General features: G+C 37.2%; 1 protein-coding gene and 1 long non-coding RNA gene across 4 annotated transcripts; both read left to right on the forward strand.

The window, feature by feature from the left end:
- The first annotated feature begins 15024 nt into the window (after positions 1-15024).
- GBE1 (1,4-alpha-glucan branching enzyme 1) lies at positions 15025-185638 on the forward strand. Of its 3 annotated transcripts, none has more exons than XM_072025735.1 (17): positions 15025-15224; positions 50533-50702; positions 60191-60306; positions 79777-79902; positions 81280-81415; positions 83781-83871; positions 84361-84570; positions 114599-114714; positions 114931-115058; positions 119598-119696; positions 122527-122637; positions 126040-126211; positions 158826-159010; positions 160098-160226; positions 174264-174383; positions 176095-176157; positions 183675-185638. In XM_072025735.1, exons 1-17 carry the CDS (start codon positions 15124-15126, stop codon positions 183729-183731), a joined length of 2130 nt encoding a protein of 709 aa, XP_071881836.1. In that variant the 5' UTR covers positions 15025-15123; the 3' UTR covers positions 183732-185638. The 3 variants fall into 3 exon arrangements, with proteins under 3 accessions (XP_071881836.1, XP_071881839.1, XP_071881841.1); XM_072025738.1 differs by having other exon boundaries at positions 176098-176157; XM_072025740.1 differs by lacking the exon at positions 176095-176157 and having other exon boundaries at positions 15027-15224.
- Positions 185639-249737: 64099 nt separating this feature from the next.
- LOC106019569 (uncharacterized) lies at positions 249738-275909 on the forward strand. The gene is made up of 6 exons (XR_002405694.4): positions 249738-249970; positions 264703-264928; positions 268027-268143; positions 271449-271552; positions 272825-272910; positions 274637-275909. It is a non-coding gene; the product is annotated as an uncharacterized lncRNA (long non-coding RNA).
- Positions 275910-288358: the final 12449 nt, after the last annotated feature.

Here is a 288358-nt window from a genome sequence, read left to right on the forward strand (position 1 = left end):
GCATGAGCCTCACCCATCTGCCTCCACAAGCTCAGCCTTAAGTGTGGGAGCTTCACAGGTTCTCGAAGCAGTGCTTCCCAGCTGCTGGGTTGAAACCAAGATGCAGTAAAAAAAGCTTTCCTTGTTAGTGGCACACTGGGAACCACGTTGAGTCATTAACAAGCAGCAGCTTAACAAGTGGGCAGAGCACAGGGCTGAGGTGGGGGATGTGAAGCAGGTAAGAACTGTTTAGACTAAGCATCTGAAAAGTGATTGCTTGTTTCTGAGCAGTGGAAGGGGGACTCAATAATACGGATCATTTTTTTTCTATGACTGCAATGCAGAAGTTTCTTTGTGCTAATCTTGGCACTGACATTGAAATTGATGTGTGGCCTTTAGGCAAGTCACTTAATCAATGTGTTTGCAAAATGAGGATAATAACATTTATTTGCCTGCCTGAAAAGGATGCTGTAAGGACAGACTAGTTAATGCTGTAAAATGCTATTTACTAGCAATTGCAAGTATTATTTTATTACAGACTTAAACCCCTCCTTGACTGGCAATTGAAATAGCTAAAGATCCAGATAGCAGCCTGAAATGTAAAGGTGGCAGAGGTCTCAGCTAAAGTGGAAGTGGTTAATCCCTTTCCTTTTTGTGGAGCTAATTAGGCTTTAACTGTAGCAACAAATACAGAAAAGTCCCAAGCATGCATGTGCTCTTATTCAGGTACAGAATGAAGACAGAGACTGAGGGAATCGTGTTTGATTCACTGTGTAATTTTCCACAGATAATAGGTCAAGCGAGGAGATGGGTGCAACACAGAAAAATACGCGTTGAAGCCTTTGTTCTGGGACACAGGTGTCATCGGGTGTTCTGAGGGGGGGAGCACAGCAGATATGAGAAAATTAGATGCATCATTACCATTTTCAACTCAATTAACATCCTTGCTCTTCAGGATTAAATGAGTTTGGTAACTTGCCTTTAGGTACGGCAGGTAAAGAAAAAAAAAGTCCTGAGGGTGAGAAGGATGAATATAACGCTATAGAGCAGCAGGAAGTAGATTAGGAAACGAACTGCAGTGAACTGTCTGAACTATGAGCTATGCTCTAAGGACAGCCTCAAGAACTCTTCTGAGGCCTCAAACTGCAACCACTTCTCCCACAGAAGTTTCTCTGAGAAGGCTGGAACGTAAGTGGGATCTCTACAGGGTGGCTAAAGGAACAGATCCTTTAGTTTTGTCCCCAGTGAAAAAAAATTCTTTTCTGTCATCTCTTATGCTTTCAAAGATCATTCCATTAAAAACAATCATGCTTAGTTAATGTAGTAGTTAAAATAAACAGCCCTAGGTTTCTGTAACAGCTGTAGTACAGAGTCATATTTTGATTCTTACTTACACTGAGTGAAACCTAACCAGCAGGAAAAGTGCCTCTGACTTTATTAGAAATTTGGGGGGGATATCTGCTTCAGGGATATTACACATATCTCAGTTTAATTGTCTGGTATTTTCATGATGAATTTGAATTAATTGAAGAATGAAGGAAGAAGGAACTGGACTGTGATTGGAGATACTTCCAAGAATATACCAAGAACCACGGAATGAGAAAGGGCAGAATTGTTAACTGAGGAATGCCCTACTTTGCTTGTTTCCAGGTTATACCCCTGCTTTTCCATTTTGAGGTTTACAATCAAAACCCATGACAAACCTGGTCTGGGAAGGAATGGGGGTGACAGAGAGAGCTGACTCGCATCTCCAAAGCAGAGGTGAAAAACATGAGGATGGGTGCTGAGCGCTGCAGCTGTGACACTGGCACACCTGAGGCAGGTACACTTCTGATGCTTATCACACTGGCGAAGCTTTACAGCAAGACACAAATGGACAAACATTTCACAGCTTTCTTTAAAATAGTTCTAGGAGAGATTGCGAGTCACTGCATGCTGGCGTAGTACCCAGAGAAGAAGGGTCATGCAGAGAGAAATCACAGTTTGCCTTGCCGTGTTAAATAGGGACAGAGATGCCTCTTTGGAGCTCAGACAAAATGTGGTAGCTGTAGGATATTCAAACTAGAAAGAATAAATTTACTGAGATTTAGCAATTTACGGGATGTACTTCTGAGGAGATTTAAATGCAGGAATACAGAATGCAGGATGCTGTAAACTCATCAGGTTTAAAGAAGAGTGTTTCTTGGGAGTTCTGCTATGGGTAGTATGTGGGTAGAGGCCTGTCGCTCAAAGAGACTGTGCACTGAAGAGATTAGTTAGAGGTGAGGTCCAGCAGCTATTCACTTCCCAAGGGAGACAGTACTACTGGATATAAAGGCACTGCTATCTGCCAGTTAGTGAATGCTGAAAAATATTTCTGCGAATATTTGGTCAAATAAGTAAAAGAATATACTCAGACATTTACTGTTCCTTTTTTTTCTTCTTCATGATTATAGTCTTACAGGAACAATAAATTTTCAGTGACTGTCAGAGAAGAATCACTCAGACCAGTGTTTGAACTGGCTGTGCCAAATCATTTAGCACCATCAATGTGAAAACAAGAACAGGAATATTATGCAATTTCAGTCAAAACAAGCCAAAGGCAATCAAATTTCAGGACATGAATGCTAGTACCAGATTATTTGTGGATTGCCTTCCGACCAAAAATAGTGCATAGACAAGGTCTTGAATTTATTTAAAATATTTTAAATAACTGGAGAAAAAGTTTCTGGAAGACTTAATGCTTTGTATTTCCCTTCATTACCAGATTGGTTCACAGATAAGTATTTAAATAATTATTTTGTATTTATTTCTTACTAGCTTTTGTTTTGTTGAAAAATTGGTCATGCTGTTAAAAAAAAAAATTAGAAGGATGAAAATAAAACATTTTAAATTATGCTTTTTTTTTTTTTTCTTTTGCTTTTCTTCACCACTGCAGCAGGAGCAGCAGATATTGTCTTTGGAGAAAAATAACAGAATCTTTAACTAGTCTTGTACTCCCTAATTATGCTGAAATTGTTTATTTAACATTTTTTCCCCTTGTACTATATGTTTTGAAAGTATACCAGAATCCTTCTTCTATACTTTATTTATCATGTCATGATGAGAGTTACCTGGAGATGCTTATTCTATTTAAAAAATACTATAATTCTGAAAAAATAAATAATAATTAAAAAAAAAAAAAGTACTTTTAATAGGAACAGTGAATCCTTAAATGGATTTTAGACAAGTGCTGTCACTAAGCAATGCAGGGCAGCTACTTGTTCGCTTTGTAATTCTGGCAGTTATCCCTAAATCACACATTTGGCAGTCTATAAACTAGACATCCATCTACCCTGACTTTTAGAGAAATGGAGTGTTTTATTTCAGCAGCTGAATGGAAACTAAGTAAGGCTGCATATATTACTAATTTCTTAGAAATGTATATTATTTGCAGTGCACTGCACACTTGGAGGTGAATGAAAAAAATATTTTATACTTAACAGAAAAAAGCATTGTAACATAAATCTTAAACTGTAGTTATGCAATGATTTTCTCTGTGCTGTGGCAAAGAATATGGGAAAGGGTAAGGGCATTCCCATGTAAACAAAGAGATGTAGATCTGGTGATGTATGTATTCTCTAGCCCTTTTTCCTTACAAAGAGTTTCTGCATGTGTATTGTAGGAGCATACAAGTGTTTTACTCCTGACTTCCAGCTGCACATGTTCCTGGCATTGTTCACCTCAAATTTGAAGGTACAAGCACACCGGTAGGTTTACTTGCTACGGTGTTTGCTGTCATCACTGACATTGGTACAAAGCCAGGAATTCAGTAGAGGGGGTCACATAAGGTCCAGAACAACAGTGGACCAGATCATGAGTTTATTGACTTTTCTAAGTCCTGTGTTCAATTCAGATTCTTCCTGGAAAGAAATGGGTGCTGTTTTGCTTAGCACAGAACTATATATTTTTGCAAAGTTTCGCTCTACTTTCCCTGTTTTGAATTCATTGTACCTAGTTATTTGAGGCAAGTGACAGTTTTAATCTGCAAGAAACTCAGTTTTCATTGATATAGAAGCAAGGTATGTCATTTTGTCAGCAAAGATAAATTCACTTTGTGTTATGGTAATTAATATGTACGTTGGAAAAGGAGACTCTCCATCCTCCTTTAATGAGCTATTCTTAGAACTAAAAGTATTTTCTAACCCGTGATAGGAGAAGGAGATTTAACCTTACCCTGTCAAACGTAACAGCTAGATGAAAAGTGTTACAAGAGGGGGAATACCAAGTCATCTCAATTATACAGCACCACATGAAATAATTATATTTGGTTACACTTTAGAAGGGTATGTTCTTGAGGGATAACTTTTATGTATCACACCTCCAAACAGGACTACATTCTGACTCTGTTGCTTTTGATTTTAAATAGCTCACAGTTACAACCTCTGCATATTATCTCTAACGATGAATGACAGTAGTATATTTACAGATACCATATTCTTGAAGATTTTATTAACTATGCAGATTTAAAACAAAAGACATTAAAGCCTTTGTTGAATCTTCTCTAACATAATGGGAAGTTATCAGAGAATATTTTACACTTTTTACTAATAGAGTTAATATACACGTACAATGCAAAAAACTCTTTTGGAAAGAATGAAAAGAGTAAAACATCAAACGCCATTCAGTTAATATGCAAACCTGCACTCAAAACCGTATATAAAATGTTAACCTGAAATGCACAATGTATCTGTTTCAAACTTACAAAAAGGCTTATTTTCATGTTTCTAAGTGTGGAATAAGTTATAAAATTAATTTAATTTACTCCAGAAGTACAATAGAACCTACCTCAGTTCCCTGCTACTGTGCCAGTGTTGAAAGAACTCTAGATGTTTATGAAAAATTGGTCCCTAACATACAAATAAAATTTTGTGAACAGGACAAATGCTAAAAGCTGAAATACTTAGGTTTATTCTAAATATCGAAAACTAGGGCAAGACACCTGACTAATGGCTTAAGATAACATCTACAAAACATTTCTATACATAAGAAAAACAGTAGATAATGTGATAGTTTTCCTTATTGTTGACTCTTTTTTTTTTGAAAATATGAATGCTCGTGCTTCATTCTATAGAAAGGAAATTAGATAAACAAGAAACAACATATGGCAGTTATTTTTCTGTTGTTGGCAGCGTTGTTGTTGCTGTTGTTTTTTTACAGTTATGAAAACTCATGCTTAAATGTACAGAAAAAGAATGACTCCTTGAATGACTCCTTGTGCAACTTCTTACAAAAACAGGTAAATATTTTGACATTTGTATCTCATATTACGCAGTTGCTTTTACCAATATGCAATGAAATTAGAGAGAAGCTGTAAAGCCTATCTCATCCATTCACATGGGGCTCAGTTTTCTTCTGTATAGCTTTGAGTTCCTGAAGGAGAGCAGTGGAACATGACTTACTGTTTAAAAAAAAAAAAAGATTAAAAAAAACAGCACATTTAAAAAAAAAGGGGAGGGGACAAGTGTTGATAGGCAGGAGATAAATATGCAAACAAATAAAGCAAGGAGGAAAAAAAAAGAGGTAAGTTTGGGAGGTTACAAATTTAATAAAGGCATTATTTACAAAAACAGAGCTAACATGAAAAGTCCTAACATGTGAAAAGAATTATGCTGGAGAAATCAGCTGAAAAGTTTTATTTCAGGCAGTATTATAAAATTCAAATAGAGAGGTCTCCAGAAGACTTCATACAAATCTTATTCTGAGCTGTAAGTAACCCAGCAAAAACCAGTCAACCCAGTAAAAAACTTGTTCATGTTGATAACTTGCAGTAGTGCTAGATTGGTTTCAGCCTACCAGAGTATTTGTTTGGCAAGCAGAAATACAGGATTAAAAGCAAGTCTGTTCATTTAAAAATACAAAGAATGAGTATGGTATTTTATAGTGCTAAGAAAAGAGTAAGAAATAAATAGTCTGTCTTGCTTTTTCCACACTTTGAGGATGTCTAATACATGTCACCGTTAGTCAGCTCTTTTAAATGTTAGCTGTATCAGATGACTTCAGCCAGATTGCTATTCACCATGACTGTCTTTTAAAGGTGTGATTGGACTTACTATTTGATTGTACAGGAGATCAAGTTCCTTGAGTACTGGAGGTTTCCTGGATGACAGGAAAGCAGTCATAGTTCACAGGAATTAGATGTATGTACAAAAAACAAACCAGTGAAGATTGAGTATATTTTGCAATGTCAGTAAATAAAAGAATGGAAATAGAACACAGACCTGAGAAGGATTACTAAGTTGTTGGCATTAGGTAACAAATTATATGAACACAAAGAAATTTTTGTTGCATACAGCTAAATGATGTGGTATTTTGAGTCAGATACACACCTACTTTAAAATAAGAGTAGCTAAAAAATGCAATATAAAATCATGTAGGTAACACTTGCTGCTAAGTTCTGTAAAGGAACATTTTATGTTCAGAGGATGATGGTCCTGATTTAGAGAATGACTCAGCTCCCAGGAAGGAATCCTTTGTGAGTTTTTCTTGTGCATGTGTTGAAACAGTTGACAACATAAGAGTTACTGAGGAGACAGCTGAAGGAGTGCATAGGCCAAGAAGCAACAGATAAGTTGTGAACTGTAAAAGCAATTCAGTATTTTAACTGTGTGCAGTTGAAACAGAGAAAGGGGAAAAAAAAATCAATCCTAATAATTTGGACAACAATCTTATCAATGAAGAAATGTCTCCATTTCCATAAACCAATGCATTAACTGCAAAGGGTAAAAGAGCCAAAGACTGACAGAAAAATACCAGGAGAGAATCTCAGTGTACTTTGTGAGACTAAGTTTTAATAGTGGGGGAAGAAAAAGGCACGGAAGACTTTTTAGAGCATTTCTCCTTTGTAGCACACTAATAGGGCTGTTAAATTGGACTCCTACTGACCAGAGACAGTGAACTGTATTATTGATTAAAAACCAAGTTAAATTTATAGATGGTTGATATTAAAGCAAAAATATATACACAACAATAATTCCACCTAGAATGCCGTATTAGGAGAGTTAGTGGTGACACAAAGGAAGTAGCAGATAGGTTCCAGTGCACTTACTGGTCCATGTATTCTCATTTATCCGACCGTAATTTTTCATATTCTTTGGGGAAAAAATGGAATAAAGACAAAAATATTTGTAATCCTTCACCAGGAGAAAGCATATAGAATACTTAAGTATTTCTACAGGATATTTATCTGAGAACAGTGAGTTAGTGTAAGGGGATAGCACACAATCAGCTGATTTGCTCATGGCCAACAGTGACAGATACAGAGCTTTTCATAACCTATGTTAAAATTTCAGCATAAATTTGACGAATGCTGTAAAACCAGAACAAACAGGAAGAGATACTGGATTCAAGGACCTGATATTTTTCATTGACAAACTGCTTCAGTGCAGGCAGACTGTATAATGGGCTTTATGTATTGCAACATTATAAATGTTCACAATATCTTCCATTTATAGATGCATTACTTTAGTAGCTAAATGACAAATACGACCTTATGACACAATTGCTTCCAGTTTTATACAGCTCTGCTGACTATGTATTTCAGCAAAACTACTGTGAATTTGAAAAAACAGCTGCTACTTTCTGCATTTGACTTGATGATAAACACCTGTGTCCTGGATTCTCCACTAAGGAATTACAATTTTATATTGCTAAAATTACTGACTTAGGCAGAATTAACATTTGTACGATAGTGGAATAAAATAGCAGAGAATTGGATGATAGATATCTGTTGAGAACCCCAAAATAAAGATATTTTTTAAATATTCAATCTAGCTGAGAATCAATGATAAGGTGTAAGGAAAAAGTTTAAAAATAAAAGCAAACATACCCAAGACTGAAGAGTTACAACCACCATTGCAAATATCATCGTTCTTCTTGTGAAGGCCTCAGGGTGATGACAACGTGTAAACCAAGCCCCCTCTTCTCTGCATGAGGAAGACTTAAACTGTCAACCTCAGGTCCTAGAGACTCATTGGAAGGGAGAACACAACACCAGAGAAGTGAGGCTTTTCTGATTATTAATCTGATAATTTGTACTGTTAGACTGTTAGATATTTACTGGATTTACACTATGGACTAGCACTATGTATGCAGCATAGCATACAAGCCACTGAGTGTAAAGAATCAGTGCAGAACGTGGGGAAACCTTTCTGTGAACCTTTCCGCTGTGTTGGTGAGTAGCCGTCTGCAAAATCTTTGTGGGCAGAAGCCTGCGGTCATCACGGAAGAAAGACCAGGAATGCAGCCAGTGTGCAGTCCTGTGTCCTAGCAGGTAGCTCATTTACAATGTAACAAATGAATTTTGGCAGCCCAGGTGATTCAAGATCACTAATGATCTGAGGAAAGCTGACAGTTTGCTGAAGGTTTGAGAGAAAGAGGAGAAAATAGGTAGCAGTCTGAGCAAGCTCATGCTATGCAGACACTGGATAGAAGCCTGAAGTTTGCTGATATTTGCTTTAAAAGCCTCTGATTGTAGTCCTAGGTGATCAGAGATTTTTGTCTCTGCTCCATTCTCATGACTCAGCTGAACAGAGATTTTGGTTTTATGATGGCTTACCTGTAAAGGACAAGGCCATTGACTGGGTACAGAGGAAGGAGAAAAACAAATCCAGTCTGTTACTGGACATTAGCACTGCTCCTAGAAACATCCATCGTCCTACCCTTGGAAGAAATGGCTAAGGTAAGGAAATGTGGTATTCAGCAGGGACTAAGTCTTTGGGCTCCACATTCTTGCAAAATAGCTAGGTCCTGCAGTGGAAACCGATTATTATGAGTGGATGCATAACGCTGTGTGAGTTTAAAACAGAAGACCAGAATTTGAAAGATTGCATCATTATCATGATCAGAAGCCAAAAAAAAAAAAAAAAAAGGCAGAGATGTATGAGAAGCAGAAAAAGTTGTCATGCTCTGTTTAAAGTTTTATGTACTGTAGAGATGGACAAGCCTTGCGTTAGGACAGAGATGTATTTAAACAGCTGTAGTGGCTGGCCTGGGCACAGGGCTGCATTTAGTTTTGTGGCTGGTAGGTATCAGCACAGCATGGAATGAGGTAGCAGCCTGCATGAGGGAAGAAGTGATCTAGGGAACTATAAACAATAGTAAATAATAAAAAAATAATAATAAAAAAATAATAATCCAAGGGAACAGATGACTTAGAGGCTATAAAACTGTTATTTTTGTGAGTATTTACACTCAAATACTCTTCTTTAGAAAAAGTGGCAAAAGGGAGAAGACAAGGTTAAGAAGCAGCAGCAAAGTAATCCATGTGCATATGCAGTGGTAGGAAATAGCGTAGCAAGAAAGGAGTTGGACCTAGCACAAACCAACATCCAAAGCAGCATGAGAAAACTGGGGAAGATGTACACAGCGCCACTATCTGCAACAAGGCCCCTACTGGATCGCTAACTGAAGACTGACATAAGGAAAAAGGCAATGAATCCCTCTCAGTCAGAGCCCAAAAGGTTTACGCTTCACCTTTACAGACTCCAAATTACAATTTGATCACTGGGGAAGGCGTACTGTCCTGATGGGACTAAGGGGCAAGTGGAAAACGAAGAGCCTGGATGTTGCCGTAAAAAATAATATAACGCAGAAAGATTGAATACCTGGCACAGGCTGCGATTTGTGCAGTTTAGAAGGCTGTCCTGATTAAGCAGACAGGGGAAGAGAATGAAGTGCTAACAAAGAAGTTGAATATGCAAGCAGTGGAAACCAGAACTGCTGTGAGAGCTGTGACTGCTGATGCGTGATGCCCTGCTGCAGAAGCTGATCATGCAAAATGGGAGAGATATCTGCACTGAGTGGTTGGTTAAACTAAAATCAGATTGGGCAGTGATATCAACCGTTTCTTGACTGGAATTAGAAGACCGAATCCAACACCAGAGAGAATTTTGAGAGGGAAACAGAAGGCTCAAAGAAATACCAAAAAGGAAGGACGTTTGAAAGGAGGAACACTAAAAGCTATCAATCCTTAAACAATTCTCATTGAATTGGGATAACAGTAATTCAGAAAAACAAAAGTTAACCTTATAATATGTGATTGTAATTAATGTCTCAAGCCCAAGGTAAATATATATATATATATATATGTTTAATTGCAGAGACTGATGTTTAAAATATAAAATGTTTACCACTTTGTTACAAAGAAGAAGTGAAACGAAAGCAAAACAAAAACAGATGGAGGATTACTGAAGTGATCTAATAATACAAAGTAAAATATTCTTACTAAGTAGTAATGAAGTAGTTATTTTATTACAATGTGCTTCAACACAAAGTATTCTTGAAACAAAATTGCAGCTAATGAACCTGAATATCCATAAAACTCGTACAGGGAGAGCTGCTCTAGCCTGGCTAAGTTGAACTATTAATATAATACTGATTTTAGCATCCACAGTATACTGCAAGCTGCATATTGCTCAGTTTTCTTTAAATGTGTAGTAACTATGATATGTGCGTAGAGGAAAAGGGAAAATGCTACTTTTAACTAGTAAGCCATGGCTAAAAAAAAAAAAAGGGGGGGGGGGGAGGGTGTAAAATATGAACCTAGGTAGTTAGACAAAAGGATCCAACTTAAAGGTTCCATCTCCAAGCAAGAGAAATCCTGTTTCTCTGTGTGAAGACAGATGTACTTCCTATTAACCTATGCTTATCTATGCTCCTAACAAACGTGTATGTATTTGTTATGGATGAAACTTTTTATATGCATGAAACACAAAATGTTGAGTACTCTAAAAAGAAAGTAGCAGAAAATAGCAGTAGGCCCTTGCAGAAGGTTGCTACCATTGGCAGTAATGACCTTTGAGAAGCATATATACAGTTATATATACAATAGTGTATATACCACCTCCATAAATGCTACGGTATTCTTAAAGGCATCCTTTACTTTGTATCTATGAAATCTTTAACAAATTCTTACTTGATACTAATGACGTTCTGCTAAATTGATTTTTTTTTTTTTTTTTTTGGTGAGATTCATAGGCATTTTCACAACAGATACTGTTTTACATCTGCTGATATTTTTTTAATTGGTATCACACTATGAGGTGTCATCTGTGTAAACGACTACAAAAGATATTTACATTTATTTAATACTCTGTTATATGAAATAAGGACACCAAATCATATTAATACTGCAATAACGCGAAAGCAAAAAGCAGCCATTAGCTGGAACTTTCATGTTGTTGGACCGTGCTTTCATTCTTTTCTGCACGGTAAGTGCAAATGGCATTCCAATCAAGCACATTTAGTGGAGTTCGACAACCCTGAAGCTGGCTTTCTAGTAGTTCAGATTGCACATTGCTTTTGATCTTTAAAGACATGTGTTACTTAAAGCTCTTGATACCACAACAGGGCAGAAGTAAGACCTAAAAAGGCAATCTCAATGAATAATATATTTCTTAAACAATAAATTTCTTATTTATTAAAAAAAAAAAAGAAAAAGAAGAATCAAGCCAACAAAAACGAACACCCCACACCCACAAACTAATTAAGGACTATATTAATGGATTCATGGAATGTTTAATTTTCAAGGTTTTGTGCTTTAGTGTTTGTATGTAATCAAACGGTCTTGTCCTTACTAGAAGTGCAAAACTCTGTTTAAATTACAGAACTGTGACATGCTGTTGAGCTATAGCAGCTGTGCAACATTGCCCATTTTTCCCTCTGTGTCTCAAAAGGGCCTTGGAGAGTTCAAAGACAGGGATAACTGGCTTGCTTAATCTCCATTCCCAACATTTGACCTGCCTGTGAAGACTACCCAGGTTAAGTGATAATTAAGAAATATACTGGATGTTTGCAATGTCCCCTTAATGTCTATACTGGAATAGAAACATGGTATGCATCATCACTGACTACTGCTCTTTTTCTCTCCCTGCAGGCTAGAAGGCAGATCCAGCAAACAGCGCATTCCAGTCTGAGAACCAGGATGGTGGGGAGAATCTGATCCAGTGCCTCAATTAAACCAGGTGCCTAACAGAACCCAGATCATATTGTTTAGCATCTCCATCATCTTTGCAACAAGCAAAACTGATGTACTGCATGATGTGAGTAGTCAGTTTTCCTTTCTTCAGTGCTTTTCAGATCTTGAATGTTCTTTAATCCAAACCTCCTTCTGTTTGAACTTTGCATATAAACTATTATAAAAATTGTGACTATTCAGTTATTGCACAGCATGCAATTGGGGTTGGAACTAGATGATCCTTGAGCTCCCTTCCAACTCAGGCCATTTGGTGTTTCTGTGATTCTATGCAACGTTTTAAAGTAGACATAACTTAATCACGAGCATCCATTGAAAAAATAGTTTAGAGTGGATTGATATACTACATCCTCACTGGTAACTGGCTGCGAGGCATGTACTTCAGGCGTCACTCCTTTATGATCCATTATTGTGTGCCCAGAAGAGCAGTTATTACCATCCACCCTCTTTCCTGTTTCTGCTGGCAGGTAGCAGCAACTACTAGCTTTGTACCAGTCCTGGATGAATGCATAAAGAAGCATTCAGTCACTGTGACAATTCATGGTTTGAACAGCGTTTTTGCCTTTAGGTGGAAGATGAAATGGCAGTGTCCTGAGAGCCAGATTCAGCCTCAGAGTCTCAGCCAGATCGCATTGTAATAGGTGAACACAATAATATATGCCTTAGTGTCTTTGAGTTTGTTCTGGTTTCAGCTGGGATAGAGTTAATTTTCTTCCTAGTAACTGGTATGGTGCTGCGTTGTCAATTTTGGATAACGCTGTTAACACACCAGTGTTTGTTGCTGGGGAGCAGCGCTCATGTAGAGCCAAGGACGTCCCAGCTCCTGGTGCTGCCCTGCTAGCGAGGAGGCTGGGGGTGCACCAGGAGCTGGGAGGGGACACAGCCAGGACAGCTGGCCTGGGCTGCACAAAGGGATGTCTCACACCATGTGGTGATGTGCTGAACAATAAGACTGGAAAGGTTGGCCAGTGGGAGGCCACCACTGCTTGAAGTCTGGCTGGGCATCAGTTGGTGGGTGGTGAACAACTGCACTGTACATAACTTGCTTTGGATATTCTTTTATCAGTATATTTTCCCTTCTTTTTCTGTCTGGTTAAACTGTCTCAATCTCAATGCGTGAGTTTTACCTTTATCTTTTTTTCTGATTCTCTCCCCCATCACACTTGGGAGTGTGCAAACGGCCGTGTGCTGCTTAGCTGCCTGCCAGGTTAAACCACAGCAGAGTTACCTTTGACAAAGTAAGCAGATAAAATCATGCCCAAGTAAATGGAACATGAACAGATAAACTGGAACACGAATGGATACAAATGGAATGGTTATCAATTTCCCAGTTCTCACAGGGTATTAAATGTAGCATTTGGGCTTGATCTATTTACAGGGACTGGGGCAATTTGCAGAATTTAACTTCCCGAAGTTTAGGGTTGCTTGGATGTGAGGCTTGATACTGTGCTATTTCAACTCAAAATCTTCCAAACAAAGACTAAGACAGGGTCCCCATCTCCAGGGAGTTAGAAATCACAGCAATATTCCTACTGTTTATACAAAATGCTAATGCTAATTTATAAATCTCTCTCTTGTTTCTAACAGCTAATAATGGCACTGTGAACCTGCTTGAGCTTTCTGACAATGAAGAAAACCAAAAAGACTGGGCAAAGAATGAAGCTCCTGTTTCCTGTGCTAGTGAATTCAAAGACTGTATGTAGGGATTGCCCTCCTCCTTCCACTTCAGCAGCAGGCAACCTCTCCACTACAGCTGGAAGCCTCAAAGCAGCAGCACAAGTAAAACGTAAGCTATTGTGACAAACAAGTTCCTGGCTCTTGATAATCAGCTGGATTTTCTCTCGGTTTAGCTTGCCCTGCTAGTTAGCGGTGAGAATGGCAGTGACACATTTGCAAAAGAACACATGATGTGCATAGTGTGATGTGTGAAATATGATGGTAGGGTTACTACACTGTGGTTTAATGCAGACACTGGAATCACTGCCACGGAGGCAGTTTTGAGACGCACAGGTAATACTAAAAGCAGGTTTTCAGCCCTCACTAAGAATGAAGAAATGGTGGACGCTGGGAAGAAAAAAAATAAAAAAAAAAAATCCTGATCTATCGGAACTGAATACTATAGGTAACTCTGTTATATCATAGATGCTAGTTCTTTAACAAAAGAAACAGAAACTGCTTAGGCCTTCTGCTGGGGCAAGTTTCGTAACTATTTCCTACTCCTGTTTCTTAGGACAGAGAATACTTGTTCTCCCTAAGGAAAAAGGACAACAGTACTGAATTTTTTGCCTGTGTAGTTGTAAATTGCTGCAAGGAAGGAAATACAGTGTAGTTAAACGTAACAAATCATTTTGGAAACTTTCACTGTAGCCAATTTTGGGCAAAGTTATAAATGAACTGCTAATGTTTGTGACATGCTGTCAGTTATCTGGCAGGCAGGCATGGAAAGCCGCACTAAAATTCAGAGGAAGCCAAAATGGGAGATGAGTTACAAACTGAGGATAGCAGTCTCTGAGATGGTTGTGGAAGCGATGTGAAGTACCTTGGAGCTGAAAAGTTTATAAACCGTGGCTAAGAGGCATGCAAAAGAGGCCTCTGAATACACATTGTCACTATGTGTCTAAACCAAGCATTAATGTTGGACCTTAAAAAGAACAAAAGCGCTGAAGTTTGGCCTAGAGGCAGGGTCAGGCTGGTGAATAGCTGCCTCGGATATGTGGTGGCCTACCCAAAAATGAGCCACACTGATACCGGGCCAACAAGTTCCCTGACAACCTCCCCCTGCTGTTCACCGGCATGCACTAGGATCAGCCGAACTCATCTTCCTGTGTCTCGGGCTCTTTTGCCCCCTCCGAGGCACCGCTTTGCAGTGCACAGACGGTGTGTGAGCGCTCCCGCACGCCCTCAGAGCTCCCATCACCCCGTCCCCTCCGCCGCCAGGAGCACCGCTGGCTCCCCTCCCTCTGCTTCGCTTCTCGCCGCCTCCCCGTTCAGGGAGGAGGAGGAGGTGGAGGAGGAGGAGGAGGGAGGGGGAGGAGGCGCCCCGCGGGCTGCCCCCGCCGGTGGGCGGCTCCGGGAGGCCGGGGGTGCGCGTCCCGCCCGCCCCGGCTCTATATAGCGGCCGTGCCCGCCGCCGCCCGGCCGGGGCGCACAAAATGGCGGCGGCCAGCACGCAGGGCCCGCGGGCGCCCAAGCTGGCGCAGCTGCTGGAGCGGGACCCCTACCTGGCCCCCTTCGAGCAGGACTTCCAGCGCAGGTACGGGCGGGGGGCGGCGGCTGCCTCCCCTCCCTCCCCCTGCTCTGCTCTCCCTCCCGGGCTGCCGGTGGGCTGTCCCTCCGCCGGGGCGGCCCCGCTCCCTCCGACGGCGACGCCCCCGCTGCGGGCGGGGCCGGCGCTGCCGGGTGCCGCTGAAACCCCCCGAGCAGGGGCCGCGGCGGGCTGGTGGGGCCGCGCTGGCTGTGAATAAACATCTCCTCAGCCTCTGCTGCTTCTTCCTGGGGCGCCCCTTCCTGCGCCTTTCCGCGGTGTGCGGGGTTCGCCAGGCCCGGCCGGCCGAGCAGCCGCTGGAGGGGGCCGGGTGTCCTCCCCCGCGGCTGCTGGGGGTGGCGGGGAGGCGAAAGGGAAGGGAAGCTGCTCGCCTTGCTGTGGGACACAGCACACCGCCGGCTTGCTGCTGCTCGGTGTCCCGCTGGTTCCTGGCAGAGAGCGGTAGCAGCGAGGGAAGGGGCTTGTGAAATGGGATTAGGAGTTGAGTAAACTGCTAGGCTGGTGTATCGAGCGCTTTCCTCAAAGTAATCTCTTAATGACACAATAACAGGGTTTTAAACAATGATTTCTGGCGTGCTTACAGTGCTGTATGCGATGCTGTAAAACACCTAATTCTTTCAGTAGGCTGCTAGGGTGTAGGAAGTAATGAGTAGATCTCTTAATAAAAAACATTTATTAAATGATTGGGGAGCCCTAATGCCATCTAAGTGTCACACTGTGGATAGCGGTGTTTGCGTTTCAGGGAGTAGCACAGCAGTGCTGAACATGGTGAGTTTGCAAAACTTTTGTATACTTGTCGTGCAATACTCATCCCAGCTTCCAGGAGCAGTGTCAGATCTGCGTGGTGTGGAGCTTTGTGGTCTGTGTGCCAGGCCGAGGAATCCTGATGCCTTCAACTGGCTGCTACATGAAGACGTCCCACGTGTCTGTCATTCTTTGCCAGGTTTTCTGTGCCTTTCCTAGCCCCTTCTGAGATGGGAATTGGAACTGAAAACAGTCCTTGAGTTGCATACTGTATGGATTTAGTACAGTTACATAATGATATGGCACTCGCTTAACTAATCCTTCATGTAAAAGTGTGAAGGAAAATAAAACCTGGCAAGCTGTCTAGAAGCAGAAACATATTTACCTTTTGAAGCTCCAAGCATATGTACAAAATAAAGTCGCACGTATCATCTTAAAACCTATTGACAGTATGCTCTTGTACCTCTAGAAGGATAGCATGTATTTTAAGTGGTGACTTAAAGCTTGGACCTGCATTTGTGGGGCATATCATTAAGCAACCTAGTGAATTAATGTGCCCCATATAGTGTAGGAAAGGCTATGAAGAGGCAGCAGTGAATCTGCTGTGAAGGAGATGTGTGTGTTAGCTGATCAACTCAGCTCCTTGCCGTGGCCTTGTGATCACAGTTAGGGTAGGAGGACCATTCTTAGCATGCGTTGTGCTATTAGCAATTCTTCCAGAGTAGGAAAGTCAGATGGAAGTGGTACCACTCAACTCCTGAATTGTTAAGTTTCTTATTCCTTCTGATACTATGGGCAGGCCTTCTCTACCTCTGCTGCAGATGACACCACCACCTCTGCCTGCCCAGTAGTATGTCTTTCCACTAGAATAGTTCAAACAACAAAAGTGCAGGCGCTTCATCAGTTCTCTGCATTGAGTTGTTCCTGAGAAAAGGGAGGAGAGAGAAATGTTGTGCCTGGCACCCTCCAGCACCAAAAGTGTTTTTCTTGCTTGGACTGGGAAGATTTGAGAAAGGAGTAAAACAGATTTGGTCAAATACAATACATATCGGTGCTTTGTGTAGTAGACTAAATTTCTTAAAGCTTATAATGATGTTGACACATTAAACAAAGTAATTAATCCACAAAATTCCCCCTCAGTCCTGACAGCTAGCACACTGTGTATAACCTAAAGAAATAAAAACTGGAGATTTTGACAGAGGATTAAGGATGTTTGAGAAACAGGCTTGTTTTTTTTTTTTTTTTTTTAACATATCTGTTGAGATCTTTTTACGATGTGTTGTGCAAACCGCCACAAAAACAGCCCTTCCTTTGCCTCGCATACTGGCTATGTGTTCTTCTAAAGACTGGAGGGGATATAAAAGATTAGGGCTCTATTTCTGGCTGTGGCATCAGCAAGTTGTTGACTCACCCCTTGGGCGGCAGTCTGCCTGCTGTTTATCCGTAGCATCACATTAGCCTAGATTATTGCTAGCGGAAAATTTCGTAACTTTTTGTGCCTGGCCGTTGCGAGACACACAGCTAACTTCACTATGATGGCTTGTTCTCCTGCTTAAAGTGGGGCTATTTCTGCTGTTGCATCAGGCCGTGCAAGACTGTGTAGGGTTGTGCTGTGTCTCTGAGGATGTGTTTCCACAGCCGCCTTGGGCAGCCTGTCCCAGTGTTTGGCTATCCTTGCTGTGAAGATTTCTGTCTTAATGCTGTAACTTCCCTTGCTGCATTTCTGGCTGTCTCAGGTCTCTCTTCTGTGTGCTGTGGACAGGAGCCTGGCTCAGCCTTTTCTCCAAGCATTTCCCCTCCCACCTGCCCCTTTGGTAGCTGAAGTCTGTAAGCAGGCACGTGCCACTCACACCTCCCCAGGGTTAGTTTTTCCTTCTGTAGTCAGAAGAAGCCAGCTGTCAGGCTCTGCCTATGTGCCATAGGTGGTAGAAGCTGGACAAGGAACAAGAAGCTTGCTTGCTTTCTACAGAGGCTGTAGCCTGTCCTTGAGCACCCATGCTTTGCCAGGCTCAAGCCTGTCCTGTTGGAGCTCCCATCCACCTCTGCTACCCCAGAGAGGTGACTGTGCCACATGGCACCGTGCTTCAGGCCCAGATCTTTGTGTGCTTTTTTATTTATTGGAGAGGGTGGTACTGAAGGGTACATGGGCTTTACGTGCATCAGCCTGGATTCTGCACAGTGATGCAGTTATGCTGATTCATTTTGAGAATTGCCAGATTCATGATGAAACAACTCATGATATTGCCTTGAGTTCTGAAAACACCCCTTTTTGGTTTTGAGGGCTGCTTTCTATAATCTCTCTTCAAATATAATTTCCTGATTTAGACAGCTGACTTCATTTCTCGAGAATTTAAAAACAAAACAAAAAAAGCACTGAATTATTGGATTGTGATACTTAAAGTAACAAGAATAGTCTAATTGTAATGCAACACATCGCTTTCAGATGTCTTGATTTAAACTGTGCCATTTTAGTGTGTGTGTATGTTTATTTGTATAAAAATATGTAGTTTAATCAACAGAGCTGCTTAGCCATCTCAGGCAAGCCTACCTTAAGAAAAGTACATCTATCTCTGCTCATGTGACTGCTTCTGTATGTGATTTCATATACATTAAAAAAAGCATATGCTGAGAAAAAAGTATAGGTGTTATGATGCATCTCTTTCTGTTGGGTTGTAGTGGAAGGAATGGGAGCGTCTTTCGTAAGAAGAAACAGAAAATATTTTTACATTACCTGGAGTTGACAGCAAATGTTTACGTGGATTTTATTTGTGACAATTTAACATGAAGGAAGGGTGTTCTTTAAAGAAGGAATGGATGTGTAATGTTAATAGCGTGCAAGTTTTTGGTCTTCTGTCCTTCATCAGCTGCATTTTCTTCTGTCTTAATTTGCCATGATTCACCTGGTAAGCAGGGAAGACATCCTAAATTTGAAATTAAATCTGCCTGAAGTTTTCAACTGTTACGTCAGCTCTTTGAGACTTGAATAAGACTCCATTAACATTAGCTTTCTTAATGGTTACTATTAATTACTCTGTTTACTTTTCTGGTAAACAGACCTCTCTATTACTTTGAAATATGTCTTCAGGTATGCACTTAAATTCTCTGGCTCCCAGTGTTTGGAAACAGCTCCCTAACACGACTGTAACGATTGTAGCTGTAGCATTCAGATGGTCTTAAAAGAAATTTGTGGTTTTCATGTCTGTTTGGACACAGGGTTTGTTGCTGAAGGAGATGATGTTTTCTGCTTACATAATGTGCTCTACCTCTGAATTTTTAATTTGTTCTGGCAGAGGAATGAAAAGAGGCCAGCCATACATGGTACAGCTAGGAGGAGATGTGCATCTTGAATAATTTTGCATGTAGCTATTTAGAAGTACTTGCTGTAGAACTGGTCTTGCTATTACTAGTCTTTCATTCATACAGAAGATACGTCATCTGTGTTTGAGAGGGCTTTAAACCCTGATTAGCAGATGCTGTCAAAGCTGCCTAATCTGGGTTTGGCTTTGAGTGCTTGATACTACAACCAAACTTCCTTGCAGTTACGTCTAATCAAGTCTTGATACTACTAGCTGTAAGCTGACACTGCTGAAATCTTTCCCTTTCAAGCTGTGTTCTCCCCCATTAGTGGTCTGCAGACTCTGCATCAGTGATCTGTAGTGTTCCTCAGGTGGCCTAATGACTTCAGCCATCAAAGTTGTGGAGTAACATCTGTTCTCATCTGAAGACCAGGATCCCTCATATTCCAAATCTCGGGACATATCAGCATGCATCTATAAAACATGAAGTGGTCTGAAACACTTTGTTTCACAGTCCGGATGCCTTGATAGGATCGAAGTGCTACCCTAAAGAAGGGTTACCTAAAATGTGATGCTAGGACCTTGTTAAGCCACAAGTGTGGCGTATGGACTACCGTGGTTGAATGAGTGACTAGTGGGAAGAAATGGGCTTCTGGTGACGCGTCTCTGGTCATGTCTATGCAAATGGTGGTTTGGGGGTAGAAATAGAAATCTGTAATTCCTCTTTCCTCCCAATACCTGATTGTTGACCCTGGGTTGTGTGCGGTATTTTGTTTGGGAAGGAAAGCAATCCTTTCACTATTCGTAGTGAGCCATTCAGCCCTGACCTGCAGACATGCTGTTCAGAAGTTGAAACAAGAATCTACTTAGAAAAACAATCTAACAAAAAACCCCCAAGTGATAGCCTTTGCATAGGATATCACTGTTCTAAATTGTTTGACCATCTGTGATATGTTTTCCCACAAGTATTTTGTTAACTCTCAAGTGTTATTTAGGCTAAAGACTTTGTATAATTTAGTATGTATTTTTAGTCTTTTACCTCTTAGAACATAATTGGCTCAATTAAAACCATTAATGCCTGTGGTGTAATTGCATTTTATGGAGTTACGAACTGGTATTAGAAAATGCTGCCCATTAGAGTTTTCTGCTGTTACAATGTGCATGCCTTATTATATTTTAGTAGCCCCTGCAACTGCCTTTTTACTCTGCTAACTGTATAGTCTTCAGTAAAAGCTTACTTTTTGAATAGTTCAGTTTATAGAGTAAATGAGTAAAAATGTACTACTGCACAGCTTCAGTCGTTATATTGACTAAAGCTTCAAGAAGGACATTGGTTTGTTCAGCTAGGCAAAACACCTGCCATGGTGTTTGATCATAGGCATGGGTTGTGAAAGAAAGGGAAGGTCCCTTTTAAGGTGTTGCTGAGTTTTTCATTAAGACTGGGATGTCTACTCAGTGGCTTTAGTAGCTGGATCAATTAGCAAGGTATCTGTCAATTGGCTTAGAGGTTTCTGGTGGTGTTCTTAGATATCACCACCCTTTCAATAGGGAAGTATTTGCCATTCCCCAGTTTGTATTTATCTACTATCTGATTACTGCTGCTTTACTATGTTTTTTGATTTTTTCTACTTTTAGAGATGCACAGTAGTGGGTACTTGAAGAGGTATTGAAAATGAAAAAACACGGAATTAGGTTTGATAGGACTGAGTGGGAAGGCAGCTGTTGGGGTCTCAAAAGTTTGGGAATGATGGCTGAAAAGAATTACTTGGATGGCATCCTAGTCATGGGCAATGGTGGGAGTGAGGTAGAAATCTGGGTAACATACATTGCTGTCCCTTCTTTTTTCTTCTGGCATCCCGTAAGTACAGCAGACTTCTGTTGAACTACTCGGAATGATTCTAGAGCTGTGTAGAAAAACAATACCTGCAGGTTCAATGAGCTGTATGCGTCTGCATTACTGTGCTTGTTAGGATGGTCTTGAGCATTAGGGTCAACAACCCTGACAAGCTCAGCCAATTGCATAATTGATGGCCTCTAACTTTTAAGCCTGTGAGGGGAAGTACCTGAGCATGATGAACATAGCGGTGTTTGGGAGCTTGTCTCAAACTAGCTCTCATCTGATGTTACGCAGTTTTGCAATGCACTGAAGTTTACTTGCTTTATCTGTTGTAGAAAGTAGTTGTGATGGGCTGAGACATAAGTGTTATCTAAAAGACTTAGAGGAAATAGTAGCCTAAAACCAGAAGCACCAAAAAATAGGGCCATTGGATTAAATATGATTTCAAGAAGTTGGGATGAGCACAACATGTGCAATAACCACATACTTAAGTCTTATCGGCTAAGACTAGGAGTTGCGATTCCTGAAGGAAATACTAAGATGTTAGGAAGACGTTGACGCAATGCAGCTTGGAACTGGCATTGACACGCTGACACTGAAGTGTTCAGTCTGTACTGGGTGCTCCTTCTTAGGCACTACGGTGCCATTGACTGCAAAACCAGGCACATACATGTAGTTGCTGGTGTGATGGGTTCTTGTCCGTTCCAGGCTGCGTTGGCCAAGCGCAGGGCATGCAGTAAAGGACCCGTTATAAAGTCAAATAAAGACTGAGCTGTGACCTCTTGGAGTTTTGAGCCGCTCTGAGGGGTTCAGCTGAGAAACCTGCTCTTCCTGTGGGACTGTTTAAATAGCAGAAAACAATCGAAAAGATCTATGGCTTTTTGTACAATGATTTGATTCAAACTTTAATAACCCTCTTTCCATAATGAATGTGAATAGTCTTGGGAATACACTTAAAAGGGAGGCAGTTAAGCAGTGGGGAAGGTGCTTGATAACTGCTTTGCAGGGTGTGTTCTTACACTGGTAACTGTGTCTGTGTGTTTTACTTGTCCTTACTTGAGGATCTGCAGCCACAGATGTCCAGCACAAATCCTGTCTTCACTGGACTTGGGTACCTGCACCTTGCTTGTTTGCACCTAGAGATGGGCAGCCTCCCCCCAGGCTCCAGTTGTTTTTGCTGGGTAATACGTGTAAGATGTCGTGTGCATGGTAGACTTTCACTTCAGCTGGTAATCTATGCTTTACATAAATGCTGCTGCTGCTCCAGTATTTGTGGCATTCACATGTTTTCCATTGAGAATGGGAGAGATATATTCATAGTGTTAAATACAGCCCTGGTAGTTTAAGTCTTTGCTCATAAAACATCCTCTATTTTGAAACAAGAAACCAACTAATTAAATGTCCTCTGAAGTACTTACACTGGAGATATTGAGACAAAACATGGAAAATGCTGTGCATAATTTGTTTTCCTGCTATTGGCTAGTTAGGACTAAAAGGAGGCATGGTCCTCATGGTGTGGGGTTTGGCATCAGTGGATTCTTGATGGGAGACTTGTGTGGGATGGATTCATGCTCTGCAGATTCTCTGTAGATCTACTCAAGGGCAGGATTCATTTGGAGGAAATTAGAGCTTGTAGTCTGTGCTCCAGCTGAAGAGACTTAGACAGTAAGCAAGGTGTGCCTTGGGTGCCTGGAGCTGTGCAAGTGAGAACCGAAGTAGCTCTGCTGCCTCCCACGGTGAGACCCTTTCAGCATCCCTATGGTGGCACTGGGAAAACAGCTACGCAGGCTGATGGACATATGGCACATCTATATCTGGTCATGGTTCTCAACAAAACGTTCAAGTTGTATATTGTCTTAATAGCTGTAGGTTTAGAAAAAAGGCAGGAAAAATTAGGATATAAGTATTAAATTTTGTTAGCAGGGCAGTTGCCTCTATATATGAATTACAACTAATTACTCTGAAAAATGGATTGGAGGCCCCCTCAGTTCAGCTACATAGCATTAGCAGGTCTGAAGAAATTGGGTGGGTTCTGAAAATTTGGCCAGAACCTTAAAACAATGGATTATGTGTCCAGGAGTCTAATTACTGTCTCATTGTTATTGTAAGGAATAGCTTTGCATTGCTGAATACTTCACAGTTGGGTATTTATGTGTGCATCTTCGCTACTTCTAAACTGTGAAGAAGGCATTATTATTCCAGAGGACCTTCTTAAACTGACAACCTATCTCGTGAAGATGCATTTTTCCCTCTGTTCAATTTCGGTGTTTATGTATACACACTTCTTTCTTTCCAGTCTCCCCATTACCCTCTACTTACTCCCGCTATGCCTTCTAATCCTCGCTGCTCCTTCATCTCGTGTCTCTCCACAAAAGGAACTCCTTTCCACTTGTGCAGTGTCAGAGATCTAAAACCTGTCTCGCTGCTGCTTCAGTTTACTTTGTACTTCTGAAGGCTTGCTTCATACGGTTATTCATTAGCTTAAAAAGAAAATAATGTCTTAAGGCAATGTGTCAAGTGAAACAACATCAGGTTTTTGTATTTAAAATGTTTAAAACATGAGTTTTCAGTTTTCCACTGCAAAAAATGTTTTTCTGCTGAAAAAAAGTTTTAAGCTGGAATATGGTTTGCCTCTTCTCCAAGTATCTGACAACTTACTTGACACCCTTATAGCACCTTGTGTTAACAAGTTGAAGGCCAGTTATTAGTGATGATTCCTGGCCAAGCTACAAAGAATAGGCCTCCGTGCTGATTAGAACAACAAAGTCTGCTTTGCTCTTGTTGCTGTCAGAAGCACCTTGCCAATGAATGTTATCTGGACATTATTTACAATTAAAATCTAGTGTAGGCTTTTGATCTACTTTCTCAGAATAGATGTCTGAAGACCTGTCTAATGAGCTAGGTCAACTAGTTTGTTTGAAATACATTTTCACTTATGTGAACATCTTGAAACTGTTTCATTAACCTGGGTATTTCTAATGCTGAATTCATTTTAGTCTATCTTGGTACAGTTAAAAACAAACAAAAAACCCTAAACCTTACTGACAGTCTCTTTAACATGCAGCTCTGAATCTGTTGTCTCATATTACTTGCAGGTAGCAGTAGCTCTAATGCTATTTGACACCCTCCTTCTTTCCTTTGGGCTGTTGCTCAGGCACAGCATCCTTCTGGTTCTCACGTGTCCTTATGCTTTTGGTGTGATGTGTTGCTGGGTTGTGTGCTAGCATGTCTGCAGTTGTGCTTAGAATTAGACAGGATAACTTTGAAGGGGGCTATGAAGTTCCAGTAAGGGTGGACCTACTCTCCCAGGCATTCCCCTGCTAGGAGGTTATGCAAAGTTCCAAAAACATAGCCTAGATCTGCAGAAGTAATTGAGTGATGCTTAGTCATACAAAATGAATTTCTGAGGGCTTTCTTAGTTCATAGAACAGAAGTTTCTGCCCTTATGTGAACTGGTCTTGCATTCAGAGAGGGGTTTGCCTCTGTACGTTCTGCAGTCCTTCACGAGAGATGGGAATCCGCGTACTCCTGCTTCTAAGTGGCACAGACAAGAGAAACCAAAGTGAAGATACTTTCCTTTGTGGTAGAAGCAGAAAACTGAAGAAAGCCTGTTAGAATAATTTTCTAGAGCAGTGTGGACTTCAAGTATGTTAGTATTAGTTCAACTTGCTCAAAAAACAACCAAAATAAGAAAAATGAACCACCAAAACCCTCCTTTTTGATCACGAAAAGGTTTATAGGGGTATGGACAAGCTAAAATACAGACTTCATTGATCTTGAAGAGTAGTTAAACACTATTGTGAGGATGTGCAACTTGAAGAGAATTATTATTTTATTTATATATATATATACATACATATATATATTCTTTTTTTTTTATGGGAAATGTTTAGGTTCTGATCTTAATTTGCCCTTGTCTTCCGGAGAGGAAGATGGTAGAGGAAAACTAGATAGAATTAGATAGAATCTCTTTGAGCGATTATATTGGATGATAAGAAGAAAATAACACTTTCATACTCATCACACTGTTATGAGATTATTACAGTCAGCATGGGGATTTTTAACAAAGCAATGCATTCCCATTCCATAAATCCATCTGTGCCAACTGTGTGTGGGCCCAGACATCTGTTTTGAGGGTGTTTTTTGGCTTATGGGTCAAAGTAGGCAGGCTGCAGGCATGTGCGGGATGTGTGCCTCCAGGCATTGCCCGTGGTCATATACAAATGCAGCCTCGTCGGATCTAAGGTTTTTGGCTATATGAGCCAAAAGCATTTGGTAAGATGCTTTGGAGAAAAGCAGGAAGGCCAAGGGGAATTGTCTGAAAGACTCCTGTTAAAATCATGCTGTTCAGAAATTGCCCATCTAGAATGAATTAATTGCATAAACATAGGAGTCTAGCAGCCTTGGGGGGTACCTGACTGTGCTGTAACTGCTATTCCAGAGAAGATAATAGAAGCTTGATAAATTCTGTTGTATGGGATAATCTTAAGCAGTTATCTTGGATATTTTAGGCTAACATGCCCTGAGATGTTTCTGACTAGGCTAGTAAGTCTTACTGTTTACATAATCTGATACCTATTGTCATTGATATCCCTAGTATAAATATTCTTGGTTACATTCCTTTACTATATCATTTTCCAAGTTGTTTTTTTTTTTGTGTGTGTGTGAGTTGTTGTTTTGTTTCTGTATTAAAATATTTCAATTTTCGTGATTAGATGGTATATGTTTAGTATTTCCAATGGTGTTGGCCACTTGGAAGTATATGTGAGGTTTTAAATGAAGCATAGTCTGTTGGCGAAGGGCTGTTTCTTTCAATAGAGATCAAATGTGTTCTGTATACTTCTCATCGAATCATAGAATGGTCTGGGTTGAAAAGGACCTTAAAGATCATCTAGTTCCAACCCCCTTGCTCTGGGCAGGGTTGCCAACTGCTAGAGGAGGCTGCCCAGAGCAGCATCCAGCCTGGCCTTGAATGCTTCCAGGGATGGGGCATCCACAACCTCTCTGGGCAGCCTGTGCCAGTGCCTCACTGCCCTGGGCTGTGTGGAGATGTCACTTGACCTGCTGTTAACTGTTTCTTAGCTTTTCTCAGAATTTTTCACCCACTAAGATACAACTAAGCTCTTAATTTAGAGGGGGAAACAAGCTTTTCCTGTTATGTTTGCTGTAGACCTTCCTTTGCAGCTTTTGGGAAATCAGGGGTGTTTTTTTGTAAGTTGCACCTATGCACTTAATGTACATGTAGACACCCCCCAGCCCTTCTTTGAAGGAGTTTCCAGCTAGCATGTGCACCACCCTCCAGTGGGTTCATGGCAAGTTTAGCTATGGCTTATGGAGTTCATAGACTTAATCTATGGCATATTTGATAGGAGCTTTCAAACAAGAGGTCTTTAATGCTTGATTTCATAAACATCTGAAGATTTTTTCAAAATATTGCTGATTTCTTTTAATCCTGTTTACAACAATTGGGAAATATTTAAGAAAAAAAATCAGCCTTCTAACAGTGTCTTTTAGATAGCAGTAAACAGACTTTTAATAGTAATGCTATTGCAGTGTAATTTGAATGTGATTATAATGATTAGCTCTTTCAGACAGAAAATTGTAAATGATGCTTGTTAGCATGTAGATTTATTTGCCAAACTTCTTCAGATTTTCTTCATATCATGTAAACATTTTGGACAAAAACCCTCTTTCCTGCTTTTTACCCTGAAATAAATAAACAAGTCCATACAGTTTTAGATGCTGTGTGATTCTGATAGTAGTTGTATGCAGTACTTTCCTCGAAAGTTACAAATTCTAACTCTGGTGTGATACAGTTTGAGAGAGGCCTTGGATTGTAGTGTCAGCATATGAAAGTGTGATGTATGAAATACCTAACTGTCTTTAAATGTTGCTGAGGTAGAATATGGATGAAAAGCTTCAGTAGGAGAGCTGGTCTGAAGGAAGCTAGAGGTGTTAACTACCAAACCTAACCTATGGAGTAATGATTGTATGGAGTGGTGATGCTGGGTGGTAAAACTTACCACATATACTGGTATATGAATTTGACCTCACTGCCCCCAGAACATGCCATGAAGTAAATGCTGATTATGGTGCAAGCTGTCTCTTCTGATTTTAAGATTTATGAAAGAACTGCTTCTGTTTCAGAAGCAGATATGAGAATGTTTTAAGGCCAAAGATAAGCCTTTAATTATACGATAACTTCAAATTGACTTTGTCCTCACAGGTTGGCATGGGGCACCCCCCAGGTTCCCAGGCAGCGTTTGGCTACTCATGCTAATGTGCAGGCTTCTCAAGCCTCAAGTACAAGGCTCAGTAGTGCAGACAGGACCTGTGCATCAGGCTTCCCAAGTACAGTGTCTTCTGCAGGTCTCCAAGTCCAGTGTTTCAACAGGTTTCATGTGTGCATTGTTTAAAATTAGATTACTTGATGAAGTTAATGGCTGCAGAAAACTTAATCTTGAGATCTGCTTGTTCAAAAATAAACAGCAGTGCCTTTCATAGTACAGAAGTTAACTTGACACCTTGAGCTGGTAGAAGCTGTCTGTAGGTTCCATAACTGGTAAAAGTAAGTCAGTCTGCATACAGAGGTGTATGTGTTTTAGCTCTACCTTGTGGCTTTTGAGAACAAAGTGAAAGGGTTTATTAGAAGATTAAGTACTGGAATAGACCTAATGATCATTATTACCTCAAAATTTAGCGTGTTTGGAGGCCCTTGGGTGGCAACTACTTTATCACAGCCGGTAAACCAGGAATGTTGTTACTGTACAATAACAATGAGTGGATTAACAATCCTAAGATGTCTCCTGAATAGGATATACTCTGGATCCTGAAGTTATGGAAGTATTATAGTATGAATATTATAGTATATTATTAGTATGAAGTATTATAAGATAACAAATGATGTCTCTGAGTATGCCTGTCAGCCCTTGTATATTTTGGCGTAGCTATTTACTTTCTTTTTTTCTTAACAGCGAATAGAAAATTTTAAATAAAAACAAAACAAGCTTTTTAGTATCAGAAGCAAAACTCTCTGAACTTGGGCCTTTAAATTTCAGGAATTTCAGATCATAAAATAGTACGTTCCCTTTCCTAATATCATGTGCTGACATCAAAGTAGGCATCAGACTGAGCAGTCAGCAGCCATCATGGTTAACTTTGAGTGGTTTCCAGTTTAAAATGGAGGTAGCTGCAAAGAGCATTTACATCTGTTAAGTGTTGTTGCAGAACATTTTTGCTGTAGTGGCTTATGATAGAAGCATCTTCCAGGCCCTATAGAAGTAGGAAACGTTAACTTTGCCAAGACCTGATTCTTCTCCAGAAGTTCCTCTAAACGTCTTTTTTTGTCCTTAAATAGCAGGGATTGGTGTAGTTTGCAAAGTCTAGCCAGTCAACGTAATTCAATTGAAACAGTATTTTCTCAAAAATGCTTAGTTCTGTGTTATAGGTTGGATAATCAATGCATCACTTGGCAGGGCAACAACAAGCAGATATTGAAGTAGCTCTCTTAAAGACAGACATTGCCAGCACAACATGCAATGTTAGAGAAATGGTTGTGCTGTCAGTATAGCTTATAGGTGCAAGAGCGTGCTTTTTCGTAGTTCCAACTGTTGCTGATGCCCTTTCCAACCTAGACAAAACTTGTGATGACAAATTCAGTGGTTTAACTGCATCTTCACTGAGGACTTTGTCAGCAAAAAGGATGTTGCTCACCAGTAGCATCTGCTAGTATATTAACAAGCACTTTTAATGTAAAGCTGGTTTTAGAACAGTTTTCTTCATATTTTAAAAGATCGGTGATGGCTTCTAGCTGTGTTTGCCTAAGTTCTTTGAATGTGGCTGTGATTAATTGAAGTACGTGTTTTGATACCACACTTGTGCAACGTGGACTTTATGAAGAGGAAATAGACTGGACTTTGTGTATTTGGTTATACAGGTTACTCTGGGCCATGAATTTCAAGGGCTGCTCTTGGTATCATTGACTCTGCCACATAGTTCTCAGCACTTGTTGGCAGGTTAAGTAGTTCTAAAAATGGCACTGAGACTTTGTCACAGTTCTTATTCAGTGCTTAATAAGGTTTGTCCATTCAAGCTACAGCATAGAGCCCACTCTAGGGAAAACAACCAAGCAGTGATTTGTGTATTATGAAGTATTGTGTTCCTGTTTTCCTTAATATCTGAATTTAGAGTTGTACAGTAGTGGCAGTGCTTTGACATTGAATACATGGCTTGTTAGGTGAGAAGTTTTGACTTCAGATTTTCCTTCTTCCTACTGTTGCTATTGATACTTTTTTCATCAAGTGGTCCATTTGTAAACTATAAAATAGTAAGGAAATTGAAGTGAGGAGGAAATTGCAGTCTTGGCATATTTTATACCACAAAGGTATGAACCCAAGTGGGAGGTATAACTGAGGGGACACATAGCTGCTTCTGCTCATGCATTGTAGGCTTTGGAGGAAAAATAAAATGAAGCTCTGTGGGATTAAATAGTTCTTACTGAATAAGCATCTGTAACTTAGCTGCTTACTGACTGCCAGTGTGCAAGGCACCGTTTGTGTTGTTTCCACACACACACCCCCTCCTCTGACAAAGTTTCAAGTAGCCTGTTGGTGAGAACAGTGTGCTCGGTTTCAGTACTTAATTGAGATGTTGTTATATGGTATGAGCACAAGGTTTTAGTTGACTTTATTACTTTATTCTTTAGGTATCAAGATCATTAAAATTGAATTTATGGGCTTAAAAAGACAGGTCTTCCCTCGTGCTGATACCCGTGTTCTTATTTGAATGATGGAGATATTTATTGTACGATCTTTAAATCATCTTCCAAGAAATCATTCAGGTCTTTTGCATTGCAGGTTATATGAGTAAGTCGACTATTTCAAAACTTTTGACTCAGAAGCCTAGGTAGTTGAGGATAAATGCATGACAACATTGCATATACTACTCTAAAATTCTCATTTTGCTTTCTCTATGTTTTATAATGCAGCCAAGGCAAATTTTGGTGGAGGTCTGTGGGATTTCAGCACGTGCCTACACACACATGCTACTGCAATGTGAATTTGAATTTCTGGGTGGTCAAATAATGGAAGGACAATGAAAAAGGATGGAGGAAGTGAGGGCCAATGTGGGAGCAGAAGGAAAAGGAATACAGAGTGAAGGTTTTCACACCACCTCTAGAGACAGACAAAACGCGAGGCTTGCATCTCTGTCAGGAAGTTCCTGACTTTGCAGCTGTTTTTCTCTTTTTCCTGCTAGGAAGAAGTGCATGGTGCGTGAGTTGTTCGTAGATGGGTAGGATTTTATTTTTATTTTTTAAATAATAGGGTGGTTATAAGATGATTGGAACAAACAGGTTGTAATTGCAACGTGGAGTGTTACTCCTCATGATGGTTACTGCAGTGACATGGTAATTGCAGATCACACACACGTCTCAATAACATTTGTAATGGAGTATTGCTTCTCCTGGCTGGTTCCTTTGTGCTCTGCTCTGTTAGCTGATGAGAGCTGGTCAAATGCGGGGAACTTAAGAAATTGCATCATTGTATCATCTATATGTGAGCAAGATAACTATAAACCTTCAGGTAGAATAATGGTATATTTGTGTCACTTCACTAATTCTTACTGTTCTGATATCCTGACTAGATATTGGTAAGAAATTTTTCTTAGTAGGTGGAATTGCTTAACTGCTTTTTGTTAAATTCCTGGAAATAACACTGTCAAATTCTACAAGAACAGTTTCAGCATTATTTACGGTAAAACATGTATTTATATGCTCATGTCAGTACTCTAAACGTTTCCCATAATTGGTGGCATTCAGTATACCTTACAAAGAAGTCTTTTTTTTTTTTTTTTTTTTTTTCAATAATCATGGGATTTTTGTATTGTGAAAATATTTTTTTAGTTAACCGAAAGTTAACTAAACTTATGGAAAGGTAACATTTGTAAACTTCTAAATGTGTTTTCAGGTCTTGACAATATTCTGCATTACATCTTCGATTTGCTCTTTCCATTTGTTGTTTCATTCATACTGCTGTCACCATTTTTAATTTTGCTTACAAGCACTACTTAGTTGTGTAGTTCTTAGACAGGGAGCAATCTGTAGCATGGATTTGGGGTGTCCAAACCAAAATTTCATATTCTCTGGGGGATCCCAGGACTCTGGAGCAAAAGAAAAAATTGTTAGGAGCTTTAAAGTGCAACATTTGATTAGCCAGCAAAGTGCTGGAAGGAAGTTCCCTCCAGAAAATTTATTTTTACCTTACTCCTCCTTTGTAATCAGATGATGGTTAAAGGCCTACATATTTGGTAGTAAGCTAGGAATGAATTTTTCTGCATAGTTTCTTTAGTCTTTAACACTTATGGTGCATATTGGTTGTGTCTTAAACTTCCAGAACAAAAGTACTTCTGGAAGAAAATGAACCTTGTAATTGTATCATTGTTGTAACTCGTCCTATTTCAGTGTTGTTAAAATATATGAATTGGAACATACTGCATAATACTGAAACTTGGAGTTTCCATGAGTGCTGCTGGGGATGAGGCAGTAAGAGGATGCATGGAGGTGGTAGGATGAGACCCTCCAGCTTCTAAGGGAGACTACAAACCCAAGATAAAACTGCAAGCGACTGTATAATGTGACAGCATTGGCCTGCAAAGTTTTTAATGGAATAAGATGATTTTGTCTATTCAGCTGTGTCCAGGGGATGAGCTCGTGGATGTGATGTGGGCAATGTGTGTGGTGACTTATTTGGGGGGTGGGATGGTTGGTTGCTTTCACTCTAATTGAATGGACTTAAGAGTGAGCTGTATGGATGCAAGCTAAACTTGCTTCCGGTGTTATTTCAGTTTATGGGAGAATAAAACATGATTATTACAAAAGCTGGGGTGTTTTCTGTAGCTTTTAGTGCCCCTCTGAGGGGCACTGAGAAAAATCACTGAGGAAAGCCCTTTGACAGATGGATCTTACTCTGAATTTATTCTTAAAGCAAAGGTAGAAGGCACCTAATGCTGAAATCATGTCTAGAAAGAGATAGTTGATCAGCAAAGAGACAACGTAGTTTTAAACTGTAGGCTTTGCCTTCTGTTTGTTTTAGTAAAAAAGCTGTCACACTTCAGGTTCACCTCTACTGAAATTAATAGGCATTTGCCTTTGCCAAAATATTTGCTTTGAAACTGCTTACCTGTTTTGCCTAATAACTTAATCAACTCATTACTTACATATTAAAGAACAGCTTTTCCCTTCACGGTACTGTAGCCTTTTAACACAATGTATTTTATTAGTGCTCATGGCTTTAAACCTTGGCTGCACGTGAGCTGCTTGCAGTGTCAGGCGTGCAGAAATGCATCACGGGCCTGTTCTTAAACTGTGCGCAGGCATCTGGCCTGGCTGCTTGGGGATTTCTAAGCTGGGGCTTGTTCCAGACTGAAACGAAGAAGGGGAAGGGGCCTTGTAAAGGAAGGCTGTGGGCAACGAGCAGGGCCTGGCTGTGGGTCCCTGCTTGGTACCCCCTTGGGGCTGGGGCCTCTGAAACCCTGCGAGCCCCTTCCCAGAGCGCCTGGAGGGGAAGCCAGCTCCAGCTTCTTGACTGCTATTAAAAGGTCTTAATAGAAGTGTGCAGTTTCATCTGCCTTCTTCATGCCATGTGTCCCCTCACCGTCCACTTCGCCTCCCAGGAAAATTTTCTGGGCTCTTGGTAGAAGCTGTCAGCTGGAGAATTTCAGGTCAGCTTTGCGTTTGTGAAACAGCGTGCTCCAGTACTGCGCCTTGTGTACTGGCTCTGATTGCATGCTGTCCCTGAGCATCCAGCTTTCTGGTTTTGTATGTACAGAAAACCAGTCTTCTCGGTCTTGAGATCAGATTTCTTTGGGTTGTATGAGGGCATGAACAAACTGGTAGAGCCGTTTGCAACTCGCATCACACTGTGAGCATACTATAGGGAAAGAGGCTGTCTGCAGAAAGACAGAAAGACAGCAACCTGGTTGACTCGAGGTGGAGTAGTACCTAGACACGACAGCTTCTCCTAGATGTCCCCCAAGATGGCAAGGAAGGGGGCTTGCTCTACATGTATGATATATGGAAGTTGAAATTCATATTAGCTGTGTTGTAATTAGAGTATGAATGTAAGCCACTCAAAACTCAATTATGGAAGTGAAATGCAGTTCTAGCAACTCCTTACTGCTGTAGAAGAGGAATGAATTATCAGTTCAAACTCTGTTTTATTGTCCGTATCAGTTTTTGTTCATACTGCTCATTACAGATACTATTGTGCTTGCAAAATTTTTTTATTTTTTTTTTTAATTGTGGATTTTTCTCGGTAAGCAATCTGAAAGTTTACACTTAATTAGGAATAATTGGTATTCTTAAGAGGTTTCTCTCAAAGTCGTCTGGCAGGTCGAAGATTACTTTTTTATTGAATTCAGCTGTACATATGGCATATGCAAGGGAAAACTGTTCAGCTCAGACCTGAGACTTGCTTATTGTGCTTACGCAGTGCAGCGTTCACAATTCAGATGCTGGTAACCTTGAATGAACTTCTCTTGTTCCTGTGACTCCATGTGGCAGACCGAGCAGTTCACTGCACCAGCTGTGTGGTATTTTAGGACTCGGAAAGAGACCGTGGCTCTGGTCTGCATTTAGAAGCCTGACGTGTACTGAAAAGGGCCCTTCCACGTGGTTCTTCTCTCTGTCTGCTGGTCTTGTGCTCTGAGCTTTTCCTTGTAGCCAAGTAACTGTATCGTGTAACATAACGCAGTGGGATGGCACATCGGGGCTCTCTGAACCAAGGTTTTTAAACTCTGTCAAACGGTGTGGCTACTGATGCCCTGTGTACTTAGTGATTAAAATATTTCATTTAGCAAACACTTTCTGAAAGAAAAGGCATGAAATGCTTAGCTCAGAAAAATGTGAGAATTAGTATTTTATTTTTTTTTAAGAATAAATTAATGGAATATGAAGACCCAGGCTTCCTTCAAGAGAACTAGAGTAACATAAATGCTCGGAGCCCTTTACTGTGTGAGGCACGTTGGGCATTAAAGTAGTTCTAATAACCGTGCCACATTAGTCCCTCCCTAGCAAGGCAGAATTATGCTAATTTGTTTTAAGGGAGACATGTAAAGGAAGAAAGATGTACTAAACACAACTATCCCAAATATATTTGGGTACCTTTTCAAAAGCAGCAGAGTGCTGCATCTGTCTTTCAAATTTAGCATAGAGACCAGTCTCCCTAAATATCCTGAAGAAATCAGCAGGAGAAGTTCACCACGGAGTTCAGCGTGACAGAATTAGGGCAGGTGCACTTAACTTAAATTTAGTGAAGCTGGCTGAAAGGTGGGTAAGGTGCTCGTACAGCTCGTGTGTTGGCCCAGGCTTGCCTGCAGAACCCCACTGCGGGCATAAAGGGGACCAACCACAGCAGGAAGGTAAACAAGGAGAGATGCAGAGAATCGTGTGGTGGTTTCACGTTCCTGCAGGTTTGGGTGATACAGAAAAAGAAGGTTCCCCTTGGCCTCGTAGAGGCATCCTGGTGTTGAACAGCAGCTCTGTCTTTCAGCTCAGGAAGGAGATGTATTCCCATCGCCTTTCCTGAGGGCTTACCTTTCTCTGGTTCAGAGTACTCAGCAATATACCTCCCTCTTGAGTTAGCTATCCAGGAGGAAAGACTTGGAAATTGCAACTGTAACATTTGGTTAAAAGGTTAAAGAAAGATGAAGAAAAATCTTTAGTATTGGGTGATATACAGTATGAATACAATCTTGCATCCATAACGCCTTTACTCCTAAAGAGTTTTGTACTTTGGTGCTGAAAACTCTGGACGTTTTTGTCAATAGTAAATCACTTGGTGTTTCCAGAATGCTTTGGCACAATACTCTTTATATAAGTCCATGTGTGCAAATTTCATGTGTGCATATGTGTACAGTGTGTATCATAAATTTAAATAGAAATTACAAGAAGTTAGAATGGAAATAACCAAGTATGTTCCTTGTGAACATGTGGTTACTGTAACTGTAATGCTTCTTTAAGGTGATAGTGACGTAAAAGTTGATTTGACACGCTTCAGTGACTACATGACCTGATGTTAAATTGCATGGCAATTGTGCTAATATGGTATTCGAGGAGGAGAAATGATGCCTACCACAACAGCACAACTTTTTTTCAGGGTAGGAGCTGGGTTGTTTCATTTGTGTTTTTTGTCAGTTTTAGCATTGTGGCATCCCTTTTTCTTTGTAGGTGTATTTATGTACGCAGATAATGAATGCAAGCTTAGCAGAGGTGTATGTGGTGGCTGGTAACCGAAGATATATTAGAATGTTTTGGCACTCGCAGCGGTTGTATTTCTGTCATTATCTGCATTGTTGTTCTTATATCTTGTCACATTCTTTGTTGTGCGAAACTGGCTAGCTTCAATTGGTATAAAGTAGTAAATACTCCTAGATTAATTCTGGTTGGCAGGGACCCCGGGATGTTCAGTGTCCCAGCATCCTGCTGAGAAGCAGGTCAGCACTGACTTCAGGCTTTGGTCCACTTGGGTCTCAGACCTGTCAGGACAGGTCCTGCAGCCTCTCTCTGGCTCTGTTCCTAATGGAAACTTCCTTTCTCCTCTCTAGTTGGTACCTCCTCTGTCGCTTCTGCATGCATTTTACGTGAAACTGGTACAAGATGAAAGATTTAAGATGAGAACTAAGGAAGTTCTAACTGGCAATGCCTAAATTGTATATGTTAGGGGGGGAAAGGATAGCCACCTAGGCACCTGTGGGTGCTAATGTGTGTGTGTGTGGCCTTGCAGAAGGTAATCAGCAGTTCAGGCTCCTCGGGAGAGGAGGAAGAGGTTGAAGAATTGAATTTCGGGGGAGTTTTACAAATGACAGATGTACTTATGGAATAAGTACCCCAGCTACTCTAATATAACAAATATATTGCAATAGGAAAAGTCACACATCAATTCTTTACATACCTAACAATATTCGATGCCTCAGAAGTCTTTATGAGCTTTGTTCTGGGTAGATAGCTCCTAAACGAAGACGTGAGGTTCCGGATAAATTGAAAAGCTCGTCAAAGCTGTAGGTCCGTGGCTCTTCCCTTATGCTGCTGCGTATCGAGCTGAACGGGGCTGAGGAGGCCGTGCTGGCTGAAGCTCTGGGGCTAACCTGGCATCCCCCTGGCTTCTGTTCGTAGGCTTTGCTTTGGCAGCTCTCCAGCCTGAGAATTGGAGCCAGTGGTGTTTTCCTAGGCTTAGTTCCAAAAAAGAGATGACTTCAATGTTCAGTTCTACCTGTTGTGGGTGGGGGGGGGCAGAAGGAAGGGATGTTTAAGCACCTGATGTAAATACTTAGATAATTGTGTGTATACTAACATCAAGATTATAGTGCACTGCTTTTTTCTATTCTGTACCTCAAGGATAGACAGGTATGTCTAATACACTGCTTGAGAAGTTGTGAATCCTCTGAATTTCTCCACAAAGAAGAAAAAAAAAAATCATACTAAATAGCCATAGGAACGTCATCGGATGGAAAATTGGTGACAAAGAAGAAGTCCTGTTAAACCTGTAGTGTGTAACTATGTTGCTCAACCTTTGTGTTTAAGCATTCGCTTCAGATGGATAAAGTTAAAAATATGAAATTTTGATACAAGGCGTTCTGGGTAAATAAAGCTTCTGTCAAAATCTGATATGAAAGGCTTCTCTAACTTTAGTACTTGCTTTAGATGGTGCATATAGAACCTTAAGCAGATGAGATGAATAAGGAACTGTAAAAATAGACTTTCTCCACCTGGTTGTCAGCTTGCTTGTCTTTTGTTTCTGAACTCCTAGCATTAGACAAATGTCAATACTTCCATGATCTCTGGAGCTTTCTCAGTAACCTTGTCAAAAAAGCAAGATCATGGCCGTGTTTCAGTGTGCAGCATATCAAGAAGACTGACCCTGGCAATACCAGGCTCTCTAAGGGGGTTGGTGTGGGAGTGTGAGGTTTCTTCTTCTGCACCCCCAGATAGCAGCAAGCATCCTTCTGTGAGTCCCAGCAACCTCACTGCTTCGACTATGTAAAACTCTGGCGTGAGCTTCGGTGTCTTATGGAGACTTGAGTCACGTTTTGGGCAGATTATTTGTGAGCACTGGTGCAGTATTAGTTGTTCTCCCATGCTTCTTGTTTACAACTTTCCTTACCATTCAGAACTTGGACCATAAGCTTCCTAATGCAGTGACAGACAGGTTGAATTACAGACAAGAGACTGACATATGCTTGGAGACTGCAAAGCAACAGTGACTTCTATGATTATCGGGCTGTCCCTGCTAACTTCAAATACAGCCACGATCCCGTCAGAAGGCAGATGTCTTGGAAACTGTCATATGTCCTTCTGAGCTCCAATCCTGTGAAAATAGAAATGTGGGTGAGAGGAATCCAGCAGCTGCCGGGTAGTGCGCATTCTGCAGTTACGAAGCCCTTACCAGATTCCTGACATGCAGCAATTCATGTAGCTTCCTTCCGATAAAAGACTTGTGTCAAAGCGATACAGTGGCTTAGTGTTTCAGAAGAACAGGCAGAGTCCATAAAACTTGAATTCCTCTGTTTTCTTAAGAGGCTCAAATATTTGGTATAATAACTTCTGTGAATTTGACATTCATACAGCTATTCCTGAGATGATGGTACAAACCAGTTAATGACCAGTGCTTCTCAGCTTTTTGCTCCTTCTTACCAAAGTTTGGAAGAACTTTTTGGAATGCACCTTGAAAATGCTTGGCTGTGAATAAAGTAAGCCTTTGTATTGTTGGTTGCTGCTGTGAATAGTTTCATGCATACACACTTCCTGATTGCTCATCTTCCTTGGGAATAGGCTTGATTACCCGGGACTAGTTAAAGATGTTTCTTAAGTACCCAAATCCTAATTACACTTCTAGTTTATTGATATTAAATTACAAGCATTTTGCACTGCAGACTGTACAGTGAGTTGAGTGCTTGGCTTTCCATGTTGGTCCTGCTAACAATGAAGGCAGTTAAGAATTACGCTTAGGCAAGCTTGTGCAGTGAAGACAGCATGGCACTTCTGATTAGGTGCCTAAGGCTGCTACGATTACTTAGCAGGTAAAGTAGCTCTGTGTTGTTCCTCCTCTCCAGCCCCAAATCCCTCTAGGATCTTGGTCTATAGTCACTGGAGGAAACATTTTCTTCCTTAAAACTCTATTCTCAACAGGCTGCTATTCTTCATTGGCATTACGGGGAACCCAGCTAGCAGACCAGGCTCACTTGGTAAGTTGAATCTGCAATCAATATGAATTGTGCTATAGAGCCACTGAGCCTAAATAGAAAAGACTTATTGATCCAGCCAGTGAAGACTGATCGAACCGCCTCGGCTGTCAGCCAGAAAAGCAAAAGTATACCTTCCTTCCCATCCCACGCTTAATGCTTGTTTTTCTCTTCTTTATATGTAAAATAACATAGAAGTGCTTCTTTCCTGGAGCTTTGTGAAGTTTTCTTTATAGCATTAAAATACAGAGAGGTAATCTAAAAGTGGGCGATAAATAACTTACAGGCTAGGAAGAAAACCTACCTTGGGGGTCTATTTGTGCTTGTGAGAGGAAAACAGAATGCTTATTTAGTTGATATACATGCACATCTTGAAATTGAGGCCAAAATAATAGAGTTTAAAGGTTTATTAAATTAGAGTGGAGCACTGCAGGTTTATGCTTACGCTAGATGAGGGGGAAAGCTGTTGTAGGGGAGAAACTTTTGCTGTAGCATAGAGCTTGGTGATTGCTGTGGGTACCCTTCTTCTAGCCAGCTTTTTGAGAGCCTCTGGCTATCTATTTAAACCTAGTTAATCTGAAGTTTGACAAAGAAGCAGCTCTGTAGTGAGGTTTTTTGTTTGCTTTATGGTTATTATGGGATGAGAAGACTTTTGTTTAACTTAACTTTCAGGTAGTAAACTACTTGAGCATGTAAGCCATTGATCTGATCCATTAAGTCAAGACTCTTTAACTTTTGGAACAGATCTTAATAGGAAATGAAGTAAAATTTATGAAAATCAACAACTATGTTGTAGCTAGAGCAGTTGCATAGTTTTCAGCTACAAAATTAATTAATTTTTTTTTTTAATTGAAAGATGTCCCCTCTAAAGTGGGTTGGGAGGCTAATGGAATGACAAATATCCAGTGTTTGATCTGAAAATTTGAAATAATCAGGAGTGACTTCTGACATAAACTTGTCTACCAAAATTTTTGCCTACCAACTAAAACTTTTGCTTCTTAACTTCTTGGGGGTTATTTAGGAGGATAAATCATTCTTAGTATTGAATTGAGCTTCATTTATGCCAACTAAAATCACTTGCGGCATTCCAAAGAATGTGGAAGCCAAATTGATGCAGCACACTTAAAAATCCAAATTTGAGAAGAAACAGATGGCTTCTTATGTTTACTGCTGTGGTAAGCTAGTAAAAATAAAACACATTGAAAACAGCTTTTTTTAAACAGCTAAGATGAAATGAAATAGTCATTGAAGTCCAGACTATCTTGTCACGATGTGCGGAGCTTTTAAAACCCATAGGAGGCACGTGGGCTGATCCTTACCGGGCAAATAATTGCCTTAGAAATAGTACTGCCTGACACTTGCAGGTTGGTTAAGACCCCTTCATGATACAGTAGCACTTGCCCACCAAAAAGCATATCATAAATTCATTCAAAGTTCCTATATTATCTTCTGAAACCTTTGCTGTAGCTACTGCTTTTAGCTTGTGTTTTGATTCCAACTCAGTGCTAGTGCTCTGGGAATTGCTGACTTCTTCCCTCTCCCCTTAACTAGACCTAGATACCTATTAATACAAGGAAAGTTTTTTAGAAATAGCTGTCAGTGGAATAAAATGGGAATCGATATACTCTTGCTTACAGCTTCATTAGGAATAATTCTAGTAAATAAAATGTTTGAGTTGTCTCTAACGTAAGGAGCATTTAAGCATATGCTAATGTGGTTTGTAAAAAACGTTTTGGAGCTTTCCGCCAATAAATACATTCTTCTGATAGGAAAATAAATTTTGATGGGCGAGGTGGGGGCAAAGATGGGACCTCTGCCCTACAGTGTGCAGGTAAACAGTGCTGAAGAACAACAATTTGGGTGCTTAAAGCAAAAATGCATTAATAAACCGGATGGATGAATTTTTGACTGTATTGTGTCGCTATTACAAACAAATTAATAACGGTGTTTTTTTCTGTAGCTTACCTGGGGATGTGATTAATGTTCAGTATTCCTTCTTCTAGTCTGTTTTGGCAATATGAAAACGAGAATGGTTAACAAGAACACTAATTTGAAATTAAAGCAATAAATCAGAGTTAGTGAAGTACGTCCTGCAGAGTGCCACGCTCCTCAGCTGGCGGTGGGAGCAGCATTTTGTCCCGCGTCCTGTGGCAGCGTGCCTCTTCATCAGCTACTGTCTTTCCAGTCACGCTTGTGTTCACGTCTCTGCTACATGCTCTGCTGATTACCTTGGAAAAGGGCAATGCTGTAACTGTTCAACTGACCTTTCAGTTTATTTTCTCTTGTGTAATATGAAACATGAGCTAACACAGTCTTAGTCTACTGATTTCTAGAAAGAAATCTGTCTCTTTACATTTCTGCAGCTTCTGCTCAAATATGATGGAGTTTCTCTGTAGTTATGTTAATTTGAAAAGAACTGCCTCAAATTGCTTTTGCTTCTCTGTTAGGATGATATCCAATTATTACATCTAAAAGAAGGGGTTTTAGTGCATAATTTATGCATAATTAAGGCTATTTATCAGAGATAGTGAGACAATGACTATTAAATGAAGAAACTTAATATCTAAATTTGTTTCTCTGACAAACATTTAGATGTGTAAAACAAAAAGCATGCTACTGGTAAATTTGTTGCCGTACATACAAAGGGAAAAGCATAAAATAGAGCCTTGAGACAGCAATTATAAAATGCTTCTTAAGACTGTTCTGTTGTGCCAGGGAAGCTGTTTTGGGAGCTTTGGTGTACGCAGAATATACATAGCTGTAGTGCTCCAGAAAGTTGTAACAGCTTAGCATCTTAGAGGGGGCTTTGTGTTTTGGGGTGTCTTTCAGTTTTTAAAAACAAAAAGTAACAGTATACCTTTTATATCTATAGAGGGTAAAAGATGAAGAGATTGAATAGCTTTCTTGTAGCAAGTGTGGTAAGATGGAAAGAAATTGCCTTTTGCTTATTCTATGAATCAGTAATTTGATGCATTTATCCTGTGAGGTGTCTATGTGAATCTAATAAAACTGAAGGGGTTGAAATATGAACAAGCATATGAGGATGTGGGTAAGAGAACATCTAAATACTGTGGGGAAGGGGTTCTTAGAAGTAGATGGGTTTAGATAAGCTAGTGAAGTAATTATTACTAAATGATTGCATTGTTTGCACTTGATGCATCTTGTAATCACTTTTGCTTTTGGTTCTGAATCAAGGACGATATATATTCACTGTGTGGCTGATGGCAACACATTGCAGCTGTCAAATGTGGGTGTGGCTGATGGCAAGACATTGCAGCTGTCAAATGTGGGTGAAGTTGCTAAATTATCTTAGTGTGTACGGGAGGGAAGAGGGTTACTTCTACTCCTTGGTACTGTGCAGAAAGCATTGTGCCAGAACTTAAGCTGGCAAATAATCTCCTTGCTAAAACATTACTGAAGTATATTCGTCTTTAATATATTTCTAGCTTATTAGTCTTCATTTCTGTCAAAAATAGCAGCTGCTGGTAGGATGTCAAGAAAAGCTCTGTGGCTACTCTTTATTTTCCCAGTTTTGTTTTCATAAATACCAGACTGTATGTTGTCGATAAGACTCAAATTGCACAATACCACTTTTATTTTGGAAAAACTGATGCTTAATTAGTAACTCTGTCCTGTGTACTTCCAATAGAACAAGAGATTACCCATTAATTAACCCCAATCAAATATTTCCTAGATTATTTTTTTACGATACTCTGTTTAGTTTGGGACAAAGCTGTGCTCTCTTCATACTGAAGTAATGGGATGTCCAGAGTGAGTTGGGATTTTACACCCTTGCTCACCGTGGAAGGTGCCTTGGAACTGTAACTACTGAGTTAAGGTGTTGTGGTACAATTGCATTGCAGTTCCTGTTCCATTTCCTGTGAAGCTTGCATATTAAAGATTTATTCTAGTTGAAGAGATGCACTCTAATGCATTTACCTATATTCTTGAAGGAGCTTTTTTGGATGTAGCTAATGAAAAAGCCATTTTTGACAGCTCCAGCAGTAGCAGGCACTGCTGAAAGTTTTTCCCTCACTCCATTCAGTTGAGTAAATTTTAAGGAAACTTTCTGTGAACACCAGAAAGGTGTTCACACCAGAAAGGCAGAGAGACAAGCTGCCTTCTGTGTTGGAAAGCAAAAAATGAAAATTTGCATGTTGGTGTTAATCTGCGGAGTAGAGAACAACTGGAAAAGCTGCTTTTGAAAATTTTGGCTTTCTTGTATTTTTGTTCTGTGCTCTAGGGTCTTTTTAGTGGCAAGTAGCAAGGGAAACTTCTTCAAGCTGGACCATACCTTGAATTTTGAGTACTTCCTAAATGGTAGGAATCACAACAAATGATTTAACTCGTTAAGTTTCTTACTGCAATACCTGTATATCCAAATTACTTGAATAACAGTTAACTTTATTACACCTAATAGGGACTTAATATCTTCAGACAATCTGCAGAATACTTTAGTTTTCAGCTAAGGATAAAATGAGTGTTAGATTGCCTCTCTCCTGGGATAAAGAGGCAAAGTACTTGTGTAGTGAAGAATTTTAATACTGCAGCTAGAGCCTCTGGGATGTTCTGATTTAGCCACCCACAGACAATGATAATGACTTCAGAAACATATAAAATCTTTGCTTTTAACCCACAGAAAAACAAAATGAAATGTCAGACTTCCTGTCTCTCTGTAAACATCACTCGTTGGTGTCCTACACTTTTAAAACATTCTCTTGGAATTCTTCTAACGCTTGAAAGGTTACATGCTGTTCAAATGTTGGTTAATCTATTTAAACATATTTAAACTTATTAAAAATTCATTTAATCTTTCTATGCAGAAAGTGCAGGTCAGTTGTCTAAAACTAAAGCTGATTGAGGTTACGATGCAGTAGTTCTAGTGTTCTGAAATAGTAGTACCTACCTGAGATTTACACCGTCCTTAAACGAAGGAAAGGTGAGTAAAGGAGGTGGAGAAAAGAACAAAATGAAATGAGGAGCTTTTGTTTTGGTAACCTTTCACTAGTGACTAGTTAAAGAAACAGTTATGAACAGGAATTTGCTTCTGCCACTTAATACTAGTTCTGGTGCACTTGATTTGTTGGACTGCAGAAATCTGCTTTGGGAAGAGCTTCATCCTACTCCCATCTTCCTTCGATCTGTCCCCTTATAGGCAACTGAATGAAGACAGTGTTATGGAAAAACAAACTACAGAGTAAAGGAGAAAATGAAATGCAGGGATTTGATATGCAGAGCAGTGACTCGCTGCATTGGCTTTGGTGTTGGTGAAAGCATTTGTAACTATGTCTTCATATCAGTATCAGCAATATATTAGAAAAAGTTATCTCTGAATGGCCATGTGTTCTTAATTTTGAAGTATTCAGAGGTGTTGTATCTATGCTTCTAGCTTCCGCTTTGATGTTTTTGTTTCCTTTTTTCCACTATGAAGCAGTAGGGGACACAGCAAGAAGAGAAGTAGCCCTTATTAGTGGTGACTGTTTCATGATTGTCCTTCTCATATTCCCACATATTCCTCAGGCATGAACATGGAAAGTATTAAATTGTACTACTTTGGCTTTCTGGGAAAAAACAGTGAGTACAGAGACCTCATAACAGTGCTTCATGAGATGGCAATTACCAGTAGCGTGGTTTACAAATGGGGTTAAAGAGGTCTGTTGCTCTGGTGGACTGCAGTGGATTGAAGATCTTGTGCTTTCCTGATCTGGTAAGCCTGGACTGCGTGGCTCTGCGTGGATGTACCAGATCAAATTTGGAGGCAGGAATGCCTATTTTATAGACAGGCTTCATGAAATGCCGTAATACGTTGCTTGTTGAATTCAACTAGTTGCCCAGAGGGTTGTGGCAGACCAGACTGGAGTCTGTTCTTACAGCATAGTTTTCTGAGAGAATTTTACTGCTGCTGCTGGCCACTTTTTGAATAGACCCAGAGTGTTAAGAGCTGCTTTGGTGTGGAAAGTTATGACCCAAGTGTTAATATCGCATCTGCAGTTGCAGAGCTATCAAGTGTTTTTTTCCCCATTCCAAAAGGGAGCTGTTGCTGCTTATATTTCCAATGTAGGCACTTAAATGATACCTGACACTTGTAGTTGGTGACAACATTGCAAGACTTTGGACATCTATCTCTAAAGGATGGGCTGTCTGTGATAACAGGAGGGGATCTGCAGCTCCTGAGCCTCTTGATATATAAATCAAAACCAGCTGTTAATCCTTTCTCATGTTCCTGTAGAAGTAGTGTATCAGAACTGAAATCAGCATTTCTTCTATTCCTTATTTGCCAGTTTTTCAAGTGGGGCTTTATGTAAATAATGCATTATTGTAGAAAAGTAAGTCTTTAAAAATGGTGGCAGTTTACCTCTCTGTAGGATGAAGAATAATCTGTACCTAGTATTATATATATTGTCAGTGTGGATGCACCGCACTTTTACCACTTTGGATTTTTCTTTGTTGCAGGTTGTTGACCTTTCAGTTGTCCACAGGGATCATAAGTTAGAGTGGATCCTGCAAATGATCTGGAATAAAATAACTAGATATCTACCTATAACAAAACAGGAAATACTTGATGGCTAGATCTGTCTGTCCATTTCAGCAGGTCCATTTCAACAGATTTGACATTACCTAGTTCTTCTGATGGCACGTTAGCCCTCAACAGAGCTGCTGAATGGGCATGTTGGGGAGATGCACGTCAGCATGGTTCTCTAGCACTTTTCCAGTCATAGGAAGAGGAGGGGGGAGGGACCCAAACCAGTTTTGATAACACTGCTCTGAAATCTCAGTTACTCTGAATAGCATTGTTCTTGGTACATAATTGATGGTACAGGAGAGGATTTGATGACCTAGGCACTCTTTGCTTTTCTATTGCCTGTTTTATGTAATGCTGATACAGCTTTTCCTGTGGTGGAGGAGAGTGGAAACTTGAAAAATAGGACCTGGTGTTCCCCTAGGAGGCTTCAGGAGCAAACTGATAAATAGTATAAGTGGTATCTCAAAACATCCAAACAGTTTTTCTTAAGGTTTGTTGTTTAAATAAGGGGAGAAAAACAACAGAACAACAACAATCATTTTACGTTTTCTATTTCTGATCTTTCAGTCTTTCCAATACCTACATTGACTCTAGCTTTATTTTCAACACTGACATTCCTGCAAGTGTTTGTATTTATTGAGAAATGGGAGGATTTGGCTACAGAGAATACCTTACTGGACATTTTCTTTCATATCTTTTTCCCTTTGGTGTCTGCAGAACTGGGCTTTCCATATGGACGCCAGATATCATTATCAAAGCCTCTCCTATTTGCTTTCATGTTCTGAATAAATTAGCATTAATATTGGGCCAATATTGTGGAAATAAATTATGGCACAAAAGCTAGTGTAGACAAAAATCTAAAAGATGAATAGCTACTAAAATGAACATCATAAGCAGAAGAGAGACTAAAATGATTAATGTTAGTGTTGACACCACAGGTCTTAAAATAAGCTGATTGACTCTTCTATAAACTGCAATAACTATGACTTACAAAAAAAGGTGTGAAAAGGGGCATAAAAATGTTCTGAAATTTGGCAGCCATCTTAGAGTGCAGCACCATACTGATTAAAGGAAGGTATTTTGTATGCTGCCAAGGCCTTTTTGGTTATATTTGTTTCTGTTTAGATTCCTGCGATGCATAAGAAACTAAAGCTTATTTGGATAAATACAAAGGTTTAAAATATTAATACCACCTTTTCCTGACACCTTACAAGGTGGCCAGGAAGAAGTTAATACCTATTGCTTTGAAAAATAAATACCAGAAGGCTTTACGTGGAGACTTGATTCAGTGTTCTAACTTGCCATTAGACTTTAACTTTCTACCAGAAGTCTTATTTCACTAGGACATTTAAGTTTGGGAAGAAAAGGGAAGCTAACTGATTGTTTTTGTTGTTTGTTTTTAAACCCTGTAGTGAAACTACTGATTTTAACACCTTTCTTTTATTTTTAATGGAATCAGTTAGTTGAATGAAGTCAGTGATGATAGGAAGTTGGTTTTATGGGTTTTTGCACGTCAGGTGGGTTTTGCCCATCATGGTTATCAGATAAATAGAACCCTATTCCTTTGACTAAGGACTCTTTATCTTTGCATAGCACTGAAAAAACATCAAACCATCTCTTTTTCTGACCTTTCTATGGTATCTGTATGCTTCCGTTACATACGTTTTAGGTCTCTAAATACTTAAAGACAATACTTGAATTTGTTTTTTGAGGTGGTAGAAGTATGAGGAATAGCTGCTCATCTGAAATGTTGAAATGAAACCACCCTAAAATGACTACTGAGTTATACAGTCTTTACTCCTTCACTGTGAAGCTTATTTTTTGGCAAGTTACCCACTTTCTGGATAGGCATTGTATGATGTCATATTTGATGTTTTAATTCTGCTGCTGTGGAAAGTCAGCCAGTTCTTACACTCTCATCATACAGTTCTAAACAGGGCTGTGTATAAAGCATGGGATTCAAAGCAACGCTATATTACAAACTATTAATATAACAAAAACATCATTTGAAACAGGGTCAGTTTTTAATGATTTTCAGTATTTCACTATGAATTTCACTATGAAATACAGAAGGAAGGGGAAGCAAGGATGCTTGTAAAAGAGCTAGTCTGTTATGAAGTGTCTTGTTTCAAGTTGTATGTATATGTGCTTGAAGAAATGCCATGACTGAAGTTCCTTTCCTCTAGCAAGTCTGAAGAAAACACCTAACTTTAGCATTTGGTCTTTAAAAAACATTGGTCTGTAAGTGGAGATGAGTAGAAAGGATCTGGGATTTGAATTGCAAAGGCCCCCTGGTATGGTCCTCGCAGCCCTTCTCAGCACATACATGAGCTTGCTTTTTCATAAGAATTCCTGGAGCAAGAAAAGCTCCTGGAGCAGTCCTGCTCTATCAGCTGTACTTGGCCGGTGTGTTTTGTGTCATGCATGTCCCCAGAAGAAGGGGCACAATGTATGTTGTCTTCCACTTAGATGTGACCAGATTGTTCCCTGAAAGTCCATGAATCTTCTTGTTACTCTGTGTGTGTTTTTTTTTTTCCTTTTGTCACAAAGGTAAGCTGTACTTTTCAAAACATACCTTGTAATATTTCTCCAGTGCCAACTCGAATATTAGGAAGTAGAGAAATCTGAAAAGGCTTTTCACAGTTTAATGAGCAACAGCAGGCTTTGAAGGTAGGAGGGCAGAACAGCCTTTAGTCCTGGCTTCTAGCACTAGCTGTTCCTGTTAATTCTCTCTGTATGTCCACAGTCATGCAAGATTCTCACCTTTGAATAGTCCCATGTGACCAGTTTGGTTATAGTCAGTATGACTATGTATGTCGCTGAATATGGCAACTTCCAGTGCTCACAGGGAATTGCTAAATGTGATGATGTCTGATACTTTTTTCTTTTTTTTTTTTAATATATATATGATTGTATGCTATTAGTGCATAATAAACCTTTGGGATTGCTTAAACAAGAGCTTTCCTGTCATTTTCCCTGTATGATTCTGAGGTTTCAGTTTGGAAGATCATAGGATCATTGATGTTGGAAAAGACCTCCAAGGTCATCTAGTCGAGGACCAGGGAGGTGATTGTCCCCCTGTACTCAGCTCTGTTGAGGCCGTACCTCAAGTACTGTGTTAAGCTTTGGGCCCCTCACTGGAACAGGACATCAAGGCCATGGAGCATATCCAGAGCAGGGCTACGAAGCTGGTGAAGGGCCTGGAGCACAAGTCCTGTGAGGAGCGGCTGAGAGAGCTGGGGTTGTTTAGTCTGGGGAAGGGGAGGCTCAGGGGAGACCTCATTGCTCTCTACAACTACCTGGAAGGAAGGTGTGGGGAGCTGGGGGTCAGACTATTCTCACAGATCAGCTGTGATAAGGCTAGAGGGAATGGCCTCAAGTTGTGCCAGGGGATGTTTAGGCTGGAAATTAGGAGATCTTTCTTCTCAGAAAGAGTAGTCAGGCATTGGAAGAGGTTGCCCAGGAAGGTGAATGTTTCAGTGATATAGAAATTAAAGTTTTTTTTTGCTTTCATATAATCTTAGTTTTAAGTTTCTCACAGCTGGATCATAAGCATGCACTTAACTGAATGCTCTCCTTTAAAGCAGAAGCGGGATACAGAGCTACAGTTCTGTTCTGTTTTGCAGGACCTTCAAGGGAAGATAATTTTGTTTTGTGGCTGGGTGTATTTCATGTTTGGAGATGAGTTTTTTAGAATAGATCACAACACAAGTAATTGATCCATTTTAAGAGCTGGTGGCTTTCATGAACTTCAAGCAAATCACTATTCTAAATTTGATCACTTCAGACGTTTAACAAAATTAAAAACGAATACTTTCTAGAATATCACTTAAAACAACTATGGAGGTCACTAGTCGTTTCAATATTCATTATTTCTGTAATGAAGATGCAGCACTAATGTCTGAATTAACTTGCTCTGTCACAAGTATTATGCTCTTGTATAATATAATTAGTATATTTTAAAGAATAACTTGAAGTCAATCCACAACAACAAAAACACAAAGATAAATAAATGAAAATAAATTCCTTTTTCAAGGAGAATCATTCAGTAATGGGGTAATTTTTCCTTTGCCAAATGCCACATGATGAACTTTTGAGGCTATTTTGACTTGCACTTCTGTATTTAACTTTTAATTTTATTTATATACATTTTTCTACAATTGCAGTTGGTTAAAGCTTGTCAATCAAGTTTGTGTGTGTGTATACATGTGTATACAGGTAAGATGATTATTTGTAAATCTGGCCAAATATTCTCCCTCAAGTGCTACAAATGGAAATGGACTTTTAAAGGAATGGTGCAAAAAGTTAAAATATTTTTGCTATAGTGTATCCTGAGGCACTTTTCGAATCTTTCTGTTTTTAAAGGTGAACATCAGTCTTTGGAGTACAAACCTACTGGGAGATTAACCTTGAAAGTAGTTGAAGTACTCAAAATTAATGTTACCCTATTTCACTTTAACCAGTAAATTGACATTTTAATCCTCTACTTTGAACTAATGAAGACCAGTTCTGAAACAAACCCTTAAAACAAGCCTGAGAGCAGTGTACAAGACCTAACACTTCAAGCAGATTACTTTTCTTTTTCTTGTTGTTGTTTTAAACCAATGGAGTATAATACCATAATGCTGTTTGCTTCTTTACTGTTTATAGTTTTTCAAAATATAGTAAGTGTAATGAGGCAGGCAAGTTTTTGTCCAGATTCTTTGTAGTTTTTATACATTTCAGAACCCTCCTTTCTATTTTTGGAGAACATGGGTACACTTCTAATTTGCAAATAGAATAACTCTGCAGGTAGCTTCAATAATATTTTAAACTGAAGCATTTTAGCCATGCTTCACAGAAGTAGCTTACACATCAGGAAGAAAAGTTGACAGTCTTCTATGTACAATGTGTGCTTGATATGTGTTTTTGAATTGTTGGGAACTCCTTGGAGAAAACATGGCAAAGTCCAACAAAAAACTTCAACCTGTTACTAGCAGATTTTTACATTAGAGGTTTATGGCATTTCTAGTCCTAATAGGGACTGTTATTGTAGAGTACAATACCAAATAATGACGTCCATAAAGTAGTAATCTTTTTTCTCCGACTAGTTTCAGTGGCAAGGGACTGCTCAATCTTGCTGATGGTCTTTCTAGAGAGATTGTTTAGGGAACTACTTTCTGCAAGTGCCAGATTATTTCCTCCATACTTGCTATATGTTGCATTACAAGTTTTTCAGTGTCCTGAGATCCTGAGATTGTCTGTTAAAACTGGCTGTGATAGATGTACCAGAGCAAGACAATTATCCCTGTGAGGCCCTTGCCCAGCATTAATAAGACAGACAAAAAAGTGTAAGGCTGTTCAGAGTGTGAAATTCTCATGTTGTGTAGTAATGCTATGATTTTTGGACTGCCAGTCAGGATTCACAGTCTTAAAGTATAAAGAGTTAACATGAAGTAGAGAAAATACAGATGTGAAGATTTTAACTCTGTTCTGTGTTGCAACTCTGGAAAAATCATATGATTAGTTTTGTTTTCTATTTCTGTAGAGTGATGAATCCAATATTGTAGTCTTGGGACACAGTGTGACAGTGTCTCAATGTGGTCTTTATGCTCTTGCATTTCTCAATATAAGTAAGACACTTGCTAAGCTTTCTAAAAATGTATCTGTTTTCTTTGAAAGGTATGCTCTGTTTTACAACCGCTTGAAGAGCATTGAGGAAAATGAAGGTGGTCTTGATAAATTTTCAAAAAGTTACAAAACCTTCGGAGTTAACCAATTTGTGGATGGTGGAGTATATTGCAAAGAGTGGGCACCGGGAGCAGAAGCGGTGTTTCTCACAGGTGACTTCAGTAAGTATTTTTAGGAATATTGCCTCTTTACTGCACTGTGTTTTAGATCGATATCCTTTCACTTAGACAATGTTGTAGCAATGATAAAATTCTAATAATAAAAATGTGTGTTGTGGGTTGCTGGTGTAATGACATTTATTAACTTAAACTAATAATCTTTTACTCCATGTTGCAATAACCTAAGAACATGTGTGTTTCTGTTGTATGGTCAGTATTATGTGCATCTATTTTTATACCCATAAAGTGATGACTTCTCTAAAAGCCCTAGCCTGATCATGCTGCAGCTTTAGGTTGAATGTGTCTAAACTACCCAAGGTTCTTCCTGAAGGTCCACTGTTAGGCTTCTGTTAAACGGTATGCAGGGAAGGAAAAGATAACAGTGGAGTAACTTGATTTATCTTTTTTTGACTGGTCTAACAGCAGTGTTGTGTAAGGACCAAGGCCCTTTGTGACTCCCACTAATTATGAGAGTCTAGAAAAGTCCTGCAGGAAAATGGTAACCTAAACTCATAAATGAACGTAGTCATGAAAAAGTAGGTGGTGTTTCCTCTTCCCTCAGAAGAATGTTGTTGGCAGAACAGGAAGGTGGCACCATTACAGTGGAGGTGTTCCTGTATTGCATGGTCGGAGAACTTAGGAGACATTGATTCCATTTACTTAAAACTTGAGACAAAAGTAGCAATTTCATCATTCTTCAGAAGACTAGCTACACTCAAGTGAGTCATGTTATGCAATCTCCTAAATGCAAGTCATACGCATTTTTGTTCTTAAATTCTGCAATATTAATTCTGCTTTCTCTTTCATTTCCGTGTGCTTATATAACTTTAAAATAACTTTAAAACTCCTTACACATGCCATTAGCTGTAGTATGTAGTGGTTCCTTTTAAAGTACTATGGTTAAGCTTCTGTAAAATGTATGCAGTTGCAAAGAAATTGATTACTTTTTTTTTTTTCAGATCCATTAATATTTTTAATAATTCATAGCACTAGGTGTTACTACTGTTTTATCCATACTCTCAAGATACACTCATAAGCAGAATAACCAAAAGAAACAGTTAAATATTCAAATTATGATTTAGTAACCAGGCATCACTCAAACTGTATCTATTTTAATTGTCAGGATTGTGTTGTTTTTTTCTTTTAAGAACTTGATTTGAGGGTCCCTGTCACCTATTCACTGTAGTAACCTGAGTATGTAGACGACAATTATTTTTAGAAAAAAAAAAAAATTTAGAAGACTAACAAAGAAGTTCATGCAACGCTACTTTCAGCCATATGTTGTTTGATATGATTTAACCTGCTGAATGACAAGGTATCTCTTCTTCAAATACTCCTTGTGTTTAGTTGGAATGGATGTTGGTAAAATAGGTTGATGTAGTACTTGAATTTTAATATAGGAGTCAGATACATACTGTGATTCCAAAACTGAGTAAGGAATCACGAATATAGTTAGATTACAGTGCCTAGATTACAGTGGTGCTAGATACCAGTACTGGCTGCAAGATAGCTAGGGGAGGGTGTTTTAAAAGCTAAGCTTTACATGTATAAACACAGACAATTTTTCCTTTCCTCTTCTATACTGTCTGCAATACCACCTCATCATCTACACCTTAAGATTCTTTTATGTGATGGGAATAGTAGCCTTTAGGTGAAATTACTCGACACAATTCAAGATTAAATGCATTTGTTTTAAATATGTAACTTACTGGTTAGCTGTTTTAAAAACAGACTTTTAATGAAATTAATGCCTAAGATTTACAAAGACGATATAACTTATTTTGGCTTTGGAGTGGGGGTTGGAGGGAAGTACCTGTATACCAGAATGATAGCTAAAAAGCTAAAAACCTAGATGATTTTCTTAAAAAAAAAAAAAAAAAAATCAATCAAACAAAAAACACTCCTACTACATTTAAAAATATCTTATGCAATACATCACATGAAGAAGAAATTTAGGCCTAATATCTTGGAATAGTTTTATCTACGTATTAATGAAATGTGCTAGTAAGAAGTCAAAAGAATAAAAATAAATTCATTTTAATGTGGAAAAAACTGCATTTGTCCTATATATCATCTTGGTCGTCAGTCATAGTAAAGTATTCATTCCCAAAGGGGAAGATAATGTACTCAGAAAGCCTAGAGGAATGGAAGATTGTCATTCAATTCATATGTGCTTTAATAATATTCTGATGAGAAATTGGGTTGCAAAATCCTAAGATTTAGAATCAGGTTGCTACAGATGCGTTTAATTAAAATTGAATCCCTTTAACCTTTCTTTAAGTTTTTGAACAGGTTAAAGTCTCAAACTAAATTTATGATCATATCATATTTAAATTGAATATCAGGATTACTTTTAATAAGATTTTTTTTTATAAAAGCTCAGGTTTAGAAGGAGAGAACTAATTCAACCCCAAGGAGGGGGTTGAAATGTTACAAGGAAGGAAATGTCAAACTTGAAATGACAGCAGCTGTTCAGTTTTAAACTGAAATATAATGGTATATAATATTAAAAAGTTAATTTATGCTATGTTTTTAGTTCTGTTGTGTATAGATGGATAGCAATGTTTTCTCAGTCATTTACTTAATCTGGTATTGTTCGAGTTTCTTTTATGTGTTTGGTTGAACGATGAGGGGAAAAACACAATAATAAATGCTGCTATTTAATCTGGTAAGATAATGATGTTTGAGGATCAAAAACTAGTGAAAATGATAATGGCAGGTGCAGGCTGTGTTACAGAGAACTTAATTATGAATTCTGAAAGAATTTTAAGTTGATAGTTTATAAGCGTAGTTGATAATGACTTTACTAAGATAAACATGAATAACTTGTTTATTATATACATGTGTATGTGTACATATTGTTTACGTTATATGCATTTGTAAGATTGAGGCTTTACACTCTTTTGAATTATTTTTATGCCTTATAATAGGCAATAAAAGCTTTGACATTAAGATCTTTCACCCCAAATTATGGGTGGTATTGTCTTTTTGCTATCTCCTGAGGCACTTGTAATGAATGAACTTCATTATAAGATTTTAGTATCGTTGTATCTTCTGGGGAAAAAAAGAAAAAAGAAAAAAAAAGAATAGCATACAAATCTGTATTTGGATTGGAGAATGAAAAACATAAATTCAAGAAAATGCCAATATTTACGGAACTCCTTTTTGTCTGCTCTTTAAAACTTCATAACTGGAGATCAAGACACTATACCTGTTAGTAGTCAAGTATGTTGTTTTTACACTGTCTGAAATCTATTAAATGAACGTTAGCGATATGGTTTAGTGGAGGACTTGTTAGTGTTAGGTCAGAGGTTGGACTCGATGATCTTGAGGTCTCTTCCAACCACAATTCTGTGACTCTGAACATTTTAAAACATTAAGTTTTGTCAATCAGTACTTATTGCATCTCAGTACATGAAGTGTGAGGCAATTAGCTGAATTTCTGATACAGACGCAGTATCAATGTTATAGCTACCTTAAAAGCTCTGTAATAACACTCAGTATTTTATTTGCATGCTGTATTGCTGAGGAACTTGTTGACTGCTGGCAATTTATTGCTACTTTACAATCAACTATTTCCAAATAAGTCACTGAAGTGCAAGTTTTGAGTGTAACCCATGGAATTTATTTGGGGAATTGGAATACTCAAAGTTGTACTTGGCCATGCAATGTCTCAATATGTTGTCTGTAAACATTATTTTAATCAAAATTTAAAAAGTTACTGGTTTTAAATAGCTTCAAAGAGTAAGTGTGTGTGTGTATACATATATATATGCTAATTCAGAAGTCAATATTTGATGATAATATAGTCAGACTTGTGGCTTCTGTTTTTTTAGTTCACATTCTTCACCTTCCTCACTCACAGCTAACATTTAAATGTAAAGATTTGATCATTCTGGAATATTTGTTCTGTTTTCCGCCTTATTTCTGCACTAGTTGAGAAGACTTGTGCTGAGTGTGGAGAGAGGGGCTGGCTCCTTTTTGCGGGGGAAGGTTAGCCACTTATTTAAACTCTGGCAGGTTTTCTTCAGAGTGAAGAAGGCAAAGCTTCAGTCACCAGTCCTCATAACTTGGATATCTGAAAGTTGAGACTAGAAACTTCCAGTATCTTAGAATGATTTGTTTTCAGACTTCAACTTTTATCAAAATGAAGTCTAGATACTATGATCATGTAATACTAAATTTCTTAGTACTTTTCTCAAAGCTTTTTTGTAGAAGAATACCTGGATTTCATGAGTAGAGACATAGTGCTATACTTCTGTGGCTGCAGATGACTGAAGGTAATACTGAAGTGTAAGCTGCTATTAATATCCAGGGAGATATCATATCTGGGAAGTAATGACATTCGTTTTCATGTCATTATTTGAGTTTGTTTAATGACTTCTTAAGCAGATTATGTTAATGGCCCTGCTATTGTACTGTTCAAAATAAGGCAATGTAGAAAGAAAGATGTAATTGGCCACTCTGTGTAACCTGTAGTGTCTGTAGAGAATCACTGCAGTTACATTTGCTTTTAGTTTTCTGATTTCATGTTCCATGCAAATGAATTTCCAGGTATGTTGTGGGATTGCAATGCCAGTAGTCGAAGCTGCTATTTGACTGATATTTTTTCCTCAAGGAAGCTGTGTGATTGCTTGTTAGTCTGTATTTTCATTGAGCACCTTCCTGTTAGTCAAAAGTATGTGGTGTGTAGAAGTGCAACTGTCATAGGAGTTTTTGCACTTGAGATTTCAATCTCAGTTTGTAAAGTGTTTTTACTTTTGAAGAATCATTTGATAGTTACAATATTGCACTGCTGTACCAGTAGTTCCAGACTGGAACAACTGAATGATTTGGTCAATATGCAAGAAGTGCTCCTTCCCTTTGTGAGATGAAAGAGGAGTGTTAGTCTCAGACCAGCTTGATGTCTAAGTTAACTCTTGAGCCTCAGAGCTGCATGGCAATATACATGTCAACACGTAAATAAAAGTCAGAGTTGTGGAACAAAAAGTCATTAAATCATAAATTAATCTGGAAGTATTGCATGTAAATTGTATTTTTACAACAAATGGTAGTATCCATGGTGTCATGTCTCTACCTTTCTTTCTAGATGAAAGCTTAGTTCATGGTATACTAAGGGTGGAGTTGTGAGCAAGGAGAAGTTTGGTGCTTTATTTCCCTAAAGTAGATTGTTTTTGCAAGATCCAGTCATAGAAGTGGGTTAGAAACTAAATGTACTAGGCTATTCAAGATGTCTTCTGTGTTGGAATAAGATGTATTTGGGGCCTCAGATTTTATAATAGGACCTCTTGTATTTGTGTATGCCTTATGGGGTGTCCACAATAGTTCATTTCTCTCGTAAAACGTACTGAAGTTGATTATTTTAACTTCTGTTGGTAAGCTTCTTAACCTTTTTCTGTTTGTAGCTATTGGCAGAGTTTATGAAGTTCTTGTTCTTGGACTAAGATGGTTCTTGTCTTTTCTTCCTGTCCTTTTTCTTCTGGAAATGTCAGATGTCTGAATATTCAGCTATTCAGGTGTTTTGTTTTTTTAGGGATGTTGTTCTTGATATTATTGGCTTTGTTTTGTTGAAAAATCTGAAAATTCATCAGTAAAACTGGAGAAACCTGAACCACTTCCTCTTTGTAGCAGGCCTTCAGATTTTGGGGCATTTTAAGTTTTTATGTCTCTTACCTAATACAAGGCAATATTTTCTGTTGTAACCTCCATAAATGAGTTCTTTCCAAGGGAGTAGAAGTAAATAATGGTTTTAAGTAGGAACATCTGGGATAGATGAGTGTTGCTTTGTGTATTCTGAAATCATGAACCACAGGCACCAAGCAATGGGGAACCATGGCTGAGAAGAGGAGGAATTAAGTGGAGCATAGGGGATTGCTAGCAGGTGGAGGCAGAGACTGTAAGCAACTGGGACAGAATTGTGGAGAGCAGGCATGCTTGAATTAATAGAGAGGTGCAACTGTTCCACTTCTAAAGGAGAGAAGAGTTGGTTGTAGGAGTCCCAGAGAATCTTTGTAAACCAAGGGCATGAGAAGCTTTTTGTAACAATACAATGTAATAATATAGTGTTCTCAGTGTATGTAGTAAACATCAGGTGAATTTCCCTAAGGGAATGGGGAGATGCAGGGATTATATAGGGAATGTCAGGGACTAAGACACTTCTGTGCTACTTAATGTTAGCAAGACATAGTCAGGAAATATAGCTCAATTGGAAAGAGTTTTGTGAAAAGTGGTGAAGGTGATATCTGCAGGTGGAGTGTAGGGAGGAAGAGAGTCTGCTGGTTTTGAAGAGAGTCTGCTGTTTTTATGGCTTTAAGGACCATATCAGTGCCACTTGGGTTATGCAAAGATGTCCTAAGAGCATGTAGTTATCTGGTTTGTGCATAATATTCCCCTACTCTCTACCTTCTGCCCCCAAGTATCTGATGCTCCTGATAAGAGGGAGGGCGAGGGAGAGAATACGCTTACTGTTTCAGCTTTGGTTGTTCTTCTAGGAAGCTATTGCTTTATTGCTCCAATAGTGTTTGCTTGGTCCTTAGTAGTCCTGTGTTTTTGTTCTGTTATTTTTTGGATGAAGCTTTAGACTAAAAATCAATCTTACTAAATATGTAAGTTCTCTTGCTATCAATCAAGCAATAGTTTAGTGAGTACTTTCATTCTGCTAATGTGTTTTTCTGTCAGCACTATCCAAATATGTTAAGTGTTGAAAACTTGTATCTAAACAGAGTAAAATTAATTGTATTTCTATTTTTAAGCATAGGGAACTCTTGATTATAATAGTAATGCATCTTTGCATCGGTTTGACATTACTGTAAAGTGAATAGGTGTACTAGAATGTTTCTTACGCAGGCTTTTGTTTGCCTTTTTTTTTTTGGTCATTGTCTAGGTTGTCTGACTTGTGCTTTTTGTTTGTTTCTTTAAAGATTGGCATCTGTCTGGTTTAAACAGTTATATGAAAGTAACAGGCAAGTTTCTTTAAAAGTCTACTCTTTCCCTGAAGCTGAAGACATCCATGTACTATTAGAGAACATTATTTTGCATGCTAGACAGTATTTTAGATTATTGACGTTTGTAGGAAAAATATGTTTGCTGATGTATATACATGTAGGTAACTTCGCTTTTGTACTTCACTGTACATGGAGATTTTGTACCTGATTTCCATGGAGAAGCAGGTAGTAATCTCTTCCTTAAACTCACATTTCATTGCAGCAGAGTTCTTCTAGTTGGAAGTGGTCTTAAAATTGTATATAGTCTGTGGTATTGTAGTCTGTTCCCTAACCTGCTATAGGTTGGGTGGAGAAGATCTCTGGAGAGCATTTAGTCCAAAATTGTGATTGAAGTGAGATGGTTACGAATATCCGATCAGGTCAGCCATCTACTAAATAGCATTTCCTGAAAGGCAAGTCAAATTGTTTCTTTGCTCTGGACATGTTTATTTTTCTTTTAACAGAAAAAAAGATTTATCACACATCAACAGTGTAATTTAGAAAATTATAAGCTATAAGACTTGAGAAACACTTGCTACTGTGTTAATTTTTTTTACAATGTATTTTAAGTAAAAGAATTATTTTTGTCCTGAATGTGTTTTAAAAGTTTAGTTACAAGTTTGCATTTATAAGTTATTTCTTTTGATACTGCAATTTTTGTTCCTTCATGGTAAACTCAAGTAAGTTAAAGCATAAAAATTGATAAGCAGTATGCATTCAGACCATGAAGGAATAAATTATGTTGGTTTAATTTTTTAATAATTTGTTTATGATGGAATACTGTGTGAATGCACAAATCAGATTCCTTTTGATCACTGCATTAAATAAATGTTAATTTATTGTGAGTTTCTACTTTTGAAAATGTTTGGTTTTCCATCACTTGCTCCCAAGAGAACTGCTTTCTTTTTTTTTTTTTTTTTTAAGGACAAAGATAAAGCAGATGGCTTTATATCACTGAATCAGCAGTAATATTTTGTTAATATTTTTTTCCCTGCTACTGTTAATATCTTCTCAAATTAGGGAAGGTATTCAAAGATCTTGCAGCATATATAATCTGTTTGAGGAATCTATGTTTTCCTCATTTAAAGGAGAGAAAAACAATATTCTACAGTGAACTGTGGTATCATCTCAGATGTTAAATGCTACTCTTGAAATTTCTGAAAAAGCTTTAAGGTAATTAATGCAGAAATTTGCCTTCACTAGTCCACTTTGACCGCTGCTGCTACATACTAAGAAGTAATGACCTGTATTTGTCCTTGCTTTCCCTAAAAACAATAAAAAGCTCTACAGACACAGTAAGTAAGCTGGTGGCTTTTAAGTAGTTGCTACTGCCACTGAAACAGGAGATCTCAATTTTGGTGTTCATGTCTGGTTTTTATTTAATTTGTTTAACCCAGCCTACCATGTTTAGTAGAAATGCTGTTTTATACTAGCTTAAACTAGTAATGGAACTACAATTTAGGAAGTGAACACAGACTTTATTCACTGTTACTCTATGTACCTAAGGTCATGTATAGAAGATCAGTGAAGGCTGTTTATGCTTCTCACTTGGTGTTAGTTCTATATACTACAGGAAATGGCATGCAAATGGATTAGTATGGAGGTAGCATCTTGCAATTCATTTCCTGTGTCAACTGATTTCTTGTTACTTTAGCATTCCCCATTGCTGGGGTCTGTGAGGAGGACAAGTTTCAAGGCAAAGAAAAGTCATTTTGAAACTTAGTTTGCCTGCTTCCTTTTAGTTCAGAAATAATTGTGTTGCCTGAAGTCTGTCAGTTCAGAAGCTTTATCTTCACTCTCATTCATGACAGTTAACCTTGAACATCTATATAAACACACGTGATCCTGACAGGTCTTTATGCAATTAGATATGTCATAACTAACCTCATACCTCTCCAGTGCTTAGTGAATAAAAACAGTATGAAGAATCTTGAATTATAGAATCTAAGCTTGTCTCTCTCAATGTGTTTTTTATGAAAAGAAACCTGCTTTAAGATTTACTTACATATAACTGTGGCATTTCAGGCCAGTTTTCTTAGCTGTGTTGCTGGTATCTGGTATTGTGTGGTTTTGTAGCCATTGCTATCAAATTTGTCTGCAGCTTCCTCACTTTTCTAGTTTATACACTTAATGTTATTAATAGGACATCAGTTTGTCAAAATAGAAGCAATGAGCTGTGTGTGTGTCTCTGTCCAAAGCTGGTTTGAACATGTGACTTATGGAAATGGGTTTTGGTTATGTTTTGTCCAAGCTCATCTTCCCCCCCCCCCCCCCCCCCCCCCCCCCATAATCAGTAATTGTCAAATTAGAACTGGAGTATGGTTTCCCAGTAAACATCTTATAGTCTTATACGTTTCATTGAACCTCTTTTAAAAGGGTACAGTAATAACTGGTATTTGTATCTGCTGCAAGTGTATTCTGAAAAAGACTTGACAATACCGTTATGCCTTTAAATTTTAATTGGACCTGTTTTAAGATAAATACCCTTATTTTTGTTTCTTATTACAGATGGCTGGAATCCATTTTCTCACCCATATAAGAAAATGGAGTATGGGAAATGGGAGCTGTTCATTCCACCTGGACAAGACGGTTATTCTCCTGTTCCCCATGGATCAAAGCTAAAGGTGCTAGTTTTCTCTAGCTCTTGTAACATTCTATACTCATTTCGCCCTTTTTGTTTTCTCCTAAATAACATAATTATCTTATAATTATTATAAGAAGCAATCAATTTATCTACTTCCGTGAAGTGACCCCAAAGGATGAAATAGTATTAACATGTAATTTTCTTCGTGGTGTATAGAAACAGGCATATGTTGCTGAAATGTAGTAATGTAGTGGATCGCGTTACAAGGTGAAACCAGTTTTTACATACTGATAATGTGAAAAATAAGAATTAAGGTGAACATAAAGCTGTTCTATATTTGATGCAGCTACTTAAGATTCTATTCAAATCTCAGTATCTTGGTAGAAAATGCTATGCTTTTAACCATAACTTTTCACGTGTTGTTTTTGTGATGCTTTAAAAGTATATGTAGCCTATTGAAACTTGGAATATTTAGTAATTAAGAATACCAATCAGTCAGCATAGATTAAGGAATTTGAACTAAAACAGAATGAGGGAAACCTTAGTTGTATTTCATGAACATCAATGAGCATAAAATCCTGTCTTCCAAAAATTAATGGAAAATTTCTTTGAGCTGTCAGATACCTCAGAAGTTATGCTTAGTGCAGATACACATAATGACAACTATCAGTAGACGTGATTATTTCCATGTGAATAGTGATTTCAGTCATTGAGATATACTTCTGAAAATTTGACTTGTTGCAATTTGAGCTTGTGTTCTAGAGATGTCAAATGATAACAGGGGACAGTAATGAGTGGTTAAGTGAAGAAATGTACTGAAAAAATCTATAGACCAGGAAAATTAAGCAACTGGGAGTATTTGTATAATATATACTATATTCTCAGGGCTCTCATCAACAAAACTAACACATCGTAAAGAATCTTCAATTTTCTGTTGAAAATCTGATCTTAGGTAAACAGAGAATCTGCTGAAACAAAGAAATGCATAAAAATGCACAGGAAATACTTAATATATGTGCTTATTTCTCTGCATTTGTTATGGCCTATGAAATCATCCCAATAATAAATATTGATAAATTGAAATTTAGGAGTAATCATTCATCGATGTGAGAAAGCTGATCTTATTTCACAGAACAGGGGAGTAAATAGTTGTTTGCAACTCAAATGCAGTGATTATGCAGTGACTTGAGATTGCAGAATGGTTACTTAATAATTTCTATGATTTAGAGATACGTTAGTTTTTTAATTGCTGATAAATTTACCTTTTGTTGTATTTACAAAGGTATTGAACTCACCTGCTGTAGAATGTTCCATGCTCAGTAGAGATAAAAGTGTGAATGATGAGTAATGTTGGTACTACTAGCAAATAGCATATATTCATAAATGTGTTTGGTAAAATTAGGGGTTTTCTTGCTCTCTATCATGGTCATATCCCATTCTTAATGTGCAGATCTTTGTAGTACGTATTCTCTTTATTTGTCAAAGAGAATAGTAAACAGAAGCTCCACACGGCAAAGACAGTACTGTGCATACTTGTAGTACTAATAATGTTACTTGCTGTAGTTTTGTAGTTGCTTTGAGTCATGAAACTCTTCTTGGCAGAGCAGAACATGGGTTTGTTTTCCTCCTTTTTTCCTCTCCTTTTTTCCTTTCTTCTTCCTACTGTTGTATCTTTAGTTGTGCCTTTATGGAGTTGATTCTGAACAAAGATCTATATGGTTATTACTGACACTGAAGTGTGATTACCAAAGACATCCATGCAGCTAAACTGGTATTATTCTGTCTGCCTGTGAGACTGATTTGATTCTGAATGCACATATCCTTACATATTTTAAGTGCAAAGGTTTAGAAACTCAATTCAGAAGCGTGTGCAACTATAATTGATGACTTAATCCATGTAGAATTTCTTCCAGCCTCATCTGTAACTTTGATAATCTTTCATGGCACATTTTTGTGACTTGGTGCCTCACAACTGACTCTTAACACGTCCTTTCAATGTATTTATCTGTAATAACTAAAGTGGGAGAATATTCCTCAGTTAAGGTAGTTCTGAAATGGCTTATCTGACAACAAAAACCTGAAGTGAGGCTGGAATATTCCACGTGTGGCAGGAATGCATGTTTTTCTCCTGATCTTTTTCTGCTATTGTTTCACTAATGAATTTGGAAAACTGCTGCTCTTCGAATTTTCTTGAAACTACATTGTTCCATTACAAGACTGTGGCCTTTCGTAAGTGTGTGTATTTTGCGGAACATTAGGATTTGTGTGGTTGAGCACAGTCCTGCAGTTCTTTGTTCACGTATAAGATGAAAACAGTGGATTATATGTAGATAGCAATTACTATGCAGATTGCAGAGCTGATGTTTAAATACACAGGTAGTGTACTAGATTAGGCAGCAAAAATTATTTCTTGGTATTGAAGGTATGTGTGTATATATTTTTTTTTTGCATTACTGTAAAAAGCATAGTGGCATATGTTTTAAAGCTTCTTTTGACCATATTAATTCTCTGAATGTCTTAAATCTCTTTAAAGTTGACTACGTAAATATTTAAATAATCTGCTAGGGGGAAAGAGGCTCCTCTGGGAGGTCCTTATCTTTGGCTTTTCTATACAGTATTTTCATCTTCAGTTCTACATAGGCGAATGACAAGTTCTGAAATTGTGACAAGGTCATTTCTTTTTAACTAAGTAACTCCTGAACCAGAATGGGAAATGGATGGAGCGTAGCTGATGACACTAATTTAGATCAGGTCACAAAGTATTTTTATAGGAAAATAAATGAGGAATAGAGGTGAAACATTTTTCTGTTTTCAGTAGTAGTAAACTGTCTACTGTAGTTTTTCAGGCAGTCTTCTTATAACTAAGCATAAACGTTGACGGTAAGTAATTAAAAAAAAAAAAAGGCCTGTTGCAGATATTTTGGTATGTTTCTGATGTATTTTCTGTGTCAAGGGATAAATACTTAAAACAGCTGAAAATGACTGTCATGCGAGTTACAACATCCATCTACAAAATTGTTGCCTGCTGGAAAAGGGCACTTTTTTTTTTTTTTTTTTTTTTGAAAATACTTAGTGGTATTTTTCTTCTTGGTGGAAAGTGCTACACAGTATTTCCAAAACTACCCCTAGATCAATCAAGAAGCTAGAATTAGTTGTTCAAACAAGTGTAATTATTGTTGTGATTGTAAGAGATTTTTTTATTTTTAAAGAATTTCTGACAGATGTCATATCCTGACGACAGATTTAAAAAACCAAAAAACTCTCTTTGCTTCAATGGATTGATCTTTGTACATCTGTTGCATTATTCTAATGGAGGTAGTTTGTATGTCTCATTCTTACAATGATGGTAGTTGAGGAGGGTGTGTGCTTATCTTCTTTGTCAAAAAATATTCCTTCATTGACAAGAGTATTCTTAATTCTTTCTTCATGGCATATACCGAACTTTTTAGAAAAAATCAGATTGATAGGCTTCTTTACTAAGTCTCCTACATTGTTGTACACATGTAGGAGATTATATGTGCTCCACTTCATTCTTTTTAGTCTTTATTTTTAAATTAATTTTATAACTCCTTAAAAATAGCTGTAGTTTTCACTGTTGTCTCTGGTTTTTATATAGGGTCAGTGAAGCTTAGGGCTGGGTATAACACTATTAAAAGTAGAGATCTATCTCCTTTGGGGAACTTGCTTAATATCCTTTATAGGAATGCAAATGATCAAAACAGAAAATGAAGAACAATTGGAAAATGCCAATAAGAACTCAGGCCTAGATGAAAGGAACTTCCAAATTCATGGTTAACGATCAAGTTCTAAAATATTTTGACACAAATAATAGAAGATAGTGGGATCGGTACTTCTAAAATATTGGCAGTTATGATTATGAACTATCTGACACCACAAAACATTGATTAGGAAATAATTTCCATTAAGAGACCTGTATAGCTGAAGCACTATATTCTTGTGTGTGAGAGAGAGGATATACTAAAACAGTAGTAATTGTTCAACTCTCTAGTAATGACAGGTGATCTGTGATTTTTGAAGTGATTTGACAATGTGAAATTTATATATTAAATTTATCTGACACTTTATCTGACAACATGCTGGGTAGGTGCATGAAATTAAAACACTGTATACCTCTAAATTTCATTTGTTTGCTCATGAAATTTCACTGTAAGTGATTCTGGTTTATTTCTCTTCAACTATAAAGGGAAGCTGCAGGATGGCTGACATGCCTCCCTGTTGCAACTTTTTCTAAAGGCACAGTAAAGATTAGGAGATAGTCATCACTGATATTTCAGACAGCATTATTGGTTTCAAATGGCTTTTTTGAGGCCATATGAATTAACTGCTCATGGGTAGCTTTCTCAGATAGCTTTAATGTTGCATGCAGATGGATAGAAGTATTTTTTTTTAAAGTAATTGTTTTCAGTTTTCATTTTTTTTCATTTTGACTGTGTTTTAACAGATAGTTTCGTGGTATCGTAGCCTTCCTATGGTGATAGAACTACTCATATACAGCTCAGGGACAAATAACAAGTCTTCCCTGGAAAGGTCACCTCAGGAAATGGTAGAAACTTCTCAAAACTGCATTCTACCAATCACTAAATCTATATCAGTTCCTCTTTCTCTCATGTTAAACTCCAATTATTATGTTTTACAAGGAAGCATTTGTATTATAGTGAAGTAGTTCGATTTGATATTTTGTGTGCTTTTTAAGAATACTCTTCTATTGACAGTTCAGGCTGCTATATATTTGAATGGTTTCAGTGATAGCTGAAAAATATTCATAGGTGCCAAATTCAGTTCAAAACCGGGGCTGGCACCATGGTCACCAAGTCTTATTTTGTAAAACAAAAACAAAACCCGCTACTACTATTGTTTTGGGGTAATTCTGTAGTCCAAACAAAACTCTTCTTAACTTTAAATTGTGAAAAGGGGAACTGCTTTGCATCAGAACATTTTAACATACACTAACGATGTTTAAAACACCTGAAAATAACTTGTGCCTTTGAGGCTCTGAGGAGAGAAAAGTTGGTTGTAAATAACATTTTTAAAAATTCATCTTTACAGTTTTTACCACAGTGTCTAGTAACTTGTAGAGCTGCATGCTCTGTGTTTAACTTATAAACCTTGAAAAAGAATCAAATGTAGTAAGCAAGTAGGTTAATCAGTGTCAGGGAACCACTGATAGTAAAATTAATCAAGTGTAATTACTGCCAGTGATGAAGTAGATGGCGTTGCAGTTGACCTTACTGATCAGACAGTCCAGTGGCATAGTATCAGGCTGGTTTCAAGCTCAGATCTCATGCATTTCAAGCGGTCTGCAGGCAAAATTAGGTGTTATTAATTTCAGTATGAAAACCCAGTAAACTTGAGTAAGTGGAATAACGGGCTTGTGGTTAGAATGCTAGATAGAGAAGTGTTCATGATGTGGGTTGTTGTTTGTTTTTCTTTGTGGGTTTTCATTGTTGCTTTGTTTTTATACAAGATGTAAAAAGGTTATATGCAGGAGAAGGAGCAGTAGCTGATGTGCTTCAATAGGAATGTCTCTTCAGGAAGCTTCCTATTTGCATTCTCACATGTATAAGCAAACAATTTTATTATTTCCTGCTTCCAACTTAGCTGTGTGTGTGGAAAATACCCTTGCTTATACTCTAAGTTCCACATCATTTAAATTTCATGTCATGAATGGTGGGTGGGTGAAACAAAACAAAACCCCTATGTTTGCAACGTTGAGCAGTGAGTGAAATGAGTATTCTGCTGCACCATGCTATGTAATCTGTGTGCAGGAAGGAGCAGACGTGGTGTTGCTGGCATTTTGAATTTTAGGGAACAGGATTTAAATCATCCAACATATCTATTTCCATATCATTTCTATTCAGTACCTCAGTGGTGCTAAATGGGAAGTAAAGCCTCAGTTAAATATGTGGCAATGCCCTTTGTTTCATTGCTTGATTGTGAGCCCTGACCCTTTAGCAAGCTATTGTAGACTTTTCTGTGTTAACTACAGATTAAATTTACTAGCTGGAGGAGTTGTTACCTCAGTGGAGGATAAATGGCCTCTTGACTTTGTTTACCAAATCCAAATAGGCAACCTGCTCCTGGGCACGTAGGAGAGGTTGTAGCAGGGATGAAGCATTGTAATGCAGTGGACTCTTCAGAGCCTTTTTTGTAGGCTGAGCCCAGCAAGTCAGAATATTTTTGTTCAGTTATTTTGGCAGGCTTAGTTCTCCTGTGATTTGGAGATAGCAAAACCTCCTGCCAAAGAATTGTGCAATTTAAGAATGGTTTGCTTTTAGTTTACCCACACAAGATGAATCGTGTCAAGTGGTATTAGGTATATAATAGAGCAACAAGTTTTTTGGAGGGAAAGGAGGACTTTTCAAAAGGAAAGTCTTGAAATAATTGAAATCTGAATGTCCATACTAAATTTATATAAACATGACTGTTTTCTTTTAGAATTTCTTGTTTGTTTTAGGATAAAGACTCTAATTAGTTAAAGCTTTTAACACTTTACAGTGTGACTTACTGGTGATTTAGAATTTCTAATTTGGGGATGTATTCATGTCTAATATTATTAAGATTATAAGCCAACAAGAAAGCAGAAGATTAAAACTTTAGTATTCTAGTGGACCTGTTCCATACTGTGTATGCTAAAGTCCTGTCAGATGGAATCTGTGCTGGCAACACAGGAGATGGCTTCAGAACACGGACTGCATCAGAACTATCTGCATTTTTTGGTTATCCACCAAAGAGGCTGTGACAAAAGTTGACAGACTCTTGAGTTGTTGGGGAGGAGGACAAGGAAAGTGAAAGCACCATTGGGGGCCATTAGCTACCCCAGTCACCTGGAAAACACTGTAGGAGTATGTCACAGGAAACGGTGGCGTTGAGCATGACCTACTTCATCTCCAGAAGACAACTTGCTGTCAGTTTGAAACAGTTGTGGAGGGGAACACCAGAAGGTATGTATGCTATGCCACAAACCACCCAAAAGCAAGGTGCATTATGCAGCAGTTGTCCTTTACAAATGCTTTATAGCAGAGGATAAGTAATACTTAATGCTTGGGTGCTTCTATTACATACTTGAATAGCTTCTTTTCTACTTGACGTGGCTTGAAACAACTCTAATAAGTTGCACTTATTGTGTGTAATGTGCTTTATAATTATGGTTGCTTTTCAAATCATGCTCTCCTACCCCAAGCCTCTGTTATGTAATACATATATGAATGTTTTTATATTATGCATACAGTTTTTATACTCTTTAGTATACATCACCATTATGGTAACTTGATTCTGGTTAAGTCACAGTGTGTGTGTGTGGGGGGGGGAAGTATTTCTTGAATTGTGTATTATAGAGACTCTAGTTTTCATTCAAAATCAAGTTAATAAAAGTTGAAATAGTTTTTCAAACTATTCTAGGCTGGAAGTTTGAACGCTATCCTGCAGTGCAAATGTGTTTTTAAAAAATAATCTATCTGTAAACACCTAGTGGTGAAATGCCTAGTGGTGTCATCTTTGTATAGCTAAGAGTTATTGAACCAGTTGTTTCTTCCTGTACTTTATAGTAGTTGATGATTAAGTGAAGTACTGTCTTTTAGCTTTGTGCCTGTTGAACTGTATTGGGCCTTGTTTGTTTCAATGTAATACTGCTTTCAATATTAACAATGCTCCTGTTGTTTCCTTGATTTTTAAGTTATATTCTCCTACGTTATTTGTATCTTTCTGCATAGACGCTTTTGTAATAAATAGTAGGCTGCTGTCATCTCAGTCTTTTGCATTGCACTATGTTTCAATAGATACTGTATTTTCTGTAGGTTTATGTTAGTATATAGGCCTGATAATTGAAACAGGAAGGGGGGGGGGGGGATGGAGGAGGAGAGAGAACACGCAAAAATTGTTATTGTTAAGCTGGTCTAGTAAACTAGTTCAACATGTTTTTATGTTCTTCATTGGAATTGAAACACTTGCTGAATTCAGAAATGGAGTTATATCTCCCTCTTCTGGAAAATTGGGGCATGACTTGGCTTTGGAGTTAGTCTTTTGCTTCTGTCATACCTGGATTTTATTTATTTTTAGTTTTCCAAGGGGCGGGGGAGGATGGAAGAGTTTTGAACAGATATAAATACCCCTGATAAGTTCAGAGTCTAATAGCTAGTGTGATATATTTGCAGAAAAATAATCTGCACAGAAGATTGACGCATGACTTCTGAACCACAGGTACTTCTCTGCAGAACTGTTTTTAAACATAAAAACACCTGGGGACTATTCACATGTATCCAACAGCTAATTAGCATTCTCCCAATATTTGTTGTAAATTACTGTCCCTTTAGCACGTTTCTTCATAAAATTACTAGGAAGAGAAAAAAATAAAGCAGGCAGCTTTGTCTTGACTGATTTTTGTTAGACTGCAATCTTAAATTGACGAGGAAAAAAGTTGGAAAGGGGGAACTTGGAAGAATGTGACTGGAATGTTCTATTTTTTCTTTCCAATTTATCTGACCTTCAATTTATGAAGGATAGCAACCTGACAGAAGCAACATGCTTTCAATAATTTCTGAAACTTCTTTTCAAGGTATATACTCAATTAACTTGTTAGCAAATTACTTCAGTGACTGTAAGCACCTCACAAGAAATGCAGGCACCTTGACTGAAATGCTTGATGCATTGGTTATCTGTAGCTTTAGAATCTAGAAGACGGTGACACTTTTCAGTGGAATTTCAACATGTAGAAATCTCCTGTTTTCCTTGCTTTCTGCCCTACTGATTTGGTTAGAAGAAGGTCTGGGATAGTACTTCCATCTGGGGAGAAGATGGAGTGTCAAACAGTTGTTGATCCCTCTTGGGCCCATCTTGGGCTTTGTTAGGTGAGTGCATACAGGAGCAGGAACTATGGCAGTAGGGAAGAAGCAGTATTTGCTTGTTTATTCCTTGCCTTCTATTGCAGAAGTTGCTAAAGCATCGCCCAGTTTGTCTGGACTCTGTCAAATCTGTCAGGTTGAATAAGACAATTCCAGAATAAAGCTCTTAACAATGCTTTTCTATCCTAAATTTTTGGCAGGTGTTTTCATTTTCACTGTATGCTCTTTGAAGGTAAGTGTGGGAGGCAAAGAGCTCTGAATTCTGGTCCTGGATTCTTCGCCAGATTGCATTCCCTTACTGAAAAGTGTCCTGCTGTGCTCCCATGTATTGAAAACATACTGCAATGTCACCTTTAGAACAGGGAGAAAACCTGCTTTGGAGTATTTTGAGCATATAGTGAAATAGTTGAGCATGCTACATTTATTGGCCAGCTGTGAAGCTGCTTCAGTTTGCTCTGTGAGGTTTAGTTAATAAACCTGGATGAACTGAAAACAGTATACTTTGTTGGCTGTCTAACACATCATTGCCTGAAAAGTAAAGTGACTTCTCTATAACAGAGGGTAGAAATCCTTTGCTTACAAACCAGTATGAAAGAGAAGGGTGCTAGTTGCTCTATGGCTTCCTGTGTGTGTGAAATGCAGGGTTGCTGATACGATTTTATTGACTCTTGTAAATATGCTCAATTTGAATCAAACACTAGCAAAAGATGGTAATCAGAAGCATGTATTCTTATTGAGTATTGGATACACTTTGTGGAATGGAGACACACAGGGAAAGGTACTTTCAACTGACTGTAAAGCTTCGCTTCTCTATTTCTGTGGCAGCTTGAGGTGGTTCAAGAAGGAAGGATGACCAATTTAAGAAAAAAGAAAAATGATCATATAGCAGGATTGCATCAGTGACTTGAATGCAGGAACAGACTTTGAAACTGAACAGCAGTTATGAAGTAAAATATAGGATCGGGTTTCCTTACAGCAGCAATGTGATTTAAGTATAAAGTTTTAGAGAATTTAAATTAGTTCAGATTCTTTTGTAATCTTGTAAACTTGTGCATTCTCTCATTTCCCTTATTTTAGTGAAAGTAAAAAATGAAAACTTGTGTATTGGGTCTGGCTGGAATGTTAACTTTCCCAGCAGCAGCCCATACAGTGCCGTACTCTGCAGTTGTAGCTGGAACAGCAGTGTTATCACACCAGTGTTGTGTCTGCTGCTGAGCAGCAGTGGCACAGTATTAGGCCTTTCTCTAACCCTCTTAGGGGGTGGGCAAAAGGTGAGGAGAGAAACATCACTAGGGCAGCTGGCCTAAACCAATCAAAGGGATATTCCATACCATGTGATGTCACACTCAGCAATAAAAGGTGGAAACAGGAAGAAGAGGGGAGGGGTGGGCTCTCGTTTGGAAGACGTCGGTCCTCCTCTCGAACACCGGCTGCGTGCGTTGAGGCCTTGCTTCAAGGACGTGGTCAATCATCGCTCATTTGTGGGAAGTAGAGAGTAATTTCTTTCCTCTGCACTTCCATATAGCCTTCATTTATTTTGTTTGTTTGTTTTCCTCCCTTCTTTTTATTTTCCTTTTTTCCCCTCCCTTTCCCCTTTCCCTTTTTATTTTCCCCTTAGTTAAATTGTTAGTTCATGGTAGTCTTTATTTAATTATTATAATTATTTCCCTTTAATTAAACTATCCTTATCTCAACCCGTGAGTTGTTCTTTGCTTTACTTCTCCCCCTCCTCATCTAAAGGAGGGGGAGTGAGAGAGCGGTTGTGGGGTTTAGCTGCCCAGTACGGTAAAACCACCACAACTTGTCTTTGTCTTATATATTATACTACAAAATGTCTTGGTATACAAGCTATTTTTCCCTTCCCCATGTACTTGGAGCAACTGAGGAAGGGAAATACTGTGATGTTTAATTTCTAATAAATTTCATATAGCAGAAAGATGATTACCTTATTGCAGCATGTAGCTTAAACTTTCTGGAAAGTATTTAGGACCTAAACCTGACATGCTTTTAGGTTTTTAGTGGGACTTATTTTCAAATCAGGTGCATGTTGCTGAGTTGAGGTGTTTGCACCTGTGTTCTTGTGGCTTTTATTTTTTTATGTGCAAATAATCTTGTCTCAGAAATGAATAAACGTAAAGCTAATCATAGAATATCCTGAGTTGGACAGGACCCACAAAGATCATAGAGTCAACTCCTGTCACCACACAGGTCTACCCAAAAATTCAGACCATATAACTAAGAGCACAGTCCAAGTGCTTCTTAAACTCCGACAGGCTTTATGCTGTGACTGTGTCCCTGGGGACCCTGTTCCAGTACACAACAACCCACTCGTTGAAGAACCTCTTCCTGATATCCAGCCTGAACCTCCCCTGTCACTAAATAAATTACCAAAAAAAAAAAAGGTGATTGCTTTATTTTATGTATTACAAAACACTTCATATTTGGTAAAATTTTACAGTTTATACTCTTTCTTCTTATGGCCTGTTGAAAGGGGGGGAGAGAGAAGAAGGTTGAAAACTCTAATAAGAAATTAAGTTATAAAATATAGAAATAATAGCTTATTGGCCTTATAAATATTAAGTTGATGACATTTCCATATTTATATTAAAGGTAGTCCACTCTCATTATATTAAGTATTGTTAGTTTGACCATATTAAAAGGCACGTATACCAACAATCATTCTAAGGGCTTTCAATCTAATAAATTAATGAAATAATAATAGTGTTTTAGAGCAGCTTATTGGCTTACATATCTTTCTCTCCTACTCTTTCCTGTCTGTTTCTGCAACTCCAGTATAAATGACAAACCACTGTATAACAAATTTCCTAAAGTGCAAAAATACCATTCTTAATTTCGTGTCTGTAAGAGGTGTTTTTTGTTTTTGTTTTATCAAAAATGTTTTCAAATGAAAATGAGTACCTCAAAACCAAATCACGATGTCTCAATGACAGCTCCTTAATTTTTGATGCTTGGCCCTGTTTCAGCAGCAGCAGGAAAGAGCTGTAGGTGACTTAAAGGAGTGTGTCATAACAATGGAAAACAATACTTGCATGGGGAACTTCAGGAGCTGAAAGCTAAAGGAGTAAGCACTAGGGCTGGAAGTGGGAGAGAGATTGTATATGATCTTATGTGCAGCTTTTACTTGAATGATTCTGCCACTGTTCTGAAGACCTGTGGGGAAGATGAGGTAGCCATGTGAAGCCAACGTGAAAATGAGGATGAAAAGTTAGCATAAAAAGAAATGAGATATTCATGAAAGTGAATTTTAAACATGGTGTCATTTACTGTTATTGCATGGTTTAATCTGTTATAATGATAGCACAATCACATTAAGCTCCATTTTGCATGTTTATATTTTGTTTAAAAAATTCTTACTTGTCCCCAAACGGCATTAGACTTGTGAAACTTTCAGATTCATTGTTTTAGCTAATTCAAGGGAAGAAGTGTGTTTCAAAGTTATAAAAAGCCAACAAACTTCACTGAGTCACAGTAGGTTGAAAGTTGCCTGAATGTAAGTGCTTAGTTGTTACTTTAAATGTTAGACTTCTGCAAGGGGCTGGCAGATCTGCTGCAGGCCACATGGAAAGCCTATGCTTCTTTGGAAAGGCAGAAAGAATACTGGGGTATTTGAGTCTCCAAAATGTTTAATATCTCTGAAAATGGAGGCCACTGAATCTCTCTTGTCCTGCCTTGGAAGCACCATTAAATTAAATGGAACCTATTTCAGTTTCTGAATTACTTCAGTTTGTTATTGCCTCTTCTGAAAGGTACTAGAGTGCCCTCAGAATGATGGTTGGTCCCCACTGTGATAAACTGCTTTTGAGAATGGTTCCAAGTGTGTTTTGATGAAGTTTAAATCAACGTACTTAGTTTTACCCTACAGCTTATTCTCCGTGTCACAAATTCAGTACACTCTAGTGGGACAGACACCTTGTCATTTTGGTAATAACATTCTTGTGAGATTGAGATCCTACTTTTTCTATTAGTCCAGCGTTATTAAAATTGGATTGCGTCTTTGCACACTAGTTTTAAAATAACTTCAGTGATTTTGGGTTACACATTTGCCATACACTTCAGTTTTTCTGGTGATTTTACTTACTCTGGAAGTTTTAACTTCAGAATTAATCACTTCAGCAGAATTGATGCTCAAGCCTCAGGTCACTTTTCACTATCACAGGTGTACTCATCTATGAAATCTACTGCACTAATTATGGTGGTCTCAGATGCTAAACTTCAAATGTGATGAAATTTTCAGATAAAAATGTTGAGAAAAAAAACACCCAGCATCATTGTAATGGAAAATGTAAATAAAGCATGCATTTTTAATCTTCACGTATGAAAGATGAGGAGGCTTAGTGTAGGCACTTCATTTTTGTTTCATTATTATGCATATATAACTTATATTTGAGCCATGTCTTTTAGTGAGTAAAATGACTTTTAAATGATGACTTTTGAAGGATGTTTTCAGTGTCTTTCTGACACTTGTGTGTTTGTGTGAAAGCATTTACTTAATGTGTATACATACTGTACTTCATTTGTCATATGATTCTGGCTTCCAAGGTTGCCAGGGATTTTGAGTTTATTCTTCTTGTGTGAATATATTTACCAGTGGGGGGAGGAACAAAACAAAAAAACAGGTGAGATATCTAATGTTAACATAGGCAAATACTATATGACTAATTTTGAATTTTCCAGAATCTTGCAACATAATTTTCCAGTGGGTAAGATGACTTGGAAAGTACGGGGAAGCAGGTAGAAGCCTCTTTTTGTACAAAATTCTAAATAGGAAGTAAACATTAGGCTAACTGTTGTAAGAGTAAAACGCTTGTCTGACTTGTTTTAAACAAAAGTGTTAGTATAGATGTTAAGTACACTTAAGTACATGCTATGTCTATTAAATGGCTACTGCAAAACTTCTGCATACTATGCTTGTTTATGACACATAGCAACTACGTTTAATCATCTTTTTTTTTTTTTTTCTAGCAACCTTATTTGTATTCACAATTGTATGTACATAGGATTATAGAGTGATAAGTCTTGGGAAGGACCTCAAAAAATACCTAGTTTGAGCTCCCTTGCCACGGGGAACACCAGGTTGCTCAGAGCCCCCATGCAACCCAGAATCATAGAATATCCCAAGTTGGACGGGACCCACAAGGATCATAGACTCCAACTCCTGTCACCACACAGGTCTACCCAAAAATTCAGACCATATAACTAAGAGCACAGTCCAAGCGCTTCTTAAACTCCAAGAGGCTTGATGCTGTGACTGTGTCCCTGGGGACCTTGTTCCAGTACACAACAACCCACTTGTTGAAGAACCTCTTCCTGATATCCAGCCTGAACCTCCCCTGTTGCAGCTTGACACCATTCCCTTGGGACCTATCACTGGTCACTAAAGAGAATAGATCTGTGCCTTCCCCTCCACTCCCCCTTGGGAGGAAGCTGTAGACCGTGATGGGGTCTCCCCTCAGCCTCTTCTTCTCGAGGCTGAACAGGCCCAGTGACCTCAGCCGCTCCTCATACATTTTCCCCTCTAGGGTCTTTTCTGCCTGTGTCACCCTTCTCTGAACACTCTCTAACAATTCAGTGTCCTTTTTGTGCTGTGGTGCCCAGAACTGCACACAGTTCTCGAGGTAAGGGCGCACCAGCACAGAGCAGAGCGGGACAATCACTTCCCTTGACTGACTAGCAATGCTGTGCTTGATGCACCCCAGGATACGGTTAGCCCTCCTGGCTGCCAGGGCACACAGCTGGCTCATATTCAACTTGCTGTCAACCACAATCCCCCGATCTGCTGCTCTCCAACATCTCATCGCTCAGTCTGTACGTAGGGTTGCCCTGCCTTGAACACTTCCAGGGATGAGGGCATCCACAGCCTCTTTGGGCGGCCTGGTCCAGTGCCTCACCACCCTCAGAGTAAAGATTTTCTTCCTTATATCTAATTTAATCCTAGCCTGTTTTAGTTTAAAACCATTACCTCTTATCCTGTCACTACCCTCTCTGACAAAGAGTTCCGCCCCAGCTTTCCTGTAGGCCTCTTTAGGTAATGGAAGGCTGCTATATAAGGTCTCCCCTGATTCTTCCCTTCTCCAGGTTTAACAATCCCAGCTGTCTCAGCCATCCTTCCTAGGGCAGGTGCTTCAGCCCTCTGTTCATTTTGAGGTCTTCTTTTGGACATGCTCTAACATGTCTGTTCTTTAAAAGTCAGCAAAATGATACTTTATCTTCTTGGAAGGCAGCAAAAATGAAAAAGAAATGGTAAGGAAAACTAGAAACAAGTTGACTGTGTTTTTTTTTCCTAGGATTTTCTTTAAGTATTAAGTAAGTGAAATAGTTTTGTTGTCATTAGAGGCTAATATTCTGCCACTTTGCTTGTTCCACTTCACAAATGCATGTCGTTACAGTAGTATGTATTTTAGAGTTTTATTAATGGGGCTGCAGGGTTTGTATAAAACAGTATACTGTGCTTCTTCATATAATTTAATTTAAGAGGGAGATACCTCATAAATGAATTAGGTAAATTCAAAGGCCAATTTGAATCGGCCTGTTTAGCGAACATTCTGATTTTATACATGTTTAGAGAAAGTTGTAGAAATAGGAAATATGAACCTAACTATAAAATGTTGATTGTCTAATCTGTAGCTAGCTTAGCTATGGTTGTGCACCATAACTTTTCAAAATTATTTTGAAATGAGTAAAAAAATCAAATTTAGGGTAAAAATCAAGTATCCACTAAAGAAACTCATAGGTATGTTGTCAAAGGGGCTGTGTAATGACTATTCATTATTGTTCATGAATACATAACCTGTAGCGACATGTGCAGCATGTACATGATGCCTACATCATATATCTGAACACTACAAAGAATGAACCATACCAAATACTTTAGCTATGTAGAACAAGGATTGTTTGTATCTCAGTTTTACATATATGTTTTATATAATTACCACTTTTATAAAATAAGCTGATTTCTAATTGTCTCAAGAAATGATGAGGCAGATATGGAAATAAAGGCTATTGGACATTTAGTGTTTTTTTATCAGCCTTGGGATGAATTGCTGTCTGTTTTGGGGTTTCTTCAACATTTTGCAGGTTGTTTTGCTCATGCTTCAGCTAAACATGATGGTATAGGAGTTCAATCTTAAGATAATTTCTAAAATGTTATCTGAAGTATTTCTATTTGTAATTTATTATAATCAGCTTTCTTCCATCTAGAGGAATAATAAGATAAGTTACAGAGCATGTTTAAGGAAAAGTTTCATAAATGTTATTCATGTAAAAATAAGTAAAAGTTAAGTAAGCATAGGAACCAGAATGGGAATCATTGGGGATCACTTGGAACAGCTCTAAAGAAATTTTGATTTTGCTGCTGTAAATCAGAGAAGGAGATTCAGCCTTACCAATGTCAGTACCATAATGATTCATTCTCTGAGTTAACTACAGTCCTCTTGACTATACTCTCTCTGTATGCACCTTGTGATGTTAAAAAACGAAGGCAACACAGGGGACATTAAGGTTTCTACTGATGGTAATCGCGATGAGGTTCAACCAGATACAGCCATAGCTGCATCTGAAAATGCTCCTTGTTTTAAGAAGACCGTGAAGAAAGTAACAGATGTATTTTCTAAATATTTGTTTAAGATAAGTGCTTCCCTTGACTTTTTAGGGGTTTTCTGACACTTGCATAGTTAAATCGTATGGCTTCTATTGTTGAATACATTTCTTCAGAACGTGAGTTTTCATTTCAATTTGTGTAGTTAAACTGTAAGTTGAGTTGTCCTAAATTAAAAGCTAAGATCAAAAAATATTTAGATCATTTTCAGTTAGGAATCAAAGAAAAGTCATTTCTTTATTGAAGGTGTGTGTAAACCCAACACTTGCAGAAAATCATATATTAGCACATCGTGTTTGTGGCTGTATCTTATTAGTATTGCAGCATATGAGCAATACATGTGCACTTCTGCTTCTCAGGAGTTTTATTTGCTGCTGTTAGAATTCTGGCAGAGACAGCTTGTAGGAACTTTCCTGTGTTCCTATAAAAGTCTGTAAGCTCATGAGAAGTCTAACCAACAAACTTGACCTGATAGATATTTTACATGCTAATGTTGTGTTGCTCAAACTGACTTTTGAAGAACTGATAAATCAAGCACATTGATGGCTCAGAAATGAGGTAGAAGTTCAGTGAGTTTGAATTGAGTGTGCAATAAGAGAAGTTCTGTGATTTTGGATGTACAGAATACGGAGATGAATTAAACTCTTTTGTGCAGCATAACTGTGGAAGTAACTGTTTGCTAATTTAAATGTTTCTAATTTGTTGTTTTCATGAGTTTATTGCGTAATGGATTAAATTATAGAATGCATGACTTGTTTTAGTATTTCATAATAGAGTACACCCCCTTCCATCATTTTTTTTGGATTAAACCAGACCTACATCTAATTAAATGATGTTCTATATTTAGTTGAGTTATCTCATATTAAAATGTGCCCACTTCTCATAACCCTGTGTAGTAATAAATTACACGAGTTTTTTAGAAGAAAAAAGGATTGCTAAGATTAGCTAGATATGGTTGTTATATGCAGTAATTATCTTATTTCTGTTAGATAAATTGGGACAAATTAATAAAACAAGCAATAACATCAGAACTGTGATATCAAAAAGAGTAGGTAGGTAGAGTCATTTGCAACTTGTATCAAAGCTTTTGGGCAGAAAGTTCTTTATATTGTTGATGAAACTCGCAAAAATACCCTTTCGGCCAGCTTTACTAGCACAGCACTCTGGCAGAAGGAGTTTTTCTTGCAGCTGTGCAGAGTTTGCAATAACTTATTCTCAGCTTTTTGGATGAGATGGTTAGTGACCATTACTTCTTTCGAAACCTGTCTGGAAATGGTAGTGAAGCTCAGCATGCTAGAGTCTGTGATAATATACACTGAAAGGCACAGCAATCACAGTTCCGTGCTTTATTCTACCGAATTCCATTAACCTGCCATGTATACTTATTTTCATCTTGTTTTCTACTGTGTTTGGATTGTGGATGCAGATAATCTGTCAAAATAATAAAACATTTGCCACAGGCACAAAGGCAATAGTTTGATAATCATCTCTGTCCAGATGTCGTCTTAGGAATTAAGAGAAAAAGAAAAGAAAAGGAAAGAAAAGAAAAGAAAACAACAACAAAAAACGGAGCTCAGCCTTCCACCCTTCAAGACTCATTACTATGTCCATAGCTCTCTTTACAGCCACCAACAAAAACAAAGCTACAGTCAGCATCTTAACAAATGCAGAATGAGGAATTTTCGGTGGAAGACCTCAGTGGCTTATGTTTCTGGGTTCTATATTTGCAAGCCTGTTTTGTCATTGCTTGAATGGCAGACAAAACTGTAGGCAAGCAAAACTATACTGACAACAGTTTCCTACACTGAGGAAAGGGGTGAGAGAGAGCAGGATTCCATCAGGATCTCAATAAGAAAGGTCTGACAACTGGCTTCTTAGGATAACTTCTTTAATAAGACAGGGAAAAAGGGAAATACAGATAGTGAGTCTTGCATCGTTCCCAATGAGGGGAATCTGCCCTCCTGTGGCACCAGGCAGAGCTCAGATGGATTGTCCCATGGCACGCTGTTGGGAGTGGAACTGATCTCTGGAGAGAAGTGTTCCCTTCTGATCATTTGAGCTAATTTATACCTTCCACCCCTTGCTTCATATACAGCTTATCTTTTGAAAGGTTGTTGTAAGTTACAGATTATATTAGTAATGTACAGGCTTAGTAAGACCTAATTACATATGCCAGAGTGGTCATGGCCTGTTGAGGGTTGCTGAATCCTGGAATATAACATCTGGAAGGATTCCTAGTACAATGCTGTCCATCATGTCAATCTTGCTTTTGTTATGTAAAATGATAATACTCTAAAAGAGCTAGGTTTCCTGTGTTTGGTCACTTTTTTTCTGACAAAGTGGAGCGTTCCAAGCTTTTGAAAGGAATGCCTTCTCTTATTTTTTGATTATGATGGTAAAGGTGTCCAGAGAAACTGAAAGACAGCAGAGACACAGAAATTTTAATTTTGTTCTTTACCCTCTTCTTGGCCTGGAAGCTTTCCTGTGCTTGTGTTGATATGTGATCCTGCTCTATACCGTATCAGTCATGATTCACAAAGAAGAAAGAATTAAGATATTAAAATTGCTTTACTAGATTGTTAGCCAAGTAAACAAATCAAGGTTCTCATCTTGGTTATACTGCATGTCTTTTTAAATTTATAAGAATATGTTGGTGTAACAGTGATGACAGAGGAAGTCAGGGAACCTATTGGTAAGGGAAGGCACTTTTTCCCATTATTTATGTGAAGCTTACATAGGTCTTATATGCTTACATATATCATATGTATAGTTTACATATATTATAAAGGTGAGCTTATCCTCACCTTTTAGCTCATGCTTGTGAACATCATTTCTGACATGCCTGGTTTGTTATTCCTTTACAAATCTTGCCTGTGAATAGGGTTATTCTTTTTTGTCTTAACTAGCATGATGTATTTGTGTGTTCTTTAATTTAAACTTCTGTGTAGCATACTGTTTCATTCTCTTCTATGGTTTACATAGTGGATGTTGCATGAATTATATTTGACTGCATTGTTACGTTATGGTTGTTTTATAGGTGGTGATTCGTGCTCAAAATGGCGAACTGCTCTATCGTATTTCACCTTGGGCAAGATATGTAGTCCGTGATCAAGATAAAGTGAATTACGATTGGGTACACTGGAATCCACCACAATCATATATAGTAAGGCTTAAATACTGTTTTAAAAAGGTGTATGAAAATGTGTATCCCAACCTCTTTGTATTCTTATTTGGAAAAAAAATAGGCTTTCCACAAAAAGAGAGTTAATATACTAGTTAGAATAACCACCTGAGAAATGAAGGGTTTATGGTCAAGACTGCCAGAAACAAATTAATGATGGATGTTTGAGCTACTTTTCCAGTCTTCCATTGAACATATACGTTAAAAAAAAAAAAAAAAATCAGTCTATTAAAATGGTATTACCTTTCCACATACTGGACAAATTCAATGGCTATTCCAAGGCTAGGTGGTCATGGTCCTTCCCTGATCCAGAGGAGGGACCCGGGTTTAGAACTAATTACCTACAAGTACAAAGTTCAGCGCCAGTAAGAAGTCAACGCTGTATGAAGTAAGAAATAGTCATTAAAAGTAAAGTGTTCAAGCTCTGGTATAATTATGTTTTTTTCGTATCAGGAAAATCCGCTTACAGATTTTAAATCCATCTTTTCATGCAGTGCTGCAAGTGATGGGCAGGATTGACAACTCCTTATGTGGTATGTGAGGAATACCCTAGGAAAACATTCAGGACTTCAGACTGGCATATTATTATAGCTTCCCCCCCTCCTTTTCCCCCCCTCCCCCCAAATAACAATATGCAGGGCATTCTTTGTGAGATATTGCTGACTTTTGAGTTGGGTTTTAGCACCCACCTCAAATGATGAAGTTTCTGCTTGCCAGGGTAACTCGTATGTAAAATCTCTTTAAAAACAAAACAAAAAAAGCAAACATTGCATAATCTACAGTAACTTACATATTTAGATGTATAGTCCATATGAATAAAGTGACCTACCCTGCTTCTATAATGCTCTGTGACTACTAGATCCTCTATAGGAAGAGTAGTTGAGAAAGAACTGGAAATGCAGCAGTTTTTATGACCCAGAGGAGGCAAGAACAACATTTAGGGTGCAGCAAGCCCTTACTGAGTTATGTCAGATAAAAGGATTTGATTCTTTTTACAAGTAGGGAGGTGCCTAGTGAAAGTAAAATACAGGTAACAAACCTTAACCAGAACTTTATGTTCTTCATACTGTCTCCTATAACTTGTTTACTGTTCACATATATATGTGTTTGTTTTAACTGGTTTTGTTTTAACTTGTCAATCTCACTTAAATATTGAAATGACAAATAGAAAAAAAATACTTTTTTTTTTTAAATTGGGAGAGGAAGGAATAAAAATCTTGGGGCAGGGGGAGGGAAATGTGTTTTGAGAATTAGTTTTTCTTAGTTTCTTCTTGAAAGAATTTTGTTTTGAAAAATAACTAAGTGTAAACCCTTGTATCCTGTTGCGTCCTAATGACAACTGCTTTTTTTTCTTTATAGCGTAAGCATCGTTCCCCTGAGAGATTAAAAAGCCTAAGAATCTATGAATCTCATGTGGGAATTGCTTCCCCAGAAGGGAAAATAGCTTCTTATAAAAACTTCACATACAATGTACTACCTAGAATAAAGGATCTTGGTAAGTAATAACACAGATACTTGCAGAGATCTTTTTTTAATGTGCCTGTGCTCTTATTAGAAAATGTAATTATCAAGTGTCTATTAGTTGTGTTGTTATGTTGGTGTTTTTTTTGCATTTTCAAGTGAAAATGCAAAAATAGATTCTTGAGGCAGCAAAAATAAAGTGAAATCTGTGGAAAATAAATGCAGACTGAAGTAAAATATGAAACAAAATCTAATCAACAGATTTTAAAGTAAAATGTGGTTCTAAAGGCCTAGATAAAAATTGGAGGGCAATTTGCTTTCAGCATGGCTTGCTTTCCACTTGAAAACAGATCTGTTGTATGATAGTCTTTGGGAAAATACAGTGTTCTTAATTGGTTTACTAATCTACATCTTGCATTTTAGAGAAGACAATGAAATATATGTGGATAGAAAGGATTGTCCTTTTGTTTGACAGAAAAAGTGTGCTAATCGTTTTTTTTTCTATTGCTTAACAGTTGCTTTGAAGTGTCAGAACATGTTAACTTTAAACATGAGAAATCCTCTCTTAGAAAAGAACTTCTAGTATATTGGAGGGCATACATGAAGTAGCTGGCATGATTAAATCAAGAAGCATAGCAAACTGTTCATCTCAATCTGTCTAGTGATTTTTCTCATTTTTATTTTTAAATTCTTGTGTTGTCTTCTCACTATTTATGTAATGGACAATATTAGAACTTGTTAACTTTTATTTCCTGTGATGAAATATGTTTTATTGCACTGAAATGTCAAAGGTTGACATGCATAGCTGATATCTCCATCCATGGTGGCTGTGCTTATTGGTTGTTTGTTTTTTACTTATCAGAGTGCCTGTAGAAGCTATATGTCTTTCTTGTAGGGTTACTTGTTGTTTCAGTGTTGCACGAAGCATGTTTTTTACCTTTCAATAAAGTTGAGTTTGTAGGTAGGGATGAGTGAGTATGCACATCTAGAGGCCCTCACAAAATACATTTGGATTGTTCGTTAAATATCTACATGTATGTTTCTTTAACTGCTGTCAAGATATTTTCTTCTTTCCAGGAGCTTAATAGGTCTACCAGAACTATGGCATCTTTCTGCTTTACATACAGGTTGTTCTTTGGGGAGCAGAAATGTCATTAAAAGGCTGATATACCACTAAATAAAAGGAATACTAAATTTTGGGTATGCAGAACATGATGGCTGTTGCTCTTATTTTAAGTGAGCAAAGTCTGTGGGAATTGTATTTCTTTTTTAGGAAAAGTTTTTAAGGGATATTTGATTCAATTTTGAAATATCTTGTTACCTGAGCTTAAAGACATCAATATTTCAAAAAAGCTGAGATATTAATAACTTGTAGAAATATATGCATTAAAATTGCAAAATAGTAAAAATGAGATTAATTCAGTGCAATTATTTTCAGAAATGCTGTAAATAAATACAGTGAGCTTGAATTATAAAATATTGATGCATCTGACAAACTGCCGAGCTCATGCCATCTACTGATAACTTGTTTATGGGTGTGAAAACAAAGCCAATAACAGAAGTATCTGGCTTACACTAGAGAATGAAGTGAAGATTTTGGTTAAACTAATAAAGAGAAGTGATGCGGTTGTGGGTGTCTCAACAGACTGTAGGTTAAACTTAGAAGTTATCTTTTGATGACCATCCTTAATGGCTAGCTAGCTGCAGCGCTTATTTGCTGGCACTAAAGATATCTTGGTTCAAAAGTATAGTAAGTAGTTCCATTGTTAGTATGTTATTTTCCTTTTTAGATTTCTCTCCCTTAATACTGCACTGAAACACTTTGGGTGATACAAGGGACACTGACCGCTACACTCTTGTATTGTCTTGGTTCTTTGGTAAACTCAGAACAAAAGTGCATTACTTCTGTCTCATCTTTCTTTTGAAAGATTAATGATTACATGCCCCCTCTGTAATAAACTTTTTGTGAGTGGTAAGACTAAGACTATTATGAGGGATAAGGTATAGTGCATTCCTCCCACCCCATGATCAATGCTGCAAGTATCAAAAGTGAACAGATGCGCATAGTCAAATTAAGATTATATTTGTATTCTGAAGTCAAGTTAAGATAATATTTGCATAACACTCATTTTTAGATGCATTTCATCTCTCAGTTCTAGTGATACATAGATCACTTAAAGATAGAACTTTCCATTTTTAATGGAAAGTCATGCAAGTGTAAACTATTAGGTAGAACTACCTCTTGAGAGAAACTGAATCTCTAGTTAGGTGCTGATTATGCATTACAGTTAAACCAGACAAAATAAGAGAAGGAATTGGTAAGTTACAGGAGTCGAATCCTTTTTTAAATTATCTTTAACAGTAGGGGTGTGTTTGTTTTATGTCTTATGTTTCTATAGGCTATAACTGCGTTCAGCTGATGGCTATTATGGAACATGCATACTATGCCAGTTTTGGTTACCAGGTCACAAGCTTCTTTGCAGCATCAAGGTAGGTATAAGTACTTCAGCATCTCTTTTGTACTTTACCTTACTCCCCACCTGTTGAAATCAGTGTGCCTGTGTTTATTTGCAAGTAGTAGTTTAATGGAAAGAGAAAGTACAGGCTTAGGTATTTGCTTATAGCTTCCTCTTAAGTCTGAAATCAATTTGGCAGTGATCACCTGTTCTGTGAATCACTTCGTATATCATACAAACCAAAGCTGTAACTGTAGCTGTCACGGTATATTCCAGCTAATCCAGCTTCAGCTGCATGCACAAATGTATAATGGTATTTTAAAAATAAAAAAAATAAAAAAAATAACTGTCGGTTTTAATCAATAATTACTACTTCAGAGGGTGAAAAAAAAAACTCTATATACAATTGGAAACTAGGTAATGAACTGGTGACATTTGTGTTTTTACTGTTAGTAATGGTAAGTATTTTTGGCTTAAGTTCAGATTGCCCCCCTTACAACACATTGCTTTTTCATGCTGATAGCCGTTACGGAACTCCAGATGATCTGAAGGAAATGATTGATGTTGCTCACTCAATGGGTATCACTGTTCTGCTGGATGTCGTGCACAGCCATGCATCAAAAAACTCTGAAGATGGTCTCAACAAATTTGATGGTACAGATTCTTGTTTCTTCCATTCCGGTCCTAAAGGAACTCATCAGCTCTGGGACAGCAGGCTCTTCGATTATTCAAAGTAAGTATGCAATATCATTTCGAGTGTTTAAATGATAATTACCTCTTACAAATTGCATTAAAGTTGCACTACTTGCCAAACCAGAAAAAAAAAAAGTCATTTGGATTGCTTAACAGTTACAATATGCTGAGTTAAATTCACCTATTTTGATAAATATTTAAAAACTAAGATTAAATGCATTCAATTTTTGTTGTTAATCTTTTATCTATGACTATATGTGAACAACATTTTGCAGGTATGTATTTTTAATATGCAAACAATTATATGTAGTAATTTTATATATTTTAAATATATTCAATTATTTGTTAATATATAGAGAAATGTCTACCTGTCTATAAGTATATACTGAATAATTCTGTGTATATATACTATATATTTAATTATAAATGCATATTTAAGTAGAATATATATATATATAAAATATAAGAATAAGAAAAACTGAGTAAAAGTTGTAATCTCTGGAAATCTGTTGTCAAACTGTTGGACTGTTGAAATGCAGTAAAGGTTTTGGCCCAGGCCAAGTAGCTCTATTCCAAATCTTTACAGAGATGGGTCAACAGTTAATACAGAGCAGAGGTCGTTTTCAGTAGAGTAGGCAGATTGCTTGCAGGCATCTTGGTTTGGAGCCTAAAGAAATTACATGTAGAGTCTGTTCTGAGCAGTATGTCCCAGGGTCTAGAGACCTAGTCCAGGCACACTTAATTTGCTAGTATAAATGTACTGTGTGCCAACACATTAATGCTAGGTGACTATTAGCATCTAGTTTGTGTACCATTGAGGTACTGGGTGGGAACTTATATGCTGAATATTTAGTTGTTTTACGTAGTGATAGGTGGAGGTAGGGGGGACGACAAGTAGCTAGCTTTTGTCTACTCTTTTTTTTTTTTTTCAACTTCTTCCCTGAACCACCTTGATTTCAGCCTTTACTTGGCTTTGATTCTTCTCCTAAACATCCCGCAATAAGTTTGATGCAATCCCACAATCTCCTTAAAACACTTTTCAATACATTTTATATAGTTCAACAGACCTCTTATTCCATAATAAATTTGCTTTCTTTGCATCCTCTTGAGATGCATGATAATTTGTTTTTCTTATTTTATCAATCACAAAATTGTGGTTTAACCTCTTCAAGGTTATGCTTGAGTAGTTCCTTCAGTGGCTCATCAGTCAGCAGTTTAAGAGTTCTGCTCTATTGTTAATCTGTTTCTTATTAGGGTATGTGTGCTTGCAAGTTCAATTTACAGTTGTTTTTTTTTCCTGTTTTCTCTCCCTTGCTTTCCTTGAATTGCCATTAACTGGATATTGTCATGTTGCAGATGTCCTTAAACCTTGGATCAGAATTCTGTAGGTTCTGGTAGTTGCAAAAAAAATACTTTTTTTTTTATATTGTACTCATAGGCTATGCTCTTGGCTGACGGTTTCATAACTAATGGGGACTGTAAGTGTTTAAGAAGGTCACTCTTGCAGAAGTAATGTTACATAGCATAGGTCAACTTTTTAATGGAAGCTCTTGCACAGTAACTCACAATTTCAATTAAACTGAGTGACCAGTGTAATATGTGACTTATGCACTGTACTACTTAATAGGATGAGCTGTTATTAATTTCCTTTTTTATTTAGGATAATTTTACAATAAATTCAGATGGCCTTCTTGAATTGTGCTTTTAATTATTGCAACATATGCATTGTAGTTTGTCCAAACATAACCATTTCCTTCTTGGGTTGCTTCCTATTAATCTTTGAATCCATGTGCAAGTAAACTCCATTTTGGATAACCCTAAAGCTTTAATATAATACAATAATGCTTCACATTTTATTACATTCTGTACTTATGGATAATCAAACAAGTGTGTGGTGATACAAACTTATCCAGTGAGGAAATTAATTGAATGCAGTTATGGACCTTTTTCGTATTCCAAGCAGAGGAAGGTTGTTCTTATTGGTGAAGCAAGCGGTGATGTTATTGAGTGTTTGGGAAGATAGGTAAATGAACAAAATACGAAACAGTTTTTAGGTAGAACTAGGCAATATTAAGCATCTATTCAGAACAAAAGAACTTCCTACACAGGTCTGTTTAGTTAATGATACATATATTCTTTGAGGAGGAGCACTGCTGCATAATTAGTCCTTATATTATGTGATTGGGGTAGACATCAGACTACAAGAGCCATAAGGGAGACAGAATAGATGAGAAACCAGTAGACTAGAGCTTCTGAGTATATTTCCTATTGAAGATCTTGTATGTCATTCTTTCTCTATCCCCCGTCCTCTAGTGAAATGCATCAAATTCAGTTTTCCTGTTTTAAACTTTTAGGGAAGTCCCTTCTTCACCTTTAAGCATAGGATGCTATGTAGTAAACTGGTTTTAGTCTTAAAGGTTTTCTTTAGTCCTTTTATCTGAAACACTGAAGGTGTAACAATTGTGTTTCTTCGTGCTCAGAAATTCCAGAAAAATGTTAAATGAGCAGCTGTCATCAGAAAGAGGTAGACTCAGTTGTTTTTTTTCAACACTAGCTTTTATTAGAAATAGTGTATCCAGTAGGACTAGGGAAGTGATTGTCCCCCTGTACTTGTCTCTGGTGAGGCTGTACCTCGAATAATGTGTTCAGTTTGGGCCCCTCACTAAAAGAAGTACATTGAGGTGCTGGAGTGTGTCAAAAAAAGGGCAGCTAAGATGGTGAAAGGTCTAGAGAACAAATCGTAAGAGGAACAGCTGAGGGAACTGGGGTTGTTTAGCCTGGAGAAATGGAGGTTCAGAGACCTTATTGCTCTCTACAGTTACCTCTAAGGAGGCTGTAGCTGGGTGGGGATTGGTCTCTTCTTTCAAGCAACATGATAGGACAAGATGAAAAGGCCTCGAATTGTGCCAGGGGAGGTTTGGGTTGGATATTAGGAAGAATTTCTTTACTGGAATGGTTGTGAGGCATTGGAACACGTTGCCCAGGGAAGTAATTAAGTCACCATCCCTGAAGGTATTCAAAAGATGCATGGATGTGGTTCTTAAGTACGTGGTTTAGTGGTAGACTTGTCAGTGCTAGGTTAATAGTTGGACTTGATGATCTTAGAGGTCTTTTCCAGCCTAAATGGTTCTAAATGATTCTAAAATAAATAACATCAAACACAGTCTATTGAATAGTATACAGAATAGTATCTCTTTCCTTCTGTAGTGGGGAAAACCTGTTAAATCTACAGGTCCTTAGACATCAAATGCAAAGAATGCTCAATTTACACTGGGGTTGAGAGAAACTAATTTTCTGCCATGAAGAAAATTAAGAAACAATTGCTTTATCAGTTTAGTCTGTTAATATTTTCTTTGAATGCCCAGACTTAAAGAACATTGTTTTAGATAATTTGCATGATTATTCTGTTGTCTAGGAATGTGAATGTGAATGCTTACCATAACAGAAGGTGGCAAAGATCTATATCCATGCAAAAAAAAAAAAAAAAAGGCAAAACAAACAACAACAACAAAGCTATTAAAAGTAAAACTATTCAACCTAGATGTTGCATCTCTAGCACCACAGTGTAATATAAGAAGATAAAAGCATGTCATGTTTTTTATTGCAATCTTTGTGACAACATGTAATGAGAAGCAGAATGTATTTTTAATCCATGTTTATATAAGTGTTGCATAAACAGTGAACTTCTTTGGTAAATTGTAAACAACTTAAAAATTATCCTTTTCAAGGTGGTGTGATGTGAAAATAAAACCTCAATTTCAGTGAAAAGAGAACTTGGAAGTAAAATAACTGGATTGGTAAAATATTTTCTGCTTAAATTTTCTTGAAAACAAGTATTGTTGATTTTTTCTTTTAAAAAATTCAAAAATAAACCTCCACTTTCATAATTTTGATGTTTTTTCCCCTGTTTTTCTAGTATCTGGAGCTGGGCAGTTTTTTCCTCAATCATGTTAATTTTGTGAATCTATCTTTCCATTCCCTCTTGTTCTTCCACTCTTGTATCCCTTAAATCAAAGCAAACCAAAACCCAAACTCACAAACTGTGGGTGGGGATTGGGGTTTCTTTTAAGTTTCTGTTTTGAAAAATAATATTGCTTTTTATATAATTTGTCCTGATTGATATTAAAATGTGGTTTTCCTCTCCCTGAATTCAGGAAAGGATAATGCTGTAAGGTAAAAGACACTACAAGCTCTGGACCTGTAGTTTACTTGGCACAGTGTAGTTCATTCTGTGGTAAATTAAGTACCTTGTTTCTTCTATGATCCTGTTTGATACAGCTCACTCAAAATGCATATTAAGTAAGGATTCTGCTTTTAATTAACATAACACAAGCTAAGTGTTTCACTTCTTCCCTACTCAAATCATATTTGAACATTATCCAGCTGCCAAGTTCATTAGAAGTGTCACTATAGACCCTGTAGACCAGGTGGGATCACAACCAGAGTAGCTGATTGTGTTTTGATTTAAATTCATTCATCAATTCATCTGCATATAGCAAATGTGTCTAAAATACAAAACAGGTAAAACAATGTAAAAAGAATTAAGAACAAGATATTACCTAGCAAAGATGTTTGCCATTTGATTTCATTCTCCTTGTAAAAGATGCTGCCCTTCCTTGGCTTGTTAAGATCTGAGAGAATTATTTTAATTTTTTTAGACTGTTTTCTTCTCTCATTAGGTTTTGTTAGCTTCTACTCTTTGTTAAGCTAATTCTAAGGGACAGTAAGTATCCAGATAAATGCAGATATCTAGGAAAATGATAAAACTTGGTAAAAATAGTGTGATGCTCTATTTTTTTTTCTTATTAATTCTGTGACATCTGAATATTTAGCCAAAATTTTAAGTTGTTGTTCAATCTAGGGGAAGAAGTTGGCACAAAAGTTGGAGTTTAGATTTAATCCTGTTCTTAATTAGTAAGTGCTGCTTCCTTGAACATAGCAATTTAATCAGCAAGTTACAAGGTTCTGGGGCCAGCAGACATCCCAAGAATCTCTCGTAAGGCTTTTTCTGAGGCTCTGTTTTTAAGAGCAAATTTTTGGATGAAATTTTATGTACTTGTGCTTCAGTTCTTCTTTGCAGGCACCAAATCATAGCTAGCGGGAATGCTTTGGCCTGTCCACCTACAACTTCTGTCTAGTTTGTATTTGTTGGCAATACTACTCCAGTTTGGGAATAAAGGCTTGTAATGTTGTAGAGGAACTGAAATTTGCTTAACTAAGCCATGTAATGCAAGAAATCTCATTTTTTTTAGTCTTCCTTCTTCAATTTTATATAGTAGGTATCAAGTGATGTTCAAATGTGCTTTGAAATGCTATAGGTAGGGTTCAGAGTATATACTCTGTGTCCCACAAGTCACAGCAATTTATATCAGGGCAGCAGATGACGTTCTGGTCCCCTGCTGGAGAACCAGATGTCTTCTCCAGCTCAGTCTTCTGAGCTGTTCACACAGCAGTTCCTGAATTCTGCAGACTATAGTTCAAGTTGTTCAGGTTGTTGGTTTTTAGGTGTTTGTTTTTTTTCCTTCCCCCACAGTTTCTCTTAAAGTGGGTTATATACTACTGTAGTTCAGAAACAGCTTTTAAACTGCTGTCAGTGCAGCAGGAGTTGAATAGATGCCTGGAGAGTGATTCAGCTGCCCAAGTACACATTTAGCTCTGTTTTAGAGTGCATGTCCTCTAGCTGCATCTCCAGAATGGTGTGGGTCACCTGGAGGATCTGTGTCCTGTGTTCTAGCCTCATGCAGGTATATTGGATGCTCCCTTGCATCACACTTCTGCTTGGATGCTGAGACAGTGGATCTTTCTGCCACCTCGTGCTTAAATCCAGTATAGCTCTGCACAGTATTTCATGGGAAAAGATGTCCACTGGTCTCAATAGTAATTTACTGCACTTGTGGATCTTAAAGGCATGTTGATCTTCTAACGTTTTCCACAACCTCTGTTAAGGTCAATATTTAATTTTTGCTTAAACAGCTGTTCTTTACCTAAGACCATTTTACTTTGTTCTTGCTCCCAACTGCCCTAATCTTTAGTCACCAGAGTTGTTGTTATTAGGTGGAATGACTTGGCAAATGTTCCTTCAGATATTAATGTTTGGTTAGTAATAATTTTCTTAACTTAAATGTTCAGAGAAATCTTCCAGGCATAAGTAGACGACAATTCAATGTTGAGCTCTTCTACATGATCACCTGCTTGCCCTTCAAGTGACACTTGAAGGGCAAGCAGGTGATCAGGCCCAGTCAGCATGGGTTTATGGAAGGCAGATCCTGCTTGACGAACCTGATCTCCTTCTATGACAAAGTGACGCGCTGGGTGGACGAGGGAAAGGCTGTGGATGTGGTCTACCTTGACTTCAGCAAGGCTTTTGACACTGTCTCCCACAGCATTCTCCTCAAGAAACTGGCTGCTCTTGGCTTGGACTGGCGCACGCTTCGTTGGGTTAGAAACTGGCTGGATAGCCGGGCCCAAAGAGTCGTGGTAAATGGAGTCAAGTCCAGTTGGAGGCCAGTCACTAGTGGCGTCCCCCAGGGCTCGGTGCTGGGGCCGGTCCTCTTTAATATCTTCATCGATGATCTGGACGAGGGCATCGAGTGCACCCTCAGTAAGTTTGCATATGACACCAAGTTAGGTGCGTGTGTCGATCTGCTTGAGGGTAGGAAGGCTCTGCAGGAGGATCTGGATAGGCTGCATTGATGGGCTGAGGTCAACTGCATGAAGTTCAACAAGGCCAAGTGCCAGGTCCTGCACCTGGGGCGCAATAACCCCAAGCAGAGCTACAGGCTGGGAGATGAGTGGTTGGAGAGCTGCCAGGCAGAGAAGGACCTGGGAGTGATGGTTGACAGTCAGCTGAATATGAGCCAGCAGTGTGCTCAGGTGGCCAAGAAGGCCAACAGCATCCTGGCTTGTATCAGAAACAGTGTGACCAGCATGGCTAGGGAGGTGATCGTCCCCCTGTACTCGGCTCTGGTGAGGCCGCACCTCGAGTGCTGTGTTCAGTTTTGGGCCCCTCGCTACAAGAAGGACATCGAAGTGCTTGAGCGGGTCCAGAGAAGGGCGACGAAGCTGGTGAGGGGCCTGGAGAACAAGTCCTACGAGGAGCGGCTGAAGGAACTGGGCTTGTTCAGCCTGGAGAAAAGGAGGCTCAGGGGTGACCTTATCGCTCTCTACAGATGCCTTAAAGGAGGCTGTAGCGAGGTGGGGGTTGGCCTGTTCTCCCACGTGCCTGGTGACAGGACGAGGGGGAATGGGCTAAAGTTGCGCCAGGGGAGGTTTAGGTTAGATGTTAGGAAGAACTTCTTTACTGAAAGGGTTGTTAGGCACTGGAACAGGCTGCCCAGGGAAGTGGTGGAGTCACCATCCCTGGAAGTCTTCAAAAGACGTTTAGATGTAGAGCTTAGGGATATGGTTTAGTGGGGACTGTTAGTGTTAGGTTAGAGGTTGGACTCGATGATCTTGAGGTCTCTTCCAACCTAGAAATTCTGTGATATCAGATTTCCGTGGGAGTTAAAATACGTTGACTTATGTGGGAGCATCACTATGGCTTGAAAGAGTTGATTTCCTGGAAGAACCCTAATGCTTTAAGGGATATTACTGTATTAAAGATTATGGTTCCTTGCTTAATGCATTTGAGGAAACTTGGCACATCAGAATTAGTTAGGGAATGCAGATAATCTGGTGTTTATGTTTGACCCTGTCCATCTCAGGGTCACTGTTCTTGTGTATCTTAACAAGTCTAAAGAGGTTATGCTCAACTGCAACCTACCACTGTGTCCTTTTTGTGTGTTAACTATAGGGTTTAAAGATTACTAGTACATTCCTAGCTTCCGTAAGACACCCGAGGAGTCTTTCTGGGTTATCCTCTCCAGACTCCCTGCTTTTTTGCTTTTACAGTTCCGTACCTTTCACTGTTTTTCCTCTTTGGACCCTTGAGCTAATAACAATCTTTATTTCAATTATCCTTTGTAACTGTGTTTCTTACCTTGCATAGCTCTATTTTAAAGACACTTTTACTACTTTCTCTCAACTAAGATGTTTCCTTAGAAGCTTAATCCATACTGGTTTTGGGACACCATGCTCATTGGGAGGGGAGAAGGAAAGATGCAGGGGAAAAATTAGAAGAGATTTAATGTAACATATACAAAAGAGTGGATTCTCCAAAGTGTATGTGTAGCCAATGAATGATTCTCTTCCTCAGCTTTTGAGGATGTAGTCAGATATAGCTGCATTTATGCAGTAGCAATGACATCCAGTGGCAGGTCATGTTTATCACAAATGTGTATTCCTTGGGGACATATTTTGATCATAATTCCAACTAGATTAAAGTTAATACAGAAACAGTTGTCAATGAACCAGATTCTCAGTCAGTCATTTAATGATTTTTTTTTTGTACACTGATTCTAAGGTAATTACCATAGGAACAGAAGTGTAAGTTGTTTCATGATGTAAAAACCTTCAGCTATGTTGACTTTAATTTGTTTTCTACTACTCTACCTTCACTAAGTACAGGAAAGCAGTGTATTTACAGATCCCAATAGTATTCATTAGCATTGGAATTGGATTTGGCTGGCAAAGATTGTTTTGTAATGACTAACAGTTTTTAAGAAAGCACTGCTTGTGATGCAATAGTAAGATTTTATTCCCTCTTCTTTCCCCCCCCCTCCCCCCCCAAGCTCATATATTTATTTTGATTATAGTTTGACTTTAGAAACAAAAGAAATAAACAACAACAACAAAAACTGCCTGCATGTGTCCTTAGCGCTCTGTTTCTGATAGACTGAACTTTATGAAGGTGACTGTAAAGGCACCAAAGTACTTTACAAAAACTTCTATACCTTTAACATGCTTGTGAAAATCATTTGTTACCTTGTTTTCCACTCCTTTTAGTTATAATTGTAGATGTCAGCAAGAAGGCACTTTAAATTACATAATTGGAGTTGTAGCATTCATTAATAGATTGCCTTCCTTGAAGGGAATGAGTAGTGGAAACATCAACAAAAGTAATGAAATACTAGAAATATTATTAAATATTAGAAGTGCAATTGTTTCACTGTACTGTACCGATACGACAGAGTAGGAGAGTTTAAATACAGAGATGCTCTGCAACTTAGAAAATAGTGTGTGAATGTGTAAATTTCTTTCAAGTATCCAGTTTCCCATAATAACATGCAATGCAGCAACCATAGCTCTACATGAAGTCTCTGTAATGCAGCTACACAAGAAGAGTTATATATCAATATATTGATTTATTACCATAAAGCAAAGACTGAAAAATTGCAGCCAATGGTTCTAAACTGTCAGATGGTCTATCTTAAAATATTCAGGTCACCACTGGTAGCCAATTGAATTCATTCTTATCTTGAATAGCACAATTACTCTTACCTGAATTTAATTATGGTATTTCAGTAATATCATCATCTAGTCTAAAATTAGATCAATTCAAGACATTGTAGAGAATCATTCCTCATCAGTCTAAATGTCATAATGATCTTGCTTTCAGTAATCCACACTGAAATTGACAGCATTCACAGCATTCTTATGTTATTGCTGCAGCATGTTATGTGAGCAGTTCAATAGGTGCACTGTAACTGTTGTGAATAGGAGCTTTTGCTGTGTGGTGAAAAGGTGATGTTTATATAGATTTGAGATTAGAGAGTATATAAGGAAAATGCCACAAATGAAGAGGGGTCCAAATAGGGGGATGCATGCAAAGAAGTTACACGTTAAAGGAAGATAAGGCATGCTACCTCTCATGGCAGGGAAGGAGAGTAGGATCATTAAGGCAATTGCCATTTTTTTCTGACCTTAATGTATGTATTGTGTAATATACAGATAATTGAAATCCAGTTTTTGAAAGCTCATGGAAGAGAGACAAAACGGGTAATAATGGAATAAAATGATTAAGAACCATATCTAGAAAGTAGAAAACAATCAACTGGCAGTTTTATGTGTAAGGTAAACCTTTTCCAAAAATCAGTTGTGTATTTATGGCCATGTTGTGGTTTAACCCGGTCGGCAGCTAACACCACACAGCCGTTCGCTCACACTTCCCCCTCCCTCTCTGGGATGGGGGAGAGAAATAGGAAAGTGAAGCCCGTGAGTTGAGATAAAGACAGTTTATTAAGACAGAAAAATAATAATAACAATAATGATGATAACAGTACTAGTACTAATAATGTGTACAAAACAAACAATACAATTGCTCACCACTCACTGACCAATGCCCAGCCTAACCCCGAGCAGTCCGGCCCCCCTCCCCTGGCTAGCCACCCCTATATATTGTTTAGCATGACATCAGATGGTATGGAATACCCTTTTGGCTAGTTTGGGTCAGCTGTCCTGGGTCTGTCCCCTCCCAGCTCTTGCTGCACCCCCAGCCTGCCCATTGGCAGGACAGAGCAAGAAGCTGAGACTTCCTTGGCTTAGTATAAGCACTGCTCTGCAACAATTAAAACATGGATGTGTTATCAGCACTCTTCTCATCCTAAGCCAAAACACAGCATTCTACCAGCTACTAGGAAGAAAATTAACTCTGTCCTAACTGAAACCAGGACATCTATCCACCCCTTATTCCATACCATTTATGTCATGCTCTGGTAACGTTTTTTCCCATACATTCTAATTAATCGCTACTTTCATCTAGGGTATATAGTAATCATGGTAGTGATGACATACAGTATTACATAATAATTAACATGATACAATTCAACTCATGGGCTATTCTCACCCAGTGTTAAATCCCCCTGAGGTACACACCGGACCTCTCCGTTCTTTTGCGTTACCCACCAAGTGCATCCAGGGCCCTGAGCAAAAGCAACTCCATGAATGGGTTTGCCTTTTTCTGAGGCAGGAGTAGCCCAGACTGTTTTACCCAGCATATTTCTTACATGCGCTACAGGAACTTTAACCCCTTCTACAGTACGTAATAGGTTTGATTGGGCAGGTCCAGCTCGGTTGGCAGATCCCCTAGTATTGACTAACCAGGTGGCCTGTGCCAAATGCGTATCCCAATTATTGAATGTTCCAGCACTCATTGCTTTCAGTGTAGTCTTTAACAGTCCATTGTATCGTTCAACTTTCCTGGAGGCTGGTGCATGATAGGGGATGTGATACACCCACTCAATACCATGCTCTTTAGCCCAGGTGTCTATAAGGTTTTTTCGGAAATGAGTTCCATTGTCTGACTCTATTCTTTCTGGGGTGCCATGTCACCATAGGGACTTGCTTTTCAAGGCACAGGATGGTGTTCCGGGTGGTGGCATGAGGCACAGGATATGTTTCCAGCCATCCGGTGGTTGCTTCCACCATTGTAAGTACGTGGCGCTTGCCATTGCGAGTTTGAGGGAGTGTGATGTAATCAATCTGCCAGGCCTCTCCATATTTATATTTCAGCCATCGTCCTCCATACCAAAGAGGCTTTGACCGTTTGGCTTGCTTGATTGCAGCACATGTTTCATAGTCATAACCTGTGCTATAGCGTCCATGGTCAGGTCCACCCCTTGATTACGAGCCCATCTGTATGTTGCATCTCTGCCTTGATGGCCTGAGGTGTCATGGGCCCATCGGGCTATAAATAATTCACCTTTATCTTGCCAGTCCAGGTCTACCTGAGCCACTTCAATTTAGCAGCCTGATCCACCTGCTGGTTGTTTTGATGTTCTTCAGTAGCTTGATTCTTGGGCACATGAGCATCTACGTGGCGTACCTTTACAGCCAGGTTCTCTACCCGAGCAGCAATATCTTGCCACAATGCAGGAGCCCAGATGGGTTTGCCCCTGCGCTGCCAGTTGTTTTGCTTCCATTGCTGTAACCATCCCCACAGGGCATTTGCTACCATCCATGAATCAGCATAGAGATAGAGAACTGGCCACTTTCCTTATTCAGCAATGTCTAAAGCCAGCTGAACAGCCTTCACTTCTGCAAACTGACTCGATTCACCTTCTCCCTCAGTAGCTTCTGCAACTCGCCGTGTAGGACTCCATACAGCAGCCTTCCATCTCCGATGCTTCCCCACAATACAACAGGACCCATCAGTGAACAGGACGTATTTCTTCTCATTCTCTGGTAACTTGTTGTACAGTGGGGCTTCTTCAGCACGACCCACCTCCTCCTCTAATGATATCCCAAAGTATTTGCCTTCTGGCCAGTCCATAATCACTTCCAATATTCCTGGGCGACTGGGGTTTCCTATTCGAGCCCGCTGAGTAATCAGTGCAACCCACTTGCTCCATGTAGCATCAGTTGCATGATGTGTAGAGGGGACCCTTTCTTTGAACATCCAGCCTAGTACCAGCAGTCGGGGTGCCAGGAGGAGCTGTGCTTCAGTACAAACCACCTCCGAAGCAGATTGAACTCCTTCACATGCTGCCAATATCTCCTTTTCAGTTGGAGTATAGCGGGCCTCAGATCCTCTGTATCCCCAACTCCAAAAGCCCAGGGATCTATCTCAAGTTTCCCTAGGTTCTTTCTGCCAGAGGCTCCAGGTGGGGCCGTTCTTCCCAGCTGCAGTGTAGAGCACATTCCTTATATCTGATCCTCTTTGAACTGGCCCAAGGGCCACTGCATGAACTATTTCTTGCTTAATTTGTTAAAAGGCTTGTCATTGCTCAGGGCCCCATTCAAACTCATTCTTCTTACAGGTTACTTGGTAGAGCGGGTTTACAATCAGACTGTAATTTGGGATGTGCATTCTCCAAAACCCCACAACACCTAGGAAAGTCTGTGTTTCTTTTTTGCTAGTTGGTGGAGACATAGCTGTTATTTTGTTGATCACATCCATTGGGATTTGATGACGTCCATCTTGCCATTTTATTCCTAAAAACTGGATCTCTCATGCAGGTCCCTTGACTTTATTTTGTTTTATGGCAAACCCAGCCTTCAGAAGGATTTGGACTATTTTCTTCCCTTTCTCGAAAACTTCCTCTGCTGTGTCACCCCACACAATAATGTCATCAATGTACTGCAGGTGTTCAGGAGGTTCCCCCTGCTTCAGCGCAGACTGGATCAGTCCATGGCAAATGGTAGGGCTGTGTTTCCACCCCTGGGGCAGCCGATTCCAAGTATATTGGACTCCCCTCCAAGTGAAAGCAAACTGTGGCCTGCACTCTGCTACTAGAGGGATGGAGAAAAATGCATTAGCGATATCAATTGTGGCGTACCACTTGACTGCCTTTGATTCCAGTTCGTACTGAAGTTCCAGCATGTCCGGCACTGCAGCACTCGCATGTCCAGCACTGCAGCACTCAGTGGTGCCATGACAATTGATATCGCTAAAGATCAGAAGTGACCTGCAAATAATCATGTCAATCTCTTATATTACTTTTAGTCTTAAAATGAATGCTGTTTTTCTTGAGGAATGCTGTTTCATGGATTAACGTAAAGACTAGGTACCTCTTCCTAAAAGTTGATAGAAACTGAAGGTGGAGGTCAGAGCATCCAAACGAGCGGCTAGTACTTCAAGTGGTACCTGTTTGTTCTTCCAAATTAGCTGTAGCCGTTGCATGAGTTTTGGTTTCAGATGGCACTACATTGGTGGTTCTCCCCTAAAATTTAGGGAGACATGCAGTGTTCTTTATAAGGATGATTTCTCTAAGGTTATTTATGTGCCAAAATTACTTTCATTGAGATAAATCATCTTAAAGCTCAGAAAACTATTAGTGAAATTGTAATAAAGAAAAAGAAAGTACTCATTGGTTACACACTGATCTTAGCGTAGTAACAGATGAACTGAGAGTAGCGTTCGCTGATTTTTCTTCTATGTTCTGTTCTGGCCCATATGGTTACATGACAGGCCTGAAGAGCTGAAAAAGCGTTTCATGTAAAGTGAGCCTCCATGAATAAGGGAAGTGTTCTACAAAAATTTTGTCCCCTGAAAAAACAGGGAGAACTGTTCTAAACCTGGTTCGGCAAAGAGAGTTTAACACTTGTCAAAAAGCATTTGATGCTAAATTTGCTTGGCTATTTTTTTTCCTTGTATTTGTTTTCGATGGTTCCTTGTAAAATGGTAGCTTTATGATGTTTTTTATAGTTTGCAATGTGAATTGCAATCAAACATCTGTTTTTCCTGGTTCCCTGTATCATCTCTCCTTTAAGAAGGCTATTTACTCAATATTTCTACATATCTGTGTTGTAGTCCCTGCTAATTGGTTGAAAATTGATATAATGTTATTTTGAAACAAAATAAGTTATTCACCACATATATTACCATTATTACTTTAGATAGTACATACCACAAAAGTTTATTTTACTATGATTGACAGAATGAGTTTAGTTGGGAGTGAGTGAAATGTGCAAATAATAATCTGTTAACCGTAGTCCCCTTGATCTCTTCAGTCTAATTATTGTGTAAATAGAGTCCTATCAAATCTAGTTAAAGGATAGACACATCTAAACAAACACAAGATTGAAAAAGCGCATCTGTATAATAAGTCATTGCTATGAGCTCAAGTAATTTTGTTCTGTTGGAGATTTATCAATATGGTCAAAAAAAGAGCTCAGATTGAAGTTCTCTGGAGACTTACTTAGTAAAATAGGTGGTTTTTCTGTATATATAATGTTTTATTTAGTGACTGTACTGAGGCCATTTAAGTAAGTGAATATATCAAAGGGCTTCACAGGAAAGAGTACTCTATCCTTATCTTGCCTATTCTCTTTGCTTTTAAAAGAAGTAAAGAAAGTAATGACTTCTCATTTTCCTAATTAAACAAACACATTATATTATCTGTTCTTGGCAAGAAGGATTTATGTAAAAAAAAAAAAAAGTGTAGAAATTTAGCACTTCATAATATAGGATGAAGCCCCGCTTTTGCAGAAAAAAGTGATAGCAGTACTGAATTTCCACTTCCCTTTCCTCCCCTTCCCTTCTTCCCCAGAGGAGTGGTAAAAAAAAAAAAAAAAAAAAAAAAAAAAAAAAAGGAAAGAAAACACTAAAGTTTTTATTTCACTTATTCAAAACCAAATTAGTCATGATGGTAAATAGTCAGGATCATTAATAATCAGGTAATAATAAGGTAACCAGAGCTGTAGATTAAAATGGATTAATCTTAGAAGCTCAAAAATGAGTCCTTGAAGTTGGTATTTAAAATAAGGAAATAGCAACTTTAAAACATATGACAAACATATTTGATGTTAAGGAGAACAAGGATAGGTGATACTCCTTTTGTTGTTGAAAATCAGCTATTGACATTAGATTCCTAGATGCTTTCCATGTTAAAAAAAAAAAAAAAAAAAGTGAATCTAAGTAAATAGAAACAGCTGAAGGCTGGAGAAATGAAAAAAAAAAATCTCAAAGATTTAAACTTTCTTTCCTCTTCCCTCCCGCTTTTTACTTCGAGTGTTAGATGCTCATTACTCAAGATTTTTAGGTTTTTCATTTTCCTGAGCTCTGAAATTATATATTTCTTTTTCTATAAAATGAAAAATAAATATTTAAATTGAAGTCTTACTAGTGATTGAGGTCTTATGACCATTTAGGAATTGATGCTCAACCCCAAAGGCTGTTTACAAAATGAATGCATTTTTGAGAGGAAGCAAAAGTCAGTTGCTGAAGACTAAAAATGAAGTTATCAATGCTTGCAGGATTCCTTTGCCAACACCTCCTTGAGTATGAACATTGGAAAAAATGAAAATCTACTTTGACTATGTTATAAGAAATTCCAAGGTAATTATTTTCTCACCGTGTTAAGTGAGAAGGAAATGGAAAGTTTATCAGGAAGCAGATAGCTAAAAGCAACAAGTTGGTTGCTCTTTCTAATGCCTACTTCCAACATTGGTTAAAGAAGCTAGTAACCTACAGAATACAGTATGAAATACTATAAACCTAATAAACAAACTAATTGTCTACTTGCAGGTCACATCTACAGTTGCTAATAAGGCAACACCATTATCCTCTCAATTTGATTTAAAAAAAAAAAAAAAAAAGAAGATGAGAAAGAACGTCTTTAGGTGGAAGAAGGGAGCAACTCATTTGCCTGTAGAGCTGAACTGTCAATACGGGCTAGGGTAAACTTACTTCTAAAATATTTCTGAGAATCTTAGCTCTAGTTTTCTTTGTATTCTATCCTGGCTTAGACAACAGAACTTATTTTCACAAGGCTATGAAGTTTCTAGTCTGGACTTACATTTTAATCAAAAATTGCTATCATTCTGCTCCCTCTTAAGCCAGGATCATTACATAGCTGCAATGAAGTATGGTATGAAATAGAAGATGAAGATAAGTCTAGCAGGAACAGTTACTTTCTTTTTGTAGTTGAAAATCAAAGAATTTCATGGAAAACTTTACTGTTAAAAATAAATACATATTTCCAGTGTGTTAATTATACTAATAGATCAGTGTTCAAGTTCTGCTATGTTAATCAGACATTTGAGCAGCATAGGTTAATATTTATTAAAATACTGTTGCTTTGCCTTTGAGAGTTTCTACTTCTGTGTTTCTGTGTTGCTTGGAAATGTAACGACAGTAGTTGAAAATTTTGGGGATGTGGAGGAGTGTTGTTTTTTTTGTTTGTTTGTTTGTTTTTGTTTGTTTTGTTTTGTGTTTTTTTTTAAACAGACTTCCAAATAAGCTGTAGGCAGTAGCATCTGCTTTTAATCATCTATAGCTGCTGTAAGAACATTAATTGTAACCCTGAGTACTTTTGAGACACTTTCTGAGGTTTCCAGTGCCACAGTTTAAAACTAATTTCAGTGGATTAATTGAAATCAGCTAAATACACAGTTTCTTTCTCATATGTTTGTTGGTGGAACTTAGAAATTCGGTGGCTTTTGAAACATTTCACAATGTTTCTAAATTGATAGTTAATTTTTTTGAATAGAATCACAGAAAAAAAGTACAACTGTGAATCAATATAAAAAGTACATGGTAGCTATTTTTGCTACAAGACAGTTCAAATAATTGCTACTGTAACAACCTATTCTAAATTTGCATACTGTTTTAGTGTTAATTTCCATGAAGTACAAATTATATAGCTTAAACAGCAGTGTGTAGTAAGAAACTGAAATATTAATTGAGTGCCTTTGAATATGCACTCGTTCTTCAGTTTTCTTACATGAGAAAGTATTTGTGAAGCACACAGCAAAATTTCCAAGCTCTCAAGTCCATGGGTGCTGTTTAAGAAAATTTCTTTAATTGCATTCCTGGGGAATATAGCTTTAAAAAGTGTGGCAAAATAGAGGAATACTTCAGTGTGCTTAAAAATGGATTCCTATCTAATATGAACCCTGTGTTTGAGATTCTCTGTGCTGTTTTCTGTTTAGTGCAAATGCAACAGCTTTGCATTTTGTGTTCACTGAAAAATAATAGGAACTGATGCATACATCACTTGGTTTTACCAGACGGCTGCTTACCTCTGCATTCAGTTCTAGAGTTCTGTAGTGAGGATGATGTAAGACAATCTTCAGACCATCTGAGCCTTCCAGTAGAAATCTCTTTAAGGAAACCATTTGCTGTATAAACTCTTCTGCCCTTCATGATGAAGCTTGTCATACAGCTGAGTGATGATGACAAGAGAATTTTGGAGTGCATCCAGAGCAATTGTTTATGCTGAGGATAACAGTCTGGAATTGAGAAAGGATGTAATCTAAACTGTGCGTTATATTAGGTGACGCCAGTATAAAGGGTGAACAAGAGTCTCCTTTAGACTGAAGTATGTGTATATACTCAGTCTTTCTGTCAGGTGGAAGTCCTAGGATGGTAAAATGGAAAGATCACCCCATTTTCAGAATTCTGTATGTAAAAATAATTATTCCTTATGAAGTTGTTGCAATGTTCAATTATATTAAAAAAAAAGCTTAATAAAAGATAAATATTTTTATTTTTGGATTTTCAAGGTAGTTACCTACTTAAAAACACCAAACAATAATAGCATATGGATGTGGAATGGTAAATTTATAAGGTTTTGTTGGTGTGTTCCTGGAATACATGAACTTGAGTCTTTCTGTAGAAACAAAGATTCACTGTCATCTGTACACAGAATATGATTGGATGGATGGTCTTAATTTTGCAAAGGTGTTCATTTTGGAAAACTGGGTACTTGATTTATACGTTTGTTTAATGCTGGGATTCTTTCAAAGTTGAGGGCAGAGTTCTTGTCTACTTATTTCAACTTTTATAATGTTTTTCTTGGAGTATTCAAAATGTTCTGTTTTAGAAAAAATAAAAAATAAAAATAAGGAAAAAAATAGGAGGAAATTCTTTACTCTGAGAGTGGTGAGGCACTGGAACAGGTTGCCCAGAGAAGTTGTAGATGCTTCATCCCTGGAGGTAGGTGTTCAAGATCAGATTGGGTGAAGCCTTGGGCCACCTGATCTTGTGGGTGGCATCCCTGTCCATGGTAGGGTAGTTGGAACTGGATGGTCTTTAAGGTCCCTTCCAACCTGAGCCATTCTATGGTGGAGTACAGTAGTAATTAAGAGATGCCTTAAATTTCTTTGATAAGACCAGAGTGTACAACTTCATTTCTTTGCTTCTAAATTTCTGTTGCTATTCATTAGCATTAGAGAAAACAAAGTTTCCACTTGAATTCAAATGAAAATAGTCTGCATTTTTCACCTGGAAGATACAGACATAACAGCAGGACTTTAAACACTTTTTTGTGTGTTTATTTTTAAGCTGGTATTCTTAAACTTCCATGTTTACCACCAGTGAAGAGAAAGGGTAGTGCTTTGTTTCCTACAGCACTGTTTTCTGCCTGTATGAGTGAGGGAATGAGCTTGAAAATTCTGCCTTGACTTGGGTAGAGGTTTCAGTAGTATGTCTCAGTGGTGGCTACACTGTGTTATTGAGGAGGCATGGTTGGGTTCTTCACACAAAAGACTGGGAACAATTATCAAGAAGAAAACAGTGAAGGAAAGGCATTGAACGCTTATTCAGTCTTTGAATTAATTTGTGTCTCATTCTGGGAAAAGGTATTTTAAAGTGATAAAGGAAATTATGTTTACAGAAAACACTCTTCAGTTTTTAATAAGATCATTTTGAGACAGTAGAGCTTAAAAATGTTAATAGGCTACCAAGTATTTAATATTTTATAACTGCTAACAGAATGTATTGAGGAGGGTGTAATTTTGGTTTCTTATGTAGGAAATACGAAAAGTCAAGGAAAATTTTTCTGTTTTTCTACATATGTATAATAGCATAGTATTTCAGGGTGGAAAACACCTCACTACAAAGCAGTTAAATATCCCTTGAAGTTTGATTATCCACCTATCCCCTTCTTATGTCTCAGGTGCTCTTTTCTTGGGAACATTCAGTATAATGTTCTATTTAAGAGCTTCAGTCATTTGATATATCATAGTTTGGCTGTTTCTTCACTTGCATGCAGACTTAATTTGAAAGTGAACCCAGTGTGGGAGGGTAAACGGCTTTGCAAAGTTTGAGATCTCAGTTCAGTTATGGAAGTCCTGAATCTCATGTTTGGTAGTGCTGCTATATGCTGCAGAACAACAGATTTGGTTCGTTTATCTGCAGGATTCATTATGTGAGTAAGCAAATTTAATGTTTGCTGGGAAACCCACTTTGGGAGACAATATATTTTAAATATTCACATTTTTTAGTGTATAACTTGTATAATACATGTGGTAGAAGTGCTAACATTACCCAAACTAGCTGAAATTCATGTACTCTTTATCAGCATTTTAAAGGGGTTTGTATTATTTATTTTTAGAGACATTTATTTTAAAACGTGTGTGTTCTGGAGGCTCTGTTAAAACTACAGGTAATTGTCTTCTGTATTTATATATATTTACTTAAGGAAGCTCTCTGAGCAAAAAAAGCATTAAGAATATTACATTTCATTAGAATAAGTACATACCTGCTTTGCCTCTAAGGCTCTTCTTATATTCACATTTTGCAGGGCATAACCTTTACTGAGTAATACTTGGGTTATTGCTCCAATTTTTATGGCAAATAACTAGATGTTGTTTTTGATATTATTTAGTGTGCTCTTATCAGGCATAGATAGCACTAGGCTGAAAAATTTAAGTGTAGGACACTGTGCTGCTTACTTGATACAGTAAATCTATATGTGACCTATATATCCTTGTAGCGAAGAAAATCTCTTTGTGCAAATACGTTTCAGTAAAGTCATGTAGATATATTCATAAATGTGTTTAATTGGCAAAATACAACAAAGATAGCTATTGAGGAATTAACCTGCTTAATTAAAATCATGGATCTTTCAAAAATCTTTGAACACCTGAAAACTGGGAAATTCAGGGGTCAGGGGAACAAAACTTGCTTCCTGACCCATGCATCAGAATCTCGCCTTTGCCTTTTCCTGGGGTGAACCCAGATCTGGTACTTGCCAAAAAAAAATTCCTGTTTGTGAGTAAAGCTTTTTGATGAGTATATGTAACTTACTCTTGGTGCCTTTGGTGTGTACATGTGTCCCTGTTACCACACATAGGTAGCATTTATGCATAAAGTATAGAACTTCTGATCCAGAACTAGATGCACAGATGACCAGTGTTCAGTACTTAACGTGAAGTTTGCTTCCTCATGTTCACTAATGCTTGAGACAAACTAACTGATGAGGATGCACAGCAGTGTGTCTCCAGGGTCAGTAATAGCGACATTGGGAGAACCTGTAGGGAAAAAGTGGTTACCCTCCATCTCTAACTTTATTTAGACAAAACGTTAGTCTTTCTGTTTGCCTAGTACATGTTCAGCCACGCTAATTTAACTTCAAAACTAAGGTAAAGTATCAGAATCTCCAGCTATACATCTTCTGTGCGCTTACTGAGCATACATACCTATTCAAAATAAGACTGAATATGGTAAGGAGTCAGTAATGGACTTGAATTCATCTGCCCATATAGTAGACCTCAGTGAAGAATACATTGGGCTTTCAGCACATGGTAGGTCTGAGTGGAAGAGGGTAGAAAGGGAGAAGGAGCTCATTGAAATGACAACCCAAATACAAGATAACATCTGAAAAGTGCTTTCCTCTATTTTGTGATGGATTTTAGAGAAAATAAATCAGGTGCTTTTTTATATGCTGTCAGCACTTCAGATGTAATGATATGGACCTGATCTGTAGCATACTTGAACTTTTCTTTTTCTTTACAGCATCAAACTAATTTCTCAAAAATCTACTTTGGAGTTGGCATCTGTTTAAAATTTATTTTTAGAAGCACTTAGAGTATGTTCAGAAAATGTGGAGTGTGGATTAGCCCCCTTCTTAAGGTTTAAAGTAAGTTAGATTCTTGAAAGGCATTTTTAATGTATTTCAAAAACTTTCTGCTTGTTATGGAAGGTGTCCACAAATCTGTCATCCAGCACGACATGGTTGAAATTCTTTTTCTTCCTTTACTCTTATTCTCAAGAACAGAATGAACAGAATGCCCCCTATGCCCTCATGTTCCTATGACAGATAGACTTTCTAAGCTCTGGAGTCAATGTAGGTTCTGTTCTTCCCTTGTTTTGCAGAAGAGAAGGTATTCTGATCCAGGTATGAATTCAAATGTAATTTCAGATGTCTGAGAGCATTATGTGGCTGCATATTGGCTACTTCGAGAGAGCATCTGTGCCGATAGCTCCTGAAGGACCTTACTGTATAGCACTTCTTCATGCCAACAGTAGTTAGTGTTATTTTGTTGGGGACTTCAGAACTATTGCTTGTACTTGAATGAAGATGTGCTGATTTCTAAGTAATTTTCCCTAATTATCGAATGTGTATCAAGTCTAATCACATATTGCTATTCTATCTTTTACAACATTGTGAATGAAAGTGTCATCTTGCTGCATACCACTGCATTTATGGGGGTCCATAAATGGACTAATGCGTCTAGAACAGGCATTGTCTGATGTGGGACTCTGGAATTCTGACTGAAACTAAATTGAAAATCCTCTCTATGCTTCAAAGCTGCTATTCCGGTTTACTCTTCAAAGGGAAAAAAAAATTAAAAATAAAAAAAAGCTTTAGTTAAATGAGATATTTTAACTATAGCTAAACCAGGAAAACTATTCTGCTGATGTCGTTTTTACTTTTTAATATTTTGTATTTATTCACTCTTCTCAGAGTGAATTAGAGCTTCGGATTATGAAGTAACGATTAGCTTTGAGTTCTGAAGAATAATTTCCTCATTACTAAATTTGTTGAACATAATGCAGTGTTAGTGTTTTTAATGCACTGTTTTCTATTTCGTCCATTTGATTTTGTAGCTATCTCTGCAGCTAGGGCTTGATTATTGGATATCACAATATACATGTATATCAATCAGTGCTGCTCTTTTTAAATTTTTTAAAGTGCTGTTTTTAAAAAGTATTTTAAAATGCATATGCTTATGCCAGTAGCCTCCATGGAGTTGGAGTTGTGCCCATAAAAAGAACAGTATGGAAGTAATCATGCAATCCTATACACAATTGATTTAAGTGTTTAACTTTTTATGTTGTCTGATAGAAGCTGGTATGATTTAGTTTGTGAAAGGATTTCAGATCCTCCCTGAAAAAAAGTTTAAAAATAATTCCTCTTTCATCATGATGACTTCTTCTGACTTTTCATAATACTACTTAAATATTTAATGACAAGTTCCTGAAAGCTCATCTTGAAATTCTGAAATTGAGCTTTTCCATTGTAATTGAAGGAATGAGATGTTAATGTCTAAGCAAAGATGTCTTCCACCACAGGTATTAATAAAAATAACCATTATTTCTACACCGCTACAGAAAATTTTTAGTCTTTCTGTGAGTAATTTGAAATAGTCTAGTAATTTTGTAATATCATTGGTTTTCTTATGATAGCATGCATAACTTCTGAAATTCTGTGGTGAGAAGTAAAACATTTTTCCTGGATTTAGATGTGCCTAGGTTATATGTTTGCTGTTCATGTGATCTTAAAAACACAAGATGCCTGCATTTCTCCGGCACAGATTCTAAAGAACGCTCAACTTCTTTTTTCCTTACTGCCCATTTCTGTGAGGCAAAACCTTGTCTCTTCCATTTATTTACACAAGGCTTGATGGAGTTATTTCACTAGTCACATACGAAGTTTTATTGTTAGCATTTTAATGTCTCATACTGTCCAATTTAATGGAATAATGCCCTGTAAAAACATAGAAAAGACTTCCATAGACATTTGTCTGAACAAGTGCTGGGTTTTGCTACCACAGCTGCTCTTCTCACAGCTGGTAGATTTAATGTTGGGTTTGATACTCAAATACCTGACCAAAAACAGGTTGAGATGGACTGTTGACAGGTTATGTCCACTTTGTGATTTTTTTACCTCACTATGACAAGATAAATTAGGAATGACCTGTCTTTCTGTAGGTCTTGTTCTTTAAGTCCAGAAGGGCTACTTTGCTTGAAGTTGTTCTTTCCAGTAATAAAACACACTCCCAAGGGCCACAGTATTGGCTGTCAGAATATAAGAAACTTTAACAGCACTTTTTTTTTTTTTTTTTTTTTTCACAATCACAAAGTCATCCTGAGGCCCTAATTCCTGATCTAGTGTTTCAGACTTTTGTAACTGCTGCATTCCCTTCTGGTCTCAGGGCAGAACAGTCTGGCTTCAAGACCAGTACTTAGACCAGTCTGGTCTTCAGTCACTGCTGTATTCTGGTGCAGACATCTGGACTTTAAAGTTTGATAAGAGGGTGATTTTCTAGAACAGACACAAATAGGCGTTTGACAAGGCAAGTATAATCTAGCACTGCCTTAGAGGGATGGTGTCCCTGTAGCTCCTGAAGCTAAGATCTGGTATGCCTTCAAATGCCTGCCTGAGTACTCACCTTTGCTTGTCTCTGCTGATTTCAGAGGTGCAGCATTTTTGTTTTTCTTTATTTATAGTTCAAATTCTTTCATGTGTCCATAATGTAGGTCTGTTTCCCCTTTCTAGTGTAACAGTGCCGTTTACATGCAGGCAGATCACTCTAAAGTTTTAGTTGAATAGCAGTCACGGTTTGTCAAAACCTTTCAACCCCTTGCAGTGGATAGTGGGCGTTCTTTTTCAGTAGAGGGTTCTGCTTGTTCTGTGCTTGGGTCCCAAGAACTTGCTATGTCAGTCAGGATTTCCAAAGTGAGGACTTTGATTTAACTGTAAGGAAATTTGGTCATTAAATCTTCAGACTAAGCTATCTAATTGGCAATTGAGGTCATATTTTTAAATATTTCGGTTATCCTACTGGACCTGTAGGAAAGATAAAACTCAGAGCTGTAATCCACCATTACTTGTGTTATTTAGTGTCATGCTTTTTCATTTGAAATATCATTTAAAAGATAAAGCTGTTTTGCAGAGCAGAGATCAAAGGTTACTAGTCTTCTGTTTGGCACTGTCAACATCGTTGCTGTATCTCAGAAGATGAACTGTCTGCTTTCAGTATTAGGAATTCTGTACAGGTAGCAAAGTGAGCATAACCTAATCAAGTGAAACAGAAAGGTCGTGGTATGGATCCATTTCTCTTTAAAACAAACAACAAAACCTCACAATGCAGAGAACAGAGGTACAGTAATAAGATTGTAGGTAGTAAGTGGGAAAGGAGAAGACTGAGGTAATTAAGATATTTGATAACTAAGGATAAAGCTCGGGGGTAGATCTAGAGCTAATACTTTAAATTTGGATGATTCAGGGGAAAAGAGGTGCTTCTCTTCATCAGATGTTGCTGAAAATGCAGATAAGTTGTCTTTAATGGCCCAAGCTCGCCATTAAGTAAATCTTGAGACAGTAACACTAGTAAAATGAGAGAATTGCAAGCTTATACCTTTAAACTTTCCCAAGGAAGTACGATATGAGTAGCATTTTTCCAAGCTTGTGTGTGAATAAAGGTCTGTTGTTATTGAAAGTGTTAGTTTCAGGCTTCATCCCTGTACTTCTGTCTCTGTGACAGACAGAAGTAAAGACTTTTCCAACTGATGTATGTAACCTCTAAGTTCTCCCTTGGCCCTCAGCTCACTTTTATTCTACAACAACTTGAACTGCTTGACCAAAGGGAATATGACAATACACGGATTGTCCATTGGATTGGTTGTCTGTACTGGGAATGTGTTTTTCTTTTATTAATTAAAAACTACAACTTGAATAAGTTCTTGTATAAAAGTCTTGAATAGTTCAAGACTTTTGTAGTAATTTTGAAAGCTTTTATCAGACCTCCTGCAAGTAGAATTTGATTGAAACTTAGAAGCTCTTTATATTACTCTGTCCTTGGAACATTGTCACATCCTTGGAACGTGTGTCAAGTGCCTTTTGTTTATTTTAAAATAATGTTATAAATTAAGTGTATGGTAAACAAAAAGCCTTATTGTCTTGCAACTTCTCACCTCAGTATTATTGATATCTGTGCTATTAACATTAGTTCATATTCTTTGTTTTCAGAATAAGCTTTTTCCTTGTAAGTTATTTTGTCTCAATATTAGTTTTGAAATGTGAGGAAACATAATGCTGCTGAAACGTAATGGCGTGTTTCCTTCCTGGCTCTCCAGAAAGCAGCCATGCAATGCAATTTCAGAAATCCTGTGTCTGGAGAAAGTAGCACTCTACACCTGTGCCTCTGTGGTTGTTCCTGTGGGGAAAAGAGACAACTCACTGCTTCTTGGGACTGATGCAGGTGCAGTGATGTGTTGATGCTGACCGCTTCTGCTCACAGAGCACCATAGGCCCCAGGGGGATAGTTCTTTGTTTGCTGTACAGTTCAATTCAGAGACAAAATGCGGCTTAGATCTTGATCTGTACTGAACAGATGCTCTTTTGGTCTCTTAATGGCTGTTTTATGTTACATTGGATGATACAGAGAGGTTTATGCTAACGTAGAAAGGCATTTTGTAGGATTATGAGTGCAGGTATCAAGTGGTCTAGCCATGGTAGTGGGAATCTTGCCTCAGCTAAAAAGTGAGTGTCTGCTCTGCTGCTGCTTCTCGGTCCCTCGTGGCTGGTGATGCTGGGGGTCTTGGCGACAGTGAAGGAGAGCAAGGAATCGCTTTTCCACATAAAAGAAGGAGGTGGATATACACAGCTTATTCTTTGTTACTTTCTTCCAAAAGTTACTTTCTACCTTTTGTATTGCTCTGTAAACGAAGTGCCTCTGAGTAACAGGTAAAAAGGTATATGCTGACTAACAGTGCAGGGAAGAAAAGAAAGTCTCTGTATCAGCTCTGTGCTATACATACTTCTTTCAGAAAATAACTTTTAATCGGGTTCACTGGAAGTTAGCATTATCAGACTGAATGCCAATTCCGTTATTATTATGTTTAGTAATCCTTTGCTGGAAATTAAGCCAGTCAACTGTTGAAATGTTAGGGAATAATTCCAAAAGTAATATTTCAGCAATTCAATGCTATTATGTGTTAAGTTAATTATACACTAAGAATTGAAAACAGGTAAATCATCATAAGTGTCTTGATTCTTATACTGTCAGCAGTTCCACACGTTTTTTATAATACATAATAAATGCAGTTCCTGAATGTCAACATTAATATGGTTCAAGAACTGCAGTTTCAAACTGTTTTAGGTACAGACAATATTATTTTATTTTTTTTGTCCATAGTGACAAAATTTAACTGGTTTAAATGCATTACTTGCATCTGAATATTTCATGTTCATCATGGATTGGAATTTAGATTATTTTTTTTAGAACAAATCATTATTTTGCTGTCTTATTAGTACAGCAGTAGAAAAATAAGGATTGTGATTTATAAGCAGTACCACAGGTTTTCTGCTGACCTAGTACAGGAAAATTGTTAAATTCCACATCACCTTGTGAAACCAGGTCATCTAAGTAGATATATGCTCATTTCACTTAAAACAAATTTCTCAGTTGAAATGTGTAAGTTATTGGCCCAAAGGTGGGGGAAAAAAAAACAGTGAGAGTTCTCTGAAAAGATCTTCTTTCTTTTGAATAATGTCTGAGTGAATTCTGAAGTGCTTTAATTTACACTGTAAACCATTTGGTTCCTTTTGGTAGCATGGCATATATTTTTCTCTTTTTCCATGAAAGCATTGAAAGAACTTCCTATATGGTATGCAAAGATGTGAGAGACTGTTAGGATATGAGTTAAGATATGACTTCTGCTCAAAAGAAATTACATTTTTTAATGAATGCTACCCAGTTTGCATATCTGTCTGTAAAATTAGGAAATTTTTCTTCTAGGAATGTTACTGAGTTATTGCTCATATGGTGGATATATTTCAATTATGCTATGATTTTAGCCTCTACTGCAATTCTGCAAAGTTTTGTTACTTATGTTAATTTCTTTTTCTAATGCTGCTGCTCCCGTAAACAAATTGACTTGGATGAAATCACAAACCTCTGTATGATTTGTGAGTTGCATGTTTCTTTGAAACCATTGTTCAGTCTCTTATTTTGGAGTTATGTAGTTATCTCCCTAAAGATCAATATAGTTGCTTTTATTTGACATTTTTGGTAGAAATTCTTTTCATTTTCCCCCTCCCCCCCCCCCCCCCCAAGTTTATATGAGAAACAGAGTTTATTTAACTGTTTATTTATTTACAATCTTCTCTCCCATGTGCAATCAGATGGCTGGAAAACATCTGCTGCACCTACTCAGGTTTTTGAAGTCATCAATTTGCTAACTGATATTTTGGTTCAGCAAATTCATCTTGTTTATTCTTATCTGTAGTCACTTCCTCATGTAAAAGACATTACAATTTATTTTCATAATGGTTCTACATCTTTTTTTTCCAAAGATCAGTTTTCAGTGCCAGCAGTTGTGGAAAAATTACATATGTTACCCATCTTGGGAACTGTGTGTTTTACAAATGTGCGAATCCTCTTCATCATCTTAAGAATTTTAAGGTCAAGCAGTCTGTAATGAGGAAAACCAGCTCCCAAGTCTGACTAGTGCTTGTGGCAATTAAACTACTCTTTGTACATGTATTATCTTAATCTTGAGAGATTATTTTTTATCACTATGAGCAAAAGTCAGCAGTAGCTGTACAGCGTTTAGCTTACAGCAAGGAGCTTTCTGCAAAATTGATGCTGGGTCAGGAAAAGATACAGCAAGCATTAGTAAAAAGCTACATTTTTTAAGTGACAAGTTTACCAGTTCACAAGAATGTCAATACCTTTCTAATCCTTTCACTATCAGAGCATTATGTTTCTTTATTTTTCATTCATTGCTAATCATTTCACCTTAGAAATAAGAAACATATAAAAGGTTCTACAGACAAGTTACAGAGATCTTCCTACTGTAGAATTATCTTGTGAATTAAGTATTTGGCTGGAAAAAAAGAGTTACGTAATATATGCCCCCAAAAGGTATTAAATTACAGAATCAAGACAATATGCTGATTGGCATTTCATAGCTTTGGAATTTCCAATTTGATAATACTTCTATTTTTATATAGTGCAGAGCATGTGAAGAAAAGCAGAAATATTCTAATCATATTGAGGTAAATAAAAATTGGCTATTCACTGAGATCAGGATTTTACCAGCTTCATGGTATGTCTAGGGTGTCCCTGTGTTTTCAGATTTAAAGCAGCTTTCATATGAGGAAGGTTCTGGAAGGAAGGAAGGTTGGGATGTTAGTTTGCTAAAACCTTTTTTTTTTTCTTGTGATATAATAGCCTCATGAGTGTACTGTCTCTGGTATCTGCTAAATGAAACATAGAAAGGGACGCCTTCATTGGCTAGCACCAGCTATGTGCATATGTAAATCATAACTGTGATACAGCCTAATGCACTTTGTGCTAGGTGTACCCCTTCCATCTCACCCAGAAGAGGGTGATGGGTGAGACCCTGCATGCTTCTGTGGAGCTTCCCTTTCTCCTTGGGCACAAACTTGATAACAGGTGGGATCATAGTTATGCTGTGTTGGGAAATTGATATGAGATGAGCTGTAATGCTGGCAAATGTTGAAGACGTGGGCAAAAAAGCATTTGGCACCTCATGGGGTTAGTTGAGATGGATGAACTACCTGGAAACCTTAGTTCGCAGGAGATGCACCTGATGCAGTCTGAGCTGAGAGTGTCAGAGGGCAGGGGCACAGCAGGTGACCGAGGGAAGCAAGACACTTGCGGTTTGTGGTATTGTAAGACCTGCAATAGTAGGTCTTAGTAGTTTCAGTAGGAAAACTGTTTGCGAACAGTAGGAAAACTGTTTGAGAAACCATTCTGCTCTTTGTTACGAATTCTGTTCACAAATGCCTCTATGTGCTTAATCACTTGGAAAACTCTTTTATATTTATGTTTTACTGTCCATGCCTTGTTTGTGTGTTTGTTCTATACCATTACTGTTGTTCTGAATTGCAAATATCTCCTCAACTTCCATTAGTCTGCACTTTAAGAAGTTCTGCAACACAGTAGATGATTTGGTGCTAAAAACCTACTGGTGATATGTGTTTTTTATGCATAATTTAAGGAAGGGGAAAAAAAGAATTCAACTTCTGTTTGGCCTAGGAATTACTGTAAATCCATAAAATCTTGGGAAATAAATCCTACCTCATACTTTCCTTTTGAATACCTAAAGGGGGCCTACAGGAAAGCTGAGGAGGGACTCTTTGTCAGGGAGTGTAGCGACAGGAGAAGGGGTAATGGTTTTAAACTACAAGAGGGTAGGCTCTAGATTAGACATAAGGAAGAAATTCTTTACTCTGAGGGTGGTAAGGCGCTGGAACAGGTGGCCCAGAGAAACAGTGGATGCCCCATCCCTGGAGGTGCTCAAGGCCAGGCTGAACGGGGCTTTGGGCAACCTGGTCTGGTGGGTGGTGTCCCTGCCCATGGCTGGGGGATTGAAACCAGATGATCTTTAAGGTCTCTTACAACCCAAACCATTCTATGCTTCTGTGCTTTTTCCGCTCCATTTTATAAGATCTGTTCTCACAGAGTATAATTGTCTTTAGAGTTGCAGATATACAAGTGACACATATTGTGTTAAAACATGTTAAAACTGTAACCTATATAGGTGTGTATATATAGGTAGCCGTGTATATATAGATACTGTAAGCTCCCATCTGCAATCTTAATGATGTGCAGTAAAAGACAGGGATTCAAGAAATGAGGAAAAAGCCATTAAAAAGGTAAAAGTCCAGAATAAGTAGTATATATTCAAGTGAGGAACACTATAACGAACTCCAATTACTTTCACAGTTTCTAAAATTTTCTGTTTTTTTTATTTATTTTTTTTTTAGCTGGGAAGTTTTGAGATTCCTTCTTTCCAATTTGAGAATGTGGATCGAAGATTATGGCTTTGATGGCTTCCGATTTGATGGTGTTACATCTATGCTGTATCACCATCATGGAATTGGTAAGTAATTTGGTCAACTCTAATCTAACTAGTCCTGTTATAGTTCTGTTACTGTGGAAATGGTGATACAGAAGTTCACTGAATGCTCAAAATTCAGACTTGCTCATATCTTATTGTGCTGTTACATGACAGATTTGAAATTATGAATAACAATTTGCATATAGCAAAATGTGTTTAAAAATGTAACTGTGTCCTTTAAATTTCATGTCTTTATAGGCACAGGATTCAGTGGGGATTACAATGAATATTTTGGCCTACATGTGGATGAAGATGCTTTGTGTTATCTAATGCTGGCCAACCACATGGTTAACTTCTTGCATCCAGAATGCATAACCATAGCAGAGGTAAAATCAGAATTTGCCATACTCAGTGACATAATATTGATTAGTTTGCTTTGGGATGTGAATTTCCTGGTAATTATCGAGTCACACCTCAGGTACTCAAGGAACAATATAAGCTGACAAATATTAATTAGGAGACAGACTTTGTCTTGTGAGGAAAAACAAGTCGAATACACGTTTTGTGAATTTTCTGTGTTTTTGGGTCATTAACTGATGTGGGGATTACCCCTCTCCCCCCAGTCTCCTTGAATTTGTAATGAGGTTTGTTTTCATTAGTTTAAAGTTTTTGTGTGATTGCCATTTGTCACTAGCAATTCACGGTACTAAATCTTAACAGCCCTTGCGCTGTTTTGCATGTTTTAAATTATAATGGCATAATTGACAACTGTTCTTCATAATAATTGTGGTAAATTTATAAATGCTGAATATATGTGCTAATTTATATTTAGTATTAAATTTCCCTAGGTTTTCGAGGGAATAAATAACTGTATTTAAGTTTGGTTGAGTTTTCAATGATATTTTATCTCTTTATCTAAATGAGTAATTCTTGTAAACCTTGAGGATTCTTCTATAGTTATATTTAAATATCTCTTCATTTTAAAAAAGTTGCATCTATCTCATGTCATTATGGACTATACAGATTGTTATTAAAACATTTTTGGATTAGAGTTCCTAGTTCCTCCTTGGGAAAACAAAATTGTGTTTTTTTTTATTTTTTATTTTTTTTACTTATGATAAGTTTGCATTATAAACAAAAACAGCTAAAAGCTTAATGGCAGGCTATCAAAAACAGCATCTGGTAAGCAATTAATAAAGTTGAGGTGGTTTCATTAATCTGTAGGCTTATTTGAAGCAAGTTATTGTGTGTGTGAGATGACTTATTTTCTAGTAAGACAGATTATAACCAATTTTAAGTTCAATCTGCTTATATTACCTGGTGTAAGAGTTGTTTTTATTTTTAATAATATGCCTCTTCAGTTTCTTGTGCTTGAGTTGAAAACTGCGTCTGTTTCAATATGATATTCTTCAGTTTAAGGCAGTCACTATACGGAACAGAAATTTGACCAATGTGTTCCATGGTTAAAGGAGACTTTCAGAAGGAGGAACTGTTGGCATAACTGAAAATTGCAAAAGGCAATGAGGAATTTTGCTTTCTTGTAATGATGATGGAATGAGAGCTCTATGAGTAAAATATGTTTTTGTCTAGCCATAATTAATGATAATACATTCCTTAATTATTTGATGGATAACTTGCACAGCTTTTTAATATTCTGTGCATTCACCATCTTAGTAGTTCCTAAATTTTTAGATATTACTGACTGTATGCTTATTTTTCATTTGGTCTTTTACTTAAAACTGGGATTAAGATTTTGTATAATTTGAAAAAAAAAGCGTTAAGGAAAATGTAAAACCTTCAAGCATGATGTAAAAACAAACAGGCAAAAAAATCTCTCCTGCAGTGATTTCATTTCTTTATATGCAGCTCATGTCAAACTAAGATGTGAGCAACTGCTTAGGAATTGGCGAACTATATTTGAATATGAAGATATACTGAACATAGTACTAATGGATTTTTTTAGTGTTCAGGCAAACTCTTTAGATAGATATAATGGTGGATATAATAAATATTAAATTTCCAATTTTATTTCCCTAAATATGAATTTAAAAATTGTGAATAAAGTCAGTAGGTGCTATTTAAATCTCAGATGCACATCCTTGGCCTGGTAGCCATCACAACATTGCAGAGAGAGGCTTTTATTTCAGGTCTGGTGTTTTGGAGCGTGCTGGTCCTGCTTTTATTCTTTGACTGATTTAGCAGAAATATTGAATTTCCTTTTTTAGTATCTAAACATTTAGAAAGAAAATCTACTTTGCTAATCTTTAAGATGTACAACATGTGGAATCTCTAGTCTTAAGGAACGGCTGAGGGAACCAGGGTTGTTCAGTCTGGGGAAGAGGAGGCTCAGGGGAGACCTCATTGCTCTCTACAATTACCTGTAAGGAAGTTGTGGGGAGCTGGGGGTCAGCCTCTTCTCACGGGTCAGCAGTGATAGCAGTAGAGGGAATGGCCTCAAGTTGTGCCAGGGGAGGTTTAGGTTGGAAATGAGGATTCATTTCTTCTCAGAAAGAGCAGTCAGGCATTGCAACAGGTTGCCAAGGGACGTGGTGGCGTCACCATCCCTGGGGGTATTTAAGGAGAGGTTGGATGTGGTGCTTTAGGGACATGGTTTAGTGGGTGACATTGATGGTAGGGGAATGGTTGGACCAGATGATCTTGGATGTCTTTTCCAACCATAATGATATGAAGATGTCTACATAAGGAGAATCAGTATTGTAAAAAGTACTGTGCGGGTGCAGAAATTCTTTTCATAGCTAGTTTTTCACTTTTAAAACTGCTTGTACTTTCCTTCAGTATGGCTATTCCCATACTTAACTCTGCTATTAATTTTCATCAGTAAATTGAGAGAGGGAAATTGTGTGTGAAATACATAAATCTTGATAAATACTTCAAAATAAATAATAGGTTTGTTCATGTATGAAGAGAAATAGGGTAATCTAGACTAACCTCTTGCTCAGCATAGGTTCAACACTCAACTTGCACTAGGTTGGTTGCTCAGGGCTTTGTCTCATTGGTCTTGAAAACCTTCAGGGACATATCTCACACCACTCTGGGCAACATGTTCCAGTGCTTATTTATTGGAACCTTGTAAATGTTTGCTTGTTACACTTACATCCAGCTAGAACCATCCCTGTATCAATTTAGGACCTTTGTCACTTCTTCTCCTGCTATCTCACAAAAGAGTCTTTCTGTCTTTCTCAGTTGCCTCCTCAGGCGCTGATTGCTGTTCTGTCCCCTGTAGCCCCTTCTTCCCCTGACTGAACAACTCCTTTCCCTCAGCCTCCCTTCCCAGGGCACGTGCTCCAGGTCCAGCTGTCCTGGTAACCTCCTGCTAAACTTCCCAGCAGTTTGGCAGGGTCTGTCTTTAACCAGGGACAGGGGTAAGAAGGAGAAAGTAGATGCAGTTTTCTCTGTGGTATTATGACTGCTGAGTGAGTTGTGATAATCCCTTCCTTTGATCCCCTGTCTTTTCACTCAGCTGAGAATGCTGCTGGCCGTTTCTGCTGCCAGGACAGGAGGTTGGCTCATGCTCAGCGTGCTGCCAGCCCAGGCCCTTGCAGCAGAGCAGCTCCCCAGCCTGGCAGTCCCCAGTCTGCCCTGAGTCAATCCCAGGGGCAGGATTTGGCATTTGCCCTTGTTGAACATCTAGGTTGCTACAGCCAGTCAAGGTACCCCAGAATGGCAGCCTGCCTTCTTTCTGCACTCCACACCTTCCCCAAGGATGCCATCCATGAGCTTTATGATGGTGCGGTCTGTTTCTTCACCTCTGTCAACGTTGGCAGGTGGCCATGCGTGCGTGTATATATATATATATATATACATATATATACACGTATATGTATATATATACATATATATACATATATATATATATATAAAACACTCTAAGTACAAATACATTTGTCACTCAGAAGTTAAAGATTTGGACATGGAAAGTCTGAATCTTGCATTGTTAGTACAGATTTTACAATGAGTTAAGGTTCTGGTTTAAGATACTTTTCTGGGGATCTCTTGTGTCTTCATCTAGTCTAATGCAGCAATTGGGTTGAAAACTGGATTGAATCCAGAAAACCAGAGTGAGCTTTCTAATGAAGCCACAGTTCTAGTCAAAATTTAATTCCATAAACTCTTGAGTAGACACGAAAGCGGTGTATGTTAATCCATAACCATTGTGGCAGAATGACTTCTCACTTGCATAAGGTAATACAGCTGAGTGCTGGTAGGTATTTTGCAATTATGTGAGGATTTGCATTTTCTACACAAATAAGCAAACTTCAGAAGAAAAGATGTTATGTGACACAACTCTCTAATAAAGTGGTGAAATAAGTATTTATTTTAAAAACTTTGAATGACAAATTTAAGAGTGATCAGCCTCTGTGAACACGAAACTGGAAAACTATGCAATAAGAGCATGTTACTTTCCAGGGTTAGCTGGATCAATAGTTTTGTTTTTGTGTTTAGGGAAAGGGTAGAGATTGTATTTTTCTTTCTTACTGTGCTTTATTCAGCTTCTTATTTTTATGCCATTCCTTATGCAAAATATCAATAAACAAAATGAAAGTTTAATTTGTCTTTTGTTGACTACTTTCTACTTGCTATTGATTACTTGGAGCTCAAGAGAGCTAATTATTTCAAATTCTGCCCCTACTAAGGTCTCTTTCTCTTCAAATATCTATTCTATTAAAATGCTTTGTAGTGGAGTATTTGATGAGACAAGCCATAATGCTACCCTGTAACTTTTGCATTCAAATAGTAAGTCTCGCTGTTGTGATCACCTGATTTTTCTCCCTTCCCTTGTCCCCCTGTCAATCTTTGAAGATGTTTAGTTTACAGAGTGGCTGTGTACTACAGTACTATTGTACAGTGGAAACTCTGAATTAGTAATTGCAATGCTAGCCAAATTATGTTGTGTTTTATTTAAGGATGTTTCTGGAATGCCAGCTCTTTGCCGTCCTGTTGCAGAGGGAGGAGGAGGATTTGATTATCGACTAGCCATGGCTATTCCAGATAAGTGGATACAGGTAAGGAAAGGTGTTCTAAAAATATGTTCTGCTCTTCAAAATGGTATGTTTCTCTAACTATGCATACAGAGAAACACTTTGGAATTCTGCTGATGAATTTTAGTCTCCCTGATCTGTTAACTTAATGCCCTATTAAAATAAGTTCTGACAGTCTTGAGTACAGATATTAGCGGCTGAAATGAGAGCTGTCAGATATCATATCTTAGTTTTCAGAAGATGAGTAACATCATGGGCTATTCTTTGCATTCTAGCTTTTTTTTTTTTCTTCATAAAATGCAATAGGTATATATTCATTTTGTTTGAAATAACCTGTATCTTGCAGCAGCAGTAAGATGTGCATTCTATATTGAATGTGAACAGATAAATAATTTATGTGCATATGGTTATCTTATTAAAAACAAACAAACAGAAGCATACAATGAACCCTACTAAAATTGGGCATAACAATTGGCATGGAGGATCGATAGAGCTGAAAATTTAACCAAAGTAATCACAGGCAAATTACACTAACACCACCAATCAGTACCAAGGGGTTACAAAAAGAATAATAAAAGTCTGTAAATGCTCTTCAAGAACAATAATGTACTAATAAACATTGACTTTGATAAGGATTAAAATCACCTTTTGCTTAATACAGAGGATCACAAGAAAAAGAATGAAACAATAAATGATCTCAAAAGGCTTTTACTGATGTTTAAGAGAATGCTTTTCAGTTAAATTTAAGATTGCATCCAAATCCCTGGGTGTATCATGATAATCTGAAAACAGTAAATGTTTTATATGAACATTAATGCTTCAATAAATGTAGTGAGTAGCTTAAAATAAAAAGTGAATTAACTTATCTTCAGCATCTTTCACTTTTGTAACTAGAAGGTAGAGGGCAGATTGGCTGAAAAATAGTTTTTAAACTTTTTTTCATGTGGAAGACAAACTTGCCAGCTTTTCTAAGATCATTACTAAACTTCAGAGTGTGTAGTTCAGATCCTGGATGCAGTGAGGGCCCATAATTCTGTAGTAACAAAGAAAAAACCTTGTTGTGATGGTCTTAGCAGTTGTTTTTTTCCTTCTACCTTCAGCTTCCCTACCACTCTTTGACTGGTAAAGACGAGTGATTTCCTGGTAAAAAATATTACACAGGGAAAAAAAAGAAAAAAAAAAAAACTACAATTTTAGAAGAAAACTTTATAATAACAAATTATAACCTATTTTGGCAATCTCTGCTGTGAGCTGCTTATTTTAATTTTCAATATACAGAGAGGAAGTATGCCTATCCTGCAGAAAGTTCTGTTCTTTGACTGGGGAGAAAGCTTCCAGAAGCAGCAGGTGAATGTTTGGTATGCTGATGGGATGTTGGGTGTAAACTCAACTATTATAGTCTAGGCTCTTTCCCAGCATACTCAGAGTAATTAGGAGTGTGATTGTGAAAGAACGTAGGGACATGCAGGCAGAAATGCTCTTGATGAGGAAACTGCAAATAAGTAATCACAACAGAATATCTTGAGGTGGAAGAAGAGGTTATCTTTGTGCTTCTGTTACTGCACTTCTCAAAACAGAAGTAAAGCTAAAAGGACTGGGAGAGGAAACTTAGAAGCAAGGTCTATCAAATGTTTTTTTGTTTGTTTGTTTTTTCCTAGACTGCTTGCTTACATTTCTCTCCAGCTTTTAAGTATGTACCTTCTAAAAGCACATTTTTCTGGGCAACTTTCTAAAAGCAGTTTTAGACCTGGAGGATCTCCAGGGATCCATGAGCCTGTTCTGAGGGATTTGTAAAAAGTAGTTCCTGTAACAGTGAAAAAGTAGTTGCTGTAACAGTGGGTTCAATAGGTCAGGTTTAACATAGACCTAGTATATAATATGATGCTGCACAGGTGCCTGAATGTTTTCAGGGCAAGAACTCAGACTGGGGGAAAAAATTGTTTAGGAGTACATGGTGAGTTAAAATAGGAATGCTAAATTTTATGGGATCACATCAGCCTTCTTTGTCACTGCCTTTTTCGCTTTTTATCTATCATGTACATGACATATATACCTTTTTATGTATACATCATGCATATGATGTACATGTTTACATGTTTAAACTGGAGTGAACAATGGAGAATGATAGAAAAAGCCTTATAGAAAAAAGAAAACAAAATTAGGCTAGATTTAGAAGAGGGAAATAGTATCATGTGAGGCAGAAAATTGCTATTGATGTGATTTGTTAAATTGCTTAAAAAAGAAAAAAAGCTAACATGGCAGAAAATAAAGTATGTTTTGTATTCCAAAACTCAGGCATTCAAACTGTTTTGGAACTGAGCTGGAATTTGCAGATCAGGGGACGTGAAGTCCATGTGCTAAGCAGATTGTTGCTGTATTGTATGCTTCATGGCAGCAGCATAGGTGCAATCTTGCAACGTGCCATTCTCCACAGCACAGCTCAGTACTTAAGCTATAGTTACGAAGGACGGTGCCATATGCCAAGGTTACTTGAAATACAGGACGTGTTTCAATACCTTATGTAGGTAGGTCTGTGCAGATATTTCTTCCCAGTTTTTGGTGCAGTGTTCTGTTGCGGCTCCTAAATCATATGACCCACTGTATCAAAGGACTCACATGGTAGGTGCCAAGTCCTGTTTTCCCTATTGATACATGGGAGTACAGGGGAAACAAAGTATACAAGTTATCTCATTGGATTGGCAGAGAGAGCTCATCATGTCAAAGCTTGGTAGCAGGAAAAGTTGAAGTCCACAGTTTATTGGAAATCGCTGTGCCAATATAATGAAGAAGGGCAGTACAGGGCTTTTACTTAAACAGAAGTAACCTGTGAATGATATTTCCTTCATTTCTGTAGATCATTAAGGAGCTGAAAGATGAAGACTGGAACATGGGAAATATTGTGTATACGCTAACAAACAGGCGGTATGAAGAAAAATGTATTGCATATGCAGAGAGCCATGACCAGGTATGGTACCGTTTTTTTTCCATATATAAGCAAGTAAAATATAAAGTTTAGAGGTTTAGCAGGTTTTTGTTTTTAAAATTGAGCCTAGATTTGAGGACAAGCAAAAATTTCAGAGGTGGGCAGGTCTGGTATACTGCTTGTGTTTGTTGTGTTTGTTGTTTGTTGTTTTTTTTTATTTATTTTGGTTTGGTTTTGAGCTTCCTTTTTAGGAAAAGAATCCTGCCATGCATGGCTGGGTGGTGTTATCTTTTCAGTTTTGTTTTTTAACAAATAAATTCTAGCTTCCTCTTTGTCCTGCCTGTCATAGGACATAGGAAGGCATATAATCCATGCTTTCTAAAAATCCACTTTCCATAAGGTAGGCTGAAGCACTGTTTATGGTAAGTGTTAAACAAGATGACAATTTAGCAAATTTGCTCACTCAGTCAGTGTTTGAAATGTGTTTATTCCCTTCAAGAAAATGTTTTCTTTCTGAAAGGATTGTAAACCCCAATCCTATTCTGAGATCTAAATGGAGTGTTCTTTAACAGTGTGATTCAAAACACAGCAATTGTAATGGTTCTGTATATGGAAAAACAAAAAAAGTAATGATGAGTTTGGATAACACTCATCTCCCACAATCTTTCAAAGTTTGTTTTTTTTTCCTGAGGAATCAGAAAACATGATGGTTGAGAACTTTAAAATTTTAAACTTAAAAATAAATAAACTATTTTCTAATAAAAAGCTTAAGTAATCTACCTTCAACTCGTTCCTTTATGTAAGAGATGGACATTTCTAATACCTTTAATCATGTAAATCAACAGAAGTATCTAAAATTACAGCTATATTATATTTTCAAAATAATTTATCAGCTTGCTTTACTGTGCCTATTTGCCTTCCCATCACTGAGATTGTTATACAGTGTTCACATAAAGTGTGAGAGCAGAGTCCAAGTCCTGGTTAAGAACTTCAGGTATTACTTGGAAATGTATATTTTTCTGATTATATGCTTTTAGTAAAGGTGATCCTTCATCCCAAAGTGTGACATGTATAACATTTCTGTTGCTGTTGTTTTATTTCATGCTAGATTATATCAATAGTTTTTCATATGACAGTATATTTCTGTTTTAGAATCTCATGTTTGGGAAGAACTTATTTTGATTTTTTTTTAAAAAAAAAAAAAGAGGATTGCAGTCAGACACCATGATAACATGTGAGAAGTAGGATAGAGAAATTAAATGGGAGTGTGGATAAAACTCAATGTAAAAATATTCAGTGATGCCCATAAGAGGCTGAAACAATTCCAATTTTTTATATGTAATAATGGATTATGAATAGACTACTAACAATCCAAGTACAAGGTCTCATGGTTATAGCAGATAATGGAAAATACCAACTCAGTGCTCATAGCAGTCAAAAAAGCAGATAGATTACTTGGAATTGTTATGAAAGGAGCAGACAGCAAAATCAGTATTCCACTGTAGCCTTTCATGGTTTACTTGCATCATGAATATTGGAGGCAGGTTTGGTCTTGTATCTCAGGAGATCCAGCATAACTGGAAGAAGTGCTGAGAGAGATGGTAAGAATAATTAGAAGGTATGGAGTGGCTTTCAAAGGAAGAAAACTAAATAGACTAAGACGCTTCAGGGTAGAAAAGAGATCATTAAAAGTGGAAGGACATCAGTTCATAAAGTCGTGACTGGCATAGAAAATGGGAGCAGGGAACAATTACCCCTATTTCCAATGGAAAGATTAGAGAGGATATTAAAACTAACAGATGCCAGATTCTGAGTAAAGAGTTGTTGTTCCTCCCCTGTCTCTCTGGCATGAAGCAAGCTCTGTAACTCTTTGTCATAGGATGATGTGTTTGTTCAAACTTTGTGACTTCTAAAGCGTTTGAATTTGTTTCAAAGGAGATTGATTGAAGGCTCCTGAATACAGACATGCTGTTTCACCTGTCTTCTGTGATTGTTAGGGTAATATTTTGGGGAAGTATTGTTAAGAGTTTTGTTTGCCTTCATACTCTCTGCTGCCTGTTAGCTACTGGCTGGTTTTGGAGACAGTACACTAAGCCAGATAGCCTGCTGGTCTGATGTCATACACTCCATGCACTTGTGTCTGTGTGAATACAGAAGTTAAGTAATCCTTTTATTGAAATAGAAGAATGCTCGTTAACTATTAAAAAGTAGAGCCAAATGAAAGGCATGCAAATGCAGGTCTGCTAAATACAGAACTTTTTAGCACTGCAGTCTTGCCCCTGTTGCATAATAACTTCTTCCTTAGTTTGAAGGAATTTATTTTTAACTTGAGGGAATTATCTATTTATGCCATTATATTGCTAGTCTGAAAACTGAAGGATGATGGGGCCTTTCAGCTAGAGCTGTTTCCATATAGACAACTGAGTTGTAATGTAGTGAGTTTTCACATTAGAGTATAAAGAGATGGGCTGATGAAACAAAAATAATATATTTGCATGCAAACACACCAAAATATTTTCAACTACCTGTATGCTAATATATTTGAATAATCCTAATAATATTAGAATAACCAACAGCATTTGTTTGGTGTTTTTCTATTCTTAAATAACAGCAAACACTACGAAGTTAGTAATTCAGTTACTGTTTTTTCGATAGAAATACTAGCTTATTTTGCTACCTTCTGTGAAATCAGAAAACTAGTAATATTCTTGATAGCATATAAATTAATGTTTCACACTCTGCATCTGTAAATCAGGAATATTGTTAGTAGCTCTTTATTTGTACATCGTAGGAACTTTACTTGAGAGGTTTGCTTTCTTAGGTTTGTTTTGTTTTTGTTTTTTTCCCTTACAAAAATTCCAAAGTGCTAGGTCTCTTGTGGCTTATTGAGTGTACACTAGCATTTTGCATTTAATATATGTAGGCGAAAAGGTTCTCAGAAGTAATTGTGCAGTTTGATACCATCAAGTGAAATATAAGATCATAGCAAGGGTGAGATAGCTAGGAGCTGATTGACTGTATCCGTACACTCACAGGATTGCAAAGGAAGAGTGCAAAGTTGGGTCAGGTGTTCAGGCAGGGCTCAGCTCAGGGATGTCTCTGTGTCAACTTGCAGACTTTTTCTTTTTGACAGGAGATCACATATCACAATCAAGTGGTTACACATCAAAAAAAATGCAACGCTGCAATAATTAGCAGCTAGGCTCATCAGCAGGGGCAGGATGTTCACTTTGTGAATTGGGACCAGACTGTGTACACCGAGTCACGTCCTTAACCCCTGGCCAGTCTTCTGAATGGCGCAGGTTGGAAGGAACCTTAAGGATCATCTTGTTCTAATGTTCCTTTTAGAATACAGAACACCTGTTTCAAAAAAAAAAAGTTAGAAACACTTCTAGTACACTAATACACTCAGGGGTTTTCTTCATTTTTTTTAAACTATTATAGGCACTTGTTGGTGATAAGACACTGGCATTTCGATTGATGGATGCAGAGATGTATACAAACATGAGTGTGCTCTCGCCTCTAACTCCAGTTATTGATCGTGGAATACAGCTTCATAAAATGATTCGTCTCATTACTCATGCACTTGGAGGAGACAGCTATCTCAACTTCATGGGTAAGTAATCTTAGGAGCATGCCTTTCATTTTCTCATCTACAGAAGGCTTGGCAGTGAAATCAAAAGATATGACACCATCTTATAGTCATGCTATTTATTTTTGAGCATAAATATTTTTGTAAAGATTTAGTACAAATGGTAATACACATTGTTTTTCTGTCTGTAAGATATACTGTAAGACAAGAAAATAAAATCAGGGTGGTTCCTAATTGTAACAGAAATAAGGTTTGGAAGTGTGCTAAGCTCTAGTTCAGAAGTTACTCTGATTTATAACTTAAACTAGTATTTTAATGGTAATTCTACAAGTCTGTCAGACGGTAAGCCTCATCTTACAGAGCTAGCTTGTCTTTCATCTGTTATTCAGTTCCTAAGCTTTTTAGGGTAACAATGAAATAACTAAGGATAGCTCTGTGCTTACTTCAATTACTCAGTATCAAATAATTAGTGAAGGGAAGTAATCTGGAATCAGTTGATTTATATTTCATTGCTTCCAAGTGAAGAGCAGAAGCTTAATGAGGTGCAGGCAAGGACAAATCTTAGAGACAGGAAGCACGTCCTGCTGTGGAAGAAGGGAAATAGTAAAAGTTAGATATACTTTTTGTTTGTAAGAAAAAAATAAAAATAACTGTTGCATTGCTTCCTAAGCACTACAAAAGCTTCAGTAGTTTCTCTCATTTGATCAACAAGCTGCAGTTCGATTTGGTAGTCTTAAAAATTGAATGTTGTTCTTATTTTTACATGCAACGCTGAAGCAATGTAAGCTTGATGCTGTCTTTTGGATTTTTATTCCTTAATTTTTTTGTGAAATAATCATTACTTTACAGAATTGTTTGTTGTTATTTTTGTTGTTGTTGTTGTTTGTTTTGTTTTGTTTTTGTTTGTTTTTTACTGTGATGTGGTGTGGCAAGTTTTGTATGGCAGTTCTGTTAGTCACATAAAGGGAAAAAAGGCTGAAAGCATGCTGAAAACAATTATTTTAGACAGTTTTTACACAGTGAAACACTTGAAAATTACATACTTTTTAGCTTAGTAATGCCTTCAGTTTTTGCTCTTAAATGTTTCATTACAAAGTTTGAGGAGCATTGGATATATTCTGCTTGCTTTCCTTAGTAGAATGTTTATAGTATACTGTGAAATAGATATATTATAGTATATTTATAAGTTTTAAAAAAATGAAAAAAACAAGTGGTGCTGACATTTGATTTAAACATGTTTGTGCTGATGTGTTCTCTTTCACAGTATTAGAACACTCAAACTTACATACCATGGCTGTAGTTTGGGGGTTTTCTTTTATTAAAGAACTAAAGTAACTTTAATACACTACAAAAATAAAAATAATCATTGTATGGTATACTAGCGAAGCTATTGGTTTCAATAACATGTATGTAGGATACTTTCTCAAGAATGAAGAGTGAATGAAATAAATATTTGAATTGCGTAGTCAGGCACCGAAATGTACAAGCTATGATGTGTGCTGTTCTGTTCAGATTAGTGATACTACAGTAGTTGAGGAAGCAGGTGTTTAGAAAGTATGCGTACTAAACTGCAGATGTCTCTGTCCCAGATTGACTTCATAAGGTTAGAAAAATGATCAGTAATTCAATGTGGCATGTTAAATTCAGTGTGTCAATGCAGGTTGATTGAGCAATTAATATTGTGTATCCTTGAGTACTGCAAATGTTTCAGTAAATACATTATCATTTGCTATATGTAAAAGGTGGAAAAAAATTGTAATGAATGTTGGAGTAGAAAACTTATGTTCAGAATGCTTACAGTCTGGTGTACTTACAATGCTAGTTAAGCAAATACAGTGATAAATGAGTTTTCTAAATTTCAGTTTTGAGAGAAAGACAAGAGTTGGGAAGAGAAGCCTCAAGTGAGGTAGGAGGAAGGGGGCAGGGGGTGTCTCTTTTCAGAACACCTGGAGAAAGCACTCTGGGTGCCTCTGTGCTTCCCTGGGTCTTTCAATAAATCTATTGTTTTCTTCTGAAAACTAAGATGACAAAGCAACATGCTGCCTTTTCAACGCTTTGCTTACCTTAAGGAAAAGGAAACACCTAAAAATAAATAATAATGTATCAGGGGTACACATGGAATTGGAAAACTGTGCTCTCAAAGATATGCTTGAATTTCTCTTTGAAGATCTAGAATGATATTTGACTACCCCACTGTTGGAGTATCACTTACATTCTGTATGTGAAAGATTGTTACTGAGAAGTTTTGTTTCCACTGATCGATCACTGCTTGTGACTTTCTCCTGATGCTATTAACACAGGATAATTCTGTGTCCTTATTACAGACATCTATGAGAAACCATTGGAAAAGTCCTGGAAGTAATTATCCTAATTTTCCATGTTTTTGGACATTAAATTTTCACTGACAGCCCAGTATAGGCAAGCAGTGACATATGAAAACTTAAGTGTGAACAGTAAAACTTTGCACATAAATTAATTTTCTAATAATACAGATCATTGGTATATTCTTTTCTACTGTCTGTTTCAGTTTTCTGTGCAGCTTTTGCAAGTAATCTCTGGGGTTTCATTTGCCCATCTGGAATGGAAGACTTAACCTAGAAAGGAAAAACTTAGCACGCTTCACTGAAAATGAGCATGACAGTGATTAACATTCCGCTTTAGGGAATGAACACTCTGGAAGGACAGTTTGTTTAATAATAATAGTATTGTTTTATAGTAATTGTTTTGATACTTCTGCTGTATCTAAATCCTTTCCTTTCAAAGCACGTAGGGAGTAGCATCATACTATAGTTGCACTTTGTTCTGCCCAATTCCTGTTGTTGATGGAGATTTTAGTACTGAGACTGGACAGTGCTGGTAAGAAAATGGTACGGGATTTTAGGAAATCACAAAAGTTACTAATTCTCTAATTCTTTTTGTGCTATGCTTTAATAAGGTCACAGTTTCCTCCTCCACTGGCAAGCTTCCATGAAGGTGTTAACGTAGATAATACACATCTGATTGTCTGAGATTTAATGACATTTTAAGAAAAAGTCCAAAGCATTCACAGTATCTGCCTGTATTAGTAGAAGTTACTTAAGTCACTTTTCTACTGGCAATATTGGTTCATACACAAGTATTTTTGTTTGTAATTGTAATGATACTGAAATACAACATGCATATAATATTAATGTAGTTCAAAACAGAAGAAAAATTTGGAAAAATATTTGGAGTCAAAGATATTTGCCTACTCTAATGTGAGGATTCAAAACAAAAATAAATACCCTACATCTGACTAAACTAGGTTCTTTATTGTCAATTCAACTACTACAAAGAACAAAAAGTCCTAAGGTTTGTTTATTTCCTAAATTGCTAAACAAGGACTAATAGAAGTTAAGACTTCTAAAATACTACAGGGATCTTCTGATCACACTTTGTGAATAAATTCACCACTGTTGTCATCCACTGGACAATGTCTAACTTGAACATTAAAAACTCTCATATATTTCCCATAAATACTAGCTGTACTGTTCTGTTTGTACGTTGCTTCATTTTCCATCCTGTCCTTGAAGAAAAGCTATCGGCAACTGTAGTAGTTCATTTCCTTGAATTTTTCTTTCCTATTCTCTTGCTCGTTGTCTCTACCCTGCAATTATGGAAAACCCTGCAGGACATGTTGAAGAGCTGTGCAGTTCTTCAGTGAGCTTGTTTCCATTTTCTCTCCTTATCTTGTGGTTCATCTGTGTCTACCTAAATTCAGACAAGGAATGGTAACTGCTTTATTACCTAGAATAGACGTAAGATCTAGCCTAAAGGGCCTTAAATAGCACTGTAGATCCTTGGGATCCGTTATAGCACAAATATTTACTGTTTTATGCCACTAAAATCGTGCTTTGCAGTTTGCAAACAATCATTTTCTTGCTTCCTTCTTCATTTAAAATAGGCTTAAACTTGAATCTATTGATTTAAATGGAGATTAATCCCAACATGAATCTCTAGTACTGTTTTCTGTGGCTTTTCTATAGTAAAACAACTGTTAATTAGGGCTCCAGAGACCAAGTCTCTCTCTCCCTGAAAAACAACAGTTTTTTTTCACTTAGAAGCAAGGAAATGATTTTCATTAACTACAGAAATTTGCAGTCACAATCGTTGAATGATGGTGTTACTGTTTGGGATGACATTTATCTCTGTTTCACTAATATCAAATCAATCTGAAAAGCTTCCTTTTCTTCCCACTCATCAGTTCACTTACAAAGTAGTTTATTTATATTTAGAGTTCTTTTTATTTTTTATGTTTTTTATGCTCTAAACAGTTTCTTCTCTAATGGTTTGGTACGAGAACTTGTTCTCTCTTTGGCCTTTAAAAAAAATGATATGCATCAGTTATTCTTCCAAATGAGTATTCTGCAGAAAGAAACTTAGATTTTTGTAAGCTAAGGAATTTGATAATAAAAAACATTTATTAGGCAAAAAAAAAAAAAAAAAAATATTAACCAAGGAAAGAAATAGTGCAAAAGCTATATCAGTTGCACCAATTTCAGTCTGGGAGATGTGCATACTATTTGCTTTAAGAATGCTAAGTTAAAATTTGAAATAAAAAGATCGGAACATAACCTACAGTATAAATTGGGATGTCATTTAAGGCAAAATGTATCTTTTTCTGATTCAAAACCTAAAATACTACTTTTCTTGCAAACTACTCTGGTTAAAAAGAAATTGTATTCAGAACAAGGATATTCATTTTAAACCAAAGGGGTTATTTTCTTTTTCTTAGAGATGTTGCAAACAAGTGACTCTGAATTTTATTTTTTCTGTTTACTTTCTTACAATTATTGCTGTTGTGCCTTGGTTTCAGTGATCATTGTGATTTTTTTGATCATAAGTTAGAAAATGGCCTTGCAAGAGCAAATACTTGTTAAACTAGCTCCATACAGTCAACTCCTGTTAATGAACAGTCTTAAAATGCTCAGCTAGTGAAGGATAGGGAGTTTGAAGTCATCCTTCTTAGTATGCTTAGGTGGCATACCTGGCAAATGTGCTTTCTGTGTTGCCAGTTCTACCAGGTGTTTTAATTTCATGGCAGTCTGACAGAAACAATTAAAATCATAGAATCATCTAAGTTGGAAAAGACCCTTAAGATCAAGCAAGGTGCAGAATAAGGGTGTTATCTGAGGTTTTACCTACAACTCGGCATAGACTTCTTGTCTGCCTGCAGTGTTGTTCCACAGTACACCATATGCCCCCACTCAAAACTTAGGGAGTAGAAGTGGAGAATCCAGCTTTTTAAAATAGGCTTCCTTAATTGCTTTGAGTCTCTTCTGGAAGGTCTTCTAGATGTACAAATTGTTAATATATTTGTTCATTTACAGTTCAGTAAAATAAGCTTCACTTCAACATACACTCAAAATGCATTAGAGATTAGTACAAAAGCAATTAAAGAGGAAGACTGTCTCAGAATGTAACACAAACACATACGCACATGTCCATTTTTCCTTCTGTTCCAACTTCTCTTCACAAAGTGTGTCCAAATACTAGAAATTGGTTGTGGTAATAGATTCCATTTCCTACTTGAGAGGGTAGGGAATAGGTAGGCTCCATACCTGTGCGTATCTCTTTTAAAGATGGAAATAAAATGGCTTCTTTCATACACGTGGTGATTAGTTATTGTCTACACTGTGGTTTCTCAAGTTAGGAGCCTTGAAAAATAAACCTTCATAGTCAGCAACATCCTCAGAACTCAGAGTTAACAGCTGCTCCGACATTTTTCATGGATTGAAATCTGGGTGTGATTTTTCCAGGGCAGGAGGGAGTCCTCTGAATTGAGGACTCTCAATGTCTTGTGTGACTTTTTTTTTTTTTCTTTTTCTTTTTCTCAGAGCAACGCTGACGTGTCAAGCAATGCTGATGTTTCCTTAGTTTACGTCTACTTCTTGGGTCTTCATAGTATCAGATATTCAAGTATTATGAGTGGATATGTAGTAAATCAAACCATTCTAATTGGGTTATAAGGTTGGATTTTTTTTTTTGAATGATGAGTAGTTTCCCTTTTTTTTTTTTTCTTTCTCTGCTGTTACGGAGACTTTATTTATTTATTTATTTATTAACCTAAGTTATTTGGGGAAATTATAGATTTTCTTGTATTATGCTTAGTGCCACCATTTAATCACAATAACACTGGTATTGTGACCTCTGCTAATGTCTCAAGCTTTGTTCTTAAGACTCCATCTGTTTCCTTGCATCTTGTGTAGTTTGTACAGCTCACAGTTCAGGTTTGTTACATCTCTGTCAACATGTGTGAGTGTATATAACCAGACCTACTGATACGATGGATTGTGTCACATGAAATCTTCTATATCTCTTTGTACAAAAGTCTTTGTTAGTGCTTTATTGTTCTGAAGAATGATCACAATAATAAGCTTGTGTATGTTACAACTTGGCATGTTTAGCAGTGATTTTCAGAAGAATTTCTCTAGTTAAGCATGAAAAATTATAATTTACAGAAATTATGACAAAATCATGATGTTATCGAAAGCATTTTCTACATCTTCTGGATTTTTGATTCTGCAGGACATAGCTGTTCCTTTGTCCTCTCATAATTGTTTTTTCCTCCTTTTGTAGCTATGAAGTTCAGGAAAATTTCAGTAAATGATAATTAGATTAAATATAGATGGCATTGATTTGTTTCACTTTGCTGTCTTTTATGAAAGAAATTAAATACTCAATAGTTAAATATAATCTAGTGGTTATAATGTCCTCACTAAATAGCCTTTTAAGTTTTCATTTTCTTCACCTTGATTCAAAATAAATTGAAAATCAACAAATCTACCTCGCTTTCAGATTCTTTTGCCTTTTTTATTGAATGTAACCACTGTAGTAAAATAACTGTCATAAAAGTATCTCAGGCTTGCAGGGAGTTGTGCATGTTAATGCACATAAGTATACATGAAAAACTGTTAATTAGACTTCAGATGTAACATCTACGAATGTTATAATTTTGTGGAGGATAAAATATGGCCTGTTAGTATCGAAGTGTGGTAATTCTTTGTAACTCTAATATATTGAAAACTGATTGTGTGTGTGTGTATATGCACGCAAATATTTGCTTGATGATTCATTGTGCAAGCAATTAAGTGTATTCTTCTCAGCCTTTCTATGCTGTAATTAACTTGGATCCAAGCAAAACGCTTTGAATGTTGTCTGTTTATGTATTCTTGAAGTGCTTTAAAATGTATTGTAATTATTATAAAAACTTAGATTCATTCTATGAACTTTCTATTAACAATTAGGGCTTTTGAGAGAGCTTCAATATAAGGTATGTAAAAATGCCTTTGTTTTTTCTCTGAAAAGGCATTATGAACAAAATCATCATACAATCTAGCTTGTTCCCTCTTCTGAATAGAGAGCACTCTTGGGGTTATGTATGTGTTTTTTATGTTCTTGTGAAGGTTAAGTCCATCACTGCCTGTGTTCAGAATGATAGATTGATTATACTTATCATAGATAACCCGTCAACTTCTGACACTCTTGGTTCTTGATCTGAAAACACTGTACCAAAACCAAATGGAAAAAAAAGATATATTTTCAGACTTTCATGTAATTAAGCTGATCTGTATGTAAGTTTGGAACCCGCCATCAAGGTCCCAGTTGAATCAGAAATGAATGTTTATCTTTTTGAGAGACTAGACTTGCTTTTTTTTCCCTCGGTGTTACCTTCTTCAACAAATTCATGTCAGAACATATAGTTTTCTAATAGGTTTTAGCTTCTTTGTCACAAAGCATAGGAGTTATGTTTATTTTCTAGTTTCTTGCCAGATGTCTGTAGAAACTGACGACTTGATAAAAAAAAAAAAAAAAAACAAACAAAAAAAACACACAATGGAGCTGCTAAATCTGTCTAAGACCATCACTGGAAGAATTTTGTTTAAGAGCAGGGAAAAAGGGTAAGAGTACTCAACCCAAACAGTGGCAAATAGATTGTTTATGAACTATTTGTGTCATCAGTAAGGATGACCATTCATTAAAGAATACGTGTTGTGAATTGTCTTGTACAATTCTCTCCTTATGAAAGGAACTGGATCTGCTAAAGAGCTGTTCTCGTATTAAAGATTCTCTTCTCTCCCTACTGCTCATTGTACTTGATACAATTTTGTTGCTGATAATTTGTAACTACTCATATTTTGTTTTACTTTTGTCTTTAAGTTATTTCTGAAACTCCAAACACACTACAAACAGGGATGTTTTACTTCTATTTTTTGCTGTCTGTGTACTCAGTCTGGAAAGGACTCAGGAACTGCACGGTTTAGATAAATTAATTCTACCAAAAAGCAAGGAATTTTTTTCCCAATTATGCTTCGTAGGCTGGCTTTTAAAGAGAGAGAGGTGGCATAAAATGCATTTGCCTTTACATTACAATCAAATAATTTAGCAACATGAAACTATAGTGAGCTGATATAACAGCACGTGTAAGAATCTGTTAATCAGCAACTCTGCACTTGGTGATGCATTGTTCTTTCTCAGACTGGTGTAAGGCAATGCATAGACAAATAAAATTAAACCGTATGTGTAGAAAGGAATTGTTATTTTGAGACATGACTGAGCAGATAACATTTCATATTAGTAAAGTCTGAGTACTAGTATATCCTTAGGCATACATTCCAATTTGGATTTTAATGTGTGCAGTTGTGGTAATTTGAAATAAGTTCATCTCAGTAGCATCACTAATTCATTAGATCAAGGTAGTTTAAGCTGGAATAACACCTTTGGTGGTGACACTGGAATAAAATCCCATGTCTTTGAGTTCAAGAACTTGTTTTCACAAGCCCTATTAGGATGAGATCTGCTCATTGTCTTAATTTTCTGAGGCCATCAATCTGACACTTACTCAGAAATTTACTAGAATATGAATTTAAACAGCATTGTAGTTGAATTTGCATTGATCGTCAAGGGGCAAGGTATTTTCTATGCAAATTTTAATAAGATGTAGTAAATTATGTGGTGGAAAGCATATTGAAACATCCCATATAAATTTTGACCTGTCTCTCGTATGTCTTTTGAGATCCTCAGTTTAAAATTTAAAACTGTGTAGGCATTAAGTGTCTCTAAAATTTATTATTGCAAGCATAGTCTTCATACTTTGATCTGGAGTACATTCCTGTTGTAATTTATTATAACCCTGTTGAAGTTTACAAAAAGAGAATTTGAAAGCACTCTAATCCGTTGGTGTCCTTTCATATGTCAAGAGACTTAATGAAAAATGCTTTAATATAGCAGTAGTCATGGAGAGGCAGCTATCTGTTGGTGTTGGAAGGAGGGAATGTGCAAGGTAGAAGGCAAACCAGAAAAATGTAGGGGTGGAAGAAAGCACACAGTCAGCCTGGTACTGTATTCGAGCTGCAAGGCTCAGTTAACCCAGGACAGCTGCTTTATCTTTCCTGCTATAAAAAAATACATTCTTGTACATAATTTAGGGCAAATGATTTCCATAGGCTCCAGAAATCATGAAAATACACTGAAAATTTGTTATTTTGGTTTAGTTTCAGAGATAAGTGAGGCAATCTTGTGTATGAATATAGAGCTGCTTTTAGTAAACATCTCAGGAAGGGAGATGAGGAATTTATAGTGGAGTAAATCAGAAAGGGATCTTAGGAAGACGATAAAATGGACTTTGGGTGAGCAGAAAATGAATTTTAAATGAATGTTGCTGTTTTTGGCGAATACAATACCTAGCTTTTGAGTTGGATTATCTTGTTGAATATAAAAGACTACATTCTATATATCTTAAGTAGAAGTAACTGCCAAGCTGGAAGACAAAGGTCTGACAGGCAAGGTCAGACAGGCAAGTTATTCCAATTGAATAGCTTCTTAACTAGCTTTTATTTTTTAGAGACTGTTGAAAAGGTAGTCTTTTAAGCCATTCCTGATTTCAGAGTCCATGACTACGAAACATTTCCCTTATGTTTATCATTTTTTAATTGAACCATTAATACCAAATGCTGCAGGATGGCATGGATCAACTTGATAGTTGTATTATACATGTAGGTAACTCTTAGCTCAGCCTAAGCTCACAAGCTTTGTCTTCACAGTGAAGACATGGCCATATTCCAAAATGTTATTGTGGAAAAAAGGAAATTGGAAGGAAGAAAATAGATCCGTTAGTGTGGAGTGTCGAATCATCATCATGCCGTCCATTTAAATTATACTCATTAAATTTGAAAAGTAAAAACTTCAGAATTGTGTCGTGTGATTCTTACTAATTGATGTGCACCCTGAAGTAAAAATACACCCCGCACCTCCCACCCACCCTTAGCGTAGACTTCTACATAGGTGTCCTTTGTGCATGTGCTCTCTCTAGGAGTCAGGGAATATGTGCATCTGACCTCTTAAAAACAAACAAACAAGACCTCAGCCTGAATCAAATGTTTGGTTTTGTTTGTTTTTTGAGGGGTGGTTATTTATTTCAGTTCATAATGGCTGTCACAGTCTTAGAAAGTGAGGATTTTAACATAATATTGCTTGTAGGAAAAGTGCAGAATTCTGAACATAGATGACTTCCTCTCTCATCATAGCTGGCATGCTGGATGTTTACAGATATCAAAACTCTATAAATGCATATGCCATTTTCAGTAGGTTTCCGTTCATATTGTTGTGCTTTTTTCCTGTGTTCTATTTATTCGTACTTAGGCATCTTTGCAGACCTCTTTCTAATTTGTGAAGAGAATTCTTTAAAAATCCTTTATTTTTTCAATGTATTTTAAAATGTTTTCTCTAATAATATTTCAATATTTTTTATTTTAGAGAAAGAAAAGTATACTCTAGCAAGCACTACTGAAAAACTTTTATATATAGCAATTGTATGTGTAAAATACTACTTCATCTTGTTTCTGAATTTTCTTTATCCTGATGGCCTTCCTTATATGAACTCTTATCTTAATACGTGTCATACTTGCAAACATCTCAGTACTAAAACGTTCATTCTGAAAAAGTAAAGGTGATCTAGAAGAAAGTGATGGAGGTGCTATTTGGCATAACTTCTATTCCTGCCTGCAGGTGCTTTTCTGAGGAGAAATTGGAAGATTAGCCAGTCCAATCACTTCAACTGAAGTGTGTATTTTTGTTTTAAGTTCCATTTTCTTTTTGGCTTTTTCATGAAGATTATTTCATTTTGTCTGATTTAATCCAAAGTTTTAGAAGCTATGCTTCAAGCTGTGCTTATGCCTTCTTGTTACATTTTAATATGACTATTCAAAGCCCATAAGTTGATGTTGATAATCATACTGGAATATTGACATGTTAATTTCAGTAGATATGAAAAGAACTGGTTTTATTTGTGCAGACTTCTCCAGTATGTGAACTTTGTTCTTATGGTTTCCAAAAAAAAAAAAAAAAAAAGCTCTAATGTTGTTACAGTGCTGGCTGTGAGTAGTCTTCGAAATTTAGTAAGCTATTAGTTGGTATGCTGTCTTCCTGCTTACGGGAAAGAAGGGCATCTCAATTAAAAAATGATGAAGCAGGGAGTCTCTTATGAAATATGAAGGCCATTTTAAATTGAGTTTAACTTTGATATTGCTGAAGTTTTTCAGATAAAATATAAAATTCCATTTTCTGTATTTACACTTTGCATTTATATTTGTAGGCCAACAGGACAGTGTTCTGGCATTTTTCATTTCCTGCATTAAAGTGGTGTTTGGTTTGTACGCTGCACATAGCAATACATGACTAAATCTATTGCTTTGTCTCTGAAACCTTACATACAGAAGAGAAGAAGGCATAGAAATAAAGCTGCTCTTCATTATAGCTGCTTTATTATATCATTTTGGTAATCTTCTTGATTCTTGGTGTTTTCTGTTATATGAAGACATTGAAAATACTGAAACAGGCACTCTTGAACTAGACAGAAAACAGCATGTTGTGTGTCCAAAGAAGGTCTTACGTTCCACTCCTTCAGTGCCTAACTGTACATATGGAAGTGTTTGTGCTAGAAGTACTTCTCCAGTATGGAATTCATGCAATATGTATAGAGAAAATTGTACTGTAGTTGTACTGTATCTTTCTTCCTGTAAGAAGATTTTTTTAATTTTCCACTTTGTATGGGGTTGATGTGAGCCATATCTGAGAGCTACCAAAAGGCTGGATCTAATGATATAAGATTTTCTTGGTTCTTTCCCCCCTAGCCACTCCCCATTTCCCACTTTCCAATGCAGTATCAGATTTTAAAAGAATTTCTGACTTTCTCATGATAAAATGTTCCCATTAAGATCTGAATAAGAAAACAAGTAGTGAAATAAGCTACCAGCGTTTTATGCCCATGTAAAAGACTGAAATGAAACAAAAGAGGAAGACTAAAGATATTGGTAACTTTTTTTTTTTGCAATCATGTATGTAATTTACCTTGTTTCAGAGAACTGTCTTCTCCCTTTATTAAAGAAGATCCATGTAAAGCATTTACCACCTTAGTAACATCATTTTTTTTAAATAAACAAGAAATGAAAAATCATCATTGAAAAGTGTTTCAGCTGTTCAAATCAAAATTTCTTTGTGTAAGTAATCTGTAATGGTTTCTTGTCTCTGTTTTGTGTTTTGCTTTTGTCACTTTGAATTTCTGTACAGCGTTGCTGGAGGGAGAGAGGAGAAATCATCTTAGTGTTTGTAAATATTTGGCTTTCTTCAAACAGCTTTAACACAACATTTTTCTGACATTGAAGCAAGCTTTTCTTCTGAAATCAAAGTTTACTTTTCCTTTGAACCAAAGAATCCTTGTCTTAGGGGCAGAAAAAGCATTACATTCTTCTTAATATGGTTGCAATACTTCTTCAGCTCGGGTCCTAAGAAAGCTGCATCACTTCTTTGTATGGAGAGCAATGATAGCATTGATATAGTACTTCAAACGCATACAAGTTTCAGTAAAATAGAATGATAATTTTGGAATACTGTTTTAAAATAGAATGGTCAATACATGCATACAGAATTTCTAGCAATTACTCTCTGGGGTAGGGAAAGGAGGAGTACCCCTTAAAACATCTTAAAACATTCTTCTAGTAAAAAATTGCTCAAGGAAAAGAGTTGGAGGTGGCTACTTAAATGAGTTTACATGTAGTATTTTATATAGCTAATTTAGAAGTATTTGTTTCAAAAAAAAAAAAAAAGAAGAAAAAGATTAAAAATTTACCATGTTTTAAGCAGCTGAAATGTAATTTAGATTTATAATCTGCACCCATTCTCATTTATCAATGTAAATATATTTGTATGTGTTAACTTGGTGTCACAGGGAAAACCTAAAATCATTAGTTACATATGTCTTGAAAGATTCTGGTGTTGTTACGCCTTCAGTCTTAGGGCTCAGCTAAGTGTGTTTCAAGTATAAGAGGAATACTGCCATCTGTGGATATAGCAAACTTAGAATTTCAAAACCTGAAGTAGCTGTAATTGGAAAATAGGGATGTATGATATACTGAAATGAAGACGGAATATTCACTGTGAATCTATGTTTCTTGGAAATGGATCTCATAGGTTTGCAGTGTTAGGCTATTCACCTATTTCCTAACTTCGTTTGAATGAAATTGTTTGGAAAAAAAAAATCACAAATATTAAGATAGATGATGAATCTCGCTTTATGATACCTTTCTTTCCTGTGGGAATAACTCCAGACAAGAAGCTCTTATTCTGATGTACAAAAACACTTGGTCTGAGTCAGCCCTTCCCCAGTTACACCATCCAAAATGTAAGTTCTTTCTCCTGCATGTACCACCTGGATGAAAAGAAAGAGTACCTGATCGGTTCCCTATGAAGTCTTCCAGACAGTTGTTTATAAGTATTTTTAACATTCTGAATTTGTGAAATGATCAGATAGAATTTTGTAAAGTAAAATGAAATTGAAAAACAACAGACAAACAACAACAACAACCTCAACACATGTGTTTTATCGTGTATATTTTGGTCACTTCGGGCAGGTCACTTTGCCCGTTCTTGTTCCCTTGATTACTAACTGAACTACGTACTCTGAGATTATCTTCTTGTCAATACAAATGCAGTTAGAGAGATCAAAATACATAGGTTCCACTTTTCTGCTGCCTTTTGGTAAGGACTAAAAGCTGGTACTGTGAGGTGATGTGGTGAATTCAGCAAGTTATTTATATTAAAAGTTTTTATACTTAGCTCTTCTGAGGCTTTTCTAAATAATATATATATTTTTAAAATTCCAGTAGTTTGAAGTCTAACAGGTAACCTCTGCTTCTGTCTGTGGATCCATGCTGCTCAGCTCCTATTCATGCACGTGTACCTCATGCTAGTGCTCGCAATGTATGTGCTGATGGCACATTTGGAGTTACGTATGTAATATGCCAATCATCAGAAAATGTTCATTCATAGATTACTGATTTCCTAGTTACTTGAACAAATTTCTGTGCTAAAACTGGTAGGTGAAGTATGGAATTGGCAGAAGCTCTGCCTAATGGCGCTCTGAGTACCTCTTAGATGCTCTTCATCAAAAGACAAAAAGGCAAATGGCCAAAATCTTGTCTCTAGTCCTTGTCCCTGTAGTAAGAATGATTACTTGAAAGAATTGGGATGGAATAATGCCACTTAATGCAATGCATCTTGCAGCTTTTCTGAGGTCTCTTAAAGTTGTTTCTTTAAGGTATTGCCTATTCAGAAGTACAAGGAGAGGAGCATATAAAAGATTAATAGATTAATATACAGAAAGGGCATGTTCTGCTACAACTGATGTTTTTAAGCAAGAATATGGTAACATTCAGTTATGATCCAGTTTGTTGATGACAACATTCCTTGTAAATTTTCCCACTTTATTTTGTTCTAAATTTTGATAAATATCCGGTTTTAGCTCGTTCTATAACTACGACAAGATTTTTTTCCTGTCTTCTTCCATTAAAAAAAAAAAAAAAAAAAGACGAATGACTGTCCTGTGAGGCTTTCTCTAATCTTAGAGATTTTGGATGGTATTATTTTATAAATCACTTGCTATTTGTAGCATAGGAACCATCAGTACCAGTTTTCTGCAGTGCACTCCTCTTTTTCTCTGAGGAGTGATGTTTCTCTTTGGCTTCCAAAGCTATTGCCTGCTGGGCAATTGCCTGATGGGCTGTACCTAAACCTGCTAAATTGCTTTTCGTCTTTCCTTTATTTTCTTCTTTCCTGTATTCTGTTTCCCCCGTCCATTTCTCAATTGTGCTGACACTGATTAAATGTACACGAGTCAAGCCTATCTTTAAATTACATTTGTAAATACAGCCTGTTTGTCAGGACACTTGTAGCGGTCTGCTGTAGCATCCTTGTTGCACTGCACGCCACCCCCAGAGCAGACAGCTGCTTTGTGAGAGCCAGGAGCTGACTTGCAGCACCATCCTTAAGTTACTCAAGCAGGGACCTGTTTCATAAATTTTCTTACCCTGTGTGCTGTGTGAAAACGTTCAGGTTTTGGTTTTTTGTCCCTCCCCTGCAAAGCGTAGAAACATATCATGAGAAGTTCTTTGCATCTGATGCAATTAATTGCAGATTAGTACGAGAAGATAATGCTCTTCAGAGACTGATTGTTAGTTACAGCTTTTCCTTATGCTACTCTGGTATTGTAGGCAGTCACATAATATGCAAGCAATATGTTGGGACTATATTTTAACTTTTCTCGTTTCATACTCTGAGGTGTGAATAAAAAAAGGCTTGGTGAGGATCGGGTTCAAGATAATTTGAAGTCAAATTTTGCATCTTTTCCATCCATACAAAACACTTGTATGCATAGAATCCACATGAAGCGACTGCAAATCTATCCTAAATTGTAGGAGCTGATGTAATGATTGTTCTAAGGCTAAGTACTTTTGTGGAGGCAGTACATCTCAATGATTTTAAATGAATTCTGACTCTTAGCATTATGCAGTGCAATAACTGCTGGATCTTGCAAAAAGTTCAGAATAACTTTTTTAAGATGTGTGTGCGATTTGGTCCCTATTCCAGTGGGAGACAGAATGAGTGAATACCAGGGCAATTAACTGAGTTGGACAGGTCAGAACCAAGTCATCTGAGGCTTTTGTGCATTAATGTGGACCTTTCGCGCATTTTCATTAATAGATCTCATTTACAGACAGACAAAGCATTGAATTCACGCTATACCTTTCTGTTCTGTGACTGAACAGTTGAATTTTCAGTCAGTTCAATATACTGCCTCCAATGATGATTTGAATTTTACTTTTTAAACTTGCCCATTTTATAGCATGGCTGTGTACAGAGACCGAACTTACTGGTGTCTAACTTTTCTTACTGAAAACCAAGACTTGCAAGATTCAATATCCTTTTCTTCACAGCAAAAAATAAAAATAAAGAAATGCCAGCAATATAAATAATCTTGCCTCTAGCCATCCTGATTTTGATTGACTGTAATGAACAGAGATCTTGCAACAGACTAAGCTGTCACCATACAATTATTGTAGTGGTGTTTTGGAAATATGCTAAAAGTAATAACCATCACTTACAAAAATGTTTTAAGTGTCAGGTTATAGTCTTGAATGAACCAGTCACTTTCTTTCATTTCTAATGTAAGAGTAGCTCAGAAAAACAACAACAACAACAAACAAAACAAACAAAAGAACACCGCAAAGATAACATTGAACAAGTTGAAAGGAGACTCTGAAACAATGAATCCACAGATTGATGTGGGAGGTTATTCTGATATATGCACTAATTACATATATATCAACATAAATATTTATGAACCATTGGCGATACTGCTTTTGAAACATGCTCTGCAAAGCAGGAGTTTCACTCTTTGGAATATGAGTATATTTCAAAGGCAGTTTTTCTTTCAAATTAGCATGAGAAGTCAAGTTTTTCCGAGATGAAAAATCAGCAAGTTATTTCCACATGATAAAATTTAAAGTGTTTATACTACTGTAGTCGTGTATTTTTTTTACTGGTGAGCAGAAGGAAAATGAATCAGAATGTAAGTGCAGTGTTTAATTTGGTGTAGTGCAAATGAGAATGTGAAACTCTTGAGGCTTCCTCTGTTGCCTCTAACTTTTATCTAAGTTATTAAGTAAAAATTACTTCTACAACGTAGCAAATCACACTGAAATGCTGTGGCCTGAGTGGGAATGCCAAATAAGCAATGCATAATGCTGTGTTGTGGTTCTGAGTTGGTGAGTTTATTTTGTCTGGAAGTAGAGCTAGAAAACATTAAACCAACATTTGTGTTAGAAACATGTAAATTTCATCACTCATTTCCAAATTAATATCTTATGCAAAGTTACTGTGCAGTTCAGTGCCTGAAGAGGACCACAGTCTACAGTGGGAGAGCAGTGTCACTGTTATTTCTCTGGCATGTTACAAAGTCTTGGGATCACCAGCTGCGCTTGGAGGACCAACAGCAGTTTCTGCCGATGGCTGCAGGCAGTCCAGGTGGATGAGGCTGCAGTTGGGCAGAGCTGCTTATCTTGGAACAAGGCAGTGTGGGGCAGGTGATAAGCAATACCTTAAAGCTGTAGGAGACAGTGGCTGCTGGCTCAGTGCTTCAACTGAATTTTTGTCCATCGATCTGTGTGAGCAGCAGCATAGTCAGACCTTAGCTAGCCTTGAACTCAGTAAGGGCTTCTGCCGCTCCTGGTGCAAAGTCTTGTCTTTCTTATAAACAGGGCTATCTGGTTTCTTCTGGGCCTGATCCACCTTTACATTTTTTTCTTTTTCAAACTCTGCTGTTGGGTTAAATGGCTTCATTGACACAAAATATCATCAACTTTTAAATGCAAGTATATGTAGCTGTGGTATATTTTGGATCTTTTTACAACTCATTCAGTATATTGCTCTCAAATATATATATATATATATATATACACACACATTTATATATATATATGAAATGAATACGAGCATTTGAAAATGGCAAGATGAGGGGTTTGATTTTGTTTGTTGCCCACATTCAGTCCTTTATCTACACACAATTATTTTCATTAATGTTACACATAACACCACCTAACATTTACATTGATGACTGTATAGGAAAGCAGCTCTATTAGCTGGCATGTCTTACCTCAGGTTTCTTCTATACTGTTAGCAAAAGTAACAGCTCTCAAAATGTCATTTCTGTATTTATTTTTCCCTAGCATGTTTGATTTTACAGATGGCTAATATTTCATTCATAGCACAGCAGTAGCCCTGAAGCAAAGGGGATAGTTGGCCAATCTTCTTTTTCAGTGTCAGTAGCTGGCATTTATTTTCATCTGCTGTGTATATTAAAAAAAAAAAAAATCTAACATGAAATCCTCAATCCATGATTATTTAGCATCAACGTCGTACATTCTTTTCCTGAGAAGTAGAAATACAATAAAAATTTAAATGTCTTCCTGCTAAGTAGTGGAACTGAAGTAGTTGTAGAAAGAAGATACACTGTGCTGAACAGTAGGAATGCTGTATTTTGCCAGAGCTATGCTTTTTTTTTTTTTTTATCAGCTCACTGAGGCAAGTCTATTTTTCGAAACAAATTATTTTTGAGAGAACTGTGTAAAAGAAACCTGATCTGAAAATGCTTGCAACTCTTCTCATTTTGGAAGGCTTTCTGTATTCTGAAACACTGCCAATACTTAATATTGGGTCAAATATTTGCTTTTCTTTTTGACGGTGGTTTTGGATGTACTAACCAAGCACTACGTGTGTTATGTTGGAGTTGTGTCATCAAACCCCCTAACAGTTAATTAAAAGACTCTACTGAATACTTTGAATGTACAATGACTGCATCATACTGATCTATATTTTCTAAAGTGTATGTGATTGGAAGGTGTGAATTACATTCATGTAACTTCTTTAACATGTGCTGCCATAATGATTATTTGCTAAGTTAGGAACCAGCAAGGATATTAATGTAAAAAGTTTCTTATCAAGTGTGACACGTGACTTATTTTGGAATCATTTTGCTGTTTTTTATTTTTCAATGTGGTGAAAATCTCTGCTAACAATATGATTTTCTGTATGATAATTTATTTGGTCCACGTACTCAGGCCTTGAGTTTTGTAACTTACCTCAGAGATTAAACTATGTCCAGTCTTAATTATACAGTGGTTGCATTCATTTGCAACAGATCAGTTAATTACACATTAATCAGAATTCAGCTGGATTGTAAAACCTAGCCTGTTTAAAAGCACATAAAGTTCATATGCCAATCAGCATGCCTTGATGAGATGTGCTGGCATCTATTGCCAATACATCAAATTTATCTTTTGCTCTTTGTACAGGAGCTCTGCACAACTTCATTCCATATCTCAGAGCAATCTGTAGCACTGTGATACATGTCCAAATATCCTAGGGCATGCCCTAGGATCAGAAAGACCTGCCAAGGACCATGCTCACAAATAGGTTTTCTCTGACTCCAAGGTAACTTTGTAAATGAAGAAGGTCTTTGTAGGCATCACTGTCAATGAAATGCAATCAGAGAATGTGAAATAAGCTCCTTAAAGTAAGGGCTATCAGAACACTGCTACCTTTTGTTTGAAGTGTAAGCTATGCGTTCAGCTTGGCTACCCTCATACAAATCTGTAAATGATACGTCTGAAAACAGCAAAGACCATCTACCCATGTGAATTACAATAGCGTATGCATTTTCACAGAAAGGATGATGAGTGGATAGGCAGGTAGCACTTCCAAGGTGTGGACACTTTGAACACTGCTGCTTGGATAATACTGCCACTGTTGCGCTGGAATCTTCTGTAGGAGGAATGCTACAAACTGGAAATATTTCAGAATAGGACACGCGTAACTCTGTAGCTGTTCCTGCTTGGTTTTACTTGTTTTCTGTTTATTTCAACAAATTTCCAAGCAAATGTCCTTGTGCATCCAAAGTATGGCTCAAGTTAGATATTAGTCATACAACAGATTTCAGCTGTTGTATCTGTTTAGAAACAAATAGACCATTTGATTGCATTTTAATATAAATATATATTAAATGTTTTTGATTTTGTGTATTTATACAAATGTATGAGCTCACAGTGGTGAGGCATTACAGTAATAGATTGCTTTGAATAAGTGTGACATCCTGCAAGTGGGATACTGCTTGTACCTTCAAAATTCACAAGTCAGTTATGTAGCTTTCAAAATATAAATAAATCCATTTCTTTAAATACATTGAAACATATTTGGTGCGTGAACTGCAGATACTTTTGGCTGGCAGGGTGTTTTTTGTTTTTCTTCAATCTGATTTTTTTTAATCATAGAGGTCTAACATCAGTATCCACAGCATTAAGACTGAGCGTATTGGAGGTAAGTCTCTAGACCGTTCCAGAGCACCTTTGCCTGACATGGTGGCACTATACTTGCTCTACTTTTTTTGGTGTTTTCCATCTTTTTGAGGAAAAGGGTGGTGTAGCTAACAGTAAGATGCTGTGTACTTTTTAAAGATTATTACAATAACCACAGAGTTCAGTTTTTGAAATTGTCTTAGTGGGTGCCCCAGTCGCTGTAAAACAATGGTAAATGAGGTGTTTGAACCCGTGAAGGTCTTAACAAGATAATTTTAAAACAAGTACTTTTTAAATAAGTCTTTAAATGTATTCTCAGTGTGCCAGGGTGAGTCACGTTCAGGTGGAGGGCAGGAGGCAGCTGACAGGAGGAAGCTTTAATGTAGGCTCAAAGCAGCAGCTGTGTGATTCTAGGAGGAGTCTTGGGAATGTAATTCTTTGAGGGTATTAGATAGGAAGAAGTTCAGAGCTGTTACTAGAAGTGTCCTCTGATAGCTGATTTGTGCTATGGTTTCAAGAAAATGAGACTTTGTCTTACTGTTTTGTTTGGCATAGGAAAGAGTGGCTTGATGTGTGGACAGTTGAATGAATTCCTAATTCAACATCTATCTCCCTTCTAGTTTCCTTGTTGCATCAGTTCTGTGTATGAAGCATATATTGAGCAAATAAAATACTTCTAGTGCATATAGTAGTGTATTTACAATAAAGGAGATGATTTCCCAGAGTAGATGATGTGCCAGTTGTGAAGTAGACTTTCTTTATGTGTTTGAGTAGAAGATGAGAAGGCTTACGTTTTCTATGCACTATTTTCACTTTTCTAAGAACTGGGTTATTTCAAATACATAAGAAATTTAACAGCTCTTTTTAGAGTCAGATGCTATGAAGAAGTTTGTCCAAAAAAAAACAAAAATAATAATTGTTTAGATTCATGTATATCTGCTGGGGCTTTTTACCTTCTTGTATCAAGTTGTGCTCCCAGGTAGCTGCTTTGCTTGTTGTTTTTACATACCTTTCAGTCCTTTTTCTACTGTAATTAACTTTTTGGTGAATCTCCAAACTACAAATGCAACCTTTTTTTTTTTTTTTTTTTTTAAACTTATGGACTGCTTTTTGAGTTGGTCCAAACTTTTATGTCAATTTTTTCTCATTTTGTGCTTTTAGAAAATGCATATTTACTTAATTTTAACTACGTTTGCTCCTATAGCAAGCACAGAATATTACTGAACAATGTAAACTTTCACTGTTGATTTACATCATATGAAAAGCTTTAACTTCCTCTTGTATCAAATATCATTCAAGTGGCCTTTTTTGTTAGTTTTCATTTACTTTCACTTGCATAATCCTTTATCTACTTCTTCAAAATTAGAGGATGAAATTCTAGATTAACCAAAGCCAGTAAGCAAGCTGCCATTTACTTAATGTATTATGGGAAAAAATCCGTGTTGTGTGACCTCTTCCTGTTCCAGTCTGGCCCTTGATTCGCCTTTGAAATACATTGACCTGTCAGTTGTGGTATCCGGCAATACCCAGCAGTATGTCATACAGAAAGAATTAGCTAGAACTTATTTGACCACATCTGTTCAGGAAAGTTTCTTCTTGGAGTGTTTGCTTCTTTTTTTTTTGGTGGTGATTTTTTTTTTAATTTTATAGACCTTTGCAGTATAGTAAGAAAAGATGTGTTGTGGAATATCTGTGTTTCTAAATATTTCTGGGATCTCTTGAAACTGGTTACCTAAATAATATATACAGTGCATGTAGGCATGAATACTGTGACATTTCCACTATGCTTGCGAGTTATAATCTGTTGTTTTTGTCAAGATTCAGCTAATAGGAAACAGAATAATGGAAATGAGTGTAGTGTAACAGCAACATGTTTAGTTTACATTGTTACTCAAATTGTTAAATACTGTATATGAGAATAGTTTAAATTTTAAGTCTCAAATGTATTATTCTGCCCTGGGGAAGGGGTGCTTACATCTAAGCATTCATAGCAATCTATTCTACCTAAGAGTAGGTAGAATAACCATCCTCTCAAAGTCCCTTCTGGTCTAGATAACTTCTCATCTAGATGACATCTTTTCTTGTCCACTTGTATGAACTGCTGAAGCTCCTAAGCTCTGTTCCCTAAAGTATTTAAGGAACAACTTGTCTGCCCATAGAACTGAATGTTATCAGTGGTGATACTAACATTTCATTAATATGAAATACTCTTCTGTTGAAACACTACAGAAACATAAGTGAAAGTGTTTATTACATAGAAACGTTTCTCTGTTTAAATATAGTTCTGAGTGTGCTGCACTTTACCTCTGCTGAAAAGAAAAACATAAATCATACTGTACAGTGTCATGGTCTGTCCACTCTGACTGTGCCAAGCTATTCCTCTGTGTAAGTGAGCTTCGCAACCATCCTGCCTTTCCTGATGCAAGTACACAGAGTCGATGCTTCCGAGTAGAAATAGTTGTGGTTTCTTTTCTACAATTGATCTGACAAAAGAAAGGATCAGTTTGAAAAATGAGGACTAAACAATACTATTTAATACCACTGGAACTTTTGAAGAACTGTAAAATTATTTCCTTTAAGAACTTGGAACAGTTTTTATCAACATTATAGAATTTCATGGTACAAAAACTCAAGCTTTCTACCATCAGCAGAAAATGAGTGAAGACAGGCCAACCTTGATAGGACAGGGTTGCAGAGAGAGAGGCAAGGCATTCATTGATACACCACAACCCAGAAAACGCTATTTTGCTTTAAACTTTCTTGAAGAGGGGGACAGAAGTGTGCTTAAACATTATCAAAATATAATAATAATAATAATAACTACATTTTAAAGCTACTTAACATTTCAGTTCTAAGCAAGGCTCCAATCCACTCATAGTTCTCACTGATTAATTTTTTCAAGGTACTTGCAGAGAAAGCAGACTAAAAAATATAAGAAAACAAAGTAATATTGTCTTCCAATAATTATGTTGTAAGCTCTTGCCAGTATATGACTTGCACGTAGATATAATGCAACCTGCTGCCTCGAGGCAGGGTCAGATTCCCTGCATAATTTGATCCTGCTTCAATAGATCAGATTGGACTGGAGGTGGTTATAGGTGCCTCATCCCAATAAAACTTAGTGGAACAGTTTCACCACGCTTACAGTGTCCTCTCCTGTCCCACCCTGTCACAGTCATCTTTGAAAATTGTTGTGCTCTTTCTTTACCCATGTAGAGGACTGGATCATAATATATTGATCATAGTATTGATCACTGTTTATAACCATACTTGTTTCAGGAAGTTGTTTTCATGCCCTATTACTCAAACTTTAACAAGCAACTCCAGTTCTTTGAATTCTTTTCCATAGTGCAAGTAACTTGGTAAATAGATGTAAAGCAAAAAGGAAAATGTTGTCCTCGAATACTGTGATAGAATACAATAGTTTAGAAAGACTGTGAGGATAACAAATAATCTTTGGGCAGCTACCTGAAATGTGAGACAGCAAGAGCTTTGGGAAACCAAGCTAGTATCTTCATATGAAACTGTATGTGAGGAAGTGTCAGCTGGCTTTAAGTTCTTTCAGAGAGATCTGCTGAAGGAGAGAACTGTGAGGGAATTTGTTTTCAGGAGCTGAAGGGCAGTTCTGCTCTGTGTCATGCAGATGCATGAGTTAGTGCAAAGATCTCAATGTGTTCCTGCGATGTTCTGTGTTATAGCCATTCTCCCAGAAAGAGATGCTTCAATGGGCCAGACACAGCCCTTGGAAATACACATGGGAACTAGGGTGTCAACTGTATCATTTTAGTGGCATGTGAATGTAATAGAAATAAAGTAAAATATATTTTGCAGAAGTTTGTGATATGGGCTTATTTCCTTGGCTTCTCTTTTACTTTGCAGTGATATTTTACTCTTGAATTCTATAGAGACTTCGAAACATTTTTTTCCAGTTTAAAATGAAGACATACAAGATAGTAGAATGTAGCTATTACTGGTTGTGGGAAATGTCTTTTAATGGAATTTCTGTTGATCTCTTATTTGGTAAATAGGCTGTGTAAAGAATAGGTTACAATAAATTGGTTTTGAAGAGGATATTTTAGAGTAGTTATCATTGTGAACTTTTAAAGTGCTGTGATCAGCTAATATTTCATCAGGGGAAAAAAAGCTAATTAAATATTGCATGTTGCAGTATATGTCAAAATGGAGGCCTTCTGATAGGGATGAAAACTTAGCGTCTACACGCAGGTAAAGATTAACTGCATTTGATTTGTCTAGGCTTGACAACCTGTGTACCAAGGAATAGCCTGATGTGATTTGAAATAGCCAGGAAATTAAATATGAAAATGAGAGTACAGGACCTTTTAACAATAATATTAAATTAATACAGTATCTTGCAAGTGCACAGATTTGGTAAGCATTTGTTTACTTCTACTAAAAAAAAAAAGTAAATTATGAATTTAAACAAAGTCTCTTATACCAGAATATTTGCTTTTCTGGGTGATTTGTTTGTATTAACCCGTGGCATTTTGCCTTAATGACTGAGAGAATAATGAAGCAGATCTGTTTGCTTTGACAAGAAGGCATTTATTGCAAGTGACATATACTGCAAAGGTATCTCTTTTGGAGGAGAAAAGGTCAGTAACAAGCAAATGCTTTAAAAAAAAATAAAAATAAAAGTAATGAGATCCTTGGAGTGGTGACAATAACATATAAAGCTAATGTTTTCTTGCTGAGCAATGTTGTACAGGTTTTTTGTTAACAAAAACTTTGGTACATGTCACAAATAACTTTTATATACACACAGTTTTAATTGGTTTACAAATAAATGAAAATTATGCTGTACTTTATTCTTTTCAATTTGAAAAGAATACAACAAAAAGAAATTTTGTTGCTTAGGAAGTAAGAACAGAAACCAGTTTTTAGAGTTATTGTAATGTTTTGAGTTTTAGGCAACCAGTCAGAGATAAATTAGTGAAATGAGGAGGGACATGTACAGGATCTCCAGAGTAATAACACACAAGTCTCTGACACCCCAGTTTTGTTCCCAGACTCATAGAATTCAGAAGCAGTTCCTCTGTGATCCAGTATTTTGTATTTTCTTTAATATAATATAAAAGCCTCAAAAGAAGACATGGAGAATATTTTGTCTCAGTTAAGGTTTTGCAAGAGCTGATATTCCTCAACATACAGCTGTTTTGTTATGAAAGTCTTGTGCAGAAAATTTCACTGCTACCAATGGTCATCAGAGCAGAAAGGCTTAAAGCAGAATTAAAATGTGTACTACTTAAACGCCTTAATATTCAGATAATGGGTGGTATAATGGGTAGTATAATATTTGGAAGTGCAACCTGTTGCTGTTGTATATGTGAATCTAATACAGGCCTCCATGTTGGCTTCTATCCATTTAAAATGATTTTTTCCTCCTGAAAATGAGTAGAGGCTGACAGTGTGTCAGGAGATATCACCATTCAAGCTTCTTGTATTCTTAAGTTGTTTTCAATATTCTGCTTTTGGACACTGTTGAAAACAGGTAGCTCGGATAAAGGGACACTTTTTATTTAGGTATTATTTAGGTATGGCATTCCAGTCTTATTTGTTAGTGTTGAAAACCATGCTTTCAAACAGTTGGCTGTGATAACAGTTTAGATTGAGAAGTACTAAAGAAAAAAAAGCTATAAAGGTAGAGAAGATAATTATAATGGAGGACTTTGTTTAGTGCTATAGAAATGTATTCAGTGTTATTCTGGTGTAAGAACAAACTACATCCATAGATAACCTGAAAGATTTCTTCCTGAAGCAACAAGCCTGACATACCTGGAATTCCTTAACATTTCCTTTACGAAAAAGATCATTCAGTTACTTGTTCAGTAACCATTTTAAGGACTGAGTACTTTCATGTGTCTTTAGGAATTCTGTTGTTTTTTTTTCCTTACTGCATCACACCAGAGGACACGTTCTTTTGTTCCTGTAGTACAGGCAAAGTTCAGCATCTCCTCCTTTCTCCTATGTCTTCAGTCATTTCCAGTTGATCCACACACACATCAGCGATGACAGTGTTCTTCAGCTGGAGATGAGGATCCCAATAGAAAAATTCATAATTGAGGTGTGTGTCTGTGTGCAGTGGTGCAGCAGAGGTTTAAGAACAAAATGATCGGTATAGATTTCTCACTAGCAAGCTAAGTAAATATTCTCATCTTCTATTATTATATTCTGCAACAGGAATAAACGACTGCTACCTTTTATCTTCCTTTGTGCTCATTTTCAGTCAGCCTGAGTTGCCACGTTCATCTGGAAGATAACAAGATTCTGGTGGGGGTGAGCTTTTCTCAAGGGAAGAGCTGTCCCCAGAACAGGTCACTTTTGGTGGTCTCTAGGCAGATACCTTTATACTGTGTCTTAGCACTTCTGCTGCTGACCTCACAAGTATCCTATTCTTACTAAGTAATACTCCCATCCTCCTTTGTATTTATAGTCTCATAAAAACAATTTCATTAGTGTCCTTACAGAGTTTATAAATGACACATTAAAACCAATCTCAGTTCTTAAGCCAAGTACTCAAGGGGTCTTGCAGAAAAGTCTAGTGCTAATTTCTGTACTATTTTTTGGCATTTCTCTGGCAGGAAGTTTCTTGATCACTATCACTTTTTTCCATACTAACCTTGTTTTTTTCTAATTAAATGAACTTGTGTCCAGTGCTATCCTATGATCCACTCTAGTATTAGGTTTAATATATTGCTCTTGTTAAGACAGTATGATACATTATTAAAAGTCAAGTTAGTGTAGAATGTTCTACTTCTGTGAAGTCCTTTCTGTACCTTATTCAATTTCCTTACAGGCCTTTGGTCTCTCAAGTCTGTTGTGAAGTCTTACATATTATTATAGCACATTTAGTAATTTCTTGGATCAATCCCTATATCTTAATTACTGGAGTTATATTTGCCGTTCCTATATCATAGTTGTCATTTAGTTCAAATAAATCCTAATTGTTTCAGCAATACAAGTTACGAATTACTTTCTCAAACCCATTTGAAACTCAGGTTTTTGCTCCCATGTCTAGTGTGATCCCTGTTCTATTCACTGCCTTCCCTTCACTTTGATTGACAGCACAGGCACGATCATAAACCTGTTTAAATCTGTCACGTTACTTGTCAGCAGCAGGTAGGTTACCACTTGGCAAACGAATTTCCTGGATCACATTTGTGACTGCAGGACCACTAGCCACCTTACAATACTCTGTGACTTGATGTTCTAGAGATTTGCCTGCATGTGGTATTGGGCCAGCATCATGTCACAAATATTCCTGTCCATGGTGTTTAGAATACGTGGTAATTTTAACATCAGATGATGTGCTCCTTTACTATAATAATTAAAGGTAATATAAAAATAAGATCACAGCATTTATTAAGGAAAAGATAGTTGAACCCCATTTGTGCTACCTGAATATTAATCCTGTAGATTGTAGACAGTTTCTTTGTACAGACTTAATGAAAGGTTTTTTGATTCTAAACATAAAATATTAATTAGATACCAAAATACCAATTCAGAGCCTTCAGAAATGCGTGTTTCAAAGAAATGTTTGCACATAACACTGCACTTCTAAGAAACTTTGTATGGAGATGATGAAAGGTGGAAAGAAAGAGTGATCCAGCCGGTGGTCAAAACAATCTCTTTGGATATGGAAGATCTGAGTTTCAAAACAAATAAAATATTTATCCTGATTTTTCTCCTCATAGATTGGAAGGATTTCTAGTCCATTTCAGAAGATAAGAGAAAAACATTTTTCACAGAACTCTTCTACCAATACGTCTCTTTTTACCACTACTTTATACATGATATTTCCGCTGGGTTGTGTTTAATGCAAGAACTGTACTATAATGTTTGCTTGAAATTATTTTGTTAGTATTTACTGAATCAATGTGTCATTGAAAGCTGGTTTTAGATGCTGAAAAACATAAAGGTTTTCAAGTTGTCTATCCCAGCTATTTCACCAGGAGTCAATTTGGAAATCATCTTGATTATATTTTCATGTGGATAGCAAGATTAAATGAATGCTAATAATGAAACTCATTCTCTTAGAATTCTAATGTATTATGGAGCTTCTTGTATGGTTCAGGTAATATGAATGTTGTTAAGCCTAGTTACTTAAGGGTCTGAAGATGATGTAGTTCAAACATGAGTAAGTACAAAGGATCAGAATTTCATAATATCCAAGAGCTTCACATTCAGGGAAAAAGAGAATTAGTTGTTTGAAATGTTTATGCTTTGAAGTGGTGATAAATGTTATCTAGATCTTACATTAAATGTTATCTAGATCTTATTTACATTGATTCTATTTATATTCTGTAGATTGTTGCATTGTCATCAATATTCAAAAAGGTAGTGAAGTTAAATTCAAATCAGTTATAACTCCCAAATGAGCTGATTATCTGGCTTGTGTAAATTAGCATAACTTTACCACTTACTTTGGTAGAAATGTGTTAAGGTAGACCAGCTGAGAATCTGTCCCAGTGTGTCCAGTCTTCAGCTCATCTGTTTTAAATAAGATCTTAAAGAATTTTGGATCATTTATATTCTCATTCAACCTTAAATACCTGATTAGTCTTCTACCCTCTGAAGTATCAATAAGCTTATTGCTTTAACTGCTCTTAAAGTATTTTATGTCATACTTCATTCAAAAAAACAAACCAAAATACCAGATATCTCTTAACATTGCCTGCATCTTTTAAAGATGTCCTCAGTTCTGTTTATCCTGATTCTTTGAGAGAAAATAGTTAGTAAAGATGTCTGAAGAAGAGAGATGGAGGAAACTAATGACCTGTTGGGCTCAGCTACAAAGTAATCTTCGTCAGCATAAATACTTTGTGGTGTAAATGTATTTCTGTCACAATAAACAAGTGTGATGTAAATTTTCATTATAGTGATAATGTTAATTCCTTTGTTGGGACCATGATCTTGAAATCTTGTATGCAATAAAGTTGCACGATATGTAGGGAATAGCAGACTTGAATTAATTCATAGATAAAAATTAGTATGCATTGCACTTCAATGATTTGTCTTTGTTTTGTTTCTCTAATCAAAATCTCAGTTAATTTCAGCCTTGTTCTCTACCTCCTCCACATTAGTTCCATTGTCTTGATTTGCATCATTTGGAGCAGCTGGCTTCTTGTCAATCTGTACTTTGGACCTTTATATCAAACACCAAATTAATTACAGGAAAAAGAAATCCCAATAGTACTTCTGTGCTTAGAGGCTTTCACAGCTATTAAGTGAATGCTTCTGCTTCTCATTGGAGAGAAGTGGAACATGGAGAAGGGGGCAACATGTACTTCACAGGTACATTTGGCTATCTCTAGCATCATCCAGTTTCCCCTACCTTCCCTTTTCTAGCACCTCCCTTCTTTCGTTGTAAAGTTAAACTAGGAAAAAAGCAATTAAAAAAAAAGTGTGAGATCTGTTTCTTGTTAAAAGATGTGTAGACTCAATGCTTTTCATGTGCAGAAGCACTTTATGTAGTTAATTAGAAGGCCTGCTGCCATCCTAAATGTTTGTACCTTTTCCCGAACTAATTTAATTTTTTTCTGTCAGGTTGACAAACTTAAATTTCTCTATCTCAAGTCTACCTCAGAAATAAAGAGCACCTTTTAAAGTTAAGCAGCAAATACAAAGGGCTCACAAGTACATTGTCCAGAAGATGCCCTCACTAACAGATGTTAGTGCAAGCAATAAATGTTTAGACCTACATTCTTTTCTAAATTCTAAGTAATTTCGTCTTTTATCAGGTTGCTACACTGTTAAATTCCCTTTTTCTTAATGACTGATAGTAGCAGTTAAGACAATAACTTTTTTAATTTTGCTGTACTTATGTTTTATGCAAAATAAAAAGGCTAACAGCACTCAAACAGTAGCAACTGTGGTGGGGAAACAAGGAAAGTGAATGGAGGTGGCAGACTTGCTTTATGGTCTAACCATGATAGATACTCTCTGCTTAGAGTGAAATACTCCATTGAAATGATGTGCTAGATTATTGTAACTTATTCACTATCTTCCATTGCTTTATTCTCCTGTTTTTATCACAGAATCACAGAATTGTCTAGGTTGGAAGGGACCTCAAGATTATCGAGTCCAACCTCTGACCTAACACTAACTTTATGTTTTTCTTGAATAGCTATGATTTTCTTGGCTATTGTTTTGATACATACTATCTCTGACTTTCTGATATTTCTTGCTCTCTTTAACTGAGCTGTCTCATGTAGTCCATCTTTTCAGTAGTGCACTGATCATGAAAGAAGGTAATACCTTGCCCAGCTCTTAGGAGAATATTGCATTTGGTTAGGTATAGTGTCAGTTTTGTAGCAATATCTTTTCCTCATTTTCAGTACCGTATTGTTAGCACAGTTTAAGAGCTAGTCCAGCATTATTCCAAGGTTATTTTCATTGTCCTGCTGTGATTCTGATTCTTTTATGTTTGTCTTCTGGTTCTGAGCGGAATATGAAATGTAGTGGTTTAGCTTTTGAATGGGAAATTTAATTTACAGCTTGTCAGCTTGCTTACAAAATGGGTACCAGTGTGAAGGATTCTGCTAAATATATATGTAGCTTGCTCTTTTTTGTTCTTTGTTCACTTCTTTGTTCCCAAAAAAAGCACGGAAATACACAAAAACCACTTTGAAAATGTAAATTCATAGCTGTCACTGCTGACCATATCCTCGGGGCCTCCCAGGCAACACAGGCAGTGTGAGACAGCAGATGGTGGCTACACATGCAGGGTATCCATCCAGGAAACAACACTTGCCATCCCTCGGCATCCATGTTCTTCGTCTGCCCACAGAACTGCAGTTTATTGCCAAAAGTTGAGTGTCTGCCTGTAGAAATACTAGGATTTTTCATATAAACCCTTTTATATTTGATCACATTAGTTTTGTGTGTTTCCAGATACACCACTTGTTGCCTCTGATTTGCAGTGAGTAGATATTCTGTGTGCTCTACATAAAAAGTTTGTGGTGAACCAGCTATCACAGACTTTGAAATGTGTCTAACTTTCAAAGTACTGAACTTCAGTCAATTCTGTGTAAAATGAACAGTCTAAAGTGGCTGGGAGTCTACTAGGCAGCAGGTTATAGCACAAGAAAGAACCATTAAGTTCACCTGGATTTGCATCAAACTGTAATAATGATGGTATATGAAACAAAACAACGTTTGCATACGTGAAAGTCTTTCAAAATACTGCATTCCAGATGAAGTGTTGGCATGAATCTTTTAGCTTTGGCAGCTGAGATTTGCTTCGGAGATTGTACATAAGCCAAGCTTTCTTTTTCCTTGGTTAAATGGCAACTTTTTTCCTGCACTTTTTTAATGGAGTTTGACCTAAGTTTGAATAAGCCTACTCCATGTCTTAACGTGAAGCATGTTTTGTTGCCTAGTTGTGGGGGCTAGTTAATTGGGGTGAGACTTACAGAACATTACTGCTAGACAAAAACAAATGGAAATACTGCATTTGCACACAGTCTGTGGGACATGAGCCATTAGGCATGTGGAAGAAACCAGAGCTGAAACATGCTTTGTGCCAGTCCTGGAAAGCATGTCTGGTGTGTGTGTGACATGGAGCATTATGTATGGGAAAGAAGCTTCCCTTGCAGGGTGGCTGACCCAATACATATTGGTAGGTTCCTGAAGCACAAAGCCCCTTAAGTCACTTGTTTTCAATATCAAACACTGAATGCATCCCTACGCGCTGTGCTTCACTCTATACTACCTAGCTCACTACTTGAACGTCTTTCTCAATTTTTCTAGAAAGTGAGGAACAGTGATTCAAGTCACTTTTCCTAATAGTTATTTTTATACCACTGGAAGTGGTGATAACAGTATCTGTACCCTGGATAAAAAATCAACAAAGTGGTCAAAGTTGGCACAACTGATCTTTTGATTATTTTTATTTTTTTTTTTGTTGTCATTCAGTTGATAAAACGGGAGATAGTCTCTGTGGTTGTAGAAGTTGACAGTATGAATGATAGTGCCAATTTCTGTTAAGTGCTACAAAACAATGGACTTGCAGTGTTACAGTGATGTTTTTAGGTTTTATAGCAACTCCAAAATTTGTATCCTGCTTGACAGAACTATTTGTTTGTTTGTTTGTTTGTTTTAAGGCACCGAAATGAGAAATTTTTAATGATACCGTAACAGCACAGAGGATAAAATCCATTCATCAACTCAGGCTTCCCAGATAGTCTTGGATATTTAGCTCTGCGTATTTTATTGGCTAAACAAACCTGTTAACCAAGCATGAAAGTCCTAAGAATGGCTTTAACAATTAAAAGGACCAATTCATATTTGAAAAAGTATTCTTTGGAATACTTGTAGAAATGAAATATATTTTAATGTATTTTACTTCTGTGTTGTTGGTTTTTTGTTTGTTTTTTATAGCGTATGACCTTACAGCTCCTTAATATTTTTAAATGCAGGTAATGAATTTGGTCATCCTGAATGGCTTGACTTCCCCAGAAAAGGGAATAACGAGAGCTATCACTATGCCAGAAGACAATTTAATCTTACTGATGATCATCTTCTTCGCTATAGATTCCTAAATGCATTTGATAGAGATATGAATAAATCGGAGGAAAGATTTGGCTGGCTTGCATCTCCCCCGGTAAGCTGTATATACTAAATGATAAGTTTTTAGTCACTAGTTGTGTACGTGCTCAGAATAACAACAATACAGAATTTACATGCAGAAATTTTAAACAGCACTTTATTATGCACTGTGTAATGCCCACTATATATTTGAAGTTGTCAAAACATGTCACTGGAATATCTTCCACGGATAATGGCAATCTGAAACAGCCTCCTTTTAGTTTCCTAGCAAGCTCTTTTCCTATTATTTTTGCTATTTTTATTTAGTATGTGCAGATGGGAAAAAATAAACTATAAAATAGTGTGTAATCCAATCCAGGGATTGCTTTGGAGAAGTGTAAATTGTTGTGACAATTTAATTTTACATAAATAATTATTTTGTTACTGAGAAAATGCTTTACATAGAGTATAGTGTAAGTTATAGTCTCCTAGTTTTCAGCATGTCACTTTTGCATTTTCTGTTTTACATAAACATAGCACTGTATTTTTTATTATAGCAACTCAATTATCATTTCTCAGTGTTAAAATTATTTCATATTAGTTATAATCCACTTTGAAGATTTTTTTAAATATGCTTCTAGTTATTAATGGCGTTAGCTAATAGAGCAAAGGTGGTATATGTCCACCATTTCAATGTGGCTTTTCAAAGCAATTTCTCACACATTAAAAAAAAAAAAAAACAAAAAAAAACATACTGCCTCATTTTCTAAATTACTAGCAGAAGCGATGCTGATTGTCATAACAAATAGATGGAAAATTTAATAAAAGAAATCAATTTTTTGCTAAATAAAAGTGTGATAAAAAGACCATGTTATTAATCTTTGCTGAGCAAGATTTTTTCAGTTGCTCTATATACCTTGCGTACTTCTGCCTCTTTAAATTCTCTTTTAAAAACTAAGCTGCAGTTTAGTGACCAGAAGTTTTCTATTACATTACATAGGCACTACAATTAGTTTGCATGGTAATGCTCACATCTATACTGCTTGAATCTTGTATAATTTTACTTGAAATGATGGATTGCAGCAGTGTTTTTCTTATTTTCCGTAACTCAATTAGAAATTAAATACTACATAGTAATGGGATTATTCTTTTTTCCTTCCTAGGCCTTTGTGAGTGAAAAGCATGAATCCAATAAGGTCATTGCATTTGAGAGAGCAGGTCTTCTTTTTATTTTCAACTTCCACCCATACCAAAGTTATACAGACTACAGAGTAGGTGTTGAAATTCCAGGAAAATATCCTTTTCTTTACTGTTTCATTTGTACAGAGAAATGTACTTAGTTACTTAAAAACTAATTTTCTAGTATGAATGCAAACTAGTTACAAGGTACGAAAACACTTATTTGTCATTGGTACAGTCTTTAATGCTTGCTTTACTGCAAAAATAACGATTACAAATTTGTTTTCTTCATGAGATCATTTTGTAGAACACAAGTAAAAATAGAGATTTAAAGACTACATTTGAGAGTCTCCCTTTGATTTTTTCTTTTCTTTTTTTTGCCCTTTTTCTCTTTTTGCCCTTCTTTCTCTCTCTCTCTCTCTCTTATATAAATAATATTGTGACACAAGAATTGAGAAACTTCTGCATTTTAAATAAGCAAGAGAAACTGACCACAGTAAGATGAGTCTGTGCACAGAGTCACACAGGAAAATGTATTAATTTAAACTTCCATGAAGGTTGTACAATTTTTGTTTTATAACTGGGTAGACTGAGAATGTGTTCATAGCTCAGCTGAGAAGCAGTAAATGATTACTCTTGAATAATTGGCTAGTTTTACTTTTTTGTCCAAATCCTTAGCATCGAGGGAGATTTAAAAAAAAAAAAAAAAAAAGTAACATTAACTTGCTAGAGGAATTTAGTTTTCCCAAATTAAGTTTAAGTGTGTTCACAAACAAACTTTAGTTAGTCTTGCTGTGCCGGTTTAAATCACTGCAGCTCGTAACTTTTGGCCTACTTTCTTTTTATTTATTGGTAGATTCAGCAAACTTTTGCCATATTGCAGTTGCTTTAGTGTGATGTGGCACACTATTACTCTAACTTCTGAACAGTGCTGTATTTACCTGCTGAGCTCTGAAACGTAGCAGGGTTTAGAAACATTTGGTCAAACCCACCTTCTACAGTACTTTCTTCTGCTGCCTGTATGGCCCTACAGGAGTGCCTGGAAAAGGTATAGCAGAGTAGTAATCTGGATTAATAAAATATCAATCTGATGCTGTGAGATACACCAGCACTTGACTGTCATCGGCATCAGATGTATACCTGTTTAAGTGGATGCTGCTTTACTTCCTCTACATTGTGTAAAATGCTTTGAGGTCTGCAGATGGAAAAGTTGTAAGTTCAGTTTTAATGGCTACAGCACACAATAATAGAATTAACGTGACTTTCTTGCTCTGGTATTACATAGATGCAATTAGAATCATAGATTATCCTGAGTTGGAAGGGACCCACAAGGATCATTGAGTCCAACTCCTGGCCCCACACAAGACCATAAAAAAATCAGACTGTGTGTCTGAGAGTGTTGTCCAAACCCTTTTTGAATTCTGTCAGGCTCAGTGCTGTGACCAGTGCCCTAGGGAGCCTGTCCCAGTGCCTGACTGCTCTGGGTGCAGAACCCCCAGCCTGACCCTCCCCTGTCCCAGCTCCATGCCATTCACTCAGGTCCTGTCACTGTCCCCAGAGAGCAGAGCTCAGTGCCTGCCCCTCTGCTCCCCTCATGAAGAAGCTGTAATCCAAAACATGTTTTCGTTTGCTTTCTGCCTTTCTTTGTCAAACATGCTTTTAAGGTTCAATTCTCAGAAATTCTTGAGAAATATTCCGAAAAAAAAAAATCCTCCTTTTCAAGAACTTGGTATATTTTTTTACATCTTCTGTAAATGTCTTGATCGGGCTTCTATTTAACTATTACATAAGTCTGTTTCCATAGCTTCATTTTCTGTTTTGTACTAAGTGAATTAAATACCGAGGCAGTATTTTTGTGCATGTAAGTAGATGTGCTGCAGAGTTTTACAAAAATTCTACTCCTTAGCCCTTATAGCGAAGATGGGACTAAGCTGTGCTCAGGCACTTCTGAAGCTATTTGGTTTATTTTATGTTTAAGAAAATATTTTTATGACTAGTCTGACTAAATATTTCATATAAGCAGTCTTTTTTTTTTTTTCTTTACCAGTACTCTAAATTTTTCAGTCATTTCAGAAACATTTCATGTATCTGTTTTACAGCACAAGAATCTTTTTCCTTAGGCATTTACTGTTTTTTTTTTTTTTTTCTGAATCCTGAATGCGTTGCTCCTGTTTCAGCTGCAAATGCTCTATAGTAGCTGTTGTGAAGCAAATCGCAAGATCTGCTCTTCACTGGTTTTGAAGGCCCAGCTGGTTTGGTCTTTGGCTAGTTCACTCTGAGCATTGAAACAGCTTTCTGTACTGTATCATGGCCAGCAGCACAGTCAATGCTAATTGATTTTATTTTATTTTTTTATTTAAGTTGGAACTTGCTGGAAAATGTTTGTTACTCACTTAGTGGTAGATGATCAAATTTTTTTTAGATCCTTTTTCTTATTCACTGAAAATCATATTAGAACTTAACAGCAGCTCAAGTGTGTTCAAAACAAGTATGTTGTTATAAAAGGCATACAGATAATGTCTCATATTTGCAGTTTAAAGCATGTATTTATTTTAATATGTTAGTCTCGGTACACTCTTGTCTTTTAAGTGTGTGTAGTATAATTTTATTTCCATAATTTACTATAGACAGTTTAATGATAAAAAAATTTTGTTAAAGCATAAAGATACATACTAATGTTTTCATTTACTGAGCTAATTTTTCTACTGAAAATTGAACTGCCAATTACAGACACGGTACTTTTATTAAAGCTGTTTTGTCTCAGTAACTCCTCCCACCCCAATCAAATAGTGGATCTATATGGCACTGAGAGTCTTCAGTGCTATCGCTGCCACTACATTTCTGTCAAACACACACCACTACCTCTGAGACATTTGTTCGTTTAGTTAAGGAAGTGTTGTCCCCTTTTACTGTATTGTGATTTGAGGAGAAACAGTGAGCTTCTCATAATTCAGTGTTTCCACTTGGGAATCTCAAATATAGAGTCTTCACATCAATCACCTCAACAATCTTTCTGCTAGTCAGTTTATTCTATGGCAGTTCAATGTATGAATGAGGGGAGTGAACTCTGAGATTGAGCTATTGCTGATTGGAGACAGGAACCTTCTCTTCATTCCAGTATCTGGGATTTTAAAGATTAATTTAATTAAAGATTAAAATTATTAACTACTATTGCTACTTGCTTTTGGCATCCTTTCTTCTTTCCTGCCAACATCCAGCAGACCAATGTTTAGTATCATTTTTCTTTAAATAAGTTGGGGTGTTTTTAACAATGAATTGCTTTGTTTCTAATTCTTGTCCTGCAATTAGAGCTCTGGATTTTGTATGTAGTTTTGTAACATTCAACCTGAGATTTTAAGAAAATATATATCCTATAAATAAGAAGTATTGTCTTGTGACCTTAAATTTTCAGGACAACTTTTCTCCACTTCTCCACTTCTGAAAGCAATTCTTTATTCTCCCTTTGAACTTAAACATGAAGTAGAAGTACTTAAGAGCATGAGTTTATTGCTACCATTTTGTTTTTGTTTTAAGAAGTCAGTGGATTTTGAATTTGACACTCTGAGAGGCAATTTACTGAATAAGGCTTAAGAGGTAACTGCTATAATGGTTCAAATGTTTTAATTAAAAAGTTTGTCTGAATGATCCTGGGAATTGTGAGAAATGTGATGAGCTTTACATCAACCCAAACCTAGGTTTGTTTCATGGATTGGATTAATCAAAGTAGTGTATGTAACTCTTGTTTTACATTTGTCTATATTAAGTGAATGACTTTGTCATATTTCTGACATATTTCTTCATATATTCTAATAGTACATATCATAACATTGTTGCCATATATAGCTTCTCAGATTTCTTATCAGGTATATTAAATGATATAGAGCTTCCTGCCTTTCCGACCTCTGTTTTTGTAGGCATTCCTCTATTCTTACCACATTAAAGACATCATCCTTCTTTCAGCTGTTTCTTATTTGTAGGCTGTTGGCATAGCAAACATTGTTGTACATTCTTAAGAGGAGTAATAGTAGACTTTACAGTACTTCTGGCCCTGCTTAATTTGGAAGGTCTTCCTGAACAGGCAGCTTTATGAAGAGTCACAGCCAACTTGGAGTCAGTTTTTCTTTTATAAAATTGTCTTCTCCATTGATTTATTTCCCTTGAAAGTGGGTTGTTTCAGTCTACATCTTGTTCTCCTAAGATCATGTATCCTAATGTGAGACGTTCAGGGATGGAGACCTTAATTGTGTATGTGAGTATAAAAGTCTGTACATACTGCTGTGCAATATCGAGTTTTTACTAGCCTATCTCTGTGTCTTGACATTTTATGTTGTCATAAACTGCTAAAATGCAAGTAGGGAGATTTCATAGTGGGAAGAAATGGTTACCTCGTTACAAATATTGCCATTTTTATATGGCATAATGTATCCAAAGCATTGTGAAGTTACAATGAATGAATATAAGAGTCACTTATTGTTGGCATAGATTTACAGTGAATATATTCAAAGTCAGAGTCATCATTGATACGTGAATACTTAACTGAGGCCTGAAATATCACAAATTTTGTCATTAAAATGCTGTAAAAATATACTTTTTTAAAAAAAAAAAAGTTAACTCTGGCTCTCTGACACTTGCAACCTGCACGGAGAGCTTCTAATGAGCAAATAAGGTCACTTGAGTGAGTCACTGGAGTGTGATTGCTGAAGGCGAAGATGCTACTTTGCAGGCTGCTTTGAAGTACAGTTATGTAACTGTCCCTACCTATTAGAATTCGGAGTGTACACAGCAAATGAAGACAAAGGACTTAATTTAGAATCAGCCAAATGCCAAATTCCATCAAGATAGTTCATACATTAAGGTTAATATGTGTGAATAAGAAATATAGCCTACTAATGCACCTTGAGAAAGTTTGATCTGTGTAGAAAAAGGCACAGGTTTCCATTGCCATTAATCTGGGTAGCATATGCTATTTCCAAAATACAGTTTCATTATGTAAAGGAAAAAAGAAAACATTTCTATACTGATACTGGAATTCTACTTCATGAATTATGTTCTTTCAGAAGCCTTTTCATAAGAAACAGGCAGCTTGAGCTAACAAATTGTTTCTGCCTAATTTGCTTCAGTTTGGAGATAGACAAATAATCAACATCTAGGTCAGCTGTCTCTAGTTCTGATTGTAGATAAAATTTTGAATGCTAACAGGGAAGCCATTTATAAGTTTCTGCTTTTGTTTTGTGTTGTGTTTTTTTTTAATCCTGTCTAGACATTTTTGTGGGCTAGTGGTGATTCCAAGGCCTGTCTGCAGTAAGACCTTTTTTCCTCTATTCAGAAGGAAAATGGCTGAAAGGAAGCAGAAGAGGAAAGGAGCTATGATTTGTTTTCCATTTAAGTTAACCACCATAATTTCAAAATAACTTTGCCACTTTTGTAGTAGGATCTATTCCAGTATGTTACTGTCTCTGCTATTATAATGTTATTCTTATTTTCTAACTGAAATGTATTACAGCAATTGAAGCACTGTTTATTATTGGTCCTGTTTTTAATGGAAGAGAGAGATCCTTTCTGTTTTGGTGACACTGATGTCACTTTTTTGATTTTCTCTTGAAGTTATTCAGCCATTCTCTGGAATTAGCTTTCCTTGAAGCTCAATGCCAAAAACAAGTCACGGTTCTGACAGTTTATCAAATTCATGGTCTTGAATAACTCAGTTCCTATGTGGTGTTTGTGCCAGGGCATGTTCCATTTGTAATTCATATGTTATTTTTCTGTACTTCCTAACTGTTCACTTCTTCTCATCTTGCACTATTCCTCACAGTTAAATAATTCCTATTCCTACCTGTATAGCATTTGCATTTATCCCAGCTGAACTTTCCTTCCTTCACCTGGGACCATTTCTTGACTTTACGGTAGCGTGCTTGAAGCAGCTGTAGATTTTGCTATCTGCAAAATAATAATAGATTTATAACAGAAGTATCATTAGTATGTACAAAATACATTAATGGAAAAGTGTTTGTGCAAGTACTGGCACGAACAACAAATTAAGGGTCATAAGAATGGCCTGCATTGATAATGAAGAATGCTGTTCCCTGCAGTAAAACAAAGTATTCTGTTTTCCTTCCAAGACAAGAAAGTAGGTACTCGTGAGTGGCACCATCTCTGTTGTGGCACAGATTGTTGTGTCAGAAGACCCTACATCCTAAACTACAGTGGGATGAAAAGAGGATATAAAGTATGCTATTCATTTGCCTATTAGCACAGTATGAATCAGATATATTGCAAGTAAACAAGGATAAGCAGACAGTGAAATAAATCAGCATTTTGTCATCATGATTACCAACTGATGTGGATTTAAATACATCCATATATCCGTATTTACATTTGGTTGAAGCAAAAAGTATCCATATTTGGTTGAAGCAAAAAGGTACAGTACTTTTCCCCTCCACTTCAGTACTGTGCCATAAGCTAACTCCTAAGTGGTTTCAAATACCCTCTAAATATCTGGAGTTGAAGTTCATCAGGCCGAGGTGCTTAATTTAATTTGAAAATTTATCTAAAAGCTCTCTAATATGCTCTTTCTCAATTGCAGGTTGACACCTCAGTCTTCTCCAAAATTAAGAGTGTGTGGAGAGGAGGAACCAAGGTACCCTTTACCTTGAAATTATTTAAGCTAGTTTCCTGATTTTCTATTGAAATTCAAGAACTGTTAAAAGCAAAACAAAACAAACAAAAACTAAACACTGTAGGCACTTTACAGTCCTTCTGGAAGCTTCACTTTTCTTCATCATTTCTGTGTACATGGTGCATTTAAAAATGAGTTCCTGTTCTCCTTAACATATGTTACTAGCATATCATTTTGTTCCTTTAACTTCCTCATTATTACCTTGGTATTATTTCTTCCTAGCTTGAAAATCTGGTTTCTGTTTTCTTTATACTTCTTCCTAGGATTTGAGGTGAATGAAAAGTTCTTTATTCAGCCATATTGTTCTGTGACTATATTTCTCATTTTGTGTGCAAGTTAATAATTCATAAATTATGCTTGTGCCCATAGCTTTTCTTTTACAAAATCAATTTCTTCAAGAAATTGCAGGTCTTCAGTATCTTTAAAATCCAACTTTATTATAACGATTTACAGTTCTACAGCTGTTAATGCACCCGGGTTTCCTTCTTATTTTGTTTCTGATCTTCACTTTTTGGCAGGCTATTTTCTTTTACTTCAAGTGGTAACATTTTGGCAATGAAAATTGTTGCCAGGAGAGCTTATCTATTCTTGCTTTCTGCAGGGTAAATATTTTCCTTTGGCCCTGATTCATTGTTATTGCCTTTGACTTCTCAAACCAGCTAGTACTTTTGTACATGACAGTCCTGTTTCGTCTTCATTGTCATCCTCATGATTTCTCTATATGAGTACTTTTCCCAACAACTTTTATACATAGTTTGGAAAAACAGATGATGAACAGCATTCTCTACCCCAGGTATCTTTACTTCTTGGGAAGGACTAAATGTTAAAAAGTTACGTGGTTCCAGTAAATTGAATCTCAAATCTGAATTGTGCAATCACGTTACAGCTTCACTAGCTACAGATCTAGTTGCAGAGATGCTGCCCTTCCAACCAGAAATTTGTCGAGAGTGCTGACAGTCAAGCAAATGTTGGAACAGTTTACCCAACACGTTATGCAGGCTCAGTATTTACGGCAACCATTTTAAAGACCTTATGGATAAAGCTGAGAACAACCTGTTCTGACCCTGTAGCTGACTTCCAACGTGAATGTTTGGTGATCCCATCCTATGACTTGTAATCCTTATCTTCTCTCCTTCAGACAGGCTTAATGATACTGTGCCTTACCCTCATGTGTGCTTGTAAACTCCTGTGGTAAGCAGAGGTCACCTTTCTTGCCTAAGTGAGCTCTTGCAGCTATTTAGCAGTAGCTTTCCTAAATAGCAGCTTTTCACCCTTTGTTATTTCTGTCAGCAAAGTTCTTAAAGATGAGTATACATGAATGAATAAATAAATAAATAAATGGAGCCTGCATAGATTTGGAAAGCAAACTCTCTTGATAATGCCAGAGCACTCTCAGAGTTGACTTTAAAAATAGATTGAAATAGTGGAATATTTAAACGGATCTGATTTGAACTTGTTTAGTAAAGAAAAGACTTTACGATGGATTTCTGAATTTTCTGATCTTAAGTTAAAACACATTGCTTTGAAAAGAGTTGTGTTGAATCTGGGGGTGTTTTTCTTCATTTGAGACAAATGAAGCTTTTGAGACAAATTATGTATTTCACATTGTCAACCTTTAGACACACAACTTGAGTATTCAGATGTCAGGGGGAAGCAAACTGAAATATTTTTTCGTTTTGTTTTGTATTTTTTGTTGTCTTTGGGACAAGTTGTGTGTATGCTTCTAATATTGTCTCACTAAAGTAGGCATGTGTACCAAGCCTTATATTCTGTTTAAACTGGTTAAAAAATAAAAAAATAAAAATCTGCAGGAGGAGAAAACCCTGTCTGAGTAGCCATAGTATGTCTTATTCATGAAACCAGAGAGGGTTTCCCTTTTATCTTCTGAGACATATTTACCTAGAGAAAATTAGTACGATATCTTAAGTACAGCCAGAGGTTCAGGTACGTAAGGAACACAAAAATGGCTCAGTAAGGAAAAACAGTTTCAGATGATGGTGCATTTAGGTGCACTTGAACTTCTGGTAGTGGTTGAAATCAATGAAGGCTTCAGCTGAAATATGAAACCTACATCTGTGATTTTTCATATTTTTCCTCATTTAGTTTCCAACTTTGAATTGCAAAAGTGCTAACAAACAAACAAAACAAGGTACGCAATTTTTGTGTTTAAATGAAAGTAGTACAAGGAAGTTGTGGTGCATTAATGATAGGTTTCTAATCCACACTTCATAAGGGTTGCCCCTTAGTAATTTGTAGTCTTCTACGTTGTTGACTTAGAGTGACTTTATTTTAATGAGCAAAGTTGGAAAGACTTGTATATTCAGATTTTAAATTCTGCTGTGAGTCATTCAACACATCTCTGCCAGTTTATTCAATCTGACCTTTGAGCATCCATTTATTACAATGTTGAATCTGGTTCAGGTGTAGACTACTTGTATGCTTGTAGCTAAAATGACAAAAGAGAATGCTGGTACAATACTTGAAAGGTAGCTTTTGATTTTCGTTGCAGGTGGGCAAAAATATTTTACCAGAGTCTGAGGACTAGATTTGTCAAAATATTTCCAACTCATTAAAGGCTTTTAGTTGAGAGTTTTTATCTTCTGCAGTCATTGTACGTGTAGCTAATAAACTAACCGTACTAAGAAGCAGTTTAACACTCAGCATCAGATGGAGTCAGCCTTGGTTTTCATGTGCTACACTTAAGGATGATGGTGAAGTTACTAAATGCATCCTCATTAAAAACTTCAGTAAATCCTAGTTTAATAACTCAAAATTTTTCTGTCTTTTCAGGCAAGGGCATTAGATAATAGATATGCATGAAAGTGTATGGAAATCATGTGAACTCATTTATGCCTAAGAAGAGGGAGAGCACTAGAGTGTCCAATACTGCTAGCATTCCTTTAATATTAAAATCATAGTCACTGGAAGCCTCAGCATTTATTTGCATATATTTGTCTTGTCACGACCACTTCTTAATGATTTTGCAAGTGGTAAAATCTGAAAACATGTTGCTTTCACCAGTATTTGTATCTGCTGAAACAAGTTATTTGTTGCATATAGGCAGATGTGTTGATTTGGAAACTTATTAATTCATTTTAAGTTTGGATTATTTTTTCTGCGTTTGGGGATCTATTTTGTAAGTCCTTCTTGAATAATGCTAATATAACTGCTTTAATTCACCGTCTGGATTGAGTAAGAATATAATTTTTCAGCACTTCAGTGTTACACTGGATTCCTAATGATTGAGGAAAACTTTTTTTTTCTTTTAATCTACTATGATATGAATTTCTATTTGAAAGAAGAAAGCCGTCTTGTAATTTCTGTTTTTAGAGTAGAGTTCTGGGTCAAAACAGATAATACTTTTAAACTTTTTCACTAAGAAATTTTGTTTCTTCTCTTCACTTCTCCATGTTTATAAAGCTTATTTTTGCTGTAATGCATAATGTAAGATTGCATGTGGAGGGTCTGCTCTTTTTGTGAGTACTGGAGGATCTTTTGCTTCAAGAATATATGACAATGAATTCTGGGGCAGGGTAGTGGGATTTTTTTCTGCATTCTTGCAGAACACAACATCCCGCATGTTGTGTCAAATGTCCTAGCTAAATATCTCTTGCTTTTTGTGCAGCTTTCACTAATATATTTTGAATGGTAAGTACGTTAAACTATTTAATGAGATGTAGTGTTCTTGAGAAGAGATGGTCTTCTGTATGCTGTGTGCAATTATGACAGTATATACACGGTAGCTATTTCTCTTAGAAAATACTGAAAGAGGATTTATGGGAAAGTTGTTTGTTTTATGCAAGCAAACATACAAAATAAACCACCCAAAACTTTCTTAGGACACTCCCAAACAAAGCATCCAGGTGTACCTTAGCTTTTACTTGGCTGAGTAAAATTTTTAATCTCTGTGGATATAATGAGAATGAATAAATTTAATCTTGTCGTAAGGGTGTTATTTCCAGCTGTAATAGGTGTGGGGTCATGTCAGTGTTAGCTTTTGCCGCTGTAACTGGCTCAGGGCAGCCAGCTGATCCCAAACTTTTTAAAGGATCAAAAGCTTCTTCAAAGTGTTCCCATGTCTGTTGTCCATACCTTTCTTTCTAGCCTCAATTCGCTTTCTGAAAGTTTCTATATACAGATATAAAGTAAGTGTTTCAGCACAGTTTTTGATCCTTTTTGATCTGTACTTCAGCTTTGTCCAATCTGTATTTCTAGAACCATATCCTTTTGCTTTTAGCCAAGAAATGGTAGCAAGGGATAAAAATGAAATCTTTACTAGGTATTTTTATATATTGAGAAGTATGGTGAAACATACTTCACCATACAGGTGAAGTTTACACCTGACTGGTTTACATATGAGTTGAAAAGAAAATAAATGTGTATGTAAACACACATGCTCAATGTGCATGGCTGGAGAACACCAGAGAAACAGAGGTATGGGTGATTAAACATTTAACTGTACAATAAAATTTAAACTATAATGGTGTCTAGTCCTAGATTTGAAAACATTATAAAATGTGGATGTGTAACAGGATGACAGTCTTTTCATACACGTTTGGTTATCCTTCCTCTGTTTCCAGTTTTGCTCAGTCATGTCTGAACTTCCTACATGACAGGATACCCATCAAGTTAGATAATCTGTGTAATAGGAGTTGTATGTAATACAGAGGACCTGCACTTAGATATCTGTCATGGATCAAACACATTCAAATAAAATTATGTCAATCAAACCAGACCATATAGAGGACTGATTCTTTACAAATACTCAGTAAGCCTTAAATAATTTCGAAATTAGTTGGTAGAAATTCCTATCTGCTGTTTGGCAAAGCTCCTAATTATGCAGGTCTATCACACCCACAAATAATACTGGGATTCTTTTTTTCAACACTAAAGCTTGAGGAACAAAATACAAATTATTTTATGGTTTTCATTTACTTAGTAGTATTTTATGTGTCATTAAGCATACATAAGATTAAATTAGAAATTTGTGTTAAAATATATATTTTTTAAAATACCATAAAAGCATAGTAACTCAGTAATTAATGTGGTTAATAATGACACACATTCCACTTCCAACTCTATCTGTACAAGAGTTCATTTCTTTTGCTGCTCTCCTTTACTGTAGCTGTAAGGAAATTTAAAATCAGCATCAAACTGAACAGAAATCAGTCTTTTTTCAGTCAGGGTACAGGCTAGTGTATCCAACACTCTGCTGCTGAAACAAGAGAGGCCCCACTGCAAAAGAAAATACCTCTATTATGTGCTTAATTAAAATGCATAACTGTTTTTTAATGTTTTCATGATGGTAAACTTAAATGCTTGTAAAATTCTGAAATTTGAAATGTAGCTTTTCTGTGAGGTTTAAGTTGGAAGGCAAATGGGCTTGTTTACCAAACAAAGTCTTTTTCCCTGAGAAATATCTAATTTGTGGAGATCTTAGGATGCTTTTGACCCCATTATTCAGGATCTAGTTAGCAGTATTTATGCCAAATCATCTATGTTGTGAGGAGTGGAGAGGCAGTGATTGCTATAGAGCATTGCTAGACATACTTTTATAGCCTGGATTAAGGAAATGGGATAATTTGTTTCAAAATTAGCATAGCTATAACAATTGCATTTGATGTAAATAGTTTTAAAGGAATCATTAGAGATGTCAGGGCTTTTAGCAACATTGATAAATTATTAAATTTAATGTATAGTGTAGATCACAGTAGCAAAGGATGAAATGCTTGAGGGAGACATTCATGTTCATACAATATGCAGTGGAATTGTAGCAGCCCTTGCTGATGCTGGATTTGAAAGGGTACCAAAGAGAAAACTAGGAGCTGTAGTTTGGAGTCTGGTTTGGTATGTTGTTCGTGGTAACAGATGAATGGTATGTTGGGCATGTTTATAAAATGAAAGGGGGTGAGGGGGTGAGGTGAGTAGTGCACACATTGAGTATTAAAGCTGATTAATAAAGTATAATTTTTCTAACAAAATACTTTTTTAACAAACACTCACATGAAAATGATATTAGAGAATGCAGCGATTTTCTGTTTCTCTCTTTGGTACCTACCCTCTAGAAATCAAATACTAACATGGCAGTCATGGACATTGGTCTCCTTTGCTGCAAATACTTCTGGAGAAGACACTACTGAATGGCTAATGTTAAGAAACTAACTGAGCGCTTTGGTTTTCTTCCCTCTTCTGTATCTGTATTTCTTTTTTCTTACCTTCTGTCACCAAAACCTGTGCAATTTTCTAGTCTCTAATCACAGGTTAAATTTGCACTTCTAGTTTAGGCATCTTTTTTACGTCGTGCTTCAGATGAACAGTTTCTTGTTGCTGGAGATTTAAATCAATAGGGCTGCTTTACTCTTTCCTAATTCGATTAAATACAAGCCCTAGCAAAACAAGATTCTTCCATAGTTTTAAATTAAGAAAACAGATTGTGGATAATAGAATGTTTATTTCCTTCTCTGTATGTTTTGTTTGTTTGGTTGGTTGGTCATGGTGGGATAGATTGAGTCTTTCTGTTATAACTTCAGAATGGTAAAAGATGTTTTAATGATACCCAAGCAAGAAATCAAAAGGTACTTAAATTAAAGGGTTCTAAATAGCTTGTGCAGTCAACATCTACAGCTGAGGTGTTCCAACAACCTTGAATGTTGCTGGTGAGAAGTCCAGAAAATCATAAAACATTTAATTTGTAGTTGTCCCAAATAAGAAGTATACTTTTGTGTATTAGCTCTTTACTTCTTTATTTTCCACCTTATTTCTGATTTTCTTCTTTTAAAATTTTCTCTTATTTTTTGTTAAATCTGTTTGAATCCTTTTAAGTATGTGTGCAGGTAGTCCTACTCATTGTTAAAATGTTAAATAACATGCCATTTTAGCAACTGCAGTCAGAACATTTGTTTTACAAGGTCTTTTATTAAAAATAACCTTCCTTTTGTTCCTCTGTGTTAAAATAACTCAAACTCTCTTCTGAAAAACTTTCATTGGAGTTGTAAGGTGTTTTTTCTGTAAGAGTATATACTTTTCCTACGGACACTTGATCAGATTCTTTGATTGTTAAACAGTGACTGTAATTTTTATGGCTGTTCACAATTTTATGTCAAATCAGCCACTCATTTTGTTTAGTGTTGCATTTTTAGTCTAGAGCATTACACAAATTGCTGTGTATATTACCACTGTAATTCTGTAAATTTATCTCTCACTGAAGATTTTAGGAGATGAGAAGGTGTTTTCTTTACTAGGAATCACTATGCTAGGATGAAAATTTCAAGACAAACTGTCACACAGTATCTGTAGGTTCTGTATATTTTCCCACTCTTTTCTTAGGTTGATTTAAAAATAAAAACAAGACAAAAAAAAAAAGCGAAATCCTATATGTTGATGTAGGCTGAAATATGTTTCAACAATTCTTCAGTTTTTCTGCTTTATTTCCCATGTAACAATAAATTGGCATAGTTCCTTAACAATTTTCCTTAAGTATAAAATCCTTCTGGATTCTGATGCTTCAGAATATGGGGGACATCAAAGGCTGGACCACAATACAGAGTATTTCTCTGAAGAATATCCTCACAACTATCGACATAATTCACTTATGGTAAGTAAGACATTATGTTTTTATCTGAACAATTTTTAAAGTTCTTTGGAGAAGTATGGAGCATATTCTAGGAATATTTCTGTGTTACTTTTTGTTTGTGCTTTTTTCTGAAATCACCCTTTAGATAATATAGGAGAGGTGATGCTAGGATTTTATTATGACCTATAAAGTTAACTGACTTTCCTTTTTTGACATTACGTTTAAATGTGCATGCCCTCTTGCAGTACAGACACAACATTCCTTGCCAAACAATATGCATGAAAACCTTCTAACATGCTTTTGAATTGCCATTTTGAACATAATCATTTCCTTTATTTTCATGTCTGAGAAATACCATCTTCATGCTTTATTTGTGAATAGAGCTCCATAGAAACTAATTTTTGCATCGCTTTCTTAATATCGTGTGCTTAACTCCACAAACATGAATAAGAGCAAATCATGTATTGGCAACTGGCTACTTCCTCTCCTCAGTTTACAGAAAAAATTTCCAACATAGAACAGACCTTCTCTATTCCCATCAAGAATTTCCAGTCCTAAACTATCTTAAATAATGAATAAAGACTTTCCCACAGATCACTTCAGGTAAAGTGGGAGGCATATACTTGCATATGATTTCTGTTAGCTGAGGTGGTGATTAATCAAAACCAAAATTACTCCTTTGTCATTACTCTTGAAATCCTAATTACTTACTACAATTAACAATTTATGAATTTGTTATTTTCCCATTCATTACATATGTGTATACATATACACATACATGGGTATGTATGTTCACAAACTCAGAGATTAAGATTCAAAAAGACCATGAATTAAGGCAGAGTTCACTGAAAAAGTTCTGAGAACAGTTAAGTTGTTGACTAGATTTTCATATTTAAAACATATGCGTGTGAAGGGGTGTGTGCATTTCTATACACGGGTATAGCTGTACACAGAAATGCTTGTACATACATTACATTTGTATTGTAACTGACTACAGATACGGAGGATCTCTGCACTGGATTCTGTGTGCCACTCTTCCATGACAGAATGGAGAAATCAGTTTCTGGTGTGACATCTTAATGTGTCTCACGAGATCTATATTCCTGAGAAATATTGTAGCTTTTAATCTATCTCACACTTGCTTTCACCCTATTTCATTATATTCAGAGTACTGGCATTTCTTTTGTTTGCATGTTTTAAAGTGGTTTTATTTCATGAAAAGAATTCTTGTGCTTTTATCATGCTTGGCCTAAAGGATCTTGGGAACATTTTTTTAATGTCTGTATGTGACAATGCCTTTATAGTGTGGGTAAGTATCTATTCTCATTTGCACAGTAAGAAACAGACCCTGAGAGTTCATTCCTGAAGGTTATAAAGCAAATTAATGCTCCCAGAATTCTTGCTTCCTGTGTCCAATTCAAATACATTGCTTTAGTGATTAGAGAGCATCTTAATTATCTGCCACTAACTCAACTTGTGCAAGGCTATTAACTAATCTAGAATGTATATTTCACATTTGGACTTTTAGATGATGAGTGCAAGTCATTCAAGAGAGAAAAAATGCAACAATATGAAGATGTGATTTGCTAGGAGCATGTAGAAGATAAGGCATGTGACAAGCAAAGCAGCAAATGCATTTTTGCAGCATAAATTGTGGCATGGCAATGGCACTTCCGGGTCAGATAGAAACCCATCAGAATGGGTCATGATAACTGTCTTTTATATCCTTCAGCAGTACAATTCACAGACCAGCTTCAGTCAACAGCCCAGAAGATGCCACAAGCACCACATAAAGGTAAAATGGTAGTACAAGGACACAAAGGAAATGTAGCTGGGGAAGCACTCCGGAAAACCAGACCAAATTTAGCAAGATAGAACTCCAAGAAACAAAGAACAAAAGCTACAGTAAATATCTGCAACTGCTATTTTACAATAAAACATTTTTTTATTTACAATAAAACATTTTTTGTTTTATTGTAAATAGCATTTTAAATCCTAGTTCTTAGATGATCAGTCATCCTTGAGAACTGCTTTAATCTTACTTGAAAGTTATAAAATCCAAGTAGATGTCTTCTTTCAAGTTTCTTTTCAGAAGATGTATGTTCTGATGTATGTATGTTTCTTTTCAGAAGATGTATGTGAGTTCACCACCTCAGTGAACTCACACAAATTTTTTACTGTATATTTTTAATACTTATCTTATTGTACTTGCCTAATGCATAAAACTTAAGTATTTAGTTTCAAAAAATTTAATTCTTCATCCACCATAAAACTCAAAAGATTTTATTTTTTTTTTCATGGTGACAGATGCACCTCCCTTAAGGTGTGTTAGTAAACACTATCAGCAAAACAGGCCCAGAGTACTATGGCAAAATAAAATCACATGCAATAATTCTGCTGCTCAAGTCAAGCTTAAACAGTGCACAAACATTACTAAAATAGGAGATTAGATGTGACATGATTCATTCTAGAAATATCACGTAATAAAAGAAAAACACAAAGTGATGGTGCAAAATAAGAAGGGAAATATGAAATACCTGGAGCAAAGAAAACTGGATGAAGCTTTGTAAGCACTGCTAGGTATTGCACTGAAACATTTTGCTGATGAACAGATGATAATTCGGGTTCTGTGTAGTAATGCTGTAAGAAGGCCAGATTTCAAAATCGTTAGACACACCTTGAACACTCAATAGAAAAATGCACCAAAATATACGTTGTAATATGACTGATTTAAATAGTGATTATAATCTAATTTTTCCATTTCTCTGCTTGCTCTGGTCTGTATTGTTAACAAATTTATTGCAATCTACATAACCTTCCATGTCATCAAACCTTCTAATAACAAGCCGTTAACTTCTTTGCTATTGTAGAAATCGACTTTTTACCACAGTTTTATTTCTGTTTGTATTTCCACATGATACTCCCCAATAGTCTTTTTTGAGCCATGTTTTATGAAAATTTTGTGCTTTTTCAATGCTTGTATAAACATTGTTTTGTTTAAGTCTTACCATTTCTTTACAGCTAGTAAATTAAATGCTGTAGATGCATTTCAACTCCTGTCAGATCCTAGTGTCCCTTTATGTACAAAGTCATTTGTTGATAGCTTTCTTGATTGTTGGACCTGAGACTTAGACCAGGTGGGGGGAAGTGGGATCTGTTTTAATGATATTCATCGTTCCAAATGTTTTATCAGGCAACTGACTTGATTGAATTTTACTGTAAAATGTTGTTTGATATCAATGTAGTACAAGTAACTTAAGTATTTTTTAACACATAGAAGTAAGGGCTTATAGGGAAGCAGTGGGTTTTATACTTTGTATCTCCATAACTGAGTAACAAACAGGCCAAATGTAATATTGTAGAGTGTTTATGTCATTGGCAAAATAGTATGCAGTTTATTGTTTAATGTATTTCAGCTTTTATACATTTCTTTTTTGCCACCTTTCTGCATACCTCTTTCCAGTTAGCTCCAGTTAGCTAAAAAATAGATGCTGAAATACACCACTCCACACTGCCACCCTCCCTCCCCCCCTAATGAAATAGAAATTGTGTGGCTTATTTTAAGAATATCCTTATTGCTGGGTTAGGCTTTTTAACCTTGGCCATAATGTATAATATTTAATGTCAAAGTGCAACTTCCTGCTTCCATGAGTCTATTGACAAATTAAAATATTCACATACTGAGATGATCTAAAAGCTTTTAGTGACCTTAGCTTTGAAAATAGTCATTTGAATTACTTTCTTGATAAGGATTTATGTATTGAATTTTTAGGGAGTGATGTAGTCTTTAACTGTTTCCTCTCCTTCCGTTTACAGATATGCAGAATATATGAAAGAGTGTTTGTAGTTAGAAAGCTAACTGTTATAACTAGGGGAATCAGATAAGATTCATAGTAGCAAGATCTTGTGTTGTTTTTACCTCTTGATGATTAAGACTTATAGATTTAGTTGCTCATTGATCATTTGACTTCTTAAAACAAACAACAGCAACAAACAAGTGTAATGATTCCAAAGTTAATGAAGTCCAATTTAATTCAATCTTTCTTCCATTCACATTTGTCTTTGTCATTTTTTGTTGTTTTTTAAAGCACTCTTTCTTAAGAAAAAATACAAAAGATAATAGAAATTTTAAGATAGGGCCTGTGCAATATATGGAGATCTTTTGCATAAATGAAGCAAGACAGTCTGAGAAATGATTTTCTGCATATTCATGCTTTACAGCTATAAACTGAAAAACAAATTGGAAGGAAGATCTTCACATTATTTTAAGCATACCTTCTTTTTCACTTGCAATGTCTGGCAAAATGAAATCTGAAATGTCTGTGGTTTTGTATAACAAATTATAGTCAGAAAGGAAAAGCTATCACGTATCCTATTCATTGATGGTTAATTATATTTTCAGAATAGTGTCAGTGTCTGACAATTAGTAGTGATACAGAGACATGAGATAGTCCAAAGCCCTCATTTTAATTAAAAGTTTGGGAAAATGTTGGCACAGGCTCTTGTGACATTGCCTTCTGCATCCACCAGCTGCAATATGCACTATCAAATATTTTTTCTGCAGTGCCTGATCTAGCTCTGAGTTCCAGTAATTCTCCCATCTGTTGCAAAATGACCTTGAAATGATTTTTAGGACTTGATGTTTTCCAACCCTCAAAGTAGGATGAAGGGTAGTTCATTGCAGTTCCAGCCAATTTCAGTTGTGCTTGCACCTGGTACTGAATGCAGTCTGATGGATCAGAAAGTAGAAATTGTCCTTTGTAGAACTTCTTGCTTGTGGATGTGTGTGTGTGTGTGTGTGTGTGTATATATATATATATGGAGATTGCTACGTATTATGGTCCTCTCAAAATATATAGAGTGAGCTTCATGCTTGTAAGTTCTGCTGTCTACAGATCCTTCCTGTATTTTGTATTCCTGCATTCTTTATAGCTTTTCTAATCTCTTGTTTCTTGAAATTATCTGGGTGTTTACAGGGAGGAAAAAAAAAAAAAAAAGTATAAGAAATAAGCATTTGCAGGGCTGAAAAGCATTGTATACATTCCTGGCAAATAGTAGCAATACCATTTTTTTCCCCTGTTGTGTGATAGCCCACCTGAATGGAATGATTTTGACATAACACAATGTGTAGCAGGCTGATAGCAATAAATGTTTTCATGCATGTATTGGAGTATGTAAACTATATTAATGCCAAAACCGCTGATCTATAAGGAATTTGTCCCTTTTCAGTGTGATTGCCTTACAGTTTAAAATGGACAAGTTTAAATTGTCTGTTTTTTTCTAAAACAGACCTTAAAGACAAGTCAGTTGTCAGTTCTTAAGTGACTTTTATTTTCATAATTGTTAATTGAAAGTCAACACCTCGATAACTGTTCTATGTAAAATTACAAATGACAAGAATATGCATGCTGAACACAGCAATAAAAAATAAGGAGCTACTTGACAAACTTAATTACAAAATAGAGCATCTGGCAAATAAGAGAATATGGGTTAGTAATGAAGGAATATAAAAGCAAGTTGTAAACTACTAAGAGCCTAATCAGAGAGGTCGAAGCCTGGCTGAAGCTAAAAAAATAGCTAGAGATATAAAGAATGGCAAGATGGGAGTTCTGCAAGTGTACAGAAAGTGTACAAATAGCAGAAGAGCTTAAGAAGAAACACAAGTCCCTTGACAAAGGGAGGAGTCAAACATGATAGGTACTCTGAAGAGAGCAGAAGTACTTAATGCTTTTTTTTTTCAAGCCTCGGTGTCTGAGGGCAAAGTCTGCTCTCAGACCCTTTTGTGTGCCAGTACACTCCTGAAAAGAAAGAAGCAGCAGCAGAGCAATAGGTTAGGGACACCTTAAAGAGGCAAGATAAATAGGATATACCCAGGAATCTGGAAAGATTTCGGTGGTGTGGTTGCAAGGCTGCTATTATCTGTGAAAAATCATAGTTGTCAGGGAAAATTTCTGACAGCTGTAGTAAAGGCTGTAGTAAAAGCAAAAAGGAAACCTAAAGACTCTGTAGGCCAGTATGCTTTTTTTGTTAGTCCCTCGAGAGATCGTGGACGGCATCCTCTTGGAATCCATATCTAAACAAGTGAGAGGCATATGAGATGGGTCAATCAGAAAGCCAATCCGGATTTAGCAAAGGTAAATATGCCTGATTAATCTGCCTGCTTTCTGTGATGAAATGACTCCAGCTGTGTGCATGAGGTTAATACAATCAACACAGTAAGACTTCCAGCTTTGTCTCCTACAGCATTCTTATCTAGGAAGTACAAGCTGGATTTGAAGCTTGTTTTGCAGGTTGAGAGCTAGTTGGACTGCTGCAAATTTAGTAGTCAGAGGGTGAGTGTCCAGCTGTTGAGCGGTATCAGGAAGAGTGCCCTAGGAATTGCTGCTGGGTCTGATACTGTTCGGAGTCTTCAGCAGCAACCGTACTGATGAGACAGCAAATGTGTACATGACACTGAATTAGTGTGAGTCGTGAATGTTACAGGTCTAATTCAGATGTATCTTGATAAATTTAGCCAATAGAAGCTTCATACAAATTAATGAAGAAAAATTCTGCAGAGGAACGCCATGTATCAGTGAAGATTAGAAAATCAGTATGCTGAGTAGGAACCCTAAGAAAAAGGACTGGGGTTATGCTGAATGCAAATTTAAATGGAATGGAGTTTGTCACAGGCCCATAGCATAATAAGTTAAAACAGGTATTTTCATTAATGCATTTCTGTGTGTTGAAATTATCTTTAAAATTCTTTAATATAACTTGGACTTAAGTAATTTAAAGACTTAAACCAAATATTAAGAAAGTGCATAGTGCTTTACCTCAGAAAAGAAAAAAGAAAAAAGTTGCCATTTTTTTCAGTATTTAAAGATGACAAAAGAAGTTGGCTTTTATTTTTTCTTCCATACCACGGATAGGGCATAGACTACTCAGCACACCTGTGCTGCCAGACTGCTGAAGGAGTTCAGTAATTGCAACAAGTATGATGGCCCTTAGTCTGGGTGGAAGTCTATGGCTGGGAGGAAATCAAAAAAAGGTTGGAGAAAATAGAAATAAGTGGGGTGTGTTTTCACAAAAGTAGTAATTAAGGTGGTGAAAGAACGGGAAAGGCTGAGGGAGCTCTGGGATTTGAAGTGTCCTAAGAAGGAGCAGAAGTGAGAAATCTGGGCTGAGAAGGCTGAAAATGTTGTTGGTTCCTGGACAGATAGTCTTCCAGATGTCACTTTATCTCAGGAAATATTAGCAATATTTGCAATCTCTTTGGTCACATTTTTTCTCCCCTGTTTCTCACCCAAATGTTATGTATTCTGTCTGTTTAAACAAACAGTAAATCCAGAGTACATACACAGTGGTATTTCTGGAAATACTGTTTAAAAAAAAAAAAAAAAAAAAAAACATTTGAAGCAGAAAAAACATTTGTAACAGAAATTATCTAATGCTCGTGTAGTATTTTTTTTCTTTTAAAAACTTGTACACTAGTGGAATGAATATTTAACTTCAGATGGAGAGAGTCCTTTTTTTTGTCGCTTTTTGCCTGCAGTTTTATTTAAGCTTTGGAGATGCTTAAAATAGTGAATGAAATAAATTGATAAGATTAGGAGAGAATGCCACAGTTGGCTTTTCTATGATTTTGCAAGAAGCCTAACAAATCAATAAACACTAGAACCCATATTTAATCGCCCAGATGTGGAAAAACACATGGCTAATAAGGTGGCAGTTAAATCAGTTTGTGACAAATCGTAAATATACCTCTTATCAATCTAAATATATTTTACACAAACTCTGATCAACAGTGAACTGGTGTGATGATTCCATGCTGTTCTCAGATTCTCAGCTGGTACAAGTTGACTTTAAAGGCAATGAGATAATTTATTCCTCCTAAGATCTGATATATTATTGACCAGAATATGATTAAGAATTGCTGTATCCTGTGTTTATGTTAATATTTGTTGCCTTAACTGAAGTAGCTGTTTACACATTCTTTGTTAGGAGCAAATAAGAATAATTTTTCTTTCCCTTTTCATGTCATCATATAAACCCAGAGCACTGAATTTCTCAATAAAGTATTTGAAAAATCTCTCCTTTATCTATACGTTCTGAACTAGTTGACTTCATTAAGTATTTCCTTCACTGCACATATTTGTAGGACCTATTTATCACTGAAACCTTAGGGGAAATCATTATGTTTGCTGCCTTTCAAGAAGCATTGGACATGGCTCTGTCTGGTTCAGTGAAGATCAGCTGTTCTTTTCCTCCTTTTCCTAAAGCTCTTTGCTTTATTGCTTTATTCTGTTTTGAAAACTATGAAAGCCTTTCATGCCATCAGGCTCTAGTTTGCAGATAACGTAGTTGAAATTGCACAGTCTTAGACGTTCCACAGGGATGGAGGGTACTGTAAAGGAGGATGTTGTCAGAATGAAGCCGATAATCTTCAGTGTTGTGTTATCTTTTATAATTGCATTTTTATTGACTTGTTCAGCAAACACATTCATATGCTTGACAATTGATGGAGTACCATATATCAAGGTAATTGGTAGGTAGTACATATCAGTCTCATTTTCAGATTGTGACTCTACTTTGCTTGGAAGAAATGTCATGTAAAATATATTGCCATGAGCTTTTTGTGATCTATGAGAAGTCTTTTGATTATATGCATATCTTTTCATGGTAATAAGGTAAAAGACCATAAAGCAAAATGCAATAGTGTAATGATTAATTTGAATCTGTATATAGTTTTTAGAGAAAGTTTTATTCCTCAGACACTGAAACTCCACAGGTGCCAAGATGGAGAATACGTTGTTGTGTCATATGGCTGGTATTTACCTGTATGAAATGATATGATGAACCTTGGGGCGACTTTACTTCACAGCAGAAGGGTGTTCAAATGCTGTTGTAAAACGTGCTCATTTATCGTTATACAGTCTATTGACTTAGATGTTCTCAAGTTTTTTAAATTGGACATTGGAAGTCATATGAGGCCCTCTACTGGTAGCCTCTTTAAATCTATCAAAGTAAGGTTTTTAAAAAAAAAAAAAAGAAAGAAAGAAAAGAGGAGAGAGATTGCAATTAAGATGTCTTTTAAACTTTTAGATTGTCTTGTATGATTCAAGTGCTGGGGACTAAGCAATTAAGCACATTTAAAATGTGATAGTATGACCTGCTAATGCTAAATGCTAAACATCCATACACTGCAAATATTAGAAATTATGAATGGGTAAAGTATTTCACACATGTTTTCACATATGCTTTTGTAGAAATTGAATCCTGTGAGGTTTGTGGTTTTCTCAGCTCTTCTTGTTCTTGTCATCTTTTTACTAGGTGTACATTCCAAGCAGAGTGGCTATTGTGCTTCAGAATATGGATAATGCAAAATGAAGATCTCTATAATCACCGAAGAAGCAAGTGATAGAGGAAGTGCTGATATGCTGTACTAGTATGAAGTATAACAAAATTAGTTCTAAGGAATCTTTCTGAAACCGAATGTAGTAATATTATCTGTTTAAAATGCAAGATTAATATTCACATGTAATTGCAGAGCTCTGGGTTCACTAGAAACTGGTTTGGAAACCATTATGAAAGAAAGAAAAACGCAGTTCTGGTATTAAAAAATTAGTCTTTAAAATATTGCAAAGCAGCAGGTATTGCTAATTAAATTACTGTTTACAGTTTTATCAGGAATAACATCTTAACAAGCATGATCCTGCTCCAGTGTTTATAATGTCTTGCAAAAATCTTTTTTTGATAGTGAATTTAAATGTTCATTCAAATGTTCAATGCTTCCTATTCATAGTAGCTTGCTTAAATAGAACAGCAGTTCTTGGCTGAAAGGCAGCCTTAATGGTTTGTGGGACCTAGTTTGAGGCTCCTCTTCAGTGAGGTCCAACATGGAATTTAAAGTGTTTATCCAAATGGATGAGAAGGTCCTTAGAGTAATGTACTCTGCCATTTTTTATTTTATTAAAACTGCGCAAAAATGCTAAACATCCAAATGGGGAAGCCAATTGACCGCTGACCTGCTGAGACCATTGTGTTGCTTACTTGCTCAAATCACTTAGTCTGTGCACCTTACTTGCTACAGCTGAAAAAAATGATAATTATTTTATTTAGATGGCTAAAATCTCCAGTAAAAAGTGTGTTATGTTTTCACTGGAATGATACTCCACTGGAAAATGTTCTTAAGATATAATTATTCCTGTTGCTTTAATTTCAGTGACATCAGGACCTCGTAATACTGATTTCATCATTTCTAGCACATGCTTTCAGTTTGGAACATGAGGTGGTTCTTGCACTTTTATAACTTCTGAAACATTGCTTATGGTTTGAGAAGAAACAGTCTCAAAATATAGTGATCAAGTTTTTTCAGTAAAATCGAGGTAGTTAATTGTTGGAGTGCTGCTAAGATTATTCAAGTGAGTTCTTTAATAAGCTAGAACTTGTTTTTGTAAAAAGTAAGATTCTTTATATTTGAAAATGTATTGCAGAGTACTCTGGAAAATTCATACCAAATTAATGAGACATACTTTATTTTTTCTCCACTTTTTTAAAGGCACACTAGAATTGGTTATGAAATTAATGTCTTTTTTTATAACTCTTCAAGTAGCCAAAGAGGAAGATGTCCGTGACCATTTCCAAGTGGTGTTGTTTTATTTTTTTAACCCAGTTTTCTACATTGGAATAACTTTTCAGTAATTTACACATCTCTTCATAGTTCTCAGAATGCTTACTTCTACTTTGATATGGCTTACTTCTTAGGCAAAATAAGGGAGATGATGGAATATCACAACATGATGGAAAACAGTCTTTTCACAAGGTTCACACTGAAAGAACTTCATGAATACCCTGTCTGCTATATTCTTCATGACAGAGAATTCTGTATTGCAGAAGAGAACTATAATACTGTCTTCTATTGTGCTTCATTTTCCACTGTACCAGTTTAATCATTGCTTGTTAGTGGGCTAATAAAAGCATTCCCATACACTGAGACTTCACAGGAAAACACACTGAAGTATTTTAGCAACTGGAACTGATAATCTTTTTTTTCCAAATTGTTTTCCTTGTAGTGAAACAACAAGCAACTTCTAATATATATGCTATATTTACCTTATATTGATCTAATGTTTTATAGGTCTTTTTTTTTTATATTGGCAGAAGTTCCAGGTTTCAAATAGTAATGCAAGGCAAGAACCCTTGTCACAACTTTTTTCAAGAGAAGGAATAATGCATGATGTGAAGTATAAACTATGTAAAATTACATGCAAATAAACTGAGGACTATAAAACCAAGGCATTTGTGATTTTGATTGCTTCTACTGTAAAAGATTGTGTAGTAGCCTTAATACTGGACAGTATATTAGATCTGCCCAACTTGAAATAGGTAAGTTGTCTTTGTCAGGAACATTCTAGAGAGACTGGCAGATTATTTTTCAGGAATACATCACTCATGTAATGATACACTAATAAATGCAAACTACAAGATTTGCAAGATGAGCATGTAAATATAGGAAGCATAATAATAAGGGTTTTTTTTTTTTTTGGAGTCCATGCCTGTGTTCTAATGGTGGTGTTCTCCCTGTATTAAGATGTTGGCATATTTTCCCTTGAGGGTGTATCTCTAATCATGGAATAATAGAATGCCTTGGGTCAGAAGGGACCTTAAAGATCACCTAGTTCTACCCCTCCCCTGCCATGAGCAGGGATGCAGATCAAGTTGCACCCATGCGGCCTGGCCTTGAACACCTTGAGGGACGGGGCATCCACAGCTCTAGGCAACCTGTTTCAGTGCCTCTGAGTGAAGAATTTCCTCCTAACATCTAATCTAAATCTCTCATCTAGTTATCTGCCCATGTAAAAAGTCACTCTCCATCTTTTTAATAAGCCCTCTTTAAGTATTTAAATGTTTCAATGAGGTCTCCCCGGAGCCTTCTCTCAGGCTAGAGTGCTATCCTATCAGTTGGAACAAGTGCTCCAGCCCTCTGATCATCTCCGTGGCCCTCCTCTGGGCCTGCTGCTGGATGCAGCACTCCCAGTAGGGCCTTATAAGGGCAGAGGGGCACAAACCCCCTCCTTGACCTGCTGACTATGTCTCTGTTGATGCAGCCCAGGATGCAATTGGCCTTCTGAGCGGTAAACATGCACTGCTGTCTCGTGTTAAGCTTTTTGTCCACCAAAACCCCCAAGTTCTTCTCTGCAGGGCTGTTCTCCATGAGTTTCTTTCTCATCTGTGCTCATGTCTGGGATTGCCCTGATCCAGGTGCAGCACCTTGCACTTGGGTTTGTTGAACCTCATTACATGTAGGATCATGTAGGCCCACTTCTCAAGCTTATCCATTTGCATGGCATCCCTTCCTTCTTTGGTATCAACTGCACCACTCAGCTTGGTGTTATCTGCAAACTTGCTGAGGGTGCACTCAATCCAACTATGTAATTGATAAAGATATTAAACAGTATCAGTCCCAAAATGGACACCTGAGTGACAGCACTCATCACTGACCTCTGCCTGGATATTAGAGCTGTTGACTGTAACTCTGGCTGCAGCCATTCAGCCAATTTCTTATCCACCCTTCAGATCCATCTCTCTCTAATTTAGAGAGAAGGATGTTGTGTGGCACTGCATCAAAGTCCTAACAGAATTCCAGGTAGATAACATTGGTCAGTCTTCCCCAGTCAACTGATGCAGTCACTCCATCACAGAAGGCCACCAGATAGGTCAGGTATGATTTGCCCTTGGTGAAGCTGTGCTGTCTGTGTCGGATCACCTCCTTGTCATGCACGTGCCTTAACGTTGCTTCCAGGAGAATTCATTACATGATCTTCCCAAGCCACAGAGGTGAGGCTCATCAGTCTGTAGTCTTCCTTTCTACCCCTTTTAGAAATGGGAGAGATGTTTCCCTTTTTCCAGCCACCAGGGACTTCACCTGAGTGCCATGACTCTTTAAATGTGATGTAGAGGCTTGTCAGCTACATGAGCCAGTTCCCTCAGGACCCTGGGATGCATGTCATCAGGCCCCATAGACTTGTTACCCGATCAGTTTCATCAGAAGGTTGTCAGAACTCTGTAGACAAATCTGATAGTTTGTCACAGAATTAAATGAAGTGGCACATGGTGAGTCATCCCTGAGCACAAGACTGCACAGAGATTTTTATTTACATCATGGAAGAACTCCCTTTAAAGATAACCTCTTTTAGGGCAATGGGCTGATAAGGATCTGTACTCCTTTAAAGACAGCTTTTCTACTTCCCTAGCATCTTGAAAGAGATGCTTTTTGAACGAGGTGCTTTTTGGCCTCAGAAGTTGTTCCATGGTCTCTCTAGCTGTTAATATGAACTCAAGAAGTTCTTCCTCATCTGGCAGTTTATCTAAAGACTCAGACTGATGTTCCAGGACCCTACCTCTATTTTGCAGTTCTTATGCTGAGTGGTTCCTTGTACTGAATAATTCATGTTCTTCTCCAGCCTAGGTGATCCGTACAGTGACAGGCAGGTATCCACTAGACTGTGTATTCCAAGGGTAGTAAGTTTTGATTCCCTTGCTGTTTCCTCCTCGTCCCACAACTCAAGCCTTATTGTCCTGAGGTTTATTTTGAAGATGAAAAATGAAGCGGTTGTTTCAGCTTGGTGAGTATGTCTGAAAAACACACTTAAATGGAAAAACTGTTTGACCTTTCTGTGTGCTTTTCTCCTATGGAATTTGTCTTGCTCATTATATTCTATTTAGTAAAGAGTTTGTTAACCATGTTCGCTGAAGGACAGGAATGTGGTGTACTAATCCTCTGACAAGTGGAGGCCAACTGCATGAACAGTAAAATACCAGGCTAGATAAATTGTTGCATGGTACTTAGACATAATGTAAGGTGATATTTTCTGTATCAATCTGTCAATCACAATTCTGCTTTTAAATTAAGATGTTTAAAGCAGCTGAATAAGTTTCAGTTGTCCTATTTTTTCATGATTCCAGGTTCTTAACTGCACATCAATGAATAAACAAATAACTTCCTATTTATGTAAAGGTCTTTGTTCTCATGCATAGAAATTACTTCATTAGTTACATAGCGAAGGGTGAGAATTATCTGAATGAAGAACAGAAACAGTTTCCTTTAACTTAAACGTAGGTATTGTGTTCTGGATACATAGAGGTCTATGATCAGGTCGTCTTCCTGCTCCATAATTTGCTTGTGAGGAATAAGTATAAAGAATTCAGGTTTCCTCATGGACTAATATTTCCAAGCTGTAGTCATTCTAGGTGAACTGCTACAGAGATGAAGCAGTGTTTTACATATTTGTATTTGCATATTTCATCCCTTAGCTAGGATTTCAACTTCATAAAAGCCAGCCTAGAAGTGGCTTCCTTAAAATTAACAGAAAATTTTCAGCCAAGGAAGTCTCTCTGCATGAATGCAGTTTCAGATCTCGTAGCATATAGCATGAGTGTTTTGAAAGGAAGGTTGAGGTTATTTGCTCTAATGGAGAGCTGTCTCTAATGCCAAAGCATATTTTTAAACTCTGTTGATTTCCAGATCATTTTGAGTTGTATTAAAATTATGGAGGAGAGAAACTGCTTCTTTCTGAAAGTTTTGCTAGCATTTAAAAAACAAAACAAAACCTCTTTTGGTCTTCTTTACCCTTGGTATATAGAGAGAATTTTTTTTTCTTCATGCAGTGTCTCCTTTATGCAGACTTTCTCATTCTACTTCATCTGAACAGTTGCAGTAATAATGATAGGCTGACATATGATTACTCTTACTGAAAAGAATTATATAAATCCTGGGATAAAAATAACTCCAGTTGAATGTGTTAGAAATATTCCACTTATGGAAAGGTAAAAACAAAAGTTAATTATGACTCATTAGATGAGACAAATTATATTTTTCATGCCTCTGAATACAATATGTACCCTGTAAATATAAATAACTCTCGGATGTTCATGGTAAATTAAAGCCTAAAATGAATTAAGAGAAAATGTAAGAACATGTAGGCATTGGAGTAATAGTTCTCAGCTTAGCTGATATTTTTGCATATTTACAAAGCTACTCTGAACCCTGGAAAAGGTCTAACAGTTTAATTGATCTTCTTCTGAAAACTGTCTTCTGAAGTTAAGGACGATCATTTCTCAAAATATTAGGAGAGAATTAAAATTGATGCAGCACTAATCACTCATGCCATTTGACTCCAAGATAATTTTCAGTGTTGTTAAAAACTGGCAGGGAACTCCCTCTAAGCTTGCTTGTCTTATTCTGACTATACTTCACAAATCACAGTTTAAATGTATACAGCAAGGACAATTTGTGATAGGATGGTGTAAATTTATTGGGTTGAATATTCAATCTTTGCTCAGGGTAAGTATGATGTTTATGAAAAAAATAGATACAGCACATTTAGGAAAAATAGTTACGTCTGCAAACACTAAAGGAACTAAGCAGCAAATGCTGTAATGTTATATTGTTTTCTCCATAGTATTTTTTGTTCTACCACTTTCCAGTAATCTGTTTGAGTGATTTGTAGCAAAGGAAACAAAGCGGCTATATTTTCTGTTCTCTTTACTGGAGGGAAGGGATCGGGAATGTGAAGCTACTTGTCCTGCTCTAAGCTAGCTGTCCTGCTGTTCAGGCTTTGGCAGCTGTATGGTACCGTGTCTCGATCCATGAGGTTTCTCACCTTCCCTGCCCTCTGGGATGGGGAGAAAATAGAAGTGAGTGAGTAATTTCTGTGCTTGTTTGGCTGTGGGCTGGGATCGGCCCACCACAGCCACCAAAAAACTGAATTAGCTGCGCACCTCAGGGGTAAATCCCAACCTTAGTTGCCTTTCACAAAATACTGAGCATACCCTGTGTCAGTGTGGGTTCTAGAGCAAGATAACTGGAGTACGCTAATTATCCCGTGGTTAAAGTATCAGCTTTGTGAATGATCAGACGAAATTATGTATGTACTCAGCCTGTTTCATGCTAAAAACTCTTGGACCGACTCTTTTGTATAAGTCTTGACTTGCTGACAAACAATTATTCCTGTAGAAAAATATAATAGTAAATTACTTTTTTTTTTTTCAAGTAGAAAATTATAGGTTTTTTTAAATTATTTTAAATATAAATTTCTTCATAAGGGTATTCTGTATTAAACACAAAAATATTCTATCAAATAACTACCTCCTGGTACAGTAAAGATACGGAAAATTAACTGAAATGAAAACCTGCTCTGTAGAACGTATGAAATTCTAACCACTGCTTCTGTAGAAAGTGTCTGTTGACCACTGGTTCCATTGCTGCTGCTGCTGTTGTTGTTTGTTGCAGTAGTATTGGACCAAATACAACATTTTTTATGAGTCTTTCTGTATTCTGTAGCCTGTGTTAATACTAGCTATGAATTTTTGAGGCAATCACAGTTTTCTGTCTTCCATAATAAGTTGGGGTTATCTATGGCTGGGGGTTTTCTAGAGTACAGATAAGAGGGGAGCCTTAAGATGTCTGGTTGTGGTGTTCAATTCCTGCCTTTGCAGTTCCACTAATCATTTTAAATCTCTGACTGTGACATGTTTTTGTCAGACAAAAGCAAGCCCTGTCTGGAAGAAAGAAAGGAAAAAAAAAGCACGTCTTTAGACTAGCATGAGAAAGCCAATTATGTAAACACATTGTGTCCACAACCTAAAATGTATTTTTCTATCAATAATTGTTTCTCTGAAAGAACTAGTGTTGCTCAGTTTATGAAATGGAGCAGAAGGGCTGTGTGATACAGAGAACAGATTTCTGACCAGAAAACAATTTTCCCAAGGCAAAAAAATGTATTCCAAGATTCAAATATGTCCTCCTTTGCAGTGGGAGATAACCAGAAAGAATGAGAGGTTTAAAAAAACAAACAAAAAAAATGTGAAAGCGAATCTAATAGATCTGTTAGTGTGGCATTCGCTTAGGACATGCTGGACAGTCTCTGTAATTCTTAATTCAATTTACTTTGTTTCTGGTAGGTTCCCTTGGTCCCAAACTGTTGCTACTCTAGAGAGACTTTGAATTCCAAGTTCAATAACATGTCTCTGTGAGGAAGGGGATTAAAAAATAAAAGAAAAAAAAAAAAAAAGAGGTTTTTGCATCTTCATAGATGGACAATGGGAAAACAAAACAATACAAAAAACACCACCACCAGCAGCAACAACAACAAAAACACCAAAAAAAATCACAGAAAAATTCTATAAAAATATAAATACTGAGCAAAATACATTTGCAAAGCCTAGACAGTAACAGCTCCAACATCATTAGTGTAAGCAGCTCTGTAGAGGAGGCCTAGGCTTTCAGGAGGTTGATTGCATGAGTGAATCCATGTACCTTTCTTCTGAAGATAAGGAACTTTTTTAATGAGTGTATAAAGTCATCGGGCTACGTGAACTAGCTTTCTGTAGGCCTCTTTTGGCTTCTGCACTTCAGGCCTCACTGATTAGCAGCACGATGCCTGCCTGGCACCTGCAGGGGAGGGAAGGCAGGCAGTGGCTGGCCAGGCTGATGGCCTCAGTGTCTTCTCTGCCACATTGGTCAGGGTGTCCCAGCGGCGATCCTTGCACAAATGTTGTTGATGCCACATGATGATTTGGCAGGAACGTAACTTTTTTATGGCGTTAAGATGCCCAGAAATTTGACCCTAGCTAGAAAATGGGCTCTTTACAATTGGTGTCTCAGCCTTACAACTTGTCAGGGGGTGACTGTGTGGTGTACAATTTGTATGTGTGTTTTCTAGTTGTGCTGTGTAACAAACTGCTATTAGACAGAACTAACTTTTCCTTCATATTTTCAGTGACCTCCTAGAGTTACCAGCCCTTGTTCCTCAAACTTATTGGAGAAGTGTAATACAATGTATATTCATGGATTAACACAGTGGCCACAAGTCCTTCATAGCAATGACCTGCTTGTTTTGTTTTGTGGGGTTTTTTTTGTTGTTGTTGTTTGTTTTTTGTTTTTTAAAGGAATATTTCAGTAATATGATTAAGTATTTTAAAAGAAACTGAGCATGGTTTGCTCAGCTGAGGATAGCTGGTTGAAAGTGATAGTAAATGATATATTTAATGCAATTTTAGATTTTTTCCTTCTTTTTTTTTTTTTTTTTTTCTTTTCCTACTTTTCCCGTGGATGGAGTAACCACAAGGTATCACTGGTGGTTAATGCGTGCCTAGAAATACTATCACCAAATACGCATGCACACATTAAAGGGAGCATAAAACCATATTGACACATAGCTAGAAATTAACTAGGGAAAGCTATTCTCATATCAACAAAAATAAATAAAAATTCTAATTATCCAGTTCTCTGTTGGATTTAAATGCTGACGGAATGGAGAGAGGAGCGTCCTAATTTTCCATCACTGCACAAGCAGAGTTACTCATTTTCAGAAATCTTCATGTTAGTTCTGGTACAAAACATGAAAGGAGCAAATATCCCCAAGTTATACATCTGCTACTGTTACAGAAGATCTCTTCAGGAAATTCTTGCCTAGCAGTGTGTACTTATTACACTGCTTGATTGTAATAGTCCAATTTAAACTTGAGTGGTGATACACAGCATGTTCTGTAAAACACTGCACAAGGATGTTTAAACGTGAAGGATCATGGCTGGTGTTTCATCGGAGGTAACTCATCGGTAGACATCGCTATGAATAATTAAATACAGTGACCTTTAGTTTTAACAGTCTTGATGGGTTTCAAGCCAAGACGTGCTTTGATGCTAGACATGGCACTCAGCCTGTCTTGTCTGCATTTGCTTTTTTTTCTGAACAGAGCTTGTGAATCTTCCTGTTTATTTTGGATGACTTATGCAGGTGTCTAGTGGGCTTATCTTCCCTATTGTCCTGCCACCCTGCAGGACTGTACCTTGCTTAGTCCTGCCTGCCTTTAGCTATATTCTGAGAATCCCTTGTGTCCTTATACCTGCCTCTTTCTCTGACTCTTACCACCCAACAAGGTGGGTATGTTGATAGGTGTAGTTGCAAGCCCATGAAAAGCTCTGCCAAGGCCAAATCTCTCTGGTGCTTGGAGGCAGAGAGGTGATTACAGCAGGGACAAATATGCTGGCCTGTGTTTTACAACATCCTTAAACATCACAAGGGGCCCAGCTCTGAACTTCCCCAGATCCTATGGATTCTGTGGCCCTGGCTTGGTAGCCTCTTTTAAGGGCTGTCTGAGCTGAAAGGATTTGTAGTAATGTTTCTGTTAATGCTCTCACAGCAGTTATTATAACACTGCACATGTAAGCTGCAATCAGAGATGTGCAAATGAACCATCTTCAACTTATTAAATTTATTCCTCTGTGTCATCTGCTGAGCAATGCTTGCATGTTGCTGGTAGGGAATTTTCCCCATGAGGAAAAAAATTAGGTCTGAGCACGTCCTTGCATATATTTAGAGGAATCTGATTCCTTTGTGTCCCATAACGTCTTTGCTCTGAAAAGTTGGTGTGTGGTGGATGGCTTGCTCAAGAGGTGAGAGAACCTCATACCACAGCTCACCAGGCACAGCTTTTTATAGTGAGACATGGGGGGGAGCAAAGCAAAGTACGAAGGTGTGAAGGGTCTGTGAAGACACATCACCTGCTGAGGTTGCTTTGAAGCCTAGTAGAAGTCAGGTTTGATGGGAATCCTGCTGCAACCTGCTGGACTGATGCAATCAAATACGTCCTCTTCCCATCTCTTCCAAGGGGGTCAGTCATATCCATATCAGAACACAGATGCTCTGTGTGCTCAAGGGATGCTCCATATGCAATGGCAAGAACTCAAACAACAGAATGGCCAAGGAAAGCAAGAGTGTGAAACCTCAAACGCACAGAAAATTTACTGTTTGTTAACTCTGTTCCAGTTCTTACTAGAGTCAATCACGTGCTTGTTCTGTCTTTCACAGTGACTGGTGCTGGCAGAAAATGCTAGCTATGTGATAATCCTGCACAGAGGGAAGGTCAGGCTTGCTTGGGGATGGACTGCATGTAGTAGATCTGTGTAGAGCAGGGAGTGGTGGACAGGGAATAAGTAACCAGATAAACCTGGTAAGTATCTGCAGTGAAGCTGATCCTCTTGCTTTTAAAACTTCTGTTTATGTATCTCTTGGTCACAGAAACTTGAAGAGTTCGGCTTTATTCTTTAACCACTCATTCTACAGTATTCTGTTCCCACTATTTTTACGCATCTCTAAGTCACATCATTTGCAAAAGCAGCCCACTGCTGCACAATATTTCCACACATGATACTGCTTAATTAACCAAGTGATGTGTAGTTAATACTGCATGATATCTTTCTAGAAATGCATCCTGAAAGGCCTCAGAAGTGATAACAAAACAAAACAAAACAAAAAAAGTGATAGTACAGTTCAGAAAGATAAATATGCTGCAAATGGTTTGGTATCTCTGGTTGTAAGGCTGTGTCTACAAACACGATTTGGATCAGAGAAGTAATATGCAATTTTGAAGCAAGTCCCCTGAGGGACTCCAGTTACTGTATGCTAACTCTGTTCCCAGAGCAGTTTGGGGACAAACAAGGTATATTCCTTGGAGATGGAACCAAACAGCATTTTTTCTCCCAAAGCACTCAGAATGCCTATTGGTATGTAACTTGTTTAGACCCTAATGTTCCCATGTATGGTCTCCACTCCCTGCAAGGACTTCCCATATGTGCCTGATGTGTGTCCCTATCAGGAAGCTCCGAGTTGCGTGTGGAGTTAAGGCATCAGCACTGGAGAGGAGACTACATCTGGCCCACAGTACACTGCCAGAACTGTAAGTAACAGCTATGTGATGCATCAGCTACTTTGATCTTCTGTTCCTAAAATGTTTGCTAATGCAGATGTAGCTTAATAGGCCAGTAGTATTGTTTCTAAATTTGCAAGACTTCACTATTGTCACATATTCCTTGGCTTAAGCCCTGATTTTTATGTAACTCTGCCAAACGCAGAGCTGATTTGTGAATCTGCAGTTATTTTTACAGTTATTTGAATGTAGCCATTCTGGCATAATAACAGCCTTCAGACATTGTTCTTCTGTCTGCTAAGGCAAATATTGTTCTTGTCTAATGTAACAGAAACCACAGTGAGTAGCTAAATCTTTAATATCTAATTTTATAAACATTTTTTGCACTTTTTCATCTGAAATACAGACTTAGAAATTGAAGCAGTATATGTAACATTTCAGTGCACAAAACCATTACCACCGGAACATTTGGTTGACAGTAGTAGTTTGGTTTCAGGGGATTTTTTTTAACTGAGACTAATTTGTCTTCGTATGCCAGAAGATTTTTAAAAATTAACGAGTTTTGTGGGGTTTGCTTTAAGTTTAGAAGCACATAGGGAAATAGTTAACTTCTTCCCTACCAACCCCAATGTCCCTGAGGGTTGCCATTCCTGTTTGTGCAGTCCTAAACTCAGCATCAGAAATTGGTTCAGTCCTGGCTGATATTGGTGTTTCCTTGTGCCACAAACCTGATAAGGAATGGTGAGGGATGATTTGTGTCCCCAAAGAAAAAAGCACAGGAGAAATAAGAGTGAAATAGTCACATTTTATAGACAGGGATCTGTCTATTAGAGGTTATATTTCAGATATACATTACAGTACTCTGATGATACAAGGATTCACTCCTTCCAGATCTTGCATTGCTCTATTCTTGCTAATTTCTTCCTTACTTAATTGCACTCAGGAAGAGCCTGTGTTAAATGGTCTGAATACTGCCTTTGATGCCCTTCAAATATTTTGTTATGTGTAAGTTCTGCTGCATTTTACCATTGCACTCTAATGTTGCATGCTCTAGCAAAGGGAGTAATCAAGGAGGGTGCTATGTCATATGTTAAAGGTACATAAAAGGTAGGAAGTGGTGTCTGTAAATGGTCATGATGTGGCACTTGCCACATCAGCCCTTTTTGCAGCTTCGCAACAGCTCCCCGGATGGAGTTTCAGCACCTGTCAGTTCCTGCCTGGCTAGCCATACATGGCCACTCTTAGATCCAGAGATAGGCAAAAGCCGGAGCAGGTGAGTGAGCCCTCCAGGTGCTCTCCACCCCTCGCCCAGAGCAGCGCGCATCCCCCAGGCCAAGGTCTGTCCTGGAGGTCGCGTTAACCCGAAGCCCGTGTCAATGGCTGGAGTCCTGTGCCAGGCAGTAAGATCAGGACTGAGGATGAGCTTAGGGAGGAAACATCAGTATTCTATTTCATTGGAAAACCTCCCATGGAGGTCAATACTGTGGTGGTTACAGTAGTCTCGTTAATTTGATTTTTATAGAGGCACATTGGCTGAATAGCAGCAGTCCAGTAACTCACACTTGTTGTTATTGTAAGGAATTGAGGCATGAACTTCTCCAGCACGGTGTCAGGTTCTGGCCCTGCTAGGTAGATTACAACATAATAGGTAGGAAACACTGACTTTAAATACATTTGTTGCTTATAGAGTAATCCCTGTTTATGCATTCAGTTGATACAACAGAAAGCAAAAAAAATATTTATAAATAGAGTTTAACTTCAGTTAAAGCTTAAAAAATTTATCTTGAAAAAGTTTTAAGAGGGTTAAGCAAATATATTAAAGTTGTCATTCTCATTCCAGTCCTCCAGGAAAAGTCATCCTTCACTTTTCATAAAAATCCAGCAGTAACTAAAATGGATTTCTCTGTCTAAGTAGAGCTCAGTGTCTCTTCTCTGGGTGAATAATTGAATTTATTGGGTCATTCAGCACAGCAATAAAGTACAAATGTTTACAGATTATATTAGCAGTTTTTATTGCTTGTTATTGAAGTAAACCACGATGTTTTCTAATACTTGAAACGTTTCATTTGACCTAAAATAACAAGATTAATTTGGAAACAGCCGAAGAACAGAAGAGAACTGATGCACTACTCTTGCCAAGGGTCAAATCTGAACTGTGTTCAGATAAAAAGTGTTTTTCAGTTAGATGTCTCAGTGTTAATGTGATACAGGCTCATGTGTAAAATGTCCATGATGAGTTTGGTATGAATTACCCAAACACTTGCTGATCCATGCTGTATCAAAGGGGCAGGTGGTAGTGCTGCATGCAGGCCTTCTGTGGTATTAGTTTGGTTGAACAGTCAGGTTGTGTCATAATCTTGACATAATCCTAAATGGGTTGTTCTCCACAAAAATGTGTGTTTGTTTCTAAATGTATGTATGACATCTTTGTGCATACAAAAATAAATCTCTAACTTTTATATTTGAGTATAGCATAATTGCATTGATATTTATTAATTTAATCCTTTTAGGGTCAAGAAATGCCCAAATGCCCAAACATGCCTTAAAAAAAAAAAAAAAAAAAAAAAAAGAGTAGCTCTGGTTTACTTCTGAAATTCTTGCATATTCCTGCAATATAAATAAATAAAATAATCATTCTGACTGTGTGATAAATCAGGTAATTTACAAAGGCCTTTTTTTTTTTTTTCCCCAGGAACATGGTAAAAAGGCTGATTTGTCTAACTAGCATTTTTGAATATTCCTTTCTCATTAAGAAAAAATATTCATACAGACAAATATGACATAGATGCATATTTCTTTCACATCAGGTATATCTACTTAAATATTAAGTGAAACCATTGTCCTGACAACCTGCTAAAGCAGCCATTGATTCTGTGTAAGCTCAAATGCTCTAGTTTAAGTAGTTTCAAAGCCATTTGTTTGTTCAGTGCTTTCTTTCTTATGAGTCCTTCATTGAACTGGCTTCCCTTAAGCAAGTGATCTTAGTCCATCAGGGAAGTTCTGGGATCATAAATTCTAGGTCAGTGGGAATTATTGTCTTTCCTCCTTAAGACTGGGCCTTTGTCTTTGTAATATAGAGATGTAGTAATTACCATAACTCTGGTAACTTAAGACCAGAATTACAGTAGAAGACAGGATTCAAGACTATACTAAATTTGCAAAAGTGTTGCAGTATTTTAAATTAGTGATAAAATCCTGCCATCCTCACAAAACTGCATATGAATTATGAAATGGAATTTGGGTTTAACTCTGTATTCTGAGTTATGTATCAGTCAACTGGTGATCATCTAATAAGAGCTGATAATGACTGGCAAGTAACTGTATCTTTCTGATAACTTTGGCTTCACCATTCTTAGTAGTTTTGTGATTGATACCACTGATCTGTTGTGTTGGGATTTACCTAGTTATTTTATTGCAAGCTCCCTCAGGAAGCTTTTTCCTCAGAAGTCACTGATAGCCTTATGTCTGTTAGCATGTTGCACTGGATAATTACCACAGTCAACTCAGGCAGTCTGCCTTTGCTGTGGTGGGCTTTGGTTGTGTATCTTCACACATTCACAAATAGTTGCTTTCAGGAATTTTGATTCCTTGAAAGTTCCTTTTAGCATGACACAGCCTTATCCTAAGGACCTTTTTCTTGGCTTCTCTTCCAGGAATTACTTCAGGAGAGGAAGAGGGGGAAAGATGAACACAGGATAGTGCTGCAGTGAATAACCAAAAGGAAGAACTGTACATGAGGTATTAGCCACTGCAAAATGATTCATGTAATGCATACTACCTGCCAGTGAGGTGCCAAGTCCAATGGCTTCACTTTGGCAAGTCTAGAAAGCAACTTAAGTGTTTGCTTATCTTGAAGTATGTCAGGGATGCTAGCGAGATAAAAGCCATCAAGTTGAGTATATGCTGTTTGCTTTTAATTTTATTTTCCTTTTTAATCAAGATTGGAGAGTTCAGTTTCATACAGAACGGAGGTACAGATATTCAAGGAATCTCTCTGCTTGAATTGCATTAAATCACACTGGACCTCCTAGATCTTGTCTTTTGGAAAACCTAGAATTACTATATAGGGCACTCCCCAAAACTTCATTTAAAGTCAACAAAAGCAGTCACTGTCAGTGATTGCCATATCCAGCCCGTGCCATTTATTTTTCTGATTCCCTTTTGCTTGCAATTTAACAATTATAAATATGTTTTTCCCCTTAAATATTGTCAAGTGCAAACTCTTTATGCTCTCCTGATTTATACATATTTTTAAATTAAATTTTGAAGGACTGTGGTGATTATAATATGTTAAACACATTTCAAATCTTCATAAGTTTATTTTTATATTATGCTACTTGAACTACAGTCTTGCTAAGGGATAGGGTGGGGGGAATAAAATTAATGGATTCCTCTTGAAGTAGACAAAAATTATTCATTTTTTGATAAAAGATCTTATAATTTACTCTTGCCTTCACTACTTGATTTATCTCATCTTCCCACATTAATTTGTTTTTAATTTTTTCCCTTGTCTTCTGAGGTCCTCTGACTTCAGTAACAACTCTGAGATGGTTGGATTGATGGACTACAAAATTTAACTTTTCTGAACTAAAAGAAATAAAAGCTTAAACACTTGAGCTAACAAGTGATAACATCATCATATAATAAACTAGAAATTCAGCTTTCTAGTGCCTTGATTTAAGACGTTGGAAATGGATTTAGTTCATCTGCTCCATATTCCTGCTAGGCCAGTATAGTTCCATATTGCAAACCACTTTTGGTGATTTGCAGAGTCTTTAGAATGGATTAAATACTTCCTTTGTTTCATTTGAGATCCATTTATAGGCTGGTGCATATTGTTGACAGTAAAACTTTTGGCTATATCAGCCTGTGGCTTTTTTGGTTGGTTGGTTTGGTTTCAGTTTGGTTTGGTTTTGTGTTTATTTTTTTCTTTTTCTAAAGGAGTTGTTTAGTTCTTTCCTCAGATGCTACCAGTATATCTTCCTAAATCCTTGGTAAAAGATTGTGTGTAAACTTATTATTGTTATTACATGCTAGCAACACATTCTCTGTGCACATATTCTTGTCTCATTTGCAAAATGTTATCATACTCTCAGAATGAGCTATACTGGTCAGAATTAGCAATCTTTCTAGGGTAGACATGTTATTTACTTTTTGCTATTTTATTTCCTAAAATATTAGTTATGCTATTTAATATACAGTCAGACTATTACTTTCATTATTACAATAACTTTAAGAACCTAGCATGTTGCTTACTCTAAATGCAGAGAGATTAGTGTAATCAAAAGAGCAAAGAGGAGTGGGGAAATGAAATGGAGCAAATGGCAACATTAACACTTTCCTGGTACTGAGCCCCTGAGCTACACTTAGGCCTGTGTTTTAATACGCAAATACTTGAGTTACAGATGCTGTATTCTCTGTGATCTTGTGTGTGGAACACAAGTGGGCATTCAAAGTACTCCAGTGTGGTGAGTCCTGTTGGACAGTGGCCAGAGATGAAGGCAAATTGGTAGAACAAAGACAGGAACATTTTGATGAAACCATGGGCTGCACTTAGTTCTGCAGCTGGTGCATGAGATGAGTATAACTTCTGAGTTAGTTGACCAAACGTGAATGTCAGAAATTGATCCTAACTGAATTAAGTGAGAAAAATCTTCTGTCATAATGTTTGTCAACATGAAAAACAAAAACAAAAACTTATGGTGAGGAGGAGCGTGAAATAGATTTTGGCAGACTAGTTGGAGTTGTTACTGAAAGAGATAAGACCATAACTCAGTACACTGCAGGTCCCGTTCTTTCTTTCATTGCTTTTGTCCATCCTGTTCATTTCTTATACATTTCCTATACATTTCCGTGCATGCACTTTGTTCTTTTTTTCCTTGTCGCTGAGCCAAATTTTCTTATTGTGCACCAAAACAAAAGGAAGAAATACTCAGACAGCACTAATAGGTGTCAGAATATCCAGAGAGGCACAAAACCAGGAGCTATTCTAGACCACATGGTTGCAAGAAGCAATCTTAACTGAGATGCACAGTGTGTTCATGGATGATGGATCACATTTTATCCGGAGATATATGAAAGAAGTGTTTTTCCTTTTACTACTCTGTTATGTGTGTCTATATTGGCAGCAACATAGCACAAGTCAATTGAGATTCAATAAGAAAACTTTTTTTTTCTTTACTAAGAAAGATCACTTGATGTTCAAAAATACCCAATATCCACTCTCTAGCAGCATCAATCTGATAACTTCTATTAAATCTTGTGCAGGTGTTGTATATTGAAGTCAAATGGTCATGTTATGATTTTAATTTCTTGTATGTATTTTAATTGTTTTTCTCTGTTGTATTCATTAATGTTATCAAACTTCTGTTGGGAATGCTTGTTATGTTTGTTATGAAATAGTGTATTCCCTGGTCTTGGTTCTTGAAACTTATATGGCTGTAAAATGCTCTAAAATAGCATTAAGAAAGTTGCATTTGTCCTCAGGATATTCTAATGATGCGCCCAAGTTGTAACCTTAAAAAGATACTTACTTTGAGCAACTTAAAAGTGCTTGGGCAACAGCACTTTTCAAGTCTCATTTATGGCATATCCATCTTAAACATTTTCTTCATTTCATAGCACAGATGGTGAATTTGGTTTTGAACAATTAATATTTAATTTAAAGCCCAATTTATTTTAAGTTCTTTTCTGTGCTCTCATGCCTTATCTCTTTGGTGTTTATACAGTGATATTTTAAAGCTTTACTATTCAATAACAGATGAGATATTTTTTTTATTTAATAACAGCCTCTAAGTTTATGTAACCTTTATTGTTATTTGAGGCAGTCCATGGACGTGTAACTTTGTCTCCTTCATAGCTGCTTGTAGCCTTGAAATGTTTGTTGACTATTTCATTAACATGTACCTACTATCAATTCTTTGTCAAATAGTACATTTGCAGTGATTTTTTGTCTTTCCTTGTTAATCACTTCCTGAGCAATCACCATTGATATTCCAATTTTATATTCAGTTGACTGGAGTTATGTACTGTGTTCCAAGTATTTGTCCTAGATTCTAGGCTGTTCTGATATACACTGTGATTAAAGTAATGCATATAAATGCAAAGGAGAAAGAAAAAAAAAAAAAAAAACATTGTGTATTGTAGCGTTTTCAGTCTCAGCTATTGCCTTTCAGGTCATTTTACCATTTCTGGAGCCCAGGGGAAGAGACAAGCTTAGCAGCTTACTCTGGAAGGTCAGTGGCCAGAGGCTGCTGCAAAGAAAGAGGGGAATGAGCCCGGAACTGGGGCTGCCCATGTGGTGGACCTACTCACAGCTTTCCCCAAATTCAGAAGGACCACAGCTGTAGTTGAAGGATACTTTAGATGCTAAAAAACAGTGTTGGTAGGGTAGCTTTCTCTGTAAACCTCCAAGAAGTAAAGGAAGGCTGATGTCATTTCCAAAACCTAAAAATATTGCCTCAGTGAATGTTCTTTTGCATTATTTTCATCATTCAATTCAACTTATTGTGTTGCAGTTTTATTGTGTTGAAATCTGCTTACACTTAAATTGAAGAACTGATTATGTAACGCTCCCTCCTCCTCTCTCCCCCGCCCCCTTCCTCCAGTCACAGTCCTTGCTGCATCAACACATCTTGCCTAAACTATTGCTAAAAAAGTTGATTCTGATATTTTGCTACCAATTTCACATCCTGGTATTATCTATGCCTGACAATGAGTGCTTGTAGTAAAGAGAAGTGCCTGATAAAGTTTTAATTGTTCTCAGTTTAAGTGTTATATCTCAGTGGGTTTTGCTTAATGCTAAGATTTTAAAGAACTATTATGAATAAACATAGATGTAGACAAACTTTAGAGCCCCTGGCTCGGGTGTTCATTTTTGTCTACTCATCTAGAGGCTGTTGACAGTATGTTGTCCACAGGCATGCTGATGAGAGAATGGTTATGTCAGTAAAACTATATTAACTCAGTCTATATTTGACTGGATTTTTTGTAGACCTTCAAAACCTCTACAATGTTATGCTATCTATTTCATCCATTCACTTACTAAAATCTATTTTAATTGATGAAAGGGAAGGTAAACTTTTTGGGAATAGATTTTAGCATGCTTGTTTTACTCACTGTAAATCTCCATACACTAGTGATGGAGAGAAGTAGATCTATTGCCCATTAAACGGATAGGAAAGGAACTTTGTTAAGCCTCGAACAATATTGGTGGATAAGTAAGTAGAAGCTGGTGGTAACTTGAAGGGAAGAAGATAGATATGAAGATGTATGTGTTTTTGAATAGCTTGACTTTCTTTTTTGCTTCTGGCTTTATCTACCAGGTGACGCTGTCTGCTTAAGAAAGAGTACCCCATTCCCACATAAAAGCACAACTGAATAATCGAAAAGCTGTATTCATCTGCCATTGTTTTGCTTTTGTAAGAGTCATTGTATAACTAGGCTTAATCTAAGAGCGTAATACATTTCAAAACATATTTTTATTTTCTCACAAAAGTAGGCAATCATAACAATTCCTGAAAATTTTACAGTTCTGCAATATGTTAGCAGGGGCTCTGTCTGAGCTTAGTGTCATAAGTGTAGTTGAAGGAAAACAATGGAACAAGAAACAACAAAAGAAAAGACTCAAATATCAGATAAAATGGGTGTGTCGAAATGGTATGAATTGGCTAGATTTAGATCATACTGTTTTGAAAAGTATATTGAATTTTACAAATGTTTTTCTTATGCATGTTTAATGAGCACAAGAAATCAGAGTCATTTTCAATTACAGTGGGAAGTTATGGCAAGTCTATGCTTTGCTTCAGTAGGTGCACTGGCTTTTTTTTTTTTTTTTAAAGAAAAAAAGGTTAGATGCAAGGAAAGCTGTATAATTTTATGAAAGAAATGAGCATGGGATGTAAACAGGCAGATTCAGTCTTGCCCATTTAAAACTATAGGCTAAAAATGTAACCTTCCCAACCCTAGCTCAGCTTCGCTGTTCTTTTAGAAAGCTCAGACAAAAAAAGCATCTCTTTTCAGCTTGGAAAATATTTGTATTGTTAAGATTGCAGCAATTTTGTTAAAGCATTAGAATCATCTCTCGCTCTCTCTCTCTTTTTTTTTTTTTAATCTTCTTATACATTTTCTAGTACTCATTTTGTAGTTTCGTGCAGTTTTAAATCTGGGGAGAGTTATTTATTTAAAAAGTTGTTTCCTAAGTTTTTGTTTTGTTTTGTTTTGTTTTGCTTTCTTCTACAAAAGAAGGGTTGCTTCTTTACTTTCTAAGAGTGGCAGTGGTTAGGGTTTCTTTTTACTTAATTTATAATTACCAGTGGAGAAATTGGCATCTGAAAAGTCAGGATGGTTTTTGTTTCCTATGTGATCATCTGTTCCTGCGTTCCTGCTGTTTATGCTTCACCTGGATACCTAATCCCTTTAGCAGTGCAGAAGATTATGAAGCTACAGACAAGAGATTACGGCTCCAGGTGAGGGATAAGCAGCTGATCAAATGAATGAAGGAGAAAAAGAGATTGTTTCAATGCAAATATCCCCTACTAATTAGAACTCGGGAGATGAATGGAGAAAAAAAAAAATATGATTAAGAGTCTCTCCATCCCTCTCTGGATATATATATATATTTGTTTTCCTTGAGAATGCCTTGAAGTTTCCATAAGGAATTAAAGCTAATTTAAAATACAGTTTTCACAAGACTTGTATAGCTGTTCATACCACACTACTTTATGAGTGTTTTTCCTCTCACTTGTTGTATGTCTGTTTGTTTTAATCTTCGTTTGCATCAGAATTTCACAAGGTCATGAGTTAAGCATCAGAAGTACATACATCTGCCAAGGATGTATGGCCAGTATTTTCCATTGCTTTGCTCATAGTGCTAGACATCACCAGTTCATGTTACAGTTAGCATTGGATATGTTCCTGAATGAATGAGGTAACATCATAAAAATCTTCCTCAGTGTTCTGTCGTCCTTCTAAGATGTGAAAATTTTGTAGACTATGAGAGCAGTCAGTGCAGGCAGTTCTTCAGTAGGTTTAACAGTGGATTCTGAGAGTATTCTGGGCTCTGACCTGTCCACAAAACTGCTTTCATATCTTCTATAAAACAAAAAGCCAGCCAAGGATAGTGATAAGTTAAAAATCTTAGAGTGATTCCTTTTTTTCTCTATCCTGTCTACTGAGAGCAGAGGCAGTTTTCTACAGATCTTTCCATGGAGCTATTGGTGCTACTGTCATGTTAATATTTGCTCTGTTTCTCATTTAGTCATCCGTCTTTCCTTTACATTCTCTGTGACCACAGTTGGAAATTACTGGACTTTACTAAAGTTAATCCAATTTGCAAATAGTTGCAAACTAGAAAATGTACGCTTAATGTTATCATAGCATGATGTGGTGTTTGGTCATCTAGTCACACAATATTTTGCTCCTATGTGACAGAGTGTTTTTTTTCCACTTCTCAGAAAAAAATATAATGGTAACGGAAAAGTATTTGTCTGCACATTGATGCAAATGCTGGACAGCAAATGACATGACTGGTCTAGTCTCCTACAGCTTACCTGGTACGGCTGAGAAGAAAATCCAGTTATTCTGTTCTGACCACATGCCCTAAATCCTGGCTCATGCTGCTTTCACTGGTGCCACAAGACCATATACCTCCATGCTTTTCATTTTTCTTTATAAGAAAGCAAGAAAGAAACAGTGACAACAAAAACATGTCTCCAAGTCAGTAGGTGGGGTAAGTACATTCAGAAAGGGACAATTTATTTTGTGAGCTGCGCTGCACTCTCAGTAAACTTCATAAATTGCTTCCCAATATGTATGTGCAAGATTCAGTTAAAGGTAGATAAAGGTAGTTTCACAAAACTGGCAGAAAAAAAAAAAAAGCCCCAAATCTTCTCTACATGTGGAATCATTTCTTCTGAAAAGGAATCGCCAGTACTTGCAATTAAAACAGAGGTTTACTAAGCATTTTCATATGTTTAAGAAGGGTGCTCTGTTGATCTACTTGTGAACAGAAATGCTATTTTACAATCCTGTTCAAGCTAACAATAAAATTGACATGTTCTGCTCCTCCCCCCCCCCCCAAAAAAAAAGCAGCGAACAGAGAAAAGAAATGCAAAATTGTTTGCTTTTATGGATGAGTTAAAGTTTTGCTGTGTAGCTAAGCGTGGTTTGCTTATGTGCATGACACATACAAAGTACACTATGCTGTATTAGAGAAAATAAGAACTTGCAACACAATTAGGTGGCCTGTACATGCTAATTTATTCGTCCCTGAAAAAATGTGTATGCTAACACTTGAGTCAGTATTTCAATCCGAGAGTTGCTCTATTCATAAGTAAATTCATTAACAAAGGTATCTGCAGTATTATATGTAATTAATTGACTGTTGCACAATACTGTCCTTTTTCAGCTTTTGAAGTCAGCCAGTATTTATAGCAAATAAGTGCTGCTGGAGACTTTTAAGTTGTAATTAATAATTATTATGTCTCATCATTTAAAAGGCTTGTCCCATCAATACGTTGCTTCAGTTTATTGCTTGGAAGTCTTGCAATAATTAAAAGTAAAATGGTGGAAAGTAAATTAAATTCTACATCACAGAGATATTAGTGGAGAACAGTTATGTCTTGTATGATTAACAGCAAAGAACTCAAGTGTTTCTTAAAAATAAGAGCTATGGTGCTGTTGAAATATTTGGTGGTCTTAAAACACAGTGTTTTAAATTAACTTTGTATCTATCACAATTAATTATGAAAGACTGCAGGTTACAATAATAATATGTAGGTCTGATTGCACTGGTAGATAAGCAACAGCTCCCAAGATGCTTCACAGGTGGGAAGGCATAGGAGTGAAGTCAAGAAGTCACTTTTCCAAGGTCACAGCAATGCTGCAAATACATGACTAAAATCCAAACTTTTTTTTATTTTATTTATTTTTTTTTTTTTTGAACAAGTAGCCAGCTGTGCTTTGATCACTGATGCTGACTTGGTACCTCTGGTACCTCTCTATCCCCCCCATGTTAAGCATATGTGAGCCCAACTGTTTCTCATCACTTTAACTGGCATGGTAGCACAGCTGGCCATGGTATAGAGTGCTAGCTCAAAAAAGTACAAGATTTGGGAAGAACACCTTTACTGAGATAACTTCAGTATGACTGGTGAAGTTGTGCTAATTCTTCCACCAGTTGTGACTCAGGCCCTGGAGCTGTGCATTAGCACAGGAAGGATTTTTTCTACCCTGAGAGAAAAGCCCTGAGTGGGCTCTGCAGATGGCTTCCTTAGGGCCTGGGTGCTCCTGACTCCTCCAGAAACAGCAGCTGCAGAGCTGCTCCTCTCCATCTCAGCCTGGATATTCACAGCCCTTTCTAAATTATGTTTATATGAGAAAAAATAATAAAATAAAATCTTTGCAGTTTGATTAATCTAAGGTGTCGTTATATAGTTACTGTTAGGAGAAAACCAGCACATTTCAGAAGGTAGAAAATATTTCACTATGCTTGAGTGGTAGCTTCTTCCTGTGAGGTAGTAGCTTACTAGTAATACTGAACAGTTCGTCTGTTAATTTCATGTTTCACTTTTGTCCTTCTAAAATTTATGTTAGGTGAGTACTGATAATCCTAAAGGCTAATTTTTCTTCACAGGCTTCATTTGCTGTACCACTTAAGCTATCACTCCCATGGGTAGAGACAAGAAGAGAGTCAACAGCAAAGCTCATTGAAGGAGTTTTCAAGGGGGTGTTCGCCTTACCCTGGTCTTTCAGAGGTACTTGCTCATCAAAGATAGGTTGAGGTACCAGTAGAGCCATTTTTTTTGTCTCAGTGTTTTGAACCTTTACCATGCTTTTGGTTTTTTTCAATATTTAGTGTCTCTAACCTCAGGGAAGTACTAGTGAGGTTACAGGTGTTCAGTCTGAGAAGCTGACATCCAGTTCATTCACAGTTTCCCTAATATTTTGCCCACTTTAGAGCATTGCGTATGGAGCCTGGCAACAACAGATTCTAGAAACATTATTGATATATATTTATTTTCATGCTGCCTGCTGTGTTTTTTTATTGTTTTTTTTTTTTTTTTTATTATTATTATTTTTTACTTTTTTTTTTTTTTACTGGAGCATCAGTAGCTAGCTTGAGAAGGCTGAGAAAGCTACCACCCTGTGCTGCAGGATGTAAATAACCTCAGTGTGAATCATCATCTACCTCCATTTACGCTGCAGTTCTGCACTCTGAGCTGTGGTGGTTCATGGGCTCCTTGATAATCGTCTAGTACAGCTTTGATGCGATGGCAGGGCAAAAAATCAGCTTTGTGAGCTGTCAGAAACCAAAGTATCCTGCTTAAAAGTGAGCTCCCTTGTGTTACTGTTGTATTCTGCACTGAAAAAAATGGCATTGCTTTTTTTTCTGTAGTGCCCTATTTGTTACAGAATTACTGTGGTTCTTTGAGGAGCAGCATCTGAGATTATTATGAATGCTAGCAGGATGGTGGGACACAGGGAGAACATAGCATGAGTTTTCTGTCCAGCAGCATTTAGTATCTGGAGAAATTAGGCATTGATGTTATTTGCTGTTGCTGGCTGTCATGCTGCATGTAAGTTTGGCACCTCAGAGCAATTGCTTTGGATTAGAGATGGAATTCAGCATGCAAAGGAAAAATGGTACTTCCATATATGTATAACAGAGAGCCTCGCAACGGCCCTTTGAACTAGCTCATTTGTTCTAGTCACTGCCTGTGAGCAGTAAGAGTTTATCAGGCACGTGCAGCCCTTGGAAATAATAATATTTAAAAAAAAAAAAAAAAAAAAAAGCCAAAAATAAAACTAAAACTATTTATGCTCAAGGTTGTGCAGGTCTATTCTGTGGGCTAGCTTTCTGCATCCAAATTATGTAAGAACATTTTTTTATCCATGTAGTTATCTGTTCATCTATGTGCCCACTCTAGTAGCCAGAAATCACCATGGTTCCTCTCTGTATAAACATAGCCAGCAACTACACAATTGTTCCTTGCTTCTGCAAGGTGCTTTATTTTTATTTTGCTTCTTCAAGTGGCCTACTGCACAGTGAGTAGCTTAAGCTTCCATTATCTGTGAACAGCAGCAGTTATTTATATAAATGAAATCATTGCATTTGCCTTATTGGCAGTGTAGTGGATAGGAAATCTAATGGCCTAGTTTTCTGGAGCATTTTGGCATTCAATTCTAGCATCATGGGGCCTGCATCACCCATTAGCTTTTACAAGCTAGTACTATTAGTATTTATTCTGGATCTTAAATATCTCTTTTACTTAGGAAATGCAAGATAAAACCAACAGGAGCATTTGAACATTCTGATATATTTCCTGTTTGGTTGATTTGTTTTAAAGAAGAAACAAGCTGATAGCAGAATTTTGCAGCTCACAACTTGTAGTTAATTAGCAAAATTCCCTCAGCTGGTTTTATGAGCTGATGGCAAAAAGTCACAATGTGTTGTTAAAGGGTAAGCAGGATAATTTGTTCCTACAGAAGAGGCAAAAATTGTACATTTATTGTACATCTAATTTTTTCCTTTATGTCAATAGCAGAGGTCACCAAAATAATTGTCTATTTCTTCCCGATGTGTATATATAAATATTTTAAAGTAGACATAAAGCTTTTCTCTGCTTAAGAAATGACATATCAAGATTTAGACGTGCTCTTCTGTTCTACCTTACCAAAACTACTGAGCTTTAAGAGTTACCTTTCATCTGTGGAAAAACTAGTAATGAAATTAAATGCCTTTAATGAGCCATGGGTGTCATATAACTCATTTTACAAGAAAAAAAAAAAAAACTCTTATGTTTGTGTTGTATTTTTGCATCACCTTTTCCAGAAGGTATCTTCATGAATCTGTAACCACTTTCTTGTGATCCTTTTTGCTACAATTGTGTTCAGTCATCCAGTCCTTCTCTGCTACACTTGCAAGAGGTAACAGGCACTAAATGGATATTTCACAGATTTTTAGAGAGGAAAACAAACAAATAATCAAAGAAGCGATGGGCAATATGTTTCTTTTGGAATTTTTCCATTCTGTATTTTTATAAAAGCTTTCTTTGTGATAAATTCACTTTTGAAATATTTATATTGTGCTCATTCAGAATAACTATATTTGAGGCTGTGTTCCATTAACCATTCTCACCTCAATTGTCTACAGCTTCCTCTGCTAGATCCCTTTTGCTTTAATGTATTCCATGGTTGGCTTCAGATCAGAAGTTATACTTCTGAAAGTAAATAAAATTTAGTCAGTCAATTTTTGGATTTCTCCACAGTGTTTAAGTTAGGAGAGCTGTCAGGATGTCATTTAATAGATGATGTAACATGGTGATTTTTAGATCTTAAGAAAAAGCAAAAGAGGTTTGATTTTCATAGGTTTAAAGTTCTGAGCATGTTTGATTTTTACTTGGTTTCTTTGTAAATTAATGTAAACCTGATACCATTCTTTTCCACATTGTGAAATGGATTTACAAATGGGTTAAATAGGTATTTTTCTTACCAGCTTTTAAATTTTTAGTTTCATCTAGACCTCTACCTTCAACTGAGATCAGTCATATTCCGGATAGACCTACATTTCTGTGCTGACTGAGCAGAAGTCTAGTTGACTACCTCCAGCTACGTATCCAACTACATTATAAATGTCTCTAGGTGATCAGGTGACTCTTTATACGACTTCAGAGAAGAGAAGTGCTGAAACTACCTGTGTTTCACTTTGTCAGTGTGCATAAAAAGAAGACTTTGAATTTTGATTCATATTTAGAAAACACTTCTGTGGTAGTTTCACACCAGTGAGTGGCTCAATTCCACCACACTACTCCTCTCAAAAGAAGAGGGAGAGAAAAACGATGAGAAAAGGGCTCATGGGCTGAGATAAGAATAGGGAGATCACTCTCCAGTTACTGTCACAGGCAAACAAGACTCAGCAAAAGGGACATAAATATAATTTATTGCCTGTTACTAACAGACTAGAGCAATGAGAACTAAAAGCAAACGCCTTCCCGCCGTCCACCCTCTTCTGCCTCCTCCAGCAGGCAGCTCAGCACCACACAGCCATTTGCTCACTCATCTCAGTGGGATGGGGGAGAGAATCAGAAGAAAAAAGGGCTGAAATAAACACAGGTTAGTAGGACAGCAAAAAATAAGTTAAAATAATAATAATACTGATAAAAGAATATAAAAAACACGTGGTGTACAATGCAATTGCTTACCACCCTCTGACCCAGCCAGTCCCCAAGCAGCAGTACACCCGCCTCAGACAACGTCCCATATTCACTGTTCAGCATAATGCCACGTGGCGTGGGACACCCCTTTGGGCAGCCCAGGCCAGCCGTCCTGGCTGTGTCCCCTCCCAGCTCCTGGTGCACCCCCAGCCTCCTCGCTGGCAGGGCAGCACCAGGAGCTGGGACATCCTTGGCTATGCATGAGCACTGCTCTGCCCCAGCTGAAACATCGACGTTATCAGCGTTATTCTCACCCTAAATCCAAAGCACAGCACCACACCAACTATTAGGAAGACATATAGCTCTATTCCAACCAAAACCAGAACAGCTGGGGAATGGGGGTTGCTGTCAGGCTGTAACATTTCATTTCTGCCACTCCTTCATAGGCAGTCTGTGCTCCTGCTCCAGCCGGGGGCTCCTCCATGGGGGTGGGCTGCAGCGTGGAGATCTGCTCCATGTGGGACCCATGGGCTGCAGGGGGACAGCCTGCTCCACCAGGGGCCTCTCCACAGGCCGCAGGGGAACTGCTGCTGCCTGCCTGGAGCACCTCCTGCTGCACTCACCTGGGGGGCTGCAGGGCTGCTTCACTCACGTTTTCTCAGTCCTCTCTCCCAGCTGCTGTTGCACAGCAGTTTTTTATCCCCCCCTTCCCCCCCCCCTTTTTTTCCCCCTTTTTTTCCCCCTTTCTTCAATCCACTCTCCCAGAGGCCCAACCAGCGTTGCTCCCTGGCTCAGCTCTGGCCAGCAGCAGGTCCCTTTTGGAGCCTGCTGGAGCTGGCTCTGATCTGACATGGGGCAGCTGCTGGGCTCTGCTCTCAGAGGCCACTCCTGCAGCTCCCTGCTACCAAACCCTTGCCACGTAAACCCATTACAATTTCAGACAAAAGTAACAGGATATACATATGTATGTATATATACATTGTGTATATATTTACATATGTATGTGCATATATATATACATATAATCACAGAATCACAGATAAATACATGTATGTGGATACATAGTAGAAGTGTGGGTCCAGATGTTTTTGAGCTTAAATTTGTTTTAGGAATGTTTTGGTTTCTTTAAAAATGACTGCACTTATTTAAAGGTAACCACATTTAGAATCAACAATACCTGTTCTAATGTTTTAGTTGGCTTCAATGTCCAATATGTTGATTGGGTGTTGCATCCTATGAGTCCAGATTGGTTCACAGGTTTGACTAAGTAAAATGTGACTCACTTTCAGAAACTAGCCATGAAGGAATCTGGAAATTAAATAACCATACCTGGTTTTGCCCTTGATGAGATATTTTGCTGTTGTGTAGGCAGAGGAAAGATGCTCCTCATAATAAGCTAGAAGGAGCAGAGAGAATCAAGTACTTTCAATAGTATTAAGTCCCTCAACACTAATCCTTTAAGCACCCTCCAGCAGACTAGGAAGTTGATCTAACCTTTGCTGTCAGTACCTATCACCCAACCTTGCACTCTGGAAATGAATCATCTGAGCAGGGACAGTGTTACAAACTCTTTCCATTTATTTGAAATTCTTGCAGTATTTGCTGTCTTATTTCTGTTTCATAGTTGTATGTTAGTACTTGAGAATCTGTAATAAGTTTTGTTTTGTTTTGTGTTTTTGTTGTTGTTTTTGTTGTTTGTTTTTCATCTGTAGTCTTTGCTCTTAAAGGCGAAAAACTTTAAATTGTGAAATATTTTTGCACTATTTACAAAATATTTTTAGAGATCATTATTGCAAACCAACCTCTTGGAATTTTTAGATGACTTGGAATTATCAGTACTAGAGGAAACCTGCATCTCTGTTGATTTCCTTCCCAAAACTTAAAGATTCCTTGCTTCACAGTCCACTAAATTGTTTTGTATCCTACCTAAACTGCTCTAAAATTAAAAGGACAGAAAGGCTGAGATACAGCAATGAGAATTTTGGCAGTTCTCCTCCACCTCCTCTGCAGAGTCAAAAGCTAAAGCTCTTTAATCTTACTGTGATACATGTGATTGCTACCAATTTGTGTACACCAGAGTGCGTGTTACAGGTTATCTGGAGTCATGTTGCTTCTCCAGTTCTGATCAGACTTTGAGACATAACCTGTAAAACACAAAAGCTTGTAAAATGGAGCCCAAATACAAGAGTGCCAAGCACAAAATGACAGTCTTGATGCTGAAAGGCCTGTGGATTCATACACCTTTTCTAACTGGACCATTCACAGCAGCTACAATTTTTAATTTTTGAGTGTGGCCAAGTTTCCTGTTTTTTATGGTGAAAGTATTGAGTTATCTGGGCTGATTAGATTCCATTGTATGATAGGTAGAGCTGGAGGAAGAGGAGGAGGAAGTACTGAGAAGGTTCCCCAGACCTGGTTTTATGCCCATTGCATAACGTCATTGTTAAGGTCAGAGCTTGAATTGATCTTCTGCCCAAGGAATGCAGACCATCACATGTCCTTTCCCATGAAAAGATCCTAACTGTAAAGTGAAGGGTGACATTGGCCATTATTTAAAAAACAGTGAAGGATTACTTGGTCCAGAAAAAAATCCTGTAGGAGGAAGTTTCCCTCCATAGTCCCATATGTCCTAATAGACAAGGGGCATTCCCCAGGCAAAGGGAGGACTGAAGATTGATCCATACTTCCTGAATCAAGTTCAAAGCCCAGTGAAGTCCTAATTACTGTGCTGCTATGACACATTTGTCATTAATTGTCCCTACGCACTGTCTCCACTGAGTGTTTCACAAGACAAGCGCCAAGCTGAGAATGCCAGCCCTGTCACTGCAGTCCTGATCTAGAGAGGGACTGAGGCATGGTGATGCTTATTCATTTTGTCCATGAACAAAATTCACTGCTCCTAGGTTGCTATCATAAAGAAAAGAAAAATAGTGGCACAAGTTCCTCTTCTGTTTCTAGCTTTTTTTAAGAGGATAAGTGTAAGCTGCCAGTGTGTGCTCAAAAAGTTCACAAGTCCTGCAGGACTGTAGAACCTGATTTCAGAAAAACTACTTACTCAGATTGCATAGTTGCCTGAGGAAGATGAAATTTTAGGCGCTTCTCTTCCACATTTCCTTCCAGCTGGTTTAGATGACCTTTGGATTATATGGAAACTGAGTGCTTAAAATAGGGCTTTTGTAAATTCTGTGGAGGGATGTGTATGTCAAAAAGCCAGCCATCACCATGCTTTAGTCCTGTCTAGATTTGGACTGCAGTGACAATGCTGGCATTCTCAGCTTGCTTTTTGTCTTGTGAATTATTTTAGTAGAGCCAGTGGATAAGAAAGAGTAATTATGGAGGTGTCATAGCAGCACCACAATTAGTAGTGCATTGAGCTTTGCAGTTAAATTTTATGCCTAATGCTCCCCTGCTGTCCCCCATCAGCATACCACATTTGAAGTACAGCTACAATTAAACCATCATAAAACAGAGTACACAACTAGACAAAATGATTAAAAGGAGCCTGAAACCACGTGTTGTGAGAGGAATGACTTTCTCATGACATTGGTTGCACTTGCTGTAGTTAGTAGACTTCCAAGCACTTCAATTTGGTGATTTCCCCCTCTTTCCCTCTACCAATACTACAGTATGTGTCACCTTGGGCCCTATTATTTGTCCGATTGCAACAAAGCCTCATCCACTATGATACAAAAGGACTATAAATAATCTTGGCTCTGTTTATGCTTGAATAGTTCAACATGCCTGAGATGCCTAGGCACAGTTTGTGAACACAGCTATATAATAATCTGTGGGATATAAAGCCAGTTCTGTTTTTGAAATTTACATTGGGCTTTGCTTTCTTTAGCTTGGATATTCACATCAACGCTGTTTTCCAGGAAGCAGGCAAAACATGAATGGAAAAGTCCCACTGTGCTGTTGAAGACTGGAACACCTGCAAAAATTTGCAGCAATAACCCCAGGGTATTTTTGGCTTGTTCTTGTTTTATATAGCATTTGTTCATTTCCCTTCTCCTATGGTACTCTGAATAAGGCACTCAGTATCACCCACACGCTAAAATAGAAGCAGAGAGAACATATATGGCTTAGTTCGGGGCATCAAAAAACAAAGCATAATACCTATGAACATACTAGATCAAACATCATTATCCAATGATTCAGTCTTCTGAGGTATGTTTTCAAATCTACTGACCTCACAACCACATTCCTGAACAAAGCATGTAGAATTGCAGACATGCCCCAGAGCAATGCTTGTTAGGTAGCTTGGGTCAGGATCTATAATCCAGGTAAATATTGGAGAGCTACCTGGAACTGAGGTGGAAAGGCTTTGTCTATTGTCTTTTTTTGTTTGCTTCTTTGTTTGTTTGTTTTTTCCATGCACTTAGGACTTTGCAGAAAGAAGAGGAAGGAAGAAGCATGGAGGCTGAGAGCAGGGAATACAACATCTGACCAAGGAGGAGACTTAAGATGTGTAGATGTGAGAAAGCAAGCTCTGAAAGCCAAATCAGTTGCAGAAAAGGCAAGTTGTCTTTTGTCTTATGCTATGGAAACAGTCAGGAAGTGGTTGCATGCAACCTTCACTCTACCTGCACTGGTGAGGGCCTGAAATCAGTGCAGGCATGTAGGAACAAGCTCAAATCTTGCACTACTCAGTTAGAGGGTATAAGCTGACTCCATGTCCCAAGTAATGTGCCCTAGAGACCTTGTACCTGTATTGATTTTCTGTGACTCAGCCCCAGATAGCTGCTATCTTGGATGAAAGGGAGATGAACCATACGGTAATCACATTGTGTCCAGTTCTCATGTGGCAAATTAGCACAGAAATGTCTTAGTTCATATATACATATATGAACTTAAAGTGAGAGATTGTCACTTGTCAGATGGCCATGACAGTCATCATCTTGCTGACTTGTCTCTTCAAAACAGATTGCCTTTCTGCTAGGATCTGTGAATCATATAGCCAAATGCAAGTTATTTGGCTTCATGTAGCAGTAACAGAGAGCCTGTGTGATACAGAAATTTGTATTCACCTGTTTAATGATACCTATATTTGGCAGTCTACTACAAATTAATGCAACATCCTGGTGTAATGCTGCACAGGGATCCTAGAGGCAAGTTGCCATTTTGCTTATTAGATGTTTTGCTTGTAAAACCATTCAGATCCCTACCAGATAAGCCCTTCAAACTTACTGAAGTTCTTATTTACAAAGACCCTAATGACTTCAAGAGGAAGATAGGTTATTACAATTTTTGCATGTGTCCTGTTCCAGAAAATATTTTATTGCTTGAAAATGCTGTTGCTTTTATTTCCCCTACAGCCTGCAATGCAATTCAGACAGAGAAATATATTTTATTCTGGGAACTTCGGTAATAAATGGAATGTTACTTATTCTATTTTCTCTACACTTTGCACTACAAAAACATGAATATCTTTTAATAACTCATTAAACTGACAGTCATTACAGTAGATTAATTCAAAAACATTGGTGAGAGCACTGTAAACTGTGCACTGAGGCCAAAATGTCTGTAACCATAAAAGTTTACTAAAGTATGCCATCTAGAGGTCTTTGACAGAGCAAAAATAACACTTTAGGATCTTCAGAGAAATGCTATGGTTGGTAGTATTGCTCTCTGCTTTGTCTTAGCTGTACGTAATCCTAGTTAAAACTTTCTGCATGGAACTGTGGGAATGTGTACATGTTTTGGCTGGTGGCAGTGAATAAGCTGAGGTTAGTTTCATCATTTTTCTGATCTGAAAAAGCAATTTAAAATGGACATGCAGTTTATGGTTTAGAATTGTTATCTTCTGTACGTATAGCAAGACTTTCAGTTTTTATTCGCTTCATCTTTTTGATGTAGAACATAAAAAGACTTTTCAAATGCTAATGCATGATAAATAATAGCATCATCTTTACAGTAAAGAAAAGTAAATGAATCTGTAGCCTGTGGTAAATGTCCTCTTGTGAATATAGGTGATTAAAACTATCTATGAAGAGTGAGTGCACAGTGATTTGTGTTCCTAGAGGCTGCCTGTGCTTTAACAGATGCTGGGAAAAATAAAATAAATAAATAAATAAATAAATAAATAAATTTATAATTTTGAAAGCAAAGAAACTTCTTGAAAATACAATAAAATAAAATGGAGTAGCAGAAGTAGTGTTCACGAAGTTCATTCTGCAGAAAGGATTCCCGTAACAGGCCTGCAAGATAAAAACAGATCTTCTAAAATCCACTTTAAAAAAAAAAAATCTTGTTTTTCATGGGCTGAGGATTTAAAATGGCACAAAAGTGTGCACATTGGAATTTTTTTGTGTAAGTTTAAAAGATAGGGAGGTACAGGTTTGTTCCATTTACATCTTTATTTTTGGAGTAGCCTGGAAACCAGAAGTCCCAAGAGGAACTTCCCCATTTAAACACAGAGGTTGTACAGAGCTGTGTGGAGATTTGTCTCCAGCAACTCTGAACTTTGATTCAAGCTCTAGATGTGACTATTTAGGTGAACTATTTTTTGGTTTTGTTTTCTCCTGAAGAAAAAGCTGAATGAAAAGACTGCTAGTGAAAGGATTTTTTTTTCCATTTCCTCTTTTATTTGTCACTTTCTGACATCACTATAAATGTAGTGGAGTACACCTATTATTGAGAAAGGACTAAATATCTAAATATTATATTCTGATAGTAAATGTAGAATGTGCTGGAAATCTTAACTGAGATAAAGGAAGATTCCTCAGTTTGGCTTTGTAGAGATGAAAGAAAAAAAAAAAAAAAAGAAAAAAAAAAAAGAAAAACTTAGGACCTTCCAGAGGACCAAAAGTAGCAGGGAAGAAATTGTGGTTTTTGAAGATTTATTTATTTATTTATTTATTTTTAAGTCTAGATTTCCCTCAGGAGAAAAATCAGTTTGAGAGACACTAAGGAATAAATCAGAGAGAAGCTTGGATCTCCAGAAAGCTCTGTGGCTTTCTGAAAGTGGAAGCTGGATTTTATCCTTGCCTACTGAAGAAAGAAGCCAGTCTGCCTTGTTGATGTTGTAATGAAATGTAAGATCAGATGAGATTGTATTTATATATGGGTTTCCTTTTTTAGAACCATTCTCTTATGTTTTGCTTCATTTATTACTTCAGCAGGCTAGTCTTACAGAAGCTGCTGGTCACAGGTTGCTAGGAGCAGCTTGCACAGAGGTGATGTGCAAGAGGCAGAGAGCTGTGTGAAGCCTCTGGTGGAATTGTGCTTCTTGTGTGCACTTAAGGAACTCGTAAAGAACAGAGCTGCAACCAGCTCCATAACCTATAAGTGATATTAACCAGTAATTAAAACTTGATTCTCATCCTTCCCCACCTTTCCCTCCACTGTTCCTCACCTACCTTTAAAAATAGCCTAGATATCTGTTATGAATATTAACTTTTTTGTTGCTTTAGAGACATGCAACATGCAGTGATGAATTAATAATTAAAATCAGGAAACTAAGAGCAGAAACACTCAAGGGAGTCAGCACCAATAATGTTATTAAAGCAGTCAATTTAAGAGTCAGAATTTCTCAAATAATTTAAATGTTAACTTTTAAGATGACCTATAAAAGATCAAACAATATATAAATCATCAGCTACCACACCACTTTTTTGCATAATTGGTAGTTTATAATTAGCCTATTTTTCCTGTTTCTGTGCTTCCTGATCCAGAAGCCTCATGAACTCAGGTATCTTCTTAAAGGTGGAGGACACAAATAAATGAGATTTGGACACTCCAAGTAATACATACATTGCAATCAAAGGAGAAGAGGTGAGGAAAAAAAAAGATAAAAAAGATAAATGGTAAGTTCTGTGTAGTCACAGTTAGGTGGTAACACATAATCAGATCTCCCATAGTACAAAGGTAGTCTGAATGTCTCTGCACTGTATTATCAGCAGTGGTATACTTAATGAAAGATAGGTAGGTTGCGTAAGCACTTCTGGGAATTGCTAGCTTTGTTCCAGAACTGTGGTTTCTTTTTCTTTTTTAACCCAAACTTTTTTTTTTGTTCCATTTTTGGTGTTGCACACATTTTCCTTCTCTCTTAACTGTTTATGAGAGCACCTTTGTCTCATCCCTACTGGTGCTCCCCCATAACAAAGCGTTCTCCGATCCTCTTCCTGCCTTTGCCTTTGCATCAAGCACCTAAGGCCCTTCAGACCCGCAATAATCTCCTGTGGGACATGTGTGTCACACATGGCTAAAATTGCTTTAATCTTACTGCATGCTCCTGACTTTCACAAAGTAAACGTGAAGGTCTGAGCCAGGCCTTTCCTCTATTCTAGCTCTGAAGCTGCATCATGCATGATACTTCCTGGTGACAACTCAGAGAGAGAGTGTTGGTGTTAGTTTTCCTTTTTTTTTTTTCTTTTCTTTTTTTTTCCCCCTTTAATCCTGATACAGAGGTCACTATCAAAACAATTTTTCTCTCTTCAGTTTTCCAGCTGCTGCTGCTTTGAATACCTATTTGTGCTGAGAGGCCACTAGATGTGCTTCAGAGGAAGCCTGCCAAAATTTCAGAACCCTGCTGCTTCTCCTTGAGGGCAGACCACCCTCCTAGGTACTGATCTTAATAGTAAAGAGTTGCTATCATTAATCATGACTAACAATGGGAAAGACATTAAGTCTTGGGGATCTGAAACTAAAAGCATTTAATGCAGTGAAATTCATTCCACAAATGTTATACAAGGGATTCTTGTATCTTCTCCCACAACATCTCATTCTGGGTACCCACAGAAACAAGAAACCAGAGCAGATATGTTTCACAAGGAACCTCTGAAGCATTTATGAATGTTTTAAAACTGTAGGAATGTTCATTAGAAGTACAGAAAATTGCTTATTCATCAGTTGAAAGGTATTTCCTCTGCCTTTCACCCCATTCAAATGGTCTTGCTATTGTCATGTTGATTAAAAGTAACAATCCATTTTCTTACCTGAGTTCAGTCCCTAGTAGTAGAAACATGATAGGCAGTGCTGAGCTGTGTTTTGTCTGGGGCTTTTCTAATTGGGACTCTGCCTGTGTGCTAGAGGTCCTTTTGATTTTCAGCACTCCAGGAAGAAAGCTTGATTTAAATCACCATCTTGGAATTAATATGTGTATACGTACGGGGAAATGGTTTTTAAGTAATTTGATTTTTTATAAAAATTCATAATGGGAAAAAGAAAAACCTTGAAAGTTTGTATTTCTTTCTCCCTCTCATTATTTTTGTGGTTTATCTGCCAGTAAAAGTAGTATTAGGGCTCTAAACTCTGAAGTTTAAGGCATGATGTATTTTCCCGCTGCCATACCAAGCCTGTTAATTATATATGTTGCAGTAGCATCCAGAAGCTGGTATCAGGATCAAAACCTTGTAAAGCACTTGGCTATGCAGTGAACTAGGAAGATATGTTTGAAGACTTTTTTTTTTTTTTTTTTTTTTTCCTGTTCCCACTCTCCAAAGTCCCTGCACTTCACTATCTTTTGGAGGTAACGTGACGTATGTTTTAGAGTATTCATGATTTGGCTATGTTCATATATCACCTCTCATCCATCTCCCCCTCAAGCAAACCTCATTTAAAGCTTGAACTATTATAGTTATGAGAGCAAAGAACAGGTCTGAGGAAATGCTCAAAGGAATAAAATAACAAAGTGTGAGGAAGAGATAAAAATAAGACTTTTTGAAACTTAATTGATAGTAATTTGATGAGAGCCTTGAATTCTCTCTGTCACATTCATTCTACTTTTGTAGGTGTCTCTGACCACACTGCCTTCATCTTTCTGCTCTTCCTTCTCTTTCTGCATGGTGTAGTTTCTCTCACCCTGATAGTCTGCTATACCCTCATTTGTATACCATGGTTTTTCCTTCTGTACCCAGTGCTATATATGTTTCTTCCCCCTGAGCTCTTTCTTTTCCCTCACCGCTGCTCCCTCCCTTGCCTGAGATTTTTCAATCATCATTTCATAGCAGCAGGCTCTGAACTTCTCTGAGCTCACCATGTGGTACCTGCCACGGAAGGAAAAACGTGTTACTCGATTCATTTTAGAAATGATTTTTCGATACGTCAAGATAAAAGGGCCTGGGGATATAAACAAGCTTGGAAATATTTCAAGATCAGGTAGACATAATTAGAACATAGACTGTTGATTAGATTGTTTCATTTCACAACAATGTGAGTTTAATCACGTTGGAAATTGGTTACGGGATTTCTTGTGGAGATTAGATATTTCTATCGCATTTTAGCCTCCTTTAATTACACAAATAAATACTGGTTGTTTACTCTCTCTTTTTTTTTTTTTCTTTTCTTTCTTTTTTTTTTTTTTTTTAACTTACTTTTTCCCCGACAGTGTGTGGCAGTAACTAGGCCTGCCGCTCAGCAGCACATGAGCCCTCCTCACGGTGCCTGCTGGGGTAAGGGGAGGCTGCTGCCCTCCTTTCACACCATGATCACTCTGCTACTAGCTCCCTGATTCCTCCCTCCCCCTGACCAGAGATCCCTTCAGCTTGAAACACCAACACCACAGCAGAAGTCACTGTGTCCAGTTCAGGTTATTCAGAAGTGAAATTCATGGGTAAAAATAAGGAGAGTGTCTTGGTGCCTGAAGTGCTCAATGTACGCAGAGGCATCAGCTGCAGCATGGTGCACACAAGGGCCTGGGCTAGGCCTGGCTGCCACAGCACCCTTCCAGCGCAACATGCTGGTCTGCAGAGACACCCCAGGAGCTGCATTGCCACGCGAGTGTGACAAGGGCACCTGAGTTTAGAAGGCCATGCCATGCTTTGTTGGCAGAGACAGCTCTAGTTCCTCTGTACCTGGTGATGGTCACATCCATTCCCCCATGCAGATGCAACAGAAACAGCCTGGCCAGCAGGACTAGGAAAGTGATTGTCCCCTTGTATGTGGCACTGGTGAGATCACACCTCAGGTATTGTGTTCAGTTTGGGGCCTCTCACTACAAGGATATTGAGTTGATTGAGCCTTGCAGAAAGCCAGTGAAAAGGCTAGAAAATGAGACCTATGAAGAGAGTCTGAGGGAACTGAGGCTGTTTAGTCTGGAGAAGGGGAATCTGAGGGGAAACCTCATTGGTCTCCACAACTACCTGAAAGGAGGTTGCAGTGAGGAGAGTGTCAGTCTCTTTTCTCAGGTGATGAATTGATAGTATGTGAGGAAACCGTCTCAAGTTGCACCAAGGGAGATTTAGATTGGATGTTAGGAAGAACTTCTTCAAGGAGAGGGTGGTGAAGCATTGGAATGGGCTGCCCAGGTAAGTGGTGGAGTCCCCATCCCTGGAGGTATTTAAGAGACATGTGGACATAGCACCAAGGGACATGGTTTAGCGAAGGACTCAGAAGGTCACGTTGATGGTTAGTATTGAACTTGAAAGTCTTTTCCAACCTAGATGATTCTATGATTCTATGAGGCTACAGCCTCCCTGAAGGAAAAGAATTCACCCTCCTTCTTGGCAGTGTATACTAGCTCCCTACTGTTTTCTGTCTGTTCTCCCACGTGCCTGGTGACTGGATGAGGGGGAATGGGCTAAAGTTGCGCCAGGGGAGTTTTAGGTTGGATCTTAGGAAGAACTTCTATACCGAAAGGGTTGTTAGACATTGGAACAGGCTTCCCAGGGAAGTGGTGGAGTCACCATCCCTGGAAGTCTTTAAAAGATGTTTAGATGTAGAGCTTAGGGATATGGTTTAGTGGGGACTGCTAGTGTTAGGTCAGAGGTTGGACTCGATGATCTTGAGGTCTCTTCCAACCTAGAAATTCTGTGATTCTGTGATTCTGTGTCACTCCTGCTATGCATTGTAATGCTGGCTCCTTGGAGACATGTGGCAGAGTGGTCCTCTGCTTTTGCGGCTACAGAACAGTACATGTGGCAATAAGCAATGGCTGGCTTATGAAAGCCCACCTGGAGTGCCTTCTTGCAAGCCAGGTTTTATATCTGGGACATACCAAAGTCAAACTAGCTGCAATGTCAATGTTTCTCCTAGGCTTCTGCATGCAGTTTGAATCCTTATTATTATTCAGTATGACAGAGGAAGCTTATAGGGTTGCAAGAGACTGAATGCACTAAGGCCTGATAATCTTACAGGAAAACAAATTTGTTGATTTCCTATGAGCTTGTGCCTCTTAGGTCAGCTTCATGCACGGTTTTAGTCAAATTCACATGCTGCCTGGACTAGCAGCCTTGTACAAATTATATGACATCTCATATGTCCACAGGCTCACCAGATGCCACTAGTAAGGCTTTGATAATATCTACCCTTCCATAACTATTTCCTGATTACAAAGCTTTTATTTATTTATTTATTTATTTATTTTCTCTGTAGTTCTGCCCCAGTGTGTGAAATACATCTTTGGTGACACAGGTCTGCAAGCAGCCTGCTTCAAAGCTGCAGGTACATATTGTTTTATGGGCAGGTGGCACAATTTCCAAAATGTAATATAACATTAAGAAATGGATAACCTGCTGCAGGATTTTACATGGTTAAGGTTTACAAACTCTGCATTTACCTGTGGGACTCAACTTGATAAAGTAAACTTTAAAAAAGTGTTTTTAACAGAGCTTTTTTCCTGCAACAGAAGTCTGTTAAACTTTGGATGGAATGAGCAAGCTTTCTGTATGCCATCCGATGAGAAGATGGGTCAGCATTTCATATAAAAGCCTAGGACATATCAAAAGCCATTATCTCCATGTGTACATAACCAGACAGCAATATCATCATCCTGAACATTTTTTTGCAGGGAAGGAAAACTAGTATAGTAGTGCTAAACGTTTTTGTGTCTCCTTGTTCTATGGATTAATTTTGAAAATTTGATTCTAACGTCCACACTGCAGGAGAATCTGTTCTTAAAAACATTTAATAAGATGAAGAAACAATGAAAATAGTGAGAAGGAAATGTAGCAATAAATTATGATGTGGAGAAGACAGTGTTGATGAGAAGTAAAAAAGAAAGACAAAAGTAGAAAAAGACAGTAGAAAGATTAGGAGAATATTCAAATGTGTAAATTCAAAACATAACTACAGAACCAATTAGAGGAGACTTTAACAATGAAATCAAAATTTTGATGAGTCATTTAAAGGAATTAATAGATAACGTGGTCACTATTGTTTTACTCTTTCTGTTGTCTGTTGGCTATTGGTGACTGTTCAGTCTTGCTTCTTTTTTTTTTTTTTTTTTTTTTTTTTTAATTGAAGGTTTTCCATGGCAATACTGCATTCCTTTTAACCAAACTACTATTCCCTTGGTCACCTATAGCTCCTGAAACATCATTAAAACTTTCTGTAACTCACAAACCTATCTCTTGCAAGTATAGTTGCTTCACAGAAACAGTGGTCTGAAATTCCCAGAGGAAATTCCTCATGTGGTCAAGTGGGCTTTGTGAACCAAATAAAATAGTTTGAGGTTCAGAAAATCTCCATCTTAACAGTGTTTCCCCTACTCCTAGTTTATCTGGGATTTGAAGAAACCAGTCAGGCAGAGCAGTTCAAATCTGATGCTGGAGACACTGTAAAATTTTAACATAAAAAGGAGATGCATTTCTCTATACCACAGTGAATACCAAAACACTGAGTTAATGTAAATGTGACAAACTGGTTTTAGTATAACATTCTATATTATCTCTTTGCATAATACCTAGCAACTTTTCTGCAGTGCAATTTATAAAGGCAAAAAAAAAAAAAAATCCAATAAATAAGAATAAGGTGATGTGCTCAGTGATGTGCTTTGACTTTTGGTTGGCCCTGAAGTGGTCAGGCGATTGGACTAGATGATCTTTGAAGGTCCCTTCCAACTGAACTTTCTGTTCTAAACAGTATGTAAAGATACAATACACAAGAGATTAAGTTAGGATAAAGCATAAGTGTGCTTTTGGGGGTCCATGCTGTGTCATGAGAGGAAGTACATTCAGATACCAAGGAAAGACCCTTCTGTTCATCCATGAAGGTTAGGTTGTTTCACCACATTTGCCATTTAAAAAAAAAAATTCTTGGTTTGAGTGATGTTTTGCCTAGAGAAAAATCAGCAGAATACAGAATGTCTCTGGGATTAGTGTGCTTTAATTAAAATATACATACTTGGATTAAAAAAGCAGCAGGATGTGTATGTTTTCTTGTAGGTAAATTGTTCTTGTCTCAAGAACTTTGTTATATGCAGCCCATTTCTTAACGAATTGGTTCTGTGTCATGGAAGTGACAGTGAGTGACCAGTTACTGCCAGCTCTTCACCTTCTGCTGCAAGAATTCTCTGGTCACAGTCCCAAGGTGTTGTCTAGTGACTAAAGCTCCATGTGTAGGTGATAATGGAGGGCGTTCCAAAGCATGTGAGCTTCCCTTAGAAACAAAGAAGGCCCATTGTGGCCAGTGTGTTGGGAGATTACCACTCATTTGGATGAAGCACATTGCCTAAATTTGCCTACCAGCTCTGTCCTGCGAAGTGATTGCACTTACCAAAAAGGAGTTAGGAAACTAAAGAAAGTAGTTCAATATTGTTAAACAGTAATAATAATACTCTGCAGTTCCACATCATTTTCAGTCCAGCAGTGTCAAAATGCATGCCTACCATTAATGAAAGCAAACAACATATCCCTAAGATAGAAAGTCAGCATTCTAATTTTAGTGATGCAGATGATGAAGCAGAACATGGTAATGTGACTGTCCCAAGGACAAACACAGCAGGACGGTGGCAATGGCAGAAACATTAATGAGATTTTTCTGTTGTAATCAGAAGATGGAGTTCCAACAGACCAAGAACTAGACTCTAGGCTGAGGGTGGATCCAGGATACAAAATGTACAATGATTACACTGATTCCTTCTTCCTTGCCATAGGCTTAATGTTCAATGATTGTTTTAGTGGTGCCCCAGGGCTCTGCTCAGCCAGGCTCCTTGCACACAATTAAAAAAAGATATTCCTTATCCAATAGCATAGGTTAAAAACTGCACTTCATCTGTTATAAATTTACAAGAAGTCAAGATTTCCTTGGGGAAAAAAAAAATCAAGGAAAACAAAATAAATGTCTGTATTTCAGCCAGAACGTTGTATGTTGGATTTATTTCCAGTTTTCTCACAGAGCAAAGATATACATTACACTATATATATCACTTAGCAATAAGTGACATAAAGAAATATAAGAAGGTAGACTAATGATTTTGTCGATGTCCTCATCAGTCTGTTCCAATCTTGTCTGCAATGCAAAGCATAAAGAAAAGAGAAGAGATTGATGCCTTTTTTTTTTTTAAATTTTAAATCTGAAGTAAATGTGTTGAACAGTAAATCCCAACCTGACAGATTTCATCAGTTCTCTGTATAACAAGCACTCTCTTTCAATCTTAAAATGTCACCACTGCATAAACCTTTTCAATGTTCCCTCCTGTTCTCTAAACCCTTTATAAACCCATTATGATTTTAAAAAGATTTTATTTCTTACAACTACTGCATAGTGAAGGTAAAACCAATTTCTTCATTTCCAGGATGCAGTAACCTGAGGTAATTTCCAGAGTGTTTGAATTGAAACTTCCATGAAGAATATACACTTATTTGTCCCCTGGTAAGAAAAAATGTTGAAGTGTATACGTTACTTAATTTGCTAGAGATAAAAAATGCCCATAAATACAGTGGTGTTACTCTAAATATTTAAAGTACACTAAAGAAAATAAATAATGCTATGATTTTCACTGCAGCCGCTGACAGCTGGATGGCTTTAAATCTTAGTGGAAACAACATTTCTGGATGCTCAGAGCCTCCACTGTTCCATTTCGGCTAAAGGCAGGATTACTTGAGCTGTATTATATCCTCCATCTCATTTTCAGCTCTATTGCACCAATTATGCAGCCTGGAGGCTTATAGAGGCTTATATTGAGCTTCAGATAGATATAAGAAGGTAGTCTATATTCTCTGTGATAAAAATAGTCATTAATTACTGAGACTTGTAAACCGCTTAGCATTCTTCTTAATGTGGTACATCAGGCATTTTACTTCATTCTATAGCTAATCATCCAAGAAGAGAGGAGAAAAATACTTCATGAAGAATATGATCTTTCTTAGTTGGAATTGAATGCTGGAGTTAGAGGGATCTACAGAAACGGCTTAGCCACTTCAGTCTGAATTTGCTTTTCAAGGGCTGCATTGTTTGTGTCTATAAAATTGATTAAAAGTTGATGTTTAAGGCAGCCCCTTGCGAGGGGTTCACCAATGTAATCAAATAACTTCCTTAATCTGCACAGAGGTGTGATTGCACAGAAACAAAGAAGTCTTATCTAACTGGAAAAGATATTCTCCAGTAGGAGGGTCCCAGAGTGAGCTAGCAAAAGCCATTTAAAAATTCCTAAAAAGGACTAGAACAGCAGAGACTTGTTAAATTTTATATCCATGTGAATAACGCACCAGCCAGTCCAAATATTAAATGGCTAGTTATCATTCACCTGTTTGCCAGTCTTTGTATGACAGAAGACAACCGAACAATAGTAATTTAAAAAAAAAACAAACACACATACAGCAAACATTCAATCTGTTTTCAAATCCCTGTATTTCATATCATAAGCCAGCCTGAATAGACCTAGTGAGTGCTAAGTGGATAACTTCAACTTTCATGATTTTTTTTAAGAACAATGTATTCCGTCTATAAAAAAAAAAAAAATCATTTAATCTTTTTTTTCTCCAATATTCATTTACCATTTAGTTTTTCTTCGTTTGGAAAAGTATCCATTTGCAGCGTTTTCTTGCTTCTCCGGAGAAGAATGATTTATTACAGGAGCAACTGGTTTTAGGTCTTTTATGGCCACAGTATAGAAGTGCCTCTCTGTGCATATTTCATCCACATAAAAAAAAAAAAAAAACAACACTTTTTTTTGTTGACGAGAACCAATACTCATTCTATTCAGTCTGGAAAATAATATACATGGAAACTCAGGATTTATCTGCTATGTGGCACCCAGAAGCCCTCATCTCCTGAGTTACATGCCTCAGCCACACACAGGCTATGGTAGGCATCACTTTGCATGAGCCTTCCTAAACCCCATGTGTTTTTGTGGTGAAACCAGAGTCAGATCAAAGCTGGTGGGGAGCCAGGGGAGCTCCTGCCAGGTCACTGGCTGGAGGATGGAGGGCACCAGGACTGGGGACGGCACTGCAGCATGCAACTGCCTCAGTGTTTAGGGTAGGTACAAGCCTACCTTGTATTTAGACAACATATGTGTTTGTAGATGGCAGTCTGTGATAGCTTTGTGCTAGGAGAAAATGCACGTGATTTACCCAATGGAAAGTCTTCCAATTTTATACAAACAGGAGAAGCACTGAATTGCTGATTCCAGGCCAGCACCAACTTCTGTGGATAACAGTGTCTGAAAAGAATAGTATATAGATTAATATTGGTCCAATAGAAGATAACATCAAGCTTAAAAGCTATGTTTTGCTTGTATCCTTAAATCACCAGAGCTACAAAAACACTATCAGAAGGTAAGTTTTACAATTGAATGAGTTAATGTGAACTCATTGGCAATTCTTTAGACTTACTAAAAGGGGAACCAGATTCCAAAACAAGCCAACGCTTACAACAGTAATATGTTTAGAGATATTAAGTGAATTACAGTAGAGGCTTCTTGTGTTCCAGAGCTGCAAGAGAGGACAGCCTTAAGAAATGATCAGCAGATAAGAACTCATTGCTCACTGCAAAATCCTTGGGAATAAAACAAAATCCAAAACTTATGGCAGACAAACTTTAGACGCTGGATTCAGGGATATTTGCTTTGATCACCTTGACAAAAGTAAGTTGTTGCTTTTAAATGCGGCATTTATGTTTATATATTCCACCAGCCAGTAAGAGCCCTCCTTGTAAGCTGTGAACTGTATTTAGGACTGCTCCCATTCATCCCTGCCCCACTGTGACAGCTTCCAAAAGAATGAAAAACCTATTGCCTATATAAAGCCTATATAAAAAGATGATGTGATCTAAATCAAAGGTGCATGTTCCATCTTTGAAAAAAAAATATATATTTATATATTTTGTCAACAGACTAACTTTAGTAAAAGCTCCAAATATGTCACATCAGCCTGTTTTTCTAATATTTTCTTCTCATTTTCCTCCTCTTGACAATAATTACAAGAAAAAATAGGGTTTTATTTATTGCTGTATTTGTCCATGTCCCTTTGGGTTTGTATCTCTAGTATGACAGAAAGCTGTTGGTGATGGGGTATCCAAAAACTGCATGGGGCATTTAAGCTTTTGGTTGAGGCAGATGAATTCAGCCTAGTAGTTTTGAAAAGTGTCATAAACACTGGGAACCTAGAAGAAGGTAAGTTTTTTCAAATTGTTTACTCTTCATTATCTCAGTCATGGGTATAATCAGCACTTAAAAGATGAAAAAATAAAATAAAATAAATCTTATGTTGACTGAGAAAGATATTTGCATGAACAGCAGTTTTTTTTCTTTTTTTCCCAGTATGTGTTTTCATCCTTTTAAATTTATCCAGTGTTTTTCCTGACCTTCGTGTTTGTTGCAAGCAAACCATCAGTATTCATGGCATTTTCCATCAGATTTGTTTGTGGTTACATATTGGTTCTAAAATTACAGGTCTTATCCAGTTTTAATATTTTTTTCTCTGTCCCTGATAGTATTACAGATTGTCATGACTGTGCACCAAAAATATTTGCAATGCTGCAGAAAAAAAAAGAAATTAGCTTATTTAAAAAATAAAAAATAAATCACATCCTTGTTTAATTCTATGATAATATTCCTTTATTTAATTTTAATACGAAATGGGACAACCTGCAATGCAGATTTTATAGCTCTTATACACTAATTTACTCTTGATATTTTTTTCCCTGTTTTACTGCAACAAGATAATTGTACAGACTGTGTTATGGTGAGTGAAAAAAAGATTAGGGTATGTAGCATTCCAATGTTTTTGACAGTCTGATGTATTGCGACTTGAAATGTACAAGTTCTTTCAGTGTTATTCTCTTTTGCTCATTAAAACTAAGAACAAGGTTTAGGAAGCTGGGGCTACTTTTCTTGACTGCTTTTAGGGCAGAGCTAAAATAAGCTGTTTGCACTGTTGACACACATCCCATTCACATGTTCATGCTCGTGACCTACGGACTAATTTCCTCTTTCAGTTTCATTCTAATTTTCAAACTAAGACTGAAAGAAAATGAGGATGGAGAGGATCAAGTGGCACCTCCAATATCTGTGAAATAAAATGAGACTTAGTATTCTCTGCTGACTACCAAGTAAGGGTAATACCTGGGTCTGAGACAATTATTTCTGTGAGATGCTAGCATAGGAGAAGGAATTACATGTCTTTGTGTCTGGCACAAAGGACAAGACCAAGTCCAACAATTTTTGTCCAAAATAACCTTTGAGTGCGCTCCATAATACAACCTGGGCTCTCTGTCACCACCTCAGCTGTGATGAGGATTTATTTTCTGTAGAAATAGGAAAGCTAGAGAAAGCAGTTGGTGTAAGTCTCCTTCATTTCAAAGGAGGATTTGGATATTGTGGAGTACAAGCTTCCATTTGGGGCCGCAGAAATTCCTTGCTCAATTTAGATTCCATCAATTTTTCCTTCAGTTTAGTCGCCAGGACCCAATGAAACAGCATCATTGGGTGGCTTTCTGCTAAGGGGCTAAGTTCTGGGCAGATGCACACATGCAAAAAAATAAATAAATAAATAAATAAATTAATTAATTTGCTTCATAGCAACTCCTTTCCTCTGTTTGTGGAAGTATATCTTGGTTTGGGTAGAATTTAGATCACATTCTGCCTTCAGCATGAATAACAAAGCAGGAAACTTCATCCCAGAAAGAGCAATGGGTCACACAGCACCCAAGTAAGTCCTGGAAATAAAAGAACGTACCTGTCAGGTGTTTAAACACTACATGTGCTTTTCATTCCTAAATGGGGAAAAATAAATGGTAATAATTCTGTCATGCACCTTGGGATCTCAGGGCTGATACTTGCCTTGTGTCACATATACCTCCGTAGGCATATGGATCTGATTAGAAGCAGCATAGTCCAGCAGAACAGAGTAAAAGGTGGGCTATCCTTCCAGCAGATAAATGTCTCAATAAGTCAATCTGACTTCTGTAGTTTGAGTTTAATATCTACTGTATACCAGCCAAACCAACCTTTTAGATTTAATAGGACGGACTCGACTTTGTGAAAGTTGCAGTTCACTGGGCATTGTTCCAAAGAGCATCTATTTCCAGTACTGAAATGACTTTCAGGATCAAACCATGCTTTACATCTCTGGTTTTCACTAAGATTATACTGTATCCATTACCCTATCAAAACTAAAGACTAAGTAAATGTGGCTTTTCTCTCTCTCTCATTTAATCATCACTGATAAGGGTCATGGTTATAAGGGCAGTGCCCAGTGGCAGATTTTCACAGTACTGTTGGAACTGCCTGAGTCTGCCATGGGAGATTTTAAATAAAGTGTCTTGTGAAAAGCATAAGAAGTTAAAGTTGTCTACCTGCTGTGCCAACCTGATATCTATAAGTGAAATTAAGGTGTCCTTAAAAGGTCACACCTTTAATCAATATGCAGTATTTAGAGTCTAGTAAGGGACTACAGAGTTCAGCCAACAAAACAGTAAAGCTTCTGTTGTTAAGTAGACTAACATGGCTTTGCTGTAGCCTAACTGAAATAAAAATCTTTATGTTTTCCCTTAAAGGCTGTGACCAGTTAGGCTTTAAGTTCAAATTAAAGCAGGGCAAACAATAGGAAAAATAATTCATGAATAGTTGGAATACTTCAGAAAGTGAAACACCTGGCCATGTTTTTCTTCTTTTTATGTTCATCTCTTCACAAATATTTGTATTTGTGTGTGTGAAATTTTGTTTGTACAAATGTTTATGAAGAAAGTTCTTTTTAGGATACAGTCTGAAATCTGTTTCATAGTAAACCAAATCCGTTTCAGGTAAAAGTGGAAGTAATAGATTTTTGGTGTTCCGATTCATCAGAATGCTTTTTTTTTTTCTCTTTTTTTTTTTCCTGTCTTCCCCTGCTCCCTCTCTCTGTTCCCTAAGTATAATACAGAGTAGGAATGGGCCATGAAACCCATTCCGTTATTGTCCCAGCCACCACCATCATATGTCTCCATGTACCCATTCAGTACTCTCTCTATATAACAACTCAGAATTTCCAGTAATGAGATAACACCAGTAATATTTTGCATCTTAGAATAATTATAGAAAATATCATCTAAATCAGGTATTTTAGCAGTCCTATTGTAAAAAATCTTTGTTATCCTTCCCTAGGGTGATTGTGTTTGATTGTGTTTTATCTATACTATCTCAATTTCTTTCTGTCTGTCATTTATATGGTCAGAACTATCTTGATGGGCTTAGGGGGACATAGACTTGATAACAACTTGAATGTTGACCTTGAATATCTATACAGGATCTAGGACGAAAAATTTCCCCTCTTTCCTGCACATCTCCCTGCCCTTGCTTTTTTTTTGTCATTTGCATGCAGAGGATATCTGTGTGTGAATGACTTGGAGATCAAGAAAAACAGTGCTACCCTGAACCAAGCAAAGCTTAATTGAAATGAACTCTGCCAGAGGTTCAGCAAGAAGAAATTCCTGTAATGCTTATGGATATTTTTCCTTTAGCTGGAGCAGAAAAGTCTGAGGGAGGCTGGAATATGAGTGATGCAGGCGTGTATCCCTGCAAAGAAAGAAAATTTGAATATTAGCTTCAAGGTTTCAGGTTAATTTACAATAATCCTGAACTCCTGTCCAGAGATATTTAAAGACCCAGAAAGATATAGTTTGGGAATATCTTAAAAAGAGAACCCCCTCAACTTCTCAATCCATTAACCTTACTTCACTTAGTTGCGTTTGCTTTGATCTGTTTCCTCCATGAAGGTACTTAAATATAATGAAGTGTTTCATCAAGAAAAGGAAGAGCAGAAAAATATCCCAAGGTGACTCACTACAAACAGCTGCATTAATTCTCTAAACACAATTTGCAAGCATGTCGTAGGCCAAATGTTACTGACACAAGATCTCCAAATAATTATAGGCTGCAGTCAGATTCATAAAAATAAAAGTATGTTTATGAACAATTCATTTTCTTAATTGTTTGCTTTACATAGGGACAAATGACAGTAGGAAATATATAGCTCATGTGCTACTTATGAATTAATGGCTTCTTTTAGTAATAATGAGAAGACCTTGACTAGTGGTGAGCATGCGAAGACAGTGTGGCTAATATAACCATAAGAATATTTTCCATATATGTAATACTATTAGACCTATTACAATATTATTATTTGGCTAAATATTTTACTTGACTAATAATCAGGCAGCTAATTCTGAGTACAGTCTGGTCACTTCAAAGTTCTCTGCTGTTTTCAGGTAGATGATATTTTCCTTTACTCTCTTTTTATTTCATCTGTCTATCCAGCAAATTTGCAGTCTCCTGAAGAAAAACAACATTGTCAGAAAAGGTGTCACAGATTTTGGTACACATACAGCACTTTAGCTAATCCACATTAAAAAAAAAAATACAAAACACAAACTCAATTGCATGTCTTTGTAATTCTTAACTACTTATACTTTATTCAAAGTAAGTGTTACTTTTGGAAACTAGTATTTAATATGCACATCTGGAAAACAACAGAGACTAGTAAAATTGATTGTAAATCTAATATCCTCTAGTCAGCACAGCCTTAAGCTAAAAAGCAGTTAACGTGCTAGAATCAGACAGCTCTTCTGCTTCCTCCAGCGTCTCTCTCTAGCTCTGCATTATGAAATACCAAACTGCATTTTTAAATACTTTGCAAAAACAAGCTATTATTGTTGTGTTGTCTAAAAGACCAAAGGAATAATCCTATACATCCTGAATCTGAAAACTTCCTGGAAATTTTTTTGGAGGTCCTTTGGTGTGGACCCTTCTCAATCTCAGCTCTACAAATGCACCTGGCCATTGAGTTCAGTGATGCTTGAGCAGACAATGAGTGCTGAGAGAGGTCGAGTGTCTTAGAGGTTAGGATGCAAAATCTTCACCCAGATAATGAAAATTGCCCTGCTGAAGGGGAGTATACCTTTGGACATTGACCTTATGTACAAGATATGCATCCAAGTCAGTTTAAGATGCAGCTGTGTAAAAGACTGCTTCAAACATAACTCCATATTACCTGTGTTGGTGCTTTTTGTTTGTTTGTTTGTTTTGTTGTTGTTTTGTTGGTTGTTTATTTGTTTGTTTTAGGACTTCTCTACAAAGATGAGAAGGAGGTGCTTCATGAAAGTATCATGTATTGCCAATATTTTTATGCATAATAAGCAGTAGTTCAGCTTATGTATATTTTTTCTTCATTTTTTATTCTGTCCTGAGCAAACTTGCTGAGAAGCTGTATTAGACTTCTAGACAGGAAATAATTACAGAAAATGATTACATCTTTTCCAGGACTAAGGGAGTGGCTGGAGTTGGGGCAAAACACTGATATAGCATGGTATATAAGGGAGAAAAGATCTGTAATTTTCACTAGCAGTTAATAAGAAACAGTTAAAAAAAAAAAGAAAAAAAAAAAAGCTCTGCAACATGACTGGTCTGCCATGGTCTGTTGTATTGTGGTTTGGTTTGTTTGGTTTTGTTTTGCTTTTAATTGGATCCCAGGGAGTTAAATGTGCAGGTCCTAATGAAAGCCTATTGGGTTTTGGCACCCTCAAGTCTTAGCCTTCGTTTTATCTTTTGGAATTAGAAAGTGGATGTGTGTAGCAGATGTTCCCAGCCTGCTTTGCCTCATTGTAATTCCTACAATACTCAGTTCCTTATCTTTAACCCATTTCTGAAATCGATGGTGTCAAGCCTCTCTGGCTTCACATAATCTGGTATGTTTTAAAAAATGATTTTTCTTGCCATCTTATTCTTTCCGCCTCACTTCTGCATCTTCCATCGACTTTAATTAAGCTTTCCTTGGGCCTGCGACCTTGGTGAGCTTTTAAAAATAAAGTGAACTGAGTTGCAAGGTGATTTTTCCCAATCTTTTTGTAGCCCTTCTGGAAATTCACTTCATGTGGTGTTTGAAAATACAGGCTGTTCTTCTGGGATCATCATATGTGCATGGAGTGGCAACAAGGATAAACCTCAGTCTTGTTATTATTCCATTGGAGTAAATATTTAATTTCTCTATAATTTATGCTTTGACTTTTCTACCTCTTTAGGACCTAACTATACACTGTTGTTTTTAAGAGAAAGATAGAGAAGACATGTTCTTTCAGGCAAACAGTTTTGAAAGAAAACCTTTAAAAAATAGAGAGTACAGAGTAAAAGGCATGCAGAAATGCCTTACAGAGATTCTCAGCATTCTTGTTACCTTTCTTACCATTTTTTCCCCAATAAAATCCCAGAATAGATGGGAAGAAGTAGATGACTCTTCCTCATTCCATTTATAATTACATTTGTCTGGCTTCCATCAAATGTCTGAATAGTAGTAGCATCTTGTCCTGATTTTCACTGCTATGGAATCTGCATATATATCACTGCTTATAGTCATACTCTGGAAGGCTGAACACAAAGCAGCCCTAAAGCTGAAGTTATAGGTGCTAGATAGATCTACAGATAATCTTACATATAAAATGACTAAATGGGGCTAAAACTTGAAAAGATTTTTGTCTGTGAGTTTGTTCTGTTCTTTCTTAGAATATTTTTTTATTAGTTTCTGTGCCTTGTGGATAGTATGGAGTGTACAACCCTATACAGAGCTTTATGCAGCTTTTTATGTGCTTGCCATTGCAGAGGCTTCCCTTCCTGCATCCCTCAGAGAGCTGAAGGAGTTAGCAGAATGTATGGGACCTACCCAATGCTGGACCTGAAGTGAAAACCATGTGATGCTGGAGCAGCCACCTGTGACAAGTAATGAAGACAGTAAGACAGTATTAGATCTGGCTGAACACACGGAGCACAGAAGTAGGAAAAAAAGGCAGGGGAGAGGTTATAGGCATTGAATAATATACTAAATAACACAAATGAAATATTAGTAAAAGCTGGCAGTTTAGTATTAGGCCAAGGTAAACACTGTGATGAAGACTACGGTGTGCCTTGACCTAATGACCTATAGTAGTAGTAGGTAAGTAGTCCTTATTGTTTTTGCTAAGAATATATTTTGGTTAGTTGCTACTTGTCAAGACAGTAAGCTTCTTCCTGTTTAAAAAAGCAATGTCTTAAGAGATTGTGCCTAGTGTTAGCAAAGACGAACCTTGAATTAAGCGTGACCATCTGACATACTGCTAAATTTAGCAATCTTTTTAAATATGATTCATTTAAAACTCTCTTAACTAGTAGTACTCCTCAAGTCACATTCTAGCATGATGTAGTTTTCTGTCTCAGACACGGCCGTTAAATGAGGTTGTGAACAATATCAGTTTTGTGTTACTTATGTTCCCTAATATATACCCCAGCAAACTGCATGGGATCCCTGCAGCACCATTCAGTATTCTCCTTTCAGAACCAGGAGCAGTGCATCAGTTCAGCCAAGTGCAATGCCTTCCTAACACAGCTGCAATGCTTTTGAAATCCAAGAGCTCTGTGCAAGTGTGTGCTGTGCTAGGAAGGAGCTTGTGTGTCTCTGCCATACTGCCGCAGTGCTCTTCATGGACACAGCCCCACTGAATAGGAGGGGATGACTCACTGCCATGAAATTAGGTGTGTGACTTCATACAGTGATAGATCAAGGCATCATCCTGATTTTAAAGAGCACTGATTTAGTCATTTAGGTCAAGTTTAATGTAAGGTATTAATAATGCCATAAAATTATTAGCAGCAACTCTTTGCCATCTATGAAAAGTGAATATTTCAAACAGCTATGACATTAAAGTCACACCAGCCTTCTTTTCACTCTTTAATGGTCTGTAGTCAGTCTATTGTTGCTATTGTATTTAAAGGAAAAGTTAGAAAAAGAATGCTGACAGCAGACAGGCTGCAAATTATTTCCCATGTGCATTTTTCCCCAGTGAAGCACTTCTTGATACTTTAAAATCTATTTGAATGTATAAGATTGCAACCCTTGAGACTTCTAAATAGACTTAAATTGAAAGGTGGGAGATGATGAAAGAATAGGAGGGCCACTCCTCAGAAAAGCTAGGACCTTTGGATAATACTGATACTGCCTTTAGAACTAGAGGGGAGCTTTGTGCTATTCCAGAAGTGTGATTGATGAGAGGAAAGAGATACTTTGGCCTGACATTTTTACCTAAGCAGATAGATTGTTGTCACAGCTTCTGTTGCATTGTGCACAAACTTTCTGCTCTTAAAAAGCAAATACCTTTCCTTCATATGCTTGAATTAAACCATAGATGCTTTTTTGTAGATTGGGGGTATTTGGGAGTGGGGAGTTCCTTGCCTGTGCTAAGAGACACAAAGATGCAAATGTTTTCTTAGACTTACTGAGAATGAATGGTAGGTCCTTAACTGTCTGAGCATAGATCAATGTTAGAGTTAATAAATCTGGTACATAAGGTTAAGGCACTTTTGCACTTTCTTTCTTTTTTTTTTTTGATCATAATTTGGAATATGTACAGTATCAGCAAAAAACTCTCAGGCAATTTTATTTTGGAATCTGTGAAACTCAGCATCTCTTAAGTGACTTGGAGATAAATTACCACTTTTTACAGTCCTCTTTGGAATTCATATTTAGTCAACAGCATTTAGGATTCAGTTTAAAAGAATTCATTGCTCCCTGTCCTATTGATACTAGCTAGCATTCATGCAGGACAGATTTATCAGCTTTATTTTCCAGCTATATTTACAGGAATGTTTTGGAAAGTTCTTTTTCTCTTAACAAGTAGATCCAGACCAATGAATAAGATCTGTGCTTCCAGTGCCTTAAATTCATTTCGCCTTAGAGTGAGTGGCTGCTTATGGTATACTATAGCAAAAGCTCAGATCCATTCTAGGCTTGCCTGACAAGTGTTAAGTAGATATTTGCATTTAAAAAATACGGGCTATTTATATTGATAAACAGATCTGGGTTGGGGTTGATTTCCTGAACATTGTGCTGCTTTAATGGCTGGCATTCATAATCCGGCAAAACTGGTCATCAAGTGTGCTGCTCCCCTTTGACTACAGAGTAAAGTAACATGAGAGAAAAGAGCCAATGGCATCTCCTGCGTCGGTTATTGTGCAGAAGGTATTCCAGGTTTAGCCTGACTATTCTGACACTCATTTACCTTTCAGATCTGCACAGGCTAAAATATATATTAAACCAAATCTTTGACATTTTAGCTATGTCAGATGGAAGTAAATCAGAAGTTCATTACGAAATTCCCAAGTGAATTTGTATAAATGGGGATTTATGGATGTCAAATGACATTTCTTTAGCTTTTTAGGCCTCTAACTTGGAATGATCTGTATGCTTAGCTATAAAGACTAATAAGTCATGGTGATATCTGAATCATTTTCTTTTATCATATTTTATGTCAAAATAACTTGGCTTTCGAGTATAATCATGTTACCAGTTGGTGAATCTCCTGTTAGTTTCAAATATCAACTGAACCATTTTTCTTGGTATACTGTTCATTCCTTAGATCAAAATTTTATCTTGCTTTTACTTTTATTTCAAATTTGTTTCAACATTTGTCTGACTGACACATGATTATGATTCAGTGAGTGCATAGCACATCAGAAATAATCTCAACAAATCCCGATGCTGAAGCTTGATGCTGAACATATACATAGGTAGATAGTATGCATAATAAAGTATATAGGTACTAGGGATTAAAGTTGTTGACAACTGACATTCTCCAGATCAGCTTCAGGTGGTGAATAAGGGAATCCTTATTCAAAATGGATTTGTATCTTGGTGTTTGAAAAACTGAACGACGTGCTCTATTGGTGCTCTATCAAGATTTCTCTAGGTCTTGTAATTTCCGTTTTCGTCTGTAGGTCCCGGTCTTGGACTCCATATAACTAATGTTTCTGAAGGCTTTAAGAAATCCATCAGTGGATGTGGATTCATCAGCTCTCATGATACGAATATTTGACAAACAGGAGGCTCTTCATTCTAAGTGTTTATCTTTGCTGTACTGACCTTAACACAGGAAAGAAAGCTCTGGGATCCTGAAGCAACTCATGACAGAGTGTGCATTTAGGTTGGTACAAGCATATTAAGAACAACAAAAACTTGCTTTTATAGTCTGTCTGATTAATATCAATAACTGCAGCAAAGAGGTTCTGTATCTAGACACACAGTGATGTGTATCTGTTATGCTACAATAACTTTGAAGACAAAGTACTCAACATCTTTGAAAGATGGTAATTCATTCCTTAGTATTTTCTGTTTTCCTCTCTGACTCTTGAGTTGTCATGATCAACTTGTCACAGCTACATTGCTTTGAAGAAACAGTTATCTCTGACAGACAAATATGTGTGTTTCATGAGTATGTATACATGCCACACACCATTATTGTATAACACAGCTTCAGGCACTACTGCAGATATTTGCAGAATATCTGGAAATTTTTGAGTTTTAGTAAGTCACCTCTGACCAAAATAGCTGAGAAGGACCCTGTTGCTGGAATGTCCTCCATCTTTCATGCATTCCTAAGCCCATCCTAGGTGAAATTTTAAGTGGTTGGAGAACAACCAGCTGGAGGAGACCAAGATGACAGGGAAAGCAAAGACAGAGAGTCTCAAAGAACAGAAAGCTGAACAGTTTGAGTATGGTGAGATGAAGTACTGCTAAGCAGAGAGGTCAAGAATTACCCAAGCTTGTGACAACAGATTTAAAAACCTGCATCATGTTCTGCCAGTTGTTGTTTTTGGTTTTGTTTTTATTTGTATTTGGTTCATGACAGAAGGCCTTGACAAAGGTGAGTTCAGCTATGGCAGGTATTTGATAGATGCTTCAAGATTCATGCGCACATACATACATATTTCTGAACAACCTATGAGCTAAAAAGCACAGCATTTGGGTTATCCCATTTGATTGTAATCATTAAGAAGTAAGTGCCTAAACAGCTTTTTGGATCCATTTCAGTATAACTATCAAGGTCTGATGGGTATCTGAGGGCTTCTAAGAACAGAGCTCACAGGCCCTGCCAGTAGCTTCATGACTGATTTGTTTTCTGGAGTGAAGGCATCACTTTCTAACTGTTCTCATTCCTAGAGAAGCGTGAAAAGGGAAGGACAACTTCCATACTTACTTATTAGCATAGTAAGCAGTGCATGAATGTTTTGGGTACCTAAAGGAGGAACAGAGTCCAGGAAACACTAAAGTACTGCTTATTGAGTAGGTGATGACCAACAGACGTCTTTCTGCTCAGTGATGCTTCTTTATATTTTGATTGTTTGGCACTCTGTAAAGATATAAAACTTTCATTACAGACAGCGCAACTGTCAACCTACTTTGAGTGGGGAGTATTGCAACTTGTGAATTTGGTGATGAACTGTCTGTTATGCCGAAGAATCAGTTTTTATCTGTTATAGCAATCTCATGCATTTAAAAGATACAAGGGAAGTAAAATGTCTTAATGTGACAAAAAGAACAGTATCTGTGTATGAAAAATGCCAGTCATAGGAATATTATTAAACTTCAACCCCTACCAGGCCTGCTATTGGGGCAGAGGTGTCCTAAGACAAATAGTGATACACAGAATTAGATTTGACTTGGAGCATAAAAATATTACCAATTAGAATAATTTTAAAGGCTAAAAAACAACTATTTAAACCTTCTGAGATTTATTCCTGAGCATTTTTCATATGCATACAGGCATCTTTTTTATCTTATATTTTTTTTTTTATCTTGTCTTTTATGTAAAAAAAAAAAATAAATAAGGCATTTGAGCATATTTTTGACTCAGATTGTGGACTAACATTTAGCTGTCCTGGAATGATTACTTCTGTGCAAACAAAGTAATAGCAATGTAGTGGGTCACTCCTCATTTATTAAATTGTTTCTGTTTTTAGCTGGTCTGCAAATGTTGTTTGCTTGTTGCTTTTTTTTTGGTAGAGGAAGAGCTGCAATTGTTGTCCCCGGACAACATGAACCAGATGCCAAAACATGCTGCTATTTATTGCTGCTGTTACTTGAAAGATATCTATGGGAAAAGAGAAGAGCCAGTAGTGCAACATTTTAGAAAGATGCAACTGAAAAAGACAGCATTTATCTTAAACATATACTATGCATGAGCAGACGGTAGAAATATAAATGAAGATTCCAATTGTCCTTGGGCTGCTAAAATTTTTCATATATAAAGAGGCCGCTATCTAAAATCATATCCAATGTTAAGAGATGGAAAAAAGAAGTTTGAAACAGAAGGATGAAACAAATGTAAGTTACTTTTTTTTCACTTTTTTTTTTTAAGTCTTCTCATTACACAGCAGTGGCAATATTATTTAAATTTAAATGTTTCTGTTAGAAAAACAAATGCACACGTGAAAAATAGGAGTAGAACAGCTAGGCTGGTAACAGTGGGTGTTCCATTTTTCCAGGTAAGAGAGAAAATGAATCACCTTTGAAATATACTTAATATGCAGAAGTTGTAAGTGTGAATGCTGTGACTACCTCACTTGCAAAAACTATTCATATAAATAGGTTAACGTGAGCAAACTAAAAGTGAAAAGCACAGGAATGAGAGTTTGAAGTGATTCAAAGCACCATATATGTAGCCTTGCTATTGGAAACTTCCTCCCCTCTTTCTCTTTCCCTTTCTCTCTCTCTTTCTCTCATATATTCATAATTTGTTCGCTTTTCAGCCCTGTTGATGGTGAAAATTTCTCATTTCTTTATATATTATATTATATATATAAATATATTATATATTATATATATATATTATATAAATTGGTGCAAAATGTTATCGTTTTATTTGTCTGTAGTGACTTTTTCTACTTATACCACCTGTTGGGAAAAAAAAAAAACACACACACCTGAAATAGAAGGTGCAATTAAGGGCAAAAATTGTCTCCACAAAGGTTATTGGGGCAAATTTAATTTGGAAAAATTAGGCAAAATTAAGCAGCTAAACTATTTATGACATTAATCTACTCTTTTAAGCGTTTCTGCAGTTGTCTTCCCTCTTTTGAGTACTGCTGCAATTACATTTAAGTCAGTGAGTGAGTCTACTTACCACTCCATCCCTGACTTGCCTCATTCACTTTTGCTTTTGCTTTCCAAGCCTTACTGTGATGGTAGTTCACATTAGTTAAATATGTATTCCCATATTTCAGTATGTCCTATAAGGAATATAAATCTATCTCTCTCATAAAACCTGCTGCATGTAGGTAATAATTTGGACCAGTGTATTTCCCTGAGACTTGATGCTTACTTCAGGTCAGGTGTATTCAGCCTATGTTTTCTGTGCACAAGATGAGGGTTTTTTTGGTAATCAGGAATTCAGCTCGTATGTGTTGTGTTTTTTGTTTGTGGGTGTGTGTGTTAATGTGAACAGGTGTATTAAGTCATCGAATATTCTCATTTCATAGACCTGAAAGGAAACTCCAGCTGTCAAAATGCAATAGAAATGGCAGGCAGTCCTTTCATATAAGAGGGAATTGAGGTGAACTGACTGATAACATCCAAAGGGGCAATGTATATTGCTTAACACTTTTGAAGGCTGAGCATTTGATATCTGTCCTCCAAGGCTGCATTTTTGCTCCTGCTCCAAATGGACTTGCTTAAGGTGGGGGCCAGGAGACAAAACAAATGGCCCATAACAGGTTTCTGGTTGATAGCACGGATTCAGGGGAGCTTGTTATAGTCAACAGATATTACTTTCCAATAGCTCTGCAATAAAATTTTGCTCTCAGGAAGAATCCATATTTTTACTGAAAAATAAACCAAGATTATTTAGCCAGATGTATTACAATAAACCTTGGAGTGTGAATGGGGAAGAACACATGGCTAGAAAAGAAACAAATCTGTAAGATAGATATATTTATTGCCAGTTGATATAATGCAGGTTTTTATGTACTACATCAACTTAAATTTAATGTCTAACCAAAAAGAAAGCACTTTTCAAGTGATAATTTAAAAGGAAAAAAAAAAAGTAAAAGAGAGAAAGAGAGACAGGGAGAGAAAAAGAGATGGGGAGAAATGATTAAAATCTCTGCTAATAAGTTGAGATCTGCTTTGCTGGAGGCATGTTTACCACTGGAGTACAACCAGAATATCAGAATGAGATTAAAGCTGTGCAGTTATAATGGAGTTGTGCAGTTAATGTGTATTTCTAGAGTTGCAGAAAAATAAAATATATGACCACTTCTTTGGGAGATTTGTTTTAAACTGACTGATATGGCTACTACATTTTCTACTAGATATGAGATAAAGTTAACTTAATTTGTCTCAGGCTTCAAGATTTGGGGAATTCGTACATACCCACTATTTACTATATAAATCATCTACCAAATATCTAAACACAGTACAGCATTTTCTCTTCTCTTCCTTTCATTTAGAATAATATAAATGTGAGTACTTCCTGCGTAAGTGCATGTGGCTTTCTTTTTCTTCCTAAAACTCTAGCAACTTGTTGAATAAACAGAGAACATCCAGGCAGATGGTTCTGAACTAAGCCTCTCACTTAGCCCATGTATTGAAAATATTTGTGAATGCTGTCTTCTCTGTTTTTCCCAAAGTGCTCTAAGTGTGCATGAAAATGGTTAGTAGAACAGAAAGTTTTGAGAATTACTAATGGAGCATGTTATCAGTGTAGGTTTCTGTTGTAGCCATGGTATAGAATACCAAAGGTCAGGTTACTCGATTACAGAAACTCTCTGCCTTATTTTTTTTACCTTAAGGAAAATGTGAAGATGTATTGATTTGGGGGAGAAAAAAAAAAAAAAAAAAAAAAAAAGAAAAAAAAGAAAAAAGAAAAAAAGTTATTGTAAGACTTCATTAAATAAATATTGCCTTTTACAGGAATGAAACTAAATCTCATCAATGAAGCATGTACTAGCTAAAAACTAGAAGTTGATTTGAGATCAATATTGACAGACTGTTTTATTGAAGGGTGTCTTAATATACATGAGTAAAACATTGAGGCTTTTTTATTAATATTTTGTACATCCCTAAGACTCTTGAATATAAAAGAACTGTAAATTGCTACTACTTAGTCATTCTGCTTTCTGCATCTAAGTTCTGGCAGTTCATCAAAAGTGGAAGAAAAGTTCCAATAAAGGTATCTTCTTGGATTTTGTACATACAAGAGTATGAAACAGAAGATATTCTTGTAAATTAATGATCATATATGGGACCAATACTCAATGAGTTGGATGAGATTTATGTTTGGTTTTACTTTCCCAAAATGGACAATCTGCAGCTGGCTTGATGCCTCCTAGGTAGTGACAAAGGCAAGTTAAATGCAAATCCCATCCTGCACTGATTCAGCTGAGGAACTACCTTAAGCAGCACTATGCTGTGAATGCTGCCACAAGTGAAGTGAAAGACTTCAGCAACAGTGGTGTTCCCATTAATCATCCAGATAATGATACTGGAAATGATGATCCTCATCATGGGAGTGATTAGCCTGCATTCAAAGGGTCTGTACCTGCTTTTATTGAGTTCAGAGGCAGCTCTGAAAGAGGTCAAAGATAGTTGGTAGCAGTGTATTTGAAGTATAGCAGGAGTGAGAGCACTTTTATCTCCCCTCCCCCCCTTTTTTCTTTAAAACATCAATTAATTTCAGCAATTACTCTTCCCTCTTTCTAGTTTATTGCTTGGATACCACTAAGGCCACCTTTGCAGCAGTTGCAATAGCAGTATCAATTTACTTGGAAGCTTACTGTGCAACTCCCACAAACCCCACTGATTGCTACCAGAACAAGAATGATATATGAAGATAGAAGGGAGGCAGAGGCTTAAGGCAAGAGATGCTGAAAGGAGCATTTGTGCAGCCATCTTGAGATGCCAATCCCATTGAGCAAAACTGGCTCACAAGCAGGCTACAAACATGCAGCCTCTGTACAGCATCATTTTCAGTGAGTTAGCAGCCCTGTGACAGAGGTGGTCGTGCATCCGTGCAGCCCACGCCCAGAGATGCTCAGCTGGGACCAGCGCTGTACCATTGTGTGAGTTCAGGGCTGGCCCTGCCATAAACTGGATGAGAAACACTTGTTTCCATTTGGATTGAACTTCACACCACTGCAGCTTCCAGGCCAGAGCTGACTTGTTTCTAGTTGATGTGGAGGTCAATCTAGTAGAACTAGTACCTGTAGGGAAATGAGCTCTAATAAGTGATCTGACTGGTCAGAGTAAAATGGGGTAACATTATGCAGTGTGTAAAGATACAGGGCAAATAAAATGCAAAGGTCCCTTCAAGGAAAATGAGCAGAAAAAAAGTACTTAATTTCTATTGTCGTTTGTCATATGATCTAATATGCTATAACTGAGAGACTATTTACTTTTTGTTGCTTTATGAAGTAAATAGGGTAATATTAATTTCATTTATTTATCATTTATTTTTACTTTTATTTTTATTTTTATTTATTATTTTTATTTTTATATAAAATTTTATGTTTATATTTTATTTAATATTTTTATTTTTATTTATTATTTTATTATATTATATTTATTTATAAATAAATATATTATATAAATATAAATAAGTATATTTATTTCATTTATTTTTAACTTTTTTATTATTATTAATAAAACTGGACATGCAAATGGTTAAAAATCTTATTCATAATGGTCAGAGAGCCATGTTAAAGTTTTCATTCTGGACAGCATCAATTTGGATAAAGATCTAGGCATTACCAGTATTTTCACGTATTGTCTAAAAGGTTTTTAAGGTCAGGGTACACTATTCTGATCAGAGCTTGACCTCCTGTCTGCAGCATGTGCCACAAAACTTAACTTGTCAAAGGAGTTTCTTTTTCTTCTTGCTGCATTTAGATCACCTTGACTAGCTCACTGTGAATATTCACGATCTGACAGGCTGCAAGGAAAACGTTCTGGAATTTAGAATCACAGAATGGTTGGGGTTGGAAGGAACCTTAAAGATCATCCAATCCCCCAGGTCATTCCAACCCCCCAGCCAAGGGCAGAGACACCTCCCACCAGGCCAGGCTGCCCAAAGCCCCATCCAGCCTGGCCTTGAGCACTTCCAGGGATGGGACATCCACAGATTCTCTGGGCAGCCTGTGCCAGGGCCCCACCTCCCTCAGAGTAAAGATTTTCCTCCTAATATGTAATCTAAATCTCCCTTCTTTAAGTTTAAAGCTATTACTCCTTATCTTATCACTACAATCCCTGACAAAGAGTCCTTCCTCAGTTTTCCTGTAGGCCCCCTTTAGGTACTGAAAGGATGCAACGAAGTCTCCCCAGAGCCTTCTCTTCTTTAGGCTGAACAACCCCAACTCCCTCGGCCTGTTTTCGTAGCAAAGGTGATCCAGCCCCTTAATGATCTTTGTGGCCCTCCTTTGGACTCTCTGTAATACTTCCATGTCCTCCTTATATTGGGGGCCCCAAAGCTGAACACAGTGCTCCAGGTTGGCTCTCATGAGAGCAGAGCAGAGAGGCAGAATCACCTCCCTCAAGCTGCTGGCCGTGCAGCTTTTGATGCAGCCCAGGATACAATCGGCTTTCTGGGCTGCAAGTGCACATTGCCAGCTCATGTCAAGCTTCTCATCAACCAATACCCCCAGGTCCTTCTCCTCAGGGCTGCTCTCAATCCATTCTCTGCCTGCCTGTATTTGTCCTTGGGATAACCTTGGCCCAGATGGAGGAAACCATATTCATCAAATCAGATGGTTAGTTAGTCTGAGTTTAATATGATATTTTCAGGGGAATCAATCCCCACAAAATTGTTGCCCTTCAGTACGTTTATGTGCATATACTTTTTTCACATCCTGTGTGCTTAAGCAGTTACTGAGAATTGCTCGCCTTCTCGTTGACCTTACTGACTTATTCACCTTTCTGAAGATGGTTCTTTGCATACCTTGGGTTTTTCACTTGAAGTCCATATTGGTTAAAAACATTTATCATGGGCCTTCTCTTTTAAGGGGTGGACTTGTACACAAAATGGACAAGCAAATATTATTATTTTCACATGACAAGAGGATTAGGCAGTCACTGTGCCAACTTATTTCATTTGTTGTCTTCCGGTTTCCTGGAAAACAAAACAAAACACCAAACCCTGGGAATAATCATTTTACAGATAGCACAGATGCAGTACATCGAGTAGGTGATGGATTGCAATTGAGATCCTCTTACTCAACTAGTTTATAAAGCCACCTCTACTACCACTAGTTGTTTTCTGACTTTGCTTATAGAATTATATTCTAGAGCTTCCTATCCAAAAAGGTGTCAGGGAACATCTGAGAAGACCTGCTGTATTAGGTCAGGTTAGAGAGAAGGATACTCTTTTCTTCTTGATTATTTAGCATTCTGTTTCATCTTTAATGTTCGAAGTGTGGAGAAAAAAAATCATTTGGACAAATATTTTTTTGCCTATTCAGGTCTATTTCAGGGGCTGTAATGGAAGATGACAGAACAGCAAAGTACTCATGGCTAAAAGGCTGAAGGCTATGGTATATGCACAAGTAGTTGAGTTACCTCTTGGTCAAGCCCAGTTATGCTGACACCTGAGGAAAAGTGCCAGGATTATCAGGCTAGCTTTGACAGCATTAGCATGAATTGACAGCTTTTATGTCTACTTAGGGCCTAGGGCAGAGATGACCCAGTTAACAGGAGTACCCAAGTTTAACTATATTAGCACTTCACATCTGAGTGAGGAAAACAAGCAGATCCCCTGAACTAATCATATTAATGCTGCTGACAGCCTCTTCTGTACCATGAGGATTTTTCAGCTTTGTCGCTGTGCCAGTGGGGTTGTATGTGGGGCTCGTGATAGCATGAATCAGACTCTGCTTGGTCTTGTCAAGAGTGTGGTAGATTACTCACACAATTTCCTCTTTCAGCTGTACTTGCCGAGAACTTCTCCAACAGCTAGCTGCTATTTTTATGCAGCCACAAGGAACTGATTTATCTGTCAGTGCAGGAGAATGTGCTTTGCAAAGCAGTAAGCTTCATATCTGGGTCATGCATTGTATCATACGAGGCAACTGTGTGCAGTTCAGTCAGGAATTAGACAGCTATCAAGTGTTGGTTTGGGGGGAAGGAAAAAGAATCCTGAAACAGCGGGGAAGGAGTGTTCTTTGGGATAAAAATCACCATATGCTAAGCTTCTCTTTTGCCACAAGCTAGACAGCCATACTTTGAAGAATGCCTAGAGGATTAAAGTGAAGCGGTCTCTGTATTCCACAATTTCTTATGATAAAGGAAAAGTGAGCACTTATTCATTGATTGAAGCTTTGTTCTTGACATCAGTGACAGAAGCAGGTACCCATAAGCCCTTCTCTAAGCCATCCTAGCCTATGTGTTATTATTGTAATTATAAAGGTATTTGGGGGTGGGGTGGGAACAGAACTAGCCTAGCCTTTGTGGTAGGAAAAGGACAGAAAAGCAACCTCTTCTGTGGGAGCCTGAGACAGGCAAGCTTGTTAGCTCTGCCGTTTCTCTCAAACAGATTCACTGGAAAATTAATTCACAAAGCATTGGCTGTACGTGCTCACAAAGAGGAGAGCTGTGTCCCTCAGGTTTCACTAGGCTAATGGTCTTAGGCTTGAACCTGCTGCTCAGAGAAGGTGTCACAGCTCAATTTCTCCTTTGATGGAAGGAGGTTGATTATCCTCTGTGTGGTAAGGGATGAAGTTGAGGGAGCTCCACATTGGGAAGATGCGAAAACAGAGTACACAAACCTCTGCATCCTTTGCAGAGATTTTGAATGTCTTGCTGTTTCAGTGTGGAGAGCCCGTGCTGGGAGACTGGTTCTGGCTGGCACAGTACCTTTGGCATCAGACCAGCTGCTGCCAGCTCCATATTGGCAGAACATTTGATGAAAACCAAGGTTTATCCTCTGCCCAGCAAAGTCTGATAAGCTGGGTGGTATTGGCTGTGGATGTTAGCATTTGTGCTAATTGAAGTCATATATTTCAAATCTTCAGCCACAGCTACTGCATTATGGACCAGCTGTCAACTATAATATGTTCTCTAAGAGTTTGTAGGAGGAAGAGGGAAGAGAAGAAGGAAGAGATGAAGGTGAAGATGGAACGTCATAAAAAGATGGAAAAATGAACTAGAAATCAATGTGTGTGGTAAAAAATAACATGAAAATTTACCTTACAAGAAGGGTATTTTATGCACAAATTACCAGCTATGCTCTGATACATATGGCTGGTACAAGATATTTTTAAGGTTTTGACAACACAATCCTTTAATGTGGATAAAAAATTCTTTCTTTTACGTAACTATGAAGTCTAGGCAGATCAGGAACAGGCCTGGGTCAGGATCTGTCAGTACTGCTGAATACTTCTAAAGCAATATCAGGTATATTTTAAGCTGATGATATTTCTAAATTGAAGTTTTGTGTTGGTGACTTTTAAATGAAAGAAGAAAATGTGTATGAATGAAGAAAAACATCTATTTGATTTGCTGAGGACCTGCTGATCAGTGGGTTGATGATGTGGACTGACTGGGGTTAGAAGATGAAGTAGAGCTGATAGAGCTTTGGCAGCAAGTATGTGTGCAATACAAAACAGAAGCAGAAGGAACTCATGACTTTATTTTTCAGGATCTTGCAACAGCATGGAAGTGGTGGCAACATTGACATGACCAGGGCTCAACTGTCTGTCTGAAGATGGAAGGACACTAAACTCCAGAATCTGATGAAGTCCTGTCATTGTTCTGTGCTTGCCTTGCATGGCCAGGACTGGTGCACTTCAGACATCACACACCTGGGTGGAATACATGGGCTACAGCAGCTGCTCTCTAACAGGTGGGTAGAAAAGGAAAAAAATGTGTCATTAGAAAAAAAGTATAAAAACTGCTGTCTAATTAAGAGTTAAAAAGGTCCATGGATTGTTGCATTATACTGTCAACCTATTGCTCCTTCTGATTTTCTGTAGTACAGCATGTCGTCATAAGGTTTTACCGTATGCAGAACCCTTTTACAAAAACTTTGAGGACAGAAGAACTTTTAATTGAGTTACGGTTGCTTTGGATACCTGCTTCTTTCAGTGTTTTTGAGTTAAAGTATCCAATTGGCTTGAATGAAAGCAATTTGGAAAATGTACAAGTTTCATTTAACATTTCATATGAGCTCATTGAACTGGATTGATGCTAATAGGTCTGTGTATAAATGAATAAAATCCTGTGAGAAGTCCTGTATGATCATTTTCAGGAATTCATTTTAATTCTTTTCTCTTATGCAAATGAAGTGACAGTGAACTAAATTTAGCAGATGCAAACTAAAAACTGTATTTTCCATATTAAAAGGTGCATGATAGGTACACAAGAGCAATGTCTTTCTCTTGAATGCTTTACTAGGAAATTGCTCTTTATGTCCCTTCTCTTTCCCTTTTTCCCCCTCTCCTCTTGGTTACCTGGTCAATCTTCTTGCCTTATAGTTGGGAAGAGTATGATGTATAGTGTCATTATGTCAACCCTGTTGGTTCTGAAGAGGCTTGCTAGCTATCGCTGTATTTCCTCAAATACACTCATGTTGTGTACTTTTCTATATCTTCATAATGAATGTTCAATTGAACTGAAGCTCCCTTTTTTTTTTTTTTTTTTTTTTTTTTTTTTTGCCAGGCCTAGCTTTCTGAATGTAATCCAAGGTTCATTAATACTATTTAATTCTGTGAGGATTTGTAGTCTTGTCAAGGGCAAAACAGGTTAAGCTGAATTGATGTCTACCTCACATGTTAGTCACCTGAATATTACACAAGAGTAGACCTTTTGAGGTGCCTATTACAACCTTACATGTTTTCCAAAGTTATGTATATGTATCTGTATGCATGTGTATGATTTAAAAGATACAACTTGGTTCTGCCACTCTAAATTCATTTTTTTAGTACCAGTAGTGCAGTGGTTTAAATGAGTAGCAAGATACACGTACTGGATTATCTGACATGAACTACGTGACATACAGGATGTCACTTGATTGTATTTTAGTAATTTGATACAACTGAGTATGGGAAAAAGGAGATCATAGTCTGCAAGTAAGATGATTTTGTAGTTTTACTTGTGAAGACCTAGAACCAGGGTTATGATGATTATTAAAAAAAAAGGAGAGAACATAATGTTACTAATAATTTAATGTGCGAGTCTTCAAATTAGAAATTTTTTCTTTCAATTCTTAGGTTTTGGTCAGCATGCAGCACTTCCACTCATACGCTTGATGATAATCTAGCCAAATGTCCTCATGATAATCAAGAAAGGAAGACTTTATGCCCCATTTATCCAGGAGTGAAACTTTTACATCTCTGGCATATTGCAGGTCTCCAAAATAAATCTGTCTTCCTTTAAGGGATTCAAGCACCTTATTTTAACAGCTTCTTACATTTGCCTCAGTAAAACTTTATGCTGAAGTCAGCATGTGGAACAGCTTGGATGGAGAACTTCACATCTTTCCAGTGCTTTTAAGCAGAAATGTAAAAATCTCCATCTGGCAGTATGCATTGATACCTACTGGCCAGTTCTGTTGTTGAGAATTTAAATCTCACATTAAGATTTTGAAGATCATACAATATAATATATCATATCACTAATTAACTGTTTGCTTTCAGGTTGTGTGAGAGGTACAAATTGAAAGTCTTTGTTTAACTTGGACCTATCTGTTCCTATTTACAAACATTTTGAGGTTAGTAAATTCACAGGGAATCACATCAATCTGGTGTCAACCCTTAAATCTTCCTTGGTGGCATAGTGTAAAACTCTCTTTTTGATCATGAACATTATTTTTGTTTAAAAGATAATAACAATATAGTGTCTACTCTGGGAACATATGATGACTTTAAGCAGATCTCTGAAAGCTTCTGTACTACTCTAGCAAAATGTTACTGAACTTGAATAATATGCTTCTAAGATAGGATTGCAGGGTAGAGGACCCACTTGAGTTGAGTGTTTCTATGACAGAGTTAATATGAACTGCTGTAGCTCTAGCTCAGTGTACTTTGATGTAATTACATGACTTAGGAAACCTCATGAAGTGATGCTGTACTTGTGATTTTCATTCAATTTCTTTTTTTTATTTTATTTACTTTTTTATTTATTTTTTGGTGATGTCTAGTGTGTGTAGGCCTCAAGCTGAAGCAGTGTTTATATTAAAAGTGACCCTAGACTATTTTATTCTAAATAGTATTGTACACATTTATAGATTCTGGCCAGGTAGTGTTACAAAAACAGAACAATGTTTTATGCCTCAAATAGCATCAGGGGAAAAATCCGTTACATGCATCCATGTCTACTTTCAAATGTCATGTAAAGTTTTTCCTTTTAACAAAGTGTAGTGTTCAAAATAAAAGGAGGGATTGTCCAAAGCATAAAAATGCATGCTTTGGCTTTACCTGTTTAGTCCCCAGTGTAAACTATGCTTTATATATCAAGTATGGAAAATGAACACAACAACAAAGAAACATCTGTCATTAGCAGAAAGAAAGAAAGAAAAATATTAATTCCAGGAAAAAGTCTCACTTTCAGGTCAAAGCCAGAACGTAATGAAGATAACTGGACATGTAATTAGTACTCCATTGTAGAATTCTCCATTGTAAGCATTTCCCTGAATAGGTTTACCCCAAATGTCTATTCCTGTAATTGCTATCCAGGCTTAGTGCACGATAACTATTGCATTCTGAACCAGTAGAAGACTGCTTCACAGAGACAGTGAGTTATGTGAGTTTTACATATAGAAATGATGAAGGTATTGTACATGTATTCTGACTGGAATTTATCAGAAGCATATCTTGAAGTCTCTGCTTCAGATCACATTGGCAGTTGTGGCTGTGATGTTCCCAGAAGGCCTTAGTGACTGATCTTCTCAGAGGTAGGATAACTGGTGATTCAGTTACACCAGTAGGGACTTAGGCTCTCTGAAAATCAGGTTATTGCCAGCACATAAAATCATTCCTCTCAATGGAAGGAGATTTTTTTTTTTTTTTTTGCCAGTGAGTTCTCAAGGACTCACAATATTCCCTGCCCCATGGTTTTATCTGCAGCCCAAAGATACAGCACAAGTAAAGCTCTGGAGCTGGTCTGCAAGGTCCTTCCATGCCTCTAAATGTAGCCTATTTTGATGCTGCTCAGAGCCCATGTGTGGAGTAACTACTATTTCCAGAAAGCTATCAATTTTGACCAATCCAGCAGTGAGGGTGAGGACTTCAAAGAGGCATAGCCTCACCCTCTGTTTGTGTGGAGGGAAGTCAGGCTCCCATTTGATGCCCTGAAACTCCCAGACCCTCTTGAAAACCGGATGGGTCTATGCTGCCATTTACTTTCCAAACTAAGCAATACGCTTCTGTCCCAGAGACCTCATTACAGCTAAAAAGATTAGCTAAAGGCCTTCTGGAGAAGGCAATCTGAGGCCACTTGGGGAAGTAATTCTTGACTAACTGTTAATATGCTTTTTGTTTATGCCTTCTGAGTCTACAGCCTTCTTACAACAGAATTGGATTCTAAGTGGGTGATCATATTTATATTTGAGGGGAATTACAACAGTTCCAGAGATGGTATTTGAAATGAAGATAGAGATTTTTCCCAAGCCACTGCTAAGTAATTGTGGTCTTCCTGGTGCTCTTGAGTTTCTCCCTATTAAACTCCCTGCTATTATTCAATGCCTCTTTCCATCTTGAAATAAGCTTCAAATAATTCCCATGCTTGATCCTTGGAGCAGAGTTTCAGAATTATTAAGATGGCATTACACAGTCTGTCCTCTAGGCTTTCAAAGTGTGTTTATTTTATGATGACAGGATAACTAATGAATTAACAGTATCTATAGAATGTAGAAGAGTGGAAATACCTCCAGATATCCACTGGCTTCATATTACTGTTTCAAATCCAGTTCAAGACTTTTAAATCTATAGGATTCTTTCCTGATACAGGCACAACCTTTATTTTAAAATACTGCCTATTTGCAGAACCTTTTTATACAGTTCAGATTTGAGGCTGACAAAGACAAAAAAGTGTAGTTTGGAAGATTACACAACTGGGCACGCCAGTTCTGGGCAATACATGTGTTTTTATGCCAAAAGAACTTCCTTTTTGAGGAATTATTACTAAAGGTTTGGTATCATTTTGGGGTATCTACAAGTGGAAAAAAATAAATACTGAACCAATGAGATCAGTATCGTACTTTTATTTTATACTTTATTGTTGTATCAGGGTGGATTACTCTACTATTCAGTACCCCAGTGGTGACTGAGGAACATCTTTTGTCACTGCTTGGAACAGAGTAGCTATTGTGCTTTCATCTTTATATTAGCAAGTACTAGTGTAGTGGGATAGACCTATTGTACACATGCTTCCCCTATCAATCATACTTACTAGAGTTGTTCTACATCTATCCTGTTGGCTGGGGGGAGGACAAGGAACATGGTGTGATGGGTGGAAGAAACAGCAGCTACAGCATTGCTTCATTCACCATCGTAAAGAGAGGGTGTGGGGAGGGCACAAAGAACAGAAGGTGCTGAGTAGCATTGATTGTAGTCTTTTGATGTTAACTGTGTTCTGAGGGAAGTTTTGATGCCTTAATAGTACAGACAATTTTCCATTTCAATGGGGAAATGAACCTATCAGGCTAAAGTCTTACAAAACCTTCTATGTATTCTGAACTTGGACTGGAACTTTAATTTCATTTCTGATCTACATATGCTAGGGCACATTCATATGTTTACACTAAGCTTATTAATTCTATAATCTATTTTTGTGATGTATCAAAGGGTAGGATTAAAATTTACTCATAAAAATTACATTTTGCCATAACTCTCATCCTATCATAAAACAGCATCCTTATTTGTAACAGGAGTGATAAACTAAGTTACTCTCTGTGTTGTGTGGTATTTGATAACTGTGTAGTTACTCCACTACTGACAATGTGAACTATACCGTGATTCGTGGCAGCAATCCTGCAAGTATCTTTCAGTAAATCAAAGTGGATGTGCCAGAGCTGTTACTCAAATTCCTTTGCAAATATTTACAGGAGTATATCAAGCCCACTGAATTATAGCTACTAAGTTGTTGGGAATGTACTCATGAAAACAAATCCTGTTGGTATAAGAAAGGAGGCACAATCATTCTTCAAACCGTACAATAAATCTTACTGCTCTGAAAAGGTTGAAAGTCATTTGCATTTGGCAGAGGTAATGAAATGCATCTTAATAGACTTAAATGTTCAGCCTTGTTAATACAGAGTAGCAGAATATAGCTATTTTATGGGTGTGATCAGGTGGGTTCTGTGAAAATACAGTTTTGTTCTGCAGTTGGATCTTGTTCATTGCCAAAATTCTTATTTCTTTGTGGCAGCAAATCGTGCAATAGGCTTGGAGACAATATAGCATCAGAGCTATTATCTTATGGAAATAAACAAGAGTCATTTGTTTAGTCAGCAAATGCATGCTTAATAAAGAATACAGATTGCTACAACATTTTCAGAATTGCTGTTGGCTTGATTAGTAAAATGCTGTCTTTAAAGAACTTAACTGAACTCAGGAACAATAAAATATAATGGAATCAGTGTCCCAAGGGTGTTTGAGTGATACTATAATTGTGAGAAACTGGTCTTGCCACAGCAGCTCTACCCAAAGGTAGATTTCTATGCAGCTTCTCTTCTAGCTGAATAGCTAACATTTGAAAACCTGCAATTTTCATCACTTCTTTTAAAATTTGTTTTAAAAGAAGAGGCTAATTCCATGGGCAGTGTTGCAGACTTAGAATGCAATCCATCCCTTTTAAAAGTGGAACTGTGCCATAATAAAGTCTGAATGATAGTTCAAGATTCATACTCAGTGTTTGTGACAGGGAACATGGTTGTCCCAGGTGAACATTTTTATCCTTCTGAAGAAAAATAGTTTATTTTTTCAGCTCCATGAAATACTGAGATACAAAGCTGTCATAAAAATGATTTTTCTTTTGTCTATGAGCAGATGTTTGTCCTGTTCACAGATGGAAAATCTAAATACAAGTGAGGAATAAAAATAAATGCCCTTCCATATCTTAAAGAGCATCTTGTTTATACCACCTATCTACATTTCCATTACTGTGTATGTGCACAATGATGGTTAGACACTGTACAGACAGGAAGGGGAATAAGGCTATTAAAAATTCATTTGATTGATACAATAGGAGTCTCTGCATGGAAAGTCAGCTTTTTCCATCTGTTACAAGTTATTGATATATACTGATGCTTAAACTATGAAATACTTTTTTAAAACTTTGACTAGAGATGTTTTGGCTTAATACTTCACAAACTGGAAGATTTGATCATGTTTTCTTCTAATTAGCAAATAAGAAGAAATAGGATATAATAACAAATAAACAGAAATAAAGCGATAGACAATAGCATAAGTCAGCACCCACATGTAAATTTCTCTTCTGAGCTACTTGAACACCAGAGAAACCAATTGAAAATTATTCTTCCTCTTTCATAAACAACAACAACAACAACAAAAACACTCAAAATATCAGTTTCTGCAATACCAAGCAGTCTTTTAGAAGAATCAGAAGGATTCTCATGTAAGCCCCAAGAAATGGTAAGCTTTGCTTGTTATTTGTGGCTGTGTGCACACATCCAAGCCAAACACCCATCTTGGAAAGGATCACTCTTTTCAAATAAAGGTTCCAGTGAACTTTCTATTCTGTATCTCTGCTTTTCTTTGGGAGAGGGTTGTTGTCTTTTTTTTTTCTTTCTTTCTTTTTTTTTTTTCTTTCCTATTTTAGAGATACTGAAGTCTAAATACAATTTTGTTTGTAGTGCAGCTAAGAAAAAGACTAATGTACCTTCAGGTTCTAGGAATACATTACAGGGGCTGGAGGAGAGTAAACCCAATCTCTATTACTCTTTAGACAGACCCTGTTTAAAATGGACAGAGCCTTGAGGAGAGAAAGAGAGCTGCTGCTGCTCCCTTAAAAGTGTGACCTCATTTTATGTAGTCTTTCTTGTTGCAAGCACCTTTTGGTTGTTTTATCTATCTTTGGTGCCAACTAACCTTCTCCACTGCAAAGCTTGCATATTCTGCCCTGTACACAGGTGCCATGCCCACAGCCAGGACTAGCATGAGTCAAAAACTTCTGCTGTGTCAATCTTAAGGAATCTTCCTTCGCAAATCCCTGCACTGCACAGCAAATGCTATCCAGCTCCTTAACAGGCCAAAAGGTATTTTGAGAAGGTCTTGGAATTGCTTCATCCACCTGAGCACTCCTTTCTGAAGCAGACAGTTTTGATGCTCTGAACACCAGCATTTATATCTAGTCCCCAAAGACCAGCATCTTTTTGAACTGAAGAATCAATGATGTTAGCTAGGTGGATTATCTGAAGACGGTTTTGTTGTTGCTATGTAACCTTAGTTCAGTGGCAGACACTCTGTGATGGGGTAATTCTTCTGATTCATTTGCTACCTCACTTTTTTGTTTTATCATGTTTCACTAACTTGTCCTTTGCTTCTAACAATAGCTTATATGATCTTTCTTTCAGTTAGATCATCTTGTATGACTACAGAGACATTTGATAAAGCTTCTCGGTGATTTTCAAATGCAAACAGTACAGCAATATATACCAGAATACTTTAGCTCACAGATGAACAGAACCAAAATAAGAAAAAAGATATGGTCTGCAATTTGTTGTGCTTTGACAACACAAGGACTTTGTTTGCCATATGATATTGTTTTAAGTATAAAGCATCCCTAAAAGTTGCCTTTATTACTTTGATATTTAAGGAAACAGCGGCTGGGTATGAAGGTGACAGACAAAGCAGCAAATTATGTAAGCTTGAAAGCAGAGAAATTGCAATGGAAATCAACAACCCTGCAATGTATAGCAGTCAGGTCTTTTAACTCAAGAAATAATGTGGAAAAATAACAGCAGAATTATTCTGTGACATTTGCACTCTGAGATAACAGTAGAAAAAGTAGAGTGTTTTGAAATTCACCATCTATACCAAAACTATTTTTAAAAGTGGAATCACCCTTTTCTCCCTCTTACTAAATACTAAGCTACCACTCAAGAAAGGAGATGCATTTGAAATTTAAACAAATTCAAGGGGTCACTTTGCAGCCACAGTTTCAGAAGAATTCTGTTTTGAATAACAAAAAATAAAATAAAAATTTCCTCTTTCCCTAGGATCACATGCTATGATTCGCTTTCAGCTGGTCTCAGAGCAGCAGGAAAGGCCAATCTCCAGGCACAATGCATTCAGGACACAGCTTCAACTTGAATTCTGAATTAGGTTCTTGTAGTGTGAACAGTGTTCTGAATATTTACATATTTTTTTCTTAGCACAGCATTGTCCTAAAATGTGCTGTTTCTGGATTGCCATAATTGCTCTGTAGGAACCGTTTGAATCTCTCAGGTAAATGCAAAACAGATTTTAAAATATATATTGTGTGAATTCCCATTACTTTTCTGACTAACCTGCATTTTTGAACTGTTATAATCTGTTATGTATATCTGCCTTTAAAAGCTCATTTGAAAGCTAACCTGTAAGCTAATACTTTGTGACAGCTTCTTTCTATATTTTTTGAGCAGCCCTGGAGTAACATGTACATGAATTTGTACAGACCTTGGAATCCATAGATTATTCATCTATCATGAATGTGTGCTAGGACTGCAAGCTAAAAATCCCCTTGAGAGTTTTATTGGAGATGGTACTGCATTTTCAGCCTCACTCTGAGACAAAATAACATCTCAATCATTTTTATTTTTCTCCTTGAATAGTCAATACATAGCATTTGAAGACAAGTCTGGAGAGGTAGCTTTATCACCATTGTGTTTGCAGAGTAATTTCTGTCTCTCTTCTATTTTAGTGGTTGCATGTTTTCTTAGGAAAGCTGTCCCATGGAAGCTGTGCATGTGTGTGTGGGGAGTTCCCCTTGTTTAGCCAGTAGGACAGTCAGAGCAAATGATTAGAAGGGAGAGAAAGTTAATATTGAAAACAATGTTTTCTCTCTTGGGACAGGGAGAAGAATCATTGAGTACCCACAGGGGTACTCAAGTATTTTCACAGGGTGGAGTTGATTGCATAGATCTTTCCTTTTATTCAATTAGCCATTTATTTAGATTTATTTCTTGTTTCACTACATTTTTGGATAAAAAAATATTATTTGTTGACTTGCTGGCAAAACCAACACAATTTGAAACAAAGAAAAGAAACTACCAAATTACTAGTAGCTCAATACATATATATTTATTATTTTATTTTTGTACAGTCTATACATTTTTAAGCTTCCGTAATTTTTTGATGGGGGGAGGAACACGGCATAAAGATGCAGGATAATGAGGAAATTCTGTATGGAGGGAAATCTTTTCTTTCCTGCTTATGATCACTCGTACTGCCATACCAGGACAGGAAAGGAGTACATCTCTCTCCTCTTGCTGTAATTTGAATGTGAATTTGATCTTCCTAAGGAAGAAAGATCAAATATCTTCTATCCAAGCACAAATAAAGAAGGGGAAGTGAAGAGAATAATACTGTTTGATATTGTCAGAGGTAACACGTAACCTACTGCTGAGCATATGTTACAGACCTACCTGTGTCAATATACAGAGAGTGTGTCTATTATAGGCCCATCTAGAGACCTTGATTCTTCCTTTCAGACACAGCAACTGAAATTTTCAGCTTTACAGATACAGCTGTAGTTTGACAGTCGTGACACCAGTCTGTATGCATGGGATTAAATGCATTCGGGCTGTAGACTGTGCAAAGGACTCGCATAGTGCTTAAGTGCATCTTCTCTTTCACTCTTTGTTATAGTGGAAATAGCAGCAAACAGATGAAGAAGGTATCAACAGGAGCTTACTAATGAGTCTAAGTGCTATTTGATATACACATGGCTGGCTGCACATAGACCCAAGCTGCCTCTCCTTGTTCTCCGTGCTTGGTTAGAAATGAGTCTACACTTTCTGGGTGCCGTAGATAGCTACCATCCATTTGGCTCTGATAGTTTTACAAGACCGGTGATCACAATAAATTGCCTATACTAGCATGAAGAATAACCCAATGAGGACAGTTATTTTGTAGTGAAGCTAAACACCATGTGAACAAGAAATGGAAGAGATTTTTTTTAGAGATTTTATTTGACAGACTGATGTACCATAAAGTTTTGTTGGGTTTTGAGAGACAAAGTGTCAGAGATGCTCTGGAGAAGGGAAACAGTCAGTTCTGGAGTTTTGTAGCTACTTCACAGGCAGGACCAACAAGAGGTGAAACTGCAGAAAGAGCTTGAGTGATCTTTTCAGTGAACTATGTTTTTTTTCATTCAGGAAAAAAAAATATGTTAATAGGACCTGAATATTTTCTCAACATTTGCTAGATATTTTTTTCCTGATTTTGATAAAATAAATGTGTTCTGGACCTAAAATTTTTGCACAAATGGCAACTTATTTCTATTAAAATTAAAAAAAAAAATAAAACAACCTTAAAATTTCAGTGGTTCTAGGTTAGAAGAAAGGTATTTTCTTTGTCCAAGTTTAGCTGAGAAGTAACTGATCTGAAGGAAACTGAAGTCACTTGCAAAGGTCATTGTTAAACAGCTGTTGTTATAGTTGTGCACTGGACATAGTTAACACTGTAATTTTAGTAGGTTTAATGTTTCTTTCCCTCAGACTGAGGGAATATGAACATTGTATATTTGCTCTTTATACATTCTTTGTGCCTGGAGATCAATAAGAAAATTCAGACAATTTACTAGTCTTGTTTCCTCATGTTTTGAAACAAACTCCCTTTGCAATGCCTGAAACATCTTCAAATGATTTCTCTTATCCTGTTTACTTTCTAAGGGCCATAATATGCAATTGATTTTTTTTTCCTTTTCTTTTTCTTTTTCTTTGTTTTTTTTTTTTTTTTTTCTTTCTCTTTTAAAGGCAGAGTTTCTTACTGAAATCAATGGGAGGTTTGCTTAAAAATCAATTGGATAGTTTGGCCCTGAAACATAAGACGATGGGGGCTCCTCAATCATATCAAGAGAAGTGATTAAGATACCACAAACAAACTGCTAATCCATACATAAAGGAACATGTGCTACTTTAAAAGCAACCATCTCTACAAGTGTATAACTCTGTTTAACTTTGGTGGGAGCTTTGCCTGGAAAAGTGCAGTAGAATCAAGTACTAAATGTGAAGCAATGTCATTGGAATTATTAATCAAACGTTTGTTGCTGAACTAAGGTCACTTACCAAGAGCAGATTGGTCTTTAAATAAACTACACAGGCAACATCGCTGATTTCTTGGTTCAAAGAACTTCTGGTCCTTGGGGACTGGGAACGCAATAAATGAATGTGAATGTTCAGAGCATCAAACTGCATGTTCCCAAAAGGACAGACTAAACTGATGAAACAATTCCCAATCTTTCTCAAAAGACCTTTTGGACCTTCAAAAGGTTGGCTGGGCTTTGACATGCATAACAGGGATATACAGAATTACTCCCTTGGGAAGTAAGGAAGTGGAAGTACAGATTGCTTCTGGTTATTCCAAGCCTCCTGGTCCTCAAGTGTTACACTTTGATTCTTTTTGGTAAGCTAAAAACAGGTCAGTAAGCATCTCCAACATTTCTTATCAACCTTTTTTTCCTCCCTTCCCCCCTTCCCCCTTTCCTCCCCCCCTCCCTTCCTCCCTTCCATCCAGAAGCTAACAGGACTCTGGCTACGGAGTTTTGTTCACTGGTCCCATGCTTCATCTCTTTTTCATGGTTCAAATTTTACATATTTTATATTTTGGGGAACTGAGTAGTGATAGAACCAATTAGCACCTCTCAAATTATTGCTTTGTAAGCAATATGGCAAAGATGTATATGGCCATATTTAAATTATTATTTTTTATTATTATTTGAAGGGTGTTTTTCCCCTTTAAAATTTACAGTGCTAAAGATGCTTGTGGGAAAATGAGTCTTGGGGGGCAATGTAGGCAGAAACTGTACACATAAGGTTGCTTGTAGAAGTGGTACATCTGTTATCTCCTCTATCTAGTTGTCTTCTAGCTCTATATTTAAGGTTAGAAAACTGGCCACAGATGGAACCTGGTTTTAGTTTCTCCTCTTGGCCACTTCCAGAAAGTGAGTTTAGAGAGTTATTACCATTTCCAAGGGCTGGAAAAAGAAGTGGAACCCAGATTAGTTGGTCATCCTGTGAGTCGAGAATTATTTTGCCAATAAATACTGAGCAAGTCTGTTCATCTTCCATGTGTGGTCATTATTGCAAACAAATGAGTTTAATTTGCTTTAAAAGCTTGTTATGTGAGGCACAGTGGAGAACAAGGGCTGAAAAGAACTTCTGCATGTGTGGTTTCATTAAGATTTGTTTTCTCCAGAGAGCTTTCAGGCTGTCAGATTAAAAATGTAAAGAAACCTTTTACTCTAACAGCTTTCACGGTTATCCCCTTAGTAAAGTTTGCTTTTGTGATAATTACATTTTACCATCTACAGTTGTTTACTAAATGAACAGCTTTTCTCTACTGCTTGACCAGTTTTCCTCTGATGATTTGTGGTTTCAATGAAATATTTAGAAATACTTGTGCCTTATGTTTGTTGTTTTCTTGTTTTGTTTTGATGGTAAAGGACTTTGTAGTTTTGGTGCATATGAACCACGAGGTTTACTTTAACAATTATGACTGAAGTAACATTTCATTAACACCGCTGTATCATTGAGACGAAAACTTCTGGCCCATTCCCCTGTTAACAGGAAGGGGTCTTGCTCTGTTATGTTCATAGCTTCTAGGATGCACTGAAGAGGAAGGACATGAGGCTAAAATCATCTCCATCACTGAATAACACTTTTTTTTTTTGATGGAAATATTTCATGGGCAAACATGTGCGTGATATTGCTCTACAAAAACTTTGCTTTTTTCAGCTTTGTAGCAAATAACGAACCTCTGCTTACATGTAAAACTGTTATTAGTACATCAAACCATCAAGCTTATCAGTAGTGACCATTTTCAGTCAGGGAAGCAGAAAAATCCAAACTACTTCCTATGGTATTGGCATCATTGCTGCTTGAACTGAGTAGCAAGTAGAACTTTAAATTGTGCCAATCTAAATGGGCACCTCTATATAAAATAAAAGTAAATATTTCTCATTTTAGTTCAATGTATTTTTTTTTTTTTTTTAATATTAAGGAATATTTATTTATTTTTTTCTTTGCAGCCTGATTCCAGATCATGTTTTGGTATGACTGCTTTACATTGTAAAATGTGAACCATAACAAACTTGACACAAAACCACTGTTGCTTCTAAATTAGGATAAATAACATTAAAAACCTTTGATTGTGAATTAATATGCAGCTCTAAGTCTCTGATTTTTGTGTGCACTTGTGAATGTGGTGAGAATTTCTTCTCTATCTCTGTCTTTGAATCAGATCTGCTCAGTTTTGAAAGAAGCTAGTCAGAAACAGGTGTCAGAGGACAGAATTGAAGAAAAAACAAAACTCACTCGTCTGATTAAAAAAAAAAAAAAAAGCTGGAATTTGGAATTCTTAAAAATAGATAAGTTCTTTTCCTACCTGCATTTTGAAGGGAATTTTCTCTTCCTGAATGGAAGTATGGACCTTCAGCCTCCCAGCTTTCTAGAAACCTGGGCCATCAGCAATATAGAGTACTGAGTTCAATCTTATAAAATAGTTGCTGTATTATCCCTATCATTTGGAACTTTGTTATTTCTGCAAATGTAAGCCACAATCTTAGGCACAAAATTCAAATTGCACCAGTGAATTTTAATTTAGAATAAATATGAGTGTGCAGGTTAAAAAAAAATCAGGAAAACATCTCAGGGCAGACTGAGATCTTTTTTTAAAAGTTCAACCTTAAGAGAGTCCCAGATGCCTTAAGAATGGGGCAAAACAGTATTTTTCATAGTAGTGACATATCTAATTGCTAATGTTTTTGTTACCCATTTTATAGCTTTGAAAGGACATTAGGCAATAGTACTGTTGGTTGGAAGAGATGCGTTTCTTCATCGCAGCCCCCAGACTCACTTTCTCCCGCTGTCTTTCCCAAGATCTTAGTATGAATTTACTAGGAAGAGTGAATCAGCCTTTCTGAACTGTTTAAAAACGGGTGTCAAGCCAAGTACAGTTGTCCTATGCTATCTTCGGGGAGAGGGAGGCTTTCATAGTGATGAATAAAACCATACAATCTTAGTGTCTTAAGTAAGGCCCCATTGCATCATTGATAGTATAGAGACGAATGCATTTCCATTGCCACAAGTTTATCAGGCAATTCCACCATTTACCATGCTATGTCTCAGTATAAGCAAATGTGTCCATTCCACCAACCCTGAAAAAGAGTCATAAATTCTCTGGCTGACGGTGTAGTTAGCATCTGTGCCTTGTTCTAGACATATCTGAATGCAGGGTCAGGAATCTCAGCAAGCAGGTAAATGTTCTCTCTCTCTTCCTCTCTTTCTTTCACTTTTTCTCTTCTTCTTTCTTTATAATAAAAAATTACCTGGCTACTGATAGCAGTCTAACAGTTTAAGCCCTAAAATTATTATTGCATGTTCTGTGCTGAAATGAGGAATATTGTGTGTCTCAGCTGCTACGCATATAATCACCTCTGCATCAAGCAAGAACATAGCAGCAGCAAGTCTACATTGAAATCACTTTAATGATGTGCTGAACAAGAAAGATGGAGAATCCAGAGGCAAGGCAGTCCCTAATCCTGTCGCTGGCTGTAGGATTCCCAGCTGTCAAAAATCAAGGATCCAGCCACAGTGCTGCTTCAACGTCGCTGTAACAGAGGGGCTGACAGCACAGTACCTGTAAGTACAGGCAATGTGGAGCAATTTACTTTCTTTTTAAATGCATTTGAACCTTTTGTACTCCCTGTGATAGTGATGAACTTCAATTCAATTCACAAAAATCAAAATTCAGAACTATTTTACACAAGTGACTGATAGTTTTATACTGATAAATACTGTAGTACTGTAACTTTGTGCAGGCAACCTCTACCCTAAAGATCATACAGTCAAAGCAGACAAAATGAATAAAAGGTAAGAAATGCATTGTTATTATTCCCTTTTTAGAGCTGGGAAAACCACAGCACTGAAAGGTTAAGTGGCTCGTCTATGGTCACGCAGGGAGCCCGTGGCAGGGCTGTGAATTAAATGCCTCTTCTTGTAAGAACTGTGCTGTCTCCTTAGGAAATATGAATAGCAGAGTAGAGAGAAACTACCCAGCACGAATTTACTGTGTGGTACTTGAATAACATGGCAGGTAGTACTGGAACTGAAATAATGAACTGATAGTTGAGAGTGGACAAAAATGTATTATAACACTGAGAAATGTGAGAAACTTGGTAATTTTCCTCTCTATAGCCTTTTTCCTTATGGCAACAAAATGTACGCGTTTACTCTGTCAGTCCCTCCACCTCTCCATTTGTGCCTGATCTTTACACACAGGCAGCAGCAGGTCTGAGGGCACCACGTTCCTACACAGGCAGTCAAGTCATCTCCTCAATAGGGGGGAGAACCTGAGTTTCACATCCCCTACAACAGAAATGCTGCATGGAGGGCTCGGTGACCACCTCCTCTGCTTGGCTGGCCAGGCAAAAAGCACAGCTGGCACTGAGGATACTGCATTATACCTGCTGCCCTGACCATGGCTCAGGCACTCAAGGACTAGCAGAGGAATCAGGCAGAAGTGCAGGAGGTACCTGCAGCAGTGCATGGGAAACCAAACTGATAGTATTGGGCTGTGGTCCATAGGTGCAGAAGAATCTAAAATTATTTAAATCTGTTCCTTAATGGGTTCATAGTGGTTTTCTCATTTGCTCTGCTGTTGCTATTTTTTTATTATTATTTTTCCATTCTCTGTTGCCCTAGGCAGTTCAAGTAGAGTTCCTAATTGTTTTCAATTTATATAAGTGCAAATTCACAGCTTGACTTTGAGGTTCATACTTGGTAGAGTTTGGTTTTCTTATTTCAGACTTTTCAAGGGAAGTTGGCCTAAATTCAACAACTTCCAAAGCTATCTGCACTGCACAAAAATAAGTACATGGCTAGTAATTAGCTAAACCTTGAGAACAGGTAGTTTAATTAGTGAGTATGAAATGACCACTTCAAATCAAGGACTTTCTGAAACCTTTAAATGAGCTTAAGAACATTTACATTTCTGCAACTCTTCTAGTTCCCTGTAAAAACCCTACAGCTTTTCATTTTATAGTTGCAAATGTTATAAGAAACAATACTTTTGAAGTTTATAGAATATTATGATTCTAATGCAAACAAGCAATGTTTTCATTCTGAACTTTCAAAGTGGCCATGAACTCTTTAGTTGTTTTTAAGAGATTTTTTTCCTTTCTCTCCTGTTTCTGTAGGCTGGACAGCATACAAAGTGTGTGGACTCCTAACATATAAGCTTATCTTATCCTGGATAAATGTTCTTTCCAGTAATTGGCATAAAACACATTCTATTTAATGCAAACAGATCTTTGTCTCCACAGACAACTTATTAGAATAGCCAGAAGGACAACTTTCCAGCAATCATTGTCTTGTCAAGACACTTCTGCTTGTTTCTCGTAGCTAGAAATTCTTCCCTTGAAATGACAAAGGGCACTTTAGCTTTTGATGATGATTTACGGACTTCCTTTAAAGATGTAACTTCCAGTGAGGCATGTGGAAACAAAACAGGGTACCCATCTTTATTAGTAAATAAATTTCAACAGTCAGGTATGTTGCTTTCTGTTAATCATATTTCTTTGTATACACACAAACAAGAACATTTTTCAATATCTTCCTCTACAGAAATGTGCTATTTTCATTCTGTATCTATACTTGTAAATACCTTTGTTTGCTGGCACATTTATTGTCAGACTGTTGTCCATGCTAAGGAAAAGCAATGAGTAAAAAAAGAGCCAAAAACCCACAGTATTTCTTTAGAAAAGTAAAGAGGATAAGCTGGGGTAGCTAGAGAAACAAGCTTTTCCTTACGAAACAATGATAAGCAACAAGGATTTGGATAATTCAGTGCTTTATCTTTCTGCCTGCTGTAACTAAACTAAGAAAAGAATTCAATAGAAAATCAGATATGAAATTGCTCTTCCACTTCTCATGGTGTGAAAAGAAGGAAAAAAAAAAGTATATGGCAGCTCTTTTTCAAGAAGCAATCTACAAGGCAAAAGAAATATTATTCAAATCGTTTGATGAACAAGCATCAACTTAAATTCCTGGATCCTGTGTGTGTGACCTGAGCATTGCCTCATCTCCTGTGTGTGAACGTCAACTCTAGAGGTCTTTCTTGATCTGGCACACGCTGGCTGCCTGTTCTTTATTGTACCACTTGTTATGCAGAGAAGCGCAATCACTCGGAGATGAGGAAATGTTATTACTGCTTGGTAGCAAAAGATTGGCTCAAAAATTTCTGTAGCTTTTCTGTAACCCACTCTTTGCTCCTTAAATGTCCCAGATTTCTTTGCTTATTTTCAACTCCCTGCATGAAATAGCTGTGATGGAGATGCTTTCTTTGAGGCTATGGGAAGAGGACAGTACGATTGCACTGGTACTCTCAGTGCTAGAACTGGAAATAGCAGCTTCTCACTGTGCTTCATTTCATCTACCACTTTCTTGCAGTGAAAAAAAAGCTCACTCACTTTCTTGACATAAAACATTGACTTCTTCTCTGCAACAGAAGACAGGGGAAACTGGAAACAATTTCTGTGAAAGTCACACCCCTTACACCTCCAAAATGTACAATTATTAGGATCTTGGTATAAAACCATTTTAAAATGTTGTACAAAACACACACAAAAAAACCTTACTTTATGTTTAAGTAACTTCCTAGTACATTATCTCCCTTCCTTACTGAGTGGCACTGTGATTTATTTTTATTTATTTATTTATTTATTTATCTTGGCCCACAGGTACATTTTGAAAACAGGTTTGTGGGAAATGATCACTTCCTGTGCTGTATATAGCGATGCTGGGTGACGTAGCCTGTGCATTCAGATTAGATGACCTCTTCAACCGTGCACTATTATGTGAGTACCATTTGTCTGCTGTTTTCAGTGATGTCTGAAGACACAAGCTCAGACCTTTCTACACTTGGACTGATGAAGCTGCCTTTATATGAGCATTCCTGCATCTCAGATCAAATGCCTGTACCTAGGGGAAAATTTTGCTGCTAGATACTTGACATTAATGAAACACACAGAATGTATTTCTGTATGCCGGCTAATGCCTGCAACTGAGCAAAAGAATCAGCGCTCTGTTTTTAAGTACATGTATAACAAAGAACAGCAGGATGTTCCTGGTTAAAAGAATGCTCTGCTCTTTCTGCTTTTGTTTCTGGCTGGCTATTTCTGAGAAACATTTCAAAAGTTTAAAGAATGGTGTACTATGATCCACTACAGAATGGGAGGCTTATTAGCATGCACTTTGTGGTGACCTGTGATCAAAAGGCTGAGCTCACCGTTGTTTGATGTGCTTGTGAGCATGTATACCTGAATGAGGAAGTTTGGCTTTCAGGAGTTTTGCTTTTAGAGATGCTGGCATGGTATGCATAGCAGAGAGAGGCTGCAAAAGAGAAGGAATCATTTTTTTCCTTCTCTTCTCTTTTGCCCTGCTATATACAGCTCTCCTGCTGGTTAGAGCTTGCATACGAGATGCACACATTCAGATTTCTGCTCTAAATTGGGCTTCGATTCTGGATCTGCCACCCTGTAGTGAGCTCTGGCCACAAGCTCTGGGGTTAGGGTCTCTCTTCTAACTAGAAATTCCATCTCTCTATGAAATTGTTGTTTGATGTTTTCTCTTAGAAACTGTTTTGTTAAAGACTAGCAATCCAAAACACCAATCCATATCCCATGCAGCTCTTTTTTTTTTTTTTTTTTGCAATATTCAAGGAAATGTTTTTCCTATATTTACTGAACTGTTTAGTACAGAAACTGTTCTTCTGTTGGTTGGTTTCAATAATGCGAGCAGATCTATATGTATTGATCTCTTTAGTTGTGGGGAATTTCACTGACCTTCAGTGCAGATATAAGAAGGGATAAATTTGTCCTATTATTTTCCCACTGATAAGAAGGAACTGTGTATGTCAAAACAAGTCCTAGTCTTACCTCCTTGTTACCCAGCAGTACCTGAAACTCAGACTACATTCCGAGGGACAGAAGAGACAGTGAAAGCTAAAGCAATGGCTAGATAGGCTGGGCCCTGGGGATGTCCTTTCTAAGCATATCATAAAAATTTGAGATGAGAGAAAAATGCAGTATTTCTGTCTTCAAGGTGACTTCAACTGTGAATTTAATGCAGTAAAAATGGATATATATTATGCAAATGAAGCAGCAACTGGATTTGGGAAATTGTAGAAGTGTCTTAGGAACACATCATATCTCTATACAGAAGAAGTGTGGAAGGTTATTTTCAATTCAAATTCTCTTCTGCAGCTTGCCATCTCTTTCTGCAAGCATTTGGTAATTTTTTTGAATCTGTTCTTGTTTCATTCATTAGTACTTCATTCTCCATCTCCTTTGGTTCATTTCTTCCTGTTCTAAATGAATGCTGGTGTCCCATTTGCCTCTGTCTTCTCTATATCAACCAATCTTCCATTCTAGATCTTCTAAAATTTAGCTTCAAACTCTTGTAGTTTGCTCTTCACAATGATTCCCAAGCTATTTATTTTTCATGTCCTAGCCAAAGCTATACATCTTGAACTGCTAATTGCATCTCGCGCTGTCATCCATACTTGTCCTGGAATTTCTTCTTTCTCTGCCTTCCTTTTCTCTGTTCTTAAAAGATCATCTTCAGACTCTTTCTTTCAAAGTATAAAAAGTACAACGAATTATTTTCCTCACCTTCCCTCTTGATACTAAAATTTTTGCAATAACTGCAACTAAGAACTTCTAGACCCCAAAATTTAAGCTAGGTTAAGCTTAGTATGTTCACAGGATGGATCTTAGAGATGTAAGTGGATTAGTTTTTTGTAAGGATCATATGTACTTGTAATATGTATTCAGAGGATAAGGATGTTATTTTAAAACAGTAATATGTGGAAAAAAATGGAACTATAGCATAATTCTTCCTTGACTGTAATAACGGGTAAAACTGACAAGGGAATGTCAGAGGAATATACAGAGTAAATTACATTCACATTGATTTAAATTGGTTTTAGAATTAGTCTTTAACCAGACAGCACTCCCATTGTGCCTTGTGGTGTACACCTAATCAGAAGGAGGATATTTTAGAATGACTAAGCGAAATATTAGAACAAGAAAAATGGTGCATTAAAAACAAAAGGCAATAGGTTACATTTCAGAGAAGATTCCCAGATTGTCTCCAACTTGCAGATTGTTTTTGCTGAACCATAGTGATTTATTAAGGCTGGCATAAAAAGACCCTTCTGCTCCCTGTCCTGAGATGACTGTTCCATTGCAGGCCTTTATAGTAAGTAAGTAATTAGTCAAAGGAATAAAATAATTGATGGGGCTTTCAGTAATCAGGGTCAAATTAACCCTACAAACCCCTTCCTGTTTTCTTCAGCTGATTACCAAAAGCTCCTAGGTCTTTTGTCTCTCTCCTCCTGTTTTTCCTCTAAATAATGCTATCTTCAAACATTAATTTATTTCCCTTTTCTGTCATCTTCTTAATAATATATTTTTCTTTAACTAACATCTATCCCCACTTTTACCACCTGCACTCATATGGGTCCATCAGGCAAGCTCAGTACAACTGAAGAGCTCGCTGACTGCTGCCTTCTCCTGTACCTGTCAGTCTGGAACATGGTCTGCTCATTTTGGCTAGTGAGTCTTCTGGACACTGTCTCACCCTGACACTTTCTTCCTCTTCAGCACTTCTGAAAAGATTTCCATACAGAAGATTTTCTATCCAGCTCATTCAGCCTCTCCTTTTATCTCAGCTACAGCAACATCCGTCACTCTGGCCTTGACAAATAGTGTTCTGCTCCACTTGTAGCCGTGGAGGATACTGCTGAAAAGATCACTTTCTTTTGTTATCCCTCTCTTGCATCTTTCCTTTTTCTATATTGCATCAGAAATAACTGCTTTTGCCTTCCAGGTCTTTTAGAGTCCAACCCTATTGTAGCTATTACCACTCATTCACTGTCAAGATGCTGACTCTTGCCTTTGATCAACCTATTATAGCAGCCTCCACTGCCTACTTGTTAAATTTTTAAACAGCCACTTGTGTATGTACTCTAGAGCTGCCTGTCATCCTTGGAGGAGCTTCTCCAGCCAGAAACTTAAACTAAACAGGCACTTTCCATTCTTCATGTTTCTAAACTATAAATTCAAAGTCCTAAATGTTGTCCCTTGCTTACTATCCCCAGCACAACTACGTAGATCCCTGAAACACTGTGAGTCATGGTGGGCATTTATCATACAAAACCATGAGGATTGGTGCTGTGGGAAATTGAGAAGACCACAGTGAGCAGTAAGTAATCATCTGATGACACCTTGCATAACAGGTTTAAAGCAGGTATTCCTGCTCAATGCATAAAGAGGTCTCTTCAACAGGCCTTTGTGAAGAGTGGTATAAACGTGGGCAACACTTTTCTGTCTTTCACCAAGAAAAAAAGAAGAAAAATAGATTTCTTGACTCTTTTTTCCTTCTAACACTTGTAATTGACTTTAGCATGATGAGTCATGAAAAGAACACAAAAACAGGGCCTATCTTTGGTACGTGTGATAGAGACAGGAGAGAGTCAGCTCCTTGCCGTGTGTTTTAAATAAACATAACAGAAAATGAGAAAGTGGTTTGCTAAAGTAGAGAACAGTACGATGGCCATTGAATTCCTAAACATTTTAGGAATGTTTAGGCAGAAAGGAGTAAGTTTAGTGAGCAGCAAAAGGAAAAGAAGTGGAGAGCAGTGGATTCTGTGAAGAGGAGGCAGTGTGTCGAGGCAGAGGCGAAGTCAGCACAGCGTGAAGATATCTCATTTTGATTAAAATCCTAAGTAGTCTCTATAAAAGTGACACTCTCAGTGCTCTCCCAAAGCAGGGTAAAACAGGGTGAGACCAAATAGCCGCAGGAAGTCAAAAGCATGCAATTCCCACCCATTGGGTATTCAGGTGCCAGGTGAGAGTGCTGCTGAAGCCAGGGCAAGAAGAACCCTGCTACCTCCTCCTGCTGGCTGTGACTGTTCTTCCTTAAAATACAGACACAGATCTCTTTAATCATGTTGTGCAACAAGGCAAAAAAAAAAAAAAAAAAGCTTTGCTAGATTTGGGAAGGGTAGGGAAGGGAGGGGGAAGGCAGAGTTGAGTTGAGGAGAGGAGAAGAAAGAGAATTATTAACACACATTATTTTGTAACAATAAAACAAAGCCATTTAATTTTTCTAACTAAAAATACTCAGCTGAAAGCAGATTTTTTCTTAAAATATTTATGTTTAATAATAAAAATTTCCACGGACAAACACTTTTGTTAGAAGAAGTGTTCAGAGCAGCACTCAGTTTCTGTTGGCAGTGTTTATCCATTATAATTAAAGTTAAAATAAAATATGACATGCTTATTAAAGTGAAAATCAATTATTGAATAAGAGTTTATATTTGCGTGTGTATATATATAGAGAGAGATAGATAAATATAATTCTGCTTATTAATTACAAAGAGGCTATAGCTTAAACCAGTAATAGACTTGCTTCACAGTAGTAACTGTAGTGCAATCAGCCACACCTAAGGTTGATTTTTTTTTTCTTTTTCAGTGTTGCAAATAAATAAATGAATTATATTTCCAAAATGGCATAAGAAAGGATTATCAGTGGAAAAGGGAACAATATTCCTCATTAAGGTGAGTGCAAAACATTTGGAAAGCTGGGAAACTGCTGGAGGAGTGTGTATCATTAACTAGTAATTAAAGATATGTCTGAAAAAGTTAGAGAGCCCATAATGGGAGATGAAGAGGAGGAAATTATTTCAGTGTAGCAGAAGGATGGAATGCCAACGATGGTGTTATGATAGGCAAAGATGGTAAAACTGTCAACCACAGTGCAGAAAAGGCAAAAGACCTCAGTAAATATCCCTGCTGTGGTTTGGAACAAAGCAGCATGATATACTCATATTTGACAGTGATAAGGACTACTTCGTATCCGATCAATACATTGGGAGGATGTTAAGCAGCAGCTGTCAGAGCTAAACGTTTTTTTGAATTGACGGGGCCAAATAACTCGCACCCAAGAGTATTAAAAGAGCTTACTAGAAACTCTCTGAGCCATTAATGTTGATTTTAAATAAACCATAGAACAATGAAGAAGTTCAAGAGCACTAAAACAAATTCAATGTAACAATAAATTATGAGAGTAAATGTATTGCAGTAAGTTGGGTTGGCAACCCAACATTAATCTCGGGCCAAAAGTTGGAAAGGCTGACCTGGAACTCAGTCTGTAAAGATAAATATATATAGCCTATGTTTAACTGTGGGTGGGAGGATGTAAATGTACATGAGAAATCATCATCATTTGGTGATTTGTTCTGCCTGGGTTTTGCCTCAGCCCAGTGCTGTTCAATATTTCTATTAACACAGCAACAAGCAGCACCAGGCAGCATGTCCCACCACCCTTGGCCCATCTGTGGGGCTGTGGGGAGAGAATCCCCAGGGAGTATTCAGAGTGTAGGCAGAGCCAAGAAATGCCTTGGTGCATGAGGTTCAGTAGGGTATGCAAGGCTTGAGAAATCATTTGATCTTGCATTTTACTAAGACTTCTATTCAACTCAGTCAGGGAACAAAAATAATTGGAAGTGCAGCCATTTCTCATGATCAGAAAATAAATCCTCCTCTTAGGTCACTTCCCACAAATATGCTTTTCTGAGCTTCAGCTGCTGTTAAATTTTATACAGCATCACCCTCTGATAGTAACCTTTGTGCCTGATCCCCACTGGGTTTACCCAAACTGTCAGACAATGTCCTACTAACTACCTTCTCCAATCAATTCTTACATGGGCTTTTAGCATTCTCTGATACAGCACCAGTTTATCCTAAGCAGTGTGTGTATATAAATTTATGTGTGGGATAAGATGTACTTGAAAGGATTAAAAAAAAAAGCACCCAAAGCATAAATGTGTTTTCTTTTCATATTGTGCTTGCACTGGGTTTAAGAAACTATCATTTCACCCCGAAGGAGTGAGATGAAGCTTAGGTCATTTGGATGCAGATCCTGAGCCAAGATTATACCTGCTTTCAGGAATTACAGTCCTAATATAGTTCAGAGCTCTGTGTGCTTCACTTCATTGTACTCACATAACATGTAGGCTCCTGTAACAAACACACTTCCTGCAAATGATAAAATGCAGACTGAGACAAACCATCAAAAGCAGTGGCAAAGTGGTCTTGTCCACGTATGGGGCTTGGGTGCTGGAGCACCTGGGATCATTGGGTGCTGGAGCACCTGGGCTCATTGTGTAAAGCACCTCTTCTACAAATTATGAAGTTTTGCTACTACATGCTTAGTCGCTGCTTTGCATTTTATTCTTGATATTTTACTAATAACTATTGCATTTTTTTATTTTTTATTTTTTAGATTTTGGGGTCCAGAGGGTACAGCCTGAACAAATGAACAATGTTTAACCCCAGAAATGAACGACAAAGAAAGGCAAGTCTTGGAATCTATGTGGACTGCCAATAAGATGCATTTTCAGTCTTGAAATTGTCACTGCATCTTCTGTAAAGAATACAGAAATATTTTCATGTCAGTAAAGCCTACAGCATGTGTCAGTAGTGGATCAAATATTAAAAGTAATTTTTAATAAGTGTGAATCAAAGAGGGATTAGAAAAGCTCAGGGGATTTGGAGATGAAACTTCAGTTCAGGGAATCCCACAGCTCAGAGGCATAACAGGTGAATGCTCTGCTACCCACGGATGAGAGACCTGACAAGGGGGCTGATGAATTTGAGATTTATTATTAGAAAGTAGGGACTGAGGGTATGTATAAATGGAGACCAGTTTTGATAGGTATGAAAGGGACATTTCAGACAGGTAATGAAAAACTCAGAACAAAATTTTAAAGTCAATGCGTTGACTGATCGGAAGCAGGTATAAATCTGCCACAGCTGAAGTAATGTGATGTGATTTATTGCCACAAGTAAACGTAGGGGATGCAGCATTCTGAACAATGGGGTCATTTGCGAATATTATTCCATATAGTGTATGCCTATTACTGTAATCTTGAAGCTATAAAGATGGGCTTCGCAACAGGGCAGGCAGCACAGAGGCAGTAATACCTGTGTAACACCTGCGAAGTGGAAGCATGTCACCCAAGTGGCTGCTTTTGAGAAAAGCTTTTAAGAAGTTAGCAGTAAATGAACTAAGAAACCAAAGAAGAATACAAAGTCAAAAGTTTTGTCGGATTCATCAGATGCACACAACTGCCACCAGATGGGAAAACAGAATATGACAAACAGTACATAAATAAAAGACAGATGAAAAGGGGAGGGTGAATTTGGGAATTTGATTTCATAACGCAGTGTCTTATGTATCCATCATCAGTAATGCCTTCTAGCTCCTTCATGTGTGCGAATGTGCATGCCTTTTTTTCCCTCTTCCCTCTACCTCCCTCCCTTGCTTGCTCTTTCTTTGAGAGATTGACAGCCACAGTTTGAAGAGAAGCTTACAGAGAAATACATACCTTTTTTTTTTTTTTCTGTCATACATCAGGAACCAAGTAATCTCATGAGAAGCCAGAGCTTTTGCACAGCAGGGGCCTGTGCAAATTTGGATATGGATCCTCTACAAAAGATTTTTGTACACTGTAGTAGTTAAGAACCAGATCACTTGGGTCAGTACTGAACCTGTGAATTACTTAGAAATAATGTTGAGAGTCATTACTCTTCCAGCAGTCACTCAGAAAACATTTATTTAAAGCTCTAATTTATATTACTGTAAATTCTTATGCATTTTATTACTGTAATTGTTGTCTTTATTTATTTATTTATTATTATTATTTTGATTTTTCACATACTTTAGAGAAATAGGTATTAAGTGATGATTTTTCTGTCCCTGGACAGAATTTAATACCGGAGAGTTACACCTGTCTGAATCTAACACTGTCTCTTTTTCTGAAAAGTTTTTTTGACAGTTTCATGATCAGGGTATTAAGCATCATGATCAAGGTATCATGAGATACTTGTTTCTGAACAACTTTTATATATGATATTATGTTTTTTAACCATGAAACCTTATGCTTTAATAGGAATGTATTTCAATATCAACTCTTCAAGGACTTTTAGTATTAGAGCTTGGTAAACCTCATAACCTATGAGGCTTGGTGCCTCATAACCTGGAATCATAATCTAGTACAACTGACTACGGTGCTGTTCATGCCCTTCCTAGAGCAAGTTGCAAATGGGAAGATGCCTGTGGTCATTCATATCTAGAGAGGACAAACACTGAGCTGTGTTTAGCTGCAGTTCTGTTACCTTGGCGGCCTAAAGATGTGGTTTTGAATCTTGCAATTTCAGTGGCCTTAACTAGAGCTAGCAATGAAGAAAGACCCTGAACAGATGATCTATTTGATCACAGAGAAGTAAATTCCTAGGGTGGCTTTCTTACATTATATGCACTAGCATATGTGGCTAATAAGTTTAGAAAAGGCAGTGTGTTCTTTTTTAATTTCTACTCAGAACGAGTCCCCTAAAAATGCTGTGGTTGACATTTCGTTTCCATTATCATGCCATTTTGTTCTCATTTTGGTGCCCTGATATCACCCACTAGGGACAGAGAAAACATTGATATCTTTGCCAGTCATTTTAGATCTCTTGATGACTTTATGACTCTTTCAAACAAAAGGTTTTTATATCTCAAAGGTAAAATAAATTATGGTATAAGATTACTCTCTCTTCTTTCTGTTTATAGGGAAATGAGAGAACGTTGCTAAGTAGCAGGTAAGAGAACCTCAAAGCTCTGAAAACTAACCTAGGGCACTTTTTAAAATTAGTTTTTAATATAAAAATAAACAGTTATAGAGAGACCTGTAAAAAATATTTATATGCCTAAATTTCACTGTTACCATATAAAGTTGGAAGTCTACCTTTCAAAAAGCATATCTTCATCACTTTTTCACTACATCCACAACACCAGGAAAAACAGGTATCTTATAGCAGTATTTTACCCTCTTTATCATTTTTAATGACATACTGTTGTCTCAAGCAGATAATTCCAAGATATTTTTCTATCTTGGAATTTCAATCTCTCCTAATGCTTGCCAAGATGTTGTTTTTGTTAATTTACATTAAATTTCTATCATTTATTTTTTAGTTGTCCTTGTTTCGGTTGGGATATGGTTAATTTTCCTCCTAGTTGCTGATATGATTCTGTGTTTTGCATTTTTGATGAAAACAGCGGTGATAACCCGCCGATGTTCCAGTTGGGGCAGAGCAGTGCTCACGCAGAGCCAAAAATGTCCCAGCTCCTGGTGCTGCCCTGCCAGCAAGGAGGCTGGGGGTGCACCAGGAGCTGGGAGGGGACACAGCCAGGACAGCTGGCCTGGGCTGCCCAAAGGGATGTCCCACAGCACGTGGCATTATGCTGAATGGGAACTGTGGCGTGGCTGAACCAGGGCTGGGGAGGACTGTTGCTTGTAGTCTGGCTGGGCATCAGCCAGTAAGTGGTAAACTGTTGAAAGTGCATCACTTGCTTTGTACATTCTATTATTATTATTATTATTATTATTATTATTATTATTATTATTATGTTGTTGTTGTTGTTGTTGTTGTTGTTGTTGTTGTTGTTGTTGTTGTTGTTGTTGTTGTTGTTATGATTTCCCTTCGTTTTCTGTCCTAGTAATCTCTTTGTATCTCAACACAATTCTGTCCCTCATCCCACTCTGTGTGTGTGTGTGTGTGTGTGTGTGTGAATGGCTATGTGGTGCTTAGATGCCTTTAAACCATAACATGTTTTCTAATTTTACCAAATACATGTGAGTACTCAGATGACATGGATAATTTCTGTCTCCAAACACATTATTGTGCTGCTGAACCACAGTTCAATAGCTTCTCTTCATTCTGGAAAATTTAAAAACTTGCATTCAGTGTATTTCTTGCCAATATATTTGTACGATTTATCTTAGCTGAAGCTTAGTATCCCTATAAGAAAATATTGAGGAGCTTTGGCCCATTTTTGGGAAGTACGGAGCTCATTAGGGTGTTGCTATTAAAGGCCATATATAAAATTGTGATTATTTGTGGAACACTAACAGATGGTGTGAAAAGGTATCTTCCCTTCAATTTGGAAAATATACAGAAAGGGGGCTGCCAGAATATGGCAAAGACCTGAAGACTGGTGAATGACTGGGAGATGAGTAAAAATCAATTGTTTGCCATCTACTTCCGTACGATAACGTGAGTACATAAAATTAAGTCATCAGATTTCTGGTTCTCTACAAACAATGATTTTGGGGAGGGTTGTAACCCAATCCATAATCATGTGCTGACATTTTGGGTAGGTATTGTGAAGTTGTTTCATTCTTGTGTTCTCTGGCTACCTACTTTTGGTCTGTCTGGAGGCAGAATACAAAACCATGTGGACCTTCAATTAGGTCTGACTTAGTATGAAGCTATTATGACATTTTCTTTGTACTTTGTGCATGACTCAACTCATTTATTCCCCAAATGTATGTTGCAACTGTCAGCTTTACTAACATTTCTACACATTCAATCAGGACGCAACTCACACCTCACTTGATGATTACTGTTTCATATCTGAACACAGCAGCAACCAGAAATAGGATGCATCCTTCAGGAACATCAGCATGATGCAGAAAAAAGGATGAAACATCTTCACCCATGGTGGTAATACACTGAATATACTCACATAGTTTACATATTGTGTTAAAATTCATTGATTTAGGATAAAAGGGCGTGGTCTCAGGGAACAGCTTGATAGTCTGTTGAAGAAATGAGATGTCCACCTTGCATTCAAGATATGGGTATGTATTATACAACAGTGAAAAAATGGGTCAGGGAAGTAGGGGGTGAGCAGGAGTGCTGCAGAGAAAATGTTGTAGGAGGTCTCGAGGTGCTGCCACCAGCTCATAGGTGCTGCTGCCACACCAGCATGTGGCCAGCACTCGCACACCAGGGACCCTGAGGAAGGGGGTTTCTCTACAGAGCACATAAGTATGTATGAGGTGCTTTCAGGATTATTTGTGGGCCTCTTTGATGATGTCCCCTTCTACCCTTCCCTGTCCCCAAGAGAGAGAATTAGGCAATGCCTGTTTGCACCATTTAGGGAGCTCTGTGTGTATGTGTATATATATAGGTATGTGTGTGAGCATATTTGAAATATGCGGCTCATACAGAGTGAATAGCAGGCCATGCACTGATTGTTTGTACTACAGCACACTGAACTGGCACACTGAGGAATTACACACGTAGCTGTATCCTGTGTCACTCAGAGTGTGTAACCATGAAGATTTTACAATTCCACCTACTATGTGATCAATCAGGTAATGAGTTATGCTATGAATTCATAGTTTTTATGGCCTAGAAGTGAAGGTCGAATGCGAAAGTTTGTTAAAGTGCCCCCTTTGAAAGGACAAGATCAATTGTTCTCACATTGTAATAAGTATTCATGTGGCTTGTTCTTTCCTTTCTGTCTTTCCTCCTTCCCTCCCTGGCACTCGTTTTAGACTAGACCATTTTTCTACCAGTGACCTTCAAAAAGAAGTGAAATTATTTATCTCTATTTTTTAATTTCTTTTATTTTTTAAGAGATATTCTTACAGAAGTTATTGTAGTAAATGTCTGAACATTATGAAAATCCTTTTAACAGTAGAGCCATTAGAGTAATGCAGTAGCATTGTTTTTTAAAAAAAGAAGTCTAAATATTACTTTTCTAATTAACACTAAAAAAGGCTGAGTTAGAGAAAGCATTGATTTAGATTCAGTTATTTTTTCTTTTAAAGTCAAAGGTGTGTTAAGAAGTAGAATTTGCTGTAGATGTGTACAGTGCAAAAGTTAATAGAAGTTATCAACTACATTTGTGTTTCTAGGTTGGGATTCCTACCTTGAGACAATACAGGACCGTAGCCACAGTCATACCAAGCAGTAGAGAGATGGCAATAAGATTTTTATCTGACTTGGTGGTTATATTTGCTCTCAGGATTAAAGCAGCTGCTGGCCCACTGAAACAGCAGAGAACTGGATCCTTGTATCTTAAAGAAAAGGAATATATATATGCTAGCTTACTGGAAAAGGTTTCTGTCCCACCTGATTGATTCGCCATTCTGTCTTTCCTTCCTGAGGCTTCTTTGCTCATCTAAGAAGTTCATCATTATTCTTTGAACAGTCATTTCTTCAAATAAATAAAATATTAGGAAAGTCACTGCAAGCAGAAATGTAACTCTGCATTGTACTCGTTTCTTTTGTTGCTTGACTTGAAGGAGGTTTCGCGAGGGCTACATCTTTCCAATTAGCATACAGTAGGAAGGATTTTCTCAAATAAGATGTGGTTCTGGGGTGACAAAAAGCTGGCCAGCTTTCTAAGTAAGGCACTGTTATAATTAAAGTGGAAAAGCAAATCCATTTCATGAAACATCGAAGGTTTGAAGTTTATTTCATTTTACAGCAAAATGAATGTGAGACCAGGGTTTCACAGAAGAAGAAAGACTTCACGCTATCTACTACTGAGTATTTAAAGCACGGAGTGAAGATGGCTGAAGTAGATTCATTGCTTTACCTCTTTTGGAGCAGAAGGGTTTTTATTAATTTTTCTCCATTCTGATTCAAGCAATTGTCAGTTTGGATCTGACAGATTCTTTCCACAACCTTTCCTTTAACAGTTCTCCCTCCAAGCCTTCTCTGAATAAGAATTCATCCTAGCAAATGTTTAATTGAAATTGATTCATTTTCACAAAGCATTTAGCTTCAACCAAATTGCATTTTTCCTAGCAGAAAAAAAAATAATAAAAATGACAGGTTGTAATTATATTCTGTACATAGCCATTGGGAAGAAAGCATATAGGATCACTGTGGTAAATGAGGGAGTCTGAGTTGCTCAAAAAATTTTTATTCTCCTGCATAGAATAATAGTAAAACTCATCTGTCTTAGAAAGAAAGACATGGAACAAATCCAGACACCAGGCAATGTCTGTGTCTCTGTTTACAGTGGTTGCATAAAATGATCAATATTGAACATTCAATGAAAGCAGATTGCATGTATAGCATAATTAGGTTGTTTAGGTGACCCGCCCTTGGATAAACCAATTTCTAATAAACAGTGAATTGGTTTGCTTATTCTCAACTTCTCCAAAATATAAATGCTGCTTGTTAATTACAGCTCACCTGTTCATGTGCCAGGGTAAGTTTTACTCATGAAATACTCCCTTGGGAGATTTTAGTGAGCAAAGGAGTTATGCTAGTGCTTCACCCTTTAAAAAATCTCACACATTGGAATCAGTGGTTGAGGTTTTTGTCACAGAATTGTGTTTTCTGTTGGTTTTAGGTGTTTTAATTTTCTTCCCCTCCACCCCTTCTCTCATTCTTGGCAGGGGACTATATTTTTCCCTCTAAATGCAGACCTTGCTATAGTTATTCTAGTGATGCAGTCTGAATATAAACCCAGTAAGGTACATGTGAGCACATGAAGACTTGCTTCACACTAAAAGCACAGTTTTGGATATCATACAATGTTCTTGCAGTAAGTTTGTGCCAAAACTAATAAGCCTGTTCCTTAATGAATGATCAGGTTAGCAAAGGCACTGTGAGCCTGTGATTGCTCAGCTGGCTTGGTGGTAAACAAACTCGCTCAAGCAACAGGTTTTCTGCCAGACTACTCTGCTGATCTCTGCCTCCCTGGAGAAAACCATATTTCTACACCAGCTGTAAGGCAAGGGAGCAGGAGGTGAGGGGAGGCAGTGGGGCTGTCTGTCCTTCGGTGGATGAGGTTGGGCACATGTGAGGCTGCATCTCAAGGAGGTGAACAAAAGAGAAAAGCCAGCCAGGACTGGTACCCTGAAACTCATGTCACGGAGTAGCAGGCAGCCTGTGAGGTGACCCTGTCCTGCAGCATACAAACTACCTCAGGGGCTAAAGCTCTCTCCCAGCTGTTTTCTGCAGTGTCTCTTCCCCTGTCTACTTGATGTCAGTTCTGAAAGCCTGTTCTTTTTCCATCTTCTTCGCCATAAGGAGCTGAAAGCAGTTCCTCTTTTCTGTGTAGAAGTCAGGAGCAACTTGGCAAGAAGTAGTCTCTCCAGCCATTTCCACTTTAGCTGTTCTGCATGTATATTCCATGGGTTCACTTGTGGCTGCAAAAGCTAGCTCAGGCAGCCAGTTATCTACAGCACTTTTTCCCTGGTCTTTTTGTGGGCATAGCATTTCTAAGAACATATTATAAACTCATGTATAATCAGGCAGTCTCCCCCAAATGTTTTATTGAATAGTTATTCAATATTGAGAAGGTGGTCTCATTTGGATGATGCCAATTACATGGTGCCAAAGAAAAGTCTTAACTTTGCAGCACTCCTAATAGTGCTGTTAAGGGACATGGTTTAGTGATGGGACTCTGTTGGTCAGGCTAACAGTTGGATTTGATGATATTAAAGGTATTTTCTAAGTTAAATGATTCTATTGTTTCTACAGGTTTATAGAATATACATGTATGTAGCTGAAGGTTGATTTTTTAAAATACGCTCAAATATATATTTATTAACATAATTTTTAAATGCATAATAATTGAGTTGTCATCTACTGTCTGTTCTTGTCCTGGCCAAGGTGCCAACTCCAGTAAGTTATACATGATCTTAAATGCTAGAGACTTGCATTTTTAAATTCTTCACCTTCTGAATAACTTGAGGGAATAACTTTGAATATGTACCTACTCACTGTCTTATAAAAGAAGGTTCAGCACAAAAGACAAAGTTATGATCATTGATCTAAAATGCCTTTGAGTGTACTCACACCTATAGCATCATTTTCTGCTCATCTTTACCACTTTTTTTAATTGCTTTTTTTTTTGTCTTCCCACCATTTCCTTTTTTTCTTTTTTCTTTTTCTTTTTTCTTTTGCTATCTATTGCAGTGCCTTTCTGTAGTTCTGCATTTGTAGCTACTTTTAAAATCTTCACTGGCTGCCGTTTTTCTTCCAAAGCATTTATTTCAATGAGCTGTAGAATTTGCTATGTTTTCAAACCAGGGAGATATACTATTTTCTGAAACAATGCAAACCACTCTCAAGATTTTGTTTTACAACAAGCATATGTTCATTCACAGTACGTGTTTTCCCCACTGCAATCTGAGTTTTCTCTCTCTCCATATTCAATATGACTCTCTTTTTTATCAAAATGATGTAATGAAATAGAAGAGATCATATTAAATTATGTATCCGTGTCTAAATTGTAAGTCATAAAGCTTCTTTCATATTCAAGGTGATATCCATGGCCTCTCAATGTAGCTTTCTCTTGAGCAGTTCCCATAAGGGAATTTAGCTCTTTGTTCACTATGCATACAATGTGTATTTTGTTTCTCTTTAAGTAGCTTCAGTTCTTTGAATGCGGGCTTCTGCAAAATGTTTTAATTTCAAGTATAATGGCCCTGTTCAAGAAAATAATGCTGCTAAGGTTTTATTTCCTCTTTAAGACTTTGAGTAACCTTTCCTGACAACTATGTCAACTCATTCCAATAGCATTTTGCAGATATCTCCTTTTAGCGTTTAGCTCTGTTTTACTTGTTCGTGTTCCTTAAGGAATACTAACTAGGGACACTGCCTTGTTTTCTGTCCATTGGTCGGAAACAGAAATTTGGTCTGTTTTCATTCTATTCTGTCTGATATTGTTTTATTTTATTAATTAATTGGTTGATTAATTTATTAATAATCCTTTGTTAAAATCACCTAACAGTGTTTTCCTCAGGTCTTGATTTCTAAGACCATTACTGTTTGACTTTGGATTAATGATTTCATAATAATTTCATTTCAACAGGATTTGGACTCTTTTTTATTTATTTTTTATTCAGATTTGTTATAAAGGCTTCACAAGTTTCTTTCACAAGTTTCTTCCCATCTTGGTGTTCTCAGATGAAATTGTTCCCTTTCAGAAATAAATTTCTGTAAGAGAGCAATATTTTCAAATTTTATATGCTAACCAGATAACTGTTTTCAACTTCCTTAATTAGCTATAGGCTGTTAAACAGCTTCCGAGTCTCTGAAAGGTTATGTTAAAAAAAAAAAGTGTATCTCCTCCTGACTTCATAAGGAGGTAAAACTCTTTAATTTCTTCTGTTTTTTTTTTTTTTTTTTTTTTTCTGCTGCACTTCCTAGATTGTATAGATCCATATACCCTTCAATCTTTATCATTTTTCTTTTGTTCTGTTTTTATATTTGTTCTTCTGCTTCTTCCTTATACCAAATATTGCCTGACAGGCTATGCAGGGACAGAGGGTCACCACTTACAACTGCTAGGTAACTCATAATATAGAAATGAGGTAACTATGATGAAGCCTCGAACCAGCAGGCTGTCTCAGAGCTGATTCAACTTAAAAAACAAACAAACAAACCCAAAACAAACAAACAAACAACAAAAACAAAGAAACAAAAACCAAACAAACAAACAAACAAAACAACAACAACAACAACAAAAAACAGACAAGCCAGGTTAGGCTGAAAATGAGAATAAAGGCTTTATAACCAACTCTTTCCCTAACAGCACTGTCCTTGTAGAAGGCTTTGTATTTCCAGGCTGGGCTTTGGCCAACTTTTGGCTTCCTGCATTGTAGCAAGCCCTATTCAGCTCCCTCTGGGAGATCAAGAAGTTCTTTCTAATGCTAGGCTTTTTGCACCCTGCATCTCCCAGCATTTTCTAAATTCCAGCATCATATACAGACTTCTTACTCCTTACTCTGTTACTTTTCTTCCAACACCTGCAAGAGGCTCAGTGGTTTCTTTCTGCTGGAAAGAAACCTGATGCAGTCACTCTCTTTGTCTTAAAATTACAACATATGCAAATTTAGAACAAGCAAAACAGGCAATTATTTCAAAAGATGCAGAAGCTTGACTCTGTCAGGTTGCTAAAAATCATCAGTGATTGCAGCAGCCCTCTCAAACCGGCCTTTCTAGTCTCTCCAGGACAATTGACTGTACAACCAGCTTAACCATGATATGCTGGTACCTGTCACTGTAGTTGAAAATATGGATTTGTTCTGCAACTGCATAGTTTTACAGTTTGATTGATGATGTTAAGGAAAACCTTTCCTGTCTATTTCCTTTCTCATTTTCTGGGATCTGAAAAATAGAAGTGTTGATATGAAAAACAAAGCGTATTTAAGCATCTTCTGTGGTTGTGCCCCAAATCCCACTAGATCATTGCTTTAAGCAGTATAGGATCCAACAGATCATAGAATCACTTGATTCTATGGTTTGGGTTGGAGGGGAACTTAAAGACACCTAATTCCAACACCTCTGCCATGGGCAGGGATACTTCCCATCAGACCAGGTTGCCCAAAGCCCCATCCAACCTGGCCTTGAGCACTTCCAGGGATGGGGCATCCACAGCTTCTCTGGACAACCTGTGCCAGTGCCTCACCACCCTCTGAGTAAAGAATTTCTTTCTTATATCTAATCTACATCTACCCTTTCTTAGTTTAAAGCCATTACTTCTTGACCTATCAATACACTCCCTGATAAAGAATCCCTGTCCTGCTTTTCTGTAGGCCCCGTTTACACATTAGAAAGTTGTTATAAGGCCTCCCCAGAGGCCTCTTTTGCAGGCTGACCAACCCCAACGCCCTCAGCCTCTCTTCATAGGAGAAGTGCTCCAGCCTTCTGATCATCCTCATGGCCCTTCTCTGGACTCGTTCTAATACTTCCATGTCCTTCTTATACTGGGGGCCCCAGAGCTGAGCGCAGTACTGCAGGTGGCATCTCATGAGAGCAGAGCAGAGGAGAAGACGGGAACTTATATTTAGTCCAGCCTACCACATGGCTGCACACAGTGCTGACTGAAGTGGAAAGGGCAGGAACATACCCAGGGGGAAGCTTTTAACTGTTCTTTTCACCAGCAGCATGGACCTGGATTAGCATAAACCACTTGTGAAAACACATCCGAGTTTAGAAGCATGAAACCTACTGACTCCAACCCTACGGATGACTATTCCTAAAGCGCATGGAGGGGGTCTACTCCTGTGGCAATGATCCTCATCTCTTTTGGCTGAGTGCAAGCAGTCTTCCATCTAGAAACCATACAGATGCTTTATCATTGTATATTAGCTCTTCCTAGACAAAATATCAGTGTATAACTTCCAGGATGAGGCGATTTTCAGCTATTTAGTGTGGAGCATAAGTAGAGGATTTTACATTATGTCTATCTAAATATGCTTCCCTAAATTCACTGAGAGTCTAAGGTTTCTACTTTCCCTTTGTATTTTTTGGAAATGTGATTAAGCTCTTATGATTCTTTGGTATTTTAGATTTTTTTCTCAGGATTTTTTTTCTTTATTTACATTGAAACATATTTCTGGCTTCCTTCACCCACTTGGTGTTTTTGTTATTGTTGTTTAGTGTTTTGTTTTTAACTAACATTTTACTGATTGTTACAGTAAAGAGAATAAAACTCTACAACTAGAAAATTGTGATTTTTGTTAAATATTAACATTGATGCTACTTAGCTTTTTTTACTTAGCTTTTTTTTTTTTTTTTTTTTTTTTTTTGGATGAATTCATGTTTTTCTTCCATGTCAAAAAGGATACCTGTTATTAAAAGGTAAAGAAATTGAAGGTTGTATAAAATGAACTTGTGAATGTTTCTCTTGTGCTCTATGGGCATCCACTTTATTTTGTGATGACAAGTGTACTACAGAAATGCTTAAATTTCTCAGAATACAGGTGCTTTTCAACAGCTTTACTCAGATGATGCTTTGAAAAATGTTTTAATTACTTAAATTTAATGACAAACACTGAAAAAAAAAAGTCCATAAGTCCATGCTGTGCATGGACCAATTTGTGTGCTTAAATGTGGTGATTAACATCCATGGTGAAGAATCTGCATCTTCCTTCTAGACATTCCCCAGGTGGTTCCTGCTGAAAAATTGATGAAATTGTACATAGATAAGACACTTCTGAATAGTCAATAGAAACTGTTTCTGCAGGTGCAGAAAAGGTCATGTAGGACTTTTGTATGTAAGAGGTGTTTTTAATGCAGTTTAACATAGCCAATTTTCATGGACTGTGCTAGAGTGGTGTATGTGTGCTATGAGCTGAGCAGAGCAGTGGCTCAGGGAGCTTTGCCCAGCCTAGCTGAAGATGTCATGGCAAGGATCCTGGCATCAGAGGCTCCCAGTGACCATTCAGTTTAACAGACTCAATCCTCTCTCCCCTGCAAGCACAAAGATGTCAAAACTAAATTAGTTTTCTAATAATTGTTCTGCCTGTTCATGTCTGTGTAATAGATTGCAGGTATACTACTGTGATTTGAGCAATAGTCTGGGCAGACTGTCAAAAGAGTTTTTGGGCTGATTGGCATCTAGCAGTGGATTTTTGAATTTCAGGAGGATAGGGAATTGGAAACTGAGAGGACTTGATTTTCCAAACTGAGAGCTGTGAAGTGTTAAGAACTTTTCAATATTTTCATGACCAGGTGAAAGTTGATTGATCTGTGAAAATCTAGTGCTAATGGCTGCAGTCTTCCTGTTGTGGGTCTCTCCTACCTCCAGGTTGAATGGCCAGTTACAATGTTACTCTGCTAACCAGTTAGGGTCAATACAAACTGTTTGGTGTAAACTTGTGAGTCTGTCCTCTGATCAATGGAAAAAAAATAATAATAATAATAATTATGAGAGAATGCATTAGAAGGAACAATATTTGAAACGAGAGGTGATAATTACATGTCTTTTAGCATTTCTTTCCCGTGTTTGTTAGATACTTTTTTTTTTCTAAAAATGTTGTTGTTTCTGAAACATAAATTAATATATCAATTATTGGTTATTATATTCCATTGGGAAGAAGTGCCTTCTGCTTAATATATGGCACAGAAAACCCTGTGCTTGCTGCCTGGATGTACTCACTACACACAGTAAACAATTATAAAATGCTCCATTGTATGACTGTTTCCTCTCTTCTCTGAACAAAGTTATTTTTAAAACTACGTATTGATTTCCTTCTTTCCGCTTTAAAACTCCCCGGAAACGACCTCCACTGTCCTGCAAGGACCCCTGTTTATAAATGGTGGCTCAGTTTCACAGTCAATTAAAAGTCTCCTATTGATCCCTAAAGGACCACTGATGAGTTCCTTGGGGACCTGGGGCCAGAACAGGAAGCACTGC

Source organism: Anas platyrhynchos, chromosome 1 (genome assembly GCF_047663525.1).
Source record: "Anas platyrhynchos isolate ZD024472 breed Pekin duck chromosome 1, IASCAAS_PekinDuck_T2T, whole genome shotgun sequence".
NCBI classification, from domain to species: Eukaryota; Metazoa; Chordata; class Aves; order Anseriformes; family Anatidae; genus Anas; species Anas platyrhynchos.

What these genes read in the sequence shown, in the direction of transcription:
- GBE1 (XM_072025735.1), top strand. Translation starts at nt 15,124, where the DNA reads ATGGCGGCGGCCAGCACGCAGGGCCCGCGGGCGCCCAAGCTGGCGCAG. An exon ending in AGCTTCTTTGCAGCATCAAG is followed by an intron (nt 83,872 to 84,360) that starts GTAGGTATAAGT and finishes TCATGCTGATAG; the next exon opens with CCGTTACGGAACTCCAGATG. An exon ending in GCTGGCTTGCATCTCCCCCG is followed by an intron (nt 159,011 to 160,097) that starts GTAAGCTGTATA and finishes TTTCCTTCCTAG; the next exon opens with GCCTTTGTGAGTGAAAAGCA.